The sequence below is a fragment of the Solenopsis invicta genome, chromosome 16 (genome assembly GCF_016802725.1).
Source record: "Solenopsis invicta isolate M01_SB chromosome 16, UNIL_Sinv_3.0, whole genome shotgun sequence".
NCBI lineage: Eukaryota > Metazoa > Arthropoda > Insecta > Hymenoptera > Formicidae > Solenopsis > Solenopsis invicta.
The window spans coordinates 16,367,822-16,574,513 of record NC_052679.1 but is presented as its reverse complement, the minus strand read 5'-3'; the positions used below and the strand labels follow the sequence as shown (position 1 = coordinate 16,574,513).

The 206,692-nt window shown below is 41.1% G+C and overlaps 4 protein-coding genes across 8 annotated transcripts; all 4 read right to left on the bottom strand.

Annotated features, from left to right (window-relative positions):
- Nucleotides 1-5,056: 5,056 nt before the first annotated feature.
- LOC105203027 (sphingosine-1-phosphate lyase) lies at nt 5,057-8,222 on the bottom strand. The gene is made up of 9 exons (XM_011171737.3): nt 8,015-8,222; nt 7,693-7,837; nt 7,354-7,569; nt 7,065-7,273; nt 6,746-6,982; nt 6,466-6,675; nt 6,153-6,391; nt 5,805-6,072; nt 5,057-5,725 (listed from the first exon to the last, which is right to left on the bottom strand). Exons 2-9 carry the CDS (start codon nt 7,829-7,831, stop codon nt 5,612-5,614), a joined length of 1,632 nt encoding a protein of 543 aa, XP_011170039.1. The 5' UTR covers nt 7,832-7,837; nt 8,015-8,222; the 3' UTR covers nt 5,057-5,611.
- Nucleotides 8,223-9,842: 1,620 nt separating this feature from the next.
- On the bottom strand, nt 9,843-35,923 carry LOC105203026 (tubby-related protein 4). Its single transcript, XM_011171736.3, has 15 exons — nt 34,930-35,923; nt 28,440-28,607; nt 18,869-19,051; nt 18,431-18,538; nt 17,800-17,956; nt 17,447-17,712; nt 17,271-17,359; nt 16,996-17,130; nt 16,487-16,907; nt 16,077-16,254; nt 14,300-15,986; nt 14,103-14,216; nt 13,816-14,041; nt 13,524-13,709; nt 9,843-13,439 (listed from the first exon to the last, which is right to left on the bottom strand). The coding sequence occupies exons 1-15, from the start codon at nt 35,023-35,025 to the stop codon at nt 13,323-13,325; spliced, it is 4,131 nt and encodes a 1,376-aa protein (XP_011170038.2). The 5' UTR covers nt 35,026-35,923; the 3' UTR covers nt 9,843-13,322.
- Nucleotides 35,924-37,634: 1,711 nt separating this feature from the next.
- On the bottom strand, nt 37,635-48,582 carry LOC105203084 (uncharacterized protein PF11_0213). Of its 4 annotated transcripts, none has more exons than XM_039459018.1 (7): nt 48,469-48,582; nt 48,084-48,214; nt 47,651-47,935; nt 46,740-47,063; nt 44,964-46,109; nt 38,650-44,807; nt 37,635-38,103 (listed from the first exon to the last, which is right to left on the bottom strand). In XM_039459018.1, exons 2-7 carry the CDS (start codon nt 48,193-48,195, stop codon nt 37,726-37,728), a joined length of 8,403 nt encoding a protein of 2,800 aa, XP_039314952.1. In that variant the 5' UTR covers nt 48,196-48,214; nt 48,469-48,582; the 3' UTR covers nt 37,635-37,725. The 4 variants fall into 4 exon arrangements, with proteins under 4 accessions (XP_039314952.1, XP_039314951.1, XP_039314950.1 ...); XM_039459017.1 differs by having other exon boundaries at nt 38,650-45,122; nt 45,201-46,109; XM_039459016.1 differs by having other exon boundaries at nt 38,650-46,109.
- A 10,494-nt stretch (nt 48,583-59,076) lies between these two features.
- LOC105203024 (DE-cadherin) lies at nt 59,077-201,509 on the bottom strand. 2 transcript variants are annotated; one of them, XM_039459014.1, is made up of 17 exons: nt 200,921-201,509; nt 73,604-73,677; nt 68,344-68,479; nt 66,507-66,745; nt 65,803-65,826; nt 65,081-65,269; nt 64,335-64,636; nt 63,953-64,223; nt 63,259-63,838; nt 62,961-63,142; nt 61,529-62,873; nt 61,232-61,455; nt 60,935-61,150; nt 60,508-60,850; nt 60,274-60,426; nt 59,975-60,173; nt 59,077-59,890 (listed from the first exon to the last, which is right to left on the bottom strand). In XM_039459014.1, the coding sequence occupies exons 1-16, from the start codon at nt 201,027-201,029 to the stop codon at nt 60,031-60,033; spliced, it is 4,530 nt and encodes a 1,509-aa protein (XP_039314948.1). In that variant the 5' UTR covers nt 201,030-201,509; the 3' UTR covers nt 59,077-59,890; nt 59,975-60,030. The 2 variants fall into 2 exon arrangements, with proteins under 2 accessions (XP_039314948.1, XP_039314949.1); XM_039459015.1 differs by lacking the exon at nt 65,803-65,826.
- Nucleotides 201,510-206,692: the final 5,183 nt, after the last annotated feature.

Genomic DNA, 206,692 nt, shown 5'->3' with positions numbered 1-206,692 from the left:
CGAAGAGTTATTTTGTCTATGTGCAACTATCGTTTTTTGTGTGCAACAAAAAACCTATCGTATTTTGAAATATCTCTTTTAATGTACCTATTACAACATAGCGAAATAATAGCTTCCAGTTTATCATTCGAGTCGTTGCTTCTCGAAAAGTTTGTGAAACCTCTATAATCGAAGTTGCGAAAGAAGATTTATTAAAGTCCAATTTCCTGTCGTCTTATTTCTTTCATTACGCATTAACGTTTCGAAGCGTTGACAAATTAGCATTCGAGAAGTACCAACAATGTTCCTTTAATATTGTTGGTAAGTCGCATTTTCCAAAAAATTGACCCTACCTGTATAGGGAGCGACACGCGAAATATTGTCTTCGAACGCTCAGATGATTGGAAAAAAGTGCCAGTCGTAACTCAATATCACGTTGAGAGGAAAGGACGTTTTTGATTTATTATATATAAAAAGAAACTGAGGTTTTCTTCCAATCTTTAGAAGAAATGACTTGTGTATTTTAATACACGAGAGAGAGAGAGAGAGAGGGGTGAAAAACCGTTAATGACGCAGATTTGAAATTAACAATCTTTCCCGAACCGATGTTACAGTCGTTGCATAAGAACCGTTATTGTTCCCCGACGGAAATTCAGCTGTAATAAAATTTGACGCCGGATTCCGGAGGGAATAAAAAAATGATGCTGCACGTGAACCGGACGGTAATTACGCGCGACACATGCGTTTTCATACATAACGATTCATTATTTTATGAAACAGCGCGGCTTTTAGTGGCTCCGGTGGAACGCGCTCGTACAATGGAATACGGGCGCGACTGGAATTGTATTGTGATGTATATATTGAGATCCGTTTTGGAGACTGGATTAAGTGAAATGTGCATTTATTTATAACGTTAAAAAAAAATATTCGTTGCGAGTAACATTTTCGAGGAATCTTCGCAATATGTTTTGCATATTTAATAATATTATGTTACTTGACAATATTAATAATGTTAACTCTAGAGTGCTACTCATATTTTTCTGATTTCGTTATTAGTGCTCTGAGTGAAAATTCATCCACGTAGCACTTTAGGGTTAATATATACCGCACAAATGAATTTCGATGAAATATAATAAATTGTGATAGGATTATCTATGCAACTGATTTCATTTCCGTTGAATATTGCATTGCCGCCGTACCACGTAGCAGAACGTACGTTTTTATTGATCCATTATCTAATAGAAACAATAGAGCCGACAATATGGGTTCTCGTACATCGCGTTGCTGTTGTATAAGTGCAATTTTCGTCACCGGACATTTAGCGTTAACTAAAGTTGTTCCCTGAATGTATTTTCGCATTTGCCGAAGATATAACGAAAGAGTTAAATATCTCATGTCCGCATCCTCATGCGTGAAGTATAAAGCTGTAACAATTTCTTGGAATTTGAAAGGACTCTGTCCAACAACCATCGTTGATTCTATCATACTCCACTGGTGACATTTTAATCCATTGAATATTCACAAGTGACGGAATAAGTTTTCCTAATAACGAATAATAACGAAAATGCAATTTACCTCGATGAAAACGTGAAATGTTCTCCACAAGCGCCTGCACTATTTAGGTCAATAAAAATATTCTAGAATATTAATATAAACTGAAAAGGGAATGTGAGAGAGATAGAAAAAGAGATAGAAAGAGAGAGAGAGCGCGCGCAGGGGGCAGAAAATATATTGCATTCAACATATATTATTTAAAATACAAATAAAAAGTGACGAAAAAGAAATAAAACAAATATTCATATTTGTTTCTCGTCGGTCCCTCTTCTCTTTTCTGATACTATTTCGCTTCTTCATGTCATATGCAACGTTGCAAATATGCACCTGTGGTTTATTCTCTCTCTCTCTTTTTTTTTTTTTTTTTTTTTTTTTTGTTTCAAAGTGTGTAACTTAAATGACAGGCCATATGCGTGACGGGATAGATCTCATGGTGTCGCGTATTTGCGGAATTTTTTCTACGTTTTAACCGTATCCTCTAATTACACGGATAATCGAATTGGCAAAAAAAGTACGATCAGGATTATATACCGGTCGACGTATTGCGAGCTCGATGATTGGAATATTTTCAATTACTTATGCACACAGCGCTTTCAATTGTCACTTTGACCGAATGAACGTTCAGCCAATTACAGTGCAGACGCAATATTGAAATGACACGATCACTGGCACACGCGTTGAAAAGAAAATAGAAAAACGGGGACGGTTGGAAATGCATAAACGATCGGTAAATCCCATTATTAATGTAATGACACATGTAACTTTGCTGTCATTTGGTAAAAGAGAGTCATTTTACAAAATTAATAGGTTACCGGGGTGTTTAATGAAACAAAAGCTCTTTCCTGCAAAATTGTTAAGTTTTTGTTTTGTACAAGGATTATTTGGCTAAATCCTGGAAAATTGCGATCTAGTTCGAGTAAGTATCGCTGCTCCTGTGAAAGGCAATAACGTGCACAAATACGCGCGGATTCATTTCGAAGCTGACCGAATTCTGTTTACTACTTGCGTCTCTGACTTATGTGAATCGAGATCCAACTGTGCCAAAGTACTTCGTAAATACAATTTAATCTTGCGTAATTAATACGATTACACTTCTTGTTCTCCATCTTGTCGAACCCACGTAACTTAATTTTTCATCGTTCCCGCTCTTCCATAATTACGCCCCTTCTCAAAGAGAAGAAACTGGCTAAATTTCAATGAACTTCAACTAACAATTGTGAGAGGAGCTCTGAGGAGCGGTAGCAGAAATAAACGATATATGATTGCCACCCTCAGTCCCGAGCCAAATCTCTATGATACAATCTTCTCTATGATCTCTTCAGCATACAATCTCTTCAGCAAACTCTTCTCTGAAATATTGGTCGTATTCCGTTCGCGGATGTTCTTGAATAATAACGGGATTTGAAAACTTCCGCGCGCGTTTTTACCCAATTTGCAATACCTTGCTACGTGCGAAATTGCAGGGATAAAAGAGGGGACGGAATAACAATGCCTCGGTAAGCTCGCTCAAAAAAATACTCGAAAAGCAGGGCGAAAAGTTTTTCACGAGATTCTCTTCTCTCTCTTTCTCTCTCTCTCTCTCTCTCTCGCGTCACACTCATTTTAATTGAATCAATTACACGCTCCATTATTTTAGGCGTTCGGTGAATCGCCGTCCGTTTCCGATTCTTCGAACCCGACGCACCGAATAAAATACTTTATCACCGTCCGCGTGGTGTGTGACGTACGAGCTTTCCGCAATACGGTTTTTCTCCTCTTGTTTCCACGCGGACAGGGTTACACGTCCGTATGGAAAGATATCCGTATTATTTCAGATTGTTCGGTCGTCGCGTCGAAAAGAGAGGTGATGTTAACCGTGTCCAACTTTGCTAAGGGAAAGCCGTTATTTTGGGATGAAATAGAGCTCGGGACGATTGCGTATTTGTCACCTATGTAATATAGGTAAGTCGTGTGAGAAATATTACCCAGGGAAGAATACATAAATAATACGCGCGTATATATGAAGAACTAACTCGATTTACAATTTATCATTTTAATCTTATGGGATGGCGTTGGGTAAACAAAACCGAGAGCTAATAAATAACGCACAGCTCTTATTAGTCTTTGTCACTGGTTTGTGTCATACACGATCGTAGCTTCTTTCGGAAATATTTCAATCCAAGCACGGTCTGCATTTATCATTGTAAGTTCATATCCTGTAATTTGTCTTGGAATTAACGCGAGAACAATTTTTACGTCGTAACATTTGGCGACATATGCTTGCCAATGCTGAAAATGATCAAATTTTATTTTTTTTACCTGAAAAAAAGCAATAGCGATAAGACCCGATATAAACGATAGCGATATCCGGCGAGATCACACGTCGGCATTTGGCCTCATAACTACTTTCACGCACACGATAAAATATTTCTCATACCAAAGCATATTGATGCCGTCCCAAGTATGTACCCAATACAGGAAATCGACGCAACGTCTCGCTATTTCGAGTCACGCGATCAAATATATATTGGATTTAAAATTTAAAAACAATACTAAAATTAAATCTTTTCAATGTATCAAGTTATTATTGTAAAACAATTATATCTTCCTGTCAAATCGTCCTACCGTTTATTTATATTAGCGCTCTCCAAAGTTTTTTCTATAAATTATATTAATTTTTTGTTAAACAAAAATTGATTGAAAGAATATGTTAAAAAGAATTCGCAAATGAAAAAGACAAAGATCTGGGATAAAGTTCTCTTTGAGTTGTCGCTCGTACTATACGCACTACACTTAACAGATTCTTGAAAGAATTCATTACGAATAGAAACAATTTAACCATGCCTTATTTCCTTCTTATATATCTCTTTCTATTCTTCCAACGTAATTAGATGTGGTCATTAAACCGCTGCAATTTCCTTAATGCAATCTAAAGAAGCAGATCGGAAGAAAAGTAGCCTGAATAGGAAAGTAGATCAGAGTCGCGAGAGAGCTGCTTTAACGTATTCATTGGAGGGATTTAGCGGAACTAAGTCTTAAGAATTGCAAAAGAAATTTTATCGAAATGAAATATAGTTGGCGTTAAGGCGATGAGAATATGAACCAGTGTATAGAAAAAAAGGATAATAGCAATAACCTGAAATAATATGTTGTATTTTTTTAGGATAAAAAATATTTGCGTTGCCTTCTTTATAATAACATATCGATATTAATACGATATTAATAAAATATTAAATTGAAATTTATTATCTCTTTGTATACAGTTCACAATCAATTGTGTAAAAAATATATATATATATATATAAAAATGCATAACTTTTTTATAATGGCACAGTTGCGAAACTTTCTATCAGTCTATTCTTTTTTTTTGTGAATTCTTGTAAATAAATTTTTTATATACGTTTTCTGTAAATATTGAAATATGGTCAATGATTACAGTTTTCAATTCATTTACAAAACAAAATTACATTTTCTTTCTAGTAAAGATAATATTTCAATTTAAATTAATAACTTTTAATAGATTCTATAACATAAAAAAAGAACGTTCTTTATAAATTAATACAAATATCAAGTAATCAATATTAGTGGATTAATAAGAGTAACAGCGATAATAGGCGCATGGAATTAACAATTTTATTAATTTTAGAAGGTTTTTAAATTAATAAAATTGTTAATTCTAGGCACTAATAACCGCAGTTACTAGGCTAATAAAAGTAATCGCGATAATTGATGCATGGAATTAACAATTGTATTAATTTAAAAACGTTTTTAAATAAATAAAATTGTGAATTCCATGCATCAATTATCATGGTTACTTTTATTAACCACTAATAGTTGATTATTTGACAATTTGAGACTATTACACTTCGGTGTCTTTTATTTTGTAATTAATACAAATATACTCATATCACCAACAAATATTAATTTAAATATATGTTTAACATATGTCTTACATAAATTTACATATAAAAAAAAATATTATTTATACGACATATTTCTTTGAGCATTTCATATTCAGTCGGTGGAAAATGTATGCATTTTATATTTTTATCTTGATAATATATCAAAGTTTTTGATATTTTTTCTGGAAGATGTAGAATCATTCTTGTGTTTGATTTCCTTTGGTGAAATACATGGAATCCAAAAAGCCTTTTGTAAGATCACCGACCACACTTCGGTCTGGAATACTTTGACTCATTCCATACATTGCAAGCTAAAAAATATTATATAATAATTGGTATTTTAAAATGTAAATTTATTTAAAATTACAAATTTTTATTGTTTCCTTTCACCTTTCCTTGTACTGGAGTATCTGGAGTTTCCATAATTATTTTCAGTTCCGTACGAACATCCTCTAAAAATTGATCGGCAACTCCTGGTTCAGTATGCACATGTGTAATGCATATGTGTATACCGCAAGGAAATTGTAGCGTGTTTAAGTTCCAGCCTTTATCGCTAAGAGCTTCCGACAGTCTGTAGATGTGGAAATCCTTGGAGCCAATTGCAACGACAGATGTGGCTGGTGCGCCAAATATAAAAATTCCATCCATAGTTCTCAACCTACGTTCAATTTTTAAAAACGTCAGTCATTGATATTTTCAATTCGATTCTGATGTAATCTTATATTTCTGAATACGTACTTATGTTCGATGTATCTCGTAGTTTCAATGATTCTTTTAGTCGACCTTACGTATTCGTCATATCCGTAATACATTAATGTGGCCCAGCAAGAGGCTATGATACCACCGGCTCGAGATCCATTTATCGTCGGAGAGCCGTATATGCCACCAGGCCAATCTGTTGTAATTGTATATTGGTAATGACGATATTTTTTGTTTCGATATAGAATTAATGAACTTCCCTTTGGAGCATATCCATACTGAAAAAAGGATTATATACTCTACGCATACTTTGAATGACGTGTACAACCTTATATAATGTATAAACGAATACCTTGTGGGTATCAGCTGATATACTAGTTATTCCGGGAAGGCTGAAGTCAAAGGGTGGCAAGGGATAACCAGCGTCAGACATAAAACAGGCTAGGAAACCGCCTAGACAAGCATCCACGTGAACGGGTATATTATATTTTACCCCCAATTGAGATATGGCTTCTATATTATCCATCGTTCCGTACGGGAAATTCGGCGCAGATCCCACCAACTATATCAGAAATATTAAACTCGAGCTTGGGATATATTTGCGCGGTTGCATTGTGTGTGCAGGGCCTTACCATTATCGTATTTCTCGAAATTAACTTTTTCATAGTGTGGATACAAACTGTGCAGCTATCCCTGTTGAGAGGTACGTAGCGTACCCTTATGTTCAAGTATTGTGCCGCCTTGTCGAACGCCGCATGAGCGGTGACTGGCAGCACCATCTCTGGCTTTTTTATCCCTTTGACATCACGTGCATAATCTCTGTATGCTTTACATGCTAATAAAATCGACTCTGTACCCCCCGTGGTCATCTGAAATATTCATTAGAGGAACACGTCACGTCGCATCTAAATTTATTCTGTACGAATCGTAAAAATAATCGAAACTACGTGCAGTTCCACAAGATGCTTCGTCTCCATTGAACAAGTGGCAGGCTATCCTAACCACTTCTGCTTCCATTTTGCAAATTCCAGGAAAAACATCGGGATGTAATGGATTGGTATACGATGCAGCCGCGTATACCTTTCCCATGAGTTCTGCGAGCTCGTCATTACTTCTGTAAACTGCACCTGATACACGACCTCCTTTCCAATCATAGTCACCTGAAAAAGGAGTGAAAAAATTAAACTAAAAGACTGAAAATTTCTAACAAAGAAGCATCAGCGAAGTTAATTGATCTTACCTAGATGAACATTTTGATTTATTAAATTCAATATGTTATCAATTTCTAATCCATCTTTGGGAAGCTCCACAATGAACGTAGTGCCCTTGACTCTGCGTAGAAATTCCTTTTCAAAGTTTTCATTAACACTACCTAGCTCCTCCTTTATCTTGTCACGTACAGAGGGAATATAACGAGCTAGTCTAAACAGCTGTTTCTTGGCACGTTCCAGAAGACCTTATGCAACATATATGATAACAATGATTATGATAAAAGTAATTCTCTCGAAAAGAAATTAACAAAGTGTAATTATTACTTTCGATTTATGTATGGAGATTTCACTGTAATTGCAATACTTACTCTCATCCTGATGGATAAAGGTCCACAGCCATATTATACCAAGGGTGGCTGTACTCGTCATAGTCACTATTTGCCATGGTTCTTTGTTTTGAAATACCTGATTTATGACTCCCGGTACAGTATCCACATTGAGACGCATATTTTCCTGAAAATACTGTCGTTAAATGCACGCTGGGACGACATACATTAATGCGACATAATATCCACATCGTTGCGAGCACATTTTCAATTAAAACATTCTTCAGGTTGTTATATACGTGAAGACCTTGGACTTGGTTATGGATCCATGAGTAGATAATCGCTTGAATCATTTCGCACTTACCTGGATTTTGGCCGGCTGTTAACGGATATTTGCAATTTTTTCTGCCGAACGGTCGAATGGAGTGACTCGACGCTTTTCACGTACTCCAGAGATAATGCTGCGAACGCTGTTTGCAACAACAGCGCGCGCTCCGGAGCAAGATCTTCCGAACGTCAACACCAAGCAGACGCTGCACGAGGCACTGCTGATCTCACAAGAATCCACGTTGAAATACCTATCACGCGCTAACGCCCTCTCGACAAACAAAGCCGCTGCGACGAGAAAGAGGGAGGGGGAAGGAGAGAAAGAGAGAGAGAGAGGCGGGAGAAAGAGAGAGAACGGTTTTTAAATAGACGCAGCTGAAGAATTATAGGTGAAAAGCAGGTTGTTTATGCAAAACATAGGACGAAGGTATATGTTACAGATATTATAAATGATAGACCGAGCGAGATATTGCAAAATTAGCGTATCGCGACATGTGAAATAGCCGAGATAAATGGCCTCCGAAATAGCCGTGTATAACGATATAGCATTGCATAAGAATATCTGAAGTTCCTCGAGTCTTCGCTTTATCTTCGTAATTTTTTTTTACGATATCTCACAAATAAACCTTTTGCGATCGAAAGTGTTCTTATCACTGGAGATAACGCGCTGTAGAAACTTTAGGATGATTTTAACCGATTGACTTTAACTTGGCAATTTTAATTTTTTAGATAAGCAAATCCTGAAAACAAGTTTTGTAGAGCGTTTTTTTCTGCGTTTGCTTCGCACATTTTTAGGTAAAACCTGTGAAAAGATAATAAAATTTGCAGAATATGATGGCAGATTGCAGATGGTAAAAATTAAATAAAATTTGTCATTTCGTAAATGGTTCATAGTCACACAGTAAGCAAGAAACATTACAATAACATACAGAAATGTTGATTTTGTATAAATTTTAAATGTTTAAAATAATATTGAAAAACATTTTAAAAAGATTATTTAATACAAGATTTTTTTGATACATTGTTGAATTGTTATAAAAACATTATTTTCAAGTCAAAGTTTATTTACATTGATGTTGTATTAAACATTAAATACAACATATTTGAAAATTAAAGCTATACAAAGAGATTACGAAATTTTACAGTTGAAAGAAGGAGGACTTTCGGAATTAAGAGTCGACGCGATTATTGATGCGTGTCCGTAAATCTTCAGTGTTTATTTAGAATGTTAAATAACTATTGAAGATTTATGGACATAAATCTTTAATATTTATTTAGAATTCTAAATAAACACTAAATATTTATGGACACGCATCAACAACCGCGGTGACTCCCAATTGCCTTTCTTTTTAATTGTTATATTTGAAAACGTTACATGTTATTGAATATAGTTATAATAACATGGTAATTATTATTTTGTGCTTACTAAGCACAAAGTGACAAATTCTGTTTGGTTTCTAATTCGGCTGGCAATTTATTATTAGATTATATTAGCAGATTCTGCTTAAGGAAATATAATCGATACAAATTTCAGCAAAAAGTGACTATTGATGGCGTAACAATTGATTAAGTCTTACTATAACGTTGTCATAACAGCTTTTTATATATTTAATAATTTTATATTCTGATTTTAATATTTTCTCGATAAATTAAAAATTTTTAAAGGTCAGCATCAGATTTAGCAACTCAGAGATTACAAAAAAGAACATACCGTTTTACTCGTCACTGAAGAGGCCAAAAGCAGCCTATTTTACTCATCATCCCTTATAAAATAAAATTTTGCTGTAAGCAATCATTGAATTAATCGTCAATTAAATTCATCCATGTTGGAAGTCTTTACCAGTAGGTAGTGAATTACGTTCGCATTTACGCATGGTAATTTTTTTCTTTATTTACAAATAGTCGATAATCGTATAATGTACTCGGTAACAAAATTACATTGCACATATACAGAATTATCGTTAGCACTAAGGCAAGAACTGAATTAACAATATGTATCGCGTTCGTACGAGAGAACCCGTCCCAATCGGACACAGTGTGTGGAATCGTCTCCTTAAGATATACTCAGTCGTGAGAAATTTACATGACAGCGTTTCTTCCTCTTTCTTTCTCTAAGCACAAATTTTTAATGCTACATCGATAAAGGAGAGAAATGAAGCATCCAGCGTGAAAGGAGGAGAGGGTTCAACATATCCGGATTAACTAGGAGGAGCTAGGCCGAACAGTTTGGAGCTCAGTCACGTGTTAAGAAGCGTCTGCCCCGCGGAGTATGGGTGAGACAAACGGAATATTGGGTTTATTTCGCGCAAATCCCGAACCTCTTTCTCTTCTCTTTTTATTATAACTCGGGGTAACGTGGCGCGGCTTAAACGCGGGGTACGCGCGGAAATGGCGACAAAGTCTTCCGACATCTAGGCGGGAGATACGGGCCGTTACATCATCGTTCGCGTCGCTGGAACTCGTGTGTTAATCAGTGAATGTCAAATAGGCTGTTTTGCGTCAAATGCAAATGTAGGCACTCTATTTCGCCGGCGTTGAAAGCGTCGCATGATGCTACGCTTGTGTTAAAGTCCCTTGAGGATTTACAAAAGGAATCACGCGTTTATCTCGTCTCGCTTTATGCGTGCGGACAATCACAGCGCGGTCGATTATTTGACTAGAAAAACGTTCTCCTTATCGTAAGACGAATCCAGGCTAAAGAAGGAACGAACGCGAAGGAATGTACGTACTTGGATGATATCGCAAAGAAGCCTAAATTTATATCAACGACTATGTTCTGTCTCTTATCGGCACATCATAGGTAAAGTTCTTCTTGCGCTCATCGCGAATGTTTCTTTGCGATTGTCCGTGTCCTTGTCAGCTCAGTCTGAATCCACTATTACGCGATGAGCTTCGAATTTACGCGACACGAGTGTTTTTATACGAATTTCTTTTTTTTTTTTTTTGCTTTAATTCGCATAAAACTGCTACTCGTGCATGTTGAAGGAGAGGCCTCGACGTGACGTTATGTTTTCCGTATACTCGCGTGACTAAAGTCCGCTTTGCTCGGCTAAGGATGCAACATTATTCTCGCGCAACGCAAACGAGATATTATATATTCGACATCGGAGTGAGGCGCTAATCGAAAAATGTGGTGTGGCGCGAAAATGATTCGGAATTATTTCCCAGTCGCGCGCGCGTTTTAACTTACGTTTCCCGCACAGTTGCAAGATCGCTTCTCGTCCTTCCCGATCAAGGATAAGCAGAATCGATAACTCCTTCATTTTTTCTTCGAAAAAAAAATCTCTATGCTTGTTGCGTCATTCGTATACAAAACTCCAATTTGTGGATGAAGCTTTTGCCGACGAATATACGTCGCGCTCGCGAATGAAAGAGAAATCTGCGGTTGTAGAGTACAAAATCCTTTGTTCTGTCGTTCTATACGAATACGTACTCGCGAACCCGTGCCGGTCGATCTGGCGCTCCATTTAATATCGGAAATCACACGATTTCCGAAAGTCTTATCATTCTAATAGTCTTATATCTCAACGAACTCGATAGAATTCAAGTCACCCGCGTCTCAGCACGAGTTCGCGATTCGCGGCATTTACATTTAAAGTAGCCCTCGACGTTACGATTATTTGCTGCGGCTTACGAATGGGAGGGAGTTAAGAATATAATAATAGTAAGGGCGACTAGAAAAAACGGATTAATCGTACGACCTACCGTTCTGTACTTCGACGATTAATTGCGAATACCTGGCGAGAATGGTGTCTACAAAAGGCTGTCGTTAATATCGCTCGTGAGGGTGGGACGTCACGATCGCGACGAATGCTGCGTGAATGCGAGACGCGTGACTCGGTGTAAAGTAGGGCTGAGAATTCGGTAATGAGATACCGGGATACCCGAATATACGGAAACGTGTGGATAATATTCGAATATTCAAACTATGGGTATCTGAATATTCGAGAATTATCTGCACATTTCGAACAGTAAGCGGATAATCGAATACTCGAGTACTTTGAGTATTTAGGTATTTGGCTATTCAAGTATTCGCGGGTATCATTAGCTCTAGTATGAAGGCATCTAAAGAGAGTCTCGATCTGCTTTATACGGATTTACACCGAAAAACAGATTGTAAGTAGAGAGCCTTGAGTCTCCGTCGCAACTCTCAAATTCGTACAATGATTTCGCGTTATTCTCTCTCTCTCTCTTTCTCTCTCTATGATCTCTGTAACTACGGAAAAGAGAGTGATACGATCCGCGCTACACATCGTCTGTGGGATATTACGCCCTTTTTATTTCTGGCGCCCTTCTCGTCGCAAAGCTCGACACGGCGTATTTTTCGCTTATTTAGCAGCACTTTGTATCTAATAGGCCTGATATCGATCGCGTTCGCAATACGGAACCGACGAAGTGAGCACCACGGTGATCATGCGACTAGAATTAGGTATTACAGACGACGTTTATCTCGCTGCATACATTCACATGTACACGTGCATACTTTCGCTCTGACCTTTCGATCCCTCTCCTTAGGATTAGTCTGTCCTGTTATCATTAATGGCGAAGACCACATTACAGGCCGGACGTCAAGTGTTACGTTACTATCGTGTACTCTTATTATCGTTATCATTATTAATATTATTATCGTTAGCGTTATCGTACCATTATTATCGTTATTTTTTACTATACGCGTTAAGAAACATTTAATTGAACAACATGAAACTGTCGCCCGCTGTCGTGCGAGTCTGTCAATATATAGTATATGTATATAAAATTCGAATACACACCCGGCGGACCGCAAAAATGAACGAGGTGAACCTTTAACAGCGCCACTAGACTCCAACGTGTCGCATAAACTATACAAAATGAGCGCTCGAAGTTGGGAGAAACGAAATGTTTTGGACGGTACGACGAAGAAGCGTTCAACGAAACGTTACATAGCTGCCGCAAAATCTTTGTGTTCCACTCAAATTCAAATCGCTCGCAACTGCACTCATCACGAATTAGCGTATATTAGCTCATTGCACATCGACTTGCCCGGCAAACGTCACCGATTTCCGGCTACGCGATCCCTTCCAGCGCAGTAGGATCGACACGCTGTTAAAAGTTACACGAATCGGTGAGCCGTTATCGTCAAATAAGTGTCCACCGATACATTCCCACCGGACATTTCGCGACTGGCGAACGAAGCGTCGCGTGACGATCCTGACGATCAAAAATCTTGACAACTTTCATTTCTGTTTATCGAGGGTCGAGCTCTCTTTCCGATTCTTCGACTGTTAAACGCACGCCTACAAATGCAGGCATCTCCCAGCTTCTTATCATTCTTCACCATATAATTTAGACGCCTTGCAGAGTGACAGTTACTTGAGTCGTTGCGTGACATTCGCCAGGGCAACTGCGAACGCCTGCAATGCGCTGAACGGATATTGGAAATCCAACGTGTACGCGTTGCCGTCTATTCTTCCGAATTGCATCACCTGAAATATTGACGATATTTTACACGTACGATTTAACTTGCGGGAAGGGGGGGGGACTTATTTAAAAAACGCGTTTGATCTTACCTGTCTGCCCCTGAATTCAATTTGAAAATTCTTGGCGCTTTCTTGAGTCACCCTGCCGCCGAAATCAAGCTGATACACTTGGCTGGATTCGTTCCACATGGGTGCTTTGTTGTGCATCACCAATTGTGCATCACGCCTTATCGCTTCCGGCTTGGAGCTCGAAATTCCTATTCCTCTCTGCTTGAGCTGTAAACAACATATCTATCGATATCGTTTCTGCTTTTTTAAGCGTAATACGTGTGCCTATCGAATATATTCTTTCTCAGAAGTTGGAAATATTCGCGATACAGACCTTCTGACGTAACTGGGCTTTTTGGAACGTTTCTAGGTCTCGATAACTCGCCGTCGATGAATCGTCTTGGATGAGCCCTTCCTCGTCCGAGCTCTCGCCGCGACTCTTTCTCATTCTTCTGTTCAGCAATGGACTCGATAAGAGTCTTCTTCGGATTGGTGAGGCCGACGCCGGTCTTTTACCTTTCTTAGATGGTGCTGGACTACTAGGTGAACTCCTCGGCAATCTGCGGAGATAAATGAATACTATCTCTGCACGCACAGTCAATAATAAATGTAATACACTACCTTGATGATGGTCGTGGAGAAGGAGGTGGCAAAGAATGATTATCGTCGAAATCGCGAAGTCTCGCGGCGAGACCGTCCAACGAAGAAGCAAAGGATCCACTTGGGCTCGATCCTCTGAAACATAATTAGTTTCTTACTTGCAACTGCTCAGAAAGCAGTTTTCTCTAACGTTAACAACCTGTTTATTAACTACTTACTTGACGGGAGACGCAGTGGCTTCCAATCGGACCGGCTTTTCTCTTGAAACTTCATTACGAACAACGCTACTTTCATTACTTTCCTCACGTTTATCGGCAATCTCGAGCGTCTCATCTTTCGGTGCTTCTGTCGATTCGTTGCACTTCGCCACACCGTCATCGGTAACTTCGGAATTGATTACTCCCGCTGCCTCCTCCACGTGTTCCGGCAATTGTGGCGGAGAGGATATCTGTTCGTTACTCGGAAATATATCGCTGGAATCGAGACTCTTGGACTTGCCGCAGTTGCGGAGTCTGGGCGGTTTTGAGTTCGGCTGAGTCACGTCATGCTGAGGCTTCGCCTTTTTCCGCCGTTTCGTTTTCCGCGACACCAATACCAGCCTCTTGTTCGGCGCGTCTCTGCGCAACATTCTCAAAGCTACGTCGCACGGGACCAACTGGGCGTCCACTAGATCCAGGTATCCGACGCTGCAACTTCGAACTATCGAGTCGTTCGAGCACATCGGACCGATGCTGATGACCGTCGAAGTTCTGTGAACGCCTCGCGCCTGCCCCGACGCCTCTATATCTTCGCGTAGCTCATCGTCGCTGAATCGCATCAAATCGTCGTCGAGCTTAACGTTAGCGAGAGCCCCGGCGTTCACGTAACCGGGATTCGTCTTTCCGTAGCACACGTGGCACTTGGGATCTTTGTGCTTTGAGAAACACTGCGAACACGACGAGCCAAAGCACTGATCGATATTCTCCGGGAACTGATAGGAACACGCCGGTGAAACAACTCCATGTATGCCGTTCTTGTTAAGAGCTAGACTCGAAGCTTGCCCGAGTTGAGTGCTATTCGAGGGTGTCGTATTGGCGCCCGCCGTACTTGCTCCGGTATTTTGATTATTCTTACTATGTACAAAATTGTGAGCGCTCGGCGACATCGTGGTTTGGACACCGCTGACGGAGTGCGACGCGGTTAAAACGTTGCTCGCGCACCCCATGTTATTTAGACCATTTAGATAAACGGTTTGCGTCGAGGCGCAATCGATACTTTCCAGACCGTTTACAACCGGGCCTTGGGAGATATATCGACTGCTCGACGCTTCCGCGTTCAAGGCCTGGCCGTTTTGCATAGACATGGAAATAATGTTTGCCGCGCAGGCCGACGTCAGGCACGGTTTGTCGTCCTGCGAGATTTGATTGAGCTTGTTGTTCTCCAGTTCCTTCTTTGTCGTCTGCTGATCCGCGAGGGCGTTCTTCATCCTCTGAATGCTGCTAGCGTAATCGGCACCCGCGTTCGAAGTCGCTATTAACGTTTGCGTGGGCGCCACCGCGTTTTTCGGCGACTGCAAGGCCGGCACGTCGCAGCATCTCGGCGGATTGTGTCTCGGCGGCGTCCGGTAGGTGTTCGTAGGGGCGTTTCTGATGTTCTCGTACAGATTACCCATGTCCTCCACGTAAGGAACGTACTCGCTTTCGTAGCTCTCGATTTTTCCTAGCGACGTCGGCAAGGTCTCCGACGTCAAGAACTGATTCGAGATTTGAGACTTGGGTCGATTCGGGTGGTTCAGTCGAGCGTTACGAGGTGTCATTGGCGCAATGGGCGGCGGTTGGGTCTCCGGCGTGGCTCGCGAGCTTGCTTCCTGGTACGTCTCCTCTTCGTCCTCGGAGAACAGATTGGGATTGAATGTCGGATCTGGGCCTATGTACAAAAATAAAATCATGCATTATCAAGTTTCTATAAATGGAAGAAAAATTAGAGTCACGCAACTGAATTAATATCGCAAATTACCGGAGGGCAAATCGTCCCGGAGCTCCGTCATCACGAGCGTCATTTGCCTGGGTTGTAAGTGTAGCAACGACGTTCGATAAGTTACCTGACCTAGGTTAGCGGGAACCGAATCTGCCAAGCCGTGAAACTTGAATTTCGTGCCCCAGATGTTTGATGTTACCTCGACCAGCCTCGCGTGCTACGAACAGATACGCTCCGTTAGAAATATCCACGACAACGCACACAGCTGCGGCCGTTCGTCACGCGAGCAGCGTACGCTTCCCTTTGATACAGAGGACTCGTCAAAGTCTGCGCGCGGCATGCGATTCATTACGTTGAAAGATACGATGCTGCGATTGCACATATACGAGAATAAAATATTTTATATACGAGTCTCTCTATAAATACGAGAGAAAGAGAAATCGTATTACCTCTGGCAATGTATCTACATATGAGAGATCGTTTGGCTTTTCCTCCCGATCAGTCGCTTCGTCGCCCGTTCTTTCCTCCCTTCTTTTTCTGTTCTTTTTTCTGTAGCGGGGCGATCCGCACAAATCCGCGGTGTCCTTCTCGGTGTCCGAGCCGTCGCTGTATGACGGACATTGCGACATGTCATCGAATATCTGCAGAGTCTCCTGACTCTGCGGGTCGAATATCACGAACTCCGGTCGGATCTTGCTGGTCCGTCTGCCCTTCAGGAGCGGCACGAGACCACCCAAATACTCCAGATACAACGTGTAACACGGCACAGGCTCCACGGCGTGCCTGAGCATGGTGCAGTGCAACCGGCTGCCTCCCGGCGGCGGCCTTGACACGAAGCGTCGCAGCTCTCTCGGTTCCGGCACCGAGCATCTGAAAAATGCACGCGGTAGCGTAGTTCGGATCTAAATGGCGTCCCGTCACTTTAAGTTGGAAAGTTGGTAAAACTTTTTTTTTTTACCGTATCGTATTAGCGAAAAGAGCGGCCACCGAGGCTCTCAACCGCGGCGGTAATGGAAGATGTTGAACGCTCGATTCCCTCGTGAGTGCCGCTCTCACCGCCAGTCTCGATAACAGTTGAAGCGAACCGACTCTTCTGTAAAGAACAATTCAAGTATTTTGTTGCATTCTAGTGGCCGACTAAGTGCACAACTTCCGCGACAAGAATTACAAACGTGGATTGTCTGTCGCGTTATTTGCGAGTAAAAACGCGATTACGTCAAAATGAAAAATCACCTTGAGACCCATGCGGCGTGGACTCGCGCTCCGGTCGCCACAAAGAGCCGCCTGTCATTGTGTCCCCATGTCAATGCCGATACGGGGCACTAATACGGGCCATGAGGAAAATCGTAAAATAAATCATTTTGAATCAGAGATAAAAGAGACGAGCGTTCGTTCGATGTAAAACATACTTGCGTGTATGGAATCTCCGTCGTGTATACAAGAGTACCGTTGACCGAATAAAACTTGAGGAGATTCGTGTACTCCTGTGAACCGCTCTGATCGGACGATTCCTTTGTGCCGGCAATGGCCAACAGTTTCCTGGAGTTGCTCCATTCGGCGTGCAAGGGCGGCTTCAGGTTGCTGCGTATCGTAATCGGCGACACGTCATCGAACGATCGTAGCATGACGATGTTACCGTCGGCGAGGCATACGGCCAGCACGTAATTCCGGTCATCTGCGCTTGCACATACATCATAAATGCATTAACGTGCAACACGGTGAGCCTCATCAACCCAGCGACATCAAAAGCTGCGATTAATACCTTTCTGAGATCGGTCACACGTTTCATCCTCCTCCATCGTGAATTTCTCGGCGCTCCAGGCCATCGACGTAACACCGGCCGCTAATTGCACCTCCGACACCATGGCCCCGTGAACGTCCATCACGATCAACTGACCCGCGGTTGTCCCGAAATAGACCTTACGCCGTAGAACAACGTCGGAAATGAATAATGCAATTTTATTTCTTTCCTATCGGCCGAAGACGTTTTCATCGGCGACAAAAGGAAAGCTTTTAACTCGTATTAAGTTGCCGTCAACAAGATGATTGAGCGTAACATTGCGCCACAATGCCAAGAATCCTTCTGTTAGGCAGGTACATTGGCGTATCGTGTTTCACACGCGATGTACAACTCAAATCTCGTTTATTATTTGTCACGTTATAGTCAGTTTCCGAATTGCAATGCTCAGTAAGATTTTGTATCGAACGGTCAGATTTTGTATCGAACAAACTTGAAATTTATTCCTCACATTTTTTTCCCCGATACTTTCAATTATTCAGTTAAAACATTTGGCGAATCTCGTGGACATTTGTTTATCTTTCCCGCATAACGATTATATTGGACGAATGGAAAACCATGAAAAATATTTGATCAAAAAGCTTTTCTTTCAAACCTGCTGATCATCGGGGGTCCAAATGCCGCAAGTTATCGTAGCTTTGTCGTTGAGCATTGACGACCAGTATCTTTGACCGGCGACGCTGCCGACCAATACGAAGCCATCCTGCAATAAAACATCGTATTCTCCGCAAAACGATCCTCCGCAGAAAACGTACCACATTTATGACGAGGATCGTAAATAAATACATAAAGCTTTAAGGTCTAAAGCACATCTCAACGCATTGAACAGGATATTCTTTTATACTGTAAATGGCGATACATCGATAAAATAAACAAACGTTTCGGAATCACGTTTTTTATATTGTTGTTTCAATTAAAAAAGATGGAAACAAATTTTTTTTTTTTTTCAATGCATCGCGATATTGGAGTAGTGATTGGAGCTCGCGTCTGAGGGGAAATCACAGTAACAAGCTGAAATAATACTACAGCTCACCCTGTAACATATAAGCGCCATGCGGCCGTCGTGGGACCAGGAGAAGTGCGTAACAGGTGTGTTTCTGTCGTTGATTAATTCTATACTCCATCGTCCGTCATATTTGATCCAGACGAAGATTACACCCGAACTGTCGCACGAGGCTAATTTTTGATACGGCTCATTCCATTTAACAAGTATTACCTGCAATCAGATAAATGCACCTTATGAGTTGCTTTGAAAAATTGTTAATTATAGAAACAACATGTGATAAAATTTCAGCAGATTACTGTCAACACATTTGTTTGTAAGAAATCTTGAATTTTTCATCAATTTATTCCGTAAAAACAGTGCGCTGGCGGCTTTAATATATCGCCCTAAATTGATCTCCGGTATTTCATCTCGAGTCCGTAATTAATTTCATGGGCTTTAATAAAGAGTAAACCTACCCAAGTAATAATTGGCGCCAGTTTTCTCGACGAATATTTTTCATCTTTAATCAAAATACCCGTCTTTCGTGCTTGTAAGATAATTACCATAATAAAAAGTTATGAATAATGTTTTTGAATAGAATTTTGCAATTTGAGCCACTCGTTAGAGAATTCCGACTAGAAAATGTACACTTAGGAGAAGATATTTGAAAATTTTTTGTGGGACACAATATTCATGTCACTGAAATAAATCTTTATTTAAGTACGGCGAAATAAAAGCTTTTCTTCCCGGCAAATAAATTAATTAATAAGAAAAATAAGACATATTTCACGAAAATGTATATTCCGTCATCACACATAAAATTTTTCTTATAACCAATATTGAAGAAAAACGTCACAATTAAGTAACGTTTGCTTCTGAATATTTCGACTTTTTTTTTCCTCAGTGTATTCTAATACGAAATGTCGTTCCGCAGTGCGTGACTTCTTCGACGCGCATCCCCGAGGATTAGATGAGATTAAACCAGTCCTGCAAGAAAGGTAATCGTGAGTGTTTGAAGAGATTAAGCCCACTCCGTCAAGGGCGGTAATCACAACCCTCGCTGTTAAGGTTTATCTCACGCCGCTAGTGTTGGCCGGAATTTTGCATGGGGTGAAATCGCGGATACATGCGAGACATCCTCACGGTGTCATTGCTCCATCCCCGATCGATTACTTTCCACTGCGTTTACGAGCGACGGCGTCTATATTTTTATCATGCTGATACGGCAAATAGAAGTTTATCGGAAAATTAATTTATGGATTGAAAACGTTAGATAACGACTAGTTTCTATCCGTTAACAACTATTTATATCTTTGCGAATATTTCTCACGCTCGACGAATAATCGTAATCGTGTAATAAACAGACAACTGCAAATTTACAACATTTTGGAATTTACGTAACAACGTTATTATGAATATAACGTCAGATACATGGTTTATGGGGTACCATACTCATTTTGCCATTGTCTATTTAATTGATAATTTTGTCGTTTGCTTCTAAATAAATTTTTTCTAAAAAAAAAAATTGTGAAATAAATTACAATATACTTTTTCTTCATCTTAAATGCTCTTCAGCTATCATTATTTTTCCTCCGGATTTTCTGAAATACACGACAGATTAATTTCCCTGTTCGTAAAGCTTTGATCGACCGTCCGGTATTGTTTGAGGGGTGGAAAGCGCGGACGAAGTCACCGAGGGTGAGCTGCGAAAAATGAGAAGGAGGATACCGTACGTGACGTGCGTGGCGACAAGATGTACACGTGTGCATCAACCCCACATTCACACACGCTCATACATGCACGCACGTACGCACGTACGTGAGCGAGAGAAAGATTCGAAAAGATATAGATGTGTATTTTTTTTTTTTATAGAACAACTTACAGAATGTAATTTTCCACCACGTGTCGTTGTACAATCGAATCGCTCTATGATTGATTAACCTACAGATTGTCGCAAACTTTTCTCCTCTTGGAATTGTACTTTTCGAAATATATGAGACCACGAGTCGCATCGACCGTAATAACGTCCGAAGCCATTTTTCTCAGAAGTTAACAAAGCGTATGAACTTATGTAACGTCGCGACAGCTTATGTCTATTATTATTTAAAAAAAAAAAAAAAAACGCCGAGAGGGGATTTTATTCATATCAGTGCGAAACGAGTGCACATTCTGTCGTTAGGAATTTTAATGGCAAACGACTCAAGAAGGTTTCCTCTTTCGCGATTTTAAGCGAGACTCCATCACGTAGAATTCCGCCGGTGGGCGAAATTGCGTTACGATAAGCTGGTCTCGCTTGATAGGAATAAACGGAATTTTCCGCGCGACGCCCTATAGATGCAATAAAATCTGTCCGGGGGTACGTTGTAAATTGCAGGGACATGATCGTGCGAGAAAGTCGGAAAATAGCGGAGATAGCGCGAGCATGCTGATCGATAAGAATCCCGTAAGAGCGCTTCGGATTTTCTCGTGAATCGCGCCCGATGCTAAGATCGTGGGGTGCATCTGGAGGAACCATTAGAATCGGAGCTCGCACTTGTATTCTCTTTTACCCGGAGATGCACAAGAACGTTTATTGCACTTCCGATTTTATTGCAAATTTCGGTGCGAGCTGAATGGAAAGTTGGCGAAATGAGAGTGGACAGATTCACACCTACGCAGCTATGCACACAGAGCGCGATGCGTCTATTTTGAGCGTGCTCTCTCTTTCTCTCTCTCTCTCTCTCTCTCTCTCTCTCACTCACTCACTCACTCACTCACTCATAATCATATTCCGCGATGGAGCGCGCGGAATTATCAGCTTTTATGCGATGCGCGGCGCGACAACCCCCGCACTTTCGTTACGTTACACGCCGACGGATAGTCATATTTTCCAACACATCATACATTTTTCGCTTAAGCGTCGAACGTGAATAGCACTCCCCGCTAACATCCCACGTTCCCTTTGTCTGCGCCTCGTGCAGCGCTTATTGCAGGGCGAGGACGCAACGACGCATCTGATAATCCAACGTAATTGTATTTTCGAACTTGTAAGGCCGAGCGAGAAGTCGTCGCGTTGTCTCTTTTCCGTCTCCTCCTCTCGTCGAGCGATTCCACGACCTGTAACATCGTCTCGCCCGTTTTGTCTCTTATCTCGATGGAACTTTACGCTTAAACGTTAAAGAATCAAATTTGAACTAAATATCGTTGAGTTAAATAACATTTTGTTATTTTTATCTTTCATCTGTATCATTTATTATTTTTACACAGAACATGTAGTTAAAAAAACAACTTTACTGAACGCATTTTTGTAGTTGAGTAGTTATTTACTTTACAAATAAACAGCGTTTATATTAACGTATGCACCTAGTAAATAATAAATTAAGTTTGAATCAAATTTAATTTTTTTTAATTAAGAAATCAAAATGTTTTATTCCATTGCTTCAGTTAAAGCAAAGCCATTGAGTAGAAGCAATGATACTAGAAATGATTAAAAATATCTCAAATTGGGTATAATCCGAATAATACACTACGAAGTTAACGGTGCAAAAATGAACAAGATCACAAAAGGATGTAATTAAAAGTATTCGGGAAAAAATGCTTTATTTCTCGCGACGTCTTTCTTTATATAATCTCTTATCTCTTTATCTTTATTCTGACAGAGAATGTAAATCCTCGTATTAATGCGACAGGAAATTATCATCCTCTTTGTAGCGAGTTCGCGTATTATCCGCGCAATATAATCCTCCTTCAATTTATACTGCAGAAATGTATATTAATAGAAGATGTTGTGAATTTCTGCGAAATATACTCTGCGGCTTTCTGCGCCAGGCGACTTTCGAAAGGGCATGGGCAATCGTCACGTAATCCTTTGACTGCTAATGCATTGCGGTAAAGGCTGCAGCAAGTGCCGGGAGTGCGCCTCGTACGGCGAGCTCGTTTGGTAAATCAATGATGCTCCTTTCCACACTCGTTCTTTTTCAGTGTCAAGGTAACACCACGCGCCACGTATCCCGCGAGAAATTCCTCGTGCACTTTTGGCTCAATTTCTCACGTCCTGATTTATGACGAACCATACCGAAATTTACACTTCTCGATGCTCCCTTTCCGCGTTTACTTATAGATACAAGATAGATCTCATCGCGCCTCCGCCGAATGTGTTGGCGAGGAACGAGAAGAGAATTTCCTTTCGAGCTCGTGCTCGAAATCCTTGATCAGTCCTCCAAACAAAAATAAGTGATAATGTGAAACAAATTTAACGAACGCGCGCAAGTGTGGAGCATTATAAATGAATGAGAAACTCCTCCAGGGCTTGTCATTTCCTTTCTCATCAATATTTAATATCACCTTCTAATGTACTACACTTTTTTTCTCTCAAAATAACATATGAATTTTTCATAGATGCTCTGTAATGGAATTTGCCAATAAACGACTCGATCCCCCTCGAGCTCCTAAAGTTGCAGATACGTTGTTTTAATTTGTTACATTGATCCAACCTCACGTGCCTCTCCACCACCAAATTCTGCCGGTTTGGCAGGAAGCGATCGAAGTGTATTGAGTCCGCAGGATGAATAATTTATAACGTATAATATAATATCTCGATCGTTTAATATTCCACACAGCTACCTTCCAGCACGATACGCTCGTTTTAACGGCTCTATCCGATAGACACGCGTACTCCGTATGCTTTATCCCTGCCCCCCTGCCAAAGGATTAGCGAGTTTACAGTCTGACCCTACTCTTACATTTTCACTTAGGTCTGTCCGACGTTACTTATATATGAAAGGAACTCCGAGAGGAGCTGATGATGTCAACGCGAGGAAAAAATTTTCCCCGCTGACATGGAAGTTTCATCTCCTCTGCGAATAACGAAACTTTACGCAAGACTGATCTCTTAGCTGGATAATAACAATAAAACCCAACTTGCGCTGAAAAAGTCTTGTTAGAATTGTGCTATAAGCCAGCAGCACCGGGGCGAGGCGCGTAAAGTGCTCGTGCCTGAATTTTTCACAAGGATGTCGTATGTGAAATTTCCCTTATACTTTCATATGTACATATAAAGTCCCCCGTTCGTTATTCCAGCGACGTCGCCGTGGATGATGATTGAATGACGGCCCACGAAGATATCCGAGGGATTTAGAGAGAGAAAAAGAAGGGAAAAAAATTTTTGGGATATTCGCAGATCCCGTAATTGCGCGTCGGAAAAGCGCGGAAATTGTACCCGCTCGTATAAGTGACAGTTACTGTACAAGGAACACAGATATAATCGCGCGATCGATTCGAGGTCCGAACGCGGTTGGTACGGCCTAGAACAGAAATAACAGAAAATACACCCTTATCGCGAAAGTCGCCCGCCGCAATCTAAAGAAATATTGTGTCCTGAATTACGTTAAGCTGATTGCTTCCTTTCGCCATTTGGGACGTCATTTATAACGCAGAGATGATATTATCACCGTTAGAGTGCTCGCTACTTATCTTATAAATAGCGGCCGGAGCGACGTGTAAGTATATTCGAAGCGTGCCGTTTCCTATTTTTAAACAATGGCGATATACACGTAACGCGCGTTAACATGAAATGAAAGATGAAGAAAAAAAGTCGACGTTGCATGTATAAAGAAACGTTGCCGGTGGCGGAGGAGGCAGCCGCCGCGGAAACAAGGGTTGAGAACCGCGGTCTTAAAACAGCACTGCGTGCCAGATCGATAACACGGCGGCTACCCTTAAGCTCTGAAATGTGGACCGAAGTGGACGCAAAATTCCGAGCTTTCGATGAAATTTTCCCTTGCCGAGTTATGTTGTACGTGAATGGGCGACTGATACACAAAATGAGTTTTCTTTCTAAACAAGTCGCTCGTCGGGCAGTCAGGCAGCACGCTCACCAAACTGAGTCATCATCGTTCGAAGTTCCGCTGTCAGAATCTCATCAAATTGTCATCGCGATTGTGATCGGAGCTTCCGATCACAATCAGCGAACGAGCCTCAACTTCCACGTTGCGCTTCCGCAGTTGAGTTTCTGCTACGCGAGCATAGCAATCGACTTATCTAGCGCGAATGCATAATTCAAACGCGTGTACAGCGTGAATTGACGCAACGTAACGAAATGTACTAGTCTCGTTCTAACTTTGTATCGCCGTCTGACCTGGTTCCCGTTGTCAAGACCGTTTCCTCGTGTGCACTCAATGGCGATCGCCTCGTGCCTGCATGCCAGTCCTACGTTGACTTATTGACCAAGGCCCGTTAATCGGGGCAAAAGGTCCGTGGGGTCCAGGAAAGTTAACTGATGAACACGTGAGCCGATAACACACACACACACACGTACACGTGTGCATGCGTTGCCGCTATCGTGCTGTTCGGAATAGACGCCGATGTCGGACTGCTGATTTCAATTTAATTAACGCCGTCGGATAAATTACCGTCGCGCATTAACTTCAAATGTCTTGCAGCCCATTTAAAATATGTGCTACCGCACATACACACGCGCTCGCGTGGATATCACTCTTGAGCGTGTATCGCTAAACTTGAAAATACGTTGAAATAAAAACCCTACGAAAGTACGAGGGACACAAAAGTATACTCCTAAGCATATTATATATATATCAATATTTTTTTATTTCAAATGTGTACCTCCAATTTTTGACGACGCATGCTTGAGAGTGTATGGAAATAATGTCAAACAAAACAATTATGCGCAGTTTCCATCAACTTTTATATTAAATAATATAAAAATTAATGGAAACCGTGTGTGTGTGCACCGTCTCCATAAAATGATAACAAACTTTGTCCGTCGGTTCGCATTTTCCACATTTTCAACGAGCTTGCCTCGAATGGTAGCACTGTTCGATGCGCTTCAGTCCAGAGGAATGCTTTCGCTAGATTTCCAGTCTGCAGACATCACAGTGGGTGGACAACGTGCGAGGGACAAATTCCTCGCGGGAGCGCGATGTCAACGTCTCATTTGTCTCGTCACGTGGAGTACGTCCGCGACGCTTATACGATCCCTCCTTATTCTTTGCTCCGCTATACTGTGAAACAACCCCTCGAACACAAATGGCTCGTATTCATAAGCTTTAAGGGAAAGAAAGGTGCGTTCTAGGAAGGGGCGTGTGCATGTATAGTATATCAGAGAACATATATACGTATGTCAGCAGAGAGAAAATTGTTGGAGAAAGATCTTTCAAGTTTCATTCGGAGGGGAAATGGTGCGCGAATACTCGGAGACTCGAAAATCTCAATTCATCTCGCTACACGGCTGCCATCCTCGTATAATGATTCTCGTACATAAGCACTCGGTCGTCATGTATTATTTATGGATTTACGGTGGACAAGGTACCATTACTCGCGTCCTATTGTACGTACCGAGTCCTTGTTAAGCGTATGCAGAAGCTGAGAAAATCTGGAGAATGTTGGAATAGCGAACTTAGAAGAGGACGAGCGAAATGCGACGTAATAACGCGCGCGCGAGGAAGGCGGATGTAAACTCACGGGGCGCAACCCCCGAGATTTTAAGCCGGTGATATTAATATTGGAGAAGCCGGAGGAGCGGCAGTAGCTCGCCGAGAGTTGCTCGTCGAGCGTGTACAAACGCCGTTCGTGAAATCGCGCGACTGTAGGTAGGTTTCGGGCACCTGCAGGCAGTTTGTTAAAAGCGCACCACGGCTTAATATCGATTAAGGGCCACAAAGGACTCCCGGTTTGCCCGGCGCGCGCCCGTTTACTACCGATACAGAGATTACACGAAGTTTCAGCCCGATGCAGCCGATGTTACACACGGCGGCGATATATACGGCGATATGTTGCGAAACTATTAAATTGCGTCACCTGAAATATTAACAAACTTCATAATTATCGTCAAACGACGAAGGTCTGCGGGGAAATTTGAATCGGCGACGCATTAGCGATAAATCAGTTAGCACAAATAATTAATAAATTATTTGTGAAATGACGATGGTCCATTGAATAATGCAATAATTGCAAATTGATGTTCAACATTCAATTGAAAGAGAAAAGTAGAGAGAAAGAATTTATCGGTTTATTTATATGAATTGCTTGCGAGATTCTTTAACAATTCAATACGTCGTCGGGGCTCCTATCTGCGTCGCGCAATCATCCAATTTCTTTGTCGATTTAACCCACACGTTCTACGACCGGTTACCGCGGCTCGTGTATCGAGCAGATAAAGCGTACACACTGGCTGCTACCAACCGATAACCCTCATGCGCTTCCTTCCGTGATGATGCAAGGCAGAATAGGATATCGCTCGCGTTGAAAGATCCAATTTCGAAAACCGTGAAATTATGATAATATTTGACATTGTTGAGCATGTCATCAATCTATAAATTGTTGTTTGAAGAGACGAGCCGTAAAATGTGAAGGATGCAAATAATAATTTTTTCATGTAAAGCAGATATCAGGATATCGTGAATCACGGGTGATTAGAGTAATCCAAAATGTTTAGACCGTTACAATTGTGGCATTATACGATTGTTACCCATACTTCATATCTAGGCAACGTTTAAACTCTGTGGTTTGAGGGGCGCGCGTGCCGTTAATGGTTTTCGTGGTGCGAAAGTAATTTTTTAATCATTTAAAAAAGTTTCAATATTATTTTTTAATAAAAAAACGCGCATATTACAAGCGAGATGCAAGTTTCTGTGTGCTATTTTTCATCTTACTACACTATAGATAATCATCTAGCATTTATTTTTTATTACGTTTCACCGTTTTCTATATTAAATGTAATCGAGGCACGACGGGTCACCCAAAACTGGAATGTCATGGGTCATATATACAGATATCTATATCTGAACCCCGGTCGCTAATTATGGCCAAAAGCTGTTTTGGATTGGATATCCGGGCCGAGCCGTATTGAAGTCAAACAAATAACATATAGGATATAAACGAACATATAGGAGAAAATCTATCAAAGGTATGTAGTCTCGAGAAAGTAATTATATTTTTCCCTCAGAAATTTTCCTCCAGAATTCTTGGCTATTTCTTGCCTCAATACCATTCACTGATCAATATACTTTTGTTTATAGATTTTCTATTTTATTTAGTCTAGTTACAGTTTTTAATCTAATTATTATTAATAATCGTATTTTATTGTATTAAGCGACTGTACTAAGGACGTATAAGTTAATTAAAATTCCTCTTCAACTTTTGTCACTGTATTTCTTGAATAAATCTACTTTTTGTGTGTACGAGTTTGTGATCTATAGTATCGCAGTGACTGGCCCGTAGTGCCTTGGATTATTTCTTAAAAAAATGTGTTATTTCTTTCTCAAAGACCAATCTATTTTTACAACATATATTCAATGAATTTAAAAAAAAATAACCGGCTTAAAAATTTTTTAATTATATAATGTTTAAAAAATGAGACAAAAAATCTTTTATTTAAAAGTACTTTTGAAATTTGAAATTTTCGTAGCTTATGGTGTCCCGGTCTCCCCTGATTATCATATCAAGCAAACGGAAATATATAGCATAGTGACCTCATAGTGAGGGAAGCTGTGGAAATGCTCGCTCTGTAAGCGCTATTGACACTGAGGTAGGGAAGACCCGGAGGAAGAAATTAAATGTCGGTTTCGTTCGGACGACTCGAGCGATTCGGGTGACAAGAAGTTAAAGGAAAGGCGATACTTGCTTCGCTACGGTGCCCCCGGAGGTTGTAATTCGCCCTGAGTGGAAGTTCCGCGGCTCTAGTGCGACAATGCGACGTGGTAAAAGTCACTCCAACCAAGCCGCGGGCGTTGCCGGTGGCTAACCATCCTTCCTGGTAGTAATTTATACGATCGAGCTGCCATCCTTCGTCCTGGTAAATAAAAGGAGAACGTTAGTTACTCTTTCGCGGTGTAGCGCGCATAGAAACGTGTGTCATGCTCGTGATTTATGGCGCTAGGAGTTTAGCGTCGAGATTTTTTAACGATTCCCTCAAGAGGCGGCGTCAATCACGATAAATATCACGGTTATTTCGAAATTTGTACGGCGCAAATGATGGGACCGGAAAGAGCTGTTCCGTGTCGAACGCCGCGACCTTTTTAAAAATACGGGCGCTCAAGTTAATGGGCGGAATAAAATTATCGCTTGAATTTGCAAATAAATGATCTGGTAATTATCTTATCACGCTATCACGACGTTTCCTAAAACTATTTTCTAAAGCTGATTCATTATTCATCTCACGCAGTTTGATCACGGAGGTTAATTAGAATGCGTTACGTTTGTCTAAGTATAGAAGAAGTATTGATCGCTATGAATAATCAGGCAGATTAATTGTCATACGATCGGCTGCTGGATCCTTCGATGTCAGGGAAGCGCAATGTCGTTCCATCTGACATCGAAAATGCTTACTCGAACTCTATTACTAGTCGTTGACACGTAACGTTTCTAACTTAAACGTGACAACATAGGTAGCAAGGGGTTTCAATAATGAAAGGGTTTCTCTCTCAGGCGCATTATATATATATATATATATATATATATATATATATATATATATATATATAGGCGTAATTACTGAAGACGGTCCAGAACCCTTAGAAGAAGCAATATCGAAATAGTCGCGCTATATTTAATATCGAGTTCATCTAATGCTTGACACGTTAAGCTTTCTCCGAAAAAAAAATCGTTACGAAAGATTTGCGCGACGTAATAATAAATTTAAGATCAATAATTAATGTACCTATAAGACCCGCTGTAAGGGTATATAACACGTTTTTATTATCTCAAGGTTTGACCCTGGATCCCTCCCTACATTCTGTGCGGGCGTCTTGGCTGGTTCTACCATATACCTCGGTGGTCGAACTGAGTAAGACGCCCGCATGGAATGTAGGGAGATCCAAGTTCAGTCTTTGGCTGAGGTAATATTCGCAACAAATTCTTTACAATTTTTCTGGATCCTTGTTAGCATCAATATTATTAAATTTATTAGCAACTTAATATTGTGATATTACTTCCCTGATTTAAGAGCATTTCAAGATCGACGGATATGCGGCGCGCTATTCGGGGAGTTAGAAAATATGTATACTAGAAAATCCCTTTGAAATTATTATCTATTTAAACACTTGAGATCCGCTCTGACCGTAGTTGGCCGTTTCTTGATTTAAAAATTAAGATGACATTTCTATATGCTGGACTGCAGCAGACTACTAGATTTGGCAGAGGAAACAATCGCACAAATACAGGAAATATTCAATCCAGATAATTTGCGTCCCCTTTGGCATTTGTCCCATCGACCGACTGGTTCCCATCCCTCTAATTTACTGCAATATATTATTCTGAAAAGACATTCGGAATAATTAACAATCCATTTTCTATTAGAAAAGAATGCAAGAGAAAAGAGAATTCGTGTCATTTCTTTACGCAATATCAAGAAGAGAAATAACAAGACATCCCTAAAAAAGATATATCTCCGTAGCTCTCGAAACTTTTCACACGATTCTATCAAGACCTTCAATTCACGGTGGAACAGCATTCTTCCTTTCTTATCCGCGATGAAGTTTTTCTTGAAATATTGCGCCACGGGATAGCCCCGTAAGCGTAAACTGTATTATAGTTTCATTAAAATTTTAAATTGAATTATACTGTAGTCGTAATGGTTCGCACACGCGTGCTTCGCGATAGACAAGTTCGCGTACGCTGCCCGTACTGGGCTGGATGTAATTAAAGTACGATCTAATGAAGATGTTTTGCGAGATAGCCTTTTGTAAGGTAGATAACGATGAAATGAGGTACGAAGATGGATTATTAGAGCCGTGCTGTAACAAAAACCGTCTGAACGCTTCGTAACGAACGAAATGAGCGGAAAGGCGAAAAAAATTTGATAGTTTATTAGCGAACTTCTCCAATAGCTATTCGATATTGTGATGAAAGTCGAAGACGCCGCGATTAAATTCTGAGATAATATTCCTCCTTCATATCCTCGCTCGTGAATGGATCCTCGCTGACAGCGCTAATGTCCGGACACGACGTCGACGTCGTTCCGCTTGCGTATGGTAGTGTAGCCCGCAAAATTGCGTCGGATTTCCGTCGTTGCTGCGCGCCGGCCGGTGAGAAACGTTCCACGTGCTGTGATCGATGAGCACCGAGGGTGGTTTTTCCCTTTCCTTTTTTTTGCGAGTCACAGAGATATGACAATAGTGGAAGAGGGCACGGCGGGAACGTAGGAAGAGAAATCAGCGGTAATCCAATCTTCGCAAACATGTTGAGAGCAATCCGCGGAAAATAGAGAGGGCTCGGTGGAAATCGATGTTGCGCGAAGACGCGCCTTGCGGAACGGGCGAGCGAGCGAGCGAGCGAGCGAGCGGCTCGCCGGGATTTTTTGTGCTGCGACTAACAGCACGCGGAGCATTAAAAGAGAGAAAGAGAGATGGATGGAAAGAAATAGAGAGACGGAGAGAATAGCCGTAGCGTTCGCTTTCTCGAAACGCTTCGATAGAATTTACCGGCGAACAATGGCCGTAGTAGTAGCAGCGTAACGGCTCTCAATAATGACGTTATCGATTCAAATGCGATTCACAATACTAGAATATAATGGAGACGTATGACGCGGCTGGATTATCTCGATGTCGCGCAAATGCGACACCGAGACGGGACCCGCGTTAAAAAGCATCCCAATTCTCGCGCGGGTAGCAGCAGAGCGCGCCGAAACGACGCGACGCTCGAGACCTCGTCGTTCTCCGACCGATGAGGAACCGGCCACAGAATTTTTCCCACTGCACAATGGAGCAGCAAGAAAATCCCACTTGATCGTGGCGCAAGTTGAGAATAGCCGTCCGTAACGCGCCCGTCCTTTCTAATGGACCATCATTTATCTCCAGCGGCCTTTTACGGAGCCATCTAAAATTTATACTATGTAATAGCTCTCAGACATTTTCCACGAGACGGCCGTTGTGTACAAACCTAGGGGGATACCGAGGCGTTTTACAGTGGATCGCGCGATCTCTCGCGAAGATGACGATCGGTAGTTAACAACGGGAAAATAATGGGCAGCGCACTGATCGAATTCCCTGGGGGGGGGGGGGGGAGCTGACTCGAGTGACTCAATCGAATTTCGCTCCGCTATAAGTCGATTATTTTTCCAGTAATTGAGCCGCCCCACTTCTACAAGCATTTTCATCGCGAGGGTCGGCTTCCGTTGAATCGCCGATCGTAGATTGGTCTCCGACGATGAATTATACGACGCGAGATGAGGTGTGCTCGTCCATCGAGAAGTACGACCGTCGTAATTAATTCTGATCGATTGCATCCTGTTCGGGCGTCCGAGTTCGCTAGTCAGATTAATTCCCGTTTGTTTGCGTGCACACACATATTGGGAAAGTACAAACTGATCGTCGAGACAGAAGCTCGTTACAAACGGTCGAGAGTGAGAGAGAGAGAGAGAGAGCGCTTATATTATATGACTGCGAACTACGAACATCCCCCAGATAGCACACAACGTTCTATTCTATAGATGTCTATGAATGCTCTATGGATATTCGGATGTTCATAGAACGTTCATAGAACATTCTGTGCTATCTGGGGATTATTTTATACTGGCAATTAAAATCATTGAGAAACTCAAAGTAAATTAGAGCCTTTCTTTATTCGAATCGACAGACGCTACTGCACCTCGGTACAGAGAGAAATTTCGCGTTCGCACCCACCCTCGTGTGTGGAGGACGCATCGTATCTCGCGTCTACACCAGTCCGTGCTTCTCGATGGTGATGTAAACGGGGCGGAGCAAAACCCGTCACTAGGAAACTTGGGCACTCGTTAGTTGGCTCGCGTGAAAAGATCCACTCGAGACACCAAGCTTCATTTTCGCCATCGAGTCAACTTATACAATTCGCAGCAACTCTCCCGTGAAACTCTTCACTCTCGCGACACCCTCCACACGCTCTTGCGACGTGCACGCCTCGCCCTGACGGATTCCAATCTCCGTTGTGGCCGTTTTGATGCGGTCCTGCGGTTCTGTACGGCGTTATTAACCTACGGAGACTCCTTGCGGTCCCGAAAACCATCGGGATCTCTGTCAGATATATTTACTTGATCGTAAATGCGATCCGCATATATTAACGACCTTGAGCTTCCGATATGAAATTCTATGGTCCACCCGTTACGATTAATTCTGAAGAATGTGTCAAGATAGAAATGTAATTTAATCAAGATTGTAATGTAATCAAGATATAAAAGATATAATGAATTGATTAATTACAATAATTGAGACAAGATCATAATACGTGTATACAACATAATTAAAATTTAGTGAATACCAACGAACGTCATAACAATATTTCTTACGTAATTTTATATACCTCTTTTAATTCTTCAAGCTGTGCGCCATTACCTTCGGTCTTGAAACATAATTCTCAAGCTGAACTAGAATAGTGATATCACAATATTAAAACGATAATCAGTTTAATGCTGATGCTAACGAGCATCTATTACGATAATGATGCCAATAAGACCCCCTTTCTACCTCGTCCTTCCCCTTTGAAATACTGTAAAGGATATACGCTGTGGCTAAGAAGAGTCTCTGCAAATCACTGAATAAACGGTTTACACGCGTTAACACCGTACTGACACAACTTTTGACCTCAAAGCGAACATTTAGCTCCGCGATGTGTTCCGTGTATTTACACTATTTTACTGATTAATTACTACATCTTCGAGCTGCACGAAGAGAGTTAACGAGTATCCCACGTTATGTTTGTTCATTTTATTTGATAATCGGAGAGTCTATTTTCACGTGCACAGCGAATCCTGAAGAAACACATCAAGATATAGTAAACTGATTAATTATACAACCGCGGGATTACAACGTCTCGAGCTGCACGAAGAGAGAGTTAACGATCATCCTACATGTTACGGTCTACATTATGATACTATGTTTGCTTATTTTATTTGGTAAGCGGAGTGACGTCTATATTTTTATATGCGCGTCGTGCACGATCATCGGTATTCGTTATTAGTGTTATATCGTCGTCGGTCGCACGGTCTTTCAACCGTCATCCGCAGGCGTCAGATTTTATTACAAATGATTTTAGCCAACCCTGAATAAACCGGACTCGGCTGCTTCAGTTGTCTCACGTGAGGCGGGATAAATTAATTTCACGCTCGTTACGGCGCGACTCGCACGAGCAAAAGTTTTATCTGCTGTCGTCCGCGCCGTGAAGTGCGACAGCGGCCGAAGTGTACATGTCAAAGTGTGGCAGCTTCGTTTTTATTCACATCTGTATGCTGTTTTACCGCAGCGCCGGCTGGCCCCGTTAACGTTTTCAATTTCCCACCCACCGTCCCACTTGTTTTCCCACCTTTTCTCAAGTTCGAAACCTATAAAAGCCGCCTCTGCTGCCGCGGCGTATCGTGTCGTGCAAAATAGAAATTGACCGTCGAATTGATAAAAAATTGAAGCGTCTTTTTCGACGGTGGATCTCTTGGAATTGACGAATATTGACAGACGTATCTTCTCAAGTTAGATTTTCTTCGACGGGGGGGAGTCAGCGTCAGAGTCAGGAGTTATACAAAAATAACTATGGACAATCTCGACGATCTAAAAATTCGCTGGAGAGGAGCTGAGGCCGGAACACCCCGGAGCTGAACGTTCGCTTTTAGATCGAGGGTCCATCGATGCGACGCGCGTTAACGCGCGCGTAAAAACCTGTTCGGTGATTTGCAGTATATCAGTGCGCCTATCGTCACCTCGAACATCTCGTGCTCTAATAAATTTATCCGTATTATTAACGATTGTACGTGAGTAGCGACCTGTTTTATTTCATGACTTGCGGAATACCAAATGGCGCGATAAAGTGTATTTTTAGCCCGCTGCATTCGCTCGATCAAATGCGGAGAGGAGCGTTGATTTTATCTCGGATGAAATCTAATGCGCATGGAAATCGTCGAATAGCGTACGGCCTCTTGCTCGCGGTAATTCGGCCTTCGGACAAATTTTTGGACCATTTGTATATCGATCAGCGTGCTAACGAGAACAGCCTCTCACGCGATCAAGGAGTAAAAACGGCAGGCAGATGAACGATAACCATAAAAAAAGAGAAAAAGTAATGGGTGTGTTGATGCACTTTAGATTACTTAATTAATCGTGTTCTCTATCGTCGATCGCTACAATATTATCGCGTCTACTCGAAATAATCGTTACCTCCGGCGACTCGTCCGGCACTTTTCCCATCCAGCTGAGCGACAAGATATTGCAGTCGCACTTGGCGTTGTTGTTCTTCTCGAAATGCAGATGCATGGTTGCGACGCAATCGGGATTCCCGTCGGCAGGTCCATCAATCTATCGAACCGGCACCGTTTCCCGCAGTCCCGACTCCGTGCCTCGTCGCGGTCGGATTCCACGTCGCTTCTCCCGCGAGCATTCTCGCGCCCTGCGCGCTTCTTCGTACCGCCGCCGTCACCACCGGCGGTGGATCCCGTGATCGATAATCGAATCACGCTCACACGTCAACGAGCCCGCACGCGACCAGCGTCCCGCGACGAACCCTCATGTGGTGGCCACCCTCGTGACTCGAAAGTCGTGTCGGGGTGGCGATCCTCCTCCTCCTCCTCCGCCGCCGCTGCCGCCGCCGAGGCTCTCTCGCCCAGGGGGTGGCGCGCGTCGCGCTCGCCGCGCGCGCGATCTTCCACCCTCGTGACGTCGTCCAGCGCCGGATATTACGCCCCGGTGGTCGCTCGCGAACGGGAGGAGCCACCGGAGAGAAAGAGAGAGAGAGAGAGAGAGAAAGAGACAGAGAGGTACCTTGGTCGGCCTTGGCGTGTCTCTCAGCACGGCCGTTCGCCAACCCTAATCATTTGTTTCTTACCGCGGCCGCCATTTTGCCGCCCGAGACGCTACTCCACCTTTCCAGGGTGCGATCCCTGTGCCGCGCCACGCCGCGCCGCGCCGCGCCGCCGGGCCGGGGGTGCGCGCTTACGTAGTGCGGGTGGACGTATGTCTCGCGCGCGCGGAACCGACGCACGAGCTGCCGACGCGAGCGTGCGTCCGACTGAGGAGAGCTCGGCTGCGCGGAGTGGAGCCGGAGCGCGCGCGGACCTCTCTCGCTTCCGTCGCCGTCGCGTTCGCGCGACGGCCGTATTGATTGGGAGTCCCGTACCGTGCGGCTCGCGGCCGCCTCCTCGTGCTCCCCCGTCGCGACACTAAATTCGCCGCTTCGAGCTTTTCCGCGCCGCGACGCGCCGCGTCGCGACGCGCTACAGAACCGGCGGAGCCGCCCTCCTTCCGCGAACGCTTGCGCTACATCGATATCGTTTTCGTAACAATTTGCTTTGTCGACACGGAATTTTATTTATCCAAAATTCAAAGTTCCTTTCCCGTTTACTGCGTACGTCTTCACGTATAATTAATTGAAAATTTAGATGCAACGAAAACTATCGTTAGACGGTTAACACACGTAGAATTAATGTTGAAAGCGATACGTTTAAACGTATCGATACGTTCTTCTCTTACATAAAACATACATGATTTCCTTTTCAATATCGATACCGATATAATTAATCAAATAGTTTGCCTGTAACAACTTTACGTGCGCTGCACTCGTTTCGTAAAGGGTGAATTTTACGCTGCTTTGTATACCTCAAGTGATGCTCTCATTGCTTGTAGCGTGTGCTCGTCAATTTTTTCCTTTCTTTTTGCGCCATCGATGCGCAAACACCTGAGACTGAAGCGCAAAAAAATTTATATAACAATTTACGTAATAGATTACATAAATTTTTAGAAGAACATGTTTTCTTTGTGAATTAAAATAAATTGTATTTTGAAAAAATCTAATCTGCTTTTTACGAAGATATATATGTGAATTACATAGATGAAAAGTTTTCTATTACCTTCTGCGTAAAGATCGTAAAGTAATCAATTGTTCGAAATAAGTTTTTTCTATTACTTTAGGTAAAATAAAGGTTCATATAATCGACAGACACGGTTAACGAAGAAATATGAAAGTTTGGGCTCTTGTCACTTGATGTCGCTTGATTGACTGATTCTTCTTCTCAATTGCATTATTTTTGTCATTGTCTCTATTTTAGCAATGAGATATTATTAAATATGATCGGTTGTTGGCAATTTTTTAATAATTATGAAAAGGGACTAGAGAAACTTGGATATAACTGAAAAATATTGATATTATCGACTGTTTCGACCAAATGTTTCACTGAAGATAACTGCACGAAGGTTTTAGCTTATCTATGTAGTCTTCGTTTTACTATCGAAAAATTACAGATTTCTATATAATTCTTATCAAGAAATGAAAAAGATGATCATCGGTACATCAAATTAATCATAATAATATTTGTCGATATTTTTTTCGTATTTAAATAAAAAAATGCAAAAAACAAAACAGCTAAGAGAAATTTATCCTCGCGTTTAATAATAGCTATTTTTATATTTAATAGACTTTAGAACCTAGGATAAGTCAGCAGGATAAGGAATCTGTAAAATAAAGCAGGAGAATGTATAACGTATAGCGTATAGGGCAGATTATTGCGGACGATTAAGGTATGGATGGATGAATGTGGTTTAAGGCTAATTGTAAACCAAGTCTCTCCTTGGCTATTATGTAAAGTTTGAAGAATAAATCTATATCTATCTATATTTAATAAACTCATATAAATATATTGATCATTTTTATAGAAAATATATAAAATATATATAGTCTTACAAAATCAATATATCTGTTCGAGAGTTTCTCATATAACTAAATATAGTTTTTCTGTTTTGCATACATTATCAAATAATAAATATTTTTTTTAGTATGAAACATAAAAACGATTTTAAACTCTTTAAGAAAAATATTAAATAGCACAAGAGGAATGAATACAAGGGCTCACGTTTTTAAATTATCAAAATGATTTCTTGTATAAGAATTATTTTATTGCATTAATTACTTAAAAGTACATTATAGAAATCAATTTATTTTTTGCGATGATAATGTTCATCTCTTTAGTAATATGGTGGAGCTGGTGTAAGACCAACGTAATACATTTGTTGATAAGTTACATACACCCCATTAGATGGCGCGTTATGTATGCTAATATCTATTTTGTCATTTGTATTCGTTTTAACGGGCCAAATAATAGGTCTTTCTACTTTTATTTTGTTACTGTTTGTATGTTTGCAAGATACTTTGCACATTGGATCATCAATACGTTCACAACGTCTTGAAAAGCTTGAAAATATTCGTCCATCTGGACACTTAAGGAGATATCCTTCAATTACGCCATGTACATTGCGCTTGCATTTATAGTATGCATTCGAAGAACCCTTATCATAAGGAAAATCACCTTCTCTTGGACATAATTTTCTCGTTGGAGCTCTTATCTGAAAAAGAGTTAAACATAAATCTTATAAATATAACTATAAGCAGATTTAAAAATTGTTAATTATTACAAATAAAACGAGATTTTTAAATTACATTATATTCACTTTTCTAATTCTAAATTTGATCATTCTTACAACTGCATTTAATTAAAAGTCAAGTTATTAATTAGATTTTACATATATTTCAAATTTTAATTTTATCATATTGATAACAATATTACAATTAAATCATAACTAAAAAGTAATTAAACCATATATAAAATTTAAAATTTTTTAAATTAAACAGGATGTTCTTTTCAAATTTAATTAGAATTGACAATGAGTAATTTTTTAAATAGATATGTATCTTACTAGAACTATACACAAATAAAAAATATATTTAAAAACTGTATTATAAAATTAAACAATTTTATAAAATTGAATACATTAATTTCATAGTTCACATAGCTGTTACTGAATCATATGTAATTATTTTTAAAATTCTCAATAAATTAGAACATACAAAAGGAAATAAAAATACTAACCCTAATATCATATAATACTTACAAGTGATTTTAGTGTATCTTCAGTGAAAGAGTTAAAACGTTTACAACCATATTCAGGATTACATTTGTGAATGGTATTTTCTTGTACACATTGTACTTTTCTATCATCAAAAATTCTGTTTTTCGGACAAATAAATACGACAACTTTAGCGCCCACTTTGTCTACTGTTGTACATTGATAGAAAAGATTGCAATATTTCGGATGACGTCGGAAACCAGTGGGACAAACCAGAGCTATTTGATCGCCAGTCAAATTTCCAATAGGACAATTAAGTACAGTAGGAGTAGTACATATTATCGGCAACTCCGTAGAAGTTGGAAAATCAGGGGTAGTCTGCTTTTCATTAGTATCCTCCTTCTCCTTTGTCTCCTTTTTATTTTCTTTACTATCGCTGCTTTCGAGGCTCTTGCCATTTTCTTTGCTTTCGGACTCACTGCTTCTTTCACTCTTGCTATCTCCTCTGCTTCGGGATTTGTTTTCTCTACTGTTTTCATGTTCTTTGCTTTCGGACTTGCTTCCAGACTCTCCGATTTCTCTATTGTTCTCGTGTTCCTCACTTTCAGTTTCGCCACTTTCTTTACTGTTCTTATGTTCTTTGCTTCCAGACTCATTTCTCTCCTTACTGTTGCCTTTTTCTTTATTTTTGCTGCTCTCTTTATTCTTTTCCTGTTCTTTGTTTCCAGACTCGTTGCTTTCTCCACTGTTCTTGTGTTCTTCACTTTCAGTTTCGGCACTTTCTTTACTATTCTTATGTTTTTTGCTTCCAGCTTCATTTCTCTCCTTACTGTTGCCATTTTCCTTACTTTCATTGCTCTCTTTACTCTTTTCGTGTTCTATGTTTCCAGACTCGCGGCTTTCTAAACTGTTCTTGTGTTCTTCTGTTTCAGTTTCGGAACTTTCTTTACTGTTTTTATGTTCTTTGCTTCCAGACTCATTTCTTTCTCCACTGTTCTTGTGTTCTTCACTTTCAGTTTCGGCACTTTCTTTACTATTCTTATGTTTTTTGCTTCCAGATTCATTTCTCTCCTTACTGTTGCCATTTTCCTTACTTTCATTGCTCTCTTTACTCTTTTCGTGTTCTATGTTTCCAGACTCGCGGCTTTCTAAACTGTTCTTGTGTTCTTCTGTTTCAGTTTCGGAACTTTCTTTACTGTTTTTATGTTCTTTGCTTCCAGACTCATTTCTTTCTCCACTGTTCTTGTGTTCTTCACTTTCAGTTTCGGCACTTTCTTTACTATTCTTATGTTTTTTGCTTCCAGATTCATTTCTCTCCTTACTGTTGCCATTTTCCTTACTTTCATTGCTCTCTTTACTCTTTTCGTGTTCTATGTTTCCAGACTCGCGGCTTTCTAAACTGTTCTTGTGTTCTTCTGTTTCAGTTTCGGAACTTTCTTTACTGTTTTTATGTTCTTTGCTTCCAGACTCATTTCTTTCTCCACTGTTCTTGTGTTCTTCACTTTCAGTTTCGGCACTTTCTTTACTATTCTTATGTTTTTTGCTTCCAGATTCATTTCTCTCCTTACTGTTGCCATTTTCCTTACTTTCATTGCTCTCTTTACTCTTTTCGTGTTCTATGTTTCCAGACTCGCGGCTTTCTAAACTGTTCTTGTGTTCTTCTGTTTCAGTTTCGGAACTTTCTTTACTGTTTTTATGTTCTTTGCTTCCAGACTCATTTCTTTCTCCACTGTTCTTGTGTTCTTCACTTTCAGTTTCGGCACTTTCTTTACTATTCTTATGTTTTTTGCTTCCAGATTCATTTCTCTCCTTACTGTTGCCATTTTCCTTACTTTCATTGCTCTCTTTACTCTTTTCGTGTTCTATGTTTCCAGACTCGCGGCTTTCTAAACTGTTCTTGTGTTCTTCTGTTTCAGTTTCGGAACTTTCTTTACTGTTTTTATGTTCTTTGCTTCCAGACTCATTTCTTTCTCCACTGTTCTTGTGTTCTTCACTTTCAGTTTCGGCACTTTCTTTACTATTCTTATGTTTTTTGCTTCCAGATTCATTTCTCTCCTTACTGTTGCCATTTTCCTTACTTTCATTGCTCTCTTTACTCTTTTCGTGTTCTATGTTTCCAGACTCGCGGCTTTCTAAACTGTTCTTGTGTTCTTCTGTTTCAGTTTCGGAACTTTCTTTACTGTTTTTATGTTCTTTGCTTCCAGACTCATTTCTTTCTCCACTGTTCTTGTGTTCTTCACTTTCAGTTTCGGCACTTTCTTTACTATTCTTATGTTTTTTGCTTCCAGATTCATTTCTCTCCTTACTGTTGCCATTTTCCTTACTTTCATTGCTCTCTTTACTCTTTTCGTGTTCTATGTTTCCAGACTCGCGGCTTTCTAAACTGTTCTTGTGTTCTTCTGTTTCAGTTTCGGAACTTTCTTTACTGTTTTTATGTTCTTTGCTTCCAGACTCATTTCTTTCTCCACTGTTCTTGTGTTCTTCACTTTCAGTTTCGGCACTTTCTTTACTATTCTTATGTTTTTTGCTTCCAGATTCATTTCTCTCCTTACTGTTGCCATTTTCCTTACTTTCATTGCTCTCTTTACTCTTTTCGTGTTCTATGTTTCCAGACTCGCGGCTTTCTAAACTGTTCTTGTGTTCTTCTGTTTCAGTTTCGGAACTTTCTTTACTGTTTTTATGTTCTTTGCTTCCAGACTCATTTCTTTCTCCACTGTTCTTGTGTTCTTCACTTTCAGTTTCGGCACTTTCTTTACTATTCTTATGTTTTTTGCTTCCAGATTCATTTCTCTCCTTACTGTTGCCATTTTCCTTACTTTCATTGCTCTCTTTACTCTTTTCGTGTTCTATGTTTCCAGAATCGCGGCTTTCTCCACTGTTCTTGTGTTCTTCTCTTTCAGTTTCGGAACTTTCTTTACTGTTTTTATGTTCTTTGCTTCCAGACTCATTTCTCTCCTTACTGTTCCAATTTTCTATACTTTCGCTGCTTTCTTTATTCTTTTCTTGTTTTTTGCGTCCAGACTCATTCCTCTCCTTACTGTTCCAATTTTCTATACTTTCGCTGTTTTCTTTATTCTTTTCTTGTTTTTTGCGTCTAGACTCATTCCTCTCCTTACTGTCCCAATTTTCTATACTTTCGCTGTTTTCTTTATTCTTTTCTTGTTTTTTGCGTCCAGACTCATTCCTCTCCTTACTGTCCCAATTTTCTATACTTTCGCTGTTTTCTTTATTCTTTTTTTGTTTTTTGCTTCCAGATTCATTTCTCTCCTTACTGTTGCCATTTTCCTTACTTTCATTGCTCTCTTTACTCTTTTCGTGTTCTATGTTTCCAGACTCGCGGCTTTCTCCACTGTTCTTGTGTTCTTCTCTTTCAGTTTCGGAACTTTCTTTACTGTTTTTATGTTCCTTGCTTCCAGACTCATTCCTCTCCTTATCGTTCCAATTTTCTATACTTTCGCTGTTTTCTTTATTCTTTTCTTGTTTTTTGCGTCCAGACTCATTCCTCTCCTTACTGTCCCAATTTTCTATACTTTCGCTGTTTTCTTTATTCTTTTTTTGTTTTTTGCTTCCAGATTCATTTCTCTCCTTACTGTTGCCATTTTCCTTACTTTCATTGCTCTCTTTACTCTTTTCGTGTTCTATGTTTCCAGACTCGCGGCTTTCTCCACTGTTCTTGTGTTCTTCTCTTTCAGTTTCGGAACTTTCTTTACTGTTTTTATGTTCCTTGCTTCCAGACTCATTCCTCTCCTTATCGTTCCAATTTTCTATACTTTCGCTGTTTTCTTTATTCTTTTCTTGTTTTTTGCGTCTAGACTCATTCCTCTCCTTACTGTCCCAATTTTCTATACTTTCGCTGTTTTCTTTATTCTTTTCTTGTTTTTTGCGTCTAGACTCATTCCTCTCCTTACTGTCCCAATTTTCTATACTTTCGCTGTTTTCTTTATTCTTTTTTTGTTTTTTGCGTCCAGACTCATTCCTCTCCTTACTGTCCCAATTTTCTATACTTTCGCTGTTTTCTTTATTCTTTTTTTGTTTTTTGCTTCCAGATTCATTTCTCTCCTTACTGTTGCCATTTTCCTTACTTTCATTGCTCTCTTTACTCTTTTCGTGTTCTATGTTTCCAGACTCGCGGCTTTCTCCACTGTTCTTGTGTTCTTCTCTTTCAGTTTCGGAACTTTCTTTACTGTTTTTATGTTCCTTGCTTCCAGACTCATTCCTCTCCTTACTGTTCCAATTTTCTATACTTTCGCTGTTTTCTTTATTCTTTTCTTGTTTTTTGCGTCCAGACTCATTCCTCTCCTTACTGTCCCAATTTTCTATACTTTCGCTGTTTTCTTTATTCTTTTTTTGTTTTTTGCTTCCAGATTCATTTCTCTCCTTACTGTTGCCATTTTCCTTACTTTCATTGCTCTCTTTACTCTTTTCGTGTTCTATGTTTCCAGACTCGCGGCTTTCTCCACTGTTCTTGTGTTCTTCTCTTTCAGTTTCGGAACTTTCTTTACTGTTTTTATGTTCCTTGCTTCCAGACTCATTCCTCTCCTTATCGTTCCAATTTTCTATACTTTCGCTGTTTTCTTTATTCTTTTCTTGTTTTTTGCGTCTAGACTCATTCCTCTCCTTACTGTCCCAATTTTCTATACTTTCGCTGTTTTCTTTATTCTTTTCTTGTTTTTTGCGTCCAGACTCATTCCTCTCCTTACTGTCCCAATTTTCTATACTTTCGCTGTTTTCTTTATTCTTTTTTTGTTTTTTGCGTCTAGACTCATTCCTCTCCTTACTGTCCCAATTTTCTATACTTTCGCTGTTTTCTTTATTCTTTTCTTGTTTTTTGCGTCTAGACTCATTCCTCTCCTTACTGTCCCAATTTTCTATACTTTCGCTGTTTTCTTTATTCTTTTTTTGTTTTTTGCTTCCAGATTCATTTCTCTCCTTACTGTTGCCATTTTCCTTACTTTCATTGCTCTCTTTACTCTTTTCGTGTTCTATGTTTCCAGACTCGCGGCTTTCTCCACTGTTCTTGTGTTCTTCTCTTTCAGTTTCGGAACTTTCTTTACTGTTTTTATGTTCCTTGCTTCCAGACTCATTTCTCTCCTTACCGTTCCAATTTTCCTTACTTTCGCTGTTCTCTTTATTCTTTTCCTGTTTTTTGCGTCCAGACTCATTCCTCTCGTTACTGTCCCAATTTTCTATACTTTCGCTGTTCTCTTTATTCTTTTCCTGTTCTTTGCGTCTAGACTCATTCCTCTCCTTACTGTCCCAATTTTCTATACTTTCGCTGTTCTCTTTATTCTTTTCCTGTTTTTTGCGTCCAGACTCATTCCTCTCCTTACCGTTCCAATTTTCTATACTTTCGCTGTTTTCTTTATTCTTTTCTTGTTTTTTGCGTCCAGACTCATTCCTCTTCTTACTGTCCCAATTTTCTATACTTTCGCTGTTCTCTGTATTCTTTTCCTGTTTTTTGCGTCCAGGCTCATTCCTCTCCTTACTGTCCCAATTTTCTATACTTTCGCTGTTTTCTTTATTCTTTTCTTGTTTTTTGCGTCCAGACTCATTCCTCTCCTTACTGTCCCAATTTTCTATACTTTCGCTGTTCTCTTTATTCTTTTTCTGTTTTTTGCGTCCAGACTCATTCCTCTCCTTACTGTTGCCATTTTCCTTACTTTCATTGCTCTCTTTACTCTTTTCGTGTTCTATGTTTCCAGACTCGCGGCTTTCTCCACTGTTCTTGTGTTCTTCTCTTTCAATTTCGGAACTTTCTTTACTGTTTTTATGTTCCTTGCTTCCAGACTCATTTCTCTCCTTACCGTTCCAATTTTCCTTACTTTCGCTGTTCTCTTTATTCTTTTCCTGTTTTTTGCGTCCAGACTCATTCCTCTCCTTACTGTCCCAATTTTCTATACTTTCGCTGTTCTCTTTATTCTTTTCCTGTTCTTTGCGTCCAGACTCATTCCTCTCCTTACTGTCCCAATTTTCTATACTTTCGCTGTTCTCTTTATTCTTTTCCTGTTTTTTGCGTCCAGACTCATTCCTCTCCTTACTGTCCCAATTTTCTATACTTTCGCTGTTCTCTTTATTCTTTTCCTGTTTTTTGCGTCCAGACTCATTCCTCTCCTTACTGTCCCAATTTTCTATACTTTCGCTGTTCTCTTTATTCTTTTCCTGTTTTTTGCGTCCAGACTCATTCCTCTCCTTACTGTCCCAATTTTCTATACTTTCGCTGTTCTCTTTATTCTTTTCCTGTTTTTTGCGTCCAGACTCATTCCTCTCCTTACTGTCCCAATTTTCTATACTTTCGCTGTTCTCTTTATTCTTTTCCTGTTTTTTGCGTCCAGACTCATTCCTCTCCTTACTGTCCCAATTTTCTATACTTTCGCTGTTCTTTTTATTCTTTTCCTGTTCTTTGCGTCCAGACGACTCATTCCTCTCCTTACTGTCCCAATTTTCTATACTTTCGCTGTTTTCTTTATTCTTTTCTTGTTTTTTGCGTCCAGACTCATTCCTCTCCTTACTGTCCCAATTTTCTATACTTTCGCTGTTCTCTTTATTCTTTTCCTGTTTTTTGCGTCCAGACTCATTCCTCTCCTTACTGTCCCAATTTTCTATACTTTCGCTGTTCTTTTTATTCTTTTCCTGTTCTTTGCGTCCAGACGACTCATTCCTCTCCTTACTGTTCCAATTTTCTATACTTTCGCTGTTCTCTTTATTCTTTTCCTGTTCTTTGCGTCCAGACTCATTCCTCTCCTTACCGTTCCAATTTTCCTTACTTTCGCTGTTCTCTTTATTCTTTTCCTGTTTTTTGCGTCCAGACTCATTCCTCTCCTTACTGTCCCAATTTTCTATACTTTCGCTGTTCTCTTTATTCTTTTCCTGTTCTTTGCGTCCAGACTCATTCCTCTCCTTACCGTTCCAATTTTCCTTACTTTCGCTGTTCTCTTTATTCTTTTCCTGTTTTTTGCGTCCAGACTTATTCCTCTCCTTACTGTCCCAATTTTCTGTACTTTCGCTGTTCTCTTTATTCTTTTCCTGTTCTTTGCGTCCAGACTCATTCCTCTTCTTACCGTTCCAATTTTCCTTCCATTTACTGTTCTCTTTATTCTTTTCCTGTTTTTTGCGTCCAGAGTCATTCCTCTCCTTACTGTCCCAATTTTCTATACTTTCACTGTTTTCTTTATTTTTTTCCTGTTTTTTGCGTCTAGACTCATTCCTCTCCTTACTGTCCCAATTTTCTATACTTTCGCTGTTCTCTTTATTCTTTTTTTGTTCTTTGCGTCCAGACTCATTCCTCTCCTTACTGTTCCAATTTTCCCTCCATTTGCTCTTCTCTTTATTCTTTTCGTGTTGTTTGCGTCTAGACTCATTCCTCTCCTTAACGTTCCAATTTTCCTTCCATTTGCTGCTTTCTTTATTTTTTTCCTGTGCTTTGCTTTTAGACTCGCCGTTTTTTTTGCTTTTCTTATGTTCGTTAATTACAGTTTCACTACTCTCAGACTCTGATGAATCCGATCCTAAAATTATAAATTTTTTTACATTTTAATTTTCTTTGTTTCCTATTTTTTGCCTGAAACTGTATTTTAAATTTAAATTTTTTTATATTTATACTTCCACTCATTTTAATATTTTAGGGATTTAATTATTTTTGTTTGCCTTTGTATTTTTATTATTGTTACCGTTATTTGTCAGTTGTCTTTGAATTGATATATTACATTTTTACATATCATTGTGTTTATTTTTATATACTTCAAAAATGGAATACTGAGTGTTTTAATTTCATTGAAATTGGCTCAAGATTAATATGATAAGAATATTCATGAATCATTGTATTTTCTTTTTTTCTTTCTTTCTTTTTTTTTTAAATTAATTTTTAATATACTGAACTCATGTCCGTATTATTCTATCATATTCTATGTAATACGTAGTATGTATCATTTTATATTTATTTAAATAACTAATTAGTCATGTCAGTGTATATCTGTCATCCTAAATTAAAGCAAACTACGTACAGAATGATTGTTATCTCACTTCATTTTGAACTTCACATGATATTATCACGAGATCAAAAAAAGAATGAAATAAAATGTTGTTGGTGATATATGTGATAAAAGAAGAGCTAAATATCTTTTCGCGATGCCTATTACCTTCTTCGCTTTTAGAATCATCATTTTCGGATATATCCCGAGGAATTGAGCATGTCTGCTTTATATTATCCCATATCGTTCCACTGTCGCATTCTAACTCGTATACTACAAATCCGGAATGGATACGAAAGCATCTGTAATACTTCTTTTTATTCCTAGAAGGCGTATACCCTTCCCGTTGACAATTCACTTCTAATTTCGGAGTAATAAATCTATGCAGCGAGAATTGCTGTTGATATGACCCTTCCCACGTGTTTTGCTCATCTTCGTTTTCAGATTGATGTTCTCCAAGTGCTTTTGTATAGTTTTTAATATGTATAGATCCTAATACGACCGGAAAGTGTAACAGCAAATTAAAATAACGAATATAGCATTATCGGCCGAAAGCAGTTCTTAGTGCTCAATAATTTTTCTAGATGAATTTATAAGCATTAAAAAAAAACCGCGATTGTAATATCACGAAATCAAATTGCTAATCAATTTAATTATTTTTTTATGATCACACGCATCTCTACGAATCCTTTTAATTCAGAGAAAACTTTAAAGTATTAATTGCAAAAAATATGATCTTGATTAGGATATTTTTCACAATATATTCTTTACAATTTTTCGGGTTTAGGGGCGTTCGTAGAGATGCGTGTAAGCATTAAAAAATAATAAATTGATTAACAATTTTGTGATATTGCATTTAGAATCCTTCTCAAAAAGCTTTCAAGTCCCGTAAACATGCGAGGTATCTTATAATCTTATAAATGTTTATAAAATTATTTAGAAAAATTATTGAGCACGGAGAACTGCTTTCGATTATATTCGCTATATTAATTTGAATATTTAATGTTTGATATTTCCGAAAGAGATATTTTTATGTTTAACGTGTTTATTTTATTTTGAATTGATGATAAATTAATTACCTGACATAGTGCACTCTGGCCTTTCACTTTCTTCAACTTGCATGCATTTCTCATATATATATGAGTAAATTTTTCCAGAACCGCATGTGTGAATTATCTGACGAAATTTAATTTGTTTCTGCCCATTGTCTTCAATTATACACTTATAATATCTTTTGCAGTCGTATACATCGGGATAGATGCCTGGTTTATAACATTTGAATTGACCGCGAGATGGATCAGAGAGTTGTTGTAGTTTTGAATCTGTATTCCGTGATAATAAAGCATTGTCTTGACTGTCGGTTTCTAAAATAAAAATTAGAATGTGTAATGAAATAAACGATCTTGACCATTTTTTGCATTTGCCACCAATATACGTCAATTAAGCTGAGATTATATCTTTACAGTTATTTCTTTCATTACGTAAAATGTCGAAAGTGTTAAAAATTCTTACCATTCTTAACGTTTAAAAGTTCTTGTTGATGGCTCAAGTAATCCTTCAAGCTATATCGATAGCCAGAAGAAAATGTCAGAAATGTAATTAGAAGATAAATAATTACTTGCATTGTAGAACATTTAATTCATCTGTAAGTAAAGAAAAATTTATAAAGTTATATTTTATTACATTGTGTAGTGAAAATTATTATTCTTTTAATAAAATAATATCTTTGTAAAAACTGGACAATTTGTATGAAAACTTTTCGTCTTGTAAATATTAGTATTATAAAAATAGGTCTTATATGAAACTAGCGTAGAAATAATTTTTATTAATCGCGATTAAAATATTCTGTGCGATAATAGTGGAACATCAACGATGCAGGAAGACTAGTGTTACTTACCTCACTGTCAGACTTTTGAAGATCTTGTTACAACGAGTTGATTTAATCTCACACTTCTATATTCTTTAAAAGTTCACAGAGTTATGTCATTACAAAATACGGAGAATGAGTTAAATATATAGTTAGTTGTGGATATATTGTGCACACGTGCGTAATGTGAATCAACAACGCACTGATCGGTTTCCAGTCTAATAAATTTGAAAAAAAGTTCTATATGCATTCAATTCAACATATTCATAAATTGCGTGGCATGTGCGTCATTATATCTTAACAGATAATTTTGATGCTTTCTCACGAGGTATCCTGAATATATATGAAATGATTGAGATATAGTAAAAGCTATTGTAGTAATAATATTGTATATGATTGCCGGTGTGCATTTTCAAAAGGAAAAAGGCAGAGGATTCTACAAAGGATATTGTAATATCAGTTTATTTTTAAAGTACAATTAACGATGCCTATTAATTTTTAATTTTTAAGATTACATTTGTGGGAATAACATTTATAGATAATCTACGATAGTAGACGTTCTTAGGGTCGTTTTTCCAGAAGACCAGCTTCAATACCGTTTGCCACTTGTCTCAATATTAACTCACGCTTTAATACGTATTATGTACAAAGCATAGAGCAGTTGAAAGTAATCAGTTTTATATTGTTTTTTTAACAGGAAAATGTCAAACATTGTCTTGAATGAGATATATAAAATAAATAGAAAATTGGCTACATCGATGTGTGTCTTGTACATCAATTTGTCGTTCAAGCATTAAAAAGAAAATTACGAGATATGAGACGATCCAATTACACTATCTAAATATCATTATTTTAATTCAGGCTTGACAGTCCGGCACAAATCCGTTTGATAAGACCAATGACACTATCCTGGTTCATTTGTTTAAAGTTTGACAGTCCAAAATCCTCTGAGCTTCAATCTGCAAATGAATTGATTTAACAAATCGTGAATGCGTATTATTTTTACGATCGTTTTAATATATATTAAATATTAAAATATTTATAATAAATAAATGAATATTATTATCTTTCGAGCACGATAATTTATGATTAACATTATATTGAAATTATAAATCTTTCATAATTAAAATTAATATAATTAACTTGGTTCACCCCATTTTTCTTTGTGCAAACGCACAGCATGATCACCTAAAGTAATTTTTACCCTCGTTAAAAATTGTTATTAATTACATATTATATTTTTGTTTGTTATTAATTACACATTGTATATATTATTGATTGTTTTATAATTTATTAATATCTAAGAACTTTATGTATAAATTTATTTAATAATTTTTGCAAAAAGTAAAGAGAAATCAAGGAAATATTAAATAAATGGAAAAAGTACGTTAAGCGATTTATTATGACAGTATTTTTAAAAAATAAAATCAATTAATAAAACGCTTTTACATTACGAATTTTTGTCGGGAAATTATTTATATTGTTTATTTTAACAGAATCACAAATGATTTATTTTTATTTTATTTATTTATTATATAAATATAAAAATTATGTCAAATATTTTCAATAAAAATAAACATTTATAGAAACTTAATTTTTTGTAAAGTCCTTATTTCTTTGCTTACCTCTTCTCCTTTATTTTCCTCAAACCTCCATGTGAGTATAAATATTTAATTAAGCTCATAACACCTCTATTCTTCTACCCTTTTAAACTGCACTCCCACAAACCTCATACATTTACAATTTTATCCTTTAAGTTATATACCCCTTACCATGATTTAATTTCCAAATGACACGTAAACGATCACCTGAGGTATTCCGGTGTTATTCTACCATATACGCATAGATTATTTTTAATCATGATATGTACTCCATATTATCATACATTTCTTGTCTTCTCCTGTGTACATTTCTCAAACCCGCGCTCTCAAAACTTTCAGAATATAAGATTCTTAAATTGTGCGTCTTCTCGGTCCTTTCTCATATCACTATTAACAACCTTTGTCACTCTCTGCTGTTAAGCGCTTCGCTTTTTCGACACTCAGGAGTGTAAGAAAAACATTCTAGCGCTTTTTGATTCTACACCCAGTTGCTTAAGAAATATTCGGCAGTAGACGTCCATCTCAATATATGTACTCCGTTCTCTCGGCTGGAATATCAGATACTTGTGTTTATGAGTTTATCCTACAACTTCTATTCGAACTCAACTAATGCCAATCTCACTAACCACCATTATACTCTAGATGCTTTTCTCGAACAGAATATACCCATTCTTTTTTTCAAGCTACTTTCTTTCCAACGATGCATTTCTGCAGTTCTACGAATCCGAACGATCAAATCCACATCTTTACCATTGATTTTGATATTTCCCATTGCACATTTTCTGGCTCTCCCTTTCTCTGTAACCTTGAGCCCCATCCGTCCAGTGTATGACACTCTCAATCTGCGCTTTACCACGTGCCTCCCTCTGCAACTATGAACGTTTAAGCAATCAGAAATTGTTCAGTGAAGCAATCTTCACGCTTAATACACAGAATCTTGGAATACAACCTTCAATACACACAACAAATGTTATATGTACAATTTTTCATTGCGTATATAAATATACAGGTAAAACTCACATAGCTTTATCCTCTTCTGCTATAAAAGCTCATCTATCTAATACAAATATTTTGTTACAATACATCGCAATTGTTATATCAATCTTTTTGATACTCCCATTAAATATAAATTCTTATATCATTTTGTCTCTCTTAAATAATAAATCTATCATTTACCCGTCTGCCCATATCTTCGTTACAGAATTAACAACTATCTCACTCTTGAGTTTCTATTTTCCGCTAGCTCACTCTCCGCGACACTGTTGTAATGAATATACATTGAGATACTCTCTCCGAGCGCGATATGCTTATAGAATTTATACTTCGACTAAGAATATCATTTCTTTGAAGAACAATTTTTTCCTTTTTCTCTTATTAACACTAAAATCCCGTCTATCTCTGAATTACGCCACTATACACTCATAATTTAATCCATCTCATCCAATTACTCATTCGTCACTAGAGCGATGTCTATCTCTATTTTTTTTTTTTCTAATGCGGCAAAACTCCGCATCAAAATAAATTATTTTGGAGCGAAAAAATACTGTTATATAAATCACAAATCTTTGCACATGGTGACAATTTCGAAAATAAAATATTTAAATAAAGCAAACTTTTTTTCTCCTGTAACTCATACCTATAACTATTATTTGTGTTTAAACCGACTCTTGCTGTTTGTTCCGCGCACCACTCTCCTCACCTATAATTTCAGTACTGTTAGCATCTCCTGTGTTCAGTCCTCTGCTCTATTTTTCTCCTGTAATTCTACTCCACTCATCTTTGCGATATACATTATAACCCACGAATTGTTTCTGCGTCTTTACACAGTCTATAACCATCACAGTCCCATACTCCATTTATCTCCCACGCTTCTGCGGCCTACCCATTATCTAATATACGTTTGTGTATAATGAGGCAACCGAACGTTATAACGAGCATATCCAAGAGACACGAGTGACATCTACTTATTGGGGCTAACAAACCTCTCTTTACAGATATGTAACGATTTTTATAGTCGAAAAACTCGGTCTCTACTTTTCCGTTTAACAGAATAACCACGCACGCCGAGTGTGTGCTCGAGAGATATCGTGTTATCACACGACGCAAGATTTCTAAATATCGCTCCAGGTTTGCGTCGGTTTTTATACAATGTAGCTGGAAACCCCCGGCATTTCAAACGCCAGCCCATTCTTTTAGTCTCTCGCCCACCACTAAATAAAACCGTTCTACTACCATTTCTTGCTCTCGCATCACATTTCGATGACCATCTTGATCCCACAAAGTATGCGCAAATAATATAGAAACACACTACTCGCTCCTCTCACGGCCGTTTTAAGCTGGTCTTAGCGTTTCTGCTGCGACGCTCGCTAGCCTGTTCGTGATACGTATTCTATCTCTTTTCCTTCTCACGTTTCCGTATAATAGCTATTCCCTCAAGTTTTGTACAAGCAGTTTGATTGCCTCCCAATGATGCATTTACCCAAGCACGTTATTCCCTTCTCCCTCCGTGAGCGAAGACAGAACAGAGATATGTAGATTCTGCAACCTACATCGCGGTTCTCTTTACCTAACTTATATGAAATTTTCTTTATCTCTCATTGTCTACTCTTTTATTTCATGCAACCCCCTCCTACCCGTATTGCCACATTTATCTCTTCTCGCGCATGCCAGATCATGCCCTGCTGTTAACTTAATACCAATATCCTATTATTTAAAACAAATCCATACGTCAATAAAATTCGTTCAGATTCCTATCCCGTATGTTACGACAGCGTGCATCGCAAATGAATTGTTTTAAATCATTTATCTTGTATTCAAATAGCTATCCTTAATCTCATCCCGTGAACGCTCAAAAATAAAAATTGTGCGTTCCGATAATACAGCCATATTTTTCGTTATCATACTACCGTATAGTCTCCGTACTCTTATATCTTTATGCCCTAATATTCTTTTCTATTTCTTAATTACCCCAACAAAATGAATTCTATTTCTCTGCTACTAGACTGATTACATATAATCCAATCATACTCAAATAATAAAATCACGCGCGCACGCCACCTTATTCTAGAATTATATAGATTCTCCGTTTTTTTTTTTCTAGTAATCAGACTTTTATTATGTCTATGTAAATGAATCATACTCATATCGACATCTTCTATTAATATTAGTCTCTGTCAGGACTGTCGACATTATATCTTCGCCAGTGTGGATATCGATGCAGTTTTGTAACAAAATCTTTTTTTCGCTTTCATTCAAATTTGCCCCTTCATTAATTTCTTTTCACTCAATATACATATAGGCTAAGATTCTATATACATATCATTCCTCCGATGAAACGCGATGATTCGACCGAACTTCAACTGCTAACATACAAGTAATAGATCCTATATTTCTCTACTCAATAACATCATGATATTCTTACTATCCACTCCTACTATTTCGCCACGTGATTGTATTTTTTCGCACTTTATTCACCTCAAAACATAATTTCCTATCATAAATTTCTTTTTTAACCTCCCTATCCCCTCCCTTGCATAATACACATACGTCTTTTTATGATATATATTTATTCCTCTTATCTATCTCCATTTTCACATCGTATTATATCCCGTACTAAGTATCTCTGTAATACTCTTGTCATTCCCAATTGAAACCATCTCATAATTCGCCTTCACTTTCGTTGTCACTCCCTTCTATCTGCCTTATCTTATTCTTATACGCTTCATCTAACAATTTAACACTTAATCAATATCAAAAACTCTCGGAGAGAAACTATTGTTTTATTCCACTCAAGTAATAGTACATTACTCCCTTCAAATTTCCCTCGACAAATAATTCTTAATTTTTACTTCTCACAACCGCTCTATGATAACAGCGTTCTTATTGCACACACATCTTTTTATTCATACTTTAGCTTGACACTAATGCGTGAGCGAAATTGAATATAGCATAATCATGATAGTCATTTATCTTTATTTAATACTTTCTATCCATTCCCTAATACTATCTTTTTAGCATTATGCTTTGTCTACACCTCAGCGTGCGACGATAATCAGAACGTGATACCGCGCTATTCGGTGAGATTTCCCGGCATCTTATTATAATTTTCCTTAAATGAGAAACCTTCTTTCACACCGATCTTACCTATCCCTCCTTCATATGTTCACTTTAAAATTATCTTCTATCGATCATACTCGCAAATATCCGTCATATTTCTCGTATGGTCTATAATATAGCCAAAACTGTGGCTGCTTTTCCAGCTGTTTTTACTTTTGCGCTCCATTGTTGTGTTAAAGTGTGAGAAGTTTCATTCGTCACCGCATTTGCGTCATATTTTCCGTATACAACATCGAGAGGTCACTCTGTACTTAATTTGCTAACGCATAGTCAGAGAGGTATGCTAGAAGCTCTTCATATCTATTCCTATTTCATTCAATCCTCTCAATGACTTCATCACTCATCATTATCTACCAACGAAAGTATATTTCGCAATCCTACGTGCAAGACTATATATTCTATTCCTGTCCCCTACTTCTGACTATTCTCATTGCGAAATGGACTTCTGTCGGTCTTCTCAACATTTACTCTTAATACAATTCCTTATCCACTCTTTCACTATCACTCACTAGAGACTACCCTTCTTTGAGCCCTCCTCATTCATCCACTTTGCATTATCTCCCTTCGCTTATCACATCTTATGGTCTCTGGTCTTGACTTAATTAACTTCGAAATACCAAAACTATTACTACTTATAATTTTCCCCCTAATATTTCAATATAGTTTTTATATTGCTATAATATATAGAGCAAGATATTGTACAATCAAACGTTTTCGCAGCTAAGGTGGTTCGAAGTAAATGGATTCTAGATGGGTGCGCTCATTTATATTTGACAGTTTGCTCCGTCGTTATTAAATAACAATATAATATAGGTTCTACTCGTATAGTTACTTTATGTTTCTATTAATTAATTTGTAACAATTCTTTTGATGATACCACGCATTTTTATGTTTTATCACGTGATTTATGTATATATATAATATTTATATATTATATGAGTATTATTTATCTTATATGAATACAAAATTGGTGTTAGAAATTATAATTAATATACACTCTAGTACTATATTTATTTAATTAAGTGGTAATTACTGGGATTTTTATTGCCAGTACAATAAGTAAGAAATATTACTAAAACAAAATTATAGAAGATTACTCTGTTATATATTATAGTATATGTTCAGAGGATGGACTCAAAAAAATGCATGCTATCTTTCACCACTTTCTTTAATGACGACAACGAAATTGTTAGATCAAGTAACACCATTTTATCTTAAACACAGTAATGATTTTTACGAGATCAATTCTTTCACGTCTCTATTTGAGTCTTCAAGTGATACAAATGATATATAGATATTTAATAAGAAACATTACAGATGAAGGGTAGTTTGCGATAGAATGAGGTAAAAATAAATATGAGCTATAGAGGTTTAAAACTTTTTATTATATATTTTACACTTAATAACTCACACGAGTCGAGTGAGATTGAGTGATTACATCCGAAAAATTCACTGGTTTACGGCAACGCTAATTCACTCTATATATTTATATGCGCCCATTCATCTCCTCCTAAACGTACGTGCTTTCCAGTTAAGTAAATGACACAATCTATCTTCTTCTGCCACACATAAAAAATTCTAACGGAGATCTCCCCGGACGTCTATGCCTACTCCCTCTCATCATACTTAATCGCGTGCTCTTCCTCCTATACTATACTCCTCATTAACAGAATATATTTAAACAACATGCTCTTGCACTATTCATATTTTAAACCCTACCTATAATCCGCGCCGCATTCCAATACACGGCTATTTATCCTTATATCCACTCCTGTACCCAATTCATTTAAATTATTTACTCACTATCTTATACTCACATAAAGTGAAACCCTTCTATTTTATCTGCTTATTCACTTTCCACCCATCAGCCCTACTTTCCCTTCCCTTAGCAACACTCACACTCTTTGCCCAACTTAACCCCCTCTAGCCCAAATATTCCAAACCTGTTATAATGCGTAAACAGGCAAAACACCAGTTAGGACAGCGTGCACGGCATCTGAAACGTCCGCCAACTTCTCCTAACATCTACAACACACTACTACAACATACATCACGGACAACAACATTCAACGGTTGAGTCACCGTCACTGTAAGTACTTTGACCCATGCGTCGCCCGTCGACATTAATCGTTGTTGACACGGCAAGCCACACGCTAGTCTAATTAGCTTCATAGGACTTCCTTAGAGGACACTTCAAAATCTGCTCCTCTTCCCGATCACCGCCACTGCCGCACCCGTCAAACATTACGTTACCACTTGTCAACTTTCACCTCCTCCCACTACCTAGTGAAACATCTGGATGTCAATATTCCCCCTCCATACAGAAGTGGAATTTCACGAATTATGTATTAAGACTCGTACCCTCCACATTTCCCCGGTACAGATTTGACTAGTATTCGATTCTCAAACATTTTCACGAATCAAGCATATAAAATAAACTCTCTCATGCATAGCATACGAGACTATATTTCTCAGCTATTTCAGTATAGTGTTTGGATATATTAGACTTCTATCTGCTCATATATATAAAATACGCACTCGAAAACATCTATTAATGAATATTATAATATAATTTATGAGTCATAAAGGAATTCTATTAATACTAAACATTTGTTACTAAATCTCAGTTAATTACATTAGATGTGTAATGTTAGTATTTGTAATTGATGAGAAATATATTTATATTTTGAAAGTTCTTACATTGATAATGTAATTACCATTGATACTAGAGGAGTGTTAACATTCATATCAAACTCGTAGTATTAATCAGAAATTTAATTAGAAAATAATCAACTCATTATAATATTATGATCCACATAATAAATATATACAGTTTCATGTGATACAACAATAGAACATTCATCAATTCATAGTTTCTAACATAAAATTAATAAAAATGAAATAAATATAATAAATATTACACACGTTTGATAAAAACAAAATATAAAAAGTATATAAAAACACGCTTTAACATTTCTCGGTTATTTATGTAGTTTTGCATAGTGTGAATAAGTTATTGAAATTTACTAAATGTAATTACATGTACAAATTTTATCAACGTGATTTTGAACTTATTAGAAAATACTCTTAAAGAGTTCTATAATATTCGTTCCATTACAACAATATGCTTATATCTAGTATCAAAATGTATTTAACTGTAACAAACGTTTCTTCAATGCATTGCACCTCTTTGTCAATGAGTTATAAAAAAATGGCAAAAAATGATAAAAATCTTAAAGCGCTCAAATAACCGAGGAACATTTTACCCAAAATATGTCTCAACGTAACCACATGCAGGTAATACATATGTCACCTTTACTGTGTATAAAAACCTTAAAAATAAGAGCATCCATGTATACATAAACATTTATCAACCGCATGAAGATATAGTGAAAATGACGACGTTTAGTATCATGAAACAGTAGCTAACCAATAAAGAATGTTTAAGACGAAAATGTACTATGTCGTCTCTATTTGCGAGCCCTAATGCACAATAATCTTACGAATTTATTATTCGTAAAATAAGAAGAAAGATCAACGTTCAAAGCGCGCTATGGCACTTGATCTTCATGCGTCAGCTTTTTATTTGTCTATTTCCGCGGTCGCAATGCCTAGAATACTTGGATCAGTTACTTACAACGATAAAATCCTACTGGCGGAACAACATTCCGGACAAACTTGCGATGAGAACAATCTTTTTGACCCTCGTGAGAAGTATACACGTACAAAGGATGGATACATGTACCCAGTAAGCAAAGTTCTTAGCAATACGCTAGCAGACTTAAACAGAATATTGCAACAGATATGTAACAGAAATCGAGGAGAATCTGTCATTTCGTAATCATATTTAAATAGAATATATCATTTTTCTGCTATTAATCTACCATCATATTCTGTTAATTTTCTGTTATATTTCTGCTTTCATTTTGCTAATAAAATTTGTAGCAGACGTTCGATTTAGCTATCTGGGTATGTTATGTATGTGTACATGTATACACACATACGTACTTGTATTTTAACAATACGTACACAATATTGTATTCATCTGATAATACAGATGAGATCATTACGCATACGCGCTCGTGGCATCATACATATCTTTTTTTTTCTCATTCATACACATACGTAATTATTAAAATATATAAATTAAATAAAAGAGTGGGGCTACCTTTTTAATTCTCATGAGAAGAGTTGTCCATATATTCTTTCACAATTATCTCATTGATCGCTTGACATTATTCAGTTTTCTTTTTTATATATATATATATCTCTTTATATATGTATATATATATACTTTTTCTTTATATAATGTATGTATAAAAAATAGTCTAGAGACCTTGTAACTTGACGATTGCCAAATTCAAGAATGCAGATCAGCAATTGACAAAAATTATGTTCTCGTTGTAGACTATTGATGACAAAGTCGTGATGCGTTGACGTTTTGTGAACTGATGTTATTCGAATACAGTTCTCTTTGCTACTGGAATGTATTATAGTATTTAAAGCTATAATAATGCATATACAGACTTTCTTGAATCTGGCAGTCACTATACTTTACGAAGTTACTTAAGTTTTCCTAGACGGCGCGTTCTAAAGTCAGTCACATAGCATTTCGTCGCTATTACGCAATTATAAAAAAAATATTAACAAAATAGATAGTAGCTCTTTTTCTCGTTCTAACTCGATGAATGAATAATTAAAAAAAAATGGCTTAATACTTTGCCAACTTATGTATAGTAACATTTGTTAAATTTAAATAAGAGAGAGATCGTATAATAAATAACTTTAATGAAGTGATTTTTGTACATGATGCTCTTCCGTCTAAAAAGAATCCTCTGATAATTAAAAATCAAAAACTCGAAATAAAAGAAGAAGGATTTCTATGAAGGTTTATATATAAATATTACTTGCTTTTCTCACGTGAGTTTTGTTTGATTTTTATTTCGAAAATCTTAACAAAAATGTCGGCAGTTTTCTTAAACAGTTCTGTACATTATTTCCTAATAATAAGAGTAATCTCCAAATACAGAGTAATCGACGAAGTATTAAGCCGTTATTACATAACATTTATGCCGCTGTCCTGATATCTCTAACTAATGGAGCATCGCTTATTATAATTTGTCAAAATGTAATATATCATAATTATGTTTGAGTAATTAAGTTAAAAAAAAAGGAAGGAGATGCATGGAAATGTCGATTGTCCAACGTTGAAATACATACGAGAACACGATAATCCAGAATTTTTAATGTTCATATCCATGCAACGTACAGTGAACGCACTATTTTCTTTCGTCCCACTTATACACATATATCACTTCTAGTGTAAAAGTTTAAACGCGCTAGGTTTTATCGACACGATATAAAAATTCATTTTAAGGGTCAGTATAAGATACGCATCACTTTCCCGAATAAACGAAATTCATATAGCATCCGTATAGTCATTCATGATAATCATAAAGTTTATTCCGTTCACTAGTAAACCACGCACATTAATTACACATTGCGTTGATAGGATGGCGCATCATTCATTCTTTGTCTCTTGAACCGTTAAACTAGAGTAATCGGTGATTGAGACCGTATTTCATTTAAGTACAATGAAGCCTCGTTTCTTTCCAATTAATTGGATGGGGCTGTGAAAGCGCACAAACCTGTACAGTGTAAATTCTGCGCGGCATATATGCTCCTAATTACATGGCCATACAATCAGGAGCGAATCTGCAAACTATGTGCATTTTCTGGAAAATAAAATAATGCATAAGTGATATATTGTAAAACTAATATTTATTACAAATTATTCAAGAAAACAGAATCCACGTTACCTGCATTAAAATTTTATATCTACGATGTTCTTATTTAGGAACGAAAGAGCAAAAACTCAACACCAACTTTCGCTCTCTCGTTCACCGACTCCGTCACTTTCCTCGTCACTTGGATCTTCTCCATACATATCTGCCAATTTTCTAAATCTTGGTCCGAAATTAGATAGATAATTAAATTTAAGATCTCCATCATCAGTGCCTGTTAACAGAAAGAAAAGATGTGATGAGATTAATAAGAAAAAATGATACAAGAATATGAGTTTGCTTTAAGATATTTTTTAAGATTCAGAAATACTAACAGGAAGCTAATGACGACAGATCGCCTTCAGAATTGCCTTCTCCCTCATAAGCGTAATGCCTTACGTCGTCGAATGGATTTGTATCGGGATCTTTATCGCAGCTTTCCTTCTTACCATCTAGGAAGCCACAAATGTCTGGAACTTCGTCGGTTCCTTTATAGAAAATTTTTTTTAGTTTTTGTACAACACTCCATAAAGCAAATGGTATTTTAATAATATCTGTCGTTATCGTACCTCTACCCTGTAGGCCAACTGGCGCTATCTTCGAATCAATAGGTGGTGCATCGTAAATGGCTCTCAAGACATTCAAATCATAACCCTGTACATCACCTTCACCACCTCCTTCGTCCTCGTAATTAATAATATTTTCTCTTATATCGTCCATATCTTTATACAGATCATCCGTTTTTCTTCTGTGCACAACTACCGCCACGAGCAATATTAACAAAATCAATACGCAAACCAAAATAGCTACTATAAAATTCGTATCAATTCCAAATGAGATTGCTTTTGCCATGCCATGATCGCAGCCAGGATCTGCGTTTCTAGACAACGATGGCATTCCTAGATTGTATGTCTAAATCAAAGAAAAAATATAACTTAATCTCTTTTCATAATTTATCATAAACTCTGCTTTTTACGATGTCTCTTTATTACTTACATTTCCGTTGAATGTCATATTACGTATACAACCAACAAATCCTTTGTCAGTTGGTTTATAATCCCATCCTAAGTTCGCTGCTAAGTGTACTAAATTAGACAGTGTACCACCTATTTGCATTGGACTGTTAACATTTAAAAATTCGTTGGTGCCTTGCGGCGCAGTAAGACTCATACATGCGGATATGCCGCACTTATCAACTATCATCTCTATGGACTGGAAAAAAAAACACGTTAAGATAATTTGCACGTTTGATTTAAGTAAAACGATGCACGTATATAACACGAGAATTCTTACAGTTTTCTTCCAGTAAATGTCTATTCTATGACTCTTGCCGTCCGTCAATTTGATTTGTTTTTGATCCAGCCTTACAGTTCCCGTTCCGTAGTCAATGTATAACACGGCGAAACCATGTTGAAGTTCCAGAGACATAAAGTCCTGAATTCCAAGTTTCGAATTATAAGTTATAGGACCGAAATAAAATACAAGACCATTATCCACGTGTGGCGTTATCTCCAATCCTACAATAATCACAAACATGTAAATAGGAGTACAAAAATGAAAAACTGAAATGATATACGGGAACACACTTACCTAAATGTGAGTCGTCGCAAGCTTGCCCCGGCGGTGGCATTATAGCCCAACCATCTCCATGAAAGCCAATGCCCAACAGTTCGCATCTCGGCCCTTCCAAACCAGGCGGACATTCGCATCGTTCTGCCAGAGGTGTACCACCGTTCAAACAGACAATAGGTTCCGCCACATGGCAAGTACACTGCGGATCTACGACTGCTCTAACACCGACAAACGAGCTGGTATTAGTATAAACGGCATATGGAACAGTACTTGCATTTAAGAAATTGCGACAGGAATTGTTGCAGTGAAGTTTTTCAAATAGACATTCGTCAATGTTCGTCAACAAGATATCCGCTTTCATCTCTCGTTCGATTTCCTTCGTATGTTGCGCTATAATCGTATTCAACTTCTCGGGAGCATAATATGGACTACCATGTGCTGAAAATCGGACATCCAGCAAGCTTTTATTGGTAGCAACATGATGCGGTGAATGAAGTACAGTAAACACATCGACATTCTCAATCGATATATTTAACATGGTTGCCAATTTCTCTTGGAATATTTCCTTTTTACTGACGCCAGATTCATCGGGTTCCACGAATTGCTCTGCCGTGATTCCATAAAATCGAACGGAACCGGATCTCTCAACAGCTTCTTCGGGAAGTTCCTTGACAGTGACGTTTACGTAAGCGTGTACTTGATGCGATGAAATAATTTTGCCTTTTTCCGTAACGATAAACTTCAACACGAAGGTGTCGTTTGACGTCCCCGATAGTAATGTGATCATGCCGGTACTCTTATTAAGAGAGAATCCGTCGTGAGGAGAGGCCCAAGCAAAAGATTTGTCCGGCAGGTCCCAATCATCAGGATCGTTAACATAAACGCGTCCAATTTCCGTGTCAGGAGATTCTCCTTTATAATTGTAAACAAATATAGAACTCGAGCCCTCACGCATAGGATTGTCATTCACGTCGCCTATAATAACAGTGAGCGTCGAGGTACCCGTCATAGGCGGACTACCACTGTCCGTGATTGCGATCGGTATGTTATAACTCTTTCGGAGTTCTCGATCAAACGTTACTCGTGCATATAAATTATTCTCGCGTATGTCAAATTTATTTCTGATTTCACTGTCCGCAGAATCGTCGATTCTGAACTCGAATGGCGGACCATTCTCGTCGGAGTCATAATCTCGTGCCTTCAGCTCGGTTATTCTACCAGGTGGTTTATTTTCATCCCAAATAACTGGATGCATGTCCAGAAATGGTGCGTTGTCGTTTATATCTATAAGGGTGACATTAACCATCGCCAGTTCTCGAAGAGCTGAGGCTGAACCATCCTCGTCTCTCGCCATTATCATAAACTGTCAAAAACAACAAAAAAAGCAATTAAAAAAACGAAATTAATTTCTTACAATATTAACTTGATAAATGTATAATAAATAACTTACAGTCCACATTGCAAAACCGTTCGGTTGGTCACGATCTAATGGCTTTTTCAATTTCAGACAGCCAGTATTGTCGACTGATACGTAGGCTAATTGTTCTTCCTTGACAATAGAGTAGACGATATGCTGATCGGCATTCCTATCTTCAATATCAGGATCGTATGCCGACACAACAGTGATACATCCTAAATAAATAGTAATAAATTTTGTTAGAAAAACGATCAAATTTTGCCGAATTAATTTTTATTAAAGAGGAAGGGGGAGAGGGAGAGAAAAAGAAATTATTACATTAATATTTTACCTTCCACTAATCTTTCTTCCTGTATCGTCGGATTTCTGTTGAATTCTTTGAAGATCGGCGGATTGTCATTAACGTTTTCGACAAAAATCTCAACTTCCGCCGTGTCGTTAAACACACCGTCAAATGCTCTCACAGTCAGGTTGTACTTGGTAATTTTTTCGTAATCGAGCTGCTTGTTCACGCGAATCTTTCCCGTTGTAGCTTCAATGTAGAAGCTGTTGTTCTTGTTTCCCGCTATGATGCTGTAAGTAACAGGACTCGCCGTATCGGAATCGATGGCTTTGACTTCGGTTACGGGCTCATTAATGTTGGCGTTTTCGAGAACTGAATTGTGGGTGTAAACTTTTCTGGTGAAGCGAGGTGGATTGTCGTTCTTATCAGCGATTTCTATTTGAAACACCTGTTCTCCTTTATTGTGCTCGCCGGATTTGAACAATGCGCTCGGAGAATTATCCGTTGCTATTATTTTCACGTTGTAGATATCTTCAACTTCTCTGTCGAAAGTCACTAACGTTGTAATATTACCAGTTTGCGGGTCGATGGCAAAGAGATCCTTGAAGTTATCCAACTCGTAGCTGACCTTTTGAAGACGGAAAATATTGGCGTTAAGTGCAAGACATAATGAAACTTTGACTCATAGTCGTAATAAAAGACGCTCTTAGGGCACAAAATGTGATTTATGCAATTTTAATACCTGATTATTAGCGGAAGTTCCATCAGCGTCAATGGCTCGCACTTGCATCACAGGGACTCCTCGGGGCTCGTTTTCTAACACTCTTCCGCGTTTAATGTCACGGAAGACTGGAATGTTGTCATTTACATCTAGAACCTCGATATCGACTACTGTTTCGGCAGCTAACGAATACTTATTTTGTACTCTAACTATTAAAGAGTACTGCGTGTTACTCTCGTAATCAAGATGGTGAGACAACTTTATATCTGCTACATCTTTATTAGATTCCAATCTGTAATGAGTGTAAAACAAAATATTTATGTAAAATGCCATTGATTAGCAATTGTTAACGTGTTTCGTTTCATATTATATAGAATGTTATAGGGAGAAAAAAATATAGTACCTAAAGGTGTTCTTTTTATTAGTTTGTTCCGTTCTGCCAATCACGAGCTCAAAGACTAGAGTCGAATTGTCCAAACTATTGGAATTATCGATGTTGGAGACTGCTTTCAAGCGGACAATGCTGGCGTCGAAATCGCTAAAATTTTCCTTAAGTCTGATTGGCTCCGCTGACCTCGGTAGAAAAGCTGGCGCCTTCTTATGCGATTCCACAACGCGTATGTCAAGATCAATGGGAACGGGTTGCGAGTTCTCGCCAAGATCCACGGCGATAGCCGTCATACTGAATTTATAATTTGGATTCCGCTGCACAAATTCATAATAATGATCATAATAATAACCATAATGCAAGACATTTACGATTGGTTAAATAAATTGGGAAAGCTTGTCGAGAAAAATAGATCGATGGCGTTGCATTATTTATCAGAGCTCGGGAAATATTATTTTTAGTGTAAACATGAGAAATAAGTTAACACATATTTCTTACAATAATTTAACAGATAACATTATTTTAGGACGTTACTCGCGTTTAAATCGTTTACTAAAAATAGTTTTTCCGAAGAGAGAGAGCACACATTTACGTAACAAAGTTCGCCGATGAATATTCGAACAACGATTTAATAAAATGATGGAACTATCGCCGCTTAAACTATCAAGTGTTACAAGTTCTAGTTTCAAAGTAACATTGTAAAACGAAGTTCGCGTTGAGCAGTATTCTCTTAACACTCGTCCCATCTTCGCATTACTTACGTCTATAGCTTTATTGAGGAATATGACCCCAGACTCCGGATCGATTCGAAAGTACACAGCATCATCCGATCTCTTAGATTGTAGACTATACCGTACGACGGAATTGTTGCCATCGTCGATATCAGCGGCGGAAACTCGCATGACCTCGCGACCCACAGGTAAGTCTTGCGGCACGGATTCTGTGTATGCCTGCGTAACAAGTCAAAATGCAAGAACCGACAATCGCACAATACGTGCACACGTATTCTAAAATACACTTAGCGTGATGCATTCCATTCCATGCAATTTTCGTACGAATCGTGTTTACGGTACAATTATCATTCCCAAAAGACCACACCTACATGCATGCTAATTTCTTCATATAATAATAACAAATTAGTAATTAATAAATTTACACGTTATTTCTTAAACAAACAAAATGGAGAATGTACAGTTTATCATATCGCGCTGGTAATCGTAGTTATCATAAATCAATAAAGAATCTCTTGTCAACGTAAATTTTTATCTCGCAATCTTTTAAATTCTCATGGTCAAGCCTAAAAATATTTTTTTCAAGTGCACACGGAAAATATTCATTCGATACATAAAATTTAAAATGGCAATTTGTTTCATGAAATATGCAAACTGTGCATAAAATGAAGGGAGAAAACAAAACTTGGGACACTTTTATATTTTTCATTTACATATTCGAACAACATTCACACCACGTATTCGAAACCAACCTTCCATACGTATCCACGATAGACCTGGGATTGGAATGAAACAAAAAAGTCAAGCAATACTTGTTAGTAGCGATAGTGGCTGTTATGTTAGTCTATGAAGAAAGAGGAATTTCACGCGAATATAAAGAGAGACCTATTATGATATCTCACGAGCTACTTATTCATTTATTGTTAAATTAGTTCTCATTATTTCTAGACAAAAATATATATATTTTTTTTTTCGTTTCAATATTTCTTACTAACATATTATAAATGTAATATTTCAATGAATTATACCCTTTTAAAATCGATTTCACCGTCTTTTTTTCTTAGATTCTATTTTCTCCAGAACAATTCATATTAATAGAGAATCGGTTAAAAATAAATGATTTAAAGAAAGCAATCCTTCTCATTTTGATAACACATTTTTATTTTAAAAAATTTCATGATGAAAATAATTTTATATCTGACTTATTTACTCATAAAAAAAAATCTGCTCTTCATCACAAAAATGCTGCTGTAAATATGATTAAAAGAAAAAAACTTTTATGATCTTATTTGTCTGTTTTCAGTACAATCTGGTTAACTCTGTTACATCCGTGTAATTGCGGCGTATGCATAATGTAGACGCGTATTCGCACCACATGCACCCAAATTCGTATTTGCAGATACGAGCTATAAGGGAGTTGGTAACGAGTTAGTAACTTGGGTAGTTAGCAACGTACCACTTTGTCGAAGGCAGGTGGATTGTCATTGACGTCTTCGATGGTGACTTTAAATGTACACACGTCATCCAGCTGTGGCCTTCCATTGTCGGTTGCGAGAACAGTAAGATAAAATTCCTTTTCTTTCGCGGGTTCGTCCCTATCGAGTATCTGGAGCGTTTTGATGAGACCAGTCGTGTTGTCGATTGCGAATTTTAACTTCTCGTCAGGTGCAGTTACAAAGCTGTATGTAATGGTACCTGAAAATGCGAGATCGACAGGTAATCTAACTAATCGTGTGTATAGCGATGGAAATTCGAATTTTTCCTCCGAGAAGGATGATGGATAAAATGAACTGATTTTGGACCCTGGAGCAGCAAGTAAAAATGATGTGTTTTTTTGTCATTTTGCTGAATATAATTATGACCTTTAAAAAACTTTAATTTGCCGAGAAAATATTAAAATCAGAGATATAAAAATGCTATGAGAACGCTGTATGTTAATAAAAGTGTAAAAATACAATAAAATAAATGATATGAAGTGAAACTCAATTGATACGTGAACAATACAGATTAGGATCTTATTTGATTAAAACATATCTTGGTTAAAAATATTTTTTTGCTCGCAAAGGTTTCCATTTCCAGTAAAAACACTGATAATTTAAATCGATTAGATAATATTCTGAGAGAGTCTTTAAATGAACAATGCCTTCACGTGCTGTAATCAATTGATTTAAAATAACTAAGCATCGATAATATCTCTGTCTTCAGAAATTAATTCTTTTCTCAAGCAGAATATAATCTTGAAATGAAAACATTGTCATATTACTAGTTGAAAAACACGAATTAATACGTTCATAAAGTTCAACAATAATAATTTAGTTACTATATGTTTAATATTTTCCGAATAAATTCAAATTCTTTTAAAAATCTAACTTTCGAAATCAGATTTAGCAGCTCAAAAACTACAAAAAAATTCTACTATTTTTATTTGCCACTCCAGAGATCAAAATCCATTTTATTCATCTTTTTTAAACCGATTAATCCTACGAAAACATTGTTCGAAAGCGTACTTTTTCAAGTCTTAAAAAATTTCGAGTGTTTTAAATATTTTAAAACTATTGAAACATCTCGAATATTTAGAAACAATATCTTTCTAGAAATGTCGTTTGAATAAATAAATTATATTTGAAGTATAAAACATATTTCAAACATATGTAAAAGCATGTTTTTTCTCTTTTAGCACTTTGCGCATTATTATTTCCATCCATCCTCTATTTTATACGCAAACGTAAATAACAATTTTATTTTTAATTAAACATGTTTTTAATATATCCAACAATTTCAAGATTTGTAAAATTTTTTTGACTTTGAGTTCGAACCAATTCGAAAATTTCGTTGCATTTACAGTTTCACTTATAACATGATCCAATTTCTTTCATCGCGATTTGTTAACATAAGAGAGAAAATATGTATTTGGCAGCTGAAAACGAGATATTTTCATTCGTCCGACACATTTATTTTTTAATTTCGTTTTTATGCTGCGTTGCACGTAAATCTGTTAAAAATAAGTAAACTGTTTGCGAAAAATTTATTAGGAACGCGACGTGTATGATTAAAGACAAGCTCAAACACGGAGCACGTATTTTGAACTTTCCCGTTTCGATTTGGGGTCGCAAAACTTGTAAGATCGTAAAAATAGTTAACGCATATAACTTTTGTTTTTTTACTACGCGCATAATTTATCACGACGTTTTACGCGTGACATATATATATATATATATATATATATATATATATATATATATATATATATATATATATGTCGTACAATGATGTCAGGCTGCCGTATACAATACCTCCTTCCTCCGGTGGATCCCTATCCTCGGCGTGCACCTGGATCACCACTGTGCCAGTTGGTTCCTCCTCCTTCACCACCGGCGCGTAATTCGAGCAATTGGAGAACACTGGCTTGTGGTTGTGATTTTCATCGAGCTGAAAGCGCAAGAGAAACGGACGGCTATTAACACGAGTGTTGCTCGGCGAGGGGCATCCCCTCGAAAGATGTCCGGGGGATTAATCGGTAAACTTGGCATCGCGCGGGACGGGATGCGGCGGGGAAAGACTTTGGAGAACAAGGCGCTCGATAAATCAAAGCGCTCCTCATAAACCAAGCGCCATTAATCACGGCGCGTACTCCGGCGGTCTATTATGTCGCGTTTCCTCATAAAAGATCCAACACAGCTCGAAAGGGAAGGCAGGAAGCGGAGTGGGGGTGAAGGGAGTATAGAAACACAAAGTGAAAGAGGCGGGAAGGAAAAGAGGGAAAAAAACGGAGCAGCGCACTCGGATGCTTCGTAATAATTGTCGTTCACGTCGACGATCTAGAGCATGTGGCAAGGTTGGCGCAAGTCCCGCGGCTTTGCACAACGTTATGCGGTCTCTGTTGGTCTCGGTAAGAGTCATATTCTCATAAATTATTGGTCGCAACCGCCCTCGTTGCGTTACCATTTCATCGCGATTAGGATCGATCCGGTAATGTTTAACCTAATGCACGATCGACCGACGTGGCGTTTAACTTTTGAACTACAGAAAAAGAGGGAGCCGAAGACAATGCGAGTCGAATGGGAATAACAACCGACAACGTTCCATCAAATATTTACCAACTTAGCCAACGATTGCGAGCAAAATCAATTTTTGCACACGTAAAAAAAATCAACAATCATATTCTCATATATTATATACGGAAAGAACAATTTTGTTCAAGTATTTAAATATTTAGATACTTGTATACAGATCTGAAAATAATTTCATTGGACCATCAAAATAATTGGGACGGATGTTCCAAGTATGATGAGCAACGCTGCAAAAAATGTTGACATTCAGTTTGAGAGTCAAACATAATTATTTGATAAACAAACTTAATTTGCTGTACCGAAAGAAATATTAATTAAACGTTAGTTAAATAGTCAAATGAATTTTATAATTACTGATACTGAAAACTCAGTTATATTTAATTATTTGGTTTTAGATTGTATGAAAACAACTGTTTGATTAAGACCACAAATTGTTTGATCAAAACAACTACATATTTACTAATTATAAAATTAATTTGATCAGTATTCAACTAAACGTTTGGTCTATCTCGTCAAATATTTTTCTCGATATACCATGAAGAAATTTATTTCTTCGTGTAAGCAAATAACGTCTGTTCAACATTATGAAATTCTTTCACGATTTTATACCGTTGCTTATATATGAGAATATGACTGTTGATTTGATATTAACTTTTTTCCGCGCAATGACAATACGTTCGGTGAATGATACAACACTGCGACGAATTTCTCACCTTATCCCGTGCCAAAACACGGGGGAGGAGTGCTCGTAATAATGCTAAGTATCCGCGGCGCTCTCCCTGGGCGCACTCACGTTAGACCGTTATCTTCAATGTAATTAAATGGTCGCGACATTAATATTCATTACTATTTTCTGTCCCATGGGGGATAACGATATTCCCGGGTAAACAACATTTGGTAAGAAATATAATCCGCGTGTGCTCGCCGTGTTTGCTCGCACGGTGGAGCACGCCTCGGCATCCAGCAAGCCCCTCAGAACGCTTAGAATTTCGCGCAGCACTTTGCCGACGTCATGCGTTACCCCCGATGTAGCGTCGGCACTCGCTCTTGTACTTTCCAGCCTCATTAACGATAAACAAGTTAGCCGCGTTTTAGCATATTAACCCCGTTACACACACACGTACACACACCATATCCACGGCTGATTTCTGCCGACTTGTCCGAAATAAAATTCCGTCAATTAAAATCCGTAATTCAGTATAAGACCGCAGATAGCGGTTGGAAAAACAAGAATCCTACAAGATTCTCTTAAGAACTTTCGTTTAAATTAAGAGGTGAGATCAGAGCGTTTTTCGACGCAAATTAAAAATAAGCTGGACTTGGAAATAAATATTTTTACACTGCATACAATTTTCATTTCCTTTCCTTCGTTTTTTTCTGCTTGCGAGAAATAACAGAAAATAGAATCGGGGCCGTAAGAAAAATACAAATGTTTAAATATTGAAGCGAGATCTTTTTATAAACAAAGCGAGATTTATAACACTTTGGTGCTAAAAGTGACATTTTGAAAATAGCTGAAAACAAAATCTTGAAAGAAACAATTTCGACGAACCTTCTCCGAGCATTTCCCCGATAAAATTCTATGAAAGTGCCCCGACACCTTTTTCCTTTTTCTTGACGAAGGAAGGATTCCCAGAGTACCTTGGGTTTCTCAGGTTCTTCCAGGTAGCAGACACTTAATAATTATTTCCATCGTTGTAAGCGAGGAGAGAAAAGTCCTCGAACGGAAGCGAGAGTACAGGTCACCACGAATACCACGCCGTTAATATTGCTATGTCAGAGAAGATGAATACGCGATTGCGTTAGTTAGCAACGTTTCGTTTAACGTCGGCGTAAATATGATACTTGAGCGAATCTACCAACGGTGTCGTAAATCGAGTGAGGAAACTGACGTCTTTACGTGTATATATCCGGATGAATGGCAGCCTCAACCCTCGAGGCACTTTGTGACGAATTTTAAGCTAACGATGCGCGCATAGCGCACGGTCGTGAGATATATACTCGACTGTTAATTTAATATTGAATGCGAGAAAGCTTTCATGTGTTGCGAATTACTCGCGACCTTTTTGCGCGACGTTTAGTATGCGCAAAAGACCGACGAGCTGCAACTGCGCGACCGTCATTTCAAATTCGCAACGATAGGCTTCAAGGGTAAGGTAAAAGCAATGAAATTCCGTAAAAGGGCTGAAAATTAAACCTTACTCTATTAATGCTGCGTCTACGAGGAAATTATATTTTATTGTATACTATATATCACATGAAAAATGTCACCACGCTGTGGTAACGAACTTTTACTATTCTTTAGGTACCCCGCTTGGCGCTTGATTTTTTACCTCAGAAAAAAATTTAATTAAAAGTAAGTTGGAGATATCTTGCGTCTAAAAATTGAAAGAGCGTGATCAATTGAGTGGTAGCAAATAAAATAAGGAGGTACGTAGTTTCATATTTTTAATGTAAGTAAAGTGAAGTTGATATAATAAATATCATCGTAATATACATAAACTTAAAAATTACATACATTTTGGGAAAAAGTATGTTATTAATATAAATTATTAAAATATATTTTTGCTTCTATTTTTAAAGCATAAATATAATTAAAATTTTATTCTATGACGTTGACAGAGAGTATTTAATAAAGTAATAATGTTTAATTAATTAAAAATTACAGATGTCCATTGCCTTATTTATTCCCTTCCCAGAGCCAAATTTAATTACTAAAATACTGGAAGTTTAAGTAGTCCCCTTTGCCTTTGGAGTCTGCAGGTCACATCTGAATTATAGGAAACTTCTCTACCATGTCTACCTGGAATTCACGAGATTAGGTCCCAAACAAGCTCAGCGTCCAATCACGGATTTGGCGAAACGGCAATTCTCAGTCAGATTGTACCATTTGTCGAAGTCCTGTCTAACGAATCACGCGCATGAAATGGCCCCTATGGTTCTTCGTCCGCAAATTCGCGTTCCTAAATAACCTACACTTCGCCAAGGGAACTTTGGCGTAACGTCAATGGTTTAAGAGCGATTCGTAAGCAAGTCTCAGGGGCCGCCAACCAAGCACTTCTCACTAAAATCTCTCACATACGTGAACGTATGGTGCACCTATTCATCGAATCACGAGTGATCTCCAGGAGTGAATTATTTATGCATGACGAGCGTACGGAGCACGTCATGCTTCGATCTCAGGTCAGCGGAAATTTAAGACCGTTTCGCCGTTATGATTCGTATTTTTACAGCATTCGAATTTTGAAAGAGTGCCGCTGAAGATCATCCATTTTCGCCAATAACTCCCGACGAAACTAAAATATGACACGCGGGTCGAAATACTAAGTAAAAAATTAAACTTAATCTGAAACCTTTAGGAGTTCCAAAGACAACCGCGGTAAAGGAGAGGATATCTTGAATTATTATTGCTTCTTCTTATAGCGCGAAAGAAAATATGATTAGCTTAAAAGATAACCAAATTACGTTGTAATCAAATTTCGAATCTAAATAAGGATTAAGTCAGGATGAGCCGGTAAGCGTTTAAAATGATATCGATTGGCACAATATAATATAAAAATCTTGCATTACGAATTATTATATTACAAGTGTCTGATTTCCAAACGCTTGATATGAAACGACGAAGGAAAAATCTCTCTGAGCTTAGCGCGAGTTGCTTGATCAAACGCGTCTTTTCGTCGTGGAAAAGTTCGCTAATTGTAAGTAAATTTCGACTCTGGCAACTCGGACACGTCATATTTGTATTCGATGAACTCCAAAGACTAAATATTCCGCATATTTACTGCGACTCGATTGTCAGGAGAGATCACTGGTCATCGAGGTCAATTTCGTGTTGACACACAAGATGACTTCGTTCAGCTAATATGATCGATATTTGGTTAAGAAGAATTGATTAAGAAAATAAATGTCAAAAGTATTGCTGCGATATTTCTGCGAGTACTATAAATTACATATATGTTGAATATTATATGGCATAGAAAATTGAGCTCATCGATATTATATTAACTGGAATACGTCTTTTACAATCTAAAAACGAGTCAATCATATTCATTTAATTTCAAATGTCCAAGACTTTACGGGAATAATTTATAAAAACGATGCTGCATATAAAAGAAAGATGTTTTAAACTCGCTGCCGCCAGTCGCGACTTTTTGCACGCTGTATTGTATATCCAACGAGTGGCAATGAATTTAGGCCCGCTCGATGTCACGTAGAGACGGCTGCAGACGCGCGCGGTAAATATTTAAACTGTTCGACAGATAGACGATGAAGGAAGCGACAAATCCATTATCCAACTTGCTGGAAAGGTGGTTTATACGGAGATCTGGTTGGATCATCTCCGGGATCTTGGGGGTGGTAAAAGGAACTCGGGCTCGGTGTCTGAGACAGAAGGAAAGGAGTGTAAATGGCGCGGCGGCGTGGCGGCGCGGCGTTGGGAGGGGACGAGAGAAATCGAATCAAGAACGAATCGAGAAGCACTCACCGATAATTCACCCTCGGCCAGGAACTGCGATCTCACGTCCAGGTGTCTCGAGTGCCTCAATCTCGTTCCAGACGCTGTAACATAAAGAAGAAACGGGGGATGACGATATCGCCCATTTAGGATATTGCGCCCGATAAGGCTCGGATAATCGCCCAAGAGTCTCGTTCAAATTTAAGGATAATGCGTTACGCGTGATATCACTTTATGCACGGAAGGAAAGAATTTGTCTGGAAAATAGAACAAGAGAGGGAGCTCTCTCTTATCCCACGTAACATTCGTGCAGCATATTATATATACGGACAGCGCGTCGTCTCATTAATAAATCCAATACATATCTAATGATATCGAGAGATAATTGTGGTATGTAAATGTACATTGTCGTCTTTATGTAGGTCTCGTCGAATATAGTACGCTGAATACTTCAACAGAATTCGACGAAAATAGCACGCGTACTAATGAAAATGTATTCAATAATATATGAAAATATGAGCCAAATGTTGAATTTATAATTTCTAAGATGAGCACGTTTTGCTCCCCTCTCTTGTTAAATGATATAATCCGCTTAATAATTATTTCAACCCACATTTATTCGTCCTATCGCACCTATTTCAGCCGTGTGTGAATTTTTGACGGCGCTCGTTTTACATTTTACACGTAATTTAAATTATCAAGCGTTCCCTTGATACACGTTTTTACGAGATTTAACTATCGCAATCACGAAAACTCTCGCGTAATTCGGTGTAAAACGATATAACGGAAGTGAAATATTAGGGAAAATTTCGCATTGGAACAATCTTAACTAAATTTCCAAGCGCCGAATGCTAACTGAATTAGAAATTATATATCTCGAGGCGAAACCCGGCTGTAAGGATCTTTATGCATCATTCACAACAATATCTACTCCACCAACACCGGAGAGGGAGGAATGCAACTTGGAACGCTATCTCAGAACTATTCATAAGTTACGCAAAGTAGGCATTGCTAATGCGGCATTAGAGTCTCTTTAAGTTAATGCACAAAGACGCAGCGAAAGGCGCGTGGAAGAAAATACAAGGTTCCAAGTATGCAAAATTATTCACAAAGACTTGTTGTTAGCAACTGTCGTTGGTTGAAAAGAAGATGCTCCTCTGTAATTTTAAACGAGATTGTTTTTAATATAATATAACGATACAAATATAATCCGCTTTCAAAGAAGAAGAAACACGCACGAGAGAAAGAGAGAGAGAAAGAGAAAGAGAAAGACAAGCGGTACAAAATACTTTTATTTCATTGAGCAGCAGTCGTCGACATTTTTGAGTACCGAAAACGTTCCCTGTCACTCTTTTGTTAATGCTTCCCGACCGCAATACGTGACGGCGACGAAGCGCTGTCATTCCTGCAGCTTGCGTGGGCCAGCCACAATGCGGTTTACCCGCACTTAATGCGAGCTCTGTCCCGAATTTTAAGTAAATTTGTGCCGTCGTAAAAGCGATACCACCGGAATTGCATAAAATTCAACCGGGCTCGCAAACGTTCACGCCCGGAACTCGTCACTGCCGGAATATGGTGAAACGACAAAATAACTAACACACAGAGAATGTGTGACAGAATGAGTGGAACCTAGCGGACATCTTGGCCCATAAATCGACTTGCCCGCGGATTTTTTTTCAACGCTGTATTCGAGCTGCTCCTTCCTCTCTCCCTCTCTCTTTTTTTTTCTTTATTGTTTCGCGCGAGAGGTCGAGTGGTGAAAGTGGCGTTTCGACAATCTAATCGATCCAACGTTAATGATTGTTCAAAGCGGCGCGATTAATTACGCGCGTTTTTCCGGGAAACCCGATAAACGATTGTCGCTCAATCTATTTAAAATACAACAACGCATAATAAGCGCAATTATGCACATATAATTCGCGTCGCGATCGAGGAGCCTCCCCTCGTGAAACGTCCTGATAATTGAATCGGAACTCACCCTTCCCGCCTCCTCATTCTGTCTCTGTGTCAAAATCAATCGGGAACAATCGTCGACGTCACACTCGTCGAATTTATTATCACTCGTACTCAATCGAGTACACACTTCACTCGTGACCGCGAACCGATCCGTGCTCTCAAACACCCAAATTAACACTTGGTCCATTATCTTGTTCCGCCCCAGTTGAGAGCAACATCTGTACAGCATGCGGAGGCTATTTGTATTTCCGCATTAGCCGCTGGTACTAAGCACCATCGCCTCGCGCCGATGATGGCGGCGGCAACGGCGTCCGTTTTCCTCTTTAGATATCTTCGAGGGAAGAAAGCATCTCTTAGCCCAGTTCTTTCGCGCCAGAGATCCATTAAGTACTTCGCCCGATATTGCATTCGCCAGCGGAGCCCCGCATATTAGCGGGAAATTTCTCTATCAAGTTTCCCGTTATTCCCGTAACGTTGCGTTACATTTTATATTGCGCTTCTCGATGAGGGCCGGATTAGAACCGTGGCGACGGCGACGGCGGCGGCGGCGGCGGCGGGTCCGTGCCGCAGAACAAAATTACGAAAAATACCGATGCGATAGGTTGTAAACCTATTGTTGCTTCGATGCGATAGGTTGTAAATCTATTGTTGCGATTGTTGCTTCAACGAGGATTAATCCGGCGGCTGCTTGCGATGAAATAACTCGTAACGCGTCGGAAATAGGCGCGGATGAATGGAACGAGACGCACACACACATACACGAAATGCCTAGTGCATTTACTTTGTTTTTTTTATGAGGCCGTACGCTCTAACGTTGCGCTCAAACGCCAAAGAGATATTGCAACGGCATGTTCTGCAAAGATTGCCATTTTTCATTACATTTGTCAACACGGCAACGGTGACTGGGAGTGTCGGCTCTCCATCGCCTGGCTGTATATTAACTTTACATTTTTTGATCTACAGTTAGTTTGAAATGTATTCTAATACACAGAGAAATTGTATATTCCATATAACTTTTTAATACTTTACGCGCCACGAATATTTGATATGCGAATATCGATGTGTTACGGATTTTTCCTCATTATTTTCATCACTTTACATCATTTTACATTAATTTTGACGCAAGAGAAGGAAACGACTTCTCTCGGGGCATTTAATGACGCTAGAAAAATTCAATACAATAAGATAGCACCGTTTGACTGATGACATTACGATGTATCATCGTTTGTTTACAAAAATATTGCACATGGCATATATTATGGGGAACTGTTCGGAATGAATTTCGATTGGAATTATTCCATTTTCCCTAGAAAACACAATAGAAATCTATAGAATAATTGAATAATTCCGATCGGAATTCATTTCGAACAGTTCCACGATATGTGCGCAGATCTGTTGTTCCGGTTTATATTACGGCGTAAAAATATCGGGAAAATTGAATGAGATTAATTCAAACTATCTGCGCTATACTTGTGAACAATACATTATTGAAAAGAAGCAATGTGTGCACGATCGCTGAAATTGACCTACTTACATTGGTTTTTCATACAAAATTTTACATAAGTTAACGCGTTAGACTCTTCCTAATTCTAATAAAACTTCACTATATTTTGGGAAATTTTTTTTTTCCATTTCACACACACACACACACACACACACACAATAGTCGAACCCAATGGAAATATTTCGACAGCTGACTCGGAAATTATCCCAGAAACAATCTTCACATATGCTCTTGCACAAAACCTTGTAAACTAATATTATTATGTGACTTTACTTTACCTAAAAAGATTATGCATATCTAAATGAGCGGAAGCACGCAGGATTAAGAGGCGCTCGCATCAACTCTGACTCAGCAGCATGCTCAGCGAGATAAGCTGGCATGAGAGAAGCGTGACACGTGATTCATCTGAGAAAAGATTTTCGCGAAGAGCGAGAATGGGAGAAAGAGATCTCACGTACTCGCGTCGTTAGGAGGAATTCGTGTCACTCGTGCCGTCCTATATTCTATTTTGTGCCCGAAGAGACCCAACGACATTTATGTCACAAGCCGAAAACCAGGTACGTTCTAGCGGATTACGGATGGAGCCCGCCGTGTTCCGTATCAAAACCATTTATCGAAACTATCGACGAGCGAGATTTATTGAATTCGACCGCACCGTTTCTCCCTTTCCCTCCCTCCCTCACCCCTCTCGCCGCGCTCTTTTCCGGAGGTGGCAATGCGCAACGCGCTCTAATCCGCAATGAAAAACTCTCGATTCGTACCTGCATGGCACCTGCTGTATATATGTCCAATCTCGTCTCTTTTTTTTACGTTTCTTCTTTTTTTTCTTCCAGAGGCCCGCGCAATGGCCTCTCGACGTCGAGGGTAAATGAGAGAGGTAGGTTGATCGCTCGCACTTTGATAATTGCTCTCCGACGACAGATTATCGATCGCGTAACACGCATCGGCTGTGGAAATTATGGGGGAATCATCGTCTAGTTTATTTAGCGCTCGCGAATCCACGCGAAACTCGATAGAACCGTCGGCGGATGGAACTCGGTATAACTAATTCGCTAGAGCGACGCTTAACAAATTCCTCGAAGGCGTGTTTGCTCGGCGTATTTGTAGAAATCACCGCGGCACCAGGCGCAATTCGCCATTAATTATTCTCATTTCACCGCGAATCGCCTTCCGCAAATGAGATAGTGACTGGGTCGGAGTCACGAGGCGGCAGCGCGAACAGTTAAACAACGATAAGTCTCAACTGGTATAAAAGTACAGCTGGCACCAGTTCAATCGGCGCTTATCGCTCCGCGGTAAATTTTTTCGCGCGACACCGCGTCGCGCACCGACGACGCACCGGAGCGACGGTAATTCGCCTGCTGTGTGCGAATGTGTGTACGTGTATGTGTATGTGTGTGGACTGCGAAAATTATTAATCCTCATTTCACTAAGTGCACACCGCGGAACCGGTCGTGGCGGGCGTCATGTGTTTGTGTCGCTTAAGCAGCCCGCCGCGCTGGTTATTCCGCTAATACCCAAATCGCGTTACAGCGAAAAGTCGCCTAAACGTTATATACGTGTGCGGATAATTTTTATAATTTCACGCACCCACGCGCGCGTTTATCTCCGCGAGAGCGCGGAGTGCTCCCACCCCGCGATAAAATGCGCTATTAACTTATCTAATTGGGTTGAAACATTTTCCGAATTTATCGCCTTTATTTCACGCTTATTGTACGAACACGCGCACCGTAATTCCGCCGATTTTATTTTATTTTATTTTTTTTTGCGTCGTAGAGTAGACTGAGGCGAATCGGAGCATTATAAGTTTTGAGACAGTTATCAGTTTTTTTTTATTTTATTTTATACGATCTGTTTTATCATGTTCTCTCTGTAGCGGAAACAACAGGCAATAATTCTGTACTTTATTACGTGCGATTTAGTGTTAGTCGATGATACAAGCGCGGAGATCGGGAGTACGCGAAGAAATGTTAAATAAATAAAATCACGATCCCGATTCTGTGAGTTTGTAACGAAAAGGCTCAATAGATTCCTTCAAAGAGTTTATTCATTTATTTATTTTTATTTCTCTTAAACTAGCGATTCAAAGGACAATTTTCTTTTCTTATTCTTTCGTTTTGTGTAACAAAAAAAAATACCAAGTCTATATATTATTTTATTATATAAAACTCAAGCCAAAGGTGTAAAGATTAGGAATTTATAGTTTTAATGATAAAACTTTTTAATGAAAAAAAATTGATCCGATTTACCTCGGTTTGCCCTACGTACGTGCCCCACGTACGTAGGGTAGACAGCGGAGAAAGACAGGAATTTATGAAAATGCGGACTTTCTCGCGAGCGTGGATTGGCCGGTCGCGGCGCCGACTCCGACAACGGGGATCGACCCTGGGAGATGCCATTTCCGGTATTATCGTCGGCGTAGCGTTATCAACGACGTCATCGGAAAAGCGTCAACTGTAAAAGGATTCGCGTCGGCCCGGGAGCCGTTTCGCATTTTTCATATCTCGCCCGGGCGTCGCGTCGCGTCGCGCGATATTTCCTGAAGCGACCGATACGCATCTCTGGACGCCGATTGCGCGACCGTGCCGGGCGAACGCGAAAAGCGAAACGCGAAATTTATCCCGATAACATCAAACGCTCATTACCAGAAACGAAGCCAATTATATTCCCACTTTTTTCCTCTCCCCCCCCTCCCCCCCCCCGAGTGTAATCGCGCGCTGTTCGTTCCGTCGCCCCCGGTGAATTTTATAAAAATATTAAAAATTTACTCTCCGCCGTTGCAGCACACGGCTACACCGCGATAAAAAAAAAGAGATAGAGAGAGCTTCCGTGTCGCGCTGCAATACGTACCAAAAAAATCCTCGAAATCCCTGCGCGATCGATCCGAGGGAGGGAGCTACCTAATTGTTTGCCATGTAGAACCGCGTAATTATCGGATCAATTACGAGCGACGAAGATTACAACGGTTGAAAACGGCCAGATCCAAGGAGATATCGAGAAACACGTCGCTGTCCTCGATTCCGAGAGGGTATTACGACCGGGTTATTGTCAAAGTTGGATGTACGCCGGGATCAGTGAAGCAGCAGGATGAGAGGAACGGGACAGGAGAGCGATAGAGCCGCGCGAGAGCGAGAGCATGCTAATTAGACTCTCGATTGGCGATTGCTCTTCCGCGTTGAGTAATTTCTAAAACGCTAACGCCTGCGCGACGCGAGATGGATACATCCGATTCGCCTGGCTTTAATTAAAGCGTTAAAAAAAAAATTGGAGGACAGATGGAGGGAAGGAGAGAGAAGCATTGCAATACCGCAAAATAATTAACCGCGTGCCTTCGCATAATCGTCACAAGGTGGTTTTTCGAGCGAACGAGACGAGCTAATAGTCCCGCGAGGTGTAGGCACGGCCGCGCGAGGTAAGCCCGACCTCGCGCACGCGACGGTAGCCCGGAAGGCAAAACGTGTTTATACGTTTAGTTTAGTTTAAGGCTTATGCAAATTCCGGATTACGTCGCGCACGCATTTCCGCGGGCGCGTACGTCGCGCGAGTGTGTGCTTGACGTATCGCGCGCCGCGCGACCCAATTCGGAGCGGCGGCGTATCCTCGAGGGTGCCTAAATCCATAATATCTCCTACCACGAGAAGAGGCTCCCCCCGGTGAAAGAAGGCTCGCATAATCGTGACAGTGCAGCAATCGCGATACGCCCCCTCACCCTCCCTCCCCCCTCGGCACTGTCGACGATCGTCACGGGGAAACGAGGAGTTAATTTGTTGAAAGATTGCCGCGGATGGGCGCGGCGCATGTCTACTATCTCTACCCGGTTCCACGGGGTTTATCTAACGTGAGGATTATCCATAACCAGGTCATCGCGCGCATGTACCATCGCCGGCGTACCTAACGTGACTGGCAATAAGTAACAACGCAGTGGGGGACACGCGTTTCCCCCTCAATGAAATTTCGCGCACGCACTCTTCTCGATTTACACAATGCGACGCGCGACGTGGAAAAATAGCTTGACACTCTGCACACACGATTCGACATGACTGCACTGAATGAAATGGTTACAATTATATCACGAGCTTATAATTTGGTCGTTCTCGATGCCAGCTATACATTTATAATTGTTTTTAATTTATGCGATAATTTTAATTATTATTACTACGTAAATAATAATAATAATAAAAATGTTAAAAAACATTTTTTTCGCAACAAATTCTTTAATTGTTTTTCAGGATGATGATGCCTGTTAGCATCATTTATTATTAAATTGACTTTCAATTTAATAACGTGATATCGATATTTTTTTGTTCACAAAGTTTCGCGAACTTAAAAAGTATGTAAAATCACCGAGGGGAAATTCACAGCCGGCATTGGTGTACAAAATTTCGGCAGTGGACTGCCGAAAAAAGTAAGCAGTGACCTATAATATTGACGGCATTGTCGTCAGTGGTTGGGGAGTGGTGAGCTCACTTCAGAGTCGGTTTTTCGATCACGTGGTTGAGCACAAATTTCAAATAGGGTACATAATTAGCACATAAAAAGCACTTAATTTTGGCATAAGTGGCGTTTCGATTTTTTGTGGTGGGGGTGCTAACTTAACAGACATTGTTATTTTTAGTATTCTATTGTTTGAAGTTAGGTATACCTATGCATAAGACATCACATAATAATGTGCAATTACAGTAAAATGTATAGAATTTTTAAAGAAGAATGTTTAAAATTTATTTTGATTACAAACAAATACAATATCAAGGTCATTATTTTGATTATTTTTATTATTATTTTTAGTGTTTCATTGTTTGAAGTTATATGCATAAGACAGCACATAATAATGTGCAATTACATTAAAATGTATAGATACAGTTCGTAGATAAAATTTTTGGAAGTTTTTTGTATAATTGTGTAGAATACTTCGGGAAAGCTTTAGAATTCTTGTGCAGGCATTGGCGTATGATAATGGGCACGCGGTAGTGTTCATAATTGCATGGCATTGCCTTAATTTTAATATAGGATTGACGGCATTGTAGGCATTGACTAACAATAAGCATTGTCGGCAGTGTACAAAAATGTCGGCAGTGTTTTACAGCAATGCCAAAAATCGGCATTGGTGTACAAAATTTTGGGTTGTGAATTCCCCCTCGAAAATCACACAATAAATATATTAGCATTTGGATGTAGCTATGCCCGTGAGGGCACATTTCGTTTATATTGCGTTAAAAAAAATAATTATATTTACTATATAAATGTTTATTTTACTTTTATCATCCATGTCATCTTGAAGTTTTAACACAAGAAATTATCATAATTTATAATAAAATTTAATAGTTAGTAGAACTGTAAACATACAAGATTATTATTATTATAGCAGTAATAATGGAGCAACTAACCATAATTATTCTACCAGTCAGTCACAAATACCAAATATTTTTCTCTCAGTATGACTCAGCATATTTCTTTTCTTTTGCATACTACGAATACCTGACCAAATAGCGGTCTCTATTCTCTCCCTTAAAAGGAAAAAGAAAAAGATTGACAGCTAGGGAACAAACCTGGCACATTTCCGGTCTTAATTCGTGCATGTCCTTTATCCGAGACATTTGGAAAACTGCTTTGGCTCACAAAAAGGACTCTGTCAGCTATAGAGTGCTTGTAATTTTTTTTTTTTTTTTCATTGTTTATATTGAAAGGATTTCACGAACTATTGAAAAAAAATTAAAATTTAAATATAATTTTAGGCTAAAATGCGAAAATGTAAACGGAATTACTTCAATTTATATCCATTAATATTAAAATATTATATATCATTTTTAAGTTAGTGAATAACTCAACTACTTGAACCATTTTTTTTTTATTTTTTAGAGTTTGGAATGTCAACTTCAAGGTATGAAAGTATTTTTTCTCAAGTCACTTTTGCTTTAAAGTTATGAATTTTTTTACGAAAATGTGTATTTCTTTAATTTTGTCGATTACAATTAGTTCTTTTTATATACATTTTTTTTAAATTAATAATATACAAATATCTTTTAAAGATGTTAAAGTATATGTAAGATCAACTGAGAATTTTTTTATGTTTGTAAAAGTAATAGGAAAATTAATGTGAACACGAATAACCCAGTCGTGTGCAGAGAATGTGCTTAAAAACCACATGTACAGAGTGTTAAGTCGGTAAAAATAACTACTAGCCGTGTGCTCGGCGAGTTTCAGCGGTTATCAGCACCGATCGCAAATTGAAGAAGATTAACTACGTTATATTACGGAGAGAGGTTTCGTGAAATAGGATCCATAATATTTTGTAAAATTACATGAATTATTGATACACTTCGTCGATTCTTTATTCAAGACTGGTTGTACAAACTCGTTGTACAAATAACACTATTAAAAACAAAAATGACAGTCTTTGACTTTAATAAAAATATATAAGCACAAATAAAAATAAAAAAACTTAATATTTAACGAGAACCTCAATGCGTCAAGCCGATTCTAATTCTTTGCCCCTCAGTTTCCACCGCGAATATTGTTGTATATACGCGTTGGACGGAGCGGGTGTCAGCCGCGCGAAAGGGGTAAAAAGTGATGTATACGTATACGCGAGGTAAAATATCGCGTAAGGACGGGCGGACACCCGGATACGCCTGACTGCGGGTGAACGTGCCGCCTCGTGGGTGCATTATGCGCCGTAAGTGCATTCCGTATCGATAATCGAAGCTAAACCAGGCCTCGCGCGCGCACACACACACGTTACACGCGCGAGGAAGAGACGCGGCGATGCGGCGCGGCGCCCGCGGAAGAGGGAGAGAAATCGCGGCGGTACTTCGCCTTGCCTTCTCCACCCTCTCTCCCGCGACCTGGCATCGGTGACCGCCGTTTCTCCAACGCTCTCTCGCCCATATTCGCTCATTTGTTCGTTCGTTTGCTCGCTCGCTCGCTCGCTCGCTAGCTCGCTAGCTCGGCTCCCCTGAGTGTGCATGTTATGGATTACTGTCGCCGCACCTAACTCAATTAAACCAACTTGCCGACTACTTTGCCTCGCAGCCTCGTAAGGCCCGAGTCAACTCTCGCGTTCTCGCTCGCGCTACACGCCACCGTTGTACGTCGGCCTGACGCGGTCTTGATATCCCTCGCGCGGCATATCGAGGTCAATCCTTAGCCACTTAATCAATCCTTGGCGCTCCATCATCCTTTCAAGACTACTCCCGGGTTTTTTTTTCCTCCTTGCGCGGTTACGCGTCCACTCTCTCGAGCGCCCTTCCACGAGATACTAAGCGAAACCTCCGATAATGCATCCGCCTAATTAATTCGTGAATTACTAACACGTTGTATCAGATAAGCAACATCAGTTTTCCATGTTGCATAAGCTCTGGATGAATCATCGATAGATTCTGGCTACTGATACGATATACGAGCATTTATTCCGGATATTATGGCTTCAGTATCCGATTTTTAAAGACGATGTATCCGAATGTGCAGTGGGTCGCGATCGTCCGCATCAAATATTTTCACCGTTTTTTTTTCCAATTCTCAAAAGAAATGTTTCAAATACAAGTAGCAATGCTATATTTATATTGATACAATATTTTCGTGCATAGACCCAATGAGATCATCATTTGACCAAAAACACACGTAATTGTATAGGAAAAGCATTTGTACATATCATATTGCAATAGGAAATGTACGTTATCAAAAATTTGCATCGTATTTCCCCTCTGTGAAACTTTTATTCGAAACATTTTTTTTTTTTTTCTGAAATAAGGGAACTATGAAATATTTGGCGTAATACATTATTCAAGTTTCAGTCGAATGGATGCGTAGTTATAGAAATCATTTTTCTCGGAAGCGAAACTTCTCGCGCGACAAGAATTTATTCCGTCGCTTCGATTTGCTTTAAGCAGCAGAATTCTCGATTTTCCGCGGGAATTTTTCGTCTTATTTTGTATTTATAATAAATAGATCGAGAACGCCTTCGATGCAAGTGGCACATTTTTTTTAGTCTCCGAGAGAAGGATAAATTCTAAAATCTTGCAAAGCATATTGAAACATTCCTGGGGCTTATCGCAGGTTAACCAGAGCGCGAATTATCGTCGTAAACCGCCGTCGCGGTTTAGTAAGATACTTCGAGTCGCTGATGCTACCGGAGTGCGGATTCGCGGCGTGTTAATAGACTGCGCGCGAACCTTTACTCGCGTTTCGTCGTCAGCGCGAACGCGCGTCGACGGCGGTGGTAATAGCGCGAAACGTACGCGCGTTCGCACGACAGGCATCGTCCTAAAACTGCCGGGTCGTTAGGAATTTACGAGGTAGCGCGCGGTGCTCGAAGGCGCAGCTCCAAATCCGCTCGTCGTTCACTTCGTCCCGATGACAACCGACACGTCTCGCTACTCGTAAAAAGGTATACGTGCGCATTCGCGTGCATCCGCGCGTGAACCGATGAAGGACCGGCGCGACGGAGAACTTTCTTCACTCGGGATGCACCGTTTGCCAGCCGGACAATATCGCGCGCCTCAACTTATTACGGCAAATTAGAACGTTTAATTTCTTCATTGTGACTATGACAATGAGTGTCGGGATCCAGAAGGGGATACTTCTGAACGATTCTATTCTACAGATTGAACAGTTCAGCGGTTAGAAAAATTCAAATATATTTTACAAACCTTTTTCCTATTTTTTTTTTAAAGAAAATCAAGATTTTAAGTAATCTCCTCTCTTTGATTTTTATTAGATCGTCTGATGAAGTTCCGTGTATATTTTTTTTCCTGTTACAGGGCAACTGTTCTAATTACTATTGCTTTAAGCACATAATTGTGATGCGTGATTTTGTAGTTTTTAAGTAAATAATAAACATTTTCTTTTTCATTATTACTTGGATAAAAAATAAAAGCAAGCAAGCTCGAAAACTGATTATTTAAATATAATAAAAATGTAAGGTATACACCTATATTACCAGTAAATGTCTTGAACATTGCCCGTCCCCTCCTCCCTTCTTCCCGATTACTGTCGCACTATCCAATATAGCTTCTCTATTTACTTGTATTTATGCGATGGTCTTAAAGCTAATCTACAACGTGTTCTTTGCTTCCTGCTTTTTGCCTATCACGTTTTTACCTCTTCGCGCACGATTTTATCAACAATCGTGTTTCTAGACACGTGTTTCTTGTCACTTTCGAGTTCGTTAACTTTTATTTCCCCAATTTCGATAAAACAGTGCGCGAAGAAGAAGCAAAAGAACAATAAACAAGAAGCAAGAAGCAGGAAGAAAGCAAGAGCACATTGTAGATTAACCTTCAGTTTAAAACATTTTTGATACATAACGCTCTCGTATTTTTTTACTTTAATGCAACAATTAACGAAAGTGGCAGTAATTGGGACACTGGCAGTAACTGGGGCAGTTACTCTCTTTTTTTTTTTTACGCAAAACAAAACGTAAAATTGCAAAAGAAATGAGATGTGGGGAATTGGAGACAAATGCCGTCGCGGCTTCTTCGTCAGATGATAAACGAGGCGACCGTCGTCCCGCGGCCGCTTCACGCTCGTGTAAAACACGGGATTTCGTTGCGGGATAAAAGGGGCTAAGCTAACACGTTTGAAACACGCGTCGGCAATTCGCGGGTGCAAAGCGTCGAAATCACGAGTCGCACTCGCGCGCGAGTTGTAACGACCGCGACGAGCGCATTATTGCCAGGCTTTATAATTTATTACAATCCGCGTGCGCTGTCGACCCCGCCTCGTTTACGAGCCGAGGACGCGGGTTTACTATACCACTAGCGCGCGGGTACGGTTGCGGAATTAACGCGCATGCCGCGGTGGTGGCTCACGTTCATAAAACGCAGATTTAGAGTCGCCACTTTTGTAGCCTCAATAAACCGCGAGGCACGTAGAGATATGCGCCCTACGTGCGATCATGCGCGCGGCTCGTGAACATGAAAGCATCACAGCGGGCTTGATTGACATTTCACGGTGGAGATGATCGACATCGAGACCCGCGGTGACGGATTACCGTATACGCACGAAAAAAATTGATCGTTACAAAAACGGAGATTGACCCGTTAGCGAGTACACCGAGCGTATTAACGCCAACGGTAGGAGGAGGAGGAGGAGGAGGGGGGAAACAAATCGTTCGAACGATTTTAAGAAATCGCGCTCGCACCACGAGTTCTTAAGATTGACCGCGGGCAATTTATCCCTCGGGAGAAGCAAACTCTCGTTGACGGCGGGACGCGATAAGCTAATAAAGGACGATTGTGAGTATACGGCTACGTCGCCCTCGTAGAATAGGTCCATTTTAGCCACGGAGCATTGGTGTGCATCGTACCGCAAACGCTGTTTATTCCCACGACTCCAGTCTCATGTATTAATTTCGAGACGCCGCAAATAGAGGAGACATCGAAGACATCGTTGAACTCCCCAGGCTCGATTGGACGACAACGGTTTGCCTTTGTCTCTCGGGTGTATTTTCACACACGTCGACAAATTATAAGAAAAACTGTAGCAAAGTTAAAAAAAAGAAGACGATCGGGAATAGCGATATAAAAGAGATTGTGAAAAAGAGATTGTAGACCCTTTAAACCTCAAGGTATATATGATAAAATGTGAAAAAGAGTATCCTTTATTGACTCAATCATGGGTATCTCGCGGTCGACCACTTTTTCTATTTAAAAAAAAAAAAAATCTCTAAAAATTCAGAGCAAACTTTCTAGAATAAAGGTTTGTATTTTTTCTTGAAAAAAAAAGCATAAAACGAGATATAATTTAATTTGAAACTTCGTGACTTTTATGGACAGAAATCGGTCGGACACAGAATACCCTTGATTGGATACCTCGAGGGTTAAAATACACGATGCACGGCGATTTCGCTGTAACAAAAAAAATGTGTTCGAGAGGCGGCACCGAGATACGCGTCCGATCAGCGCGGAATACCGCATTCTCGAAAACACCGTGGACACAAAGACGGAGAGAGCAAGAAAGAAAGACGAAGGAGATCGCGGCTGGAACGCTTTTGTGCCGTCGGATGAAATTTTAGCTTCGCGTGACCGGTCGTGCCGAGCCACGACCGCCGCTTTCGTCGCTCCCTCTCACCTATGCTCTTCTTTCTCCACGTCATCCTCTCCACATCTGGTGTTCTCGTGTGTCGTAAAAAAATAGTGGAGCACCGCCGCTGCCGTGGTCGTCGTCGTCGTCGTCGTCGACATCATTGTCGTCGCGTGTGCGGTTATCGTTATCAACGGTCGCGTTGCGCATCCCGCCGCTCGGATGAGTATAGGATACCTCGGTGTATAGAATAATCAACGGCGATGTACACACACACGTACACACGCGTATCCATCGGGTCGTGTGCATCCGATAGGCGCGAAGCCCCCGTGTATCACCTGTATACATTTCCCGAATACGCGCCATAACGATGTCACCGCGGCGAGGGCGAAGGGTATTAAAAGTATCGCGCGACGGAGGATGCTCGATCTCCACAAGAGATGGCAATAAATACTTAAAATCTACGACAGCACGTACGAAATGGTGAAAATGAAAATTTCCGTTTGCGCATGACGCCGCGCCACGGGGAGAGTCAGCCGCGCGGAATTTTACGACGAAATCTCTTTCGACAGCGCATTTCTCACTGGATCTTCTGATCCGAATCCGCGGCATTATTCAGCATCGCCGGGACGATGCGGAAACCAATGGATTCCTCGACAATGACTCGAGAGACTGACCCTTCGCGCAGCCAAGATTCACTTTGTCGTTTTATATTTCGAGAATGTAAGAATCCGAGGATTCGTACGTGTATACGCCGAACTTGGCCGCGGAAGCGAAGGTCCAGCATGGCGAGTCTGATCTATGTCAAAATCCCTTTTCATGCGCTTGAAGCCACTTAGGACGCAACAACGCGAAGAGAAGTTGCCTTGCCCCCGCACAGTGCTCCCTTTGAACATGTAGCTTCAGAAAAATCTTCGATGTTTCCGCGCGAGATGGAACACTTCGGTGTTCGGTCGGCGCGGAAACGCGCAACATGACAGACGGAATTTATAGTTACGCGGGGGTTTACGTATCACGCGAGAAACAAAGATTCTCGTTCATGGAAGCCGAAGGCGAAGGCGGGAAGCTAAGCGAGGCCAACTCGTCGTCCGGTTCGACGATAGTCGTACGATTAATTAAATATAACCGAGCGGACGAGAGCAGCCGACGTGCACATTTGCGTGTTATCGCGCGAGTACAAAGACCCCATCGACTCCATTCGAAACGTATTAACGGAGTATTGTACGTCGAATGACTGTCCACACAAAGAGACACAGAGGGAGGGTCGAACGACTCCCGCGCTCGATATATCCTATCCCCCTTCCGGCATTGTTTTCTTCTCCGGACGGACCTATTGTCCGTCGCAGCTCATTGTCATTTTCGTGCCGGTGCGAGGTTAACGCGCGAAATATCTCAGAGAGTCGATTTCCCTCCGACTCTCTTCCTCTCTCGTGTTCCTTCGCGCCGGGAGCCGGGAGAGTGGTACACGGGCGCGATACTTCCGGAATCGCGCCGCGAGGTCGTTCGCACCGAAATATTGCACCGAATCTCGAAACGGAAGGGAACACGGCTCCCAATCGGTTATACACGTAACGCGGATTTGCGCGCGGTAGCGAACTCGCGCGATACAACATTCCGCGGAAGGGCATTGTTGTCCCGCCATAGATCTATTGTCTATTGTGCGGGGCATAGTTGATCGTCGTCGAATCCAATACATTGGTAGGGACTAACGCTGAATGGCCTTTTCTGCGAGACACGAGAGTCCATCCTTTTCCGTGGCACAGACGTCGTGGGGCCGATATATCTCGGCGCCGCTCGCGCCGCGCCGGCGCGAAATCACTTAGGATAAAGACTCCCGGGGTCGCGCGAGAAATCCACGTTTTCGACGCCTTTCGCTCGATATCAGGGCTCCTGATAGCGGAGCGCCGAGTGGAAGCGCCGCTTAATTTCGTGATGGCCGGCAGTTACACCTGAGTTATCGTCCACTTACGATAAGAACGTAAATCACGCGAATTACGTAAACGAGAGATTCCTTACGTTCTACCTTCACGCTTCTTTTTTTCCCCTCTTTCTCTCTCTCTCTCTCTCTCGCTTGCTAATTCCGCCAACTCCAATTTTGACGTGAGCAATACGAAAACGTTCAAAACGGACGGAGATGTGCGGATGAGAGGATTTTCGTTATACCGCGCGTTTACGATAACCGCAGGTTCGCGCTATTTATCATTCGTATGACAACCTCCAGCATCACTCTTTGCCACTCAGTCACGAAGGCCATCGCTTTATTCCTAAGTTAAATTTAGAGATTTAGACTTTTCGAAGAGTAATTCAATCTTATTGCTCCGCTATTACTCACTATCTGCTCTATCTTACCGCTAACGTAAAACTCTCGCGATATCGAAAGCAGATTAATTAAATCACTTGCACGCGTATCCGTGCCCTCGCGTAATTGAAATCACACGCTCTTGACACCTGTCACGAGTCTTAAACGATGACGTCGAATTTGGCGGGCTCTCGCTTTATCCTCTGACTTTATCGTGCAAAGCCTATTTATAGAAACTCGACCAGCGTGGTGCATTCTGCTTGAATTATCGCAAGCATTTGCGGAAGTTACTTAAGGGGAGGGCAGAGGAGCGCGGAGCGCAAAAAGCGATAAGGAGCACATTTTCGTTTCTGATAAGAAACACACGGGTGGAAAGCCAGACGTGCTTGGAAGGTGGTTTAAAGTCTCGCGATGATCCCCCCGCAAGATTAGTCCAAATATGTCCCCTCTCGATCTCTCCTGCGGGAATAAAATCTGATTTTCGACGTCTCGATTAATGCCCGATGGGAAATGCTATCGTTTAATTTATTCATAATAACGAATCTGAATTATTTCGCTCGTAATTACGGTCCAATAAATAATACGCTATTAAGTTCCCCCGATTTACAAAATAGGGATGCGTTGATACTTTAATAACTCAAGGAAATGAGTTACGAAAAATCGCGCTATTTTTTACGGATTGAAATTGCGCCGAGACGCGAGAATCGATCGTAAAAATCGTTTCACGCACATTATTGAATAAATAAAAATTCGTCGCGATTACATTAACGAACTAATCATATCAGATTCGTATCATTTCGCACGTATGATTTTAATTACGATAATTATCGATGGCTCACGTCCACGGAAGCGATTTCATTTGCGGCATTAACAATGCCGATGATTACGTATCTCGATTAAATCCTCGTTGATTTCATTTAAAGTTGAATCTCGATACAATGGATTGGGAACAAACAATTTCGCGCAAATATCTGAAATGTCATATTAATTTCTACAACCAGCAAATACATACGTAGCCTCGTAATCGAATATCGTTCTCTTTCTGTTCTTTCGCGTGCGCATTTTTTTTTGTACGTGTTGTGTTAGATAGCAATCAACGGCGACGTCACTTGACGAAGTTTGAAGACTCCTACAACTATCGGGAGGGAATGCAACTTTCGGAAGTGAAACAGGATGAAATTTCCTCGCGTCGTATCTTCGCATCGATAAAACGCTTCGACACATACCGCATTGGACTTGGAGCTATCTTATTCCAAAGTAGCCATTGATTTAGCGTTTATATTGCCGTACGATATGCGTATTACAGAATATAATGTAGATTTTATGGCCGTGGTAAACAAAGAGCTCGGCTAAATGTGTAGAAGCTGATATGCTTCCACGAGACAATCGCGGATACGAGAGACGCAGTCACGTACTAATTTCGTATTCAGCATCATTATCGTAGGCGTTTTTATTCCGCGACTGAGAGAGAGAGAGAGAGAGAAAGAGAAGCTTTCGTTGCTTTCATTTATTAGCGATAAGCCGAGGGGCCGCGACGCGAGGTCGAGCCTGCGCTCAACTTAGGCACGTACTTGATGGAATGTAATAGTCTCGGAATGATTTTGCGGACGGGATGTCGAGCAAGACCGCCGTCGTAGCCACGTCTCGTATCCCCCCGCGTCACACACTTAAATATGCATTATGCATTTTTCGTATTCCGACAATGCCTGCTTCCATTATCCGTAGTGACAACGTACAATACGTACAATTCGCGCTCGCCTTTCTTTCCAAATTCTTCATAAATTTCAAGATAAATTTTTGGATAACGCATAAAACTTGATCTCTCTGACAAAACAAGTGAAGAATTAACGTATTAAAGGAGAATTGCGACGGTTGGAAATTAAATATTGAAGATTCAAAATATATCTCGCCGCGGCGTCGAGCAAAAACATCGCGAGTAGAGCGTTCCATTTTCCTTTCTCATTCGCTTCGGTGTTTCTTCATTAAATAATCGATAATTGCCTTCCTCATTTAAATCTCCTTGAACACAAAACCGTGCACTATTACGGTTTAAATTAATGATAATAATTAGATGATTATTTAAGATATCGATGTATCAATCATTGCAATCAATTATTAACTACGTTGATAAGGCAAATAATTCTGGTAATCACCAAATGTTCCGATTTTTCAGCTCCAATTAAGGTATACAATCGGCATCGACAGCGTGCAACAATAATCTTTATGAAGATGTTTATTCTGCGCTATTCCGAGAGAAGAGCCATCTTTCCACGTAGACAAATTTTCGGAAAATAAACGAGACATCGCGTTTCAGTGAGAAATTATGACATAATTTAAAATGATCGGTCACGCGACTAACGCTGCGGCAGGGAAATGCGGTAACGAATTCGATGGATATGAAATAGCGAAATGTTAAATTTAGATCCTCGAGCTTAATCGATTTTCGATCAAGCGACAGAAGGCTCACGCGTCGCCGTATGACACGCTGTTACATTAATAACGTCAGCAAGTGTTTATATAATATGGTTGCAATCTCGCCTAAAGCAAAACTCTTCTCAACTTCAGTAGTATATCGATATATTCAGTCCCTTCTCGCTCCAAATTGCAACACATAAATATTGATTTAAAATGTTCGTACAAAACGAACAAGTGGAACACTCGTCACGAATTCAAAAACAAAATCATATTATTTGCATTAATTTCTATACGAATGATTTAGATGAATAATTTTCTTAACTGTAAACTTTAGTTATTAATTAACAGCCGCGCATGATAGCTGTAATATTCACAGCCACGATTGACCTATTTCCAAATACGAATAAGCTGCAGAACTTTTTTGTCCAATGTCTTTTGCCCGAATAATTTATTAAAAATCCAATAAATCCATTTTAGTTCGATCAATTAACGTGAATACGACAATGACGGAGAAAATGCAGATAATTCGGATACTCGTCCACTCGAGTTATTAATAAAAAGCGTAGCTGAAAAATCTTCTGCGTCCGTTATAGCGGACATTTACCGCAGCGGTGAATAAAGACGATAAAATGGCATGTATCTGCTACTGTGTCGTGCTCGAGTAGAAAATCGCGCGAGCTTCCGGTGATTTCAAAACTTGTTATAACACACCTGTCTTCTTCTTCTTCTTCTTCTTCTTCTTTACGACACCCGGCGACGCGACGAGGGTTCCTATTGGTACTACAGATTTCAGCTGCGCGAGCCGGTAAATAAACGTTCTCGCGACTACGGATGGAAAACGTGAAGCAAGCACGGTAATTAGAGTATCCTGGCTCGACGATGGCGATGATGTATTTTCTCGTGGCGAAGAAATAACGGTTCGAATTACGCTTCTCGATGAAACGTCTATATATATATATATATATATATATATATATGGTATCGCGAGCATATTGAAGCGCATTGAAATCCGATAAAAGGCGCGACTGTACAAGGATCAAACGAACGAAATTAAGACTCCCTCGACTGATTTATCCGATCGTGCCTGCCTGCGTTGGATGTCCCGGTATCGAGAAAAGAAATTTTGCCGAGACACTCCGAAAGTCACACAGTTGACGATTATTGGCGAGGTTTGGCTGCCCGATTTACGACGAATGATCGATCATCTCACGCGCGCGGAGGTATTCAAGATTTTTCTTACGACGTAAGAGAAATGGGACACTTGTTGCTAAGAGAAATAGCTGTCGACAAAAGGGCCGTCGCCGCCGCTCGCGATCGCTTCGATTATTTCGCACGTTTCTCAGAAATCTCCGTCTATCGATTTCTTGCGTAAAGACCACCACCGGAGGATAGGACGAGTCCATCCGAGTTGCGTGTCATCACGAATGCCCGTTAAATTGCCGGCTCCTGTCCAACTTTGTGGCAGTTCCACGTCTCTGTTTTACCTCGTTCGCGTCACGCGAGTGACTTCCACGCCTCGCGAGATTACGCCGAGCTCGAGTTTGTGAGAGAGAGAGAGAGAGAATTCTTCGGTTGGGCGATCCTTGATTACTCGAAGCGACGTTACCGAGAATAATGATCGCTGATACTTGCGCTTACGTCTCGCTGTGATGTTCGATTCGACAATAACACGCCGACTGTCAGCCGTTAACGTTGAAATTTCCATGATAATCGTCTTTCGCATTGTGCCCGAAAAGCAACAAAAGCGAACGGGATCAATAGTACGTATCCGTTATCCGCGACAGATAATTCTGGTAGCATCAATAACTCAAGGTATTGAACTATCGAATAGCACCAAGGAATATTAACGAGAATGAACGATTAACCAACAGCGGTCGATGACACTCTCTCGTTCAAAACGCGGTCAAGAACAAATCAGTCATACGATTTAATGACGTGTTATCCTATAGAGAAATCTGCTAAAGCAGTTGTTGACCCCCTTATTTCTCAGAAACTATACATTGTGCTTTATTAATGCTGATAAAAACTTGAGCTGCTTAAGTAATTAAAGTAATGAAACCAATTCACGTACCCACACTAAGAAAATAAATTTATTAAAAAATTAAAATATATGTAGTTCAATCCGATCAACTAAACATTAGATTGATTCAACAATTATTTAGTTGCATAAAAAAAAGGTATGGTTCATTCATGTCAATCACTGAAAATTTTTCACTAAGAATTAATTAGACTCAATATTCAGTTGCACAGAACTAAATATTTTAATTTTTTTGAATTTGTTTTTCTCAGTGTGTAACTTTTTCTGTATAAAATCTGCTAAAAATGAATTCTTAAAAAGCAAAAATAAAATTTACACAATTTTCTTTTGCAATTTGCACAGTTTAAACGGTAGTACCTACATTGTTAATGAAATTGATATACAGATGTTATTTTACATGTTCCATTTTATATTTCTCTTAACGTAAAAAACTTCTATGTTTCTAAAATTTTATTCGTTGGTTTTCGTTTGAGAAATATAATCCGAAAACAAAGTGGTACATCGGTATCGACGACCATCCTCTTCACTTTATCCGTAATCTAAAATAGACGCTATTATTGCTAGTTGTCAATTTGGAAATTTGAACTTTTTAAAACGATACTTTAATAAACCTGAGAAAAAAGTTTCTTGTCGGATATTAAACTACTTTCGAGGGAAATCAAGACCGCTCTCTCCGGCGTCACAATCTGAGAATCGCCTCGAGTCATAACAAAAAATTGATATCGACTTTGTCGCAGAGCCGCAGCTCCGCGAAATACAGCCTAGAGCTCGACGAGCTGTCGCCGCTTACCTTGTTGCAGAAAGGGAGGAGAGAGAGTTATATGCGCCGGTGTGTCGGGAGTATCGGTGTATTACTGTGCGAATCTCATTTCCATGGATCGCGACGAATCGAACTCGGTCGAAACTCGCGGCACTTTGCACCGCGGCTGCATTATCTGATTTCGATATCGAAATTAATATCCCGCCGGCCGCGAGTGCGTCCGCGAGATATACTCATGCGGGAGAGCTCGATGAAAAGCCCTTCGCGAATGATACACGGAAAAACATGTTCATGGGATACGTAAACCTAAAATAATCGCGGCAAAAATCTCCCTCTTTCGCTCTCGACCCGATACGATAGATATATATAGGTATATGGACATGTTTTACATGCAAGCGTAATTCGTGAATTTGTATGCGCCGGCATTTGAATGTGTTGCATTTTTCATTGTATGCATCCAACTCGAGAATATTCATATATAGTCCGTTAAATTCGACCGCGCAGCTTCTCCGATATCGTATCGGTACGTTTAGGGCGATTAGGTTCCTCGGAACCAAACAAGAGTGTTTATCTTTGAAGTGGATCCGCTTACTAATTCAGCATTCTCCGAACGGTCATGATGGAGGTGGTGGTGGTGGTGGTGGTGGTGATGGCGGCAAATCGATCGCGCGCAATGAAAAAGCCGACGGAGCAATCCAATAAAGATTCGAGTCGCGAAAGGGGAGCGATGACGGTTCGCTTCTTCAATGGAAAATCCGAGTTCGATGAAATTTCAAAATCGTATCGTAATTTTTCGCTCGTCTAGAATCCGAGAAAATAAAAAAAAAAAAAGATTCGCCTGTGAAAAGGGACCGCGTTCCTGCGCTCGACAGAAGTTTTCACGCGAAAAATTTTTACGCAGTCGAACGGTTGGTTCACCCCCGCTGCCCCCGACTCTTCGCCGAGTCGTTTCCCGAAGTGCATATACAACGCGCGCGAATCCGCACCAACTGCACAAAGCGGATGTCCGGCGCGCGGAAATCGCGCGGTAAGATGGAGGAGCGCGATACTTGGCGCGGCGAGTGCGGAACAGTCCGCGAAGGCCACGATAAATATCCGTGCCTGCCCTTATCGATGCGGACTTATCCGAAGATATTTATTGTCTATTTCAAACGCGCGCGTCCTATCCGGCCCGCTCGAACGAGGGGATAAGCAAACGCGCCGTCAAACAACGAGATAAGCCGTGTAGGTAGGTCGAGCGTCACGAGACCGTTCCGCTGACAAATAAGGTCGACCTTACGCCGAGAAATTTATGAGAGAGAAGGGCGACGGGAAGGATTTCGGTGCATGCGCGAGCGCAAATAAGGGAAAAGCGCGACGGAGTGGTGTGGGGAGGACAAGAAGTAGAATAGTGTGAATAGAGTAGAACCGATGTACTATGACGCGCGGAAGGATATCGGAGGGCGTTCATGAAAGCACATTTTACCTGTCGTAAACGCTCTGCCTTCGCAGTCACGTTCGCCTGCCACGTGGAAAGCGATGATCGATATTATATTCGGTACGTCCAAGGGGAAATTCACAGCCGGCATTGGTGTACAAAATTTCGGCAGTGGACTGCCGAAAAAAGTAGGCAGTGACCTATAATATTGACGGCATTGTCGTCAGTGGTTGGGGAGTGGTGAGCTCACTTCAGAGTCGGTTTTTCGATCATGGAGTTGAGCACAAAAATTTTGAATACTTCGGGAAAGCTTTAGAATTCTTGTGCAGGCATTGGCGTATGATAATGGGCACGCGGTAGTGTTCATAATTGCATGGCATTGCCTTAATTTTAATATAGGATTGACGGCATTGTAGGCATTGACTAACAATAAGCATTGTCGGCAGTGTACAAAAATGTCGGCAGTGTTTTACAGCAATGCCAAAAATCGGCATTGGTGTACAAAATTTTAGGTTGTGAATTCCCCCTCGGGTACGTCCAAACGGATGAATTTTGTATGCGCGCTGGGATGAAGGAAGCGGCGGGATTAAAATAAAAGTTTTCAAACTTTCGAAATAGCCACCGACAGCGCAATGAAATGCAATCCGAATGCACTAATTCGAATCGAGGTCAAGGTCATTCGATTTTATAGAATTTTATTTAAAGAAAAGAAGGCGCTGGAAGGCGCTTTTTTTAAATTTTTTATTTAGAACTAAATACACGAAAGAAACAATTTTGCTGAAATACAAATATGAAAATAATCATGTTGAGCCATTGCAAAAATTATATTGGACGTTCAAGCTGGTTGCTAGAATGTCAAAACTTTTTCCAGCAGTGTATATCACCATGCTTGAACGTCTTGCATAATTATTTTGATAGTTCAACATAAAATTATAACTAAATTTTTATACGCTACGGTAAAACTGTGTTTTTCGTGTAATCGTGACGTGTAATCGGAATGGATTAATCAAGTACAAAAGGCAAGATTACGAGAGATTATAAATTACGAGGGAACCACGGAACGCGTGTAATTTCGAGTGGAGCTTGAGATCCGCTAGTTGTATTTAATAACCGTGCAATAAGGAGGATAATTTCATTATCGGCGTACCGATGGCACGCTCGATCGAACTTTTAACGCCAAAAGCGCCCCGTCCGGATTTTGTAGAACGTGCTCGCAATAAAGACAACGCGCGCGTCGCCGCCAGACCAAAAAAGCGGAAGCTATGCGGTTACGAGGGCGAAAAAGGGAAAAGGGAGAACGAATTGCATCCTAGTTGCGGCCTGATAGCGAGGCTCGCGGCATTAATATCGCGCTTTATTGTGCGGCCTTTCGCGGCTGGTGAGAAGTGCAAAAGCCCCTTTTGCAGTTCCCGGATTCCCTTTCCTTGATGCGGCTGCCAGCGTGTGTACACGCCGAGCTATCTACTTGCGCGCTGATTTTCGCCCGTGAAATCATATTCGATTTTCGCGAAAAAAATGCTCGCTCTTTCTTTTCCTCCTTCCTCTTTCGAATGACCGCATTTCGACGACAAAATTAAGAATGTATCGGACACACGATCCCTGCAAAGTAAATAAAATCTGGAAATGTGTTAATATTAACACTTCAAATAAACTATGCATACGAAAGTTGTGTGAATAAGATTATATATTTATTTAATAACATTTTCATAATTTATTTACTCCATTTGTTAAACATTTAAAAAATTCTCCATTTGTTTGTAAAATATTCAAGATAATCAATGAAACTTTACATAAAATCATCTTAAATATTTAAAGTACTTAAATAAAAAAATTCAGATGTTTTTTTCATTATTTCTCATTTCATTATTACTTCATTACATTTTCAGTAAAGCACACCAATATACACCTCATTGAAATAATTTTTTATCCACACAGAAAATCGCCACCAAATTTTTTCTACTACTCTCAAACGCAATATGAAGCAATCTGTAATTTTTTCATCATTTTCTTACCGTTCTGAGAAATGTCCTATACATCTTTAAAAAAAAAAAGTTTTGCTCCAAGGACAGTCGCAATCCTTGTCGCGCACTCTCCCCCGCTCGATAATCCGCAGCGATGACAAGCAGCAGACAATCGCTTTCCCCGCGGGAATAATGCACGATGTCGCGTCGTCGTAACGTCGTTATCGGACGCGGGTGCGGTAACGCCGCGAGATACGACCGACAAAAATGTGTCAGTCGCAGAGCAGAAACGCTTTCGTCACCGTACGTGGCGTGGATGTTTGCGCGATTTCGTTGACGTGGCCCGTTTCGGGAAGCGCGGGATATGCAGCGATCCTTATGCAGTTTCCTCCGTGACTGCGTAACGTGAATGCAATTCCTATTATCGGAAAGGAGCAGGAAAAGAGAAACGTGACTCTTTCTCGCATCGCCTCCCGCGATGCACAGCTCGCTCTCATTGTATCCATCGCGTGCAATGTGCGCGACAGGTACATATATATATATGTACGTGTGCATACGCGTACGTGCGTACTTATACACAGCGCCACCGTCGAGAAAATATGAACTTTACGCCGTAGGTACGAGAGAGTTCGTCTTCGAAAAATCGAAGAGTTACAGCGCAAGTTCGGTGTGCCGTAATTTGCGAACGAGCAGCTCCACGCGCCCGCCGTGTGTATAAAGAATCAATGCGAAACCTAAAGTTCGTAGCAAAACTCACGTATCTACGTGTACAACATTGTAGCCGCAGATATCAAGATTGGTGCGCGCTCTCCCACTTTTGTCTGTAAATGTTCTGGCTTTCATTTTCCGCCCCAGCGAAGTATTTTACCTTCACGAGAACACCGCTAATGTACAATTAAACCAATTTTGCCAGGGACCAGCGGAAATTCCTCGTCTCATATATTAAAATAAATTATGTAAACTTTTTCGTTTGAATATCGCGAGTACACACTTGCGAGTTCGGTGGAAACATAAAGTTCCCCGGAAACTTGAAAAGTTGCACTCCAATCCTTTAAACATTGTTTGCTCCCGCGGTCGTGGAGGTCCGCGAAAGTTTCTCGCAAGTAATTTGGCCTGGACTTGTAACGTATGCGCTTGCTTAAGGAGCGACGCGAAAGTACACGAGTCCACCGCTCGATACTTAGACGAATAATCGTTCGGCCAGCGGCGAATAATAAGATCGATCGTGCCGCCAAACCCATTGGCTGACGCCGCGCCGAGCCGAGTCGCGCCACTCCGCGCCGGAATGGGGAATAAGTGGTTTGATGGTCCACGAGATTTCTGAGAAGCGGAGTTCGGATTCAATCGGATCGGGCACTCCCGCGAAATCGCAGAAATGGCGAATCTACCTCTGCCGCCAAGTTAAATTTAGAACTCAATTGTGGTCGTTCGCGACCATTCGTTAACCCCGCCATTATACTCCGCTGTCCGTTTCTCTCTCTCTCTCTCTTTACCTCTCATCCCCTTGTCTCCCACAACCAACCGTGCCAACCACCTCTAACCGATGGGCGCGACCACCACCCGTCCAGTTAGGTACGTTCTTTTATATCCACTCGTCAATCAAAGACACAATACTCGGAGACGTTTTCTCCCTCGGTACTTTTCCGTAAGAAAGCTCGTAATCGTAAAACCGACATTCCGTCCGCGAATCCCTGTCCGCTTTCTTCTTATATTTTTTTTTCTCCGCCATCCGCGACGTTTTTATTTTTCGGTGAATCCGAGTGCGTCATTACCGGTTTCCCACGCCTCCGCCATCGGCCTCCCGTGATCCGTTTGATTTCATGGGCCATTAAGGTCTCGATTATACCGCCGCTTTCCGGATAGTTTTACCGCGCGTTAACAAAGTAAGGTACGTTGAGAACGGAAGTACTTACGATGGGAAAAGGTCGAGACCCATAAAGAATAATCAGACAGAACATACTTAAAATCATTCGAAAGTAATTTCACGGTTTGTATACCGTCTACTTTAGACAAAATTGACCTGTAACTTTGGCAGTTTACAAAAAAAAAGCCGAAATATTCAAGAAGTAAATGTGACGTAATATCAATATTATAAAAAAATTTGATTGTGATGGGAGAATATATATTCCTGTGAAATATATATCACCGTTTTCATTTATTGGTTTATTTGTTAAGAATAAAATTTTGTTTCGTCATATTTAAATAAAGATTTGCAGAATATATAAATTTATTTTGTGTAAACTAAATTCATATTCTACAAATAAATTTTCAAGCATCCTCTTCTATGTTTATCCGAAGGAAAAACAAACACTGAAAGCCAGCATATCGCAGTAATGCTTCGGTGAGTGGTGTTAACACCTTTGGACTCAAAAAGAACTGGAAATTTGATTGAAACCTCGTTACAGAGCAAAGGCGCGAAAGTAGAAGTGCAAACTCGAAGAGATCAAGGAGGGAGGGTCTTGCGTGCCGTGGCTCTTCATCCCCGGATTTATGGATGAAATCGCGACCCTGGAGGCTAAAATAAGATTCCGCGGCCGGCGGATCGTGTATAGTTTTAACCTGGCCTTGATAAAACGAGGCGCATAGGCAGTCAGGTGCGACGGTCAGGTGTAACGGTCTACTTTTACCTCTGTATAATCTTCTTGGATAATACCGGCTGCGGCAATAGAAAGCATACAACAAACCAAAGACATATCTGAGCAGGACGAGAAAAGGAGATTACACGTCTCGCGACAAAGGAGACCTAAACGTGTAGAGGAATAACAAACATTATACAATCGGAAATAAAATTGTAGGCACCGTCTGCGAGATTTCGCGCTGCAAAGATTGTTAATGACGGACACGATTCGTAACGGGCACGAAAAATACATAACAAAGCACGATCAACCGTAAAACGATAATGATAAAAAGAAGAATGCGAGTACGAGAGAGTACACATCTCGCAAAGCAGACGGAATAAAAGCATCGATTGTTGTATGTACATTAACAATATGCGGATATTTGTTATAAAAAGGAAGGAAATTATCCGGGCATTATTAATCTTGCGAGCGGGATTCCGCTAAAACGGAGCGGTAAAAAATATATTCCGAACGCAACATTGCAACGATTTCAATAAAGTGCAACGAAAACCAAATAAATAAATAAATAAAAAAACCAGAACAGCTTAGAATTACGGTGAAAACTAAGCGCCATGTCCATCGGTAGGAAACATTTTTTTCTGGCGGCTGAGTTCCACTCGTATCGACCGGCTACCGTCCATCCTTCCGCCTTTCGACGATTCGCCTCTGACGATTCTCCACGAAATCGTTAATCGTAAAGTTCGCTATCTCCGCAACAACGAAAGTTATTCCGCGTCGGCGGTCCGAGTTGTCCGGAAGCAGGAAGTACCGAGGGGACGAGGACAGCGCTGCTGTCACGGAGCCAAAATGGCCATCGCCCGAAACTGGGCTAAACTTTTTTCCGTCCCTTCCAGCCGGCTCCGGGGCTAGTTAGGAATATCCCGCGCGCGTGTACGTGTCGAATCCAAACGATAACATAATGCGATTCGCGAAATAGGGAGGTGCGGCCGTAAATTTCGGTGGTCTGCCCGTTCGAGCGGTTACACGCCGCCGCGCCACGCCGCCGAGTAGCTGGAGGTACCTTGCAAATGAAAGAATGATGCATCCCGCGCGGCGATGAAGAAAAATCACATCGGATATAAAAGCTGCTATAGGGAAAAACGAGGTAACGTCTCGCGATACGAGATGTAATCAACTGCGCCGCGAGGCGAGGTGAGATTTGCCAAGAGGTAATATTTCCATCCACGCGCGTATGCTTGTGTGGTTTCACTTAAGGAAAAAAAAAAGAAAAGAAAATTATAATAATAAAAATAAAGATAAAACGTGAAAAAAAGAGGGCAAATTGTATCCGTATTGCGCGCCGGTATATATCTTTTAATTTTAACCTAGCATTGTAAGTTTCACGGGACTTAATCAGACCGACACTATTGTCGCCACACGCGATAATTAGACGACGGCACCGTGAGCCATGATGCAATTAACAATGATCATAATGAACTGTAGAATATAAAAAATGTAGAAGGTATATTTTGCCGTAATACATCTTTCTTTTTATTTCCATTACCTTCGACACTGAGAGGCAGAGTGAACAAAAGCTCGTCGACTACATTTTAATTACTTTGTAACTCAAAAGCGTTTTTAATACATCATGTAGAATTAACAAGTGCATTTCAAGATAATCATACGCGAGTAAGTTGATAAATATTTTCTCCGATGTGAAATGCCTTTAAAAAAGAATGGACGTGTAGCGGGAAAAATAACTTTAAAATCGCGGATGGAATGTTAGAAGGCGCGTTTACAACAAGGATATTAATTACACAGTAGAACAGAGTTGTTTAAATCGTGCCTCATCATTTTTTCTCAATACAAACAACGTTCAAAGTCGGCGACAAAAAATATGAAATAAATGATAAATAAATAATATGGACAAAAATTTACATCTTTCGTTACACTTTTCGTTTTTTTTACGCGCGTGTCAAAAGTGCTTAAAAAAAATCAGGTACAGGCAATGTTAATTTTTGGTCAATATATGTAGCTGATAATTGCATAATATAATCATGCAATTTTATACTGAATTTTTACATTTTCACAAAAGAAGATTTCTCATAGAAATTTTATATTCATTGTATATACATATTTGCAATTATTATAAAAATTAAATCGATATTTTTATAAAACCTATCAAGTTTCCTAAATTGTATCGCCATTTTTATTACGATAAATAGCGATACAATAAATGTAAAATTGACAAGTGAAAATATGAAAACCAATGACTGATACAAATATGTCAATTGCAAAAATGTATTCAAGCCAGTTTTATTTCCTTAGCCTTCCATTATTGTTATTTATTAATTATTATATTTAATCTTTTCTTCAATAAATTATTAATAAATATTAATTTACGTTAATACAAGCATTAGCTAAGTTTTAATTAAAAATATAAGATTATATTTTTAAACAATTCATAAATTTGATTCGATTCGATTAAAATTCGATTTTAAGAACAATAAGATTTAGAAGACAAATTGTACCTTTTGCAGCATGTTTATTAGAAAGCCCAAAATAAATTAGTTATTCGCGAAGAGTCGAACACTGTATAATAATAATAGATATCTCAAACATCAGGCTACAATTTCTTTATTTGCGTACAAATCAGTACCAAATTAGAAATATAATAAAAAAAAAAAAACAATTTTATTGGTACACATTCGGAAATTCTCCCCTACTTGGTCCATCAAAAAATATTACAAGATCTCACGCGCGTGGCTGCGTGCTTCGAGGAAAGAACCGTATTAAGAGAAGTTAACGAGAGACGCGTAAAAATAGAGAAAGCTACGAGACGTCGACGGGAAGGAAATAAAATTGTCACCACGGCTCGAAGTGAGTATTATTGCGGCCCGTTATAGATTGCATCACAAACCGGCATTAAGACTCTCGCCCTCTCTCGATTTTACTGCGGTCAGCCGCCTCGCAGATACTTCGTGAGTATAAAAATCGTAAAGGCGACGCGGTAATAAAGCTTTACCACCCAGGGTTATACAGGCGGCGCGAAGTTATATAGCCTCATGATTCCGCGAATCCGTCGTCCGTGTTTGGCAACGTACACGGCGCTTCGACGCACCTGCCCGTATGAAGATATTTACGAATGGCACGGTGACGGACCGCGGCGCGCTTAAAGCGGAAATGGAGCCGCCGCCGATGGACGAAGAGAGAATTTTTCTTCGTTACCGCGCGTGGTATTTAAATAACGGTAAAAGTTAAAATGCGAGCTGAAATTAAGATCACGGGACAAAGAAAAAGTGAAATATAATAAAAATTATACAATTAGATAATTTGTAGAACACTCTAATTAACGAAGTTCGAATGAGCCGCCGTGCGCATGCTCATGAAATCCAATAATGACCGTGTACATTTTTTATCAAGCTCTTTATCCTTGTTGGAATTAGCCAGGTATAAATTTTCCGTCTGTTTTGATCGCTTCAATTGATTATGGACTGTTAATCATAAACTAACTGAAACTATATTTGCACCTATCTTTCCTCCTACAATATTCATAGGTGAAAAAAGAAGAAAATCAAACATAGTAATTATATTGCACGGATATTTGCGCTTATTTGTGACTCGTTATTGACCTAAATTTTATTGATCGAAATATAATCGCAAATACAATATATCGATTCCCTTAATTAAACAGTTTATTTAATCAATTAAATAGATAAAGTCATTTAATTGCTTATCACTTTATTTAAATAATATATGTTTGCTTAATCAACGCACTATATTAATCCGTAATTAATTCACAAATATTTATGTAAAGTATAACGAAATAAAAGTGAATAAAACTATAGAAAAAGAAAAACGTTGCACTTTTCTCTCGTAAAAACGCGAAGAAAAACAGCCAAGTTGTCTAGTTAGTTGCGATCGAAGCGAAGAAAAAAATCGTACGAACAGACAGCTTTCGTCGAGATACGATATAATTCTCCTATATCCGTCCCCCCGGCGGCAGGTCTATTTCGAGAGCCGTCGCCGGAAGGAAGCCACTCAATTTATTTTTAATTCGAACACCAGGATACCTGTGTGCATCTGCTCGTACCTCGTAAAGCTCGCACGGGCTCTCGTACATCGCGTATCCGCGCTTAGGAGATTTACGCCCAGCGTTAAAAGGGACCGTAACCCCCGGCGATATCGTCCGCCAGATAATTACCAGAAAACGTCCATAAATCGCGTCGCGATGCGCGGTTTATTAAGCGCGTAATACGCAAGCTCGACTCCGCCGTTGTTGTTGTTGTTGTAATCTGATGGACCCCGCCGCGGTAGCCAGGGCGATTAAATAACTTTGCCTATCAGCCGAAGACGGCCGAGGCAGCGCGCTGCGGCGAGCGAATTCGATACGACGTGCGGGGGAGAGGCCCCGCGCGCGGTCGGCGAGTTCGCGATAGCGATTTAATCCATCAATTACGCGACTGCAGCTGTATTTAAGATCTCCTTCCGGCGCGCTCTCACTCACACAGCTGCATTTCTCGGGATTACTTTCGAGCAACGTCTCATCCGGCGGAAGTAGTCGTTCTACAAAAGAACTCTCGCCGAGGATTAAGCGCGCTCGCCTCTTCTGCTCTCCTCTCATTGCTCTACTCCTTTCTTTCTCCTTCTCTCTCTTTCGAAAAGGACAACGCCCGACCAATTTTTTCAATCTTTGCGCGCGTGTTCTCCCCAATCTCCTAGCTCCTTGTACTTGGTCGCTACGACAACGCCCCTGCGAAATGACCGGGAAACCGGAAATTAGTCCCATTCTCCGAGCAAACGAACGCACGTACGAAAGTGCGTGCTGAAGCAGCAGGCGGCACGTGGCGAAGGATTGCAATTTGTAGAACGACGAGGCGGGAGGAAATTAAGGGTGGCAAATTGGATCGTTCTATCTCTCGCGAGCGGAATCGACGACTCGCGCGACTGCGAGCTCCTCGGCGCGAGCTCGCGCGCCCAGCCCCCGTTACTGTGCTCCTATAACAACAAAGCGCAGAGAACTTTAACCGCTGATAACTCGTACGTGTGTTCATGACAGTCACGAAGTCCGCTGTTCTTACCGCAGTGCCATCCACGCCCGCGCCCGCGCCCGCGCCCGCGTCCGCGTCCGATTATTTATCGCCGCAGCCCGCGAGAACGTAATTTATCGCGTCCCGTTCGCGCGAGGGAAACGAGACGCTAAGCGCGGCGGCGACGAGCGGATAATAACTCCGGTCGATCGATTCGCAGAGAACACTCGGCGGCCCCGAACCGAGGGAATTAAGAGCAAAATACAAGAGAGGCGAGAATGATTTCGAAAAGGGGATGAGCTACGAGCCCCTCGTTCGACGAAACGCAACCCACCACCGACGCGATTCGCCCCCCGGTGGAAACATCGTAAGTAACGAGATGACTCTTCCCGGACGATCATTTATTCAGCCAAACGATCGTCCCGAGAGCACGGGAACGAGACGAGAGAATGACTGTCCCGTCGTAGTTTCCTCAGGGGGACCGAAATTCCCGAAGTCACGCGCTCCCGTCAGAGGGGAAGGGTTCACCCAGAGGGTGTGCGAGAGATACGAGAAGGGTAAAGCGTGCGCGCTGCTGTGCTGGTGCGCTGGTCAGAAAAACTCTCTCCCGTCAAAGTCTCTCTAACGCCGTCACGAATTGTGAATTTACGATCCCAAATTGTCCTCGCGAGTAGACGAATTTTCGCGCAAATCAGGCCTCTACGTTTTCAACGCTCATGAATTATCCAACGCGGTCTCGCCGGCGCACGACGTCGCCGTTTAATAAGCGAAGAGCTCGGTAGAGGTTGGCAATTAGCGTGAGATCGCGTAGATATAATTTCCACCTCAAACGACTGTACATTCTTTTCAAAAAGTGTTACTGCGTCCCGAGTAAATGGATTTTAAACGACGCGAACGGCGAAAGCTCCGCTGGTAACGCGAAATTTTCGCTCACGAATAAATTCTAATACTAAATGCTAATCGAATGCACAAAGTATAATTTATACGGTTTTGCTACATACTGCTTGTAAACCGCATCAAAATATTAAATAGTAAAGTGGCACGTTGCACATTGTTGTAGAAGCAGTGCGATGCGTTTGACTTAAAAATGTAAAAAGAACTCTTTCCAGTAGTTAAATATAATTGATCAACTTTATAAAAATAAATCTTCTAAGTTTAGCGAGCGCTCAACCTCTCCCCTTCTTCGTTATTTAATCGTTATTCCGAGTCTCAAAGTAGATTTTAATAAGTTATAAGTTTCGCAAAGGAAACTGAGCAGCGACAGAAATTCGCTTCGGATATTTGTTTTTTTTCCGAAAAGATGAAAGTTAATTGAACGCAAAATGCGAGGATTGCTGGACGAATCCGTGCGCTGCTTCGATGCGCCAGAAATCGATCAGCATAAAAATTGCTTATAAAATCAACAGGAGCGTAACTATGCGGATCGTAATCGTTAAGAAATACAAACAGTCCGTGGCAACTTTAGACTTTCTGTTTTTTAGCCGAGAAAAAAAACAGTGACGAGTATTTTTTTCCGAAAAAAATAACTCTTTATAAAAAATCAAAAAGTCGCAATTTTTTATTCTTATTTTATTTTAACCCATCAAGGGAAGAAGTCCTTGCGCACTTTTCTGTTTTAAATCTTTGTTATTCGAATCTTAATTAAAATTTTTAAAATACAGTTGATATATAAAGGTAAAAAAAATTGTTTTTTTCAAAAATTTAATCAACAATAGAGCGAGATATTTAAAAAAAAAGATATAAAAATTGACAGTGGAGATAATAAAAGTATGAGAGGGGCCACTATCGTCGTTTGACCGATATTCAACAAATAAATGATTTCGCTTATCGTTTTTAGTAGAATTAATTTAATATATCTATTATATTTAATTATTATTCGAGAGATCTACAATAAAAATTACGATTTCAAAGAGGCAAAAAGGGGGGAAAATAGCAAAAAATTTTTTACAATTTTAATCCGTTCGCTTTAACGTCTACGTTTATTTTAATTAACAAAAATTACGCTTTGTTTGACATTTCGTGAAACTTTCTTAAAATGTACAGAAGCATATGAGCACAGCATGCAAATACGAATAGAGGAAGCATTAAGCTTCTATTTACGGTACTGAGAATGACATACTATTCTGACCATGCGGTTGCACGCTAGCGATACATTCGCACGGGCATCAAACTTTTCTTCCAGACCGCCCCCCGATCGGCCAATGCCAAAAGTGGGATAAGCCGAGTGAGACTTGAATAATTCAGCATGATAAAGCATATCGATTATCCTCGTTTTGGCCGACGCCGGCCGAATATCCGGAGCAACGAAACTTACGGCTTATGATATTTTTACCAGGAGGAGAAGAGACGGGGTGGGATCCACATTCCCGAAATCGATACTTTTCTGACAGTCGCGAATACCGCTGGGAATCGGAGGGAGAATCACGACACCTGCACGAACTGGTAGCCGACTGCCATGGGATTTGTCTTCATTTATCACTGGTCTGATGTCGGCGCAGTGAGCGATCAACAATTTTTTTTTTCTTGCCAGCCACACGTTTTAATGAATCCAATGGATTATCCGATATTTTTCATTTCTACTTTATTTAAAACAACAAAGGGTCTTTTTTCAATTTATTTGATTTGCTTAATGACGCGTTTTATTGTCTTCATTAATGCATAAAACACGTCTGAGTAGTTATCTCCCTCCGTCTATTTTAGATTTTTCCGACTCGGCACTCGGCATCGTAAATAACGATATCAATGAAGTATTCACTCGGACATAAACATCGCAAAGATATGATTCTATTTTCTATAGGCGATTAAGATTCATATTTACACGGCGTGTTTCAACGCGTAATGCGTGTTGGTAGACCATAATTAAATTCCATAACCACATTTTCCCCTTATCCTTTTATTACACACGTGGAAGCCGCAAAAAAAGGAGCATCGACGGTTTACCTCGCCTTTTTCTCGTATAACGTATAGAGAAAGGAAGACCCGAGCGCGTGCTCGCGATTTTGCTCTACGTCTATGTCGGCGAACACAAAAGTACGCGCGACCCGAATGGCGCTCGTTTCCTCGATATTCTTCCGCCAGTCTGCTCGCATTGTTCGATCTCCCGATCATATCGAGCGGTTTTCCTCCGAAGACCAAACACTACTCTCCATAGTCCCGACCGAGGGAGTTGCACTATAAAAATTACGTTCGGTCATGGTGCTTTTATTTTTTTTATTGCCGGATACCGCGCGAAAATACGAGCCTCCGATCGAATTCGCGGTATTTATCTCGAGTTTGCCCTGCCGGTTGCAGATAAGGGGCGGTGTGAAGAACGCGAGAAAGACCTCTCCGCGAGCGCGGCTTTGTTCCGTATGGCTCGAATATAATTTTAACCCTCTGTCTACACGTATCAACACGAGCACCCCCAGTGTTATTCTCCCATTGATTCATTTCAGCTGGACAAAAAGTCCTATTTCTATTTAGTATGCAAATAATCAACATTATTCTTTAGTTTTATGATTATTTATTCGGTACGTACTCTTTTTGTTTTAAATACAGATTTTGTAAAAAGATCTTACTTAAAAAAAAAAAAACATTTTCAGGTTATAGAACTTTTTGAACGGCCAACATATAAACTTTTTTTTAATAGTTTAAAGTGTCAACTTCAAGATATGAATGTATTTTTTTTAGTCATTTTTATCTCAAAGTTATGCATTTTTATACGAAAACAAGTATCTCTCAGATCTTTTGTCGGCTATAATTAGCTATAACATTTATGTACAATTTTTTTTTTTTGATTGACACGACCATACAAATACTTTCTAAAGATGTTGGAATATATGTGAGAGTCGAAGGACTGTTTAATATTTATAAAAGTAATGAAAATGAATTCCAACGCGAATGACTCGGTCATGTATGCAGAAGGTGACTAAAAATACGATATAAACAGAGGGTTAAGAGCCGTTTCATATCGAGAGAAGAGACGAAATCTCGTCCGCTTTCTCGCGCGACGCCGATCGACACGTACGTGCACATCGAGGGCCAAACGTGTTATATATGAATATATGAATGCGAGAACGTATCAGATCGATTCGTATCCAGCCTGTCAAAGCGATCAATATTTCACACGGGGCAAACAAAGAGATCTTTGGTATTCACCGCTCGCGGATTCTTGCGATAAATAATGTAATAATAACTTTGTACGAGAGCATGTGTGTGTGTGTAGCGAATATCGCTGACTCCTCCCTTTCTCTCTCTTTCTCTCCTCCCTCGTTTCATAATCGAACGATGCAATTTACCGCGGGGGAATACGGCGGCAGATCATTTTAATATGCTTAACCTTGAGCCTGATTAAAAATAGACTTTGCAAGCGCGCGCTGAAAGGGACCTTTCGGCTGCTGTGCCATTAGCGAAGACGCGAAGTAGTATTATCCCGACCGAGCACCTATTACTTGCTGCACGCCGCATTCGGCGAGTCTTAAGGACGAAGAAACTTCAGCGTCCATGTTCATTCGCAAGCTGGCAACGGACTTTACGTCCGGACTCCTCTACGAGGGGGATTACGAGTCGAATTAAGCTCAGGATAAGAGGCTTAGATTTTCTACGTTCTTTATCCACCCACCCGCCCGCGGCGGCCTTTTTGACGACGATCGAAATTCGCGCGTATGATATTCAAAGTGTAACACGTCGTTAATACCTTCCCGCATCCCACACGGGGGAGGGAGATCCAGCGCGGCATTTCGCCGTGAAAATTCGACGAGGCGCCTCCTATCGCAATGTATCATCAGCAAAAAAGAATATTCTCTGTGGCGTCGTCCGGGTTTCCGGTTCAAAGCGGCCGCCGTCGCCGCCGCCGCCGAGTGTTCTGTGTTTTTGGAACGAGCCGCGGCAAACCGGATTTCTAGTTAGCGAGTAATTGAAAACCATCTTTTATGCGCGGCACGTCCAATGTTTCGATAATTACAGCGAGCTTTTTTTTCGCGCCGTCTGACACAAACGAAATCCCCGCAGCTGAAAGCTGCGTGTCGCCGCGTCGGGCCGAGCGCGTCGCGCGCTGCAAAAGGAGCCTTTTAATTGTCACCGGCAGCTGACTTCTCTTTATACGTAGCTAAAACTATCGAGGGTCGCAATGGGCGGGACTTAACGATCCATTAAAGCTTCGCAACTATAACGAAAGGAGATTACGAGCTACCCCCGCCACGCGTAACGAGCCACCTACCACTAAGAACAGTCCGAGATTATATTATTCGCGATGACGAAGGAACGCCGAACGCCATCGGCGCGTTGCACACACGCGAGGATGTGCACACACACACACACACACACACGCGCGACGCGCGCGCGCGCGCGCGCACACACACACACACACACGCACGCACGCACGCACACACGCACACACAGTGCAAAAAGGGTGTAAGAAATTTTCATTCCGTTTCGTGCGCACGTTACTTCTCTCGCTCTCTCGTTCCCAAGCGTTGTCCAATGCGAGGACGCAGGGCGCACGCGAGGCTCATTCGTGCCGTCATAAAAGCGCATTTTAATCGCGATATATCCACGGCCGAGTTCTCGTTTCGGCGGCGCGGCGTAGGTGAAACACGTGGACGATGCTCGTTCTGAAATCACGCGGCAGGACGTGCCAGGAGCTTCCGGAAGTTTCAGGGAACAATGATATACGGTTATATCCGTGCGCTGCCCCTCTCTCCCGTCCTCGTGGCATTTATACCATCGCGCGTCAGCCTACGTAACCGCGTATCTGCAGGCGGACAAATCTACCGGGCGACTCGTAAACCACTGGCCTATCCAACCGCCTGATCTCGCCCTCGCGCTTCGCTCGTCCGCGAAATTACAGTGCGAGAGATCCTTCAGCAGCGTACACAACATGACCTCGTACGGCCGCCTGTCTGTCCGTCCGTCCGGATTGATAATACCGGATCCACGAGAGCTGGCAGATTGAACGCAACGTAACTGGGTCTCGAGTACTTCGAAGCGAGCGTGATGATAATAGCTTGAGAAATAGATGCAATGCGCTTGGCAAAGGCTCGCTCTCAAAGATTACACGCGCAACTTTGCTACGCGAAACTCTTATCCCGAGCGAAACTTCGTGTAGTTCTCTCGTGTTATGGGCTGTTACGCGGTGAGACGGACTCCAGACGGAAGCATCGAATCATCTCGAGCATATGGAATCTCAAACCGAATGCCTCGTGAACGTTTTGAAATATCGTTCATTGGCTACAATATCATTTTTCAGTTGGTTGCAAAAGAAACGGAATTCTGATGGAAATTCAACACACTGAGTAAACGACTAACGATACCTTTATTCCTTTATGATCAGTAGACCAAATTGTGCGTTATCACCAAAGCCGCGTTTAAAAATAATATTACAATGTATAAAATGACACGAAACATTTAAATTGGAAACAACTTTGCTTTTTTGTTTTTAGTTTATGTCATTGTTGCAGCAAATGAACGATATTTGTTCTTACATAACGCTGTGCACGGTTAAATATTAAAGAATCAAATATAAATCAATTCTTTGAATTGAACAACATTTTGTTATTTTTAACATCCGTGTGTCGATATTATTCGTTACGTTATTAATTCAACACAAAACGTGTAGGTAAAAGAGCAACCTCATCTAATCAACCCATTTCTGTGGTTGAATTGCGTAGTTTCAAAGTAAATAGCATCCGTATGCGCCTAGTAAATAATAAATTTGAGTCAAATTCAACATTTTCATTGTTAAATTGTTTAATTTCATTCATTGTTTAATTAAGTTGACGACGTAGCGAGTAGAAGCAACGGCGACCCATGGAAATAATTAAAAGTTAACTCAAATTGGGTATAACTCAACAGTACGAATTTAACAGTTATTATACTTCGCAGTCCTTTTCCTTTATACACGGACAGTAGATAACAAGGTTTTTAAGATTTTAAGATTTTTAAGCGTTTGAAAAACACGCGCAACACGAAACATTCTCTCGACGCGTTATACTTTTTAAAGCACTTTTAAGATTTTAAAGAAAATTCCTAGTTTCCTGGTAATCCCGAGCCTTTACGCAAGAGAATCGGACGAGAAACGAGGATTCTCTGTCTGTCCACGGTTCGTTTCAGGGAAGCACCCCGTGTACATACAACCGCAGCGTATCGACTACGAGCGCCGCATATAATCGTTACAAATACGTAGGCGCTCGGTACATCCCACTTACGAACCGCGGATCGACCGTACGCGGCCATAGTCGCGAGGCTAATTGTAAGTTCTGCGGGTAGTAATTGAAATTCTCAAGTTGCCGCACACTGTATTCCTCCCTCGCGCGCGCGCGCGCGCGCGAACAAGCGGCTATCTCTCTCCGCGAAGAATAGCCGCGCGGAATAATTAATAACTCGCCGAGTAGTCGCGCAGAAAATTGTTACGCGAGTCCGTGCGGCGTATACACGCGCACACATAATGTCAAACACACAGCGCGGCAACACACGTTAACGTTGCGAAATAAGTACCGTAATATTTACGTTCCGCAAATAGCGACGCGAAAATAGCGGACGATACGGCGGCGCGATTCAGGTCTAAGGAAAATAGAAAATGCATCGAAAATACACGCGTTTCTTTCCGTATCGATCGATCATATCCCACCCTCGCGACCCGGCCTCCCTCGAGAGATAGAGACGCCGCGCGCTCTCAAAAATCGAAAAACTTCCACCATCAATTCTATTTGCGTCCGTTTTTTCTATCTTATCTCTGCTGCAACCGCGCCCCGTGTCAATGATCGTTATGGATGCGCCTCTTAAGCAATCGCGTAGCGTGACGCGAATCCCATTTATCACGCCCGACGAGGATGCAATTTTCGATGAGTACGAATCGGCGCGGACGATCGACGCACGCGAGACGGGCGCCTCTCGATTGCGAGGGAGACGACTTCGAAGAAGGACGTTCCTTAACAAAGTTGAATGCACGCTCACATGCCGCCGCCTGTTCCGTCGCTTTAACTCGCTCGATCAGCTCGATCGGACGCGACGCTCTAAGCGCGGACTGTCGTGTTGTGTTGCGAGTGGCTCGGCTCGTTTAAAGCGAGTCCCGCGCTCGAAATTGCGGTTAATTGAAAGGGTCGGCGAGAGAAAACGGCAAGAAATTGAGAGAAAGTAACGACATCGCGCGTGGTCTAAGCAATTTCCCACTCGTAGAGCAAGCGACCCACGCCGTTTAATGCGACGCGTTGCCCTAATTAAAACGTCGTCGGTGTATCGACGTCGCGATTGTTGCAACATAGAATAACGCGATGCGCCCTCCGCGGGAAATTAACGCCGCGGAACTTCAGCCGCGTTTCGCTCGCTCCAACACATTCGCAGTTCGATTTATCGCGACGGATGTTACCTTCATTGATAAGTCCTCGCCCGCGGCCGATTGTCCATTATATCGCGCATACAAAGGAAGCGTCGTATTGTATCGTCCGGTATGATGATTACGGGGCGAATCAACGTAAAAGTTCGATAAATAGTGCCCCGGGCGACACACACACACACACACACGCGCGCGCGCGCGCGCGATGAGCAGATTGTGAAATCGCTTTTATATAAAATAAAAAGTCGTATAGACGGAAGCGGGGAAATTTTTCCGCGGGAGGGAGGAGAGAAACGTAAGATGTAATTTCGTTGACGTGATAAAAGAGAAGAGGGTAATGGCTCGTAACAAAGCCCCCTCGATAAAGCACCATGGCGGATTCCTTTTGTACTCCCCCGCATCGCATGGACCGCATCGCATGGACCCAGATCCAGAGAGCCGAAGTATTGAATGTAGCATTTTCATCAATATTTTATGAATGGCCACCGCGCGCGTCGCGCAATTCCCGCCCGATGTGTACTCGTGACGACTGTAACGAGCTTATTTACATACCCGCGAATAAAATAATGAAAGTTTCAAAAGCGATTATAGAGTTGAGCGATCAGAAATTTATTACGGTACAATGTTATCGAATGTCCATGCCATTAAGAGCGATCGGATTATACTGTTAATCAGAACTTCAATGATCTCGGTACCCCTCATCGCGTACGATATGTTATCGAAGCGTTGCAAACTAACACAAATGGAATTTAATACCGTGGGGCTCTTGAAAACACAAACGCGCGCGCAATTTGCCCTTTAAAACGAAGGGGGTAACGGTGGAAAAATAATCATAATAATAATGCATCGTTTGTAACGAGATTAAATAACTTGCGCAATCATCGTGGATTCCTTTTGCATTTTGTCGCGCTTGACCGTTCGCGCGGCGCGACTCTGGCGCGATAAGGGAGGAAGCAGGAAAGAGGGAGTGAAGAGAAAAGCTAGAGAAACCAGCAATTTTTTATTCAGCCTGTACAATTGAAGGAAGTACATAGCTTATGCTTAGAGAATCGCCGATGCAATTTACCAGGGATATAACGGCATATTTAAGCGCCGATATCCGACGATAATTATTCTATAGACAGAGTGAAACGACTTTAACTCTTTACAGTTCCACGGTAAAAGGAAATTCCAAATGGATCGTAATTATTATCGATTTCTGTTACGCGCGATGTAACTTGGAGTACGCCGCACAATCTGCGCGCCTCTCTCTCTTATACTTTGCGGATTAAAAAGTCCATCCCGGCCGATGTTATTCGCGCGCGGGCGGGCGGGGGCGCGCGCGCCCTCGCGCTCGCGCTCGTAGCCAAAACCAACCGGGATTGATCGATCAGAAACGAATCGCGTTACGCGCTCCGCACGTGCAAAGCGAAAATGCGCCTGGGGGAAAAAAACAAGAGTGAACTATTTTCAATCTTCCGAACCTCCGACCGGGGGCTTCGGCCGAAAAGCCGCAGAGCGCGGATCGGATTAATGGGCGTGTAATCGTCGTGGATTTCTTTCACGCGCGAATACAAGTTGCCGCGCCGCGTAGCCCCGCCATTTCATTACGTCGCTCGAGCGTATTCGACCCACCAACGAAACACATTTTCAATCTCCCACCCTTGTGGGGATGGCTCGCCTCGCGTCGCGCGATCGAGGGCACGGGAGTATCGTGTTATTTCGGGTTGTACGTGGCCCGCAAAGAGGCCTCCGATGGTCTGGTCAATGGTCAATGGTGGCGTGGTTCAATGATAACCGATGGCGATGTGTAGAGGTCGGGGAAACGCCGGAGGTAGTCAAAGTACAAAAGGTAACCGAATGATAGAGCCGCTAGCTAGGACTGCGGAAAGAGAAAGAGAGAGAGAGAGAGAGAGAGAGAGAGGGGTTGAGCTTATAATTACAGGCCGCCTTTGGTGCGCTGCTTTATACTTTCCCGACACCACGCGCGAAGAGGGAGCGGTTTCCCCAACCTAGGAAAAGGTACACGAACCGGATATACGAGATATGCCGGGAGCCGAGAGATCCTCCTGGCCCGATAAGTCTCGAAATATCCACCGATAAGATTTCCCGTTGATACGCGCATCGAATATGCAGAATCGAGGGCGAGGCAATCGAGTATCGGTAACCTTTGTCGCCGTTGATCACATTCGAGACGTCCAGGATGCCGTTATCTGTAAACGCACCATACGCGCGGAGGAGAAGGGAGGGAGGACGTGAGTTAATTAACAAATCACGTTAGTGTTCGCAAACGATTTTTTGACTCGCTCGGCGGAGAAAAATTCGAAAGAGAAATTTTAATCGCATGTAAACGGCGCATCGCGACAGAAATCTAATATGGAAATACGTGCATTTGGTGCAATTGTATCAAACCTACAGGCGCAACAAATGAACACGCACACACAAACGGCATTCCGGCGGACGTACGGGAGCGGGTAAGTTACGTTAATCGATTCGTAAGCAACGGCGCTTTGCGAGTCAAGCCTGGTTATGTATGCTCGCGCGTTGCAGAAATTCTAGAGCAGCCGCGCTTTTGCCACGACGCGCTACACGTTTGGCGCGCGCGTTTGTCGATTCACACACACACACATGCACACGAGTGTGTTGGTTCGCACGGACACGCGCACGTATACACCTGCGCGACTGACTTATAACGCGGTACGGCGAATACGAGGGAGAAACGCTGGCCTAGACGAGCGTTAGCACACGAGCGAACGGACCGTGGAAGGTATTTGTGCTTTTCGTGCTCGAGTTTCATCAGGACGCATCCCTCTCAAAGGAACGCTCACTTTTCTATTCTAATATTTAGCACCGTTCGCCGCATTTCTGGCCGCGCGTGTCTACACATGCGCTTGTAACTCAAACCGCTTGCTCGCCACTCGCCTCCCATAATTTGTCCACGAAGCTTTTACATCGTAAGTTGCTTTTTTTTATTTCTTTTTATCCCTCTTCCTGCACCAACTACGCAGAGGCTAAAGAGATCAGTCGATACACCGTTAGCCTCATTATTCTTCCCGCCCGCATAAGCACGAAAGAAAAAGATCGTGATCCTACCTCGCATTTCCATGCCAACGTACCGTCGATTCCATAATCTCACGTCCATCCCGCGAACGCACGGGCGGTACTACCCTTGTACCTCTTTTTTCCGATAATTCCTTGGTTTAAATAGTCCAACGTTACCGAGAGGGTCCTCGAGAGCTCAGTCGAGCTACCGATTACGTGTCACGACTACCGGCGCGCGCGCGCGCTTAGAAAAACGCTCGGTGGATGGGTGCATGCATGGCCCTTCTCCGCGCGAGAGAGAAAGAGAGAGAGAGGGCTGAAAAAGACGTTAACGTCGAGAGGTCAGCGTCGAGGCAACGTCTCGCGTCTTTTTGATGACGTTCGGTTGATAACGCGTGTACATGCGGGTTCGGGTTCCGCGTAGCTCGAGTTTCATCACGGCTCTCAAAGGAACCTTCCTCCCTATTTCTCCCCCTTGATTCCTCTCTCTCTCTCTCTCTCTCTCTCTCTCTATACGTATATACGTACAACACATCTCGTCTAACTTTAACGCACGGTCCTCGTCAGACGGTGCGCAAGCTCGTGGTACCTTATCTTCCTTTTCAGACTCTTTCCATACTATTCGTCCCCCCTCTCTTTCTCTCTCTCTCTCTCTGTCCCGGTTCCACACTGTTCTCTCCTCTCAGGCGAGAGCGAATTAATTGCTTGCCTCTTTATAATTTCACGCATTTTCCGAGATGACGAGCCGACCGTTCGCGAACGTGAATACTCCGCGAAACGTTTGTCGTCCCGCGGCACACATTCCACGCGCTCGCGACGTGAAAAGAGAGTCAAAACGAAAATACCGCCGCCTATTAGGTGTACGTGCATACGCTCCTCGTTTTCACGCGTTGCGAAAAACTCGACTCTCCTTTTTTCCCCCCTCCCCCTCCGAAACGAATCGCAAATACCGTCGGACGTTGCACAGCCGTAAATACAGTTTTGACACAAATCCACGGCACGGACTACCTTCTTTATTGACCGTGGACTCGAAAATTTAGAACAGGCGTACAACAGGCGCTCATAAGTAACGACCGTAGCGGAAAAGGTACGACAACGACGTCGCCTGAAAACGCCGCCGCCGCCGCCGCCGTCGCCGTGTCGCTTATCGGCGTCGTTTATTGCAGCAACGCCCCTGTCCTGCATTTCGATCGCATTTCCATTTTACATCGATAGCTAATGCTGCCATGTCGACTGACTTTAAATTGCCGTATTATCCGCTGAAAATTAAGCGCTCAGGCCAGTTTAAATCGCAATACGGCCACATAAATCTCTTTGCAAATTTTGTGATGTTGTTCGTACTGATGATGTATACCGCACGCCCCCTTTTTTCGCAAAATTATAGCTACGTCGCGGCGCTTTGAACGCGATACATTATGATAATATTGTTAAAAAAAACAGCACGATATCCGCACGCACGTTTTTACCCGACTCTTCAAAAAGCTGCGTTCATTATTCAATTTTGTCACAAAATAATTTTATAAAATACAGAAATGGCGGACCCCTTTTACCTTTGCCCATCGCATTCATAATAATAAAATATTTTTTTCCATGTAAACAAAATTTATTATTACAGTAAAAAAATACGTAAATACGCAAAATACAACTAAAAATCCGAGTAAATATTTGTGATTCTTTAATAATTAAAATATAATGTCAACGTTGCATCGAGTACATCCAGTTAAATATCAATACATCAATCTGTTTACATATAAAAATAATAACAACCGAAATTAATCAAAAAACGCAATTTTGTTATTTTATTCGTCAATGGATAAGTTGCGCGCATTTGTTCTCTCAACAAAATTTAAAAACGGCAGACTTAATAAAAATCCAAGGAGGTATCTCGCGGTAAAGGTTTATTTCCATCTTATTTTTTTTTCCCCTCCCTGTACCGGCATCGCCATCAGGATGATGGTTGCCGCAACCATTTGAGGCCGCTGTTATACCCAGCGTCAGTCTGACATTAACCAGCTTGGTGAGATAGATCGTTATCTCGCGGATTACTTAAATAGCGCAGCATTAAGACGCAGATAACCGCCCCGTGACCTCGTGGGCTGGCTTAACGGGTCAGAGCTTTCAGCCCCCTTTCAGACGCGGCGCGCGACACCCTCTATTTTTACGCCACACGTGCAGCAACAGCAGCAGCAGCAGCAGCACGGCGACGGCATCGCCTCTGTTTTAACCCCTCGCGTCACTTTTATTTCCCCGACACGAAAGGAAGCGTGATATTCAGGAATGTCGGAGCAACACGTGCACGTGTGTGTACGTACGCGCGGCGGTGCAGCAGTGGCGGCGACGGGGAGTGGGAACCCCGGGACACGCGGCTGGACAAGGGTCGACATTTGCATCCCGCGTGCACATAATTCCGGGTATGTTCGCTAAAAGTACCTGTCGGAGAAAAATGAACGGGCGGGGGAGCGGCGAGAGGGATGCACTTTGTCGCGCATTGGGTATGCACTCTTTTCAGTTGTTTATCTCGTTTTTGTATTAAAAAAAAAAAACAAAAAAAAACAAAAGGGAAAATCACGAGCACGCCGAGAAGTATACCAAACGTAATTTGTAAAGAGGGGATTTCTCGTTGTAGAATTTTCGCGATAGCTCTTTTTCCCCCTTACGAGCCACGTGGGACGGCGAGATATGGCGGAGAAACCGAGATTCGTCGCCATTCTTTACGGATGTCGGCGGTGCGGCGGAGCCGCGATGCTGTAAAATTAATACGTTGTTATTTGTAGCGGCGGTTAGCTGCGAAAAGCCCATCGCTCGCATCGCGGGTAGGAGAAAGAATAATGGGGGCACCGTCGCCAGTGCGCGCAAAAATGCCGCGGCGCGACGCGGCGGAGAGATCCGTCCGAAGGATTCATGAAACAATAATGGATGCGCGATTAAAGCTCGCGCGATTCGAGCGCGCGTGATCGATGTAGCGCGAGAAAGTGGATTTCGCGGTAGGATTGGGACGACGCGACGCGACGCGAGCGGCGGTTACGAAAATACAGGCGCTTACGCGCGGCTCATATTCCGGCCCGGAAGCGTGAAAAACGTCGGAGCGTAGCGCGATTTTAATTCGGCAAGAGACTGATCCAACCCAAAAGAGGAGACATTGCCTTTGACGACGATTTGCATGCGCGACGTGAACCGAAATGCTGTCAAATTTTATTTACGGGCGGGAAAAATCTAGGCCGCCAACGAGGAACCGACACACAACGGCCGCTCGTATAGCCGCACAATGGTTGCCGCGCTCGATCAAAGGAACCTCTCTCCTCTGTCCTACGTCGGGCCATTTTATTTCGCAAACATGGAACATTTCGTCCGCGACACGGCGAGCACGTTGTAATTCTCTCCGTGCGCGGTCACTTGCCGCGCGGTCGCGGCCATCAGTACACGAACTCGGCACGGTCGGGCTGCCCTCGGGATGAAAAAATACCCTCCGTAGACGTAATAGCGCGCGCCCCGAAACGAGCTGACGTTTCCACGTGGCAATTATCGTGCGCTCGCGAGGCGGCACTTCCGCCAACGTACAGGAGCACGGACGTGTAAACGAAGCGTACTCCGGCGGCAGACTCGGGCGTGCACGAATCGCACGGACTCGCGGCGCGATTATCAGATCAAGCCCCCGCCACTGCCCATTTCCCGCGATTACATCCGCCAACTTAAACCGGGATCAGACGTTATATAATAGCTTCGAGATCCACCTCGCGTGAAGCTCGCAGGCCACCGCCGCCGCGCCGCCGCCACCTTTGGATGAAGTCAGGCGAAGCACGACTGACACGAGTATGTTTGGAAATTGTTCTCTTTCGGGACGACCGAGGAACGCCCTTGTATTATCCTCTAAATCCTTGTAGATTGATCGATAGCGAATGCATCTAAAAGCCCAAAGAAATTAAGAAAAAAAAAAATACAGTAATGAGGGTGGATGAAAAGAAAATCGGGAAAGTCGTGCTTAATTGTGCGTACTATAGAGGAGAAATAAGAACCGTGACTGAGAGCAATATAAGCCGACTCGGAAGAAAGAAGAGGATCGTTGAGCAAGAACGAATGAAGAAAACCTGGAACGAAGTAAAATCGTTGTAGAGGAAATTTCCTTCGAAGGCGGAAGGAAGATCTTCGAGCAAGTAAATCAACGTGAATCCTTCCACGTTAAAGACATATCCAAAGTTCAAGATAAATCCTGGAAGCAGAACTGATCGACTTGAATTAATACAGCCGAGTCTATGTTTCACTAAGCAAAACTCGAACACGATAAAAAAAAAAAATAGGGAAAAAAGGTATAACGCAAAATGTATAACAGAGGTACAACAGAACTACAGGAAAACCATGAAATCGTTCACAAGAATAAAATAGTTATTGTATTTTAAAGCATAAAAAAAATTTTGCCTATCTCCGGGATTTTTTTTTTTCTTTTGAGAAAATTGCTACAAATATTTTTCTACTCTTTTTGCACACCTCCGCTTGTTCATATTTAACAAATATCTACAAATTGTGACATATTTAAATGTTTATTAATTTCTGCATTACGTAAATTCAAAACAAGCACATTTTTCAAGGTGATCGAATTTAAACTCATTTGAGTATATGTAAAATGCACGTGCTTATCGCTCGAGCTAGAATTATTGCGATACCTATAAATTATTTTTTCATGTTAGTTTCAAACGATTTTGTCGAAAAAGCGACACTTACTCTTCACCATAACATTTTTCACTAATTCCAATTCGGGCGATAGGCAGATACGTGTTTTACATATTTGCAAAAGCTGAAGTCAAATAGCTTCAGTAGTTTCTAAGAAGCCGCGTTGATCTGAAAAATATATGCGTAACGCAAAAACCAACAAGCATTTAGCCATACTGAGATTTGTAGATATTAACTAAGTATGTACAAGTAGATGTAAAAACCTAAAGGAATGTATGAAGTTTATTTTTTAATTTCCAAAGATAAACTACTTTTCCGAGCTCTCTAGAATATTCTCTTCGCAAACGTTTCCGTTCAATATTTAATCGTGCGATTGATGAAATAAACTTATATCAAACATAAAGTCAGCAGGCAAAGAACTCACAGCGTTTTTTTCCAAAACAAAAAATTGCTCTCGCCTAACAATATTCGGGCACAGCTTTTGAAAACGGACGCGTTTAAAACGGCACGTTATTTAGGTAATTTCTGGCGATATGAAAATCGTCGCTCTCTTCGGTCCTAACGTCTTGGCTCTATAGAATTTACGGTGCAACGGGGCAACAACTTTGCCGTAGATTTGTCGGCACGGTTACCGCCGCATCCCTTATTTAAGAGCATCTCGAGATATGGGCGCCATTTTCGTGGGCAATATCGTGTATAAAGCCTCGCGGAAAAGGTTTGAAAATTTCAAGAGATGGAATACATCTGTGAGAGCCTGTGTATGCGTCATCATGGAACAAATCGAGCAAGCTTTATTGCGCGCGACATACTTTTAACCGCTGATGCCCGATACAGAGTTTAAGTGCGATTTAAATGCATGTGTACGAAGCTGTTTGTTCAACCCATCGAGAGAATTGTAGAACCGTTAAAAACAAAGCCCAGAATTCTCTAGTTTACGAGTTTTCCGCGAAACAATGTGCCTCTCGAATACGCGATTTAAATGCCATACGTTAATATTAGCTTCGTAAATGAATGATAATGTATTAAATAATTACATCTCCGATCATACATTCTTGAAAAATGAACAACCCTATTTTCTCTCTTCGCTTCCATGTATCTATATATATACACGAAGCATAAAATATTTTGGACCATTAACGATCTTGCGCCGAACTAAAAGCGTTCGCGAGATCGGAGCTTTCGTTGATAACGACGGAGGCAATTTTCTCGGTTCACTCATTATTAAAAGGACGCTTATTATTATAAAGGCCGGACGGTCGGCAGGAGCGTCGTTAAATTGCTCCGATATAGAATATATTCCCCCTTTGTATACGCTCCTTTTTCAACTATCGACCGCGCCGGATACACCTGTAACAACCGTTTCGTATAGCCAAAGAGGAAGGAAACGCCGCGCCGCGCACTGGTGGGCTAGGAGGACGTTCGGCGTCTATAAAACCGAACAATTCAGTTCCGTTTGCCGACATTGCAAATCCCGAGCAGCGACGGTGGGAATTAACCAGTACCCGCCCGCGGATCGGAAAAAGATTATCCCGACTAAATGGGAGCGCCATTAATTGTTTAAATCCACGCTTCTTCTTCACGGCGTTTCCGCATTTTTTACACCTTGTTTCGCCGACCGCCCATTTTACGCATCCTTTGTTCGCCCCTCGGCCGCTTAGCATGCGCGTGTTTAACACGTGCGAAGAAAAAACGCGTCGCCTTTGATAAGGCGCTAATTAATTTACATTCGTTAAGTCCCGCTTTTCATTCACGACGACGACGAAACAGATTGGCGATCCACATTCTGTTTTGTTTAAGCAAAACCGAATCATTTGGTCGAGTGATAATTAATCATAGTTCACGATTAAATGGTTGCCTTAGTATAGAGGAAAATGCGAATTATCGTTGCAATAACGACGGCTCATTGACGGGAAAATGATGCCCCGCGGGGCCGCGAACTTTTATGGTTGACTTGTAATGCATATAATGAGCGCATGTAATAAACATGTGTCCGTAATGATCGCACGACGGACGTGACACGATCTCGATTAGTTGATTTAGCGGCTCGCGTTATAAATAATTGATGTTGCAAGTTTGCCTTTCATTATCAAGTACGTTACTCGTCGCGGAATATCACAAACGGGCGGAGCGTTCGAAGAAAAAAAAAAAGAAAAAAGAAAAAAAACAGCGATAAGTGAACGAGATACGGAGAGAAGGAAAATATCCCCCATTTCGCAGTTACATTATAAAATACATTATTTACGCTGTCATATATTTTAATTACCACATCCATTTTGCCAGGAGCTGCTTTCAACATTAACTGTTTCGTAAATAATAAATTGGCCCGGGCTTACCGGTGTGGATCGTTTGTACTCACCTGAAAACAGATAAAACAAATAATTAGTTGGAATAAAATTCGTGAATTGTGTTAAAAAATTAAATTACATTGTACAAAAGATTACATTACGTTGTACCGGTGCAGACAAACATTTTTCCGCAGAAACGCACTCTTTCGACTGACACCGCGGTTTATTTAGGTATCAATTTAACCTCGAGGGTGGATGGAAGAAATGTTACAGAATTAACAACAGCCGTCTCATATTCACATTTCATAAAACTAAAATCTCATTCGTTGGAAGACGTAGCTTACATGCGGAAAAATTATATTCGCGCACATCGATCCGAGGGTGCGCCGGTCGATTTCGCGTTCATCCAGGCGAAAGCGCGTCTTCCAGCGGTCACAATTCACAGATGGCTACAAAAGCCCGAACGCAGATGAAAGCGTCGCTGACTCGTAATTTGCAAAGTACTTCCTCGAACTGACTGCAACTACCGCGGAGAGGAACGTGGAACGTGAAAAAATATAAAAATTTCCCCACGCGTGCGTACGTTACGTATCAGAATTAATTCGCGACAGTTTTACAGAGGAATAAACGCGTAACAAGATAATTCGATCAGAAATTTCGCGAATGAAAGAGCGAGACATTTTTTTTTTCTTTTTTCTCTTTATTCATATGATACGGGCAGATGAGAAAGGAAGGGAGGGAAGGGAGGAAGCAACTCGTGACGCGAGACAGGGGAAGCGTGAAAGAGTAGAATTTAATTTCGGGGAAGGGTTCCGGCGGCGAACTGGGAAAATGGAGGCGACTGCTCGCGCACGGTGGAGGAACGAAAAGGGGCCGATAAATGGGATTGCTGCTCAGTACATCGAATGAGGAAATACAAAGGATCCGCGCGGGCTGAGGCGATTAACGTATTCATTACACGGCATAAAAGTGAAGCGGTATCGGATGGGGTAAATGGAAACGTAATTGAGACACTATCTAATACAAATTTAACATTCGCCATACTTGCGAAGAATTTCTCTCCGAGCTGTCTGACTACGTAAATGTGAAATGTTATTATTATATTGTCATTCGGAGAATTTGTCCAATATTCTATCAAGAAGAGAACACCGGAATGCGTGGAATTTTATCGGTTTTATAATAGAAACATCGCTGAAAGACACAGTTGAGAATGTATGTATTTTCTGTCAGGTTATTATAAATTATTGTATCTCCGCACGTGCACCAAATAATAAGAGAGAGAGAGAGAAATAAATGATAAGAAAATTAAAAAATAACACGAAGAAAGGGACCAAAGAAGAACGGGGAAATTTGGAAGAGAATGAAACTAGAAATTAGGATAAACCATTCAACTGGACTTTATTCGCGATACAGTACCGTTCCCCCTCGCCATCCTACCGAAAGCGACTCGCGAAAAAGGATCCCCCGAGGAATTATGATTTAATCGCGAACGAGAGTGAGGGACGGAGGCACGAACCAACCCCCTTGATTTGCAACTTGCAGCTCGCGGGAAAGTTAATGCCAGTTTCGCGGATCAGTTTCAAACTCGCGAAAGTGGAATCATTCGCGTAATCCGTGGAGCATCTCATTGCTTTATCGCGTCGAACTGTGTCGCGAAAAATCATAAAGTGATAAAAAGGAATTGAATCTGTTCCTGGTTCGTTGACGTTCGCGACGTTTTCGGGCGACGGACGGCCCTATCGACAGTAGCTTAACTTGATGCCACGCTCTATTCGAATCGAATTTTTCTTTGCCATCTCGCACGAGTGGCTCCTTTGTTCAGAAATAGAACACTGTGATCACCAAAGACACCTCCACTCTTTCTCCCAATTCGATCGATCTTATCGGCTTTTCGCACGTCGTAAAAATCAAAGAATTATCTCCGCCACATTGGCGCGACTGTACATTCAGCGTTTTCACTTTCTCGCGGAAAGTACGAAACGATGACAGTCGAGTTTCAGGTGTCGCGTAAAATTCGACAGCAACTATTCGCAACTAGTCGCGAAGGCTCATTAATCGTGAAACGCGAGCGTCAGATCTCGAAATCAGTTGAAAACTGAAATTGGTCCAATATTCTTATAGGGTCGTTGCACCAGTCGCTGAACAGTCGCCAATAAATGACTCTTTAGAAAAACTATTAAAATAATAAGACTTTAAACTGCAAAATTAATTGATATTGTTGAAATCTAACTTTCGTGGATATTTTATTAAAATGTAATTTTTTATTTGAAAATTTAATTGTATCAAGTTATTTTCTGTTTGTTCATTGATTGGTCCAATTTCTTATTTGTTCGTTGACTGGTGCAGTGACTTTGCACGGCGAAAAAAAAACTGCGAAATCAATATAAGAACCGAGAGTCCACAAAGAATTAAAATTTGCCACGTGCAATATTTTATATTATATTCTTGGGAATGCGATAGAATAAAACAAAAATCTTTAATCTGATCGTGTAGAGCAAAAATAAAGCGAATTGACTGCACCGAATTTATCCAAGTGAATCTAAATGTACGTCAATACGTAAACGTTCGTGTGTAAATTGCATTATTAAATATATTTATCGTGAATATTGTTTATTGAATTTCTGTAATATTATTTTGCGGTTTTCTTCCCCTATTAACTTTAATAAAATAATTAACGCTGAAACATTTATATGTACAAATAAATAATTGGGACGTTCAATGTGCACATACAGAGAATGGATTTACTGAAGAATTGCAAATTTCAAGTTTGCCTAAATCGGCTAAAATGTCACCTAGAATGTAAAAATGCTTACGAACACGCGCTGAATGCATCGTCGGGGCGCGAAGCTAGGTGGGAAAAACTTCGTACTCTGACCGGGAGCACCGTCCGAGGGCTTTTTGCAAATCGCCCTCGGACGGACCTAGATTCACATTTTGAGCAATAAATAACTCCTATGACAGTTTGCAGATATACCTAAGCGTAGCGTGACGCGGCAGCGCTATGATCCTAATTTTGCAGCGGCACTAGTCGATTTTACCGCGCTACGGTGCAAAAAACGAAACCGACTCTAAATTAAAAATTCCACGTCAAAATAACGCCACGGTACAAACATTGTTTTGCAGCTTCAAACGCTGTGTTTTGTTGCTCGCTGGCTTGCACGAGCGTCAAGAAAGCAATCGGGTTACAAAAAAAAAAAAACACCCTCCACGGAGGATGATCTACAAACTACGATGAACTTACGTTCGCGCGATGAATAAAAAATTCAAATTAATTACATATGTATATTCGAGTCAACGTTCATGACGTTCGTTAACGATATTTACGAAGGACGTCGGATGCTATTGCATTATGCCGAAACTGTGCACAGTGTAATTCAGCATGCTCAAGGAGAATTGCGAACGCAAATGTAAATGGAGCGCGAAACGGCAAATGGATTATAAATGAAGGTAATCCAGATGGACATTTTTATATAAATATATATATATATATATATATATAACGGTTTGGAGCGCATGAGAAAAGCGATTTAACAGCGGAACATAAATAATTTCGAGTCAATGTATCGCAGAATTTGTCTCAAGTGACACTTAAAGTTACCAGAGTAACATTTGCAATATTAAAGGAACGTTCGCCGTCCAATACCATTTTACGCTTCACTCCGACGTGATGAATAATACTTATCCTTCATTGTGAAAATGGCGAGTGAATGGATGGTCAGCACAACGGCGATTACGAATAAGAATTTTTAACGCGATCGCAAAATACAATCGGGTAATCTCCGTGATGGAGGGGGGGGGGGGGGGGGAGATGGGCGAACAGTACATTTCCCGAATTTAATAACCGCATGCGGCGGCTTTCGCCAGTGATTCAAACGCGCGGCGCGCGGCGTTCGCTCGTCGATCGCATAAGCACCGCAAAAAGCACTCGGCGCAATCTCAAATTTAATAATTTCATTTCGCGGCTCATCCTACGTAGAACAAATTGCCGCATGTCAATCGGGTTTGTTACGGGACCAGATTAAATCTGACCGGGGAATGTCGCGCGGTGTGCATGCGTTATTGCCACATAAAATCGACGCGAAATTCCATTTCCATTTCCGCGGCGAAGGCGCGCGCGCGCGATCGGACCCACATAAAACGATCGCCCCAAGAGAAAAAGAGAGAGAAAAAGAGAGAGAGAAAGAGAGAGAGAGAGAGAGAGAGAGAAGACACACACGTGTGTACGTCGACGTGTTACAGCGGCTTTTCGTGCACGTAACTCGACAGAGATCTGACAGAGCCGATAGCCGTAACTTCTCGCGTCGTCGCTCGCGTGGGTGCGTGATATGAAACAAACAAAAAAAAAGGGGGAGGAATAAAAATAACGGATCGACGGTGTTTTATCATCGCGAAATTCGTCGCGTTCCCGTTCGTGCGATCGCGCTTTCGTCCGTTGGCGCGATATCGCGTAGAAAAGTAAACGGAAAGCGCGCCTGCACGCGCTCGCCGCTTTCCGGCATTTGCAGATAAGCCGATCTGTCACGCGGGATACGTGGTGTCGCGACGGATATTAGAGACGGAAGTTAATAGAACGGAGGCATGTGACGCTCTCTCGCGAACGCAATGGGACACCAATTGATCGCGTTCTCACGCGAGAGTAAGGTCGCGCGCGACAACTAGACGACGCGCGACGACGACGACGACGACGACGACGACAACGCGACGCGCGGCGTGAGGCTCAAAGGGTTTCGTTGTCGGCGCTCCCCTGTCGTGCAATTTCAAATCAAGCGACGCGTGTTGCACGAGAGAGCGCATGTTATATTATTGTGCTAATATCGTGTGCGCGCGTTCAATTCGCGTCGTCTCGCGTACGCGATCGTCGCGCGCTCGCAGGCGAGGAGGCACGGCAGCGTTTCACGAAAACGCAACAGAGCGTACGATCGTTATATACGGCGAGGGGATGTCGAAGTCGAGAAACGAGTGATCGTTATCGACGATATCCTCCTATCACTCCGAGAACCGGTTAGACGAGAACGCTTTGCGACGCGAGATCGCGACGCGATTTTTCACGGCCTTTTCCTTTGTAAACGTGCGTCTCGGAAAAACTGTCACGGGCCCCTTGAGGATGTATTGGACGTATGGTCCCCATCGCAAAGTAAATCAAATTTGGAAAACGCTTCAAATAAACTGTGTACACGTGAAGGTTGTGTGAATAAGATTGTATTTTTATAATTTGTTTACTCTATTTGTTATTAAAGATTAAATTAATTTTTACAACAGTGGGAAAACTTTCAATTTTTTTTTTTTTTGTAAGAACTTGAATTTTTGAACAAAAATTTTAGTTTTAATACTTGGATTTACTGTAATTAAGAGAGGAAACCTTTAAACATTATTCATTTAATTAAATCTAGTTTTAGTAAATGTATTCACTACAATTAAAAAAATCAGTTTTTCAGAGCACACACTTAAACTTCTCGTGGAAACTATGCCTACAGTTGCAACGTGTAACGCAGATGTAACGCAGAAACGTGGAAAATCGGCCCATCGGCTTTCATCATGTTCTCTGCCCATTGAGCAGATTAATCTCAATGTAACTTTCTGGATAATGTATGTATGTTGATGTATTAATTTTACTATTCAAAATATTATTTTACACTGAGTGCATTGTTTGAAATAATTTTAGCGTGTATAATATTACGAGAAACACAATGGTGCTCGCGTAACTCGGTGTAACGTACATTTCGAAACTTGCGTGATACGACGTGGAAGTTAACTCGTGATCTCTGCTATTTTACATAAAGTCAAGTTTTTGCGCGTTTCAACAAGAAAAAAAGAAAGGCTGAACGGTTCAAAGAAAAGAACACAATGAACTTTCTGTTGGCGTTCCGGTAATATTTAGTGGTAACATTTAGCGTACAATCGTGAAAGCACGAGGAGGAAACGCTGAATTGCGTCATTATGTCGCGAGAGCGTCGAAAACACATTTCGCGAATTTGAATGCGCTTATTTTATTGCGAGACGAGATAGGCAGTGGCGAGTTTGGATATGAATAGAATGCTTTCTTCCTTCGTCAAAATAACAGCGTATTTCGCTCTCTCTCTCTCTCTCTCTCTTTTTCTCTGCTTTAAGATTCGTTTCAATGTGACACTCTCAGGTTGTTTAGCTTATATGCTAATGCGATCCTATGACAGAGGCGTCTACAATAGAACGCTCTTTCTTGCCGTCGTCACTCTATTGTTTCGCGCAGAGGGCTTCCGGGAATTAAAGTTATCTGACGCCGCGCCGGCCGTTATCATGAGCGCGTTTGAGAGTGATGCATGTGCGTTTCGACGTCCACGTGGCCGCGTGTGCGGCGCGGCCGCGCTAGGTGCACAATAGGCTCGCGCTATGCAAATGAAATCAATTTGCTAGGCCGAGGGTGTCACTTTGTGGGGCACGACCCCTCTCTCTCTCTCTCGTCGTCCCTTTCCCCGCTCCATTTTTCTCTTCTTCTCTCTCCCGGCGCTCTCGAGTAGCCGCCCATTGTATCTTACTGCGTTTCAGCCTGCGTCGCCGGCGAAACAAGTTTACCGGACGATAGGGGAACAGGAAGCCGCCGTGGCGTGATTTAATATCGTAAAACAGGCTGTAACACCCCGCAGAATCCCACTTCGGTTTTCACGAGTGGTAGGGGGATCCCCGTCGCGTTGATCCCTTCGGGTTGCACCGCCGTTGAACTGCGAAGCTCGATTCCCTCACGAAACGAAGCTCTCCCTCTCTCTCGTCTCACATTCTCCCTACGCCTGGTCACGTGCCGAATGCTGCATCTATGCTGCACGCATCTATGCGAGCCCTACGGATACGAACGTCGCATATTGTATCTACCACATATGCATACATAGATTGCAGTCAGTATGCTCCAAGATGCATAAGCGTAGACATTGGAGAATCATAGTCGAATCTTACCCAAGCCAATCTCGAGCGCAAAACACGCCAGTTCTCGTTAACGCCGCGGTAATAAAATATTTTTTGAAATATTCTCCTTAATTGCTTTTCCGTTTAAAATATTTTAATGATAAAATTAAATTATGCGAAACTGTAAGCTTTGTGCTTTTCATATCAAAGGTATAAAACGGTGGCATCAATTCGCATGAAAATTTAGCTCAATAACTTTGAAAATATATATATTTGAAATATTCACCCGGAGATATACTGTACGTTCAGTAAAATATGAATTTTTCACATTTGCGCTTGCGTTGTAATCGGGATGATAGTTTACTTGAGCCCTCTGTATTAAATATAATAGAAATTGTAAAAGCTTGCTGCCTGCAGTCGTGGAATTTATTTTTGCGAAATTAATTCGCAAATTCCCGCAGACACATTGCACATATTACATAAAGAGGTTAACGGAGCCATATAAATTAATTGTTGGCGTATAAAAAAAAAGTGTCGAGGTTTATTACGGAAGCGAAGTGTAAATTTTAATAATTTTCGACGATTCTTTTTTTTTGAGGGGGCGAGGAGGCGCGGGGAGCAACAGACACGTCGACGCTCATGCACATTTCGCGTATACCTTGAACGCGGGAAACGGTACGGCTGCAGAATGAAACAACCGGTCAATATTGTAACATAAATTTCATTTCGATCGACGTGGGGCTCGCATGATCCTCTCTCTCTCCCTCCTGATAATCCAGCCTTTATTCCCACCCTTCGTTTTCGCGCACCAGACGACGGTGTGTTGTACCCTTAGGATTCATAACCGTTCTCTCCTCATCCCGCAACATTTTTCCGATTCCGATTACGCCATTGACAAATACTACGCGCCAGCAATAACCACGTAACAATGCTGCGATCCGTGTAATTATGTACGTTGGCATGAATGCTGTAAAATCGATAATTTACCGCGGAATGGCGGCATAATTTATACGCGTTATTCCAACGTAAACGAGCCGGAATAATAAAGAGAGAAATGCAAAGGAGAGGTAATAACGGTTTGTGCAATAAAGCCGATTTCGCGCTGGGATATATCTATAATTCAATTAAAAAGCAATTGAAAACGTACAATTAAAAAGCAATAACCTTTGATTCAATAATCGCCATAATAAAGTAATAATTCGTATCTTAAATCGCTACAGAGGACATTTTTGTATCCCAAAATGCGTGAAATCCAGTTTATGGCGATTGACAAAACGATATTAGCGACATCGGAAAGTCACTTTGTGCGCAATAATGGCGATACGATTTCGAGATTTTCCGAAGGCTCAAAAGATCACGGCGGTTATTGTATCCGACTTGATCTACACTTCCTTTTAGAAGAAACATCCCACTCTTCTCAGAAAAAGTATAATCCTCCACCACGTAGCTCCCCCGTTGCGAAACAAACGCAACAAAAAATCGGCTATTTGGCACAGTAGGTTCTATCCCATTCCCCTTATTCTCCTGCCATAACTCCCTCGGACTATCGCCTCTTCCGCTCGTTGGAGCACTTTCTTCGGAAGAAAGAAACGACTCACGTCCGCAACTGTTGTGTTTGACCCGACGCGCAGACTTCTATATTTTTGCGCTCATCGATTTTCATTCGAGACGGTATTCAAAAGCTAATGCACAGGTGGACGAAAGCTATAAACAATTGTTGCGATCGAAAGATGCGGTAGCGGTCCGCGCCAAGTATATTTTTCGTCCTTTGGTGAAAAGGAGACGCTACAGACCATACTTTGCGGAGGAAGGAGAACACTTTTGTAAAAATAAATAGTTAATTTTATGTAAATTAATATTATCAACGTTATATTTCTTAAATGAATAATAAATTCTTGCGTGACTTTGCTCACGACAATAAGGTACCTGAGCCGAATAATGAAACCCTTAATTTAATTTATTTTTGAAAAACTATTTTATATTGTGAAATGAAATAAAGTGAGAATAAAATCTTTATTTCGATTATTCACAAAAACATATATTCCATACAAAATACTTGTAAATAAATAAAAAAATGCTTCTTAAACTCTCTGGCATTGGCTCGAAAAATAAGCTAAAGATAACGATAAAACTAAACGTTATCTTTTAAATCAGTTTTAACGATCATTAAACAAGAACAAAATTTCTCAAGGTTTACTTCTATTCTTTACTCTAATCGTAAGCGCGTTCCTAAGTGGTAAATCCAAAAATGGGTCTCATTTAATGCTGGACTTAACTCGGCTCAGATACCTTAATTGCATCCTTCTTCCGACATCCTTATATCACTAGAGAGCATTAACATCGTCGATTGGACTGCGTTCCGTTAACCGCAATTTACTAAAAGGAAAAAAAAAGAATACATTTGAAAAGTTGAAAACGCTCGGATTTGCATATAGATACCGGCGCGCATCTAAGAAAAGTCGCCGATAATACACGTTACGGTACATACTTTCTCATATCGTCGTCGCGAGCGCCGGAATTCCGCGTCATTGCGACTTATATATCCTTATATTTACGACCGCACTCCGCGTGTTTATGATAATCGTAAAATTTTTCCCGAGCGTCGGGGGGTCGTTTTTGTTTCCTCGGCGGCTTGTACGTTAATGTAAAAATAGTTGCGCGCAAAACGAGCGCGATGGTGTAGCGTTGCTTGCGCCGTATAAAATTATGCGGATCCTGCGGCAGTGCTGACTAGAAGACACGCAGCGTAAGGGAGCTTTTTAGCTCGCCGACCCCCGTCCGGGGTAATTTCCCGACACTGTTCTTTCGGAACTTAATTCCTTCGCATGCAACAGCATCAGCAGCAGCAGCAGCAGCGGCGGCAGCGGCAGCTTGCTTTCGCTTGGGACAACTGCAGATCGTAGCGCGATGCATTTTACATGCGCTAAAAAGTGAGATTGTCATTCGACAAGCAAATCGTTTGCAAACAACACGACTGTTGTAATTGAATAACATACAGCCATGACATATTTCTTCGCGATATTCGAATTAAATTAAGTACCAAGTTAATAGCATTACGGAAAAACTGAATAGACGTTAATGGAATGTAAAGGGATTATCGGCAAAATACGTGAGGTGCAATCGCATGCGTCGGGACGGGGCTACAGCTGGTCCCCCTTGACAATCTCACGTCGGTATCCGGACGCGAATACGACGGAGCAATTCATGGGGAATGAAAATAAAACGGGGCTTAACGAACTGACCGGCCGATCGAGCACTGTACGAACGCTGTGATCACTATTTGCATTCGAGTACTCCGATGGGTAAGTACAATTGTTGATCGAATATTTTCGCGTGGGAAAAATATTTTTCACTTAACAACGTGTGCAAAAGCTACACAGCGTGCAGCTGGCGCGCGGCCGCGGATGCATCCGGAATGAAAGTCCGGCCGCGTTATTATCCCGCGCCGCGATTAAAAGTGCCGAATATGCCATTTTAATTTCACCGGAGGAGAAAATTCTCGCGCGCGAGGCGGAAGGGCGAAAAAATTTCGAAAGGCTGCGAAATTGAGACAATGTCCTTTCGGACGATATGGTTCCCCAGGGAATCGACGGACGCGACGCGTCATATATAATTCAAGCCGAATGCGAGTCGAGCGCGTCACGCTACGATCGTTCGAATGCGGGCGCTTTCGAGCGCGAAACGTCCCGCGACGGGAGAGCGATTCATCGCGAGCGTGAAACGACGACCCATCGACGACGACCCATCGACGACGACGGCGACGACGAGGACGCGATTAAAAAACGGCCGATAATTTCCAAGAGGCGATTCGATCGAGAATAGTACAGGGTAGAGCGCGGCCGATGGTGAAGAGAGATGAAGAAAATAGCGAAGGTCGTCGAATTCAGTCCGGTGCGCAATCGTGCCAGTGCCTATTCGCCCGGGTCGGAGAGGCGATGAAAAACAATTTCAATCTGGCGAAGTAGAAAGTTTCAGCAGAACGCTCCTCGCCACTTCCATCTCCCTATTACTGGCTTATTTTTCTCTCGTTTTCCCCCCCGTTCTCGCGCGCCATCGACGTATACTTCGCTCGCATGCCTTCATCCTCCTCTCCTTCTCACCCGATGCCCCATTTAATTCGACCTACCGCGCAAACAATTCAAACGTCGCGACTACCGGCGTTATTAGAGGGACACGGCCCATCGGAGGAGGAAAACGTGTTAGGAGCGGAATCGAGGAGAGCCGGAAAGCGGAAAGAATCAACTCGGGGAAGGACGAGCGGACGCCACGACGCGGAAATTAAATTAACGGTGAAATTACTTGCAAAATAATGAGCAAATATTATCGGAGATTCCGCTTGAAGCGTTTGAGAGGAGAACATCGCGGGCGCCGTGTTGCGCACGAAAATATGCGCGCCCATCGAAGTTTTTAAAATATCTATTAATTAGCTCCCTTTTTTTTATTTTTCGCTCTCCCACGCGAAATTTTGTTATCTCCCGTCGAGAGAGCGAAAGGGAGAGAGAGAGAGAGAGAGAGAATGCACCGCGTCGTTCATGGCGGCGATATTTTCGCGCGAGGCATCGTATACTTGTAGCGCTCGTATCAATCTTCCGCAAATTACTGTTGTCCGAGGTAACAGCCGCGCGCGCGGAGTATCAATTCTTTTGGACAAGGTTCAAATCGCTCCGCTGCAAACACCGCGCAATCAATAAAGCGTCGAGCCCCGTCGGGCCGGTATATCACATAAGAATGCCTACGTCTCTATTATCCTATCATACGCTGCTATATGTGCACACGTGCTGTATTAATATTTATCCGCGGGTATGCAGAGAAGTAACTCTCTCTCCCTCTCTCTCTCCCGCGTCATCACTTTCATTGAAAACAAAAAATCTTTCGACATCGCGCGATAGCCCGCCTATTCAAACACCTCGCACTTGTTACTCAAATCGATAAATAGAAAAGGAGTTTGGAGAGTTCCGTATTACTACACTTCAGCTCCGTTCTTTTTCCATCCCGCGCCAACGTAAACATTTACATTTTACTCGTCCAAATACTAAATGTACAATGGAACGTTTATAGATTAAAATTAAACATGGAGAATATTTTACGGGCGATCTTATTCCAATTAATTAGCGTCTCGTTTGCTTCGAGGTTCCAATTAAATAAAATGATGTAAATAATCCACAACTGGAATTTAAACACCAGTTAGCGCGAGCAAGGAGAGTACGCGCAAGTGTTTTGCCATTCGGAAAGACACTTTTTCGCAAAGTTTCCATCCGCGAGCGACGCACCCGCGAGTCACGGCGGTATCGTTATCAGCGAATGACGCTGCTGCGACGTCGCGTAAAAGAGGTGCATCAGTACCTCCCCTCGGCAAGAGCAACGCGCGACGGCAACACGTAAACGGCCGTAATCCAATTTCGCTCCCCTCCCCTGCACACGTCGCCGGAGACGCAGCTGGAAAAATTGCGAGCGCACGCGCGCATTTCCACCGGGGCGCGTTAATGCCCGGCCTTTGTGCGCGGAGCTTATGTCAATGTTGATTTTACGGCCGATTGTACGACGCGAAAACTGCAACTGTGACGCCAAGTGACGCCCAGCGCAGTCTTTTGAGATGCACGACGCTCGATACTCGGAAATAATTTAGCCAATTTACGCCAGGACGGTGGCAATTACCGGGAGGTCGCGGTAACTCAAAAGGACCGCGCGGCGGCTTTCGCTCGCTCGTTACTTCAGTTTCGTCAGCCAGCAATATTATGCACGTTCATTAATAACCGAAATATCCTTAGAGGAATCTGCGGCGAGGAATAATTTGCAACCGTTATATACCAGCACAGTAGTTTAAAGGTTTTCCAATAAAGCTTGCGCCTGTCTCCCGTCCCGCGTCCGCCACCCACACTCCGCCCTCTCTGCGAGAGCGAAGCTTCTTCCCAATCATTTACTTGTATGAAGACGAAGAACGGCTGATGCTCCGCATTTAGCCCATCCTTATTTATTTCGTACCGTGTCTCGTACGAGGATGCTCCACTTTCGAGACCGACGCGGGAACGTGTCGTGATATTCGTACACGATCTTTATCGAAAGTACAGAGATTGGTGTTGTAATAAAATATAGCAGCCAGCAGCCATCGATCGGGCTAACTAGGCCATCCTATTGTACGCAGATAAAAACGACAAAGAAATGTTTTATCGCCAGCAAAATTGCCCGCCTGCCCTTTTGTTCGCTGTGCGTTAATAAAGTAGAAACACTAATGCGCGTCCTCCTCCTCCTCCTCCTCCTCCTCCCTGTTGCACACTGGACGTTCTACTAAAAAAAATTACCGGTAAGCTTAGAACACCCTATATAAAGGTAACGAGATAAAGTTTACGAGAGCGTCTAGCATCGAACTTCTTGGAAGTAAGCACGACAAGAGCGCTTACCCCAACGTTGTTCTCAAAGAAGATCTCGAGACGGTTCTACCTGAGGAAATAGACGCAGATTAAACGAGAGCTGGATACATGATACACAAGGCACGTAGAAAAATAAAGGAATCTTGAGGAAAGAGAGCTAAATCATGAAGATTTATTACAGCTATTAATGTCATCACGACGAACAAAGCGTATTATTAAAATAACAAAATGTAATTAGTATAAATTAAAAAATACTCGTAAAAAAAAGGAAAATACTAGTTTAGTCGCTCGAGGGAGTCGTCGCTGCAAGATTCTCCGGTATAGAATTAGACGCGGCCGTATTTTCGTAACCTATATACCTATGCCCTTCTGATCGTTGAAGAGGACGATAAATGTGTCGACGATAATTTCCCATAGACTTTGTTTTTTGACGCTCGAGCGAGCCTCTCTAAATGTCTCTTTCACAGTCTTGACGCGCTGCAATAGTGTCAAACTACATCGCTCACGAAGCGATGTGTCACGCTCTAATGAATAATCGAGCGAAAAAGGACGATGAGAAGAGGAGAGGAGAGGAGAGCAATTAATATACGCGAAAAGGCGTTGTCGACGAATCGCAATAATGACGCACCGGGGACAATATTTGCATCTCGTATCGCCGGAAACGGTTCAACCGTACCTCGAAGGAAAAGTGGTCGAGACGAAGCGAGACGGATTAGCTGCAGCACGGGCAAACATGTTGCAGAAGTCAAGCGTGGTCTCATAAATCACATCCATAGATATAACGTATATACGCGCCCCGACGACCTTCCGTGATCTACGCCCGCACATGTACATACCATACACGCGTATGACGATGCACATGTGCACGAGTGAATTCCAAGTTGCACGCGAGTACGAGTAGTTGCGTTGTACGGGTCATCTAAATCTCTTGTTGCTTTTTTTCCCCCCTGCGTATACCTCCTCTCTAAAGTGCAACTGTTTCGAAGTGTAATGCTACGACACACGAAATGGTTCGACTCTCGTTACACGACCGACGGTACGGCGCGCGGCGGTGGTTTTGCCTTTGCAACACAAAAATAAACATCCAAATCACGAAGTACATTCGACGTATTATAAGGTACATGCACATTGAATATTCCATTGAATATTTCTTGCGTTTTAATTTGGATAAATGAATTCTTATCGCCGCTAGCTTGTTTTAATTTACATCGCGCTTGTGATAACACTAAATTACATTCGTTAACTATCAATTATAAGAAAGAGTTTTAAAATAGAAATATTATGTTATATGAAGCTTAGTTTAGACAAAAGAATTTGCTTCAATTTGATTAAAGAATATATATTACTATATTACTAATAATGAATTTTAATTGCTTCGTGTTGTTTCTTTTTAAAATAATTATTTGTATAAAATCATTAAATCTGTTATTTAGATAGATAAATAAAATTTAACTTCGTTTTTATTGAAACGTTATTTATAAAAAATTGATTTATTATTTCTACATTTTTATTCAAGAGAAGAGAAAAACGAAATTGTATGATCGTAATAAATCAATATTTATGATTGACAAATTTAAAAAGTTGGCTCAAATTATCACAAAAAATATCGCGATGTGATCTTATTCTTTCTTCTTAATTTACTAAATGCTGATTTCTGTCAAGACGTAAGAATTAGAAAAAAAGTAATAATAAATTACGATTATTACTTTTCTAAATCAAAGATAAACTTTCTCAAATAAATATTAAATTCAGCACGGCAACATATTTACGTATCGTTGATATATAGTTATATCGAAAGATTAATTTCATAAAAAGCTATTTTATAATTGAATGCAGTATAAAAGTTATTATTCAGCATTATTTGTAAAACATATTGTAATAAAAAACATGTATTTTATAATTTTTAGTTTTTAATATATTAAAAATTTATTTCTAGATTTTTAATTTAGAAAGTTAAGCTTTTCATATAAATAATCGTTCTCTTTTCAAGTTCCCAGAAAAATGTTATAAAAATCAGACAAAAATTAGCATTTTAATTTTTCTACCACATGAACTTCTTTCTAGAATCAATTATTAAACCACAAAACTCAGATATATATGCCAGACATGTCTCGAGACAAATTTATACAAATTTTTCATGTAAATTGTAATTGCAAATATAATTAAGAACGTAAGAATTAACTCTTCAGAATTACTATATTTAACTATAACCTCTTTGAAAAGCTGTTTTCTTTGAAATTTCTCAGCAATCCGACTATAAATACACAAAACGATTCTCTTTCCATTTGCAGAAAAGTTTGTTCGAACTTTCGAGACTTCATTTTGTTACAGAATACTACGATAAATTTTCGTAGTGTTTTGAAATACTCGAATCTTGCGACTATAAATTTCCACGGATTTATTGCCACGTGGAAAAAAATAGATCTGCAGAAACTTTTATATTCTAAACATTTTTTTATGCTTTAACGCAGCCTTAAATGTTTCGAAGACTTATATATATATATTGTATATACACATAATGTGTATAATATGCTCGCGAGAACGTTACTTCCGTCTCCATATCCTGCAGAAGTGCTTCGTACTAATGGAGATAGAACCGCTGCGCGATATAATCGCAACGGACGACAAGGGGAAGATGCTCTTGCTGTCCTACCTAACATTTCTTGATCCATCCGCCGGGAATACAGGGTCTGAACTAAGCTATATCAGCGACATATACAGTGATAATACAGTCATATATACCTCAACTTAAGAGTGCTAAAAAAATTGTATTCCTTATCTACGGGCAAATATTTTTCTAGTAGAATTTTTTCGTTAGCTGTAAATAACCCAACGAAAACTAATTTTGTAGAGAATATTTTATCGAGATCAAGCGTGATAACCTAGCAACAATAATTTCTCAATTATAATAAATATCTTAATAATATGATTGTGTGCTTTTAACAAAATGATATAACAAACAAAATATAAAAAGACGAACTAAATCGAGCAAACAAACAGGTATTGAAATAATAAGGTGTCTTTAATCTTTAACAATAAGTGGTCGTTTCGACTTTTGTGCCGAAGAGAACTCTGTGAAGACGAACGTCTAGTTCTCAGCAAAAATTAAGGACATATTATTATTTTAATACCTAACTGTTTGCTCCTTTTATTTGGCCTTTTTAAATTTAACGGAGATTACTCCCATAAAGCATTAGAGCGACAAACAGAAATGAAGATAATATTCGACCTAGTGCCATGACAGTTTGGCGTCTCCGAAGCCAACCGACAGTCCCGAGCGATTTCCCGGCCGGACTGCGCCATGATCCCGCCCCGCGGGAATATATGCACGCCCGCGTATACCGATCGTGCCATTGATCGCCCTCCGACGTCCTCGTTACGTCAATTATTATCGAGCGTACGAATTACCGGAAGCGCCGCTGCGAGCACCGCTTTCCAGGCTAATTTCCCGTTGGAGTACGGCCCGCGTCATCTCTCGTGTCGAATCTCACCGCGGCCATTCCGATCCATCTGCCACACGAGTGGACCAATACACGCTCGCGCGCAAGCACAGGGATGATTTCGGACGTGGATTTCACGCTCCAAAAATTCTCGAGACCTTTCACCTTCGAGGACGAGGCGAGGCGAGACGAGATGAGGTGAGACTAGGCTACGCTAGGCCAAAGAGTCTCTCTCTCTCTCTCTCTCTCTTTCTCGCGTTGTCGAGAATACTCGAGAGGGTCGAAGTTCAGTTACAAAGTGGTGGAGGAAACTCCGGGGCTTACACCCTGAGACTTGGCATGGGCCGACGGCATCGAGATTCGTCACCCTGTGCATGTGCCGAATAGTCACGTAGAATACGTTTTCCGCAGTGAAGAGGAGTCGCGGGACGTCTGCCATCATAAATACGACGACGCGATGCGTCGCGATGATCACCGGAGTCGAATAGGACGCAACCGGGGCAAGGGATGCACGGCGCGAGACGCACACCTCCTACGTGTATATATTTCACGGAAAAATATAAAGTTTTATTCCAGCCGCAATTTTCCGGACGGGCTTCGCCGCGGGAGACGAGCGGAGTGATTGGACGCGCGTTACGTGCGCGAAGTATAGAGATCACACGCAGCTGCAAAAGGAAGCATTCTATCTGTCGTCCCTATCGTGCACCCCGGTCGTATTTCCCTTTCCGCTTGTTTATTCTTCGCCGTTACGCCTCGCATTCCGGCGTCTCGAAAGCTCCTCTCCCGCGCCGCGAGACCGGGAAGAGAAACATGCGAGAATATCCTCTTCCTCCTCCTCCTCCTTCTCTTCCGCCTCCACGGCTCGTCTTCTCTCGTCTCGTCTCGTCTCGTCTCGTCTCAATGTGACGTAACGTAGCGTCGTACGTATCCGCGTGTATTCGTGAATTCGCATAGAATTGAAATTGAGAAGGAATGAAATTTTCCGCCGGCGGATCGCGCGCGCGCGCGCAAATACAGATACGCGCGCGTTCGTTACTCGCGAACGTGCGGAATCGCGCGCCTCTCTCGGCTTTTTGTATTCAGGAGCGAGTCTCGACTTGGTTCGAGATCTGCGTACTTACGGAGAATCAACGATCACTGCGGCCATGCGTAACGCGAAACGTAGAGAAAGAAATGTAAAGGAATTATAATGCGAAGCATCGAAGGACGACGAATCGAAGGAGCGCGCGCGTGAATGGCTACGAGAGAAGCCGTCGAGTCTCTCGCGCATCAGTTTTGCTTTATAACTCGCGCCATTCGAATGCGCGTCGTTTTCCCCTTTCTTCTCTCTCTCTCTCTCTCTCTTTTTTACGGCCAAACATCTTCTCAATTTTCTCGTCAAGAGCGCGTCGCAGGATCCCGCGGTGCTCGTAAGTCGCCCGGTCATAAATGCACCTCGCACTGTAGAGGACATTTCATTTTGTCCCGTTCCGCGCCTTTCAGCTGCAATTTAATTCCAACGGTAACTTCGTTCGACTGCCTGTACCGTTTAACCCCTCTTAATCGTCTAACCTTAGAACGTTCCGCTTGAGCCGTCGCTATCCAATAACAGCGCAGCTATCCGACTCAGAAAGCGCTTAAATGACAAATTGTATTATCATTGGAACGGGCCGGAAGAAATGCAGCGCGCGCGCGTCAAAGAAATGCAGTTTTCCCCTCTCGAGCTCGAAGACGACGGAAACGAGCCATTCTTCAGCAGTTTTTCAATATTATCGTATCACGATTATCGTCCGTATTCTGATTTGCATTATCGGCTCTCTCTCGATAACGCAAGTGTAAAACGCGATTAAATCACTTGAGGCAAGGCAATCGGCTGAGAGATAACGATGACGTCGTCGACAGTTATGAAATTGAGAGGATTACGCGTGCACGCTTGAGAATAGAACATTTTTTACAAGCGTCTCGCCGTACGAGCGCTATACTTGTCGCGCGAGCAAAAAGAAACGCGTTACCCTAGAGTTTCATTCAATCTCGACCAATATCAAAATTCAATTAGTAATATCTATTCAAAATTGCAAATTACAGAGAGCTTTTCAGCGCTCCTTTTCTTTACTCGCCGCCTTTTACTTTTAATATTACACTATACTTGCAAGATTTGCTTTACAAGTTAAAAAACGAAAGTGGAAAAAAATGTTACGGGAACGAAACTTTATTCTTCTATAGTTAATATTTCAAGGGGATTTATTTCAACAAAAACTTGTATAAAAATGTAATTATACCGAGAGATCTTGAAACAGAAACGTAACGAAAATTCGCACGGCAGAGATCGCGGAAAGACCTGAGATTACAATGAAATGGGTGGAAAGTAGCTTGAAATTGCTTTAACGAAGAGTCCTGTTATTGGTATTCGTTCTTCCTCCTGACATTCTCAACGTGCGAAACGTGGAAGAAGGTTAACGCGCGGACTGATTATTATGTGGCCGGCGTTGCCGAGGGTTCATAATTTAACCGGCGGCGCGGCGATTGCGAGGTTCGAACACGTACGATAAAGCTCTGGCCAGGGTGACGTCAACAATGAAGGATCGGGGCGCGAGGAGAGAACAAAATTAAAAAGGCCCATGGCGAAGTGTATCGGGTGCATTTTATCGCGCGCTGCCGAAAATTACGATCGAGCGGGCACGTGGAGGGAGGCGAGAGAGAGAGAGAGAAAGAGAGAGAACAAACTCGCGTTATACACGTGCATCCGTATACCTATACGTGCGCGCATGCAGCTGCTCGAGTTTCGAGGCACTAACTGTGCCTTTCGGCCGCAGGGCAGGCGCGCACGCGATATCGGGACTTGCACGAGCTTCGAGTTTCGACTTACGCTACACGCCCGGTTCTACAATCTACCCGAGCATCGCGGAAGGCGCGATGGGGTAATCGTGTCGTGTCTCGCCGACTTCGCCGCGAAACACCAAATTACCATCGCGTAAGACGCGATGGATTTTAATTGGCAACGGATTAAAATTCTCCAGCACGATCTCGCGCGCGATATCGTCCTGCTCCGCGCTATCGGCTGACGCGTTACACGACATTCTTACATTAAATGTGAGATACGCGGTGCACTTGCGTTGCGATACAAATTTAACTTTCGCGAGAAAACGTAAAGAATATCGTTCCGATAAAAGTCGCTCGAGAAATGTGCGATGTGATTTTCTCGAAAACTGTGTTGCGATTCACGATTTTATGTTTCTCAAAGGTAACGATTCTCCACACGGAAAGAGAGTTAGTATCTAAAAGGTAGATACAAATCTAATAATAACCGGCGATAGTTATGCGAGAAACGTCCAACTCGCAAAATCATGATTGTTTAATTATTGTAATCAGCGGGAGTAGTTCGTACTTTTTCTACGTTAAACAGAAAAGATCCAAACCTAATATGTACCTCCCCCCTAAAATTAATAAAAAAAAAAAAAGTTTTTACCTACATTTTTAAATCACATAAAATATTATTTGCATTTCTCTCGAAACGGACTTTACGCGGCTTAGACGTTTCTTGCGTAACTACGGCCAATTTTTAATCTGAATAATTTTGTTGGATCATCGGAATAATTATGTAGGGCGCTCAAACTTGACTGCTAGAATGTCAAAAACTTTTCGCAACACTGTTCAGCGTGTATAAGCTGAAGCTATCCTACATAATACAGCGAGGGTGTATGTAAAATGTATTCGTGCGGGGAATATTTTTTTAAAACTTTATTTCTAGGCTGCGTTCAGAAACATCAGAGATATTTTATCCTTGTTCTCAGAATGTTAAAAAAACAAAGATAAAATAGCACCTAGAAGTACTCGAAATGAAATTTCTGAACGCAGCCTTAGGAAGTAAACATTAATTAGTAATTTAATATACGGATGTGTGTATGTGCGTGTGTGTGTGTGCGTGTGTGTGTGTGTATTAATTGTTAATAAATTGCTAATTAATTGCTAATTTATTTCCTAAAAATAGGGTTTCGAAAAATATCCTCGATACAAATACTTTTTACTATATCTGTAATAATTTTGACAGTTTGAAAGAATTTTCAGACCTGCGTCTGGCTGAATCTTTAGATACTTGAGCAAAATCGCCCTTTTCACGCTGGAAATATATCAGTGTGTACACAGCGTGATAATGCACATCTCTAATTACGTACAAAAAAATTGATTCGCTCTGAAATTGGTGTGCCACCTGCGAGAATTAATTACGTCATCAGCATCCGCAACTATCGCACCAAAATTTAGCGTTGTCCAGTCGCAGTTGAGATTGGATAGATGCACGAGCAAATACACACATACACAAATTACTTAATTTACCAACGCAACGGTCATAAACCCGAATCGTTGTGCGTGTGCAATTTTAGAGTCTGGTTGCCGCAATTGCAGCTGGCATCAACCAGACTGACTTTCCCGATAATCACAGCGAGCGGCGTTCGCTGGAATGTCAACGACGATGTCGCGATAGAAGGCGGAAGCACAAATTACGTATTTGAATTGCACTTCAGCGAGCTATCAGCGAGAAGACGATTACAAAAGAGAAATGAAGAAAAAAAAAATAAAGCGCCAGCGGAAACAAGCGCGAATTTTATTCTATCGTAAGAATTTGTTACGGAAAATTCATATTGTAGAATATTATATTCGTCACGAGGGAAGAAATCAATGTCGACTATTTCGGAATTATCGGTTAAAAATTAAGGTTGTCGAGTCGGGGAGAGATCGAGTCGAATATATATTTCTATCGGCTCGCGCCGCGAGAACGGATGGATTGGTTTCCAAAAATTCACCCGAATTTACTTCGAATGCTAGCAGAGAAAACACGCGACACCAATCGGCAGGCCGACTTTTCGATATTAAACGTGCGCTCCTGTATACAAACATATACATGCAAACAAACATCGTACATGTTTTATTCCCGTACGGTGTATTTTACCAACTACCGCGCGTTCCAATGATAACGAATGGCGTGTGACGTTCGCCGGGCTGACAATCGCCGTTGGAACCTAGGCTAACTCGTAATTGACACTCGCTCGTTTACACGCCACGAACGTGCGTGTCATGAAGAATGATGATGCCGGACCGCTTGTTCCACGTGTTCGTAACGTTGATGACGTTGCCATTGAGGGGGGGGGAAGGGGGTGCCCGGCGGCAATCCTAAAATTTGGGTAGACGCGGTTGCGCTGGCTGGTGCGCGCGACGACGCGAGAATTTTTCTCCGTTTTTACAGCGCGTCAGAGACGCGGATCGCTGCCAGCGCGCTGCCGGCATGCATTAATTAATATTTAAAATTAGTTTTCTTCAGCGCAGTGGACTCCGACGTCTAGCGCTCGCGAGACTCAAGCGAGCGTTAATTATGCGGGAATGGAAGACGGCTCTGGTTTTACGAGAATCGCGAATCTATTGTAATATAGAGCAGAAAATGGTTGAGGATAAAACTTACGGGGGAAACTTTCGTTTCTCCGAACTTCGAGCCGCGGCAAGGTAGGGATTTGCGTAAATTCGCAGATAACAAAATTGTTAAATAAATAGCGTGTAACTGTTTGAAATAATACGTTTTCAAATAGCGAGTAATAACGATGCAATTTATACTATCATATCCGTAGTTAATAGCTTTTGCGTTGCAACAAAAATAAATAGAATCATACATTTTGAATAACACTGTAAATGTTCAATAAATAACCAAACAATCGTAGCGTTTTATCAAAAGAACTAAATTTGATAGAGGAGGTAAATGTAATCGAGTAACATCGATATTTTCCGCAAAATAGCAGAAAAATACTAGCGACGGTGTACCACGGTTGCGTTTCTAACTTCCGTCGGTTTGCGTCGTTAAATTCGAAACGCCGCGCCAGCCGCGCGCTCGCACCGTTCGCACCGTTCGCAGAACCGTCCGTATTCCCGCACAATTGCAACGCGTCGAAATGTTGAGGAAGCCGGTCGACTACCGACCCGGTACTCCGCGGTATAAAGGTGGAATAACACCTGGATCTTTAAGGAAACTTACATTTTACTGTATACCGATAACTTGGCAAGACTATCGGGAACTCTTCGAGCTCTTTGAACTTTTAATGAATAGATCTCATAAAAATTTTATGGCGGAAGTTTTCGCGCAAATTTTTCACTTCTAACGGAGAAGAACGGACGGAGAGTTTCTGTTTGAAATGATTTGAATAAGATTTTCAAGAAATATTCCATCTCGGGGTGGAACTTTCCCCTACGAGCACCACCGCCACCGCCGCCGCCGCCCCCGATAGTCCCGCACTGTCAGCACGATGGACGGCGATATGCTGCCACGTTGATTTCGACGCTCCTGACAAGACCATCGCCCGTCATTTCCGGCGCGGGTACACGTCTACGAACACGACGCGCCCCGTAATATACTTCCCCGCATCTTTATCAAATCGAATTAGCGGCACGTTCACGCGGATTTTTAAACGAATCAATTCACTCGCGTCGAGTTTAATTTCACTGGTCGCATCACTTCTGCAAAGTTCGACAGCTACAATATTTTCAGAATCATGTTTACATTTTAACCAAATCGATTGTGTCAATCGTAATTCGCTAAAAGTGAGACTATGCTTTGTTAATGCGTTCAACGCTGAAAAATTCATTTTACAACGTCAACACTGAAAAAAAAGTCTGATAATAACCACCGAGTGTTGAGTGACATAATGCCGATTAAATATTTGGTAATACAACCAAAAATAATTTTACTACAATAACAAAGATAATTTTACTTTTTTAAATATTATATTTAGTAATTATTATCAAACGGTTGATTATATCCGATATCCGAAATAATGGGGAGACAAAATTGTTCGGATAAGGGAATTTTCGGATAAATAGAATAAACACATTTTTATATTAAATTTCATTTATTCATAACAAAAAGGATTTTTCATGTATTCAAAAAAACTTAAATTCTTTACATAAAGAAAACAAAATTAACTTCACAATGTGTTATAACATTTAGATAGTAAAACGTTCGGATATTAAGTATTCGGATAATGGAACTTTGGATATGGGAGGCTCTACTGTATTTAGAAGAAGAAAAATTACGTTTAATTATTTTAATTGTAAATATTTAATTGGCACTCTCAACATTTGGTAGCTGTTACCAAATATTTTTTCTCCGCGTAAAATTCAATTTGATTGTTGGTCGACCGGAATCGACGATTTGAGAAAAACTGTTACCACAAAGGGCCGATCGAGCTATACGCGCAAACAGCTATAAAACGTGCTACGTGCTTTAGAACGAAAGACACGCTCGGCGTCAAGTAAAAGAATCACGCAGTTTTATTCGCAGCTAAACATCATTACATCGTAATTGTACACGGTTTTGTAGGGGGTGGATTTTATTTACCGCTCGTTTTCGCTCGTGATCGAGAAGCGGTAGGCTTCGCGAAGGGCCCTAGTTAACGAATACAGATCGATAAAGTTACCCCACGGACTCGGCCCTTTTCTCGTCCTTATTTCCACTTCGCGCAGAAGACCTGCCGACCTAGTCTCCCTCGTGGAAACCTACCTATTTTCCCTTCTGCCCACTCTCCCTATCCATCTCTCCGCCACACGTATACGTTCACAATGACGTTTCCCTTTCCCCCCATCCCTTGCGGCCCTTCTTGTTGTATTAGCTGGTCGATGGCGCATTCAGTCGCCGGGGTCCGCGTACACGCGTTCACGTATACCGAGTGTACGCAACGGTGACTCATAGACCGAGAATCCACTTTGTTCTATTGGTCTCCCCTACTCGCGGCCGTCTATTGCAGCGTATGTGCGAGATACAACGGGAGCTCTCGCGCTGAATTCAACGTGACAGCGTCGCGGGTAATGACGGATAGGGGAGGGCGAGGCCTTGCCCGTTTGGCTCTTGAATAATAATTGAATTAAAAGCAGTTGCACCGATGTAATCGTTCGGAGCAAACTTTCGTGAAGTTAATCTCCTCTCCCCCATACAGGCTGCAACCTATAATCGAAAGGGGGCTGCGATTCGCTGGACTGGACTTATTTAACTCGAATTGTTTGCGTAATCGGACCCCGAAGTAAAACGCGATGCGCACGAAACATATGAAAAATTTCGCTTTCGCCGCTTGCATTATCTGTCATGCGCAGATGACGGAAATCCACGAAAGTGACACAAATACAATCGATTAGGTTCAAAGAGCAACGATAATGGAAGGGACCTGGAGTACGCGGCACCTGGGGAAAAACGGTGAAACCCGCCGCGATTCGTCGAGGGGGAAAAATTGCATTCGCGCGCTCGTCGCGGGAGCGTGGACCATGGGAAAATCGACCCCCGCGACTGCACCCCTGACGAACGAATTATCCACGCGCTATGTATTTTCCGAGCCAGATGTTTCGAATCCGCGCCGTATCGGACGGGCGCCTAATTTTCCTCATCGTTGAGAAGCACGCGAGCAAAAAGCGTTCAAATGTAAACGCACGCGTCGCATCGTTGCAGCGAGAGAACGTCAGAATTCAACGATTTGCTCGTTCGACCGATCGATAAACAAAACTTTGCGACGAAACAAAGTTGCGACAAGAACCGCGAGATGCTTCGAATCAAGCCCGTAATCGAGCGGACAGATCCGATGCTTTTTAATATTTCACAAGTAAAAACCAGCTCGTGTTCTGATTATTGATTTTCCGGGAATTTGCCCGGAACAATATAAATGAACATATAAATGAACACGGAGCAAATGAAAAATGACCACTTATTTTAAGACAGATATCGCGGGACTGCAATGATAGAAATTTATTCCGATGCAAACGCAGTTTCAAACTCGCGCGCGACAAATGTTTTTTGCATTTTTGAATTTCAAATTGACGGACCGGCGATGGACTCGAGTTTGCAAAGTCTTGCTGCGGACATTTCCCAACGTGTCGTACAATATTATCGGGATAATAAAACTTCCCAGTTCGAAAATGGAACCAGAAACTTAGATTGAAGAAGGCATTTCCTCTGTTCACTATATCAAGAATTATCATGGGAGAAATTACAATTTTTTTAACCTGCATCGCAGAAAGAGAAAAAGAGAGAGAAACGAAACTAGAGAGAGAGAGAGAGATTTGCAGATATATTTACGAGACATTCGTAATCTTGAAAACTTTAAAATTTGATTTACAAAATAAATATATAACATATGTTCTCTTGGCATGCCCGTGCCACGTGTATGCGTGCAGCATCTGTGATAGTAAGTTATAAACTCATTCTTAACATAATTTTCATCGCAAATTCAGTATCGCGTTGCAACTTGGAATTTTCTTGTTTCGACATAATCGCGCGTACAACCTTGGGAGTATCTAACAGCTATGTAAGATGACGCATCGCTCCGAGAATTTCCGCTGCAGCGTCATGGTATTTTCTTTTTCCTCAACGCTGGACTAATAATAAAAAGGTACGATCGGATTACAATCCAGTCGATAAGAATTTCATTCTTGGCGATGGAGAAAAAGAGAGAGAGAGAGAGAGAGAAAGGCACGAGAAAGAAAAGAAAAAAGTAAAAAACTTAATTAAGGCTCAAACTTTTTTGTTAAAAATATGGCATGACGATAAAGAAATTTCTAAGAATATCTCCATGAAATATGTAAGTGGTATTTCGCGCCGTTCCCTGGTCGGTCAATATCTGTACTTTTGGACGAAAATAAGCAATGTTATTCAATGACTTCCGAAGAACGAATATTCTACAGTCACATATTGCGTGCGCGTAACGTTCCCTTTCTTCCACTCGCGACGGCAGGATACCGTTTCCTCTCGGTCTCAGGTCGTCGCGAGTGAGACTGTTTCGTCAGGCTTGGCCGAGGTGGCAAACACGCTCGCATGCACGCACGCACGCACGCACGCACGCACGCATGATGATCGAGCCTGCTCTCCATAGTACGTGTGTATACGCGCGAGCGAGACACGCGAAGAGACGGCCTTCGAGTCGCGCCCGTTGCACACGAGATTTATTTTTAGATGCCATTAGAAGGCCCGGCTAGTTATCCTGTAACGCGCCAAGAACTCGTTTCAGGCTCGCTCGTTCGCCTCGGGACGCACAAATAAATTATAGCCGCGTGTCGTGGCGTCAGCTGCGCTTAAACGAGAAAGAAAAAGAAAGTCCTTTCTTCAGATACTATATTTATAGACGCGCGTACTACACCGCGCTACGATCATCGGGCGTGTGTCTCTTTCAACGAGGAGCACCGCGAGCGAGCGACTCATTCAGATTCTGGAGAGGTCCTCCAAAAGCGAATCGTCTGCGAAGAGATTCGCGAGGAGACCAAACGCGCTAGAAATCGATTTCCGCGCGACTTGGGCGCTACACGCTGCGCGATAAAAACGTAAACGAGCTTGCCTCGCGCTCGTTCGCGCGCGCGCGCGCGCGCGGCAATATCGTATTTATCTCAATCGGTTTCGCGCTTTCAATATCAGCCATCCGCGAACGCGTCCGAATGTTCCGCGCAGTTTTGCTCGGATTTAGCAATTTCCTGCGACGATTTCCTTTCATTCCAATCAGAACGCCGGGAAATTCCGGCTGCGCCATATGGATCGGATGAAAGGCCGCGCGCGTAAAGAATCATTTAGCGAGGCCCGGTTGCGATCGCTCGTTGATTGCGCGTCACGTTTACAGATTTATCGACGAGCTTACGTTTCGCCCGTCTATGTATACCAGTAAACGTCACGCGAATCCCTCTATCAATGCGACGCGAGTCATAAACGAGGATTTTTGTATTTTACTTCGGTATCGGCGATTGTGAAAACGGAGCACTTACGCGCGGAAATTCGAGATATGTTGCTCTTATACGCGATTCGCGTTTCCGGAAATTTCAGGATAACTCTGGTATGTACGCCGCACCGATCGGAAACTTGATTTGTCGAGTATTATTTATTGTTTCAGGAAAATGAATTGTACCAAGAAAAACTTCACGTTGTTTGCTACTGTACAAAAAAGAATTAGAAACACGAAATATTTTTTTTTGTTAAATTTGAAAAAAAAAATTTTTCAGGAACCCTTGCATTTTTGCCGCATATCAAAAGTAGTGGAATTCACGACCACTCGTGAGTGGGACAGTCAAATTGGACAAAGAATACCTTTGTATTCTTGGCTAGGCACTTGTTATTTTCGTATAATCCATCCAATCTCTCTGCACTTACGTACACAGAGAAAACGACTCCTTTCGACTTAATAAATTTTATTGTATCCAAACAGATTTATTTGGAATAATCCAAACAAACCTATGTTTGAATAAGTACGATTGATAATATTATTATTTTCGTCAAACAACGAATATTGTTTGAATAAAACATGTTTTATTCAAACAAATAATGTTTTGTTTAAGCATATATTGTTCAATGAAACAACTTCCAGCCAAATAAATGGGAATACTAATTCCAATGAAATCATTTTCTCTGCTGTATCATGAAATAATCAATAAACCTTTCACACTTCTCACAGAAAGTAATCATTTTACGTAAACCGTAATACATCGCTGCGCCACTCATAGCATTGACAAATTAATTCAATTTTCTAATGATTTCGTTAATATTAAAAAATTAAAATGACAACACAACGCTGATAGAACATAAAGGCATATAAGAGCTCGATCGCTCGATCGCTCGCGCGCAAGTCGCTTCGCTTCTTCTATTTTATTCTGATTTTTGCGGCGCAAATCCTGTCACGGCGTAAATACCGGAGTTACCCTATTTTCTTGGCCAATTTCATTAACCTCCGTCCTAGTGCCGCTTTTGACACGAGGGTGCAATATGTCTCGCATAGTGATATTTGGTGCATACACGGCGTTAGATTATCCGCTCGCGGAGAGAGAGAAACGACGGTCCCCCGACGTCAGTCGCACGGTCATCCCCAATTGCCGTAGGAGAACCATTAAGATCACGTGTTTGTACGTAGTTGGACGTAAATCCAAAATTCCTGCAAACGACATGCCGCATAACGCTAAATAGCCTTCCCCTCTCCCTCTCCCTCTCCCTCTGGTCCTGGAAATACATTGGGATGACAATCTTGATCTCTCAATAGGCAGTGAATTCACGACGGAATTAACGTGTCGTGCCCGGTGTCGATAAAACACGCGTTCTATCTGTATACCATCCAAAGAAGTAATCTGAGATAACTTTGGAAAAAAAAAACGGCCTCTCTCAGCGGGGGAGCACAATACTCTACATTTATCGGCTCGTCGTATCACTTTTACTATCTCGCACTTTTAATTGCGATAGTTTTAATTGTGCGTTATTCTCACTCTTTTACTTGCCGATATTTATTGGACTATTGTTTGCCTTTCAACGTTACTTATTACTCGATTCTTATTGTTACGGTGGCTCGTAAGGAACAATTTATCGCGAACAATACGAGGGAACTCGGTGGAGGGGAGGAGGAGGGCAGCCGGTATAAAACTTTGTAACAGAACTCCCTCATATATTCCAACGCTGAAATGTTGATGCAGCCAGTATATATTGCGCAAAATTTCGTTGTTGCAGACTATTTCGTTTACGTGTTACGTTATATAATACGAGATCCGCTTCGGGCCGGGACTGATGAAAGCGCGTTAAATATAACATATCGCGGGCTATAAAATTATTCTCTCGATGACGATCCCTGTTTACTAATCCGTAAAAATTGGATTACCTAAACTAAACAAAGTTTGCGCGACGCGCGGCGCATCTGCCGAGCAGATTGCTGCAAAAGCCAGACATGAATATTATAACGAAGTATACATAAATTGCGTTGGAAAGCGTACATCATTCATTCCGTCAGTTAAAATCCGCCCCGAGTACTTCGGTCTTTCAAATCTGTTTTCGCCTCCGTCTTTGTACATCAACATATCGCGACACGTGCGAAGCGTATCTATAACGCCGCGCGCGCGCTCCGACTTTTATATTATTATATCATTCGGGCGGGGGGGGGGGGAAGGAAAAAAGTGATCCCTTTGTTCCACTTTTAAATCGCGATCGATCTTTTCAAGCGTTCCGCGCATTTTGAGTACGTTCCATCCCAGGAAACGTTTTTCCTCCCTTTTCATTCCTATCTACATGATGGCGCCTGAATTATTTCTTTCTTTTGAAATTTTTGCATATTTCAACCCGTCGCGTTATTTAAATTAGCGATTATCGATAAAGGGTGCGGCTCCTCCTCCGCCGTTCGAATCTCCCCCGCCGCTGCCGTCCCCCTTTCATCGCTCTGCAATTCCGCGATCTCTTTTAAAAACGTTGAAAAAATATATTTTAATAATATAGTATGTGACGTCTGTGTCCGTCCTCGTGAATTACGCGCGGAAAAATCAATAGTTTCGTCCTCCACCGCGCAATTTATGTGACGACTAAATTAATAGCTCGAACTTTCTCGCTGCAGCCGGAGAGACAATGCTTGTCGCTCTTGCAGGTAAATATTGTTTACCGACGAGCCAGAGATTTCCCGAAATTTCGCTGAATAGACCTGCATCGCATCGGTGGACAAAACTTGTCAGGCTTGTTTAGTAAGTTTGCTTAGAATAAAAAAGAAATGACAGAAGTCTGGACACGCAATCGTTATCGGAGACAAACGTCGACCTGACGGTGCAATTAGAGCGAGACGTAATAAATGTTTATCACGATCTCGACGAGAGTGACAGACGTAGAAAGATATAACCAAATTATATCGTCGTGTGCATTTAATAAACCATACCTCCTTCGTATTGGACTGCACGAAAGTTTCAGCGGAACGAAGAATAACCACATATTCCGTCACCGGCTATTGTTATCTATCTGTCGACTTAATTACCTCGGTGCAGCATCGAAGTCCCGGGTTTTCGCAAGAGCGGGCTTTCTCCATTTCTCTCTCTTTCCCTCGCTCTCGCGTTAGATTATCCGACGAATAATTTTGCCCGCCGGCGACGGTAATTACTCCCGGTGGGCTAAAAACGAAAAGAGAGCGCGTAGTCAGAATAAAAGCATCCGCTGGATATTTCGAGCCAATTATCCTGAGTAGCGACCGGGCAGCCGTCGGGCTGTCGCAAATCCATTTTGAGGCGGGTTAATTGTGCCGTATTGGCGCGCCCGGCCGCGTCGCGGAGGAGGACGGACCCTCGCAGGGAAAACTGTCGTGCCGAGTTTACAGCTCACTCCCGGGTATAATTAGGCGTAATGAGACAATGTACTAATGCGCGGAAAACGACCCGAGTTGGTAATCGAGACTTGTGGATCGCAGGGGCAAGTGAGTTAGGGTAAAACGGGAGGGAGGTTGTAGCTCCCCCCCCCCCCGGAAAATCACACGCAAACTTTTCGGTCCAGCGATCCCTGAAAAAATAAAGGACTCGGCGCGGCGCGGCGCTCGGTTTTTCACTACCGTCACCGACGCAATTCAATTTCGGCGTCGATTCGTGTTTGTCGTGTTCTCGCGTATATTTTTGTAAAAATGTTCTCCAGTGGATAACGTTGCTCACATTCGTGTTGTTATTTCTTTTTCCCCCCCCCTCCCCTCTTCTTTTTTTATATTTTTTTTTATTCGGTCCGCGACCGGCCGGTTAGGTACCGCAATTTTATATGCGGCTGCGTGTTTCGCTCGCTCTTCTGTACAACGTGCGAGAATCACTCAAACGATAAAAGCGCAATGAAAGGGCTGCTGAACGCTTGACTCTTTTTTTTTTTTTTAAGCGACGTCGCGGATCCTCGACGCGATCGAATATATATTCTTCCTGTAATTTCCGCGCGATGCCACGTTCTATGTAAATACATCGCATCGACTGACAAGTTATCTGGAGTAATTATTTAATCATATACTTTTCGCTGTTCCTCCGCTCGATCGTAGCATCATAAATGCTGATTGTGTATTAATAAATAACACATATGTATATGACGAACACATGTAAGATAAATAAATGTAAAAAGTTTCTTTGCGGAATTATCGAGAAAATTTTAGATAGATGCGCTATAAAATATATTTAATACATAATAGAAAAACGTTTTGTATTTATGTTAAAACCTTTCTTGTTAAAATATTTTATAAATCAACAAATAAAATGAATAAAATAATAAAATGAAATAATGTAGTTTTCAAACATAAAGTCCAAGATAAATAAATAAAATATACGTGTCAACATATTATAGATGTTAATTTTGAAAAAATATGTTTCCAAACTGTGTCGAAGCGTTACATTTGTTTACGTAATATTTGTTATAATACTTTCTAACATATTTATCTTGTGTTAAATTAACATAGAAATTTTGCGTGGACCGTTTGGGACATGCGACATATGTTAAATTTAACACAAATTTTCCAGCTGTGTACATTTTAATTATGGAAAATTTTTCTCGCGAGGAAGGTCGACGTTAAGTCACTATTAATTACACAGCCACACGAAAAAGAAGCGTCATGTCCGAGAGATTAGACCCATGTATCCCTATGTATTTTGAGGCTTTGAAACCGAATATAATCTCAGAATTGCGCCATCAGATCAGAATTTTTTTTTACCCTCAAAAAATTGCCAAACATTTCTTAAAATTACACACTATTCAGCCCGGTAAAAAAAAATCCTGATCTGATGGCGCAATCCTGAGGTTATATTCGGTTTCAGAGCCTCAAAATACATAGGGATACATGGGTCTAATCTCTCGAACATGACACTTTTTCTTTTTTTTTTGCGAGGCTGTGTTATCGATAAAAAGTATTAATAAAAGAAAATTTGGAAAGTCGCTTCTCGTTATTCAAAAACGTCGGATAAGGTTGTGTACGGGTATAGCGTTTATATCCGACCTATTTGTGCCGCGCGTGGAGCAGATGGAGGGTCCGATCGTTTCGAGATATTTAAAAGCGCGTCTTCCGTCTCCGATAGTCTCCCGTCTCGCCCTCCCGCTTCCTTTCTACGCCCTTCGCGAAAGGCTCTTCGTCCTCGTCATCGTGACCGCGGCGAACAAAGGAATCGTCGGTTCGATCGACCGTCACGCGCTCCTTCGTGGAACGGGAAACGGATGTGCGTTGTCGAAGAAGACACGCGCGCGTTTTCTCTCCGCGCGCGCACGCGTTTTTCACCGACGATGAAAAGAAAACAAAAAAAAAAGGGAAATGATGTTTTATCGTTTTTAATGAGTCGTATAATAGCCGCGTGCGTTGCGCGCAGGCAGGCGAGCGCTGATTTAGCCGCTGCTCCTCTCTGTAATGCGTGCGTGACGAATTATTTCGCAGAGCTCGTCGGGCGGCTCACAGTCGCGCTCCCGTTTTTATCCCGAGCCTTTTACGATGTGACGAGCGCTTAACGAGGCCTCCGTGCTCTTGCACACACAACGAGCCCCCGGTAACTTTCAATATTTAGCAAATACCACGCGCGCACGCTCGCCGCCTTTCAATAATCTCTTGGCGCGTTTAGGCGGCGGGTACGCGCGCACGCGTTTCGCACCCGGCACTCGTTGGTATGCGTGCGCACCATCTGCGAGTCCGGTTTGTATTCAAAACGTTTAAAAGGGTGTCCCGCATAAATCTCGAATATCTACGAAGCGGGAGGAAAAAAAGGGGGATTTACAGGCAATTTGGCGGGCCGGATATTGACGCTCTAACGACGAGCGCCGGTCACCGCGCCGCTTTCCTCCGACACGCCTGTATTTATTCAATGCGAGGGAGAGAGGGTCTCTCTCTCTCTCTCACTCGCCCGCGTATGAAATCGTCCCCGAGAGCCATTGGAAAAGTATTCACGCTCGCGTGAAGTTTTTATCGGCATTGTACGTGCTCGGCGCGATCGTTTGATTCGTTCGCTCCCGATAAAAATCCGCGCGCCCGATCGAGGCCGGTGTCATTTCATACGCTCGCGGTAATCCGTTACATCTAACTGTGCGTCACGCGCGAATAATTCTAATAGTTTATCCTGCCGCGAAAAAAAAAAGAATACGCGGAAAGAGCCCTGGCGCCCGAAACGCAAATTCCTGCGCCACGCCGCGCCGTTTGGAACGGATCTTGTGTCCATCCAACTGGTATTAAAACACAATCGTAGGATCCTATGGGCAGAAATTTCGTTTATTTTTCAGGTACAGACGACCGCGCTAAAAGCGAATTTTCGAATCCGGTTTTTGTTGTGAAAGTCTATGATTCCGATGCATCGCACGCAACAATGAAAAATCGTGATTGAGTTTGCGCGTGGAATTTAATAATTCAAAGATTTAAAATAAAAACGGGCTTGATGCTGTGAAACAATAATAAATCTCGGGGGAGAAGTTCACGAAATGTTTCGCGCGTGACGGATACAGTTACAGATGTTTTCCATGCTCCGCCACTTATAACCCAACTTTTATTTCAATCCTATTTGTTCAAAAATACAAAAACCAAATAACAACCTCGTGTCATAATTAATTATATTGACTGACCACTAAATTAATAAAAAATGCAATTTTCACGTTTCAATTAATTTAGTAATATATCAGTGACATCATACGACACATCTTTGTGAGGAAATTCAATTTTCTTCCACTTTAAATCATTCCTCATTAATTATTGATTACATTATCTGCTCATCAGGCGCGCGTTTCTTCAGATGATTACTTTTAATCTATTCGTATCTTCTTCATTTTATTCCACTTTCGCTCCTTCTTACTGATTTAGAAATAATTTACCTAATATGTGGGCCATCACTAAAATTGATAATCTAATCTGTTTTCCAAATAACCGATATTAAATTTATTCTCCACTTTATTATACATATACTTGAACACCGTCCTGTATCTTTATCAGCAATATTTTATCTTTTCTTCTTTTTATTTTATCTTTTTCTCATCATTATTGAATGTTTTTTTCCTTTTACTATTCGTTTATATCTTTTTCGAAATTTGTTTTATTCCACTCCCTTTCGTTCTTATTAATTCAGAAATAATTTATCTAATGTGTAGTTCGTCATTAAAATCAATAACGTAGTCTGTTTTTTTTTTATATATATAATTGAAATTATATTTAGTCTCCGATTTATTATTCATATTTAAACACTGTCCCGTATTTTTATCAGTAATATTTTTCCTTATTTTATCTGTTTCTCATTATAATTATTGAATGCTGTTTTTCACCTACCGTTCTTTTCTTATTACATATATTCTGTCCAACATTTGCACACTTTTTGCTGTTCAAGAATCGAGATCTTGCCAATAAATGAATAAATAAGTATTTCATAAAACATTTTCTATTTTCGTAAAGTGACGCATCCCACGATCAATATTATCCAATTACCCCCAAAACTAGGTGTAAATATAAGGATACCCCAAATAGAGGATATGACTACAAAAGATCGCGCAGCCGCGGGAATGAACGAAAATTAGCATACTAATTAAGCCCGCAACATGCCGGCGCGTATGCGATGATAATTATGATCTAGTAACCTGTATTACGAGATATACAGTGCGGGTCAATATATAACAGGTGCAGAATAATCGCCGCGGCATGCAATGTCGAATACTATTTCGATCACGCAATGTAATAATTTCCATGAGACGGATGCGCATCCTAGTTGGTATCGAAAGGCCATAATAACTCGCAGGATTAATAAGTTTAACAAGCTATCTCGATTAATCCGTATTAAACCGCCGATTGATACGTGCCGATAACAACTCACCACCCCGCTCCCGGTTCGTCTCGCGTAGCGCGATAAAAATTATTAAAACCCGCCAGCAAGTAAACAATGTTATTTTACACGAAATATTATTTTACGAACAATATTCCTTTACTAACTTGATTTTTGCATAAAGAGTGAGGTCTGAAATCGAACAAAGATGCATGGACGATTCGATTTAAATATAGATCGCTTTTTTTTTTAAGCCCTATCAAATTTCAACGCGCAAACAATGGCTTAAGAATAAACTGCAATCCGGATGTTGCATTTTACGAGATACCAGCCGACTACGTGCGACTTTCATGACTCATCGGGCCAGTTGACGCAAAGTAGACGACGCATCGAGGCGGGATACGGTACGATACCGCTTTGAAACACGTGGCCGCAAGTCGCGAAATAGTACACGTCGGCCACATCACAGCTCGGCACTATCGCGACTGTCCCTTTATTCGAGGTAAGTGTCAAGAGCGATCGCTAATGGTAAATATTTAAATAAGCGCGTCTCTCTCTCTCTCTCGTCCCGTCACTCACTTTGAAGCTCACCGACATCAGCCTTTGTTCCCGTTCCAGTATACCCTCTCCGCTTGAAATTCCTAGCACAGAGAAAACGCGGAATGAAGCGGGAAGCGGGAAAGGGAAAGGGGAAGGGAAGGGAACAACGTAACCCGGTCAGCTGCTAAAGTCGTCCTAACTTGATGCCTCTAGAATGCAGGAACCGTACTCCGATTCGCGAGACAAAATTAACGACTTTCTAAGGAGCGTGAAACTCGTTGATAAGCAGATACATGCCCGCGGCGAAATTTCGCGGATTGTTTCGACGGCGGCAGGTAGGATATTACGAAATTGTTACCGCAGCCACTCCGCCGGGAGCTTTTCTCGCGAGGCTTATTTTAATCATTATTTCGCCCCGCGCCCCCGCGACCCAATAGGAACTTAATCTCGAGCTGAATGAAACTGTGTCGCGCGCGTGCGTTTCATCTTCCGCGGCGCTCGTTGGGCGGAACTAAATAAACAAAAGAACTAATACCGAGCGAACGCGCCACCTGGAAATCGGATTGGGCGAAATTCAATTAAGACTGGAGGAAAATTCTCCGGCGCGTTAACGCGCGACGAATCCGTAGGTCGTTTTCGCGCGATCCGATGGAATATTCCGAGGACGTATCGGCCGTATTTCCGCTTCTCAGACCCCAGATTTATACTTCAAAGCAGACGTGAATTTGCGAGCGGGGGAGGGGGAGGGAGGGTCCGCGCAAGATCGAGCGCAAGGAATAGAAAAAGAAAGAAAGAAAAAAAATAAAGAAAATATCTCGCGCTCATTGCCGCGCGCGGGCGCGCGCGACTCTCAAGCTGTTCTCCGACGAGTTAATCGAGTTACCGTACAATTTACAACGGCTACCCCAGAACACCGACGGGAGAGCGTCGCAATCTAGTACCCACCACTGTCACATACTGTCTCCGGCGGCGGGAAAGCTATTCCAGCTACTTACATTAATGAGTTAGTGGTTAACTTAGCCACCTACGAGCAGTCGCACGCGCGCGACTCCCGGCGCGTCTTACGTCGCGCCAGGTGTTATGGGGGGTTCCATTATACGCGTGAATGTGTGCGCGAAAATACATGAACGCATATATAAAATGTATATATGAGGATCGGTTATATGCATGAGCGCGAATATGCGAGGACGTACGGAATACACCTCTATGAGGATGTGTATGCGTTCGCGGTGCAGGTGCATGTGTGCAGGCTGCATGTAGTAGGGCGAGTGACTTGGGCGCATGACCTCGCGGTACACCAATCTCCATTACTTTAGCTCATTACTGCTCCCGGTGTGGCGTATTATTAGCTCCCGCCAAGGCGACGTATCGTCTTACCCGGCTTCCTCTTTTCCGCTCCCGCGACAGTCCGAAAATTATCTAATCTCTCGCTCGGCGGAAATCCGCCGTTTTTCCTTTCCTTTACCTTCGCCGCAATCGTGGCGCTTCCGCGCAAAATTGCGTCCTCTCGTAGAGGAACTAACGTTCGAGTAACTAGCGTTGTTAATAATGATAATAATAATGACACATAAGGTGTCTGCGAGACTTGCAACAAACTTAAGAAACGTGCAACGAGTATCTATGGAAGAGAAATGTCGAAACTCTCTCTCTCTGTTAAAATTACACGCCATTCGTTGCTACTCGGGCGAACGTTATTGCGATCGTTAAAATGACTGCGACGGCGGTCTTAGATCAATTTTATGCTCCGAGTGTGCTCACCGTTTGTAACGAGGCCCTAGCGCCGGCAACGACCGCACCTGAAGTGCATCCCATGCGTTTCTCACGAATGCGACGGCCCTTTGTTCGCCATTCTCACGTTATGGCGCAAGGGACGTAGGACAATTAAGTGCGAAATCCCCTACGTCCATCGCGTATATGTACCAGGGTACACGCGGCGCGGCGGGCGGCGGCCGCCTCAAACGGGGGCGGAATGTGCGCTTCTCGATTGTGAGACCGGGGAGAGCAAGTCCCGTGACCTTTTTTTACACCGTATTCAATTTTAATGCGTCGCGCCGGGGGAGGCCTTTACATTTATTACGTACTACAAACCAATGTAGTAACAGGTGCTCGTGCACGGCTCCCCTTAGACCCCGATCGTCGGCTCGTCGTAATTTATCATACTAAGAAATGACAGTACGGTAACGCCCCTTGTTTGATCGTCGGGAGAACAAGCCGCATCTACGAGCGACACGTAAATCCCGTACACGAGGTGGGCGATACTCATAGACAGTTATGACTGAAGTTTTTACTCTTAATTTCATTAATCATTCGTACGAATTCTACGAAGCTCGTAAATTATTTAGTAAATCTTTCCAAGAACTGTGACGGACGAATTCCGAGACAGCGCAAATACGATCATAAATTAATAATGTGAAACGCGACAATATTGGTATAGGTGTGATTGACGCACAGGTGCACGTCTTTTCTAAAGTGAAACAAACGAGCGTGCAATCGATCGGATATGATGATTGAATGACGAGTCAGTCAACGACAACTACGCGTGTCTACGATTAGGACAACTGTCCCAATTAACTGCCACTTTAAACGGACAGTGGCAGTTAATATGTTTGTTTTGTAGGTTTTTTTAAATACGAGCGCTGAAAAAAAAAGTTTGCCAACTTGATTAAATTTTTCAACTAGATTAAATTTTACCAGTGTAACTATTTATGTATTTGATTTAAATACAAACTTCAATTTAAACATTTATATATTTAACTTAACTACATATATAATTAATTTAAATACGTGAATGTTTGAACTGAAGAAATTCAATAAAGTTGAAAAATTTAGTCTAATTAACAAATTTCTCTTAATATATAAAATCAACATTTTTCTTCATTGTTCAAGTAAAAATTTTTATTTACTAAACAAAATAAAAGCAACGATCTCGAAATACTGCTCTCTCTCCTCCTACTCCCGATTATTATCGCGTATCTAGCATTGCCTCCGTATTTATCAACACTTTTAATACGTAGTGCTCTCGTACTTAACAACAATTGACAGTAATTAGAACAGTTACTCTAGAACGCTTAGAGCAAATTAAATATATGAATGCTTAAACTAAAATTGAAATATTTTGTTCATTTAAGTCAAATACATAAATATTTGAATTGAAAAAATTGAATTGAGTTGCAAGATTTAGTCAAGTTGACAACTTTTTTTTCCCTCCCATTGAAGAGGCACAAACGACCGCGGTACGTTAGCTAATGAAAAAACATATGAGTCGATGAATTTTTAACGTATTCGTTTTCGGAATTTTGCAGCGCGAGACATTAATTGCGGCGCAGCGTGGAGTAATCAATAGCCCGCAATACCTTCCCAAGACAGACAAAGGCTACCACCGCGGCGCGGTATTGTTGCTCGTGCCAGAGAGATCAACTATCGAAATGAACACGAAGACGACGAAGCTGGCGGCGGGCTAGTATCGGCTACGGAAACTCGTCCAAGATTTGGTTTCCAGCAAGTTTCGCGTAACAAACTTCGTCGGTCTCGTGGCAGGACTCCTCTATATAGGACGCCCCGGCTCTTACATTATGCAGGTAACCCGCGGTCTCGAGCTCTTGTCATCTTTCGGCCTCGAAACCGTCACGCGACAACCTAGCGGGTGACCGTGTATAAAGCGTTTATAGCGATATTCCCACATAACAAAACGCGACCCCATAAATAATAACGCGGCGCTTCCGTGCAGCCGCAGCATAATTCCCTGCGGATTCGCGTAGCCGCGGCAGCAACGGTGGTGGTGAGCGGCGTCAGGTACGTTGCGCTATGCGGGCCATATCGGTATCCGATAACGATTTGGAAACAATTTCACTCTAGTCTGATTGACCAGCAGCGCAGATTACGGTTCGAAAGAGCATACGGGGAATAACGCGTCGCGAATTCGCAAAGGACGCCGCGATTTGTTCAAATGTTCCGCCCCGCGCGTCTCGCTTTTAAAGAGCGTTAGACCGGCGTTGTACAATTGCGATAAGAATGATTCGTCATATCGCACTCTGAACAGCGATAAAAGAATTCGTGGGAGCGACTACCGTGCGCGCGCGCAGGAAGTCGAGCGTCAATTCCCACGCTGTATCTTATCAATGACGAGCGCGCGCGGTGAGTTAAAGGACGGGAAAACGCCCGCATTTCATTACTTCATTAACTGCAATTTCTATTATTCCGTCCACCATGTACCGCTCCTCTCCAAATCTGAGTCGGTAAAATCTTACTAATTTGCAGTGCTGTACTTACAACTGTGATCATTAGTGACTATTCACTGTTTTTCAGTGATTCCCATTGAGAAAGGAGTACTCTCGCTGACCGGAATCGGTATGCTATCGCTAAAAAAAAAGTGCATATTTCATGACTGATTGATACAGTTGTAAATATACTGAAATCAAACTGTACACTGTCTTTTATACACTGATACCGATTTGGAGAGCGCGTTATATTTCTACGTTGCATTAATGCGACACCCGTTTGCAACGATCGTAGGAAGAAAACGGGCCCAAAGGCACGTTGCGTGTTATGGATATCAATGTCGCAGCCCCCGAGGCATGGCTTCGTCATTAAACGCGCTCGATACAGTACGGATCGTGACTCCTTTCGAGACGTGTCAAAGGGGTGACGAAAATTCGATCTCCGCGGCGAAACGGGGCGACCCACGCGACGTTAACCCATATGAATCCATATGCATAACACAGTCAACCGGTAGGAGAAAGAGAGAGAAAGAGAGAGAGAGAGGCAAAGAGAGAGAGAAGGAACTCGTACAAGAGCCTGACTAACGATCGTAACGTGTGACACGAGAGTCAAGAATGCGGCTGACGTCACCGGAGCCGCCGCCACCGTCGTCGTCGTCGTGGCACACTCATCGCGGTATACCTGAGTCAACTTCGACGCTTCCACGAAGGGAATTGCACGTATACCGGGTCGATCGTCGCGCTTATCGCGGGCGAGCACATCCGTCGCGCGAGTGGATAAAATGATCGCGATTATGGGCGTAGTCGCGAGAGCGTGAGAGATAATCAATTTTCACACGTTCGCGGCGTAAAACTCCCGCGCGGCATATCGCAGAAGCCGGTGCATATCGCCGCGCGCGCGCCTAATTACAATAGGAGACTACGTGCGTCGTAACACGAGCGTCGCACGTATATGGATGTGCATACGGGCGTCGCTCTCCTTCCCGCACGGCCGAACACGTCCTTCGGCACGTATTAAATTTCGACAGCGCGCAGTGCGCGCTTGCAGTTGTGTTCATTAAAATGTCGCGTTCGACATACGTCTTGCTTATATTTTCTCTTTCTCTCTCTCTCTCTCTCCCTCAACACCTGCACAAAGGCGAAAAGTGCATTTGAAACGAACTGGCCGGGACGTGCGCGAACGTAACGCTAGACTGGAAAAGAGTCGGTATTTAAAAGTGCCATTAATATACCCCACATGAGAAAGAATGGATGGAAGCGGCGATGCGTTAAAAAGATTCAAATGGAAAAGCCAAATTGGCTCTTTTTTCTCTCTCTCTCTCTCTCCTTTTCCTTTCCGTTTCTCCCTCGTTCTCCAGTGCGCCAGTCCATCCCTTTCTATTGCCCTTCCGGGACTTCAAAGGAAATTCAATGAGCGAGTCCTGCGTGTGTGGCGCGCGTGAATGACAATGTACGTGCATCGTATCCGACGTATTACGCGCGTGAGAGAGGCACCAAGTTACCGCGTGCCAAGCATCGGGTACTTGACATCCGCCCGAAGTACTCGAACGGAGAGAATTGGCCATAGCACGTCGGCGCCGCACCGCGCCGAGCCGCACACTCCCGATAAGTACTGTGCGCGAACACCGGAGCCATCCTCGATAGCCGGCCGATTTGCCTGAGTGGGTCCTGTGATTCATTCCATCGAATAGAGGGCTTTCACTCGATAATTGAGCGGAGGAACCGCCGTCGCCATCGTCGCCACCGTCGCGAACGATCCCCTTGGAGAGGAATCGCTGACGTTGCCGCGGTGACTCGACGGAAGTTCCGCGATCATTCGCGCGTAACGCTTCGCGGGTCATCACGTTGACATCCTTTTTTTTATAGGTTTATAGGTTAATAACTTTATGAGTCATTACCAATAATACTATTTACTTGCCGCGAGCGAATATTGAAAATTAAACGAAGCGGGTGGAAACAGCGTTGCGATATTTAGCATCCGGTATGATTAAATATATGACAAAATTAAATAGATTAAATATTCTCGTGTGCGGACGACGCGCGGTCGTTGAACGTGTAACGTGGTGTAACAATTGCGCGCGCTTCTCGATAAAACCGCAATTTCCCGGGTCGTGAAATCAAATGTTACGTGTATAAAGGTCGCTACGATCTCACGTACTTTTTCCTGCGAACGGATTTATCTCTCTCTCTCTCTTTCTCTCACCTTACGTTCCGCGCATCAACTCCATTTTCCGGCGAATCTAATTTAAGCGCAAAGTTGTTTGCTCTAACTATATCCGTGGTTATCGATTTACGATTAGCATTGCAGCCGAGGACTATACTTCGCGCGGCGAACCGTCCGCAGTTCGGCCGCGGGCGAGCGGATACGTATCCGCTCTTCTTTCAACAAACTGTTTCGCGGGCTCTAAAAATAATCACGCGCATTTTCTGCCCCTCTTTTTGTTCCTTTTATGACGACGGGAAAATCGCGGCGGTAAGCTTCCGGTGATTGGACTTTCCCTTACTTTTTTCCGTCCTGCGCCAAAGCTCTTACCCTCCCTCTCTTTCTCGCTCGCTCCTTATCCTGCGTGTTATTTTATTATTACTCTGCCGACGCGAGAGCGAATGCGCATATATATGCCGGCGACGCAACTGGGAAACGCAAGTTTCATTACGGAATAATTACAAACTAATCACAAATATCTGATTACCAACTGAACCAAATTTACGTCTCGGTTAGGTGGCGCATGTTAATGAATTTGAATTCATGGAGCTACCGGCTAAATGAAAGTGCGTTTATGGAGCAAAACCTTATGTAGAGGTTATATTATCATTAATTAGCGATTCGGACCGTTATGACAACGCGGCTCGCTGATTTATTAAAACTTCTGTAAAACCGCAAAAAGTCACGTGTGTAGCGGCACGGTAATGTTTTAACGAGCGCGGATTATACGTGTATAGTAATGCGCAATGTGAATTCTATGAAAACGTTGCCAGTCAGCGCCGAATTTCAGTGCCGAGTCAATCTCAAATGGACAATGGATAAAATACACGATTCCGATTTCAGTATTAAACAAGTAAAAACATTTTTTTTCTTTTTTTTCGCTTTTTTTAGCTGCTGAGTCTAATTCTAATTTTTCACAAATTTTAATTTGTCAGGAAAGTTAAAATCAACATGTATGAAGCTATTAAATATACAAAAAGCTATTATGCAAACGCTATTGTATTGCATTAATGAAAGTGTAAAATTATAGTGAATAAACAATATTATGTGAAAACGATCGATAAGTGAACAACACAATTTAATAAATGACGGCCTCCCTCGGGCAAAGCGAATTTTGGTGCTTGAAAATATTTTTTGCAATTACAATTCCCAACATGGTAAAATGCTACGATAGGAAATAAAATTCTTCGGAAGAAAATCCTTAAAATACGTAATCAACAACAACGCTTTCAAGATTTCAAATAGCTGCCATTGATATCGCTTTTGGTTTTAGACATTGATAATTCTTTTATTATTATTTTTTTTTATATCAAGAGCATTCACTATTAGAGATGAAAGTATTGTGTTGCGCACTAGGAGAATAACAGGAATTAATACATTCGCAAAGCTTAACGATAACAATTAACGATACTAAATGTTTAATAGTAGCTCATACTGTATTTTAATACTTTCTCGGTAAATTGAAATTTTTGGAAGATCAGAATCAAATTCAACAGCTTAAAAACTGCAAAAAACAAACCATTTTACTTGCTATTTCGGGGACCAGAATCGGTCCATTTCGTCCTTATTAAAGTAATCAAAGTAAAAAAATTAAAAATGAATAAAAGCGTCGTCATGAAAGGAAAACACGTCGTAGAACGAAGATATAATTTCTAGATGAAACGGCATATTATCACGGCTTCGTAATATTCATAATGTAAAACTGTCATCATCGAATGCGCGCTCTTCAGCCGACGGCTACGTGTAATAACTAAAAAGATAATAACAAGCGTTAACAATAACAAATGGCGAACATCGCGCTAAACGCTCGTTCGCGCTCGACGACGACGAATTCCGTCCACAGTTTCGCGTCGTGTGCTGGGAACGGTTTCCTTCTCCATTTGGACGCGCAACGGCGGAACGACGACGGCGACGACGACGACGACGACGACGAATCTCGACAGCGCGGGTGGTCTAACGACGTGTCGCATTAAAAGGGACAGCGCCCTTCCCCGCGCCGAGGCGAAAAAATATTTTAACTGTCGCGCCGAATCGCGCGCTTCTCATTACGTGTGCGAGACACGTTCGCGTTCTAAACACGCGAGACGTGCCATCACGTAGCGTCTAGGAGCGCTCGCCGGAATTGCAGAAGGCAGGGCAGAGCCGTCTCGTGTATTCGTTGCGCTTTGGTGGGCACGGAAAAGTGCCGCGGGAAAAAGAACGAGGACGAGGGCGAGGGCGAGGCCGAAGGTGAAGCCGACCGAGGGGTGAATGGCAAAGAGAGGCCACGGGCTTAACGGCGAAGAAGGCAGTTTCTCGCGGACGATAAACGGCAGGCGGCGGCGGTGGCGACCGGGCTGAAATCCCGAGTCGAGGGCTTTAGGGTGGGCCACGCCACTTTTGACCGGGCTTTGTAAAGACCCGATGTTTCTCTCGCTCGTGATTCGAAAGTAATGGCGCGCGGTGCGATTTCTCGTATTTTTTTCCTTCCCTCGTTCTTTTTCTTTTATTTTTCCTTTTTGCTTTTGCCCCTTGCGTTTCTACGTAAACGCACGCCGCCGGAGGAAATATTTAATCCGAACGTCGATCGGAAGAATGACTCCCGGCTAGGCTCCTCTTCCATTCCTATGCAATTATCCCAAATGATGAATAAATTATGTTAACGTAATTGCGTTTAGGGGACAATGACGCGAAATGATTAGCAATTTAACATTAATAATATGAGTTTACGCATAACGGCAGAGGATTATGTTGGCGATGCGCGGAAACAACTGAAACTCAATATTGATGATTAGTAATTGATATAGATATAGCCCTCACAATAATTGGGAAGAACGTATCGATTCGCGAGAGAAAAATTAGCGTACGTTTAAAGCTCGGGCGCTACGATGATCGATACGCTGGTGGAAAAAGAAATTTGTTGAAAAACTAAAATATTTAATCCGATACAAACATCGAGTTAATTCGACAATTATTTTGTTACGCAAAGAAAGATATGGGTCATTCGTGTCAACCATTCAAATTTTTTAATCGAGAATCACCTAAACCAACTCAATATTTAGTTGAACGTATCGGACTGAATATTTTAGTTCTTTTAACAATTTTTCTTTTTATCAATGCTTTCAAAGCTGCTATTAAAGGGGAATTATCTAGATCTGCAAACATGTATTTCATGTTTAAAAAAAAGCTGAAATCGATAGCTTAAATAAATTTTTTTTTTTCCGTTATGAAATCATGTCGATCAATATGGAAATTATTTATAAAAATCTACGTAACATGAAAACTAACAAATATATGTTTAGTCATATCAAAATATTTGTAGATATTTATTGGACGTGTACAAATGGACGTGTAAAAGTAAAACAGAAAAATATGTGTAACAGTTTTCTTAAAAAAAAAAAATAATAACAATAATAATAATGTCTAAAAGTAAGCGAGCTTTTACGAATACCTCCTCTTAATGTTGAAATTAGCGATGCGGGCCGATGAAACGCTCTCACGAGTCCATTATCGGTATATAATTTCGTCAGCGCGTGCGGGATTACGTTCCGCGAATCTCCATGTAATAAAGCGGAGAATTAACACAAAGGGAAATCGCAAAACACAGAGTAGGAAAAGGATCCCCCTTTAGGAAGCAACTATACATAAAGTTAACTGTCACGGGCAAGAGCGGCCTTCCTGAATATCCTCTCTCATCTATCATGACATATTCGCGTTGAATGGTAAAAGGCAGGAGGGGAAGGTGGATAGCGCGAGCGACGTAACGTGAGCCCCTACGAAGAATGACGGAATATAAGCGGTACCCGGTTATACGGCCCCGTTTCTCGGCTTCGATCGGCTTTCGAACCTCACAAATCTCCGATATCTCTCTTTGACAGGCGATGTCTAAAATTGAAAAGCAGGCAGAAACAAATCGCTCCGTTTTTCCGACGCGCGGCGGAGCTCTCCCTCTCACCTTCTTATTTCGCGACGCCGCCCGACGTTATGGATCGCTTCGCAGTCAAAGCGTTTTGACAATGCGAAAATTCACCGAGCATCGCGTTTCGCGACGCGACGCCCGAAGGGGATTTCGTTTGTAGCGCTCAATTGTCGCGATGACGAAGTAATTTGCCAGACCGCGCAAACTGTAAATTATCATCTATTCAGCGCGTGAACGCTCAAAATCAACGCACAGCACGCTTTTACACGTCAATTCATTGGAAAATGCATTTGCTGAAATTGCACGAATGAGAATTAAAGATTCAAAGATCGCTGAACGTTTACGTTTTATCTCGAGGAGCCGCGGAAATCGTGGAGGTAACGTGGAAAATGTTAACAAACCGCCATAGAAACTGCCCGTTAAATTGCAGGAGCAGGTGATAGCCGGCCAGCGCAAACTGGAGCGTCCGAAAGATTACGGGGAAACATCGCGCGCGCGAAGAGAGGCAACGATTTTTCTCGTACGACGGGAAAATGTACCGCTGCGCCGCAAACTCGACGTTCCGTTGGGAAGCGGTCCGAGGATGTTTGCCACGACACCTGCATTAGTGGCACAAAGTGGCCGCGCTACTGATTACCGCTGTGAGAAAACATTCCCGCAGAGGTCCTGATTGCGCGCAAATACCTTATCAAGCCGTGGACTGACCGACGGCGTCTTTAAAAAAGAAAAAAAAAGAGAAAGAGATGCGCGGAAGAAGAGAAGCTTGCCCCCGTGCGGAAATTCACATTTTTCACATCTTCAGAAGTTCACGGGAAGAAAAAAAGACGCGGAAATACGAAGGACCGCCAACTCCATTGCAGCAGCGATATTTTCGCAAAAACTTCCTCGTTCTAAAACAAAACTCGCGGTACGTGGTTTTATTTACTGCCCGGATGAAATCCTGATTTTTTACATTACTGTGTTATGATTTCATTTAAAGCGTCGCATGCGGCAACCAGATTATATAAAATTTGTTAACATCGATTTCTTTAAAAAAAGAAAAAAAAATTTGAAATAATACAATTTTCAAGATTTAACGATACGTTACACATTTACGTCGTGTGCGTTAACGTGCACAACTTACATATTTTCCTGATATCAGCGTAATTACGTTATTTTTAAATTAGATTACAATAGCGGTTAAGTTGGCACGGCAGTAAGGGCCGCCTTCTGAGAAACCGCTTGACTAAAATTCTGTTTCATAAAAGTTTCCCCAAGCTTCGGCTAATTCCGTTAATTATTACCGACTACAGAATGACGTGACGTAGAGTGATTAATGGCGTGTACCAGCGGCAGTGTAACAGATCCAATCTCATAAAGCGACGTTTATGTCTTACGCGAGGGCGAGTATATTACCGTGTACAACCAATTTGGTATACCAAAGCTGTGCCAATATGGAAAATTATATATATATATATATATGTGTATGTATGTATGTATGTATGTGTGTGTGTATATATATATATATATATATATATATATATATATATGCAAACATAATGCATGTTATTAAATTTCACCATCTACCGAACTTCAAACTTGTTCAACTTCTCGTCGTGAAACGTGAAAGAAGTACAATACACGGGAGCACGAATAATTATAAGCTATAATTAGTAGGAAGGTGTACGTATATATAGGAAAGGGGTTTTATTCATGTTGATCCATTTGGACGCCTCTTGCGGAGGGTACAAGGGAGTAAATACCATAATACGCACACCATGGTACAGAATTACCTTGAATCGCTAATTGAGCATTCCCGATGCATAGAGGGGGAGCCTCGGAGTTCTCGAACTGACTGACAGCTTTATCCATCCGCTTAAGCGGATCATGCGATATCCATCCATACGAGCGTTTCAATAAGATGAGTGATCTCAAGATTACGACCATTATTCGTGTGTTTTGCAGCTTTCGATGACGTCACAGCCTCCTCCGGCGCAATAAACGGGGCAAACAAACCTGTCGTCGATTTAACCTTTAGAAGACCGGCATTTCTCCTTTGAAATTTTAATTTTTTAAACGTAAAATTTATGCGTATATATATATATATATATATATATATATATATATATATATATATATATATATATATATATATATATAGAACCTATACGTTGCGCAAAGTTTCCGAGTTTGTTGCTGGCCACTATAGTGAACCCTACGACTCTCTAAAGGTTGACAACGAATTCCAGACCTATTTACCTTTTTATCCCTATTATCTTTGTCTACGCGTTACAAACTTGCTGCGCTTTGATCATGCATCTTTCGTAAAGATAAATTATGAAGAAGCGTATGTCTCTTTGACGTCGAAAATATCTCGGAGCGACGTGATGAAGAAATTTTGAATCTCGCATTGTATAAAGGCCGAAACGTAATGACATCTTGTCCTACAACTCAAACTATGCGCATATGCACGACAATGAAAGGTCCCCCGCCGACCGACCAATGGCGATGCAATCGGAAATCTCGTACATCCGGGGGATGGACGGATTCATTTGAAACGACGACGCAAAAAGCAACGGATCTAAAGGCACATTGTGCTCTCTAACTCGATCCCCTAATCGTCGTCCTTTCGTACACGCGGCTTTGATTAAACGAATGACGGGTTACGGGGACTTGTCACAAAGAGGCAGAGACGGAGATGAGATCGCAACGGATCGAGACTTTCATGACAGGGCAACGTTGTAAAACTCCCGGAATATACATTTTATTGGCAGATATGTCAGCCCAATATATAGAAAAATGAAGCTTGTTTTAACATCGAGAAATCAGTTATTGAATTTAAATCGAAATATTTAGGTTGACATTTAGGATCTCGGAGAATATTACAAATTCTAAAGAAAAATTGTAAGATAAAAAAAATTTTGCTCGCGAATTTTTTGCGTGTCTTAATAGAAAAATTTTTAATTCCAAATTTTAATTAGCAAAGTATTTAAAATTGAAATTCATTTCGACGCATGGTATTTTATTCGCTTATTACAACATGAAAATCGAAATGTAAATGTTATACGGAATCTAGAATTACACTGAATAAATTACGCATATATAAAGTTTCTGCAGGAACGTATATACGTATGTACAACGAGCAGTAAAAAAAAAAATTACGCTTGATATAAAATCGTATCACGCTAGGTTATATTCCGGAAGAAAGTCGGACACTCTATAGTCGAATCACCTCATCGCTCAACGTAACGCGCGTAAAAGAATTTTTATCGATGGAATGCGTAAGGGTGTACATTCGGGTTTACGTGGAAAATTAACATCGCGGTCGACGATCTTGCGTGCCGCTGGAAAAGTTAATATCAAATACACGACCGCACCGCACACATAAAAACGGTGATGCGCGAGCACGCGGATGGCGCGGGTGTATCTGTATCGAATATTAAGATTTCCATCGGCGATAAATCACTTATAACACGCGCGCACTCCTGCGGCGTATCCCACGGCAGAATTTATGAGTGTAAAAATACTGTCGCGGAAATACCGTCGTGCCCGCGAAACCCGGGCGTTTACATCTACGAAGATCGCGCGCGGCTCGTGTCTATGAAAAACGAGCGCGGGGTTTCCATCTCCGAGCGAGCGCTTCCGTGCTCGCGATCTAATCGTTCTCGGTCAGAAAGCCGCAAATCGTCTGCAAATTAACGGAGAGAAAAAAAGAGAAATGCATCGGAAAAAAGAACGCTAAATCGCAAATATAGCGCAACACCACCGGCGACGGCGTGAAGGCCGCGGATGTACGCGCGTGTGCGAGAGCTAAACGCGCCCGTGAAGATTGTATCCCGAGTGCAAGTCGCAATCGGCTTGCACAACCGGCTCCTCTCTTCTTCGTTTCTTCAATCTCTCTTCCGAGTCTTTATACGAGGTGTGCATTTCTCGCGATATACACGTTGCATATGTGATACCCGCGTCTAAATCTTTACGAAGCGATACGTAAGCGATGTAGTCTATTCGCGGTGCATTCATGCACGAAATACGTGAATTTGCACATTCCGCGAATCGTTGCCTGCATTCCACGCCTTTTACACGCACAACTTTCAACGAACCATCAATAATTTGTCTGCTTTTATTAAATTTACGCAGGAAACAGAAGAAAGATATATTTATTTTTGAGAATATCCCTATTTTCGAAATGTTGAATTTTAAATTACAAATTGTTTTTTAATGTGCCATGTACTATTATTATCAAAACAATCATTGTGATCTTCAGATAACTGTTATAATTTTAAATTTAAAATATAATATTTTACTGAAATTTAAAATTATTAATTTCTTCTTAAATCAAGAAGATTAAATTACAAGCAAGATTATCGTTATATTCATATACCAGCAAAAATATAATTAATTATTGCTGGAGAGATTATATTAGCTTTAATTTGATACTATATTCTTTTTTTTTGCGTAAAATTCAAAATAGCACGACTCCGTAATTTAGTAATATCCCCTTTCTCTCCCCCCTGCCTCATCCCATCACCGCTCGTCCCTTTGGTCTCGAACGAGAAGAAATCTCTCCACCGGTGTACTTTGACCGTAGTAGGCGTAATTCGATTAATCGTAACTGCGTCTCAGCGGCGCCATTGAAAGCCGGCTTGAGCGAGCAACAGATTCTAGGGCACTTCTCTCGTCGCCGCGACTGTATTTTTCCCAAGTGCACGCTCGCAGAGCAGGAAAGTATGACGCGGCGCAACCACGCGAGTGGCGAACGACAACGCCATGTGCACACGTGCGCGCTCACGCACACACACACACACACACACACACACACACACACACACACACACACACATTGCGTCGAGGCGTGTAGTCGCCGTTGTCCAGGCAATACTGCTGGCTCCGATGCGGGCAGCGTCGCAGAGAGTATCCGTCAGCTTATATTCCCACTTAACCATTCTCCCTGGAGTGACTGTTATTCGTGTATGGTACTACAGCCCCGAGCGGATCCGCTCGCTGACCTTCCATTTCCACACACACGTTAGCCGGCGAGCGGGCGAGCGGAATGTCCGCGCGAGCGCGGCTATTACCGCGCTCGCCGAGTGTCGCAAACGAAAGATGAGTTCGGCGACTCGGATGCACAAAAGGAAGCGGCACAAGATGCCCACTCCCACGGAGGAATTGAATCGTATCCGGAGCAGTGTCATACGGTATGTGTAACGCTGAACTGAAAAATGCCGTTTCTCACCTTCTCCGCGGGAAATAACATTGACGTCGTCGCACGTTTTGAGGAAAAGCAGAAAAGAGAGGAAGAAAGAGCAGCCTCCCTTTATGCAGTCTACTCATATTTATCAAAACAGCGCTGCAACGGCGCGGCGTGCCGTCTACGCGAATTACTCTCCATTTCCTTCGCCATTCACGGGGGTTTCTCCCCTCCCCTCCCCCGGCTGGCTTTTGTCGGACGTTGAGTATCTCTGAGCATAATTAATCATATTTTCCCGCCGTCATTCACCCTTCGAGGTCACGATTACGAGGCCTACTTCCTTTCGCGAACGGTGCCGCGCGCGCGTCATCCGCCTGAATTTCTCACCGCCGCCCGGCGGCGGTGAGCGGAAAACGGAAGGCAAGGAAAATCCGCGGAAATGAGTGATATTCGAGATTGTATCAGGAATCTCGTCGCCGGGAGGGAGGCATATCGCCTGCTGCTGAGCCACGATCGCAGTGACCGAGCGAGCGACTGAGCAACCGACCAGCCAACCGTAGTCGACTTGTGTAATCCAGTTACACCGCTTCAGGACCAGTTTTTCCAACTTTGATTATAAGAGGTCACCGTATACACGAATGCGCGAGATTTCTAGCGCACGTCGTTCCCAGTGAGCGAACACGCGAACAGAACGAGGTACACGAGTACCACGTTTTATCCACCTGTCGCTTTCCGCGGAATTAATTCGCGAAATCCGCCTAATGAAACTCGCTCGAGAAGTTCAGGTCTCGAACGCGACACCCCGAGATTCAACGTTTCCCGATGTGAATGAATCGTTAAGGGCGTAACGTCAAGTACGATTTTATCCGTCGACGCTTCGCGTATAAAAAAGGAAGACCGATACAGACAGCGCACTCGATTTGAATTTGTAATTCGACCTTTTAAAGCTGTAAGTTTTTAAAGTTATAACCGTATAATTTTTACTTCCGCGCCGGGAATAATAAATTCCGCGAGGATATTGAAAGACCGATATTTACGCAAATTAAACTTTAATACCGGATATTAATGTACGTTACGCCTGTTTGCATCGTTAAAATGCACAAATCTGAATCTTTATGAATAGACGTACATCCATATTATTGCAGCTGGCAAAAAGTGTAAGTGCCATAACTTTATTGTCATGTATACGGTGCGGAAAATATGGGGTAAGTACAACTCGACATCGCCATAAAATCATATTGTTTATGGCACTAGATATTCCACGGGACGCTGTACTCCTCCCCTCCGTATGTCCCGTGAAAACAATATAAATTTCACATACGTATTTGCGGTGAAATATTCGAACGTACAAAGACGCTTTATACATCGCGTACGTGCGTATAAGAGAATTCATAATGCAATTGTTCGTATTGAAAAGTTTTCAACGTAACGTGTAAAAATCAAGTCGCAATATCGACGCTCAAGTGCACAGATAAGAGACGATTACGATAATTTCGCGCAGATAAATGACAGATAAGTGACACTCGAATATCTATTAATGTAATGAACCTCTGACTATCGATTCTAAATAAAGTTGTTCTAAATAAAATTATAAGTAAAATTGAATAAGAGAGTCAATTATATCCGGTCCGTACCCTTATTTTACCCCTGCCTAATTAACGATAAAAATAGAATGACAAAAAAGCTAGCTAACGTCTTTAAAAGCGCGCTCTATAAGCTGCAGACGATAACTCCCTTATTCAATTAGCCCATGAAAAGTTTTGCTGAAATACAGATCTAAAAATAATTGTTAAATTATTTAAAAAATTTGTCTCGGTTGTTTAATTTAATCGCTGAAATGTCGAAACCGTTTGCAAATAATATTAGCGTGCTGATCGTTTTACATGGTTATTTTAATGGCCCAATATAAAATTATCTGACCTATAGCCAACTACATTTTTAAATACTGCAGTAAAATTATTTTTTTTAGCGTATAAAATTTTTAAGGAGAAACAATTGCTTATATCGTAAAACTACATTACAAGCTATTCGGACGTCATGTTTATCTTATTGTCACAATGTATCCCAATTAAGAGGTACAAAAGTTGTAGCGAAAATCGATGTAAATGCAACATAACGACTACAACGCGAAACTTTTTTCTACACGGAGAAAAGAAGAGAAGGCGAAACTTCCGCAGCGAGCCTGCAAGATTTAAGATCGGCAGGTGAAGTAACGAGTAATGAGTTTCTCGATTTCCGTTGCAGCCAGCCCCTGAGTTTTCGTTTAAGAGCAGCATCGTGGAAAGGATAAAAACAAAACGCCTATAAGCAACGTGCCTTTCTTCGTCCGTGCGAACTTTTAAATTCCTAGTTACGGTATTGTCCGACAAAGAAGGAAGGCTCTTCTCCTCGACGTTACTTAGGGTGACCGTCTTCTCTCCCGCGCGAATTTTTTTCCTGTCTTCTCTATCTACAAAACTCCCTGCCGAGCTTGTGAGTGTAAAAACAAGCATTTCGTGACACGGCGAATCGCACGGAGATCTCTCCTCTTTCGCCGTGACTACACGCGTTGTCTACGCGTCGCGAAGTCTGGTGATAAATACAACATGAAGATGACTCCGCGTCGTCACGATGGAGCATCAGGTAGCAGCTGCTAGAACTCCGCCGGGCTTTAATAATAACGTTGACATCGCGTTTGCGTCTCGCTGTCGAATACGTACGTCTTCAGCGGTATTAACGCGAAGAACGGAATTCTGACTGACTGCGGCAAGAGGTGTCGACAGACGGAGCGAATAATCCCGTGATTTAATCATTACCTAAATCTCGAATTAGGGTAAGCCGAGGCGAATCGCGATTGAGTGTTGAGACAGTTATCATTAATTAACATTGATTTATTTCGTATACGGAAAGAGCGATCTTATTGTAGCAACTAAGAGTTTAGCTATATAGATACAGATGAGAAAATAACAGCGACGCATGGCACACACACGGACTCTGGGATTTAAAAGGCGGAAACATATCCTCCGCACGGATCTCAACGCGTTGTTTCAACGTGTACGTTTCCGACGTATTTCCGCAGACTGGTCTTTTATAATTTAATGATGCGGCAAAAGAATTTAGAAAACTTTTCATCGAGCACCATCCGCGTTCCGATCGTCGAACTTGGAGCGGCGAGAGTGCTCCTCGCAAGCTAGAAACTTAATACCAATCGAAAGCCGGCACACGAGGGCGGCCGAGCATGGTGAAAATAGAGTCCACTCGAGATCTGTTCTGAAATTTCAAGAGGCCGAAGGCGTTTGCTACAGAGGTTTCTGTTCCTTTCCCTCTCCCCCGCCCCCATCTGGCCGTCACGTACGCTTTTCGCGAGAAATTCATCTTCGCCACAATCGCCACCAGGTTGACCTCCTTATATCTCCTTTCGCTATTACTCCTCGATCGCGATCCGCAATATTCTATGCCTCCCCCTTTCGTCTTCCTTTCTCGCTCCCTTTATCGCGCTATAGAAGACTATAGATCCCGAGACGGAGTTATAGCTCGCCGCGTACACAGCATCTATATAAACGTGCGAAGTTTGCTCCGGATAGACGTCGCGGCTAAATATAACCCATTCGATATCCCATTCAGACGCGCGGGGGAAAAAAGATGAATGGAAACGGGCGCTGCCTCCCGATGATGACGGGGTCTCTCTCTCTCTCTCTCTCTCTCCGCAATCTACACGTAACACGGCGAAACGGCCAGAAATTACGGATGCGTCAGATAACATTTTTAACTCTCGCGCGGCGTTGTACACGCAACACGTTCGTCGGTCGTCGGCATCGCGAGGCTCGGGAAATGCGGAATGAAACGAGCGTTCGTACGGACGAAAGTAACGCAAGATCGATGGATCGGTTCAACCCGGTTTCGCGGACAACGACGACGGCGGACGCACACACACATCGTTCCCGGCGAAGAAAAGAAAGCGCGAGGAATGCGTCGGACACGCACGCGAAAATCGTTTCCCCTGGAGGCAATAACGTGTAAAAGCAATCGATAAACGAGCGAGCAAAATACACGTTTCGTCGCTAGTGGTGCGCGAAGCGGGCGCCGCCGATTCCGTTTGCTTTTGTTAGCCGACTTTCGCGCATGGCGAGAGGAGAAGCGCATAAGGGGGAAAAAAGAAAAGAGGATGCGAGAAAGAAGAGAACCGGCGTGCATACGGATCTCGCGTACGGGAACGCGGATGTTTATTTTTACGACACCGACGGATCTTATCTCCGCTCGACCGCGTCACACGCTGCGCTGTTGTGGCCTCTATTTAGAATTAGTCGAACGGAAGCGTGACGTAACGCGGCGAGCCCCGCAGACATCGTCTCGCGGTAAAATAAGCGATATCGCCGTCCGCGTTTCCGGTGCGTCTCGATACCGCCGAGGTCATAAGCGTCATCCTTCCCATAGTGGCGCTTATAATCCGGCGCGGCGCGGCGGAAGTGCACTGAGCGAACATATTACCCGGAGGTACGATTTACAACTTGCGAATTTGATAAATCATTGCGAAACTCGAGAGCTGATAAGAGCGCGCGACAATGCGAGCTCTTTTCTCGTTCATGTACATTTAGGAGAGCGAGAAAGCGATGAGCTATCTCGTTATAACGCAAAAGTAATGCAACTTGATGTTGAGGATACTGTGGACGATCAATTATAAAAGTAGAATTAATATGCGAGAAAAATAACGAAATGCACAGTTGACGTTATAATGAATGTCACAATGAATAAAGATAATGAATATAAAGGCGAATCTTTTACTATTGAATTCTCGAGAATCTTCATTCCCCGGTACATTCCTTGAAGAGTTCCTTTTATTATTATTATAAAATGCAAAATGGAACAAAAGTTTGCGTAATTTCTCTCTTTCAACAAGTTCCAGTCCCCATCGTTTCTCTCTTTTCTTTTTATTCCCCCCCGCTCTTACTTTGGAGAGCAAACGGCCCGAGCCTTGTGCATCAGACAGGGAAATATTCCCGTCTGTATCTTGTAATTAAAATGTCGCGATCGAAAAACTATTTACGCGCTGCATCCGGATTCTAAAAGCACCGCCAGCATTACACCAGTGAAGAACGTTAAATTAAACATGGCATGATGTACCATAAGTTGCTAATTCAAGCAACGGCAGAGAGAGAGAGAGAGAGAGAGAGGCTGGAAAGGCAATTTCACTTCTCTCCCGTGTCCTGTAGTAGTCGCGGGTAATTAGAACTGCGAACGCAAGAGTGCATATTGCATGCGAACGCGTATGCATCGCGACGCTACGCCGAACTTCCTGGTAACGATGAGGAAATTCGACGAGAACGTCGTCTTCGCTGTTTTAATTCCGGGACGGAAAAATGTGAAAGATATCACAGCGTCCAGTACGTTTCTCCGAGAACGTCGATAATATTATCAGGCCACGAATGATTCAGAAAGCGTCAAGTATACGATAGAAGCTAAATCTTGGTTGCCTAATATTTTATCTCTATAAAATGTCTAGTTTCAGTTTATGATTGCGTTTCAAGTACGATTGTGTTTGACGCGCAGTTTTATAGTAAATTAAAAATGTATTTATGATATGTATACAGATTCGAATTATTTGTGTGATTACACTAGAGAATGTATCGGCCCCTGCAAAGTAAATAAAATTTGGAAATGTTTTTTAATAATTAATATTAACCTTTCAAATAAATATACTTAATAACATATGTTTATTTATTCCATTTGTGTCATTAAAAATTAATTTATTTTTTACATTAAAAAAAATCTCAATTTTTTGTGAGGTACTTTAAATATTCAACATGATATCTATATAGTTCTATTATAATTTTCTGTTTAATTATTTTATAAATAAGTAATAAGGTAAATTTTGTTTAACATGCAGAACTAATCTCATTATTAATTTATATTTCATTAGAGCAGATGTCTAGTTTTCATTGAAATAACTTTTTTATGCAGATAGAAAATTGTCAAATTTTTTCTATTTCAAATGCAATATAAAACAATCTGTAATTTTTCCATAATTTTCTTAATGTTTTGAGAAAATGTCCCATATATCCCTAAACGGTTAGTTAAAATTATTATCAGCCTACTTGTGAAATACAAATATCTTGATTAATTGTATACAAAAAGAAATAACGACCAAATGATTAAAATAAAGGGAAAAAATGGAAAAATCACAAAAAAAGGTCTGTCCGAAAAAAGGCAGCAAGTCGAAATGTGCATGGGCGATAATTTCATTTGCGGCAATTTACAATTTTTTCCGATTATCGTCACCAAAGATCTCACACGTAATGGCAGTTAAAGTAATTCTCTGCCCCTTGCCTGAGTTATCTCGGCGTGTAAATAAAAGTGGAATAACGGGGAGGGACGGGTAAAAAAACGATAAAATCCTCGACACAGCACGCGCGTGCTCGCAACTATAGCAACTGAACGATTACAACTATCGTCTTTGCGTTCCCTATAAATTCGCTTTTGCGACAAACAGCGAAATTTGCACGTACGTTTCGTATGCGAAAATTTACTACGTTTTATTGCTATCGCTGCCTTTTATCTTGGCCCGAATATTTCGCCCCCCCCCCTCCCCCACCATGCATGAATGCCACATGTATGTTTTATGCACCGTTCATGAGATTTTGGCTAATCAAAACAAATGATCGTGCTTTGTGCAATTTGGTCATTGTACCGTGGTATATGACCTTTCCGGTTCCTTCTATTACGTCATGTCAACGTATCTTCCTATGTGAGACACGTATTAAAATAGCTTGAGTAATGAATCAATTTTCGTCGAGATATATAATTAATTAATTGTTAAACCAATTAAAGCTAAATTTGTCTCTCAGAACTTCGATGGTAATTCATAATTCCAAGTTGAACAAGAATAAATGTAATTTTGCTAATCTGATAGCTCAATAAAGCTAATTAAATTATACATATTTAAAGAAATAAAAAGAAATACACCAAAGAGATATTAAAAAAAAACTATTTTTAATTCAATACCTTGGAGATGTTCCAGTTAAAAAAGATTAAAATTACACATAAACATAAAGAAATTAATGTAGAACGTTCAATTTTTTGCAATATATCTCTTTGTCATTTAGCTTCTTCAGCTCTAACGACGGACGAGGCAATTTCGCGTTTTTGCATAGAAAACACGATCTTGTCGTCTCCGGTCTCATAGGTACGCTAATGAAGACTAACGACGGGCGTTAAAGCATCGATTCTCTATTCCGCGTTGATAACGAATTTACATCGAGCAAACCTGGATCGCGGTCATAAAACTATCATAATGGATATGACAAATGATTAAATGCATTATCGTAATATTCAATCCTCAATCGTCAAAATTACAAGGGAAAAAAATCCAAAAATTTGCAACGATGCTTATATTAAATATAGTTCGCAAAGTGAACAAATATTGGATAAGTTTGAGAGGTGCAATCTCATCAATAATCGTCGATGATATTTCTCCGATGCGCGTTAATAGTAAAACCAGGCTAACAGTATTTTCTAAATTTGAATCAGTGTATTATTCAGGGAAAGACCGTGAACAATCTGATTTCAAAGCTATACTTATAACTGTATCAATCAGTGACATACGCACTGTCTCTTTCAGAGAAATAATTGATTCCGGTCAACGAAAGTACATCTAGAGAAAAGTTTCTCCGAGTCAAAGAAATTTATTTGAATGAAAAAAATTTGAGCATTGCTATAAAGAAAGGTTTCTTTGATTTGAAAAACTTTTAGTTGTTTCTTTCACTAGAATCGAAGAAATAGTTAAATTATGCAATGCAAATCTTTTTTTAAATGAAAGAAATATATTTTTAAAAACCAGAGCAACTGAATTATTTCTTACACTTCTGTGAGTATATTATAGTTTCTTTGAATTAAAAAAATCATTTATATAAATTATTAAACAAATAATCATTTAATTCAAAGAAAATATTAATAGAAATGTAAGAAATAATTTAACCGTTATTGTGTTAAAAATATACTTTTTCGTTCAAAAAGAGGTTTGCGCTTCACAACCAAACTATTTCTTTAATTCTAATAAAAGGAACAATAAAAAAAGTCTCTTCAAAACAAAGAATTTTCTTTATCTGTACAGCAACGCACACATTTCTTTGAATCAAACTTTTATTGTTATTTTTTTACTCAAAGAAACCTTTCTCCGGACGCAGTTACAAGTGTAGCACCGCAAATTAGCAAGGTTTCACCGATTAGAGAGATAATGTACTTATAGATCGGACGCGTGCTCAGAAAATCTGCATGTAAATCAGCCCTCTTGTCCACGCGTGTCATCAGCTTCGTCCATCATAAACGACTGACAGTCGGCGGCGGGGACGATTTTCGAATGCAAATGTATTTCGGCCGCAATCGGACGGACGTCAGCGTCGCTTTCGGGACAGTCATTTCTGACGGACGGTCACTGGTTTCTAAACTCCGCGCTGCGACCGCTAAATTCAGCCAATTAGAACGGATTCGACGATAATGGTTGCGACATGAATTACTGCCGCATCACGGTGACCGAAGGCTCCTCCTAATGTATCGCGCGCCGAAATCATCTCGCGTCGATTTATCGTTCGCGCGCATTAGTATAACACGGCTGTCACCGTGTTGTTTATGCGGCCCGGAATTTTCAGAAATATCAATAAAACAAGCGCGGCGGAAGAAGGAGGGGGAGAGGGAGGGCAGGGGAGAACGTAATACATTCGCAGTGACATTAAAACACGCGGTGATTGCCGGTTCGCTCGCTGTAAATTTTCACGGCGGGGGGATCAACGCGGTTAACTGAATAAACTAGATGCGGTGCACCGAGTAGTTAATCGCTAACTCGACGTAAACGCGAAGTTTCAGCTACGCTTTTCTCGCGTTGATTATCCGCTTTGGTTATTCGCACATCACTCGCGCGCCGCCGCCGTTTTGCCGATTTATCATGGCATGTATAGCCGGCGCGCATCGGCCGCGATCCGAAATGCGATTTATCCGGGCTTTAAACGGAACTCTTTCGATGCGTATGCTTATGCATGCTGCACGCTTCATCGAACGCGCGATGAAACGTAACGCCTTTGGTATTTGACGATGTGCGAAGCTTCTTTGACGACTGCAATCGGATACCCAGAAAACACAAGCTGGCCAAATGTCATTTGCGCAATCGTGAAACAAACTCTCTCTATCTCTACGGTATGCGCGACCATTCAATTTCAATGAATTAAAAACATTTAATAGATTCAATGTGGAAAGTAAAGAAATTTTTTCAACAAGATTTTTAAATTTATATACCTCTAATTATTTTCCGTCCCATTTTATATAAATGAGAATAAATAAAATGGATGAGTAATGACTTCCTGTCACCTGGGAAAAGAATGTTTCGTAGAGACGCTTCTCCAGGGTAATTACATAACAACCGGGGGAACTCGAGATGCGCAGCTACATCACTGTCCGATTCAACGCAGTCACGAGAGCACGTTACACGTCGCAGGCTGAATCACTCGAGGGCCCCCCTTGCCCCCGTCCGGGTTTCCACGACCACCAGAGGTAACTCAGAAGCCATCCTGGTGACACTCGGTGGAGCAAGAGAGGTAGCGGGAGGAAGGGAGACGGAAAGGGAGAGATAGCGGCACGAATGGAGGGAAAAAAAAAAAGATAAATATTTCATGCCACGACCCGAAGCAACCGACTACATTCTCGACACAATCGGGGGCCTCACCTTGCCCTTTTTTCCCCGCTGTTTGCTTCGTGCTTCAAACCACCGCGAAAACTTGCCAAGCTACTTTAGTCCATTTTTAGTTTCTTCGCGCACAGGTGCCCGTTCCGGAATGACGGCGAGAAAGGAAGAGAAAAAAATCCGTTCTCGCTCTACCTTTTTTTTTTCTTCCTTTTCCTCTCTATTTTCCCGCCAAGTTTTCGCTCGAGTACTTTGTTTTTCCCCGCGAGCGAAGCAAACGAGCGAGCGAGCGAGCGAGCGAGCGAGCGAGCTTTCTCGCGAGCCCGCCCGTCGCGTCATTCGGGAGGACGTCGGACAACTAAACTCGCTGTAATTGAAAGAGATAGCGCGATCTATCTTCCTCGTAAAAAAATCAATCTTAACGACCCCGGAGGAGGGTATGCGTTTCCTCGGGACAGTGGGAACCCGGCTTATAAATCATTCGCGCGCCCGTAATGTTCTTCCGCCCGTAGGTAAATTCTATTACGGCTCACCGAAGCCGCGCGTAGCGGCTCGAGGGAGAGATCTCGTAAACTTTTGCCGCGTATAAAATTTGACGGATGCCATTTTTCCTCATCGCGCATTACCCGCGCCGCACGCGCGCGCGCGCAAGAGAGAGAGAGAGAGAGAGAGAGAGAGATGGGCGGCCGGCACCAAGTTCCTCGCCCACCTCGTACGTTCGCCGAAAGGCATGTTTACCTTACACATACCGCGAGTACGCGACCGGTCACGTATTTCCACGGATACTCCGCAAGTATTCCCGGCCGGGGAATCGATACGAGATCCCCCCAGCGAGACGATTTTTATTTCTGTTGCGCGCGGTCGGTGGGAAGAGGGGAGGAGGGACGAGGGAGGGAAAAAAAAATGAATCGTGTTGACACAACCGGCGACATGCCTCTCCGACGTAGATACGCTATTGATATCTCGGCTTATCTACGAGATTACGCGGAATCGAAGCCGGAGAGGGGACAAAGCCGCAGCGGCGGTAACGCAATCCGTTTTGAGAACGACTGGAATAGATACTGCGATAGGTGGGTTCTCGCGACGACTCGAGGCGGCCCTGCGCGGTCGAGAAGTCTATCGTTCTGCAGCTTACACGTACTGGAACAGCGTTTCTCAATGCAACCGGCTTCGCGTCCTACGTACTATACATGTACACTCGACGTGTACGCGAAAAGAACATTTTGCTGAAATACGGATTTAAGAATAATTATGTTCAGTTATTTAGAAGATTGTGCAATGTTCATTCGGTTGCTAAAATATCAAAACTATTTGCAGCAAGCATTGCCACATGCTTGAAGCGTTCTACATAATTACGAGGGTTATTCGGAAAGTAAGATCCGATTTCTTAGAAAACATAAACCGTCACAGATTTTTTCAAAAAAACTCTTTTTAATTCCTTACATGTTTCTCTATTTTTCTACATAGTTTCCATATTTGTTTTCTTAATAATTAGAGATTCCTTACTTTCCGTGCAACCCTCGTCTTTTGATGGCCCAACGTAAAATTATTTTCTGATCTATGTCTATCTAAATTTTTAGATGCTGCGGTAAAATTATTCCGCGTACAATCACGAAACTAATTGTCCGGACATAAACAACAGAAGTTTATTTTTCGCTGCAAATTCACCAAGTGTTATAATTTTCTAGAGAAAAGTCGACCGAAACTGAAAACTTGCATGGAACCAATAATTTTATTGAAGTACAGATCTAAAAATATTTGTGTAACTATTAAAAAACTTAAATTGGACATTTAAGTTGGATGTGTTAGAACATTAAAACTCTTTGCGGCAGTATCATCATGCTTGAACGTTTTTCATATAATTTTGATAGCCCGACATAAAAATATTTAATTGATCTGTATCTAGTTAAGTTTTTAGATACAGTAAAATTGTTCTTTCCATATGCCAGTGATGCATTTCTGTGTGCTTTTGATTTGTCGCATGAAATAAAATCTGTATCTAGAGCATATTTAAAGTAAAAATAAATAATCGTGTCTTATAAATCTAACTAAAAGAAATATTACGTTTAATAGTATCAAGTCTAAAAAAAAAAAAAAATAAAATAGAATCAATATTAGAGAAAAATTTCGGGTGCTAAAGAAGCTAAATGTAACGCCAATAGATCAAAAATATAGAAGATTGTATGTAGAGAGAACTTGGTTTGATACATTTATAAGAATTATCGATTTCCAAGAAAAAATCACTCACTTTACGACTAACAAGATTATTGCGATCGTGAGAATTTTGCTCGCCTAAAATATATCCGCGTAATATCACTCGAAGCCGCCGTGCACACTGAGAAAAAATGTTTGGTAAACTCAACTAACGTTTGATCGAACAATGATCAAATGAGTTTTATAGTTATAATTACAAATATACATTGTCGTTTTGACTAAACAATCTGTAGCCTTAACCAAATAATTATTTTCATACAACAAATTACAAAAAGTTTCGTTAAACGTAGCTAAAGTTTTCGTTACCACTGACTATAAAATTCAATTGATCACTATTCTAGCAAACGATTTCTAGCTCAGTGTGAAAAATAACGATAGTCCCGCGCGGCAACGCCGGGATGGGAAACGAAATACTTCGCAAGTGCTGTAATACGTGGCATTAATTTCACAATTCCACGATGTCAAGAGCAAAGCGTCGGTCTTTCTGGAGGACGAGTATTTAAGCCACTCGTGGCGCACGCGCGAAAAGCTAAAGAGCTACAGCTCTCCATTTTGCCGCGCCGCGCCGGTTTTTGCGCGAGCACATCGCGTACGTTCGTGCGCGAGATTAAATACATTCGCGCCGTGCCTCGTTAATGAAAAGCTACATACGACCCGTCCTCACGTAAGCCGCTGATGACGGCTTGGCCGGCGTACGCGATTTTTACTGCTCGCAAACGAGCGCGCAAAGTTCGGACTCCAAGGGCTCCATAATTTCTAAGCTACACTTTGTATGAAGTCGCATTCGAAGTGAATCAGGAGTGTATTCACAGCGAATGTTACGTATTACGGGCCGGTCGCATCAGTTACATCTCCACTTTTGAATCTAATTAAATCCTCTCTCTTTCTCTCTACATCTCTCGCGGAAGATGAGAGAGAGACTGCGACCTAAAGGGAGACGACGAATTCGCTGAAACGGAACTTTTATCGTCGGCGCTGGATTTCTTGTACGAAGATCTTTAAGAGAACCTCTGTCTCACCGGAGTTCGATCGTTGAGAAACACTGTCTTACACACGCTGCACCTACAACAAACGGCCGGCGACCCCAGGCGCTCTTTGTCCTCTCGACTCCTCTTCGCCCCTCTCTCGCCGCGCAGACCGGCAGTCTCTCTTTTCTGCCTTTGTCCCGTCTCACTCTCACTATTTCTTCCAACCATCGTGCGCCACTACCTTCGGCTCGCGTTCGACGGAACGGGCCGAGATTCCAGACTAAAAACGCATTCAGATCGACTATTTTGGTAAAAAGCGACACATTGGCTCTCGTCGTGAATTCTTCGACATCACAACGACGAGAGTAATTTCCTACCTTAGATCGAATCGTTTTTCTTATTTTTCTCTTCAATGTGTTTTTAATACAGGTTATTTTACATGGCAGTTGTTTTTTTTTTCTGATTAAATTAGAAGAGAGAAAATTACTCCTGCAACCCCTCGGAAAAGAATCCTTTTGAAAAATCTCCGTCTTCATCGGATAAAAAATCCTTCAGACATTCAGATTTAACCCAGATCTCTCCAAGATAATACATCCCAACTATTTACAACTGTCTTTTAATATGAAATATCCGCACAAAAATAACTGCGTTCGACTCTCTCGAAATCCAATTTCTTAATGCGAGTTCGTAAAAAATATTGAACAAAATCTTGTTGATAAATGAGCCGTTGGCTGATCGAGTTAATCGTCGATTAAAGTTAATCAGAGTTGGTCAAAGTAACCCGTAGTTCCTTCCATATCTAAACTACGTGCTCTATGCATATTTCATTACGGGAAGTGCAAACGTGAGCCTAAGGGAAACACGAATGATATTCTCCGTCTCCGGTATTCTGGAAATGCATGTACAGGGATCTGATACAGATAAGAGAAATATATTCTAGAAAGTCAATTCTCTCGCATACGAGAGCGCAACTGCGCGAAGGGGGTAGTTAATAACGCAGTCCAGCACGGCCCCGGTAGTTGACCGGCGAACAGGACAGCCGCGGTATGGTACAGTTAGAGAGCGGTTAATTGAATTTTCGGACGGGCGTTCGGTGATTTTAGTTCTAACTATCCGAAACTAAAATACCAACCGCGAAACACAAGACGCGGATTTATGTTACGTATACCGTGTTTCAGCCGCCGCGCCGGGACGGCGAGCAGCCCGCTCCCCGCAGCCGGGGGATATCGATGATTCACGCGAGACATGACTAACCATCTTGCGCAGTTTCACATCGACAAGAGAAGATGCACGCTCGAGGGAAACGGAACCCATTAAATTCGCAGAATATTTCGCGAACAATCGCGGCTTTCGGTTCCCGAAGATCTCCCCGGGTTTTCTCACACCACTCACACCATTCTCACTCCCTCTCTCTCTCTCTTTCATTCCCAGCCGGGCAATTAAATCAGCATATCCGTGCATTACGCCCGAGCTGAGTCCTGCAAGGAATCTTAAAGCTGCTAATCCGCGGACGTATTTAAGCGAAGAGAACGGAGCAATTTAGTGCTTGTCGCATCTCGTCGTCGAGTAAGCGAGTAAGCGAGTAAGCGAGTAAGCGCGTGCACTCGCAGAATTTCGCAACGCTCAAAATTTGCCGACCGCGATCATGCGGAAAAGTAATCGACGTGGGTATATAGACGGGAACTTCCCGCTTGCCGGCTGACACCGCATCCCGCGTCGTCGAGATTAATATGGCGTAGTAATAACGTCGAAAGAGAGGTTAAATTTGATTACTTCGCTACACGGAGAGAACAACTTTTTTACTGCTTTAGTATATAAAAAAAATTTAGCTGGATACAGCAGATCAGAAAATAATGTTACGTTGGACCATCAAAATTAATTATGAATGTTATATAAAGTGTGGTAGTATTGCTGCAAAAAGTTTTGACATTCTAGCAACCAACTGCAACGTCAATATAAATATTTTAATGGTCCAACACAATTATTTTCAGATCTGTATTTCAGCAAAATCGTTCCTTTCGTGTAACGTGACACGTTTCGATAAATTACAATTTTACTGCAGCATCTAAAAAGTTAGATACAAATTTAGCTGGATAGAGATCAGAAAACAATTTTATAGGTCGTTCAAATAATTACCAAATAATTATAGAACGCTCAAGCACGATAATGTTTCTGTAAACAGTTTTCACATTTTAGCAATTAGGTTAAATTTCCGATGCAACTTGTTAAATAGTTCAACACAATTATTTTCAGATTTGTATTTCAGTAAAATTGTTTTTTCCGTAATAAAAATTGACCTTAACTGGAACGAAGCACATTTCGCAAATCATTAATTGTGATATTATATAATTCAAAATCGAACTCTCTCAAAAGTCAAGTTTTTTATCTTAAATTATTCTTTATAATGTCTAGAATATGAGGAAAGGTGGGAAAAATTGTTCAAAGACATAATCAATTATTAGTTTGTTACATAAGTTTTTTTTTTTTTTTTTTCCCCCCCAATGGAATATACATTTTCATGTATGTTCCATTAAAAAAAGATAAAAAAAATTTAACGAACCTTGCGTAACAATCCAATGCATGAATTTTGTTGTCAAGCTTTAAACGTAGTTTCTCGGAACTATGTTTTTTAAACTGATCTTAACGCAATCTTAACTTTAATAATTTTCAAGCTTTTTTTGATCAAACAAATTTTCGCTTGTGTAAAATACAATTCTATGCAACTTACTTTCTTTTTCTAATTTTACATTATAAGATTTAGTCAATTTAAATATAAGTAAAAAATTATTTTTTTTACACATTAATGATCAATAAACCATGTCTTTTTTGTAAATATCAAATTTATTGTCCTTTCTAAAAAAAAGTCTCAAAAACTCAGTAATTTTTCAGCATCGAGAAATGTACGTAATTCCGTTAACATCACCGGAAATTAGGCTAACGACTTATTTACATTGTCGATCTGATCGCGGTAAATCGTTCCAATTTCAATTACCTCTCGGGACAAAGGTGACAGATACGAATACCATTCTCGGCGCGCGAATCCATCTTCGCGGAGAATCTACGCGGCACCATTTTCGTTCGCCAGCCCGAACTTCCAACCGCGCGATTTCTATGTCCCCGGGATTCACGGAGTAAGCGACTTTGGGGCAACCTAAAATATGGCCGAGTCCCCGTGAGATCGGTCGAAAAGTACACGCCGCTCTCTCTCCCTTCCTCTTCCGGCCGGCCGACACGCAGCAGTCCGCTCGGGCGACCGTGGCTAACGTAATTCCAGAATCGGCCGAGCGTTTTCCCGCTGTTTGCATAATCCCCGCTGGATTGTACACTTGTTTACGTCCCTCACATACCGACATTTACAATCTCAAGCCGACTCTCGCAACGGAGTACAGCGACGTAAGAAGGAATCTCCGGGAGTCCTTCCATGATATCGCTCACTCGAAATACCGCACGTTTCAAAAATACCGCAAATAAAAAAAAGAAAGAAATTCCAGTTAGTATTTTATCAAAAATATAAACACACGTTAAAAATACAGAATGACTCCCCGAGCTAACGAAACAACCGAAAAAGAATAGTGATCTCTCATAGAAAAACAGTCGAAAATGAAAATATTTCACATGACACTTCGTTTTCACAAAAAAAAAGAAAATAATAATAATAATTTAATTCTCATTTTGCATTATAAATTCTTTTAACTAAACGAAAGAAGGGTAATTCGTTGTTCTTGGGTGCACTTCGTATAACGCCTATCTCGGCGATTTATGTCGACGTGAGAAGCAAAACCGTTCCCTCGTGTTTCTATCATTTTCTGGCGAAACATTCCACCATTTTCGGAGCCATGTTTTACATCGGCATTGCCTATGCTCGATCCTCTGAATACGAATCAACGGCGCTCATTAGCATCATTGTTACAGCGGAAGAACGCACAGGGATATTCGAATAAAAATGCAGCGACGTGCTTTCGAACAAAACTCGAGGGGTCTGCGATAGAATCCGAGCTTCGAGAGGGGGAGAGAGGAGAGCTCGTTACCTGGTACCGTTCAAAAACACGTCGTAGGTCTCTCGGGGGCCGAATGCTCATGCAAAATAGCGTCCGATTGGCTGAATGAAGACGTTCGTTCAGATAGATCCTCTCCTCCGCGTCAATTAATACCAATGAAAGTAATACGGACCCAGACGGGCATGGATCGTCGCTCGCAGGGCTGTGCGTGCGAACGAACATGATCCCGCACGTATCACTTTCAATTCGCCTGTCGAGCGTAACAAATACGAAGCCGATGATTTTTTTTTTTTCAAGCGTACAGCATCGCGCACGACGTTCTCTTAATAACGTCCGATAAAGATGAAATAAGAACAATTGATGCCGGCGAATTGACAGTAATTGTCTTGCGGCTGGAGCAATTTTCGTTGATCTGTTCGACAGCCTTTTTGTTCTCTCCACGTTAATTTTACAGTCCGATAACGCGTTATACGATGCTACAATCTGCTGTGATATACATTCTACGTTACGCTCCGCTATAGCAGAAAATTGTAGGCAAAATGTACGCGTGGTGCTTTAACGATATATATGGCGTTCTAGATCTATCGAATCGCCATTTCCCCCTTTAATACAGAATCGATTTTTCCTTGCGAAGAATATTGGAGAGCAAATACGCACCTTCTTTCACATTAAAAGTAATAACACTCGAAAAAATGGTATTGCAAATACAGCTACAATTTTTTGGCTGCTAAAAATTTACCAAGATAAATAAATGATTAGCAAATATTGTAACTTTGTACGGTTGGTACTCAACAACCAATCTAAATAACAGACGGAATTTATAATTTTTTTTTTAATTGGATTATTTTTTCAGTTTTAAAAATTAGATCGTCTTGAACGTAAAAATAAGCTTGCAGTAAATATTTTCTAAAACAGCAAGAAATAATTACTTGATTAAAAATTATTTCTTCATTTATTTACATGAATATTTCAATTGAGAAACGTTCAACTTGACTGCAAGTGAAGCTATTGTGACCCACCAAATAATTTTTTTGTTTTAAGATAATTTTTCTCTGTGAGACAATACTTTAACAGATACAAAAAATGGCGACACATTTTGGCTGGGACACCTAGATATTTACACCAGCAAAGCATTTTTTTTGAGCGAAAAAAATCACAAAAATTTGAAAAACTTCCACGAGAAGTAAAATGTTACTCCTCATCTAGCTTCCAATCGTCTCACAAGAGATTCGCCATATAAGAATTAATTGTAAGAACGTTTAACGTCGAAAAACAAAAATTAGGACCAAATGATAATCTCCCTCAATGTTCCCGATGAAGAAAAATGAACTGCAGATTGAGTAAGAAATCCACGGATGAAAGATGATCCGAAGGGCCGTGTATATACGCTTTATAACTTTCCGGTAGGGCGCCTTGGCAAATCGGAGTCGCGCATATGAAGACAAAGACGACCGGAATACCTTTCAAGGATTACAATGTGAATACAAGCGCTCTTTCTCTCTCCCTCGCCTCTATTTTGTGTCTCTCTCACCTTCTCCCAGGGGGTAATAAAACCGCAAACACAGCACAAGACCCGGGGGTCGCGAGGCACCCTCTTCGTCGTTACTCTTCGTCCCCGCGCCCCCGCGCCCCTGCGCGCGCGCGCGCGCGCCTTCGAATCGTTTACGATGCTCTCCGGCAATTTCGGCGAAAGGAAGGCCCGTTTCGTCCAGCTTTTACGACACGGCACGTCCTAACTTTTATCCAATTACCAATTTTGCCAATCACCAAAAATTTCCGGCCTGGAGATACACGCGCGACGCGCGTGACGATCCAAATCGGACGCGCCGTCGTCCGAATCGGCGCGTGTTGCAGTAACTCCGGCTACGGAGATCGATAATGTTCGCAACTCTCATTTCCTCGCCCGCGCCATTACACGCTCCTCGCAGCCCGTGGCCTCTGGCCTTTTAACCCTTTGTGTCCGGCGTGAGATTCTAGGAAGAGGTTCTCACGAGAAAAGAAACCTAGCCGCGCATACAGCATCCAACTCTCTTTCCCGCCGAAAATGCTTTAAAAATGCAGCGATCTTTATGTTTCTAGAGCGCAATTCTTTACACTTTACGTATGTACAGTAGAATTTTTCATATACCGCTATTGGAACAGTACGACTTTCGTGTGGAAACGCGAAGGAACGCGAAAGAACGTTGCAAGATATTTCGCAATCGACAGGAGCGTACAATATTTTGCATATTGCATCGTCAATAGTCATAAAACTGCGTTTAAAAGTAGTCACCCGTCGACTATCAGGAGTCGAGATACCTAAGCTACCGTTACGCGGTATATCTTTCTTCTACTCATTACTCCGTTACGAGCGTATTTTTAGAAATATCGATCAATGGATTCTATTGCAGGCAACGAAATACGCTGCTGCAAATCTTGCGACTGAAGGGAGAGGAGGCTTGGCTTAAATACGACGAAATCATTTCAAAGGTAACGAAATATCCAACGATATTGAAAGATTGTCTCGTTATGTGAGAAGAATAAAAATGTATCCATTTCGAGCCGGTCGCTTTTCCGGTTGCTTCGGTGCTGCTCGATATGCCGGTGCCGTTCCGGAACAACCATTACTGGCGGAGATAAATATAAGCAAATAATAATCCTCGCGGGACGAAGTTGTCCAAAGTCGCGCAACACAAACATAACATGAAAGATCGAATTTAGCAACTCGCAAGATCGCGGATGGAATGGAAAATGGAAACCGTTCGCCAGCATGTCTCAACTTACATTTTCGAACTTCATCAATTATTAAATTATTATTAAATTAATAATTAATTATATCCACAAATTCGTTCGTGCACTGAGGAAAAAACTTTGTTGGAAAACTAAAACATATAATCCGATACGTTTAACTATGTTGAGAGAAAAAAATATTTTAAAACAAAGGAATTTTAGTTAACGCAAAAAAAATTATTTATCCAAGATCCTAATAGCTTATTTATTTGAAGTAGAGTTAACAATTTCTTAATTAAAATATTTATGTGAATAAAATAAAGAAATAATTTTTACTCGAGTATTCTTTTTCTTGCAATTCTAGAAAATATTTACAATTATATTATTTTTATATTCAAGATAATAAGATATTTAATCTAAAAAAAAAAAAAAACAATTTTTTAATTAAGCTTAATAATATTATTAGTTTACTTGTATCATTATTTAAATATAAAAATACAATAATAAAGAATTATATACTCAAGATAATGTCTATTTAAAAGTAAATATTTCTACTTAAACAGAACAAATAAATAATCGTATAAAAAAAAAAATATTTTTTTTTCATAAAAAAATTTCTCCGAGTGTAAATATTGCGTTGGTTTAATTCTTGATTAAAAAAGATTAACGCTTGGCATGAATGTATCATACCTTTTTGTATACAACTAAATTGTTGAATCAACTCAATGTTTAGTTAAACGCATCGGACTAAATATTTTAGTTTTTCAACAAACTTTTTGTCTCAATGCGATGTTGAAATAGCATATGTATGCCGATTCACCAATACGTTTATCCATTTACCTAATTAATCACGAAGGAATATTTCAGAATGAGATCATGCTAGCGTGTTCGCTCGCGCGGTTCGTCAATCAACGAAAGTCGGGAATGCTTTATACCGCGTTGTAATTCACCGAGGTACTCGCGACTCGCATCAATATGCCATACTCCGCCGGCAAACATTGCGCACATTAGGCGTGTCGGCTAAACTAATTTTGCGTTCGAGAATTTCAACGAGGAAAGACGACACGCCTAAAGCCGAGTGGTACCACCTTTCTTCGCTTTCTCCCGTGGATTCGCGCCGCGATAAGTCGTATCGTGTCACCCGGTAAACGGCGGTAAACCATCTCGTTAGAGGCGAGCGAGGCAAGCATCGAGCGCGTCATCGAGAAGAACCCTTGTGTGTATAAACCCTTTGTGCTCGTTTCTCCTCCTTACAGATAAACAAAGCAGCGACGATCGCGCGAGTCAATTTCTCACCGAATTGCACTCGCCCGCCGGTCGTTGGGAAAATCTATCTCATTGAATTCGTTTGACGATACAAAGCGTGAGGTAAATTCAAAATTCTACATTTTTTAACTTTTGTCTATGTTAAAAAAAAAATACAATCTTTATGAACGATACGTAGCCTCCCCTTTGAACAATAATCAGAGAGATATTAAACTTTTTCTATAATACAATTTAACCTCCTATAAATTGATTTTTATTATTTCTATTTATTGCAGCCCTTCATTATGCAATTACACAGCTCGAGAAATTAAAAAAGTATAATACGCAATATGTAATATGCTTCAATTCGAGATTAAACTATATTTTATAGGCAAAAGAGAATTATATGTATGAAAATGAAATATTTTTAATTAAAATATTATATAATTAAATTCTGCTAAAAAAGCGAGTGTTCAATTATAAAAAAAAGAGAAGTATGCGAGTAGTCCGAATTCGAATAGCTCGAGAACCTCGAATCATCGACGATTCGACTTGGAATCGATCGCCTAATTTTTTTCATTTAATCTCCCGCCCGCGCGACCAATCTTGTATCAGCGCGTACCAATTCTCGTGCCTGATTGTTTATCGATTTTCAAAACGTTACTACCGTTTCTAAATTTTATAAACTATTCAAAATTTGTGTGCACAATGTGATAGACAATTACGTTTTCATACATTTGTTTCAACGTTTTGCAAGTTCGTTTCATGATTTCATAGAATTTAGAACAAACGCATTTGAAATTATTGCATTACATTTTTCTAATGAAATACTTCGACATTGTAACTTGTGTAATGGGCAATGTTCATTTACTCAATATAATATGACGTACTTATTATTCAGTATCTGTCATAAATTTTGAACTATACAGCACATCGTTTTTTGCAAATGTTTTCTTGCGATTTTCTCGTTTACTAAAAAATATCTGCAACGTCATTTAAATTATTGTATTTAAATTAGCATGTAGTATAAATCCAGGAAAATTTGATTCGAATTCGATTCGTATTCGAATCAAAGAGATTTTCAGAAGATGAGAAACTCAGAAAATTTCATATCCGATTCGATTTCGAACATACTATCATCAAAGATTTGATTCGATTTGATCTCACAAATGCTCGATTCGCACACCAAAGAGATACACATTACGTGACATCACGTATTACAAGAGAACTTTATCAATTAATACGGATTGTCAACAAAAAGCAAATCCGTTTGTTTGATACTATATTGACTTGCCTTTGAAGCGAACTTAACGTGCTTACATGTATGTGTGTGAATGTTTGTGTATACGACTATGAAAAAGTGAATAAAAAATAGTTCTTGAAAAATCCGACAATTACGTAATTGTCACAAAAGATTTACAGTCACGCGACTCGCGTCGAGCATTCGGCAGATTGCTTTATTTACGGTTCATCGGAAAGCGATACGAATAATACGATTCAGTTTTCTTTCGGCAGTCGTCGAAAAAAGAAAAAAAAAAATAGATTAACGATCCGAGAAACTGCGGGGGCCAAAATTAGTAACTGTCGTCTGACGTTCATCGATCGTTCCCCCGGAATCGTGACGGGAAAGTTTTTCGCAAACCTACATTTCTACTGTCACGTGCAACCGAAACAACGTTACTCGCTCGAGTGCATCTTCTTTGAGTGCAAATCGCCTGACGGGCGACTTTCTCGTGTGGTTTTTTTTGTGTTATTTTGGAAACTTTTCAGGTCGTGCCATAGAGCGACATGATTTTTCTAGCAATTCTACTAACTCGTCTAGCCTCGTGCACGTCGTTTGCAACACCGGTCGCGCGTATCTCGGTTGAGAAAACTGCAGAGCGGACCGTGTACAACGAATATCGGGAACGAGCGCCGATGCGCCGGATTACAATGCCCCTTTAACGAATTTATCGTTATTATTAGAAACTAATTTAAATCGACGCACCGTGCTGGGAAAATATCTGGGTTAAACGTTAATTTTGCACCGTGTGCGAATTACGTAAGCATCGCAAACAGCACGCGGAATATTAACCGTACGCGGAAGGTTGCACCTTTTGCGATCGGTCATCCGTGATCGCGCGGGAACATAAGTCGCAAAATAATTGATATAAATCGATATAACAAAATTTCTCTGGACGGAATAACAAGCTTGCGGGACTGTCAAGTCGAATTTTCAGACGTCACTCGAGCTTTCGGGCAATGGAAGATGTACAAGTTTAATAGCGTACTTCAATCGGACAGCGCGCGTTAAAGATTAAAACGCGTTGAAAATAATTGTTAAATGGAATATTAGCTGTGATAAAAGGCCGCAAAAGTGAAGAATAAATCGGATGTACGAAAAAAAAAAAATCAATCATCCCGCGGGTAGCGAGAGACCGATAATACGAGACTCTGAATTTTAAACTTGTCTCGGAAAAAAAAAGATTAAAAGAGTTAAGAACTTCACTGATTCAGCAGATCCATAGTCGTAATATAGGGACAGCCAGTTTTCTATGTTAAAGCGGCAAAGTTTTACGATTGAATGAAATTAGCGATTTTAACTAATCATATTTGTTATAGCGCAGCAACTTTGTTAATAGAACAAAGCAACTTTTTTTCAAAATCAATCAAATATAATGGATTAAAATTTTTAATAACGAAACGTACTAACAATAAATGGCACAGTTTTACTCTTGTAAAATGTAGAAAATGTGTTACATTAGCAATTTTATAGCAAAGAATTATACTGAAAAAAAAAAGTATTTTATGTTCAAGTATAATATATTTAAACATCGTTTTCTTGATTTAAATAAATGTGAGCCAGTACGAAATAATTTATCTTTAAACTTAGGAGATATTTTTTTAATCGAGAAAATATAATATTGGAATAAATATATTTACTTCAACGTAAAATCTTTTTTTTTTTCTTATTGTTAATTAAACTCGCGCAGCAAGCTAACAGCTTTGCCGAATCGCCAAATCTATTTTTTTTTTCCGTGCTATCACTCGAAGAGGCACCTTGGCGACATATTCAAGACAAATGGCCGGTATTCATAGCCGAGTCTTATTTCAAGATTGTCTTAAGCAACGTCTTAAGATGCTAATACGGCTCTCTGATTGGTTGACGGCATCTTAAGGTGATACTTAAGGCGATCTTAAATATAAGAATCGACTATGAATACCGGCCAATAATCTCCCAGTCGCATCATTATACTTTAACTTGTATAAAAAATTAATTCGCCCGTATCGTCCGTGGTTTAAAAAAATGCGAAGGACACACGGGCTAAATGCTGCACACACGGAGTGGAACCTCGATTAGCCGGCTCTCCGTTACCCGGAATTCCGTGACACGGGACGTGAAACCGAAACGAACTTCAATCACGAGCTTTTGCGTTAACCGTGAAAAACTGCGACCGCACGCGCACTCGACGCGTCCAATTTGAAACAAATAAATTTAGCCTTTTAAAAATAATTGTAAATCCGTTAGCCAGCGGAACGGCAGAAATACCGACATTCGCCGTCGCGTCCCGTCTCCGTGAGAGAAGCTCTGAATTTCCGTCGAGTGATTTGTGCGTTTCCTTCGCACTTTTCACGCACAGGAAAGGGGAAGGGGAAGGGGGGGGGGCTCGTCCGTTTCGGATAATCGGCGTTTCGAACTATTGCAGCTTTTCCTTCCATTATTTCGGAAAGCAAAGCCGAGAGGCTGACCGACGGCCGCCGCCCGTCTCGATCGTTAGGCATTTATGGCGTCCGCCACGCTCCTTTCACGGACCGAAGGTGCTGCACGCTCAGGTACAGCCAGGTATTCCACGGCATATACACGTCGCGCCTTTCCTTGGCCTCAGAGCGCAGCGCAGCGCGGTGCGCGCTTCGTTTCAACGGAGGAAACGGCGAACGGCGGCGGCGACTCGCTAGGTCCCAGATCGCGGCTTGAGGCCCCGTTGTAAGAACTGTCTGTCCCCTCCCCCGTCGGCCGCCGGGGCACTAACACGCGCGCGCACGTATTACGCTGGCGCATGCGCGGGCACGACTTCCAGATTCAAACACACCGACATTTCTACGTAGCGAGCGCGGCTAACCTCGAGAGAGAGATATGGTCCACTCACCGAAAGTTCCGCAGAGCAGCAGCAGCGGTAAGAAGACGCGTGCAAGGAAAGCGGGCGACACGGACAGCCGGGGCCTCGCCCCGGACCGCCGCGCGACGGTAGCCAGCATCGTCAACGGTCCCCGAGTCCACCCCCACCTCCAATGGCGGCGGTCCAGCGTCTGTAGCGCGTCCTTCACCACTCTATCCTCTTCCTCTTTGTTGTCCTCGCTCTGTGTCCACCTTGTGGCCCCGCGTGCCTTCGGCGCTTCAACGGTCACTACACACTATTTTCACACGCGTCTCTCATCGTGTCCCTAGTCCCCCACCTCCGCGATTTACCTGTCGATCCTCCAACGTCCACTATCCCTCGCGAGAGACGTTAAAAGGAACAATCCGAGTATCGGACACACGTCACACACGCGCACAGTTGTACTGTTCACGATGCGATGCGATGCGGCGCGGCGCCGCGACGAGACGAGACCGAGACGTTCCCGCGAATGGCAGCGATATCACCGAGGAACGCCGTGCAAACGCGCCTATCCAACTGAACGATACGAGGACACGACGCGCTCGCTCGCTTCGCCCTGCCTGCACTCTTGCGCTCGGCGGCTCGCTCGCTTGCCTGTCCGCCTGGAATCCTCCTCCCCCTCCGCCCGTGCCGTGAGTACCCCCACCCGCTCTCAGTCTCACTCTACTCTAGCAGCGTCAGGCCACGACGCCGACCCCCTCCTCGTCGACGTGCAAACAGCGATCGCCCCCACCGGTCCATGCTACTTGTTGATCTTCGCCCAGGGACGCACAGCCGCGCTTCGCGCCCGATTCACCTTGCTCCGGCTAAAGAAAGAAAACAAAGAGCTCTATTTTCATAATCAAAATAGCTGTGCCGTGAGAGTATGTCGAGTAAATTGAAACTTCATACACGCAAACTGTAATAGCGTAATACTGTTTTCTAATCACCGCTATCGTTATTCTAAATAATCTCTTCTGAATGTTTTAAAATAAATGTTATTATCCTTTAAACATATACTGAGAGAGAAAAAAATATCTTAAAATAATTTTACTTACAAATACAAAATAATTATTGTTAAAATAATTAATAATCATTGTATTAATATATATATATATATATATATATATATATATATATATATATAATTCATATTATGTTGAAATAATATAAAATTAAATAAATTAAATAATATAAAATATAAATATCATAATAAAATAAAATTATATAAAATAGAAACTTGCAAATACAGAATAATTATTTATTCGATGGTCTGATAATAGCTCATTTTGTTTAAATTGAAATATTTATGTAAATAAAATAAAAAAATAATTTTTAATCGAGTAATTTTCTTCTTACAATTCTAAAAAATATTTACTGTAAAATAATTTTTATATTCAAAATAATCAGATTTTTTTAATCTAAAGAAACAATTTAATTAAATTTATTAATATTATTAGCTTATTTGTAATATCATCATTTAAATGTAAAAAATGTAAAAATTACATACTTAAGGCAAATATATCTATTTACTTAAAAGTAAATATTTTTACTTGAACAGAACAAATGCTTGCATTAAAATATATGATTTTCAAAAAATGTATATAAAAGTTTTCTTCGTTGTAGATATTTTCTGTTCGATCGATTTTTATTTATTAAAGTTTCTTAAAATTTTAGTAGCAATTAAATTATACTACATTTTATTTTTTCTAAAATAGAATACAGACATTTGTTCTAGAAACTTTAAAGTAAATCTCATGTATTTTTAGATATTCTTTTAATCACTTTAAATACGTAAAAAAATGGTCAGAATCGAAATACCCAGTTTTTGTAGAGATGCCATTTTTCACTTTATCACAAGGATTAAAATCAAATAGAAATATTTAATAAATATTCATGGTAAGCACATTTAAACAAAATCAATATTTATTAATATATCATTTACTTTGAAAAGGTAATAAGTTCACTAAATAGAAAGAGTAAAAGTTTCTCTCTAAAGAAGTCTTTCAAATAAGAGATAAAAAATATATTAAATGTAAAAAATTATTTACATAAAATAAATAACAATTTAAAGAAATAAAAACAGGAATTGTTTAGGAAAAGACATTTAACGTATTATTCAGAAATATAGAACTCATTGTAATTATCTCAACATTTTGCTGCATATGAATTTATAATCAACGTTAAGAGTCTCTTTATTTGGTAAAGCACCTCTATAACTCGAAAAATTTATTATTTCACGTAAATTTAACACGGCATATTTGTATGTTTAAAAAAAGTCACGGCGGTAATTTTATTTTCATACATTCCGACCTGTAAACGCAAGATATAAATCATGTATTACTGTATTTCAATAATTACACGAGTACTACGTGTACATAGCTTATCTTTATACATATTGAAAATGAATGCAATATACGCATCTAGCATTCCGCATATTGCCTGCAATTAAAATCCTCATTCGCAATTTGTTAACGCGTAATTATTTTAATAACAAAACGTGAAAAATGCATCCGTCGTAATAAGTATCACATGCTATAAGCGTTACATAAATGCGTCCTACATACGTACATGTGTGTGAGTGTACTCGTTACGACAATATAACTTCAATTACTTTCCGCATTCATTCTAACAATGTGTATTACATTTCTTGATGAAGCTTAACATCGCTACAAAATAAAATATCATCGTAATAACCATCATTTTTTATTTCACTCCTACATATCGACCAAGCGGGTGCTTTGCAGCCGATTCGATTGCTATTATCGCGAATGTACACGGGAGATGTATCATTGTTGTTACCTCCCTCATCCGCTATATCTCGACGCACCATCGCATCGAGAGAGACATCTCCATGATCGCTCCACAATTATCCAACGTTATTCGCAGGCCAATTCGTGACTTGTATTGAGACTCGTATCCCGGAATCTCAATTACAGTCAGACTCCTTACACGGGAAGTAATATACTGCAGATTCAACTGTCATGTAGTCTGCGAAACTCAACTGTACAGACACACGTGTGTCTACTACGAAAATTATATATTAAACATGGAACTGCAAGAGACGTGCAAATATTACGCGACTGTGCGAATAGAGGGCAAGTTTAATCGAGATGATTATTACTGCGAGATAAATGTGGTTCGCGTAACAAAAATAACAATTCTCAATTACAATTGTGTGTAACGATAATTGCGGTAACTGCGTTAGATGGATTATGCTCGATCTTCGCACGTTAGAGGAAAAACTGTTGCGCTACGACGAGTGCACCGATTTACTTTACAGCGTGTCCCTAAATTAACGTTGATTGCGACGCGTCAGAGGCTGTCTAATTTAAAGGAGCGCTTACCGTTAATTCGTCCATCCGGAAAATTGTCTTCGGTTCGACTGGAAAAGTTAACGTACACGTTCATTAATAATACGCAACGCTGCTACCTTCTCCGCTAAGAAACCGGGCACATTGTTACGAAGATAAACGTCACTAATGATACCACCGTCATTTGCTGTCGCATGCGGTTCACGTTCATTCGCGACGAATTGCCGCACAATTATCGCGGTTTTCTACCGAATTAGAGGTTCGACCGGCACTTTCGTTCCTTCCTTTTTCGTTTTACGACTGGATCACGGAGGATCGGCGTGCCAAAGGTACAGAAAATACAGTTGACCCCCCAGGGCACTCTACAAAATTCAATTCCGCCCGTTTCCTCGCGGGAAGTCTCGGTACAGCGTACCTGCAATTAAACTTCTCAACAATCCGTTCGCGATCAATTAGACCGGCGAAGACCAGTTTAAGCGAATAATTTTCTCGAACGGAGAATGTTTACGGCCTCTAACGAAATTAGATTCTGCCGCCCTTGTGTCTTCCTCCGAAGAATGACACCGTAATGCGAGTGGGCGGACGGATCGAGCAGTGCCCGCTACAATGTCAGATTATGCAATTGACCCTTGCGGTTGTTCCGAATCTCAGAGCCGCGGTCATTTGAATCTCTTTGGACATAGCCTAATTGAGACCCCTCGGTGTCCTAAATCGAATTCATTAAAGGCGATGATCACGAGAGAATCCCTTGGGACCGATTCAGATCCAATTGACAGCAAATAAGACAAATTATCTAATGACTAATATAGGATGAGTGAACTGCGAAATATTATAATTCCGAATCATATTTATTATACTAGTGTAATTCTTATTTTTGTCCCGTATCAAGTAGCACTTACTTCTTTTTTATTCCTTTTTGAACCTATTATTCCCTTTTATTCCCTTTGAACCTAATTAGTGTAGCAATGTTTTTATACACAGTGAAGTATATTAATATCCACTTTGATCATTCTATTTAAAATTTAATATATTAATTAAAATATGAAAAATAAAATATTTTTAATAAAAATGGAAATTGTAGCCTCAAGGCTTTTCGGAATAAAATACATGACTTGAAATTCGATAGAAAAAATCAGTATGTTAAATTGAAATAATTGAAGATATTTTTATAATTTCTAATGGCGAAGTTAATACTTTTAGTTTCGCGGAAATATTCAGACACATTATTTTAAAATTTTACATTTATCTTCTTTCATAAATATACTATATTTATCTTATATTTAACAATACGTCTGCTCTTGTATTTTAATTAATAATAAGTATTCAATTTTCTGTATTTGTTGACAATATAACTATTATTTTTTATAAATCATTTATATGTGACAAAATAATAGAGAAAAATTGTTGATACCGACAACTTTACTTTTGGCTTATATTACTTAAACAAAAACTGAAAAGGAAACTTTGGAAACATAAGTACAAAACTATCTGCTAGCAGATGATCTAACAGTTTTTATTAAACCGACGAAAACTGACAGAGTAGGCAGTTATGTTTTTCCTTTTCTTTTCACATGAGTTATCTTTATAAAATATTTATAAATTAATGTATATGAGAATTTTTAGAAGCGCGCCTTTCAATTTGATGCAAAATATTTTTCGTCGATTTATAAAAATAACTTCTAATGATATATAAAAACTAAATTAAATTATTAACTTAATAGATAGACCTTGTAATGTTATATCTTTTATTTCATCTCATATAACTTTTGCTACACGGAAAGAATTTTCTCATAAATGTTACTCTGGAAAATTATGGAAATTGTAGGTTCACATTATATTTCAAAGAAATATTTATGTAGTTTTCTCTGATTTATATTAATATCTATTATACGCATTTTATATTTTAATTTAACACAATAAAATGTGCTCAATTATTTCTATTAAATTATATAATGAAATTTTAATGTATTTTAGATTATGTTGTATAGTTTATGATTCTCTACCGTACTGAATACAGTAAATGCCAGGTAGCGATAAACATCAGCATGTTAAATTGATCGACGCGCTGTTTACCATAAATAGACAATATATAATCTATCAATAAAAGAAATGGTATAGCACATAAAACAGGAGACTCATAATTCAAAAGTCCCGGGTTCAAGACCTTTAGAATTTTTAGGGACAAACGTAAAATGATCCAATATTATCAATACCCATAGAAAAAAAAAATGTTTCAGTAAATTGATTAGATGTATCAGTAACTGAGATATCACCAGTTACTGATATAGTAATCAGTTTAAAACACTTTTTCATAAGGGTAACATATTTAAGGGTAATATATTGTTTAAACTGTGCAATTTGCTAAAGAAAAAAAATTGTAAAAATATTATTTACATTGCATTGAAGAAATCGTTCTCTGATTTTATGTAGAAACAAAGTCGCGGATATGTGAATCAGATTTTCTTTCTTT

What these genes read in the sequence shown, in the direction of transcription:
- LOC105203027 (XM_011171737.3), bottom strand. Translation starts at nt 7,831, where the DNA reads ATGCGTCTCAATGTGGATACTGTACCGGGAGTCATAAATCAGGTATTT. An exon ending in AAATCAAAATGTTCATCTAG is followed by an intron (nt 7,274 to 7,353) that starts GTAAGATCAATT and finishes CTCCTTTTTCAG; the next exon opens with GTGACTATGATTGGAAAGGA. An exon ending in ATACTCCAGTACAAGGAAAG is followed by an intron (nt 5,726 to 5,804) that starts GTGAAAGGAAAC and finishes AATATTTTTTAG; the next exon opens with CTTGCAATGTATGGAATGAG.
- LOC105203024 (XM_039459014.1), bottom strand. Translation starts at nt 201,029, where the DNA reads ATGCTGGCTACCGTCGCGCGGCGGTCCGGGGCGAGGCCCCGGCTGTCC. An exon ending in CACCTGCCTTCGACAAAGTG is followed by an intron (nt 65,827 to 66,506) that starts GTACGTTGCTAA and finishes TTCCAATCCCAG; the next exon opens with GTCTATCGTGGATACGTATG. An exon ending in ACGGTTTTGCAATGTGGACT is followed by an intron (nt 62,874 to 62,960) that starts GTAAGTTATTTA and finishes TGTTTTTGACAG; the next exon opens with TTTATGATAATGGCGAGAGA.
- LOC105203026 (XM_011171736.3), bottom strand. Translation starts at nt 35,025, where the DNA reads ATGCATCTGCATTTCGAGAAGAACAACAACGCCAAGTGCGACTGCAAT. An exon ending in CCGGGACGATTTGCCCTCCG is followed by an intron (nt 15,987 to 16,076) that starts GTAATTTGCGAT and finishes TTTTGTACATAG; the next exon opens with GCCCAGATCCGACATTCAAT. An exon ending in GCCACTGCGTCTCCCGTCAA is followed by an intron (nt 14,217 to 14,299) that starts GTAAGTAGTTAA and finishes ATTATGTTTCAG; the next exon opens with AGGATCGAGCCCAAGTGGAT.
- LOC105203084 (XM_039459016.1), bottom strand. Translation starts at nt 48,195, where the DNA reads ATGCAAGTAATTATTTATCTTCTAATTACATTTCTGACATTTTCTTCT. An exon ending in GCCAGAGTGCACTATGTCAG is followed by an intron (nt 47,064 to 47,650) that starts GTAATTAATTTA and finishes CGGTCGTATTAG; the next exon opens with GATCTATACATATTAAAAAC. An exon ending in TGATTCTAAAAGCGAAGAAG is followed by an intron (nt 46,110 to 46,739) that starts GTAATAGGCATC and finishes TTATAATTTTAG; the next exon opens with GATCGGATTCATCAGAGTCT.